The following is a 278,692-nucleotide window of genomic DNA, read 5'->3' as shown; positions in this document are numbered from 1 at the left end:
ATATATATATATATTTATTTTTTTTAAATTAATACCCAGAGAATGACAATCGGTAGAAAATGGATGGATGGCTAACCTGATTGCTGACCACATAACAAGGAGCATGTAGACTCAAAATAAATTGCATAAATAATCTGCATATATAAATGATTCTTGCGATCATTTCTTGTGATTAATCACATTAATTAACTCATAATTTTTGACAGCTCTAGATTAAATATATAAATCAAAGAAATATTTCCATGTATTATCAAAATAAGTATAACAATATTTTATCGTGTTATGTCTACGTCTATAATCTATCATTATTCATAAAACGCATTCAGAGCCCGGGCGGAAGAGACCCGGACCATAACCGGAAGTAATTAACCCAAACCGGAAGTGCATGCTCCGTAATAGCCAGCAGGGTGAGACTGCACTGCACACGTTCAAATGGTTTAAATTACTTATCACAAACGTCACAGAATTAACGTATGCGCGATAAACTTAAATGTAAAAAAAATAACATGTGCCAAGGGCTTTTAATCAGGTAAGACTGTATTCACGGACACTAGTATATTTAGCAACGTGATACTAGCTAGAGTCCACAAAAGTTGTCACATGTTAATAAACTCGACATTTATCGGTTAAGTAACTGAACGCTGCATAAACACACAACACTGAGCGACACAATTAAATATATAGTGATTATCTAATGAGTATTTTTAGTGAGTATTCGCCTTTAAAAAGGGGAGACCGTACTTACCCAGCTGTTCTGCTCGAACCCGGAAGTTAGCCAGGGAGCTAATGTTAGCCTCTGGACAAATTTGGCATGTGTGTATTTTTAGCCCCACTCCGAAAGGCAAGTTTACTCGAACGTTAACCAGCTCGTTAGGAAATAACACTAATACATATTAGATAACATATGCCGGGGTTCTTCATTGCAACGGGGCTGAAGTGGGAAGCACTAACAAGCTAGGCTACTACTAGCAAAAAAAAAAAAAAAAGCCGGCCGGTATATGCATAGACAGCTTATAAGTAGACGCAGCATTGGCTGCTGTGACGCGAGAAATTCGGCCGCCATCTTGAAGTGGTGATGAGGAGCCGGCGAGCAGCCTAAACTGATTGATTGATTGATTGAAACTTTTATTAGTAGATTGTACAATACAGTACATATTCCGTACAATTGACCACTAAATGGTAACACCCGAATAAGTTTTTCAACTTGTTTAAGTCGGGGTCCACGTTAATCAATTCATGGTAACTGACAGTTGACGGGTAGAAAACAAAGATGCCGGGCTGGTGTTCAGCGTTTTCCTGCTCTTTTGATTGATTGATTGAAACTTTTATTAGTAGATTGCACAGTGAAGTACATATTCCGTACAATTGACCACTAAATGGTAACACCCGAATAAGTTTTTCAAATTGTTTAAGTCGGGGTCCACTTAAATTGATTCATGATACTGATATATACTATCAAATATATACTAACATCATAATACAGTCATCACACAAGATAATCATCAGAGTATATACATTGAATTATTTACATTATTAACATTATTTACAATCCGGGGTGTGGGATATGGAGGGGGTTAGGTTTGGTTGGTATCGACACTTCAGTCATCAACAATCAGCATCAACAATTGCATCACCAGAGAAATGGACATTGAAACAGTGTAGGACTGATTTGGTAGGATATGTACAGCAAGTAGTGGACATAGAGAGAGAGATCAGAAAGTATAAGAAAAAGTGTCTACATTTGATTATTTACATTTGAATTAAATTCGAATGAGCGGACTGTTGAAAGTAGGAATCGGGAGATTACTTTTCATAAGTAAGATTTAACATTAACGTACTATTGGTTGTATTTTGTGAAAATAATATTACCACAGAGTTGAGAAGGAGCAAAGATCTTCAATAGTACTGAAATCGTAGCCTAGCCGCTAGCAAACAAGAGTATGACCATAATAGAATTGCTTGTCAATGAAATTAATTACATTTAAAAATGTCATACATGAATAACATAAAGTTGAAATAAATGATGAAGATAAAGATTGTAAGACAGAATTTGGTTTTTTTCTGAATCCAGTGAAACAGATTGGTGGTTTTAGCTGATATAAAGACTTTTTATGTTTAAGTATTTGGCAGACGCTTTTATCCAAAGCGACATACATAAAAAATACATGTAAAACAATCACTGTAAACATTATCATTTAAGGGAAGAATGTAATACAAAATATCAATACAAAGTCTCAAAACAGAATAAACTCTCTGTTGCTGCAGCAGCAGAGTCTATAAGGTCCCTAAAATAGGTCTATAGGTCCCTAAAATATATAGATATCTGATGTATTCATACATTGTTTATGTAGGATATATGCATGTATATATAACCTAATCATATTGTTTCTTCAACTTAAAAATAGCTGACCGTTTTTACCCCCCTTCTCTGGGATTATATTCCCAGTTTTGATCTCGGACGTCTGGTCACTTATAGCATATAACAATATTATATTACTGTTAAGCAAACTATGAATAATAAAACACGCCGAAACATGTGTCCTTTATCATAGCTACACGTATGACAAAAAAAACGCGTGAAAATCAGTGGTATTCAGTGAGGTAAGATGAATTAAATGCGCTGACAGTTCATGGCTCCTGCCAAATGAATTGCACTGAGTGGAGCGGATCACCACTCCAAGATGGCGGCCCCGCGTCTCGTCAGCGCCAGTAGGCAGTAGCGCTCGATGCTGTGTCTACTTATAAGATGTCTATGGTTATATGTGTGTTTACTTAACGGGGATCGCATGCGCGTCAAAGTTGCGCAGGAGAATTGCAGCCCAGTTTCAATATGCGCAAATTGAACGTTGTATTGACTCTCTTAAGTAACTGTTTTTAAATAGATTAATTCAGGCAATATTAATTATAACACATTTGAATATTTCTATTTATGTATTTGTCAGGGACAGTTATATTGATGAACATGTACTAATACAGTTGTAAATACGCCAAATGCTAATTTATATTACAATTTAAATTGTTTAGGAAGTAAAATGTGTCTTACCTCTCAGTTCTGGTCCACCTCTCTGCTACCTGCTTTAGCTCTGGCCTTGTTGGACTTTACTGGTTTGTCAATGTTTTTTGTTTTGTTTTCAAAGGATATTAACACAATGGACTCTGGTTCAACTTTACAGCATTTTCTGGACTTTCTGCTCTACAATGCTTTTGGTTTGAATAAGTGAATGTATGCGCTTTTAGCTGTGAGTCATTATGGAGGGCGAGCACAACACAAAAAACTGGAACAATCTACCCCTGTTGATTCTTTTAGACTGGTGCAGCTCCAAACAACAATCTGCTCCCTGGTAATCTACAAAAAAATACAAATGTAAAACACCTATATTTGTGCACAATTCCACATTATTTTAACAATATGTGGAGCAGGGGTCACTAACCTTTTTGAAAGCAAGAGCTACTTCTTGGGTAGTGATTAATGCGAAGGGCTACCAGTTTGATACACACTTAAATAAATTGCCAGAAATAGCCAATTTGCTCAATTTACATTTAACTCTGTTATTATTTATAATTAATGATATTTACACTTAATTGAACGGTTTAAAAGAGGAGAAAACACGAAAAAAATGACAATTCAATTTTGAAACATAGTTTATCTTCAATTTCGACTCTTTAAAATTCAAAATTCAACCGAAAAAAAGAAGAGAAAAACTAGCTAATTCGCATCTTTTTGAAAAAATTAAAAAAAGAATTTATGGAACATCATTAGTAATTTTTCCTGATTAAGATTAATTTTAGAATTTGGATGACATGTTTTAAATAGGTTAAAATCCAATCTGCACTTTGTTAGAATATATAACAAATTGGACCAAGCTATATTTCTAACAAAGACAAATCATTATTTTCTTCCAGATTTTCCAGAACAAAAATTTTAAAAGAAATTCAAAAGACTTTGAAATAAGATTTAAATTTGATTCTACAGATTTTCTAGATTTTCCAGAATAATTTTTTTGAATTTTAAACATGATAAGTTTGAAGAAATATTTCACAAATATTCTTCGTCGAATAAACAGAAGCTAAAATGAAGAATTAATTTAAAATGTATTTATTATTCTTTACAATAGAAAAAATAAATGTACTTGAACATTGATTTAAATTGTCAGGAAATAAGAGGAAGGAATTTAAAAGGTATATATGTTTAAAAATCCTAAAATAATTTTTAAGGTTGTATTTTTTCTCTAAAATTGTCTTTCTGAAAGTTATAAGAAGCAAAGTAAAAAAAATAATGAATTCATTTAAACAAGTGAAGACCAAGTCTTCAAAATATTTTCTTGGATTTTCAAATTCTATTTGAGTTTTGTCTCTCTTAGAATTAAAAATGTCGAGCACAGCGAGACCAGCTTGCTAGTAAATAAATAAAATTTAAAAAATAGAGGCAGCTCACTGGTAAGTGCTGCTATTTGAGCTATTTTTAGAACAGGCCAGCGGGCGACTCATCTGGTCCTTACGGGCTACCTGGTGCCCGCGGGCACCGCGTTGGTGACCCCTGATGTGGAGTAAAATCATGCATGAAATTGTAACTGTTTATCAGAAATGTACTTTAAACCCTGCGCAGAACCATCGTCCTCTGCAGTGGACATTTGTTTAAGGTCTATTTCTTTTGTTCCAGTGTCAAGGACGCTGGTTCCCAGGAGGATATGGAAAAATCATAATGCTGAAAACCACAGTGTCTGATATCATTTATCTTGAATTATTCATAAAGTCATTACATGTTATAGATTAATTCATTCATTATACAACATTTCTGTCCGTTTTTGTAATTGTAATGACTGCATAAGCTGGCTACTATTAACTCCAATTTTACATTACACATGATTATTTTCCTTTCCCTGTTAGACAACGTAATGGTGATTTTGTCTCTGTACTTTTTTTTTTTATTATAATAGGCCACCATGGGGCCAAAAAAAGTTGTGAGTGCCAGCACTTTAATAAAAAAAAGGTGAGAAACACAATTGAAATCAAGAAAAACGCAAAGTGGAGTCCGCCTGGCTTTCCCCTCGCCTCATCCGAGTCTTCAATAAAGGTAGAAGTGATCCATTTCATTTGTTAATGATGTATTCCACAATATTTTCTGCATGTAAAACCAGGGCCACCCTAAATTTGTGAAACAATTTTATACTTTTTTAAATTCTTTTTATCAAACTTGAATTTAATTTGATGCTTGTTTTGCACCAAAACACATTAATGGGGAACCGAGTTCAATATTTTGTATTTTGGTGCAAAATAAGAAATGTATCACATTTAAAACTAGGGATGTCACAGTATCAACATTTCTTATCACGGTTATTGTGACCAAAATTATCATTATTATCGCTGTATTTTTAGTTGTGCTCAAAATTACTTATACTAAAAGTTTTAACCCTAGTTTTATTTTTAAAAAAACAACACATTTAAAATAGGGATGTCCGATAATATCGGCCTGCCGATATTATCGGCCGATATATGCGTTAAAATGTAATATCGGAAATTATCGGTACCGTTTTTTTTATTATCGGTATCGGGTTTTTTTTGTTTTTGTTTTTGTTTTTTGTTTTTTTTATTAAATCAACATAAAAAACGCAAGATACACTTACAATTAGTGCACCAACCCAATACAGTCTGCAAGGGATACAGTCCATAAGCACACATGATTGTGCGTGCTGCTGGTCCACTAATAGTACTAACCTTTTAACAGTTAATTTTCCTAATTTTCATTCATTACTAGTTTCTATGTAACTGTTTTTATATTGTTGTACTTTCTTTTTTATTCAAGAAAATGTTTTTAATTTATTTATCTTATTTTAATAATTTTTTTAAAAAGTACCTTATCTTCACCATACCTGGTTGTCCAAATTAGGCATAATAACGTGTTAATTCCACGACTGCATATATCGGTTGATATCGGTATCGGTTGATATCGGTATCGGTAATTAAAGAGTTGGACAATATCGGAATATCGGATATCGGCAAAAAGCCATTATCGTACATCCCTAATTTAAAATGTATGTATGTATGTACCACAAGTAGAAAATGGAATGTGCATATGAAAGCAATATAAGCAAAAGTAAAATGGCAGAAACAAAATAACAAATAAACAAAAATAAATGTGAAAAGTGATACCTCGCACATCTAATACACAATCTTTGTGGCCCACTGACAACACAGCCTGCGTTCAATTCGATGAGATGACAAAACATTTTGGCTCGTATTGATGTTATTGGAACACTGACAAAGTTAACATTAAAGGTTGAGTGAGCCTCCCAGTAAACAAACTAAAGACTTTGTATACAAGTTGTGGCAACATTGCCGACACATCGCCCGCTGCATGGTAACTCGGGATGTGTCTGTCTTCGATACTGTCCACACCTGTCTCCATCTAAAAACGGCAGTGCGCCCTTAAATGCACGTCGAGACCCCACGGAAGTAAAAGCGAGTGAAATAAAGTGAAACGATGCAATCGGCTCAGTTTCCTCGAAGGGAACATCTGGAAAAAATGACAGTTTTTTGGTAATTAAAATTTTAGCGGTATTACAAACCGTCTGGAATTTTACCACGGTCTATCATTATACCGTTACATCCCTAATTAAAACATAACTTTACAAATCTTTCTTAATCTGCAACTACGATTCGAACCCAGTGCTAAAACTGCGCGCCACGGAGGGCAATGAGAAAAACTAGGGGAATTCGCCGTCATATTGTTATCAGTGACGGAGCAGGAAGAAGCTAGGGCATACTTGCCAACCCTCCCATTTTTAGCGGGAGAATCCCGGTATTCAGCGCCTCTCCCGACAACCTCCCGGCAGAGATTTTCTCCCGACAAACTCCCGGTATTCAGCCGGAGCTGGAGGCCACGCCCCCTCCAGCTCAATGCGGACCTGAGACTGAGTGGGGACAGCCTGTTCTCACGTCCGCTTTCCCACAATATAAACAGCTTGCCTAACAAATTCAAACGAATGGAAACAAGAATTTCAGTTCATCCAGGACAGTTCGAAGGGGAAGGTGTATGTTGCCTGTAAATATGTAGAACAGACTTCTCCATTGAACACGGTGGCCGAAATGATATACTCATCATGAACGGAGAAGTTAAACAGGACAATACTGCCATCTAATGGATAGCCACCGGAACACAGAAATTCAAGTATTTCTTTTATGTAAATAAAAAAAATATATATATATATATATATATATATATATATATATATATATATATATATATATATATATATATATATATATATATATATATATATATATATATATATATATATAGCTAGAATTCACTGAAAGTCAAGTATTTCATATATATATATATATGAAATATATATGAAATACTCGAGTTGGTGAATTCTAGCTGTAAATAACCACGCCCCCCAACACCCTACCCCCCACCTCCCGATATTGGAGGTCTCAAGGTTGGCAAGTATGAGCTATGGATACGTTGGCAGTAAGTTATAATTAAGAAGTGCCCTGTCGTTCATTAATTGATATTTTACATGCGTTTCTTTGCGCAAAACGGGGCGGCCCTTGTACAACTTTAATATTCTTTATAAAATGTGGCGTTGTGTTCATATTTTTGGGTGTCTGAAATTCATTTATTGGATTTACATTATTTCTTATAGGAAAGTAACCTTAGGTACCACAGTACTAACACTTCTGTTTTGTGTGTTGAAAAGACTTATTTTAGTATTACTGGTGTGTTTTGTATTTTGGGTGCTCTCGTGCCCTAATACAGTGTTTTTCAACCTTTTTTGAGCCGAGGCACATTTTTTGCGTTGAAAAAATCCGTAGGCACACCACTAGCAGAAATCATTAAAAAAGAAAACTCAGTTGCCAGTAAAAAGTCGTTGTCGCAATTGTTGGATATGACTTTAAAGCATAACCAAGCATGCATCACTATAGCTCTTGTCTCAAAGTAGGTGTACTGTCACCACCTGTCACATCACACCCTGACTTATTTGGAGTTTTTTTGCTGTTTTCCTGTGTGTGGTGTTTTACTTCTTTTCTTGCACTCCTACTTTGGTGGCTTTTTCTCTTTTGTTGGTATTTTCCTGTAGCAGTTTCAGCGATATTTCCCGCAACTACTTTGTTTTAGCAATCAAGAATATTTCAGTTCTTTTTCTTTTTCTTTGTGGGGATATTGTTGATTTGTCATGTCATGTTCGGATGTACATTGTGGACGCCGTCTTTGCTCAACACGCTGTAAGTCTTTGCTGTCGTCCAGCATTCTGTTTTTGTTTACTTTGTAGCCAGTTCAGTTTCTAGTTTCGTTCCTTAAGCTTCAATGCCTTTTCTTAGGGGCACTCAACTTTTGTTTATTTTTGGTTTTAGCATACCTTTTCATCTGCATACTGCCTCCCACTGTCGTCGGCATATTGGTATCACGACATACCATGTTCCGACATCTACATAGCAATTAGCTACCGGCTGCCACCTACTGATATGGAAGAGCATAACATTGTTACTCTGCCAAGCTCTAGACAGCACCGACACTCAACAACGGCACATCATTTGCAGACTATAATTACTTGTTTGCAAAAAGTATTTTTACCCCAAATAGGTGAAATTAGATAATCTCCCACGGCACACCAGACTATCTCACGGCACACTAGCGTCCCTAATAAATAACTAAACAAAATGTACATAAATACATATTTTTTTAATATTCACAATAAATATACATTAATTTACAGATACATGTTAAAAAAAACTCAGTTGCCAGTAAAAAGTCGTTGTCGCAATTGTTGGATATGACTTTAAAGCATAACCAAGCATGCATCACTAAAGCTCTTGTCTCAAAGTAGGTGTACTGTCACGACCTGTCACATCACGCCCTGACTTATTTGGAGTTTTTTGCTGTTTTCCTGTGTGTGGTGTTTTACTTCTTTTCTTGCACTCCTATTTTGGTGGCTTTTTCTCTTTTGTTGGTATTTTCCTGTAGCAGTTTCATGTCTTCCTTTCAGCGATATTTCCTGCATCTACTTAGTTTTAGCAATCAAGAATATTTCAGTTGTTTTTTATCCTTCTTTGTGGGGACATTGTTGATTGTCATTGTTGATTGTCATGTCATGTTCGGATGTACATTGTGGACGTTGTCTTTGCTCCACAGTAAGTCTTTGCTGTCGTCCAGCATTCTGTTATTGTTTACTTTGTAGCCATTTCAGTTTCTAGTTTCGTTCCTTAAGCTTCAAAGCCTTTTCTTAGGGGCACTCAACTATTGTTTATTTTTGGTTTTAGCATACCTTTTCATCTGCATACTACCTCCCGCTGTCGTCTGCATATTGGTATCACGACATACCATGTTCCGACATCTACAAAGCAATTAGCTACCGGCTGCCACCTACTGATATGGAAGAGCATAACATTGTTACTCTGCCAAGCTCTAGACAGCACCGACACTCAACAACGGCACATCATTTGCAGACTATAATTACTTGTTTGCAAAAAGTATTTTTACCCCAAATAGGTGAAATTAGATCATCTCCCACGGCACACCAGACTATCTCACGGCACACTAGCGTCCCTAATAAATAACTAAACAAAATGTACATAAATACATATTTTTTTAATATTCACAATAAATATACATTAATTTACAAATACATGTTAAAAAAAAACTCAGTTGCCAGTAAAAAGTCGTTGTCGCAATTGTTGGATATGACTTTAAAGCATAACCAAGCATGCATCACTATAGCTCTTGTCTCAAAGTAGGTGTACTGTCACCACCTGTCACATCACGCCCTGACTTATTTGGAGTTTTTTGCTGTTTTCCTGTGTGTGGTGTTTTACTTCTTTTCTTGCACTCCTATTTTGGTGGCTTTTTCTCTTTTGTTGGTATTTTCCTGTAGCAGTTTCAGCGATATTTCCCGCAACTACTTTGTTTTATCAATCAAGAATATTTCAGTTCTTTTTCTCTTTCTTTGTGGGGATATTGGTGATTTGTCACGTCATGTTCGGATGTACATTGTGGACGCCGTTTTTGCTCAACACGCTGTAAGTCTTTGCTGTCGTCCAGCATTCTGTTTTTGTTTACTTTGTAGCCATTTCAGTTTCTAGTTTCGTTCCTTAAGCTTCAATGCCTTTTCTTAGGGGCACTCAACTTTTGTTTATTTTTGGTTTTAGCATACCTTTACGTCTGCATACTGCCTCCCGCTGTCGTCGGCATACGACATACCATGTTCCGACATCTACAAAGCAATTAGCTACAGGCTAGAGCATAGCATTGTTACTCTGCCAAGCTCTAGACAGCACCGACACTCAACAACGGCACATCATTTGCAGACTATAATTACTTGTTTGCAAAAAGTATTTTTACCCCAAATAGGTGAAATTAGATCATCTCCCACGGCACACCAGACTGTATCTCACGGCACACTAGCGTCCCTAATAAATAACTAAACAAAATGTACATAAATACATATTTTTTTAATATTCACAATAAATATACATTAATTTACAGATACATGTTAAAAAAAACTCAGTTGCCAGTAAAAAGTTGTTGTCGCAATTGTTGGATAACCAAGCATGCATCACTATAGCTCTTGTCTCAAAGTAGGTGTCCTGTCACATCACGCCCTGACTTATTTGGAGTTTTTTTGCTGTTTTCCTGTGTGTGGTGTTTTACTTCTTTTCTTGCACTCCTATTTTGGTGGCTTTTTCTCTTTTTTATGGTATTTTCCTGTAGCAGTTTCATGTCTTCCTTTCAGCGATATTTCCCGCATCTACTTTGTTTTAGCAATCAAGAATATTTCAGTTCTTTTTCTTTGTGGGGATATTGGTGATTTGTCACGTCATGTTCGGATGTACATTGTGGACGCCGTCTTTGCTCAACACGCTGTAAGTCTTTGCTGTCGTCCAGCATTCTGTTTTTGTTTACTTTGTAGCCAGTTCAGTTTCTAGTTTCGTTCCTTAAGCTTCAATGCCTTTTCTTAGGGGCACTCAACTTTTGTTTATTTTTGGTTTTAGCATACCTTTTCATCTGCATACTGCCTCCCGCTGTCGTCGGCATATTGGTATCACGACATACCATGTTCCGACATCTACAAAGCAATTAGCTACCGGCTAGAGCATAACATTGTTACTCTGCCAAGCTCTAGACAGCACCGACACTCAACAACGGCACATCATTTGCAGACTATAATTACTTGTTTGCAAAAAGTATTTTTACCCCAAATAGGTGAAATTAGATCATCTCCCAGGGCATAAATAACTAAACAAAATGTACATAAATACATATTTTTTTAATATTCACAATAAATATACATTAATTTACAGATACATGTTAAAAAAAAAACAGTGCTGCAATATTCAACATGTTTGCATGACCAAAATGGATAAGTTAAAAGGAGAGAACAGTGTGTTGTATTTCAGCACTTCTTGAAATGACTCGTGCTTCACTCATCCTATTTCTGCACGGAGGGATCAGCAGCAGTCATAACAGTGCCTGGCGACAACAAAAAGAGCTTCAGAGTGATTAAAATAAATGTAAAAAAAAAAATAGTTTGTTCCCACAGCACGTTTTTGTCACTGGCAGCCGCACTCGTCCACGATCATGTCCTCGTGATGGCGCAGGAGCATCTCGCCGTTCTCGTAGTAGAGCATGCTGAGCGGGCTCATTTTGTTGGGAGCGCAGCAAGGCGCCGCCACCTTGTCCTCCTTGTAATGCTTGAGTAAACTCTAGGAAGACAAAGACGACAAGACAGGGTTCAGTCGACCCGCGAACCTTGGCCGTACCCGTCCGTTCAGTTAAGAGATGTCCTGATCCAATACTGGTATCGGTCTGATGTCAGCCAAAAAATAAGTATCGGATTGTGAAATAAGACATCTAAATGTCCTCCGATAGGCACGCAAGGTTGGTATTTTCTTGCATTTGACTTGTTTACTAAAGGTTAATAGGATACTAGCAGTTACACAACAGCTAAGCACACAAGCTAGACGTTCGTAATACGTGTCCTTTCATCCAACAATAGCGAAGTCTAAAACAGCACATTTGTCAATATAGACAAGTATCACATAATTATAGTTGCATATTACTTACACATACAAAATCTCCAAGGCAGAAGCGTATTAGGATGTATCTAGTAACAAATGTGTCCGCATCATTCAACATACTGAGTCATGAGCTTAACCTTATGAATTATTTTGGCCATCAGGTGCCGCCAAAAACAATTATCATGCTAATTCGACTTAAAGACTGCATAAGTACATTCCAGATGGTTAATGATAAATACTAGAGATGTCGGATAATGGCTTTTTTGCCGATATCCGATATTCCGATATTGTCCAACTCTTAATTACCGATTCCGATATCAACCGATACTGATATATACAGTCGTAGAATTAACACATTATTATGCCTAATTTTGTTGTGATGCCCCGCTGGATGCATTAAACAATGTAACAAGGTTTTCCAAAATAAATAAAAAATTAGAGATGTCCGATAATATCGGTCTGCCGATATTATCGGCCGATAAATGCGTTAAAATGTAATATCAGAAATTATTGGTATCTGTTTTTTTTTTTGTTTGTTTGTTTTTTTATTAAATCCACATAAAAAACACAAGATACACTTACAATTAGTGCACCAATCCAAAAAACCTCCCTCCCCCCATTTACACTCATTCACACAAAAGGGTTGTTTCTTTCTGTTATTAATATTCTGCTTCCTACATTATATATCAATATATATCAATACAGTCTGCAAGGGATACAGTCCGTAAGCACACATGATTGTGCGTGCTGCTGGTCCACTAATAATACTAACCTTTAACAGTTAATTTTACAAATGTTCATTAATTACTAGTTTCTATGTAACTGTTTTTATATTGTTTTACTTTCTTTTTTATTCAAGAAAATGTTTTTAATTTATTTATCTTATTTTATTTGATTCATTTTTTTAAAAAGTACCTTATCTTCACCATACCTGGTTGTCCAAATTAGGCATAATAATGTGTTAATTCCACGACTGTATATATCGGTTGATATCGGTATCGGTAATTAAAGAGTTGGACAATATCGGCATATCGGATATCGGCAAAAAGCCATTATCGGACATCCCTAAAAAAAATGCCAACATGGCACTGCCATATTTATTATTGAAGTCACAAAGTGAATTAATTTTTTTAACATGCCTCAAAACAACAGCTTGAAATTTGGGACATGCTCTCCCTGAGAGAGCATGAGGAGGTTGAGGTGGGGAGGCAGCGGGGGGGTGTATATTGTAGCGTCCCGGAAGAGTTAGTGCTGCAATGGGTTCTGGGTATTTGTTCTGTTGTGTTTATGTTGTGTTACGGTGCGGATGTTCTCCCGAAATGTGTTTGTCATTCTTGTTTGGTGTGGGTTCACAGTGTGCCGCATATTTGTAACAGTGTTAAAGTTGTTTACACGTCCACCCTCGGTGTGACCTGTATGGCTGTTGATCAAGTATGCCTTGCATTCACTTGTGTGTGTGAAAAGCCGTAGATATTATGTGACTGGGCCGGCACGCAAAGGCAGTGCCTTTAAGGTTTATTGGCGCTCTGTACTTCTCCCTACGTGTTTATTTCAAACATGTATAAAGTTTCAATATAATACATCACACAATGTACCCACATACACATACAGTAGAGGCCAAAAGTTTGGACACACCTTCTCCTCATTCAATGCGTTTTCTTTATTTTCATGACTATTTACATTGTAGATTGTCACTAAAGGCATCAGAACTATGAATGAACACATGTGGAGTTATGTACTCAACAAAAAAAAGGTGAAATAACTGAAAACATGTTTTATATTCTAGTTTCTTCAAAATAGCCACCCTCTTGGCATTCTCTCAATGAGCTTCCAGCACACCTGTGAAGTGAAAACCATTCCAGGACACCTCTTGAAGCACGCAGACTTTGCCTGCGAGTCCGCATTCGGGGCAGGATTACTGGTGAGTTGTAGCAAATAGTGAAACTAAAGTCTGTCACTGAAGTCGCTGCTCCTTTTAAAGTACCAGTAGAGTGGAAAAACAAGTTCCCTCCACATTGAAGCTATTATCATATCATTTGTAACACCAAAAGACTTCCAAATTTACAGATAAATAGATATTGTCAAAATAATATCAATCTCACGGTGATTCCAGAGCCATATTGAGAGTTAATAAGGAAGCCAGTCACATGAGCCGTGACGTAGCAGGCAGGAGTAACCACAGATCCCTTCCCCATCAACAACAATGCTAATCAAGCAGAATTTGGGAGAGCCAACAACGACTACTTTGGGAAATATGATCCAGGACCTTATAATTTTGAGCCCGAACACAAAGAGGATGAGTAAATACGTTTTGGAAGCCGAGCATCAGCAGCATTGCTAGGTGCTAAACATACAAACTAACTAGAGATGTCCGATAATATCGGGCTGCCGATATTATCGGCCGATAAATGCATTTAAAATGTAATATCGGAAATTATTGGCATCGGTTTCAAAAAGTAAAATGTATGACTTTTTAAAACGCTGCTGTGTACACGGACGTAGAGAGAAGTACAGAGCGCCAATAAACCTTAAAGGCACTGCCTTTGTGTGCCGGCCCAATCACATAATATCTACGGCTTTTCACACACACAAGTGAATGCAATGCATACTTGGTCAACAGCCATACAGGTCACACTGAGGGTAGCCATGTAAACAACTTTAACACTGTTACAAATATGCGCCACACCAAACAAGAATGACAAACACATTTCGGGAGAACATCCGCACCGTAACACAACATAAACACAACAGGACAGATACCCAGAACCCCTTACAGCACTAACTCTTCCGGGACGCTACAATATACACCCCCCCGCTACAATATACACCCCCCCGCTACCCCCTACCTAACCCCCCCCCCCCAACCCCACCCACCTCAACCTCCTCATGCTCTCTCAGGGAGAGCATGTCCCAAATTCCAAGCTGCTGTTTTGAGGCATGTTAAAAAAAAATAATGCACTTTGTGACTTCAATAATAAATATGGCAGTGCCATGTTGGCATTTTTTTACCATAACTTGAGTTGATTTATTTTGGAAAACCTTGTTACATTGTTTAATGCATCCAGCGGGGCATCACAACAAAATTAGTAGGGATGTCCGATAATGGCTTTTTGCCGATATCCGATATTCCGATATTGTCCAACTCTTTAATTACCGATACCGATATCAACCGATACCGATATCAACCGATATATGCAGTCGTGGAATTAACACATTATTATGCCTAATTTGGACAACCAGGTATGGTGAAGATAAGGTACTTTTTAAAAATAATAATAAAATAAGATAACTAAATTAAAAACATTTTCTTGAATAAAAAAGAAAGTAAAACAATATAAAAACAGTTACATAGAAACTAGTAATTAATTAAAATGAGTAAAATTAACTGTTAAAGGTTAGTACTATTAGTGGACCAGCAGCACGCACAATCATGTGTGCTTACGGACTGTATCCCTTGCAGACTGTATTGATATATATTGATATATAATGTAGGAACCAGAATATTGATAACAGAAAGAAATGGGGGGAGGGAGGTTTTTTGGGTTGGTGCACTAATTGTAAGTGTATCTTGTGTTTTTTATGTTGATTTAATAAAAATAAAAATAAAAAAACGATGCAGATAATAAAAAAACGATACCGATAATTTCCGATATTACATTTTAACGCATTTATCGGCCGATAAATGCGGACATCCCTAGATACAATCAAACACAAATAAGTAGAGCTGTCCGATAACGGCTTTTTTGCCGATATCCGATATTGTCCAACTCTTAATTACCGATTCCGATATCAACCGATACCGATATATACAGTCGTGGAATTAACACATTATTATGCCTAATTTTGTTGTGATGCCCCGCTGGATGCATTAAACAATGTAACAAGGTTTACCAAAATAAATCAACTCAAGTTATGGAAAAAAAGTGCCAACATGGCACTGCCATATTTATTATTGAAGTCACAAAGTGCTTTTTTTTTTTAAACATGCCTCAAAACAGCAGCTTGGAATTTGGGACATGCTGGAGGAGGTTGAGGTGGGCAGGGTTGAGGTGTGTGTGTGTGGGGGGGGAAGCGGGGGAGGTAGTAGCGGGGGGTGTATATTGTAGTCCCGAAAGAGTTAGTGATGCAAGGGATTCTGGGTATTTGTTCTGTTGTGTTTATGTTGTGTTACGGTGCGGATGTTCTCCCGAAATGTGTTTGTCATTCTTGTTTGGTGTGGGTTCACAGTGTGCCGCATATTTGTAACAGTGTTAAAGTTGTTTATACGTCCACCCTCAGTGTGACCTGTATGGCTGTTGACCAAGTATGCCTTGCATTCATTTGTGTGTGTGAAAAGCCATAGGTATTATGGGAATGGACCGGCACGCAAAGGCAGTGCCTTTAAGGTTTATTGGCGCTCTGTACTAGAGATGTCCGATAATATCGGTCTGCCGATATTATCGGCCGATAAATGCGTTAAAATGTAATATCGGAAATTATCGGTATCGGTTTTTTAATTATCAATATTGTTGTTTTTTTTTTGTTTTTTTTTTTTAATTAAATCCACATAAAAAACACAAGATACACTTACAATTAGTGCACTAACCCAAAAAACCTCCCTCCCCCATTTACACTCATTCACACAAAAGGGTTGTTTCTTTCTGTTATTAATATTCTGGTTCCTACATTATATATCAATATATATCAATACAGTCTGCAAGGGATACAGTCCGTAAGCACACATGATTGTGCGTGCTGCTGGTCCACTAATAGTACTAACCTTTAACAGTTAATTTTACAAATTTTCATTAATTACTAGTTTCTATGTAACTGTTTTTATATTGTTTTCCTTTCTTTTTTATTCAAGAAAATGTTTTTAATTTATTTATCTTATTTTATTTGATTCATTTTTTTAAAAAGGACCTTATCTTCACCATACCTGGTTGTCCAAATTAGGCATAATAATGTGTTAATTCCACGACTGTATATATCGGTTGATATCGGTATCGGTTGATATCGGTAATTAAAGAGTTGGACAATATCGGCATATTGGATATCGGCAAAAAGCCATTATCGGACATCCATACTCTGTACTTCTCCCTACGTCCGTGTACACAGTGGCGTTTTAAAAAGTCATAAATTTTACTTTTTGAAACCGATGCCCATAATTTCCGAACCGATACCGATAATTTCGGACATCTCTAATTATCGCGATACAAAAGCGCTATCGTCAGCCATATTTTTAATCGAAAAATTGGGCAACCCCAACGGTTACAGGTGAAAACATGGAACAAAGGAACACAAGTGGTCATCTTACCTGCATGTAAGCGTGATTGGTCGGGTTCAAATCCGCACCCACCGGTCCAATGCAGGACCCCTCACATCGATAAGCGTTGTATCTTTTAGGGAAGATGATCCAGGACCCCCATCCGATCTGATTAAAGTCCACCTGCATGTCCACTCTGCGGCACAGAGTCTTGTCCACCGTTCCCCTTTTAGACGCTGGCGGGCTCCTCGCCATCTGTTCCCTCTGTCCTCGTTTGCTTCTCCTCCGCTTGGGGGGCCAACGTGGCTTTTTGATTTCTGCCGGGGCCAAGAACTTGGAGCGTTCCGCCGTGTGGAGAAGGCTGGCTTTGGCTTTGGAGTCCTGGTCCGAGGCGGTGCGGGAGAAGATGACCAGCAAGGCTCGGTGGCTCACTTCCTGCTCCCTGCTGGAGTCAGGGAGCTCCGCCTTTCTCCTCCTGGACGCTCTTTTGCGGCGAATGAAGGCGGATTTCTCCTGGAGCCAGCTTAGGAGCGGGCCCGTCATGTTGAAGACCCTCCAGCTGTGGGAGGAGGAGACCAAGGCGGACTCCGTGAGGAGGCCCACCAGCTGCTGGGGGTGCTCCTTGCAGGCCCTCGGCACCGCCTTGCACTGCGGGCCGTGCTGGTGGTACACGGCCACGGACACGTTGGAAGCGGCCGGAGAGAAGCGGACCCTCAGCTCGGCCGCCTGGATCTGGTGGACTGCCAGGAGGGCGTGGAGGTCAAAGGTTGCCGCCCAGCGCCCGTGCTTGTGCACCAGCCCTGAAGTGAGGAAGTAAGAAAATTTCATTTTTAAAAAAATAATATTTATTCTAGTTGATCATGAAATAAAGTATCATGAAATATCAGAAAAAAAACTTTCACTAAAACATCCCAACCAAAAAGTCACAAAATCTATAGTACAGTATGTTTAATATTTGTATTCTGTTTAAGGAAACATTGTTTTTTTAAACGTCAAAAACGAAATGTGCATTATTTTTAATAAGTGAATATAATGACAATTAGACAAAAACATTGTAATATACTTGAAAAATTGTTTAGGAATATCTCCAATAATGCAACAATAAAAACCTGACCTATAATGACTTCCCTTTAAAAATATTTGATGCTAATGTTGATATTTTCCTCCAATTCTCTAAACTACTGTAAATATGTATGAATAATTGTAATGTAAGAAAACACTTTTTTTTAAAAAGTCAATAAGCCTCTCCCCCCAAAAAATATTGTAATAAATTCAAACAATTTTAAAATAAATATTGTTATAAATATAACAATGATTTTCAAAAGTCAGTAAAACTATGACTTTCTTTAAAAAATATTCAATGCTAATGTTGACATTTTCCTCTAAACTACCGTAAATATGAATGATTACTTGTATTATAAGGAAATAAAGTACAGAAGACATTTTTTTTGTTAAAAAATGCCCCCCAAAATATTGTACTGTACTTCACTTTTTTTTTCTTTTTTTTAATAACAAACAAAAAGAACTACAGTGGCTTTCCTCTGAACAAAATACATAAAATAATGCTGGCAATGTTTGCCTTTAAAGAGTCACAAAACTAAGTAAATATTTATAATATAAGATAATATAAAATGCAAAAGTAATAACATACGAAAAATAGAATACATTTAATATGCTCCCAACTAATAAAAAAATATTATTTAAATAATATAACAACAAAAAGTTTCCTTTGATGATAAATATTATTATAAATATTATACCTATATACGGTTAATGTGAAATTTAAAAATATAACTTTTAATTAACACTTTTAGATCATACACTATTTAAAAATTTTTTAAAAAACATTGTATGTGAAATTTCTATATAATATATGACTATAATTACATAACGTTATTACTTTTATTTCATATGTCTAAATTATATACTCCAATTGTTTTAGATAATACAACAAAATAATAAAAAACTACAGTACAGTGACTGCCCTCTGAAAAAAATTTTTTTTTAAAGTCACAAAACTAAATATACTTGTAACTTAAGAAAATATAACATACCAGTGGTTTAAAGATTAAATGATATATCAATACATCGATTTACAGTGATGGGCAGTAACAAGCTACATGTAGCTAAACTATGTAGCTTAACTACATTTTCCAGTATATTGACGGTAGTTTAGCTACTTTTTAATGAGTAGCTTTACCTGTAGTTTAGCTACTTTTAGACCCATGTAGGGAGGTTGCTACAAAGAGAGAAAATGGACTGCGAAATCCAGGCCCCAAAAAATACCAAGAAAATACAATGACCTGTATGAATGAGAACATCCATACATACGGAGAAAATCTATGATGACTGGTTGGTGTTCGTACGATGAGTCACAATTGGCTAAGGTTAGGGCGAAATATTACATACGGGCCAATCATAGGCAAGATAAGGCGGGTCATTGAAACCAGGAAGCCGAATCATAGCAGTCACGCACTCATGTCACATGACAACGAAGGAGTCCGAGACAGAGGGACGCTTCAAGCTGACGATAAAAAAAATAAAAAAAACACATCCTTAAAAATGGTAGAGAGATTCTCTCCCGCAGAGTATATTTTTCTTTTGCTTTAGTAATTAAAATGACGTCCAGGAAACCCACAATAATGCGTGTCCTGAGCCATATTTAGACGCGTATGCGTTTAGAGAAAACAATGCCCAAGACCTTAGTTTTTAGTTGTTTGCTCTGTAAACCAAAATCATAACTGTTCTCTTCATTGAAAACGTGGAACACAAATTTAGGAACACACATGAAGGTGAGTTGAGTTCCTGAAAAGTTTTACTGCACATAACCATTACCAACTGTTGTAAAAAAAAAACCACGTCATTGATTTTTTTGTAAAGTTATCGATAGATGCTGGGGTTTTTTTTACTCTAGGTACAGAAAATGAATAACATTATCAGGGTGGGCCAAAGAAAAGGCAAACTAAATACATACGTGGGGTGGAGGGACCCCTATAGGTAGTTGTAGGGTGTCCCCAGCTCAATGACAGATAGTTAATAGTAATGAACCCTTATTGGGTTCCTTTGTACACTCTCTGTTACATTAACATTGATATTATACACGTGGGTCTATAGATAGAAATGACATTAAATGTAGCTTTGATGTAGCAAGCTATTTTTGCTTGCTACAATTCTCCGGTAGCTTCGCAACATTTAATCGAGAGTAACTTGTAGCTTAGCTTACTACATTTTCCACGTAGCTTGCCCATCACTGTCGATTTATATTCCTCTGATTCAACGACATCGATCTGCGCTCGGAAGTTTGCCTTCCGGAAGATATACTGTACATGTCAATTCAGCATTGTTTAAAAGGATATCGATCAATTTTGTCGATACCAGAAGAAAAAAAAACACATTGGATTTAAGAACGGCAGACTTTACACTACCGTTCAAAAGTTTGGGGTCACATTGAAATGTCCTTATTTTTGAAGGAAAAGCACTGCACTTTTCAATGAAGATAACTTTAAACTAGTCTTAACTTTAAAGAAATACACTCTGTACATTGCTAATGTGGTCAATGACTATTCTAGCTGCAAATGTCTGGTTTTTGGTGCAATATCTACATAGGTGTATAGAGGCCCATTTCCAGCAACTATCACTCCAGTGTTCTAATGGTACAATGTGTTTGCTCATTGGCTCAGAAGGCTAATTGATGATTAGAAAAGCCTTGTGCAATCATGTTCACACATCTGAAAACAGTTTAGCTCGTTACAGAAGCTACAAAACTCACCTTCCTTTGAGCAGATTGAGTTTCTGGAGCATCACATTTGTGGGGTCAATTAAACGCTCAAAATGGCCAGAAAAAGAGAACTTTCATCTGAAACTCGACAGTCTATTCTAGAGATGTCCGATAATATCGGCCGGCCGATATTATCGGACGATAAATGCTTTAAAATGTAATATCGGAAATTATCGGTATCAGTTTTTTTATTATCGGTATCGTTTTTTTTTTTGTTTTTTTTGTTTTTTTTTTAATTAAATCAACATAAAAAACACAAGATACACTTACAATTAGTGCACCAACCCCCATTTACACTAATTCACACAAAAGGGTTGTTTCCTTCTGTTATTAATATTCTGGTTCCTACATTATATATCAATATATATCAATACAGTCTGCAAGGTATACAGTCCGTAAGCACACATGATTGTGCGTGCTGCTGGTCCACTAATAGTACTAACCTTTAACAGTTAATTTTACTAATTTTCATTCATTACTAGTTTCTATGTAACTGATTTTATATTGTTTTACTTTCTTTTTTATTCAAGAAATTTTTTTTAATTTATTTATCTTATTTTATTTTATTAATTTAAAAAAAAAGGACCTTATCTTCACCATACCTGGTTGTCCAAATTAGGCATAATAATGTGTTAATTCCACAACTGTATATATCAGTATCGGTATCGGTTGATATCGGTATCTGTAATTAAAGAGTTGGACAATATCGGAATATCGGATATCGGCAAAAAGCCATTATCGGACATCCCTAGTCTATTCTTGTTCTTAGAAATGAAGGCTATTCCACAAAATTGTTTGGGTGACCCCAAACTTTTGAACGGTAGTGTATATGAAGTTTAACACTTTTAATGATAAGGACGTTAAGCGTTACTCAAGTCTGTCCACCCGTCTATGACGTCATCGCTATCAGCTGGCAAAACCGGAATGGCGGTAGCTACGGTGGCCCAGAAAGGTCGCAACAAATACAAAGGCCACAAGATGATATGAAGCAACAACACAACAACTTTCAGCTGCAGCGCGACTGCAAAAGCCACTACACAACAACATAGAGCTACAACACAACTTTAACAGAATATTAGTATTCTTGAAAAAGTAAAACAAGTTATTTATGACTGATAAAATAGTCACACTTTATTTACTTTTCCAACTTCGTTCATTACACCGTTTTCAACTTTTCGCTTCAGGAAGTTGGTGAGTCGCCGAAACGTGCCCCCTATCACTTTGGTTCTGTCTTTATATTGTCGTATTTTGGCTTATAGTTGTTGTGTTATGGCTTTATGTCATTGTGTCGTGGCGTTTGCATTTGTTGGGACTTTTCTCTGCCCCCGTAGCTGTTTATTCAAATGAGAGGAGTGGCAGATCAAACCACTGCTCATTTGATCTGAAAAGGTTTGGTTGCGCTTGATTTTTTTCATATTAATTTATTTTGTATTTGTATTAATTCTCTGTCAAAAAAAAAAAAGAGTAAAAGTAGCAGGTAAACCTACTGGTAAAATTTTTGCTGACTGCAGTTTTATTATACATTGCTTGAATATTGATAATAAGAGGTTGGTTGGTTGCACTTTATTCCAATGAATGAATGCATTAATTGTCCATTAATTGTTTACTTGCTTGTTTGTATTCATAATTCATTTTTATATAATTCCCTTACAAGAAATAACACACAGGAAACGTCACCTGCAGTGTCCAATATCCAGTAGGTCGATTTTTAATTTATTTATTTTTGCTACAAAGTTACCGGATCGATTTCAACTCACTGAAACGTTTCGGATCGTATCTTTCGAAAAAGATAATATCGACAACCAAGAATTCTAAATTGAATCGTCGTCACGTCACGACATTGCTGGGTTTACGAGCCGAGGAGCATGTTCGGCAGCGCACAGTCACAGAGTACTTACAAGCAGACACAGTGTGTAGACAGAAAGGGGAGAATGGACGCATTTTGGCTTAAAAACTAACGATAAAGGTGAAGTTATAACACTGAAACGGAAGAGGTGCTTTAAAACATGGCTAGCTAGCTAGAGGCTAATGTCCATCCGCAGTCGGCAGTGTTTTAGCTACTTCTAAATCACTAAGCCTGGTCTCCATGGCGACAAATAAAGTACGTTTCTTACAAGTATCATCCCTGCAGGACGAGGAATAGCTAAACATGTTTCACTACACACCGTGGGAGGACACAATAGCTCACCGGCGTCACAAAGTAAACATGCCATGGGTGGATCTATTACCTGACATCCACTGCAATGATACCAAGTACAAGAGCGTATCTAGTCGATACAACTATGATTACATCAATATTTTTTATCGTCACAAAATCTTTAAAAAAAAAAAAAAAAATCATATTGTATTCATAAACTCAGTAAATACATCCCTGGACACATGAGAACTTAAATTATGACCAATGTATGATCCTGTAACTACTTGGTATCGGATCGATACCTACATTTGTGGTATCATCCACAAAGTATCCAAACAACAGAAGAATAAGTAATTATTACATTTTAACAGAAGTGTAGATAGAACATGTTAAAGGAGAAAGTAAGCAGATATTAACAGTGAATGAACAAGTTGATTAATAATATTTTTTACAGCTTGTCCTTTATAACTTTGACAAAATAATAGAATGATAACTGTTACTGCATACGCCAGCAGACAAATTAAGAGCCTTTGTTTGCTTACTTACTACTAAAAGACAAGTTGTCTAGTACAGGGGTGTCAAACGTACGGCCCGAGGGCCGGATCAGGCCCGCGAACCGGTTTCATCCGGACCGCGGGATGATTTTGCTAAGTATAGAAATTAACCTGAAATTTTTGAATGAAAGAAACAGCTGTTCTAAATGTGTCCACTGGATGTCGCAATAGCAATTCTTTGTATCTTTGTATGATGCTACATATGTACAAAATAAACCACATAATATTAGTACACCAGTCGAGGAAAATGATCAAACTACATAAATAACATCCTGTAATTTGATTTTGATATAATTTTTGTATCTTGATAGATTGAAAATGAACACCAATGAGCTGACTGATGAACATATCACATAATTTATTCAGAAAATATAAATAACGACAAACAAAGTATGTATACTACTAACCGCAACAGGTAATTGCAAAAAACAACAACATTATTTGTACAATTTCAGAATGTGCTTGTTTTATTTTTAAACAAAGAAAACAATCTGAAGTTGTCTTTATTTTTAGGTTATCATGCCGTGATTTTACCAGTCCGGCCCACTTGAGAGTAGATTTTTCTCCATGTGGCCCCCCATCTAAAATGAGTTTGATACCCCTGGTCTAGTATGTTCACTATTTTATTTAAGGACAAAACTGTTCTTCGATTGCAATGAGAAACATGTGTGAGATTTTTTGTTAAAATAAACCCAATAATGAAATTTTTTTGTGGTCCCCTTTATTTAGAAAAGTATCGAAAAGTATCAAAATACATTTTGGTACCAAAATATTGGTATGAGACAACCCTAGTACCTACTGTTAATGTCAAAATATTATATAATAACTAGATGAAGCAATTCCTGAATGGTCCAATGCTGAAGTTGAACTTCAAAATGACTAATTGTTGAAGTAGAGCACACTATTCCTGAACAAGCTGAATATTTTGAAGTTGAAAAGGTTTGAATCGGATACAAAATGTGGGAATTGTGGAACTTTGAAAAATGTCGCATTCATTTCCAAGGGAATTTCATGGAAATTTGGGGATTTCGAGAAAAGCAGGAATTTTTTAAGAAAATGTTGAAAGACTTGAATGTTCTGAATTGGTGTTGGAATTTTTCAAATCGGTCGAGAAATGTTGAATTAATGGTATTAAGGAATTCCTGAAATTTCGGGACAACCAGGAATTTTTTGTTTTTTTGTCCTGATTAAGAAGAATGTTTGGACGGTGGAACGGTTGAAGTGGATTGAAAAATGTGGCCGGAAAAAAGGGTCAAAAAAAGGGTCTGAAATAACGAGAATTTCTCTGAATTCCTGGAATTTTTTTTTTACCTGGAAAAATGATAGTTTGAATGTCCAGGATGAGTGGAATGTGTTGAAGGGTGGAATGGTTTGAATCGGGTGAAAAAGGGTGGACGTTTGAAAAATGGCCAATTCATTTTGATTGGGAAAAATGTCCCGGAAAACCTGGAATTCTGGGAAATCTGGAAATATTTTTTTGGAATTTGTCAAGGGAAAGCCCGCCATTTCCCGTATAGGCTGAACAGTTTGAAGTCGGAACGGTTTGAATCGGGTGAACAATGTGGAAGGTAGAGCGGGCCAGAATCTAGAGAATAAATTGAATAATAAATAGATTAATTTTGGTGTAGAAAACCACACAATTACATAATGTGATAACTTTTTAAGATGTATGTTAAATTGACAACAAAGCCCATTTATCCTTGAAGTGGGTTGAAAAATGTGGAAGGAGTAGTCTTCAGAAAAAAGGGTCAAAAAAGGGTCTGAAATAACAGGAATTTCTCTGAATTCCTGGAATTTTTTTTTAACCTGGAAAGATTATAGTTTGAATGTCCAGGATGAGTGCAATGTAACAAAAACAACTTAGTTTTTTGTCCTGATTAAGAAGAATGTTTGGACGGTGGAACGGTTGAAGTGGGTTGAAAAATGTGGAAGGAGTAGTCGCCGGAAAAAAGGGTCAAAAAAGGGTCTGAAATAACGGGAATTTTTCGGAATTCCTGGAATTTTTTTGAACCTGGAAAAATGATAGTTTGAATGTCCAGGATGAGTGGAATCTAACCAAAGCAACTTTGTTTTTTGTCCTGATTAGGAAGAATGTTTGAACGGTGGAACGGTTGAAGTGGGTTGAAAAATGTGGAAGGAGGATGGTCGCCAGAAAAAAGGGTCAAAAAAGGGTCTGAAATAACGGGAATTTCTCAGAATTCCTGGAATTGTTTTGAACCTGGAAAAATTATAGTTTGAATGTCCAGGATGAGTGGAATGTAACAAAAACAACTTAAGAATGTTTGGACGGTGGAACGGTTGAAGTGGGTTGAAAAATGTGGAAGGAGTAGTCGCCGTAAAAAAGGGTCAAAAAAGGGTCTGAAATAACGGGAATTTTTCGGAATTCCTGGAATTTTTTTGAACCTGGAAAAATGATAGTTTGAATGTCCAGGATGAGTGGAATGTAACAAAAACAACTTAGTTTTTTGTCCTGATTAAGAAGAAGGTTTGGACGGTGGAAGGGTTGAAGTGAGTTGAAAAATGTGGAAGGAGTAGTCGCCGGAAAAAAGGGTCAAAAAAAGGGTCTGAAATAACGGGAATTTTTCGGAATTCCTGGAAAAAAAATTTTACCTAGAAAAATGATAGTTTGGAATGTCCAGGATGAGTGGAATGTGTTGAAGGTGGAATGGTTTGAATCGGTTGAAAAATGTGAAAAATGGTGGAAGTTCGAAAAAATGGCCAATTAATTTTGATTTGGGAAAAATGTCCCGGAAAACCTGGAATTCTGGGAAATCTAGAAATATTTTTTTGGAATTTGTCAAGGGAAAGCCTGCCATTTCCCGTATAGGCTGAACAGTTTGAAGTCTGAACGGTTTGAATCGGGTGAAAAATGTGGAAGGTAGCGCGCCAGAATCTGTAGAATAAATTTAATAATAAATAGATTAATTTTCCATCCATCCATCCATTTCTACCGCTTGTCCCTTTTGGGGTATTTTGGTGTACAAAACCACACAATTACATAATGTGATAACTTTGAATTGATATTTAAGATGTATGTTAAATTGACAACAAAGCCCATTTATCCTTGAAGTGGGTTGAAAAATGTGGAAGGAGTAGTCGCCAGAAAAAGGGGTCAAAAAAGGGTCTGAAATAACAGGAATTTCTCTGAATTCCTGGAAATTTTTTTGAACCTGGAAAAATGATAGTTTGAATGTCCAGGATGAGTGGAATGTAACAAAAACAACTTAGTTTTTTGTCCTGATTAGGAAGAATGTTTGGACGGTGGAAGGGTTGAAGTGGGTTGGAAAATGTGGAAGGAGTAGTCGCCAGAAAAAAGGGTCAAAAAAGAGTCTGAAATAACGGGAATTTCTCAGAATTCCTGGAATTTTTTTGGAACCTGGAAAAATGATAGTTGGAATGTCCAGGATGAGTGGAATGTAACAAAAACAACTTTGTTTTTTGTCCTGATTAAGAAGAACGTTTGGACGGTGGAACAATTGAAGTGGGTTGAAAAATGTGGAAGGAGTAGTCGCCGGAAAAAAGGGTCAAAAAAGGGTCTGAAATAACGGGAATTTTTCGGAATTCCTGAAAAAAAAATTTAACCTGGAAAAATTATAGTTTTAATGTCCAGGATGAGTGGAATGTGTTGAAGGTGGAATGGTTTAAATCGGTTTAAAAATTTGAAAAATGGTGGAAGTTTGAAAAAATGGCCAATTCATTTTGATTTGGGAAAAATGTCCCGGAAAACCTGGAATTCTGGGAAATCTGGAAAAATATTTTTTTGGAATTTGTCAAGGGAAAGCCCGCCATTTCCCGTATAGGCTGAACAGTTTGAAGTCTGAACGGTTTGAATCGGGTGAAAAATGTGGAAGGTAGCGCGCCAGAATCTGTAGAATAAATTTAATAATAAATAGATTAATTTTCCATCCATCCATCCATTTCCTACCGCTTGTCCCTTTTGGGGTATTTTGGTGTAGAAAACCACACAATTACATAATGTGATAACTTTGAATTGATATTTAAGATGTATGTTCAATTGACAACAAAGCCCATTTATCCTTGAAGTGGGTTGAAAAATGTGGAAGGAGTAGTCGCCAGAAAAAGGGGTCAAAAAAGGGTCTGAAATAACAGGAATTTCTCTCAATTCCTGGAATTTTTTTTGAACCTGGAAAAATGATAGTTTGAATGTCCAGGATGAGTGGAATGTAACAAAAACAACTTAAGAATGTTTGGATGGTGGAACGGTTGAAGTGGGTTAAAAAATGTGGAAGGAGTAGTCGCCGGAAAAAAGGGTCAAAAAAGGGTCTGAAATAACGGGAATTTTTCGGAATTCCTGGAATTTTTTTGGAACCTGGAAAAATGATAGTTTGAATGTCCAGGATTAGTGGAATGTAACAAAAACAACTTTGTTTTTTGTCCTGATTAAGAAGAACGTTTGGACGGTGGAACGGTTGAAGTGGGTTGAAAAATGTGGAAGGAGTAGTCGCCAGAAAAAAGGGTCAAAAAAGGGTCTGAAATAACGGGAATTTTTCGGAATTCCTGAAAAAAAAATTTAACCTGGAAAAATGATAGTTTGGAATGTCCAGGATGAGTGGAATGTGTTGAAGGTGGAATGGTTTGAATCGGTTGAAAAATGTGAAAAATGGTGGAAGTTCGAAAAAATGGCCAATTAATTTTGATTTTTGGAATTCTGGGAAATGTAGAAATATTTTTTTGGAATTTGTCAAGGGAAAGCCTGCCATTTCCCGTGTAGGCTGAACAGTTTGAAGTCTGAACGGTTTGAATCGGGTGAAAAATGTGGAAGGTAGCGCGCCAGAATCTGTAGAATAAATTTAATAATAAATAGATTAATTTTCCATCCATCCATCCATTTTCTACCGCTTGTCCCTTTTGGGGTATTTTGGTGTAGAAAACCACACAATTACATAATGTGATAACTTTGAATTGATATTTAAGATGTATGTTAAATTGACAACAAAGCCCATTTATCCTTGAAGTGGGTTGAAAAATGTGGAAGGAGTAGTCGCCAGAAAAAAGGGTCAAAAAAGGGTCTGAAATAACAGGAATTTCTCTGAATTCCTGGAATTTTTTTTTAACCTGGAAAAATGATAGTTTGAATGTCCAGGATGAGTGGAATGTAACAAAAACAACTTTGTTGTTTGTCCTGATTAAGAAGAAGGTTTGGACGGTGGAACGGTTGAAGTGGGTTAAAAAATGTGGAAGGAGTAGTCGCCAGAAAAAAGGGTCAAAAAATCGGTCTGAAATAACGGGAATTTTTCGGAATTCCTGGAATTTTTTTTAACCTGGAAAAATGATAGTTGGAATGTCCAGGATGAGTGGAATCTAACCAAAACAACTTTGTTTTTTGTCCTGATTAAGAAGAACGTTTGGACGGTGGAACGGTTGAAGTGGGTTGAAAAATGTGGAAGGAGTAGTCGCCGGAAAAAAGGGTCTGAAATAACAGGAATTTTTCGGAATTCCTGAAAAAAAAATTTAACCTGGAAAAATTATAGTTTGGAATGTCCAGGATGAGTGGAATGTGTTGAAGGTGGAATGGTTGAAAAATGTGAAAAATGTGGAAGGAGTAGTCGCCGGAAAAAAGGGTCTGAAATAACAGGAATTTTTCGGAATTCCTGAAAAAAAAATTTAACCTGGAAAAATTATAGTTTGGAATGTCCAGGATGAGTGGAATGTGTTGAAGGTGGAATGGTTGAAAAATGTGAAAAATGTGGAAGGAGTAGTCGCCGGAAAAAAGGGTCTGAAATAACGGGAATTTTTCGGAATTCCTGAAAAAAAAAATTAACCTGGAAAAATGATAGTTTGGAATGTCCAGGATGAGTGGAATGTGTTGAAGGTGGAATGGTTGAAAAATGTGAAAAATGGTGGAAGTTTGAAAAATGGCCAATTCATTTTGATTGGGAAAAATGTCCCGGAAAACCTGGAATTCTGGGAAATCTGGAAATATTTTTTTGGAATTTGTCAAGGGAAAGCCCGCCATTTACCGTATAGGCTGAACAGTTTGAAGTCGGAACGGTTTGAATCGGGTGAAAAATGTGGAAGGTAGCGCGCCAGAATCTAATTTAATAATAAATAGATTAATTTTCCATCCATCCATCCATTTCCTACCGCTTGTCCGTTTTGGGGTATTTTGGTGTAGAAAACCACACAATTACATAATGTGATAACTTTGAATTGATATTTAAGATGTATGTTAAATTGACAACAAAGCCCATTTATTAGGGATGTCCGATAATGGCTTTTTGCCGATATCTGATATGCCGATATTGTCCAACTCTTTAATTACCGATACCGATATCAACCGATACCAATATCAACCGATATATACAGTCGTGGAATTAACACATTATTATGCCTAATTTGGACAACCAGGTATGGTGAAGATAAGGTACTTTTTTAAAAAAAAAAAATGAATCAAATAAAATAAGATAAATAAATTAAAAACATTTTCTTGAATAAAAAAGAAAGTAAAACAATATAAAAACAGTTACATAGAAAATTTGTCAAATTAACTGTTAAAGGTTAGTACTATTAGTGGACCAGCAGCACGCACAATCATGTGTGCTTACGGACTGTATCCCTTGCAGACTGTATTGATATATATTGATATATAATGTAGGAACCAGAATATTAATAACAGAAAGAAACAACCCTTTTGTGTGAATGAGTGTAAATGGGGGCGGGAGGTTTTTTGGGTTGGTGCACTAATTGTAAGTGTATCTTGTGTTTTTTATGTGGATTTAATTAAAAAAATAATTTAAAAAAACAAAAAAAAACGATACTGATAATAACAAAACGATACCGATAATTTCCGATATTACATTTTAACGCATTTCTTGGCATGGGGGGGTTTATCCAGGTGTAGATTCAGGTGTGGCTCAAATTAATCTCCAGGATTAAAGCGTTTCAATTATTTGACCAATTGCATGCATTCACTCATCACGCAGTGCTCATCACGTCATCAAACTGTTTAATCCACTCAAAAGTCAACAACCGAACCCCCGGCAGATTGCACAGGCCGCGGCAGTCCCTGGTAGTCCCTGGGACGCCGCGGTCCCTCCTCGGCTAAAAGCAAACACCTTGCAGCCATGTGCGATGTCGCTTGTGTGCCACCGGCAACAAATCCGCAGCTCTAATCTAATCAGGACAAGTGTGAAGGGAGGAAAAAGAACTAAGGAAACTTGTTGATTTGGTCCCCGGTAAGAGATTTGTAGGAGGAGGGGGGGCGTCTGGCGAGATATACAATCAACATTTCAGCTATTTAAGGTGAAAAAAAAAAAAAGAGGTTTGCTTTGAGAATTAAAGCAGAAAAAAGCAGGACTCTTTTCACACGCTGACCCCCCTACTCGCGTGGGATGTGGATTGAAGCCTTCTCAGATCGTCTGGCAACCCCCCCTAATACGCCCCCCCCTCCCCGCCCTTAACATGTCGCAACACGGTGTCACTCACTCGCTCACCCCCGCCCTTTTAAGTGAAAAAAGTGCGTGAAATAATGTGGAAATATTACCTCTCGCTATCAAACTCCTCACCGTGTCCGCCTCCAGCTCCGCGGCGTCCGCGGGCCGGGTGAAGTTCCGGTAGAGGTGCACCATGTAGCTGGGCAGGTGGTGCCCGGCGACGCGCTCCTGCGCCGGCGGGAAGCGGTGCAGCGTGCCCCGGGCGCGGCCCTGCCCCTGCCCGGGGGCTCCGGCCCGGGCCTGCAGGAGGGGCACCACCACTAGCAGCAGCAGCAGTAGTGACTTCCACGGCTCCATGACGCCCCCAATAAGACACGATCCCTTCCAATGCGGAGCATTTTTTTTTAGGGGTGTCTTATATACCCTCAGACGACCACCCCTCCCGCTTTCATGTCAGCAAGTAGCTGAGAACATTAAAGGAAATTGACATGCGTCCCCATGACGTGTTACCTGACAGCTCATCAGCCTTTCAGCTGCTAATTAGGCAGCCCTACTGGATGCTGCTTTTTTTTTTTTTTTAAACTAATTATTAGGGTTTCTCATAGAGTGATGTGCAGTGGACAATAGGGACAAGCATTGAGCTAATAAAGGGCACTAAAATGTAATATGCAGCATGGACAAACTATTATGCCTTTTAAAAGTGGAGAAAATGTAAATAAATATATTTTTTTGTTCAATCAATTATATAGCTACACCTTCTAAAATAGTTTAACTTTTTTTTTTTTTTTTTTTTTTACTGTTTTCAACATATGTCAGATGTTAAATACTCCAAAAAAAAAATGTAGTTGTCGTTGCCTATTACACAGTGGATAAAAGGTTACAAAAAACTTATGAAATTGTAATAATTGCATCTCATAAAGTTGTAAAAATTATTTCAGTATTACAGAAATGTTGAAAAAAAAAAATCACATTTTGTCACCTAGTATTTAACATTTTGATTAGGGACAAGCATTAAGCTAATAAAAAGGACTTACATTATGCAGCATGGACAAACCATTATGCCTTTTAAAAGTGGAAAAAAATGTAAATAATTTTTTTTTTGTTCAATCAATTATATAGCTACACCTTCTAAAATAGTTGAACTTTTTAGTTTTTTGTTTTTTTACTGTTTTCAACATATGTCAGATGTTAAATACTCCAAAAAAATGTAGTTGTCGTTGCCTATTACACAGTGGATAAAAGGTTACAAAAAACTTATGAAATTGTAATAATTGCATCTCATAAAGTTGTAAAAATGATTTCAGTATTACAGAAATGTTGAAAAAAAAAAGTCTAATTTTGTCACCTAGTATTTAACATTTTGATTAGGGACAAGCATTAAGCTAATAAAAAGGACTTACATTATGCAGCATGGACAAACCATTATGCCTTTTAAAAGTGGAGAAAATGTAAATAAATATATTTTTTTGTTCAATCAATTATATAGCTACACCTTCTAAAATAGTTGAACTTTTTAGTTTTTTTTTTTTTTTTTTTACTGTTTTCAACATATGTCAGATGTTAAATACTCCCAAAAAAATGTAGTTGTCGTTGCCTATTACACAGTGGATAAAAGGTTACAAAAAACTTATGAAATTGTAATAATTGCATCTCATAAAGTTGTAAAAATGATTTCAGTATTACAGAAATGTTGAAAAAAAAAAATCTAATTTTGTCACCTAGTATTTAACATTTTGATTAGGGACAAGCATTAAGCTAATAAAAAGGACTTACATTATGCAGCATGGACAAACCATTATGCCTTTTAAAAGTGGAGAAAATGTAAATAAATATATTTTTTTGTTCAATCAATTATATAGCTACACCTTCTAAAATAGTTTAACTTTTTAGTTTTTTTTTTTTTTTTTTTACTGTTTTCAACATATGTCAGATGTTAAATACTCCCAAAAAAATGTAGTTGTCGTTGCCTATTACACAGTGGATAAAAGGTTACAAAAAACTTATGAAATTGTAATAATTGCATCTCATAAAGTTGTAAAAATGATTTCAGTATTACAGAAATGTTGAAAAAAAAAATCTAATTTTGTCACCTAGTATTTAACATTTTGATTAGGGACAAGCATTAAGCTAATAAAAAGGACTTACATTATGCAGTATGGACAAACCATTATGCCTTTTAAAAGTGAAGAAAATGTAAATAAATATATTTTTTTGTTCAATCAATTATATAGCTACACCTTCTAAAATAGTTTAACTTTTTAGTTTTTTTTTTTTTTTTTTTTACTGTTTTCAACATATGTCAGATGTTAAATACTCCAAAAAAAATGTAGTTGTCGTTGCCTATTACACAGTGGATAAAAGGTTACAAAAAACTTATGAAATTGTAATAATTGCATCTCATAAAGTTGTAAAAATTATTTCAGTATTACAGAAATGTTGAAAAAAAAAAATCTAATTTTGTCACCTAGTATTTAACATTTTGATTAGGGACAAGCATTAAGCTAATAAAAAGGACTTACATTATGCAGCATGGACAAACCATTATGCCTTTTAAAAGTGGAGAAAATGTAAATAAATTGCATTTTTTGTTCAATCAATTTTACAGCTATACCTTCTAAAATAGTTTCACTGTTTAGTTTTTTTTGTGGTTTTTTTTACTGTTTTCAACATATGTCAGATGTTAAATACTCCCAAAAAAATGTAGTTGTCGTTGCCTATTACACAGTGGATAAAAGGTTACAAAAAACGTATGAAATTGTAATAATTGCATCTCATAAAGTTGTAAAAATGATTTCAGTATTACAGAAATGTTGGAAAAAAAAAAATCTAATTTTGTCACCTAGTATTTAACATTTTGATTAGGGACAAGCATTAAGCTAATAAAAAGGACTTACATTATGCAGCATGGACAAACCATTATGCCTTTTAAAAGTGGAGAAAATGTAAATAAATATATTTTTTTGTTCAATCAATTATATAGCTACACCTTCTAAAATAGTTTAACTTTTTAGTTTTTTTTAATTTTTTTTTTACTGTTTTCAACATATGTCAGATGTTAAATACTCCAAAAAAAATGTAGTTGTCGTTGCCTATTACACAGTGGATAAAAGGTTACAAAAAACTTATGAAATTGTAATAATTGCATCTCATAAAGTTGCAAAAATTATTTCAGTATTACAGAAATGTTGAAAAAAAAAAATCTAATTTTGTCACCTAGTATTTAACATTTTGATTAGGGACAAGCATTAAGCTAATAAAAAGGACTTACATTATGCAGCATGGACAAACCATTATGCCTTTTAAAAGTGGAGAAAATGGAAATAAATTGCATTTTTTGTTCAATCAATTATACAGCTATATCTTCTAAAATAGTTTCACTGTTTAGTTTTTTGTTTTTTGTTTTTTTACTGTTTTCAACATATGTCAGATGTTAAATACTCCAAAAAAATGTAATTGTCGTTGCCTATTACACAGTGGATAAAAGGTTACAAAAAATGTATGAAATTGTAATAATTGCATCTCATAAAGTTGTAAAAATGATTTAAGTATTTAAAATTTTAATTAGGCGCAAGCATTGAGCTAATAAAAAGTACTAAAAAGTCAAACCATATTTAATGGTGCATTTCTGCCGTTTAAAAGTTGAGAAAATGTATATAAATTGCATTTTTTGTTCAATCAATTATATAGCTATACCTTCTAAAATAGTTTCACTGTTTATTTTTTTTTTTTTTTTTTTTTTTTTTTCACTGTTTTCAACATATGTCAGATGTTAAATACTCCAAAAAATTTAATTGTCGTTGCCTATTACACAGTGAATAAAAGGTTACAAAAAACGTTTGAAATTGTAATAATTGCATCTCATAAAGTTGTAAAAATGATTTAAGTATTTAAAATTTTAATTAGGCGCAAGCATTGAGCTAATAAAAATTACTAAAATGTCAAACCATATTTAATGGTGCATTTCTGCCGTTTAAAAGTTGAGAAAATGTATATAAATTGCATTTTTTGTTCAATCAATTATATAGCTATACCTTCTAAAATAGTTTCACTTTTTAGTTATTTTTTTTAATTGTTTTCAACATGTCAGATGATAAAAACTGCAAAAAAATATATAACTATTGATGCCTATTACACAACAGATAAAAGGTTAAAAAAAAAACAATGTAATTGTAATAATTGCATCTCATAAAGTTGTAAAAATTATTACAGAATTTAAATGTTGAAAAAAAAAATCTAATTTTGTCACCTAGTATTTAACATTTTGATTAGGGACAAGCATTAAGCTAATAAAAAGGACTTAAATGTATTATGCAGCATGGACAAACCAGTATGCCTTTTAAAAGTGGAGAAAATGTAAATAAATTGCATTTTTTGTTCAAACAATTATACAGCTATACCTTCTAAAATAGTTTCAGTTTTTATTTTTTTTATTTTTTTTATTTTTTTTACTGTATTCAACATATGTCAGATGTTAAATACTCCAAAACATGTAGTTGTCATTGCCTATTACACAGTGGATAAAAGGTTACAAAAAACTTATGAAATTGTAATAATTGCATCTCATAAAGTTGTAAAAATTATTTAAGTATTTAAAATTTTAATTATGCGCAAGCATTGAGCTAATAAAAAGTACTAAAATGTCAAACCATAATTTAATGGTGCATTTCTTGAGAAAATGTATTGCATTTTTTTGTTCAATCAATTAGCTATACCTTCTAAAATAGTTTCACTTTTTAGTATTTTTTTTTTACTGTTTTCAACATGTCATATGTTAAATACTACAAAAATATATAACTATCGATGCCTACTACACAGCAGATAAAAGGTTAAAAAAAAAAACCAATGAAATTGTAATAATTGCATCTCATAAAGTTGTAAAAATTATTACAGAATTTAAATGTTGAAAAAAAAAAATTCACATTTTGTCACCTAGTATTTAACATTTTGATTAGGGACAAGCATTAAGCTAATAAAAAGGACTTACATTATGCAGCATGGACAAACCATTATGCCTTTTAAAAGTGGAGAAAATGTAAATAAATGGCATTTTTTTGTTCAATCAATTATATAGCTATACCTTCTAAAATAGTTTCACTGTTTAGTTGTATTTTTTTACTGTTTTCAACATATGTCAGATGTTAAATACTTCAAAAAATGTAGTTGTCATTGCCTATTACACAGTGGATAAAAGGTTACAAAAAACTTATGAAATTGTAATAATTGCATCTCATAAAGTTGTAAAAATTATTTAAGTATTTAAATTTTTAATTAGGCGCAAGCATTGAGCTAATAAAAAGTACTAAAATGTCAAACCATATTTAATGGTGCATTTCTGCCATTTAAAAGTTGAGAAAATGTATATAAATTGCATTTTTTGTTCAATCAATTATATAGCTATACCTTCTAAAATAGTTTCACTGTTTAGTTATTTTTTAAAATTGTTTTCAACATGTCAGATGTTAAATACTACAAAAAATATATAACTATCGATGCCTATTACACAACAGATAACAGGTTAAAAAAAACAATGAAATTGTAATAATTGCATCTCATAAAGTTGTAAAAATTATTACAGAATTTAAATGTTGAAAAAAAAAATCAAATTTTATCACCTAGTATTTAACATTTTGATTAGGGACAAGCATTAAGCTAATAAAAAGGACTTAAATGTATTATGCAGCATGGACAAACCAGTATGCCTTTTAAAAGTGGAGAAAATGTAAATAAATTGCATTTTTTGTTCAATCAATTATACAGCTATACCTTCTAAAATAGTTTCAGTTTTTATTTTTTTTAAATTTTTTACTGTATTCAACATATGTCAGATGTTAAATACTCCAAAAAATGTAGTTGTCATTGCCTATTACACAGTGGATAAAAGGTTACAAAAAACTTATGAAATTGTAATAATTGCATCTCATAAAGTTGTAAAAATTATTTAAGTATTTAAAATTTTAATTAGGCGCAAGCATTGAGCTAATAAAAAGTACTAAAATGTCAAACCATATTTAATGGTGCATTTCTGCCGTTTAAAAGTTGAGAAAATGTATATAAATTGATTTTTTGTTCAATCAATTATATAGGTATACCTTCTAAAATAGTTTCACTTTTTAGTTATTTTTTTAAATTGTTTTCAACATGTCAGATGTTAAATACTACAAAAAAATATAACTATCGATGCCTATTACACAACAGATAAAAGGTTAAAAAAACAATGAAATTGTAATAATTGCATCTCATAAAGTTGTAAAAATTATTACAGAATTTAAATGTTGAAAAAAAAAAATCACTTTTTGTCATCTAATATTGTTTCACTTTATAGTTTAACATTTTGATTAGGGACAAGCATTAAGCTAATAAAACGTACTAAAATGTATTATGCAGCATGGACAAACCATTCTGCCTTTTAAAAGTTGAAGAATTTTAAATAAATCGCATCTTACTGTTCATTCAAATATATAGCTATACCTTCTAAAATAGTTTCACTTTTTAGTTATTTTTTTTTACTGTTTTCAACATATGTCAGATGTTAAATACTACAAACAATTTAGTTATCGTTGCATATTACACAGCAGATAAAAGGTAAAAAAAACAAACAATGAAATTGTAATAATTGCATCTCATAAAGTTGTAAAAATTATTACAGAATTAAATGTTGAAAAAAAAAATCAAATTTTTTCACTTAGTATTTAACATTTTGATTAGGGACAAGCATTAAGCTAATAAAAAGGACTAAATTGTATTATGCAGCATGGACAAACCATACTTAATGGTGCATTTCTGCCTTTTAAAAGTTGAGAGAATGTAATTAAACGGCTTTTATTGTTTATTCAATTATAGATATAACTTCTAAAATAATAATAATAACATATTTTATTTGTATAAAGCACTTTATATTGAGTAAACAATCTCAAAGTGCTACAGTGTAATAACAAAAAAATAAAATACATTAAAAAAAGATAATGAAGAAATAAATAAAAATAAAAAGTAGAACAGCCAAATAGTTATAGCTAGTATGCACATATCTAAAAAAAAAAGGCTTTTTTAAAAAGAAGGGCTTTTAAGCCTTTTTTAAAAGCATCCACAGTCTGTGGTGCCCTCAGGTGGTCAGGGAGGGCGTTCCACAGACTGGAAGCGGCGGAGCAGAAAGCCCGAAAATAATTTCACTGTTTAGTTTTTTTGGGGGTTTTCAATGAATTCTAGATGTTAAAATAAAACTTATCGTTGCTTATTACTCAGCAGATAAAAGGTTAAAAAAAAATAAAAAAATAATGAAATTGTAATAAATGCATGTAATAAAAAGTATTAATGCAGATGGTAAATGTGGAAATAAATCACATTTTTATTCATGTACATGCCACCTAATATCGTTTCACTTTACAGTTTAAAAATAGTATTAAAAAAAATCTCTATTAGGGACAAGCATTGAGCTAATACAATCAATCAATCAATCAATCAATGTTTATTTATATAGCCCTAAATCATACAAAGTACTAACATATTATGCAGCATGGACAAACCATGTTTAATAGTGAATTTATGTGTGTAATGTCTGAAAACAAACACCATGCATGCACATTAAGGACAAAGTAGGTTAAAAATAATTTTAATAAATCAAATTTTATTGTTGTTCATTCATACCTATATATATATATATATATATATATATATATATATATATATATATATATATATATATATATATATATATATATATATATATATATATATATATATATAGTATTGTCGCTTTTTAGTTAGTTTTTTTTGTGTTTTCAACTTACGCCAGATGTTGAAATACAAAAAAATATATATACTTATCATTGCCTATTACGCAGATTCAAGGTAATAAAAAACAACAAATGACATTGTAATAAATGCTTGTAGTAATGTAATAAATAGTATTCATACAGTATTTTAATGTTGAAAAAATATAAATAAATCACAGATGTCACCTAATATTGTTTCACTATACTGCATATAAAATATATTAACAAAAACATTTAAATTAGGGACAAGCATTGAGCTAAAAAAGGCACTAACATTTATTATGCAGCATGAACAAGCCATATTTAATAGTGCATTTCTGCTTGTAATGTTTGGAAAAACACCATGCAAATGAATAAATAAATAAATAAATCACATTTTATTGTTCATTCAATAATAACATATTTCTTCTGAAATTGATTTAATATTTAGTTGTTGTTTTTTTTTAGAACTTTCATCATATTAAAGTTTTTTTTAAGAATTATTACAAATGTAATTGTTATAAACGCCCATAACCCAGGCAGATATAATTGTTTTGGTATTGACCAATTAGACAGAATGTACAGTACATGTTGAAATATTACACAAAAAATTATTTTTTTTATTGCGGGTACACGCCACCTAATATCGTTTCACTATATAGTTTAAAAATTGCAATAAAAATATACAAGCATTGAGCTAATAAAAAGCACTAACATTTATTATGCAGCATGAACAAACCATATCTAATAGGGCATTTCGGCATGTAATGTTTGGAAAACAATCGTGCAAATTAAGGAAAAAAATTGGTTGGAATACTTAAAATAGGTCACTTTTTGTTGTTGTTATTTCAATTATAATATTCCGTCGAAAATAGTTTAACTTTTTAGCTTTTTTTTTTAGGGTTTTCAACGTATGCCAGATGTTAAAAATAAACAGTAAAAATATAGATACCTATTAAAATGTATTAATAATGATAATGAAAATAAAATTGGGGCCGGTGAGCTGTTGCATCCTCCTACGGCAGGGGTCGGCAACCCGCGGCTCCGGAGCCGCATGCGGCTCTTTGACCACTCTGATGCGGCTCAGCTGCATACTTGCGGACCCCCCCAATTTTACCAGGAGACTTATGGATCTCAGTGCCTCTCCTAGATAACTCCCAGGGCAAATATAATCCTATTTTCAATCTAATTACTAAATTAAGGGCGTGCCCTAATTGCACTGCAATAATTGTCCCCTATAGCATTTACAAACAGCGTGCCAGCCCGGCCACATGTTGTATGTAGCTTTTATTTGCACACGTAGGAGACAGCAAAGCATACTTAGTCATCAGCCACACAGCTTACACGGACGGTAGCCGTACCGTATAAAACAACTTTAACACTGTTACGTTACAAATATGCGCCATACTGTGAACCCACACCAAAAAAGAATGAAAAACACATTTCTGGAGGACATCCCACTGTAACACAACATAAACACAACACAACCAATACCCAGAATCACATGCAGCCCTAACTCTTCCGGTCTAGATTATACACCCCCGCTACCACAAAACCCCCCACACATCAAACCCCCCCCACCCCCCTCCGTGCGTCGGTTGAGCGGAAGAGTTAGTGCTGCATGGGATTCTGGGTATTTATTGTGTTGTGTTTATGTTGTGTTATGAAATGTGTTTGTCATTCTTTTTTGGTGTGGGTTCAAAGTGTGGCGCATATTTGTAACGTAACAGTGTTAAAGTTGTTTTATACGGTACGGCTACCGTCAGTGTAAGCTGTGTGGCTGCTGAGCTAGTACGCCTTGCTGTCACTTACGTGAGTAAGCTGAAGCTGCACTCTACACGTGGCAGAGTAGATACATTGTTTGGGTAGGCTGTAGAGGGCACCAAAGGCAGTGCCATCACTCCCTGATATTCGGGAGTCTCCCGGAAATAATGAGAGGGTTGGCAAGTATGACGCTATCAAGCGCCATTGATTCAAATCTCGCGGGCCACACTGACATCAAATTTCCATATTAAAGTGCGTTCCGGTGCGTGTGTCTGAGACCCCTGGTCAACATAGCACAAAGCAATTACAGCTTTGTATGCGGTGTTTTTCATTTTAAATTAAATTTTTTCTTTGTGGCTCCCATTATTTTCTTTAATTTGTGAAACTTGCCAAAATGGCTCTTTGAGTGGTAAAGGTTGCCGACCCCTGTCCTACTGTGTGTAGTGAAGCATGTTTAGCTCTTGCTCCTCCTGCAGGGAAGATACTTGTAAGAAACTTACTTTATTTGTCGACATGGAGGCGAGGATTAGTGATTTAGAAGTAGTTAAAACACTGCCGACTGCGGATGGACAGCTAGCCATGTGTTAAAGCACCTCTTCCTGAGGGCGTTTCAGTGTTATAGCTTCACCTTTATCGTTAGTTTTTAAGCCAATATGCGTCCGTTGTCCCCTTTCTGTCTACACACACTGTCTGTAGGTACTCTGTGATTGTGCGCTGCCGAACATGCTCGTCTGCTAGTAAAACCAGCAATGGTACCAATGAACCGGTACTTTTTAAACAGAGTATAGTACCGTTTTTGATTCATGAGTACCGCGATACTATACTAGTACCAGTATACCGTACAACCTTAGTGCGCAATATCTATTATTTATTGCTCCTTTTTTGTTGTTGCGATTTACTTTTGTAGCTGCATGTAAAAATTGGGCCGCTGAAGCTTTGTGCCCTTTTAATGTCTTTTATGTCCTATGTGTTCTTGGATGTTTTCTTCTTGTTTTCATGTGTTTTGCACATTTTTTTGTGGATTTTTTTGTTTCTGCACTGCAACCACCCAATTTCCCCATTGTGGGATAAATAAACAATATTTTATCCTTATTGTAAAGCATGGACAAAGCATATTTAATCGTGCATTTCTGCTTGTAATGTTTGAAAAAAACACAAACTATACAAATTAAGGAAAAAGTATGTTAAAATGTAAGTAAATCACATTTTATTATAACATACCTTCTGAAATAGTTTTACTTAGAATTTTTCCCCCCAGGGATTTCAATGTATTCCAGATGTAAAAACATAAGACAAATATACGTATTTATAGTTGATTATTACACAGATAAAATGTACAAATAAAAAAAACTAATAAAGTTGTAATAATGCATGCAATGCAATGAAATAAATATGAATTAAACATAATTTAAATGTTGGAATAATACAAATACATATTGTGTTTATTCATGGTACATGCTATCGTGGTTTAAAAATAGTATATAAAATATACACTTCACAGACATTGTAGGTTGAAAATGAGCATTGAGCTAATAGTGAAGTGAATTATATTTATATAGCGCTTTTCTCTAGTGACTCAAAGCGCTTTTACATAGTGAAACCCAATATCTAAGTTACATTTAAACCAGTGTGGGAGGCACTGGGAGCAGGTGGGTAAAGTGTCTTGCCCAAGGACACAACGGCAGTGACTAGGATGGCGGAAGCGGGGATCGAACCTGGAACCCTCAAGTTGCTGGCACGGCCACTCTACCAACCGAGCTATACCGCCCCATAATAAAAGGCATTAACAATTATTATGCATTATGGACAAACAATATTTATTAGTGCATTTCTGCTTGTAATGAAAAACATGTGAATTAAGTGATAGGAATTTTTAGACTTTTAAAGGTTGAAAATGATGCAAATAAATCACATTTATTGTTTTGTAAACACAGGGCGTAATTATAGCACGTCAGGGTTTTCAGCATATAAGTCGCGTGTTAAAACATAGGGAAACACTTATAACACAGATAAAAGATAAAAATTAAAAAAAAGATTCTGATAAATGCCCACAAGCTAGCCAGATTTTGTTTTGTGGTATCTATGAATTATACAGACTTTAAATGTTGAAATATTACAAATAAATAACATCTTATGCCACTTAATGATATTGAAACATTGTTAAAATATACTTACTACACAGCTAACAGGTAAAAACACGAAATAAATAAAATATTAATTAAATTGTAGTAAACGCCTCTGCTAGTTAGATATTGTTTTGTGGTATTTATCAATTAGATACAATTTAAATGTTGAAATATGACAAGTAAATCAAGTTTTAATCGTAATACATGTCTCACTTCAGAGTTAAACTTTTTTTTTTTCCACAGAAACTGTAGGTTGAGAAAAAAAAAATCACAAATCAAAATTAAATACCATAAAATGCTCATATGCAAGCTGTAATATAACTTTTCGGATATATGTGAACTTTATTTTGTTTCCATTGAATGCCCCTTGTTTAAACATATAATACAGCTGTAATGATTTTTAATTTAGCTTCAAAGTCTGCTAAATTTTAGACCTAGACTTAGACAAACTTTATTGACCCACAAAGGAAATTGTTCCACACAGTAGGATGGAAAGGATAAGGATGGAAAGGATAATGCACACAAGGGCACAAAAAGAGGGCGAAAACAAAAGGTATAAAGTAGACTAAAAATGTACCATAGTAGCAATATAAAATACAACATATATGTAATATTTATATATTATATTTACAGTTTATAATATATACTGATATATTATATTATATTTTTATATAATATATACAATATATAACAAATCCCAATTACCATGTACAATATTACAGTATATGTAACAGCTGCAGCAAAGAAAAAAAAAAAAAAAAAATACAAATAAATAAAAGGGCAGCATAAAATAGAGAGTAGATCCAGCAGAAAATATACATTTGCTGACAGAGAAAAAAAGACAATAATTACAAAAACATTGAATTAAATTATTACAATTCTGGTGTTTTTAATGTTTCATTAGTGCAGTATTGTCAATGCCTGATTAATATTTAAATATAATTATTTGTGTTGAATAAATATGTCTTTAATAATTGTAATAATTTACCTTTTCTCCCTAGCAACATCCTCTTTAAGGACTCGTGCGCATGCGCAAATGGACCCCACTCTCACAGTGAAAGAAGTGCTTCTTTTTTTTTTTTTTGCCTCCTTTGCGGAGAAAGGACCCTAAAAAAATCGATGAGTGATTTAGTAGCAGTGAAGAGGAAAAGCGGAGACCTCTCGCTCCACCCGGTCGGGGTTTCCAAAAAACGTGTGTTTTTCCCGAGGTTTTTTCTCCGCGCCGTGAGCTGCAATGGTGAGTTAGCTTGTCTTTGAAAAGTTGACATCCACGCTTATAAGCTACTAGCGTCGCGCTGTCTGTGATCTAGCTAACAGGATGCTAAGCTAACACCTTTTTTACACCTAAGTCATTGTTAGTGGAGTGATATTACCTCGGTTATGTGCGTCATAGGCAACAATAAAAGAGTAAATGTTTTCTTAAAGGAAAGTAGTCCAAGTAAAAGAGGGGGTGGGTTTGCTGCATGGGGCATCCGTGTGTAGGGGCAACCCCCCATGACCTTTCACATCTACTACACACACGACACATTTTTGGAATATGGTTTAAAATGGCCTCGTCTGTCATTAAATTACCTTTCTTTCATGTGTGTTGATGAAAATCAGGACACCCCAAACTAAAAAGAGTGCAAATGTGTCAAAACATATCTGTGCTGTTATTGAACTCCTCATACAGTATGTGGGATTGACTTGAAATTTCTCACACAGCTCAATAAAAAAATTAATTTGTGCTTTTATTACGAATGAATATTAATTTTTTGCGTTTGAATTTTGTGAACCGATTTTTTTTTTTAAACAAAATTATGCTGATAATTTCATTGAAGAGACATTTAGTGTAAAAAAAAAAAAATCAGTGCAGTTATTTGTTGCTTCAAAACTCGCCTCATTGCCTGGTTCTGAGACGGGATCAATTGTTAAAGTATCAGTTTACCGCAAGTTTTATACACTGAATTTTAAAACACTGAATTTTAGTACACTGATTTATTTCTGTACTGATTTTTTTACTCTGAATTTTTAAACACTGACTTTTAAATTCCAGATTTTTTTAGACTTATTTTTTACACACTGAATTTTTATACACTGATTTTTTAAATTGAATTTTTATGCACTGAATTTTAAAACACTGAATACTTTTTAACTGAATTTTTATACACTGATTTTTTTTCTGCTCTGAATTTTTCACACATAGACTTTTAAAACACTGATTTTTGTAGACTTAATTTTTACACACTGAATTTTTATACATTAATTTTTTTTCTGCACTGAATTTTTATACATTAATTTTTTTTGCACTGAAATTTCATACACTGACTTAATTTTTATACACTGATTTTTTAAATTGAATTTTTATGCACTGAATTTTAAAACACTGAATACTTTTAAACTGAATTTTTACACACCGATTTTTTTTATGCTCTGAATTTTTTACACACTGACTTTTAAAACACTGATTTTTGTAGACTTAATTTTTACACACTGAATTTTTATACATTAATTTTTTTTCTGCACTGAATTTTTATACACATTTTTTTTGCACTGAAATTTCATACACTGACTTAATTTTTATACACTGATTTTTTAAATTGAATTTTTATGCACTGAATTTTAAAACACTGAATACTTTTGAACTGAATTTTTACGCACCAATTTTTTTTATGCTCTGAATTTTTTACACACTGACTTTTAAAACACTGATTTTTGTAGACTTAATTTTTACACACTGAATTTTTTTTCTGCACTGAATTTTTATACACACATTTTTTTTGCACTGAAATTTCATACAGTGACTTAATTTTTATACACTGATTTTTTTTCTGCAACACATTTTTTTTACTTTGAATTTTTTTGCACTTAATTTTTATACAAACATTTTTTTGCACTGAATTTTTACACACTGACTTTTAAAACACTGATTTTTTTAGATTGAATTTCAAGACAGCCATGACATTATGTTCTTCACAAGTGTATTTAAACTTTTGACCACGACTGTACATGCAAAATTATGATTTAAATAGGGTGGTGTGCACTACTTTTCAATTGCACATGTAATGTTAGTAGATCACAATGTTTTTTTCAACACTCTAGTGCGTGATATTTGGATCTAGGTTAATCAGGCATTGAATTTTTTTAGACAGAATTTTTACGCACAAAATTTTTTCTACATTGATTTACTTGCACTGAATTTTTACACACACAAATTTTCCTCACAATGTTTTATTCAATGACATTGTCAGCATAGTTTGATGTAAAAAAATGTCAGTAGGCACAAAATTCCAACATAAATTCAGTGTCCATAAAAGCTTTCGTAATAAAGAGACTAATTAACCGCCATACACTCCACCAACAGGAAGCAATACGTGAAGATAGGCAAACACACTTCTACAGAGCCTAAAATATTTTGTGCCGTACCTCAGGGATCAATACTTGGACCAAAATTGTTCAATCTTTATATAAACGACATTTGCAAAGATACAAAGGACTTAGAGTTAGTATTATTTGCAGATGACACAATTGCGTTTTGTTCAGGAGAGAACACACAGAAGATAATACAAATAATAACAGAAGAAATTAAAAAATTAAAAAGATGGTTTGACAAAAACAGACAATCTTTAAATCTCAGTAAAACTACAATAATGCTATTTGGTAACAGTAGAGGAGAAACTCAAGCACAAATACAAATAGACGGAGTAGATATTGAAAGGGTAAAAGAAAACACATTTTTGGATGTAATAATAGATGATAAAATGAACTGGAAACCTCATGTAAAAAATATACAACATAAAGTAGCAAGAAACACGTCAATAATGAATAAAGCAAAACATGTCCTGGCCCAAAAATCACTTCATATTCTCTACTGCTCACTAGTGTTACCATATCTGAGTTATTGTGTAGAAATATGGGGAAACCACTACAAATGTGCGCTTGATTCATTAACTGTGTTACACAAAATATCAATTAGAATAATACATAATGCTGGATATAGAGAACATACAAACCCTTTATTTATTGAATCACAAATATAGAAATTCAACGATTTGGTGCATTTGCAAACAGCTATAATTATGTACAAAGCGAACTATAACCTGCTACCCAAGAATGTATAAAAAAAATTTCTCAACAAAAGAGGAGGAATATAACCTTAGAGAAAAATCTAATTTAAAACATTTATATGTTAGTGCAACACTTAAAACCTTTAGCATATCAGTATGTGGAATTAAATTATGGACAGATTAACCAAAGAAATGAAACAAAGCACCAATATGATTCAGTTTAAGAGACTGTTCAAACTACAAGTGTTCACTAAGTACACAGAACAATAATTATGATGAACATCTTGAACACATTTTTTTTTTTTTTTTTACTTAAAGATTACCGTATTTCCTTGAATAGCCGCAGGGGCGCTAATTAATTTAAAACCTCCTGTCACTCCGGCGTTTACCGGAAGCCGGCGGGATGGCCGTGCATGCGGTAATTATTTTAAAACCCTCTTCCCACTCCGGCGTTTACCAAAAGGAATGCGGTAAATTTAGGCGTGCGCTTTGAGGTTGATGTAAGCATACCATCATGAAAAGCACATTTAATAAAAAAAAAACGTTATTATGGTCTTACCTGTACTTATAAATGGAGTCCATTTGCAGCTCCTTCTGACCAAAAGCATCGATAACTTGTTTATAGAAGTCTTCCTTATTTTCTTTCTTCAGTTTTAAAAGTCTCTCTGTCTCGATGGAGATATTCCTTTAATTATTACCTCCTGCTTCCATTGAAAGTCCAGTTTAGAAAACTGTTTTATTTTAGATAGGTATGTAATCCTCCATGTTAAAAAAAAAAAAATCTCTTGCTGCGTGTAGTCACTTCTTCTGCAGTACCGGAAGTTGCAAGAAGGATCACTAGCGCGGCAGCGCCCTCTACCACCAGGAGGCGGGAGTCATTAAATGACTTATACAGTATTTGACACACGCAGATACGGTATATTAATAAAACATAGCTGCTTACTGTTCTTTTTAGCATACTGTACCGGTATTCAATAGCTTGGACCTTAAATCCTACTGAATAGCTCTTTATCTTTTTTCCTTTGTGCGATTGCAAACTACTGAAAGCAGCTTCCTCCATTTTGAAAATGAGGACAGGTAAAGCGTCACTCGTGACGTAACGAATTTGACCCGGCGGAAGTTCTAGCCATATGCTAAATATTTTTGCGAAACGAGTTTGACCCGGCGAAAATTATAGACATGCGATAATAAAATTAATATTTTGCGAAACGAATTTGATCCGGCGTTAATAATGAACCGGCGATAAGGCCAAGCATGCGTTAATTATTTTTGAGAAACGAGTTTGACCCGGCAGTAATTCTAGACGTGCGAATACTATATTCCCTGCGCCAATTCAAGGAAATACGGTATTTATGAATTTTATATTTGTTTACTTACTATGGTATATTATTTATTTATGCACTGTTCTGTTACAGAGAACAAGGAAATGGGATAAAATTGCTACGGTATGAAAAGGGGTAGGATTAAATAAGCTCTGCTTCTTCCTGCTCCTTTTCGGACGCGCTGTAATGAAACAACAGGAAATATGCGACGCATTACATTGTATCGTATGCATGATTGAAATGAACTGAAACTGAACTGAACTGAACCGTAACTGTAGCTTATTTAGTTGGACCACCACAAACATTGGTACCACCGAGCGAAACGTGTTGGGACTTAGCAACAAATGCCTATGAGTCATTGAGAATGTGTCTAATAATGATACAACTTTGAAGATGTCTATATTATATGTATGCTAGAATGTTTTTTTTTTTTTAAAAGCATTTTGACCAGAACCTACAGGGGGCGCCACTAATGTCACAAACAGGAGAAATCTACTTTACTATGGGGTCAGAATGAGGACAGATCACATGATGCGCTTTGATGTTTTGGACTGTACGTATCTCCTTTCCTCACGTCCTTGGAAGGGCGGCAGGGGGGGTTGGCAGAACCGAAACTGGTGGTTCCAACCAGCAATTAATCAAGCTTGAGAGGTGAAACTCCTCAAGATGAATGGATTGACGAGCACAGAAATGATTAAGCCGTTTTATTCCTGCTTGATGTTGAACAGAACCCCATCAAGTGGTTTTAAATGATGCTGAGCTGATTAGGATTTGAAAAGGGAGTTTATTTTTCCGACGTGCAGCCCATGGTCTACATATGGTTCGCGCATGCAATTCTAAAATAAATAAAACATCTTAAAAATCTGTTAGATGAAGCCTAAAACATTCAACCCACACATGTTAATAATATACAAATACAAAATAATAGTTTTCTTGTAAAATGAACATAAACATCAACTATAGGATTTGCCTGAGAAGCTGGACAAGACCAAAAAAAAAAAAAAAAAGTTAAAAAAATAAATAAAATGAACATACACTACCGTTCAAAAGTTTGGGGTCACATTTAGGGATGTCCGATAATGGCTTTTTGCCGATATCCGATATTCCGATATTGTCCAACTCTTTAATTACCGATACCGATATCAACCGATACCGATATATACAGTCGTGGAATTAACACATTATTATGCCTAATTTGAACAACCAGGTATGGTGAAGATAAGGTTGTTGTTTTTTTAAAATAAAATAAAATAAGATAAATAAATTAAAAACATTTTCTTGAATACAAAAGAAAGTAAAACAATATAAAAACAGTTACATAGAAACTAGTAATTAATGAAAATGAGTAAAATTAACTGTTAAAGGTTAGTACTATTAGTGGACCAGCAGCACGCACAATCATGTGTGCTTACGGACTGTATCCCTTGCAGACTGTATTGATATATATTGATATATAATGTAGGAACCAGAATATTAATAACAGAAATAAACAACCCTTTTGTGTGAATAAGTGTAAATGGGGGAGGTAGGTTTTTTGGGTTGGTGCACTAATTGTAAGTGTATCTTGTGTTTTTTATGTTGATTTAATAAAAAAAAAACAAAAAAAAAAACGATACCGATAATAAAAAAACGATACCGATAATTTCCGATATTACATTTTAAAGCATTTATCGGCCGATAATATTATCGGACATCTCTAGTCACATTGAAATGTCCTTATTTTTGAAGGAAAAGCACTGTACTTTTCAATGAAGATAACTTTAAACTAGTCTTAACTTTAAAGAAATACACTCTATACATTGCTAATGTGGTAAATGACTATTCTAGCTGCAAATGTCTGGTTTTTGGTGCAATATCTACATAGGTGTATAGAGGCCCATTTCCAGCAACTATCACTCCAGTGTTCTAATGGTACAATGTGTTTGCTCATTGGCTCAGAAGGCTAATTGATGATTAGAAAAGCCTTGTGCAATCATGTTCACACATCTGAAAACAGTTTAGCTCGTTACAGAAGCTACAAAACTGACCTTCCTTTGAGCAGATTGAGTTTCTGGAGCATCACATTTGTGGGGTCAATTAAACGCTCAAAATGGCCAGAAAAAGAGAACTTTCATCTGAAACTCGACAGTCTATTCTTGTTCTTAGAAATGAAGGCTATTCCACAAAATTGTTTGGGTGACCCCAAACTTTTGAACGGTAGTGTATCTTGTTGCATAATTTTATTTACAGATAATATTTTGCCCTCCCTGAATGTTGTAATTTGTTTAGACCAGGGGTGTCGAACTCATTTTTAGATCAGGGGGCCACATGGAGAAAAATCTACTCCCAAGTGGGCTGGACTGGTAAAATCACGGCACGATAACTTAAAAATAAAGACAACTTCAGATTGTTTTCTTTTTTTTAAAATAGAACAAGCACATTCTGAAAATGTACAAATGCTAATGTTGTTGTCGTTTTTTTTAACACTTACATGTTGCGGTTTATAGTATTCCATCTTTATTTGTCGTTATTTATATTTTCTTAATAAATTATGTGATATTGTTCATCAGTCAACTCATTGGTGTTAATTTTCAATCTATCAAGATAAAAAATGTATATAAAAGTCAAATTACAGGATGTTATTTATATTTTTTGCTCATTTTCTTCGACTGGTGAAATAACATCATGTGGTTTCTTTTATTTTTTACCTACCGGTATGTAGTGTAATCTACAAAGATACAAATAATTGCTATTGAGACATCTAGTGCAGTGTTTTTCAACGTTTTTTGAGCCAAGGCACATTTTTTGCGGTGAAAAAATCCAGAGGCACACCACCAGCAGAAATAATTTCAAACAGAAACTCAGTTGACAGTAAAAAGTTGTTGTCACAATTGTTGGATATGACTTTAAAGCATAACCAAGCATGCATCAATATAGCTCTTGTCTCAAAGTAGGAGTACTGTCATGACCTGTCACATCACGCCGTGACTCATTTGGAGATTTTTGCTGTTTTCCTGTGTGTAGTGTTTTAGTTCTTGTCTTGCGCTTCTACTTTGATGACTTTTTCTCTTTTTTTTGTATTTTACTGTAGCAGTTTCATGTCTTCCTTTGAGCGATATTTCCCGCATCTACTTTGTTTTAGCAATCAAGAACATTTAAGTTGTTTTTATCCTTCTTTGTGGAGACATTGTTGATTGTCATGTCATGTTCGGATATACATTGTGGATGCCGTCTTTGCTCCACAGTAAGTCTTTGCTGTCGTCCAGCATTCTCTTTTTGTTTACATTGTAGCCAGTTCAGTTTTAGTTTCGTTCTCCATAGCCTTCCCTAAACTTCAATGCCTTTTCTTAGGGGCACTCATCATTTGTTTATTTTTGGTTTAAGCATTAGACACCTTTTTACCTTCACGCTGCCTCGCGCTGTTTCCGACATCTACAAAGCAATTACAGGCTGCCACCTACTGATATGGAAGAGTATTACACGGTTACTCTGACGAGCTCTAGACGGCACCGACACTCAACAACAACACATCATTTGCAGACTATAATTACCGGTTTGCAAAAAATATTTTTAACTAGGGATGTCCGATAATGGCTTTTTGCCGATATCCGATATTCCGATATTGTCCAACTCTTTAATTACCGATACCGATATCAACCGATACCGATACTGATATATACAGTTGTGGAATTAACACATTATTATGCCTAATTTGGACAACCAGGTATGGTGAAGATAAGGTCTTTTTTAAAAAAATTAATAAAATAAAATAAGATAAATAAATTAAAAACATTTTCTTGAATAAAAAAGAAAGTAAAACAATATAAAATCAGTTACATAGAAACTAGTAATTAATGAAAATTAGTAAAATTAACTGTTAAAGGTTAGTACTATTAGTGGACCAGCAGCACGAACAATCGTGTGCTTACGGACTGTATCCCTTGCAGACTGTATTGATATATATTGATATATAATGTAGGAACCAGAATATTAATAACAGAAAGAAACAACCCTTTTGTGTGAATGAGTGTAAATGGGGGAGGGAGGTTTTTTGGGTTGGTGCACTAATTGTAAGTGTATCTTGTGTTTTTTATGTTGATTTAATAAAAACAAAAAAAACAAAAAAAACGATACAGTTAATAAAAAAAACGATACCGATAATTTCCGATATTACATTTTAAAGCATTTATCGGCCGATAATATCGGACATCTCTATTTTTAACCCAAATAGGTGAAATTAGATAATCTCCCACGGCACACTAGACTGTATCTCACGGCACACTGGTTGAAAAACACTGATCTAGTGGACACATTTAGAACAGCAGTTTCTTTCATTCAAAAATTTCAACTAATTTTTATACTTAGTAAACTCATCTCGTGGGTCGGATAAAACTGAACAGGCCCCGCGGGCCTTACGTTTGACACCCCTGGTTTAGACAGACATGTAAACATTCCTTCAAATTAGAGATGGAAAAAAAACTTCCAACTTGAGGTTGTTTATTGATAGTCTCCACAATGAAGTTACCGTAAGACTAAATAATATGATTAATATACACATGCAGTGCACATGCATGTAGAAATCATGACGAATCAAAAATACAGTTTGGTATTAATGCTATCATACTCATTGAGAGGTGAGCATCTGGATCATTTTAAACTTGAACAAATGAGATTATAACGTAACAAAATTGACATAAAATATTTCTTCTTACAGGCGTATAGTCACTAAAGTCTGTGAAAACAAATATTGATGCTAACTTTGTACTACTAGGCCAGTCTAGTGCTCTGCACTGTGCTGGCGAGCTATGGAAGACTGTTGCGTCAAATTTCAAACTCTAATTTAAAAAAACAATTGAGTCAATGTTATGTGGAGCATTATTGCCAGGAGAGGGCAGCACATACTGTATATTACCTGCAATGAGAAATATTACCATCTTCTAATGCAAAAATTCCAAAAAATTAAACATTTAAATAAAAAATGCTAATTATTTTATTTGTGACCTAATTTTAAAAAAAATAAATGTCGATTGTGAAACACCGGATATATTTGAGTCTGTCCAAATGTAAATAATTGTATGGGAAACACTGCTCACAAACAGTCCCATTATAATGTGTTAATGACCTAAGGGTGAACAGGTAGCACCAAATCTATTTAAATGAATGCATGGGAAACCATACAAAAGTTGTTTATTTTGCTGGATCATGCAAAAAAAAGAAAAAGAACTCAACGTTGCCTAAAACTTCGTTAATATTGCAAAAGAGGAACATTTTTCCCTTGATGGCAGTAATAGTTGCATTGTAATTAGGGATGTCCGATAATGGCTTTTTGCCGATATCCGATATTCCGATATTGTCCAACTCTTTAATTACCGATACCGATATCAACCGATACCGATATCAACCGATATATGCAGTCGTGGAATTAACACATTATTATGCCTAATTTGGACAACCAGGTATGGTGAAGATAAGGTACTTTTTAAAAAAATTAGTAAAATAAGATAAATAAATTAAAAACATTTTCTTGAATAAAAAAGAAAGTACAACAATATAAAAACAGTTACATAGAAACTAGTAATGAATGAAAATAGTGGACCAGCAGCACGCACAATCATGTGTGCTTACGGACTGTATCCCTTGCAGACTGTATTGATATATATTGATATATAATGTAGGGACCAGAATATTAATAACAGAAAGAAACAACCCTTTTGTGTGAATGAGTGTAAATGGGGGAGGGAGGTTTTTTGGGTTGGTGCACTAATTGTAAGTGTATCTTGTGTTTTTTATGTTGATTTAATAAAAAAAACAAACAAACAAAAAAACCGATACCGATAATAAAAAAAACGATACCGATAATTTCCGCTATTACATTTTAACGCATATATCGGCCGATAATATCGGCAGGCCGATATTATCGGACATCTCTAATTGTAATGCTACATTTTAAAGCACATTCAGGAGGTTAGTCTTTAAAGTGTACAAATTTCTACTCTTTCTTTTTGGTACTTTATTTATGTCGACAAGCCGTCTGTGGTGTAATATGTGCCGGTCTCTGCTGGTTCCCGTTCTGAGACAGACCAGAGACGTTTCACAAGAGGGTGTATCCTGTCATGCAAATACATCCTCTTTCTTAGGACATCCATCCATCCATTTTCTACCAGTTCTCCTCAAACCTGAAGCATGAAAGAAAGAATGGAAATAGATGTAATCATTTGTACAATACAGCGACTCCCATAGGCTCCATTGTAATCGGACTTTTGATCGCATTTATTTACTATTTAGAATGCATAAAAAAGTTATTGTCTTCTATAAGGATTGAGAATGATAGGCAAAGTTCCCCCAAAAAAGTGCAGTTCACCTTTAAAACAGCAAAATAATATATGTAAACATAATAAAATAACACAAACTGGAAAGTATCTGGTCATCCAAATTACTTGTCAGGACTAACGCCTGTACACATTCACGGCCTCGCAGTCGGAGATTATATAGAAATCTTTTTTAAAGGAGGCCTAAAAGCTGCAGGTGGCCAACCCCTGCCCTGGGAGGTCAAGATAGGGTACATTTCTGTATCGTGGTTAGGGATGATGTTTGATAAGAAATTATCGAGTTCGAGTCTATTATCGAATCCTCTTATCGAAACGATTCCTTATCGATTCTCTTATCGAGTCCAGATAGGTTGTTGTATATGGAAAAAAACACACAATATTTTGTTTAACAAAAGCTCACTTTTATTATATAAGAAAACAATTTAATCTAATAAATAAATAAATATTGACTGTTACCCCCCTAAAAAAATAAAATAAAATAAATAAACATTGACTGTTGTTACCCAAAGTATATTAAGTGGGATTTTGCAGAAAAACAAATATATACACTAACACAAAAACAACCTGTCTCTGTGATCACTATAGGTGTATAAATAATAATATAGTGTTAAATAAAATCAGTCCCTTGGGCACAAAACTGGAAATAATACAGCTCTCCAAAAAGTGCACTTCTGCTGCTATTTGACATAACTGTTTGTTATGATGCTTTGACATTTTTGCACTTTAAAGAAAGAAAGAAAATTCTAAGAAGAGAAAAGTTGTTTGCAAATGTGGTTACAATGCTAAAAAAGGAAAAGTTAAAGCTAAAAAAAGAAATACACTTTATTGAGTTAACATTGTTTCTTTATAGGGGGAAAGATGTTATGAGCTAGGGAATATAACAACTACACTACCCAGCATGCAACGGGAGTGACGAGCATGCGCGGTAGCCCCGAAAAGTGTTGTTGCATGTCGTCACCCGTGAAAGTAAACGTCAAAAAAACAAAAGTTCAAAAAGGGAGATGTGTTGTATATATATATGTATGTGCTGCGGTTGCTTTAAGAACGTTGCGCCAGCTGCCGTAAAGGAGGTGCGTTGCTAGCCTGGTTGCTATGTTTCCGGTGGGTCGTAAAAGTGTTCTTCATGAGTTTGTACCCTGCTCAAATCTCTCGGTAAAGTTATTCATTGGATTATACCTTTTGTTTTGAACTTTATTACATCTTGGAGCGCTTTTTCCCGTCCATTGTTTTCCTGCTTTCGCTATCTGCACCTAATGACTGAGCTACGTGACGTCATTTATTGTGATGTCACACGGAGCATTTCTGGTCGGGACGGGATTCGTTCCGAGGGATTCGAATAAAGAACCAACTCTTTTCTTTACTATAGTGGTCTCGATAACGGGTTCTCAAAAAGGGATTCGAGTCCGAGGACTCGCTTATTTTCTTATCGAACAACCGGGAAAACCGGTTTTTCGAGTATCATCCCTAATCGTGGTCACGTTTTACTTTAAGTTAGCTCGTTTTGATTTTATGCATTATTTTTTTAGGTCTTTCCGTTGATGTTTGATTAAAAATAGCGCTTACTTTTTTTTTGGTAAAAAATTGATTTTATGCTGCTGCTTCTGATACCGATCATCCACGAGTGACATCGGCCGATACCGATTCCGATCACATGTATTAACTGTGCATTTTACAATGTATGTTTTGTGAGTGCTATTGACAGATAACAATGTCAACACAATATCTAAACTAGTTCCATTGTTTGAGCAAAACAAAGTCAATAGTACACAATAACTAAAATAAAACTATTATACGTATTCTTGGGGATCTCCATCAATTTAGTAACGTGTCATCAAAGAGTAAAAATGCATTTCTTTCAATAGGCTTAATAACAAAAAGGGTAATATTAAAAAAATGGATATATGTTGATAGTCCAACACATTCTGACTGGTATACACAAGCTATGGAGATGATATCAGTAGAAAAAAATGCATTTAGTTTAGACAATAATGAGTCATATATTGGAATATGGGATCCATTATTTAAATGTGTTTTAACTATTAAATGAACCAAATTATATGACTTATTTTATCTTTGTGGAAAAAATTGGACGCAATGTGTTGTCAAGTTTATGAGATGCGATGCAAGTGTAAGCCACTGTGACACTATTGTTCATTTTTTATTTTTGTATAAATGTCAATGAGGGATTTTTAATCACTGCTGTGTTGAAATTGTTACTAATATTGATACTTCTGTTAATAATATTCATTGTTTCACTACTTTTAGATTGTTTTGTGTGTCCTCTCGATTGTTCTGTTTATTGCTATTCTGAATGTTGCTGGGTCGGGTTTGGTTTTGGAATTGGATTGCATTATTATGGTATTGTTTTGTTGGATTGATTAATTTAAAAAAAACAAAAAACAAAACAAAAAACAACTACTACTAGGAATGCGGGATATAGACGATATACCCTAGCAATGATATAAATTTGGCCGATGATAGACCTTTAAATCGTTATATTGTGATGATGCTTTTAAAGTTAAAGGTAAAGTACCACTGTACCGCTGTATCACACACACACACTAGGTGTGGTGAAATGATCCTCTGCCTTTGACCCATCCCCATGTTCCACCCCCTGGGAGGTGAGGGGAGCAGTGAGCAGCAGCGGTGGCAGCGCTCGGGAATCATTTGGTGATTTAACCCCCAATTCCGACCCTTGAAGCTGAGTGCGAAGCAGGGAGGTAATGGGTCCCTTTTTTATAGTCTCTGGTACGACTTGGCCAGGGTTTGAACTCACGACCTTCCGATGTCAGGGCGGACACTCTAACCACAAGGCCACCGAGCAGGTCATAGCTGCTTGACAAATATCGACAGTAGGTTGAAATTGTGTTTATGTTTTTTTTTTTTTGTCTATGCATGGTGCAATAGTATGTACGCAACATGTATTATTTATTGCTGTTTTTTATTCCTTTGTTTTACATTTATAGCTGTATGTAGAAAGAGCACCCCTGAAGTGGCAGCTGGTTGCATCACCTCTGCACTCCTTTAATGTATTTTATGTCCTTTGTGTTGTTTAATGTTTCCCTCTTTGCGTTCATACCGTGATGGCACCGCTGCCGCCACAGTGCTGTGCTCTCTCGTCGTTGTTACGTTTTTGTCTTTTGTTTCTTACGTTGAACAAAGAGAGCACGGTCTACCAAGTCAAAAAAATATTTTGTCGTTTTTTTTGTTATTGTTTACAAACTGGGGAAATATGTCCCTGGCCTGGACACAGGAGGGCTTTACCTCTGAAGGCTTAGTTGGCTTAGTCATCGGACTGCCGATATTATCGGCCGATAAATGCTTTAAAATGTATTATCGGAAATTATCGGTATCAGTTTCAAAATTATCGGTATCGGTTTCAAAAAGTAAAATTTATGACTTTTTAAAATGCCGCTGTGTACACGGACGTAGGGAGAAGTACAGAGCGTCAATAAACCTTAAAGGCACTGCCTTTGCGTGCCGGCCCAGTCACATAATATATACGGCTTTTCACACACACACAATTGAATGCAAGGCATACTTGGTCAACAGCCATACAGGTCACACTGAGGGTGGCCGCATAAACAACTTTAACACTGTTACAAATATGCGCCACACTGTGAACCCACACCAAACAAGAATGACAAACACATTTCGGGAGAACATCCGCACCGTAACACAACATAAACACAACAGAACAAATACCCAGAACCCCTTGCAGCACTAACTCTTCCGGGACTCTACAATATACACCCCCCACCTCAACCCCGCCCACCTCAACCTCCTCATGCTCTCTCAGGGAGAGCATGTCCCAAATTCCAAGCTGCTGTTTTGAGGCATGTTAAAAAAAATTATGCACTTTGTGACTTCAATAATAAATATGGCAGTGCCATGTTGGCATTTTTTTCTCCCATAACTTGAGTTGATTTATTTTGGAAAACCTTGTTACATTGTTTAATGCATCCAGCGGGGCATCACAACAAAATTAGGCATAATAATGTGTTAATTCCACGACTGTATACAGTATATCGGTATCGGTTGATATCGGAATCGGTAATTAAGAGTTGGACATATCGGCAAAAAAGCCATTATCGGACATCTCTGGTATGTACAGTTAATCATAGAACTGAATCGAATCGTGTGGTGCCCAAAGATTCACAGCCATACTAATCACCGCACATCATTTTTGAGGAGCAATCGCGTCACAGTCGTTCTATAAATGTGCTATGCAAATTTGCCTCTTTGCACCCACACTACCCGCCCCCTCAAGCTGTGAACCAACAGGACCCACTGCAACGTGTACAACTCCGGTGTGTAGTAGTGATTTTATGATTGTGGAGAACCACTCGTATTGATTCATAGTCCTTACTAAGTGTGCTGCAAGAGTCTTCATTTGGAAGGAAGGAAGGAACAGGTGTGGCAGCTTTTAGTATTTTTCTTTTTTCTTTTTTGTACATCCGGATCTTGCTCGATCGTCTAGTGTCAGAGTGTTGAGATCATCCGTCCAGATGTTTAAGTGAAACGGGACCCTGCAGGATGAATTGATCCAAGCTTAAAGTGGAGTATTTGCCCAGCTGTAAGCCTGTTTGCCACCAACACGGCACGGACTAACCGCTAATGAATGGAGTAATTAGAGCGTCGTAGCAAATTAGGCTTCCTCACGTCATGTTGTCTGTTGACCACCCCCCCTCCTCCGCCGGTGGTCTTGATTGGTTTGAAGTAGAGATGTCCGATAATGGCTTTTTTGCCGATATCCAATATTCCGATATTGTCCAACTCTTAATTACCGATTCCGATATCAACCGATACCGATATATACAGTCGTGGAATTAACACATTATTATGCCTAATTTTGTTGTGATGCCCCGCTGGATGCATTAAACAATGTAACAAGGTTTTCCAAAATAAATCAACTCAAGTTATGGAAAAAAATGCCAACATGGCACTGCAATGAATCAAATCAAATCAAATCAACTTTATTCATAAAGCACATTTAAAATTTACCACAGGGGTAGCCAAAGTGCTGTACAATGGGCAGGTTAAAAGATAATACGAGAACCGAGGAAACACAACACAACACAGACAGAACACGATAAAAAATAAATAAATAAAACATAAAAACAGGTTCACAGCAGGTGTATTATGGGGCGCCATTGCAGGATGGGTATCACTCAGTGTTAAAAGCCATGGAATAAAAGTATGTTTTTAAGAGAGATTTAAAAACAGGAAGAGAGGAGGCTTGTCTAACACTAAGAGGTAGGTCGTTCCAGAGCTTGGGAGCAGCAGCGGCGAAAGCTCTGTCACCTCTAAGCTTCAGCCTTGTGTCAGGGGACCGTCAGTAGCAGCTGATCGGCTGATCTTAGGGACCGGGTGGGGCAGTAAGGCTGAAGGAGGTCGGAGAGATATGTTGGCGCGATGTTGTTTAGACATTTAAAAACAAATAAAAGGAGTTTAAAATTGATTCGGTAACACACAGGGAGCCAGTGAAGGGACGCTAATATTTATTATTGAAGTCACAAAGTGCATTATTTTCTTTAACATGCCTCAAAACAGCAGCTTGGAATTTGGGACATGCTCTCCCTGAGGGGTTGAGGTGTGGGAGGGGGGGTAGGGGTTAGCGGGGGGTGTTAGTGCTGCAAGGGGTTCTGGGTATTTGTTCTGTTGTGTTTATGTTGTGTTACGGTGCGGATGTTCTTCCGAAATGTGTTCTTGTTTGGTGTGGGTTCACAGTGTGGCGCATAGTTGTAACAGTGTTAAAGTTGTTTATACGGCCAGCCTCAGTGTGACCTGTATGGCTGTTGACCAAGTATGCCTTGCATTGACTTATGTGTGTGTGAAAAGCCGTAGATATTATGTGACTGGGCCGGCACGCAAAGGCAGTGCCTTTAAGGTTTATTGGCGCTCTGTACTTCTCCCTACGTCCGAGTACACAGCGGCGTTTTAAAAAGTCATACATTTTACTTCTTGAAACCGATACAGATAATTTCCGATATTACATTTAAAAGCATTTATCGGCCGATAAAATCGGCAGTCCGATATTATCGGACATTTCTAGATAATATCGATAAAATCGATGGATTCCCTTTTAAAAGTATTTGGATCGATGCCTATCTTTTGGAAACTTGCCGAGCACAAATTTAGGAACATAATCAATGTATCGATCAATCGCTACACCCCTAGTGATATAGAAGTAGCTAAAATACTGCATTGAGGACTTCTCAGTGCATTGATTCACTTTTACAGGCATGTGATTTTTCCGTCTATAGTCTTAAATCCGTCTTTTTTATCTCTGCAAAAATACACCAAAAATATTTTCCGTTTTCCTCCCGTTTTTTCCGACCCACAATGTGTGTTGAAATCTTGATCCGTCTCTTTGCCATACCTGCCAACAACTACAGTTTTCCCGTAATAAGTACGGTTTTTGATAATCCAGTGGTAAAAACTACGGTTTTCCATGAAAAATTATTACTTTAAAAATCGAAGTTACGTAGCGAAGGAACTCCACGGGCAGGGGACAAGATATAAGGGAAACATCAATGATGATTGGTTGGTTTACGTATAGTGTTTCCCATAAACTGCCAAGACACCTGTGGCGGTGGGGGCGTGGCTATGGGCGTGGCCACCATGACATCATCGAGTAATTTGCATAATTTACTACAATGATATGATTTTCTCTAAAAAGGCTCAAAAAATGTATACTTACTAATTAATAATAACAGTTTTGTTTAGGGATGTCCGATAATGGCTTTTTGCCGATATCCGATATTCCGATATTGTCCAACTCTTTAATTGCCGATACCGATATCAACCGATACCGATATCAACCGATATATGCAGTCGTGGAATTCACACATTATTATGCCTAATTTGGACAACCAGGTATGGTGAAGATAAGGTCCTTTTTAAAAAAATTAGTAAAATAAGATAAATAAATTAAAAACATTTTCTTGAATAAAAAAGAAAGTACAACAATATAAAAACAGTTACATAGAAACTAGTAATGAATGAAAATTAGTAAAATTAACTGTTAAAGGTTAGTACTATTAGTGGACCAGCAGCACGCACAATCATGTGTGCTTACGGACTGTATCCCTTGCAGACTGTATTGATATATAATGTAGGAACCAGAATATTAATAACAGAAAGAAACAACCCTTTTGTGTGAATGAGTGTAAATGGGGGGAGGGAGTTTTTTTGGGTTGGTGCACTAATTGTAAGTGTATCTTGTGTTTTTTATGTTGATTTAATTAAAAAAAAACAAAAAAACAAAACGATACCGATAATAATAAAAAAACGATACCGATAATTTCCGATATTATATTTTAACGCATATATCGGCCGATAATATCGGCAGGCCGATATTATCGGACATCTCTAGTTTTGTTTTAAACGTCCATCCATCCATTTTACAATATAATTACAACACTTTATGTACATATTTATATACAGATTTGAACAATAAGTTATTCACTGAAATATATTTATTAATTAATTAAATATATCTTATAAAAATATAAAAGCTAAAATGTCTCTAAAGCTCTGCCCCTTTAATTAGTGCATACTAAATAATTTAACTTTAGCCTACTACTACAACCATATTATTTACCAGCAACATAAAGTGAAACAGAGGCAGAGGTGTCCTGCCACAGTCAGTAACAAATAAACAGAAAACAGTAGTGGTGGTAGATAGACCCAAAGCTTCATCAAACATCTGATCCACTGAACAAAGAGCTCCAAAAATCTTGATCCTACACTTCTCTTTTGTAAAGTAAATCTGAACAGCCGATATGGGCATCTACATCAACTATATGATTTGCCTGAGAAGCTTGACAGGACACCAAAAAAATAAAAAAATAAAAAATATTTTTTTTGTGGCGGCCTTAATTCTTTCGTGGCGGGCCGCCACAAATAAATGAATGTGTGGGAAACACTGAAGAAAATCCATGATTGGTTGGTTGGTTTACTATGATAAATCACGATTGGTTAAAATTAGGGCAAAACATTACGGACAGGCCAATCATAGGCAAGATAGGGCGGGTCATCCAACCAGGAAGGGAAATCACAACAGACATCCCAAATGACGACGAGAGAGGAAAGAAGAGGGAACATTCAAGCGGGCGATTTTATTTATTTATAAAAAATAGTGGAAGATGGCAGAGGGATTCTCTTCCTTAGATTTTTCTTTCAGCGATGTAGACGATGTCCAGGAAACCCACAATGCGTCTACTTGGCTACATTTGGACAAATGTCCACTACCGTTTAAAAGTTTGGGGTCATCCAAACAATTTTGTGGAATATCCTTCATTTCGAAGAACAAGAATAGACTGTCGAGTTTCAGATGAAAGTTCTTTTTTTTCTGGCCATTTTGAGCGTTTAATTGACCCCACAAATGTGATGCTCCAGAAACTCAATCTGCTCAAAGGAAGGTCAGTTTTGTAGCTTCTGTAACGAGCTAAACTGTTTTCAGATGTATGAACATGATTGCACAAGGGATTTCTAATCACCAATTAGCCTTCTGAGCCAATGAGCAAACACATTGTACCATTAGAACACTGGAGTGATAGTTGCTGGAAATGGGCCTCTATACACCTATGTAGATAATGCACCAAAAACCAGACATTTGCAGATAGAATAGGCATTTACCACATTAGCAATGTATAGAGTGTATTTCTTTAAAGTTAAGACTAGTTTAAAGTGCTTTTCCTTCAAAAATAAGGACATTTCAATGTGACCCCAAACTTTTGAACGGTAGTGTATGCAAAGGAAGTGCCTTTAAGATTGATTGGCGCTCTGTGCTTCTCCCTACGTCCGTGTACACAGCGGCGTTTTTAAAAGTCATAAATTGTACTTTTTGAAACCGATACCGATCATTTCCGATATTACATTTTAGAGCATTTATCGGCCGATTAAATCGGCAGTCCGATATTATCGGACATCCCTAGTTTGAAGCTTTAAATTGAAGTCGTTTGGAGAGGCCTTGTTAAAAAGGGTTCTGCCATGTGTATGAGGCATCGTGTCGCCATTGGACGGACCGCAGCGGGGAGGATGAGTAAGCCTCTCCGGGTCCGCCCCCGCATCCTTTTTCACACATTCAGCACACACTCGGCGGCGCATGCACACACCGCTGCAACACCTGCACCAATACAAAAAGAACAACCGCTGTGCTGCCTCCTCCTCCTCTTGCTGAGGATTCTATCCTCCCCAAAGGACGCGTCCACTGACGGGGCTTTTTGAGGACAAGACCGCCTCCTGCTGTAGTGTGATGAGCAGACTCATCACAGAGATGCCAGCAGCGAGGATGTCCGACTGAGACCGGCGCATTTTTTCCCCCCCTTTTGCCTCCTTTTTTCAAAGCCACTTACTTATTCCAAAGAGGTTCTGGGATAATGGAGTCTGCAGCCCAGTGTTAGGTACAGTCCTGATACTTTACAACCCTTCTCTTGTGCAGCGTACTAACACTGTCGGTTTTGTGAGAAAAGCTAACCACGCTGATAAAATGGATCATGTCTTTCATGGCATGTGATGCTTGGGATGTTTCTTTCGCTCCGGGGAAGCAGTGACCCGGCATTTCGGGCTCAACAGAATCACCGCAAAATTGCGTTGCAGGTGGTTGCGAGTGGAATGTTTGCAGTCAGGCAACTCGCCGCTGCCTTGAAATCCTGGATGGGGGTAAAATTGCCGTCTTGAAATGAAATAAATTACAGGCATTCGCTTTAAAAATAGAGCCGTCAGCCCTTTTTTTAGCAGCTTGTCATTGAGCTGTCACGGAAGCAGGCGGAAGCGCCACCCCGTGATTTATGCCAGTAGCATAGTCGAGTTGTTATTGTGGCCGCGTGCAACCAAAAAAAAACATATTTTGTACCACTTTGACCACACGGGTCGTAACAATGTGCCAAAAAGAAGGAAGCGCTGAGCTCATTTCCGTCCATGTTCAAGCGCAGGAACTGGCAATGTCCGGTGGCACGCGTGCACAACCAACCTAGGGGCGGGGGGGGGGGGGGGGGGGTTGCAGCGACTATACGACCGAGCACTTCCTGTCAAGGTGCGCGGGACACTTCATCAGCAAGGCGCTGGCTTGTCATTTTTAGGACTTTGTTGACGCAAGATTAAAGGAGCTGTTTGCATATAATAAACAAAAACACTAGCTTATGTTACCAGTGGTTGAACGGAACACCTTTGTTTTAAAATTGTCTAATTTTGTGTAATAAATACATTTACCGGCCCCCCAAAAAATGATTGGTGTTTACTAGAGATGTCCGATAATGGCTTTTTTGCCGATATTCCGTTATTGTCCAACTCTTAATTACAGATTCCGATATCAACCGATACCGATATACACTACCGTTCAAAAGTTTGGGGTCACATTGAAATGTCCTTATTTTTGAAGGAAAAGCACTGTACTTTTCAATGAAGATAACTTTAAACTAGTCTTAACTTTAAAGAAATACACTCTATACATTGCTAATGTGGTAAATGACTATTCTAGCTGCAAATGTCTGGTTTTTGGTGCAATATCTACATAGGTGTATAGAGGCCCATTTCCAGCAACTATCACTCCAGTGTTCTAATGGTACAATGTGTTTGCTCATTGGCTCAGAAGGCTAATTGATGATTAGAAAAGCCTTGTGCAATCATGTTCACACATCTGAAAAGAGTTTAGCTCGTTACAGAAGCTACAAAACTGACCTTCCTTTGAGCAGGTTGAGTTTCTGGAGCATCACATTTGTGGGGTCAATTAAACGCTCAAAATGGCCAGAAAAAGAGAACTTTCATCTGAAACTCGACAGTCTATTCTTGTTCTTAGAAATGAAGGCTATTCCACAAAATTGTTTGGGTGACCCCAAACTTTTGAACGGTAGTGTATATACAGTCGTGGAATTAACACATTATTATGCCTAATTTTGTTGTGATGCCCCGCTGGATGCATTAAACAATGTAACAAGGTTTTCCAAAATAAATCAACTCAAGTTATGGGAAAAAGTGCCAACATGGCACTGCCATATTTATTATTGAAGTCACAAAGTGCATTATTTTTTTTAACATGCCTCACAACAGCAGCTTGGAATTTGGGACATGCTCTCCCTGAGAGAGCATGAGGAGGTTGAGGTGGGCGGGGTTGGGGCGGGGTGTATATTGTAGCGCACCGGAAGAGTTAGTGCTGCAAGGGGTTCTGGGTATTTGTTCTGTTGTGTTTATGTTGTGTTATGGTGCGGATGTTCTCCCGAAATGTGTTTGTCATTCTTGTTTGGTGTGGGTTCACAGTGTGGCGCATATTTGTAACAGTGTTAAAGTTGTTCATACGGCCACCCTCAGTGTGACCTGTATGGCTGTTGACCAAGTATGCTGCGGCGTTTTAAAAAGTCATACATTTTACTTTTTGAAACCGATACCGATAATTACCGATATTACATTTTAAAGCATTTATCGGCCGATAGTATCGGCAGTCCGATATTATCGGACATCTCTAGTGTTTACTGTCTCGTCCACACGTACGTGGAAAGAGCGCGTGCATACAAAAAAGTCCAACAGAAGCAACGAACAAGCTACAGTCATGTTGTTGTTATGATAGAATATACCGTATTTTCCGGACGACAGAGCGCACCCACTAACCGTTTTAGTATTTTTTTTCTTCCATATAGTAGCCGCACCGGACTATAAGCCGCAGATATACAGTCGAGGTCAAAAGTTGACATACACTTGTAAAGAACATAATGTCATGGAAGTCTTGAGTTTCCAATAAGTTCTACAACTCTTATTTTGTTGTGATGGAGTGATTGGAGCACATACTTGTTGGTCACAAAAAACATTCATGAAGTTTGTTTTTTTTATGAATTTATTATGGATCTACTGAAAATGTGAGCAAATCTGCTGGGTCAAAAGTATACATACAGCAATGTTAATATTTGGTTACATGTCTCTTGGCAAGTTTCACTGAAATAAGGCGCTTTTGGTAGCCATCCACAAGCTTCTGGCAAGCTTCTGGTTGACTTGTTGACCACTCCTCTTGACAAAATTGGTGCAGTTCAGCTAAATTTGTTGGTTTTCCGACATGGACGTTATAGCGAAGCACTAATAGTTTATTCTGGTGCACAGACACACACATCACCCGCCTCATCAGAGCTATCTTTAAATCTGATTTATGGACGTGATAATTCCTCATCGGCAGTAACAGTTAACGTGCATACTTACGTTGTCCTTGAGAATTGCTATAAGAATTTAATAGTCTTTCTCACTTTTTTTTATCAAAGTGCTCTGCAACCCCATTTTTGGTGTCTTATTTGGCAGTCGTATGCTCAATAAAACAAGCACAGACTGAGTCACCAAAGCGTGGGATACTTTGATGTGGATAGTCTGTTACTTCAATTTATGGTGAACATATTCATCGTCATAATCTGGGTGTACAAAAACAGAGGCACCACTTTAGACGGGAACAGGAAAATGTCATTATCAGATACTGCAGACTTTAATATCCTTTTTTTAAACGTTTGCTTTTTCAGTCTCAAAATGGGATCGTCATGCCAAAGCACCGGTCTTTTTTTCTTATTCGTATATATTTTCTTAGATAGTATTACTATCAAAGACTTCATCTTTAAGAGCCATTTGAACACGTTTCAAATTCGGTTATCCTTAATGTTTTCCTCTTGTTTCTTTTTGGTTCGGCCCCTTTTCGGGACTGCGCAACAAGGGGTGGTGGCACTTTGGTGACTTCTGCTGTGTTTTTTTGCAAACTCCCACCCCATGGGGGGGAGAGGGGGGGGGGGTTTTAGCCATGGCCATATTTGCACCGGAGACCAGCTGTAGAGACCGGAGGAGAAGCGGAGGAAAAGACGGGGCTGCGGAGTTAGCCTTGGGATGGATGAGCTTCACGAGCCCTGGCTGAATTAACACGTCTGGCCATGGATGAAGCGCTGGCTGTCCAGAGTCGGGACCCGGGGTGGACCGCTCGCCTGTGCATCGGTTGGGGACATCTCTGCGCTGCTGACCCGTCCGTCTCTGCTCGGGATGGTCTCCTGCTGGCCCCACTATGGACTGGACTCTCATTATTATGTTAGATCCACTGTGGACTGGACTTTCACAATATTATGCTAGATCCACTCGACGTCCATTGCATCTGCGGTCCTCTCCAAGGTTTCTCATAGTCATTCATATTGACATCCCACTGGGTTGTGAGTTTTTCCTTGCCCTTATGTGGGCTCTGAACCGAGGATGTCGTTGTGGCTTGTGCAGCCCTTTGAGAAACTCGTGATTTAGGGCTATATAAATAAACATTGATTGATTGATGGTCTCCCTGGACGGATTCTGGTTCATTGGCTAGTGGGCAGCTTAGAACGGAGTCAGTTCTCTTCGTTGCTTCTATATTTTGGGTTTTACTTTTGTAGCTGTATGTAGAAATAGCGCCGCTCTTCAATGTCTTTTATGCCCTTTGTGTTCTTCAATGTTTCCCTCTAGTTTCCATGCATTTTTTGTAACCTTATTTCTTGTGGACTTTTTCTATCTGCGCTGCAACCGCATAATTTCCCCCACACTATCCAAAGTACACAAATGTGCAAATCGACACTTTTTTGAGCCATCTTCATTTAAGAAGTGTCTCGCGTAATTGTCTAGTTAGTCTACGGTCCCCAAATCCTAACACGCCCCCAAATGAGGACTTTTTCCACAGTCTTGGCATGGGAAGTGGTGTGGAAAGATTGAAGAAAAATGTCTCCTGAAGCTCTGCATCTCTGAATGAGTGCACTGCATCCTTCCTCGGCCCACCAACAGATGCATCCTGCAGCTGCGCGCTCTTTCCTGTCTGCGCCCCTTTTTTGTCCAAAGGCGACACACCGCAACCAAAGTTGGGACACTGGGTGAATTTTAATGGGGGCCTCTCTGAATGGAGCGGTGCTGGCAGGAGGTTCCAGTCGCCATGGTGTTTATACCGCCGGGAATAAAGGGGACACTCAAGAGCAGCTCTATGCTGTTTGCACCATTCATGCCGCACCAATGTTGTTATTGTTTGGGGTGAATCTAACTCCATATTGCCAGAGGAAGTTTTTATTGGCCCCGTGAACTGTGCAGCACTGCTCTGGTTGACATGTAGGGACAAACTGCCTCTCTGATACGTTGCCTCCAGTCACTCTTCAGGAGGATGTTTATGACTCAGGGCTATTTTCTGCCCAGGTCTCCGCCCCGGCTGCTGTGCTGTTCGCTACTCAGACCTTGGCATGCTAAAATTAGTGATGGTTGTTCCAACGTACATTCACAGGGGGTTTAATCGCAGTGTTTGGCTTTTTCTAGGTGACTTAAAATTGTGAACAAGGTGCTTATTAGCATGGCAAACTTTTTGGTTTTGGTTTGGGGGTTGTACCAACTTCTTATAGCCTTCTTCAGAATAGGGAAGGGTAGCGAATTCGGTCTGTGCCGGGTATCGATTCCCGTAAAATCAAACACTGCCATATTTGGATACGTTTTGTTGCTCGTGACGTCACGTCCAGTTGTAGACTAAACCAGTGTTTTTCAACCTTTTCTGAGCCGAGGCACATTTTTTCATTGAAAAAATACAGAGGCGCACCTCCAGCAGAAAACATAAACAAATTAAACTCAGCAGCCGATATTGACAGTAGAGATGTCCGATAGTGGCTTTTTTGCCGATATTACGATATTGTCCAACTCTTAATGACCGATTCCGATATCAACCGATACCGATATATACAGTCGTGGAATTAACACATTATTATGCCTAATTTTGTTGTCATGCCCTGCTGGATGCATTAAACAATGTAACAAGGTTTTCCAAAAATAAATCAACTCAAGTTATGGAAAAAAATGCCAACATGGCACTGCCATATTTATTATTGAAGTCACAAAGTGCATTATTTTTTTTAACATGCCTCACAACAGCAGCTTGGAATTTGGGACATGCTCTCCCTGAGAGAGCATGAGGAGGTTAAGGTGGGAGGGGTAGGGGTTAGCGGGGGTGTATATTGTAGAGTCCCGGAAGAGTTAGTGCTGCAAGGGGTTCTGGGTATTTGTTCTGTTGTGTTTATGTTGTGTTACGGTGCGGATGTTCTCCCGAAATGTGTCTGTCATTCTTGTTTGGTGTGGGTTCACAGTGTGGCGCATATTTGTAACAGTGTTAAAGTTGTTTATACGGTCACCCTCAGTGTGACCTGTATGGCTGTTGACCAAGTATGCCTTGCATTCACTTGTGTGTGTGAAAAGCCGTAGATATTATGTGACTGGGCCGGCACGCAAAGGCAGTGCCTTTAAGGTTTATTGGCGCTCTGTACTTCTCCCTACATCCGTGTACACAGCTGCGTTTAAAAAAATCATACATTTTACTTTTTGAAACTGATACCGATAATTTCCGATATTACATTTTAAAGCATTTATCGGCCGATAATATCGGCAGTCCGATATTATCGGACATCTCTAATTGACATTAAAAAGTTGTTTAAAAATTCAAACCATGCATCACTATAGCTCGTCTCAAAGTAGGTGTACTGTCACGACCCGTCACATCACGCTGTGACTTATTTTGAGTATTTTGGTGTTTTCCTGTGTGTAGTGTTTTAGTTCTTGTCTGGCGCGCCTATTTTGTTGTTGATTGTCACGTCATGTACGGATGTACTTTGTGGACGCCGTCTGCTCCACGCGCTGTAAGTCTTTGCTGTCATCCAGCATTCTGTTTTTGTTTACTTTGCAGCCAGTTCGGTTTTAGTTTAGTTTTGCATAGCCATCCCTCAGCTTCAATGCCTTTTGTTTATTTTTGGTTTAAGCATTAGATACCTTTTTACCTGCACGCTGCCTCCCGCTGTCGTCTGCATGTTGTGATCACGACAAATCATGTTCCTGACGTCTACAAAGCAATTAGCTACCTGCTGCCACCTGTTGATACGGAAGAGTATTACACAGTTACTCCGCCGAGCTCTTGACAGCACAGACAAAAATTACTGGTTTGCAAATAATATTTTTAACTTAATTAGGTGAAATTACATAATTTCCCACGGCACACCAAACAATATCTCACGGTACACTAGTACACAGTGGTTGAAAAACACTGGACTAAACAACGACTCAAACACTTGACAGGAAAACAATCACTCAAGCAGCACGAAGAGTGTAATTTTCAACGCCAACAAAGTATGCTTGATATAAAAAAAACGCTCAAACATAAAGTAAGGCTCCACTTTTGTAAATACGCTAGCTTGATGCTAATTTACATTAGCATTCCCAAATAGTGAAGTTAATTATATTTATATAGCGATTTTTTTTCTCATGACTCAAAGCATTACATTGAGAAACCTATTATTCAAATTCAAGCTACATTTACGCCAGTGTGGTTGGCACTGCGAGCAAAGTGGGTGAAGTGTCTTGCCCAAGGACACAACAGCAGTGACGAGGATGGCAGAAGCTGGATTTGAACCGGGATCCCCGAGTTTATTGCCGGATACGTTCACAGTTCGTATTTTTTGTTAAATCTGATCTTTTTATGTAGTCGTTGACATTACGAAAACAAATATGCGACGTCTATGTACCGTATTTTTCGGACTATAAGGCGCACTTAAAAACCTTTCATTTTCTCAAAAATCGCCTTATAACCCGGTGCAGCTAATGTACGGAATTATTCTGGTTGTTCTTACCGACCTCGAAGCATTTTTATTTGGTAAGTGTGACCAGTAGATGGTAGTCACACATAAGAGATACGTGTAGACTGCAATATGACGCCAGTAAGCAACACCAAAACATGAATTGTTCCATTGAAAATAAAGAACATTACACACGGCACTCAAAAATCTGTCAAAATGTTTTAGTACGACTTTGAAGCTGCACCGCTTGATGGATTGTCGACCCATTACGGCTACCGTAGTCGGAGATACAAGTATTACTATGGTGTGTGTATAAGGACTGCAAAATGGCACCCGGTAGCAGACATATTATCTGGCATTTGGTTTCACAATATTATGCAAAACCAACTTTTCTTAACTTCTGGTACCTGTTGACGTGTATTTGAGATCTGCATAAGTCCTGAAAATTTGCGCACGTCCGCCACTGTAGTCCGTACCCAGGCTTCTTCTTTTTCACTATCTTCTTGTTATGGGACATTCACCCTCTACTGTTGCCATTTCTAATGGTATGGTATGGTATTTTATTTTATTTTATTTTATTTTATTTTATTTTTGTCTTAAAAAAATACAATCATGTGTGTTTATGGACTGTATCCCTGCATACTGTATTGATATATATTGATATATAATGTAGGAACCAGAAATATTAATAACAAAAAGAAACAACCCTTTTGTGCGAATGAGTGTGAATGGGGGAGGGAGGTTTTTTGGGTTGGTGCACTAATTGTAAGTGTATCTTTAGTTTTTTATGTTGATTTAATAAAAAATAAAAATATTTATTTATTTTATTTTTATTTTTTTTAAATTTCTTGTGCGGACCGATACCGTTGGGGACCACAGATGTAGACCACAAGGAAGTGTTTTCCATTTAGAAAATTTTTTTAATAGCATGATTCCTTTTAGAGATGTCCGATAATGGCTTTTTTGCAGATATTCCGATATCGTCCAACTCTTAATTACCGATTCCGATATCAACCGATACCGATATATACAGTCGTGGAATTAACACATTATTATGCCTAATTTTGTTGTGATGCCCCGCTGGATGCATTAAATAATGTAACAAGGTTTTCCAAAATAAATCAACTCAAGTTATGCGGGGGGTGTATATTGTAGCGTCCCGGAAGAGTTAGTGCTGCAAGGGGTGCTGGGTATTTGTTCTGTTGTGTTTATGTTGTGTTACGGTGCGGATGTTCTCCCGAAATGTGTTTGTCATTCTTGTTTGGTGTGGGTTCACAGTGTGGCGCATATTTGTAACAGTGTTAAAGTTGTTTATACGGCAACCCTCAGTGTGACCTGTATGACTGTTGACCAAGTATGCATTGCATTCACTTGTGTGTGTGAAAAGCCGTAGATATTATGTCACTGGGCCGACACGCAAAGGCAGTGCCTTTAAGGCACGCCCCCAATATTGTTGTATGGGTGGAAATCGGGAGAAATCTGGGAGAATGGTTGCCCTGGGAGATTTTCGGGAGGGGCGCTGGAATTCGGGAGTCTCCCGGGAAAATCGGGAGGGTTGGCAAGTATGACTGGGAGACGCAACTGCTCTGTACTTCTCCCTACGTCCGTGTGCCACTCCGTACAGCGGCGTTTTAAAAAGTCATACATTTTACTTTTTGAAACCGATACCGATAATTTCCGATATTACATTTTAAAGCATTTATCGGCCGATATTATCGGACATCTCTAAATTCCTTTAATGCGCCCTACAATCCGGTGCGCCTTATATATGAAAAAAGATCGAAAATAGACCATTGATCGGCCGTGCGCCTTATAATCCGGTGCGCCCTATGGTCCGGAAAATACGGTATGTCAAATGTGAACGGAATGCGTCCGTGAAGTGCTGTGCACGCGCACAAACCATGACATCACACGAGAGGGATTCATGTTGGTGTCAGTCCCGGTACATTTTATGGCAATTTCAAGGGGTCATGTAGAATGTGGGTGAGAAGGTAGAGCGGCGGGATATTGACGTAAATCCTCCTCAATTTTAATCCTTTCTAAAACAGCATTTTTTCGTAATTTACTGTTTTCTGCCCTTTCGTCCAGCCTTTACTCTTGGGCTTGTCTGATTTGTCAAATAATTGTGACGTTTGTCACCTTTCAAGGACATATTGGTCGGAGGAACGCGACTTGAACGTTATTCAGACTGCAGTCGCATCAAACACATATCCAATTTATATTCCCATACAAAAGAAGAAAGAGTAAAAATTGGAATTGACCTGCAGTATAAACTTTGCCTCAATCTAATTAAACACACATGGAACTAAGGCTATTTTAATATTTGAGTAATCTATCAGAATCAGAAGTACTTTATTAAAAATTTCGGCACAATCCCATTCAAGAGCAGACAAACATTACAGGGAGACAGAACAGGGATTAGTTTGTTTGATTAATCGAGTAACCGGATAAAACATGCTTTGGGGTCTCCTTTTTAAGGAAAAAATATTACATAAAGAGCATTTTTTTTCTGCTTGCTACAAGCTTAATTATTTTCTTTTTTTTTTATAAATACACATTAACATTGAAATTGCACTTTTTACATGTGTGCATTAGTTAAAAAAAAATTATTCTCTGCTGTCCACTGGAACCCACACACCACAGCTTTCATGTGCACTCTATTGCAGCAGGTGTACCGAAACTAGTTCCAGGCACCCCTTGCGATCTGGATTTGATCCATTTATATTAATTTAACTCATTAAACAATTGTTCCAAGCAACATAATATAAATGAAAGCTATTTTCTAATGGAATTAATCGATTAATCCTTGCAGCCCGAGATTGAACTAATTAGGGATGTCCGATAATGGCTTTTTGCCGATATCCGATATTCCGATATTGTCCAACTCTTTAATTACCGATACCAATATCAACCGATATATGCAGTCGTGGAATTAACACATTATTATACCTAATTTGGACAACCAGGTATGGTGAAGATAAGGTACTTTTAAAAAAAATTTGTAAAATAAGATAAATAAATTAAAAACATTTTCTTGAATAAAAAAGAAAGTACAACAATATAAAAACAGTTACATAGAAACTAGTAATGAATGAAAATTAGTAAAATTAACTGTTAAAGGTTAGTACTGTTAGTGGACCAGCAGCACGCACAACCATGTGTGCTTACAGACTGTATCCCTTGCAGACTGTATTGATATATATTGATATATAATGTAGGAACCAGAATATTAATAACAGAAAGAAACAACCCTTTTGTGTGAATGAGTGTAAATGGGGGAGGGAGGTTTTTTGGGTTGGTGCACTAATTGTAAGTGTATCTTGTGTTTTTTATGTTGATTTAATAAAATAAAAAAAATAAAAAAAATAAAAAAACGATACCGATAATAAAAAAAACGATACCGATAATTTCCGATATTACATTTTAACGCATATATCGGCCGATAATATCGGCGACATCTCTAGAACTAATCAAAATGTGTATTTGGCCAATCTCAGATAACCTTATTTCAAAATGTGTATTTGGCCAATCTCAGATAACCTTATTTCATTTTTGTACAAGGTTCCTAAGCTGAAGATGACTCATAAATAACAAGACAGACACGAACAGGAGTGCGTTTTTAGCATGGACCTATCAAATACCGTATTACCGTAACGACTGCACTCACTAAATTTTAGAAGAATAAAAATAGATTTACATATTTAGCCTCACCGGTCTATAAGCTGCAGATATACAGTACAGGCCAAAAGTTTGGACACATCCTCATTCAATGCGTTTTCTTTATTTTCATGACTATTTACATTGTAGATTGTCACTGAAGGCATCACAACTATGGAAGGTGAAATAACTGAAAACGTGTTTTATAATCTAGTTTCTTCAAAATAGCCACCCTTTGCTCTGATCACTGCTTTGCACACTCTTGGCATTCTCTCGATGAGCTTAAAGAGGTAGTCACCTGAAATAGTTTTCACTTCACAGGCGGGCCTTATCAGAGTTGATTAGTGGAATTTCTTGCTTTATCAATGGGGTTGGGACTAGGGATGTCCGATAATATCGGCCTGCCGATATTATCGGCCGATAAATGCGTTAAAATGTAATATAGGAAATTATCGGTATCGTTTTTTTTAATTATCTGTATCGTTTGTTTTTTTTTCTTCTTTTTTTTTCTTTTATTAAATCAACATAAAAAACACAAGATACACTTACAATTAGTGCACCAACCCAAAAAACCTCCCTCCCCCCATTTCTTTCTGATATCAATATTCTGGTTCCTACATTATATATCAATATATATCAATACAGTCTGCAAGGGATACAGTCCGTAAGCACACATGATTGTGCGTGCTGCTGGTCCACTAATAGTACTAACCTTTAACAGTTAATTTTACTCATTTTCATTAATTACTAGTTTCTATGTAACTGTTTTTATATTGTTTTACTTTCTTTTTTATTCAAGAAAATGTTTTTAATTTAGTTATCTTATTTTATTATTTTTTAAAAAAACTACCTTATCTTCACCATATATGGTTGTCCAAATTAGGCATAATAATGTGTTAATTCCACGACTGCATATATCGGTTGATATCGGTATCGGTTGATATCCGTATCGGTAATTAAAGAGTTGGACAATATCGGAATATCGGCAAAAAGCCATTATCGGACATCCCTAGTTGGGACCATCCGTTGTGTTGTGAATGAGGTGTGTCCAAACTTTTGGCCTGTACTGTATACCTTGTGAAATGAGATATGGGTAAATGTTTATTTACCTTAGTTGTTTCCAAAAGGCCGTATAACGTTTGTACTTCCGGTTGAAGGCACGAAACAGGAAGTACTTTTTTTAACTCGTAGCACCTGCAGTGAGCAAACTTTTCCCAAAAGATGGAGCGTTGGAAAAACGTAGGGCCTTACAGTCCTGAAAATACGGTTCATGAAATATACTGGCATAGCATTTACACCAGACCTGGGCAAATTAAGGCCCGAGGGCCACATGCGGCCCGTTAAGCTTTCCAATTTGGCCCGCCGGACATTCCCAAATAATTTTTCTAGATCTTTAAGATGGAAACTGTGGCTGCCATTATGATGTGCAGTGATGTTTTCTAATGAGCATAAGTCTTGAACTATACAAAGTATTTCAATGGTTGGAATATGCGCTTTTGCATGATATACTAGTTACTATGGTCATCTAATGAGTTATTATGGTCATCTAATTAGTTACTATGGTAATCTAAGTCACAACAGCTCAGATGAGGCACCAAGCAGTGTGTGTGGGGAGCGTTTCCACAGAGTGTTTCCAGAACGGCCAGCCTGAAATGCGGGTGTCAGGGACAGACGCGGAAGGAGATTTTTACAACAAAGTTCTAAAGCTTAGTGATACATCAGATGTATCAGATTGTAGGTGGGTTTTTTTTTTTACCCTTTGCGTTCGTATTTCGCTGTGTTTGTTGCATTTTTGTTGCGTTCTGCTTGATTGTGAAATATGTGGATGGAGAGGGGGTGTGACGTTCATATGTTGTCAATATTCAGTGTTTTATCCGTCATAGTTAATATTGTAAATCCCACATTCTTTATTTTCATGTACATTCTGGGTGTCTCATTCAGTAAAAAAAATTTGAAATTCCATTCCGTTTTTAAGGCGGTCTGTCATAACATTTTTAGCATTCAATCAGACATTATTGTGAGGTTCTGTATTAGTGTTCCTAAAAATAAAAAGTCAAAATAATTGCCCAGGCCTGATTTATACTAATATCGATACTAGGCACATTTTAGTGATTCAACTACCGTATTTTTCGGAGTATAAGTCGCTCCGGAGTATAAGTCGCACCAGCTGAAAATGCATAATAAAGAAGGGAAAAAACATATATAAGTCGCACTGGAGTATAAGTCGCATTTTTGGGGGAAATTTATTTGATAAAACCCAACACCAAGAATAGACATTTGAAAGGCAATTTAAAATAAATAAAGAATAGTGAAAAACAGGCTGAATAAGTGTACGTTATATGAGGCATAAATAACCAACTGAGAACGTGCCTGGTATGTTAACGTAACATATTATGGTAAGAGTCATTCAAATAACTATAACATACTTGCCAACCCTCCCGGTTTTACCGGGAGACTCCCGGAATTCAGCGCCTCTCCCGATAACCTCCCGGAAGAAATGTTCTCCCGATAAACTTCCGGAATTCAGCCGGAGCTGGAGGCCACGCCCCCTCCAGCTCAATGCGGACCTGAGTGGGGACAGCGGCGACAGTCTGTTTTCACGTCCGCTTTCCCACGATACAAACAGCGTGCCTGCCCAATCACGTTATAACTGTAGAATGATCGAGGGCGAGTTCTTGGTTTCTGATGTGGGTTTATTGTTAGGCAGTTTCATTAACGTCCTCCCAGCGCGGTAACAACACACAACAACAGCAGTCACGTTTTTGTCTACCGTAAAGCAGTTCGTCTGCCGTAAACAGCAATGTTGTAACACTCTTAAACAGGACAATACTGCCATCTACTGGATAGCCTCCGGAACACTGAAATCCAAGTATTTCTTTTATTTATATGTATAATAAAATAAATATATATATATAGCTAGAATTCACTGAAAGTCAAGTATTTCATACATCTATATATATATATATATATATGAAATATATATGAAATACTCGAGTTGGTGAATTCTAGCTGTAAATATACTCCTCCCCTCTTAACCACGCCCCCGACCACGCCCCACCCCCCACCTCCCGGAATCGGAGGTCTCAAGGTTGGCAAGTATGAACTATAACATATAGAACATGCTATACGTTTACCAAACAATCTGTCACTCCTAATCGCTAAATCCCATGAAATCTTATACGTCTAGTCTCTTACGTGAATTAGCTAAATAATATTATTTGATATTTTACGCTAATGTGGTAATAATTTCACACATAAGTGGCTCATGAGTAAAGATGTCCGATAATATCGGCCTGCCGATATTATCGGCCGATATATGCGTTAAAATGTAATATCGGAAATTATCGGTATCGGTTTTTTTATTATCGGTATCGTTTTTTTTGTTTTTTTTTTTTATTAAATCAACATAAAAAACACAAGATACACTTACAATTAGTGCAGCAACCCAAAAAACCTCCCTCCCCCCATTTACACTCATTCACACAAAAGGGTTGTTTCTTTCTGTTATTAATATTCTGGTTCCTACATTATATATCAGGGGTCACCAACGCGGTGCCCGCGGGCACCAGGTAGCCCGTAAGGAACAGATGAGTAGCCCGCTGGCCTGTTCTAAAAATAGCTCAAATAGCAGCACTTACCAGTGAGCTGCCTCTATTTTTTAAATTGTATGTATTTACTAGCAAGCTGGTCTCGCTTTGCCCGACATTTTTAATTCTAAGAGAGACAAAACTCAAATAGAATTTGAAAATCCAAGAAAATATTTTAAAGACTTGGTCTTCACTTGTTTAAATACATTCATTCATTTTTTTACTTTGCTTCTTATAACTTTCAGAAAGACAATTTTAGAGAAAAAATACAACCTTAAAAATGATTTTAGGATTTTTAAACACATATACCTTTTTACCTTTTAAATTCCTTCCTCTTCTTTCCTGACAATTTAAATCAATGTTCAAGTAAATTTATTTTTTTTATTGTAAAGAATAATAAATACATTTTAATTTAATTCTTCATTTTAGTTTCTAATTTCTTGACGAAGAATATTTGTGAAATATTTCTTCAAACTTATTATGATTAAAATTAAAAAAAAATATTCTGGCAAATCTAGAAAATCTGTAGAATCAAATTTAAATCTTATTTCAAAGTCTTTTGAATTTCTTTTAAAATTGTTGTCATGGAAAATCTAGAAGAAATAATGATTTGTCTTTGTTAGAAATATAGCTTGGTCCAAATTGTTATATATTCTAACAAAGTGTAGATTCCATTTTAACCTATTTAAAACATGTCATCAAAATTCTAAAATTAATCTTTTCAGGAAAAATTACTAATGATGTTCCATAAATTCTTTTTTTAATTTTTTCAAAAAGATTCGAATTAGCTAGTTTTTCTCTTTTTTTTTTCGGTGGAATTTTGAATTTTAAAGAGTCGAAATTGAAGATAAACTATGTTTCAAAATTTAATTGTCATTTTTTTCGTGTTTTCTCCTCTTTTAAACCGTTCAATTAAGTGTAAATATCATTAATTATTAATAATAACATAGAGTTAAAGGTAAATTGAGCAAATTGGCTATTTCTGGCAATTTATTTAAGTGTGTATCAAACTGGTAGCCCTTCGCATTAATCACTACCCAAGAAGTAGCTCTTGGTTTCAAAAAGGTTGGTGACCCCTGTTATATATCAATATATATCAATACAGTCTGCAAGGGATACAGTCCGTAAGCACACATGATTGTGCGTGCTGCTGGTCCACTAATAGTACTAACCTTTAACAGTTAATTTTACTAATTTTCATTCATTACTAGTTTCTATGTAACTATTTTTATATTGTTGTACTTTCTTTTTTATTCAAGAATTTTTTTTAAATTTATTTATGTTATTTTACTAATTTTTAAAAAAAGTACCTTATCTTCACCATACCTGGTTGTCCAAATTAGGCATAATAATGTGTTAATTCCACGACTGCATATATCGGTTGATATCGGTATCGGTAATTAAAGAGTTGGACAATATCGGAATATCGGATATCGGCAAAAAGCCATTATCGGACATCCCTACTCATGAGTATAAGTCGCACCCCCGGCTAAACTATGAAAAAAACTGCGACTTATAGTCCGAAAAATACGGTATTTAAAAAAACAAAACACAAAACATATATTAAAAAAATTATAAAAATTGTGATTGTCACCAGTCATAGTGAAATACTGAATTTACAGAAAAATAAAGTAACTTTTGGCCTTAGCAGCTAACATACAGAGTAACATCCAAACGTTCTTAGCACTTTAAAATCCTTGTTGATAGAATTCCACTGCATGAACGTGCATGTACAGCATAGTCTCATATCACCGCGAAAAGGGAGCTCAACATTTTGCCATGTGGCCACCAGATGTACCACTCATTCCCGCGGCCGCCACCACCTCCGCACAGATTCTGAACGTCTCGCATGACTCGACCCCCCCTTGTCAAAAGGAGGCGTCTGAAAAGCTCAGTGCCAAGCGAAGGGCATTTCAGATCTCCCGCAAAAACAAAAAAAAAAGAAAGGGCCGTCTACCGAGACGCTCGGGATGTGGGCGGGCGAAAAGAGAGAGAAGGTTTCTGTACGGATGCGATGCCAAGTTCTCACACTCCTTCTGGGACCATGGCGGACAACAAGCAGCGCAGGAAAGGGTCGGGAAGTGCGAGCCTCACGTAAGATTTTAAAGGGATTGTTGCTGTATGTTTTCTGGTATCTTTGGGATAGAAGATGCTTTTGGTGTGTGGTGAGGATTCAAATACATTTGGCCTGCTTACATATACGCCTTTTGGAATGACCTAAATTGACACTATTTTGTCTTTATTTTTGAGCCACACCTTAAGTAAAAGTGGTGTTTTGTGGACAGTCCACGATGGCCCGAGACTCAACAAAGAGGAGAGTAGAATTGATTCCACCACTTGGTGCATAGTCTATTCAAGGTGCTCTGAGGATCGAGTTCAGTGGTGCATCCCTAATGAGGTCTTGGTTTATGTACTTGTCCAAAGTTTTGTTTGTATGAGTTGTGGCTTTGCAATCGTGCTGAAGCTGAAAGTTATGATATTGTAATGCCACTACGTAGAGAAAGAGAGACACTCTCAGACACTTTCTTAACAAGAGGTAGCAAACTCAGGGAGTCAAAACACAACACACGGTTGGACACTGTTATTATTATTAGCCTTTATTTAACCAGGTAAAATCCCATTGAGATCAAAGATCTCTTTTCCAAGGGAGACCTGGCCAAGAGGGCAGCAGCAAGGTTACATTAAAAACAGTAAACAAATACATAAAACATCACATTTACGACATTAAAACTTGCTCACATAACACATGTGCATACAGACAAGGTAGACTGCAGTCCTTTCACAGAAGCTTTAAACTCATTCAACGTAACAAGGGTTTGAAGTTCAATATTCGATTGTAGGTTATTCCAAGCCTTCGCTGCTGAAAACCTAAATGCTTTCTTGCCCAGTTCAGTTCTTACTTTGGGGACGACAAATTGCAGAACATTCATTGAACGAAAATTGTGACTTCCTTGTTTCTTTGTTAAAAGACAGGACAGATAAGATGGAGTGATACCCAGAATGGTTTTGTAGATGAAAACATACCAATGATTGAGGCATCGAGCACTTAAAAAAGTCCAGTTAACCATTGAGTATAATACGCAATGGTGAGTAAGGGGAGCGCAAGGGGAACTGAACATACAAACACCCAAACTCTTGCTTGACTCCGTTCACTCTGCCGCTTTGCACAGGTCACACTAAACAGAACTACCTCTTCAAAACACGTAGTTATCCGTCATTTAGAATTAACGTTTAACGTTTTTATTCTAAACATTGTTAACCTTCATATAAAGTCTGCAGTTCTTAAATCGACTGTTTTCATTTTTCTACTAGGGACAAGCGATATAAAATGAATGTATGGATAATATTAGAGATGTCCGATAATGGCTTTTTTGCCAATATTCCGATATTGTCCAACTCTTAATGACCGATTCCGATATCAACCGATACCGATATATACAGTCGTGGAATTAACACATTATTATACCTAATTTTGTTGTGATGCCCCGCTGGATGCATTAAACAATGTAACAAGGTTTTCCAAAATAAATCAACTCAAGTTATGGGAAAAAAATGCCAACATGGCACTGCCATATTTATTATTGAAGTCACAAAGTGCTTTTTTTTTTTTTAACATGCCTCAAAACAGCAGCTTGGAATTTGGGACATGCTCTCCCTGAGAGAGCATGAGGAGGTTGGGGGGGGTACCGGGGGGTGTACATTGTAGCGTCCCGGAAGAGTTTGTGCTGCAAGGGGTTCTGGGTATTTGTTCTGTTGTGTTAAGGTGCGGATGTTCTCCTGAAATGTGTTTGTCATTCTTGTTTTGTGTGGTTTCACAGTGTGGCGCATATTTATAACAGTGTTAAAGTTGTTTATACGGTCCACCCTCAGTGTGACCTGTATGGCTGTTGACCAAGTATGCCTTCCATTTACTTGTGTTTGTGAAAAGCCGTAGATATTATGTGATTGGGCCGGCACGCAAAGGAAGTGCCTTTAAGGTTTATTGGCGCTCTGTACTTCTCCCTACGTCCGTGTACACAGCGGCGTTTTAAAAAGTCACAAATTTTACTTTTTGAAACCGATACCGATAATTTTGAAACCGATATCGATAATTTCCGATATTACATTTTAAAGCATTTATCGGCCGATAATATCGGCAGACCGATATTATCGGCCGAATATCGGTCTGCCGATAATATCGGCAGACCGATATTATCGGACATCCCTATCCAAAACAATTATTTGGGAATGTTCAGCGGGCCAGATTGAAAAGTTTAATAGGCGGCCCCCGGGCCTTAATTTGCCCAGGTCTGTCTTAGTATTAATATTCCCATTCAAATAATACAGCGTTTGTTGACAAGAATATACAACCATGAAAGCACATTCAATGTATTTATTAAGCAGAGGTAATTCTATAGCTAGAATTCACTGAAAGTCAAGTATTTCATATATATATATATATATATATATATATATATATATATATATATATATATATATATATATATATATATATATATATATATATATATATATATATATATATATATATATATATATATGAAATACTTGAGTTGGTGAATTCTAGCTGTAAATATACCCTCCTCTTAACCACGCCCCCCCCCACCTCCCGATATCGGAGGTCTCAAGGTTGGCAAGTATGGTACTATACCACCTCTAAAAAATTGTACCTGTACTAAAATATTGGTATCGGGACAACACTAGCAGGGAGTAAGCCTCAGCAGCGACAACGGTTATTACAGTTATTTTGATTAATGCTAGTTAGTAAGACCGGATGCTTTTTGGAGGCTCTTACTGGGTTCAATGTGGCATTCACTATGCCATTATGCGGCGGGGAGCCTCAAAAGTCAAATGTATGCTCGCAACTGAAAGCGTAACAAAAAGATTGTCCCCATCTCAAAATACTTGCAAGTTGAGGTACCACTGTATTATACGTTTTTAAAGGGCTTGTTTGCAACTTGGTCCAAGTTTCATTTTTCAAACCAAAAACAACAACAAGAACACCACCGGCTATGTTGTTTTACCATTTGTGGTTTAACAGAACACATATTTTTTTTAAATGTCTGTTTCACGAATGCAGCTGAGATAGGCTCCAGCGGCCCCCCCGCAACCCCAAAAGGGACAAGCGGTAGAAAATGGATGGATGTCTGTTTCACAATTACTAATTACACTACCGTTCAAAAGTTTGGGGTCACCCAAACAATTTTGTGGAATAGCCTTCATTTCTAAGAACAAGAATAGACTGTCGAGTTTCAGATGAAAGTTCCCTTTTTCTGGCCATTTTGAGCGTTTAATTGAGCCCACAAATGTGATGCTCCAGAAACTCAATCTGCTCAAAGGAAGGTCAGTTTTGTAGCTTCTGTAATGAGCTAAACTGTTTTCAGATGTGTGAACATGATTGCACAAGGCTTTTCTAATCATCAATTAGCCTTCTGAGCCAATGAGCAAACACATTGTACCATTAGAACACTGGAGTGATAGTTGCTGGAAATGGGCCTCGATACACCTATGTAGATATTGCACCAAAAACCAGACATTTGCAGCTAGAATAGTCATTTACCACATTAGCAATGTATAGAGTGTATTTCTTTAAAGTTAAGACTAGTTTAAAGTTATCTTCATTGAAAAGTACAGTACTTTTCCTTCAAAAATAAGGACATTTCAATGTGACCCCAAACTTTTGAACGGTAGTGTTTATGTGTCAGTCACATTTATTTTTTCGTACACATAAAAGCAACTAGCAATTAGCAGTCATGTTGTAGCCAACTTTAGTAGCTGAACCTTGCCAAATCATGAGCTGACAACAAACATATCTAATGCCTGTGGGTAACGTGGGCGGTAGTTTAGGTCGGGGGTCAGCCACCCTCACGGCTCCCTGGAGCATTTTTAAAAAAAGATTGAAAATGGAAAAAGATGGGGGAAAAATAAGTTTGAGTACAAACATGACACAAACCTTCCCAATTGTTAGAAAGCCCACTGTTTAATATGTTTGTGTGTATGCTTCACTGATTATTTGGTGAACATTGTTTTGTCCTAATTTGGGCGGTTCTTGAACTCACCATAGTGTGGACTGTGACGCAACAGTTTGTTTACATGTAAAATCTTCCAATCCTTCTTTGTCTCTATTTGTCCACCCAAAATTTCATGCTGTGCGTGAATGCACCAAGGTGCACTTTGTTGATGTTATTGACTTGTTGGAGTGCTAATCAGGCATATTTGGTCAGATCTGCAAGCTAATCTATGCTAACCTGCTATTTAGGCTAGCTGTATGTACATATTGCATCATTATGCCTCATTTGTAGGTATATTTGAGCTCATTTAATATCCTTTACTTTTACCCTCTTTGTATATAATTTAGTTTTGCATGTCTCATGACACATTATATGTATGTAATATTGGCTGCATTTCTGATAGTTGTTTGTGTGCCATGTTGTTCCAGACCACAGCAAACATTACCTAGCTTGCCAAGTATTGTAATTAATGCATTAAAAGAAGACAGCCTTAACTTGGTCACACACATCTATACCTATGGCCATTAAAACCCATTAATTATAGGAGTTATCTCACCTTCTGAGTAGCCTCTGATTTACTAATGGTTTCTAATGTTGTAAAAACGTGTAGAATAAATGTTACATTCCAACATTTCTGTCAACAAAGATTTACTTCAGCCTGCGACACATAGTCATTTTGATAGTAGGCTATTATAGCTAATATAGACACTTACGTCATGTGTTGCCTTCATTATAAGACTTATATACGACTTTTCATTTTTTGCAGCTCCAGACAGATTAGTTTTTTGTATTTTTGGTCCAATATGGCTCTTTCAACGTTTTGGGTTGCCGACCCCTGGTTTAGTTGCTCAAAGACGAAGGCTAGATGTAATGCTGACAATACTTTGGAAAGTTAGCACCCTCTAGGCAGCTGCTTGAGGTTGCAAACAGCCCCTATATGTACATACTAATTTATTGCGATAACAAGTTCAGTAAATGCGTATTTCGACCACACGTACTTGGTGCCAACAACAATGAAAGTTAATTTAATGATTAATGTAGCAGATCAAAGTGTCTGGGCTATTATGTATTAGGGTCTTTAAACATGCTAACTTTGTGATCGGAAGAAACGGCTACGAGTATGTGTGTATTTTGCTGCCTCGCTGTTGAATATGTAGTGTGTACTCAGGGCGACGGCTGGTTCCTGGCTTTGCTGCGCATCGCAAGTGGCATTGAGGAGCAAGCGTCGGTTCCGACACTCTGACACTGCTGTAGCCCCCCCATCTGAAGACGAGTTTGTTTATCTGTCGTGCTCTTGTGCAAAGCTGGGTGTTTATTCAGCGGAGAAGGACGTTGGCTTTAAACCTGCTGTTGGCTCCCTGTAGGACAGATCTTGGTTGCCCTCTATTGGACTGTATAGTATGATTATATACAGTAATCCCTTGTTTATCGATGGTAATCGGTTTTGGGCCATACCGTGGTCAATTAATTTCCAGGAAGTAGGAATGATTAATTATATATCAAATATTTCCATAGCTTACGCATAAAAGCCTTGTAGACATAAAATGACACCCACTTTGTCACCTTTACTAAGTCTAATGAACAGAAGGCTGAGCCAATCAGTGCACACATTACTGAACAGTGCGCTCTGGTTGGTTTGGTCTTATTTAGTGGCCACTGTGGTACTGATATTTGTCGTTTATTTAGTCAGTTTTATGCTTGAAAGTGCGTAGTTTAGGCCAAAAATGCGTAGAATACAGTGGTACCCTTAACTGACGATCACAGTGCGTTCCACTACCGAGTTTGTAACTCAAAATACAAATAAAATTAATCAAATCCGTGTTTGACCTTCTAAAAACCCAATCCAATCCACTTTATTTATATAGCACATTTACACAACAAGAATGTTTCCAAAGTGCTGCACAGCCATGTTAAAAACAATATTAAAAACAATATTAAAAACAAAGAATAAATGAATAGAAAACCAATACAGAGACAATATAAAAAATAATATGATTAAAAAGGATTTTTAAAGGGTAAAACCAATTAAAACAGTAAAATAGACATCAAAATGTATAAAAAAAACACAGGACAACAGAGGACAGAAGACCACACAACTCACGTAGTGTTAAAAGCCAAAGAATAAAAGTGGGTCTTAAGACGAGACTTAAAACACTCCACTGTGGAAGCAGTTTGAACATGGAGGGGCAGAGTGTTCCAGAGTTTAGGGCCGACCACAGAGAAGGCCCTGTCTCCCCTGGTTTTAAGTCTCGTCCTGGGCACCACGAGCTGGAGCTGGCTCTCGGACCTCAGAGCGCGCGCAGGAGTGTACATTTGGATGAGGTCCGAGATATACTGAGGTGCCGGTCCATGTAAAGCTTTAAAAACAAACAGCAAGGATTTAAAATCAATTCTAAAATGAACAGGGAGCCGGTGCAAACTCCGAAGAATTGGGGTTATACGCTCACGTTTCCTGGCCCCTGTTAAAAGTCGTGCTGCCGCGTTCTGGACTAACTGCAACCGGGAGAGAGCTTTTTGGCTAATGCCAGCATAAAGTGTTTTGCAGTAGTCCAGGCCACTTGAAATAAAAGCATGCACGACTTGTTCAAAAAGGTTAAAAGATAAAAATGGTTTTACCTTTGCTAAAAGACGAAGATGATAAAAACACGATTTTAAAACGCCATTGACTTGTTTGTCAAATTTAAAATCGCCCCACAATTTTAACATGTCACATGCCTTTTAAAAAGAAATAAATACTTTTAGACAAGAAATATCATTATAATAGCACGTACTGCAAACAAATACAGTATTTCCATGTAATAATGCACTAATATTGTACAGTATTTATCTTGAAAAGCCGACTAATATGGCGTCTATTTCAGGCTCCTTCTCCGTCCAGTGTTGCCAAGTCTGCTTATATTATCTTCTTATCATAAGCAACTTTTTTTCATAGAGCTGGTTGCTGGTTTCTCTCGTGACATCTGGCAACCTTGTCTCTGTCCTGTAAGAATAGGAACCAGGAAATCGCTGTTCACGTTCTGCGGACGTATTTGAGTGAAGGACTGTAGAGCAGTGTTTTTCAACCTTTTTTGAGTTAAGGCACATTTTTTGCGTTGAAAATATCCGGAGGCACACCACCAGCAGAAATCATTAAAAAACGAAACTCAGTTGACAGTAAAAAGATGTTGTCGCAATTGTTGGATATGACTTTAAAGCATAACCAACCATTCATCAATATAGCTCTTGTCTCAAAGTAGGTGTACTGTCACGACCTGTCACATCACGCCGTGACTTATTTTGAGTTTTTTGCTGTTTTCCTGTGTGTAGTGTTTTAGTTCTTGCGCTCCTATTTTGGTGGCTTTTTCCCTTTTTGTGGTATTTTCCTGTAGCAGTTTCATGTCGTCCTTTGAGTGATATTTCCCGCATCTACTTTGTTTTAGCAATCAAGAATATTTCAGTTGTTTTTATCCTTCTTTGTGGAGACATTGTTGATTGTCATGTCATGTACGGATGTACTTTGTGGATGCCGTCTTTGCTCCAAAGTAAGTCTTTGCTGTCGTCCAGCATTCTGTTTTTGTTTACTTTGTAGCCAGTTCTGTTTTAGTTTCGTTCTGCATAGCGTCCTCTAAGCTTTAATGCCTTTTCTTAGGGCACTCACCTTTTGTTTATTCTTGGTTTAAGTATTAGACACCTTTTTACCTGCACACTGCCTACCGCTGTTTCCGACATCTACAAAGCAATTACCGTAGCTACTGGCTGCCACCTACTGATATGGAACAGTATTACACGGTTACTCTGCCGAGCTCTAGACAGCACAGACACTCAACAACAACACATCATTTGCAGACTATCATTACTGGTTTGCAAAAAATATTTTTAACCCAGAGAGGTGAAATTAGATAATCTCCCACGGCACACCAGACTGTATCACACGCCGCGGCACAGTGGTTGAAAAACACTGCTGTAGAGGACAGTGTTGACAACACGTGATGTGTATGTCTGTGTACCAAAGGCAAAGGTTTGTTTAGTCAGGACTAGGGTTGTCACCATACCAATATTTTGGTACCAATACCAAAATGTATTTCGATACTTCTCTAAATAAAGGGGACCACAAAAAAAAGGCATTATTGGCTTTATTTTAACAAAAAAAATCTTAGGGTACATTAAACATCAGTTTCTTATTGCAATTGAGGAACAATTTTGTCCTTAAATAAAATAGTGAACATACTAGGCAACTTGTCTTTTAGTAGTAAGTAAGCAAACAAAGGCTCCTAATTTGTCTGCTGACGTATGCAGTAACATATTGTGTCAATCCCCATTCTATTATTTTGTCAAAATTATAAAGGACAAGCTGTAAAAATTGATTATTAATCTACTTCTTCATTTACTGTTAACATCTGGTTATTTTCCATTTTAACATGTTTCTATCAACACTTCTGTTAAAATGTAATAATCACTTATTCTTCTGTTTTTTGGATGCTTTACATTAGTTTTGGATGATACTGCAAATTTAGGTATCAATCCAATACCAAGTAGTTACACGATCATACATTGGTCATGATTTAAGTTCTTATGTGTCCAGGGATGTATTTCCTGAGTTTATGAATATAATATGAATTTTTAAAAAAAAAGAAAAAAGATTTTGTGACAATAAAAAATATTGATGTAATTATATTAGCATCGACTAGATACTCTCTTGTACTTGGTATCATTACAGTGGATTTCCACCCATGGCATTTGTTTACATTGTGACGTCGGTGAGCTATTGTATCCTCTTATGGTGTGTAGTGAAGCATTTTTAGCTATTCCTGGTCCTGCAGCGATGATACTTGTAAAAAAAACTCACTTTATTTGTCGCCATGGAGGCGAGGATTAGTGATTTAGAAGTAGCTACAACACTGCCGATTGCGGATGGACATTAGCCGCTAACTAGCTAGCCTTGTTTTAAAGCACCTCTTCCTGAGGGCGTTTCAGTGTTATAACTTCACCTTTATCGTTACTTTTTAAGCCAAAATGCGTTTGTTCTCCTTTTTCTGTCTGTAAATGATTGTGCGCTGCCGAACATGCTCCTCTGCTCGTAAAACCAGCAATGTCACGGCGTGATGACGACACGCCATCATGCCTGTAAAAAAATATATATGGCGAACCGGTACTTTTCAAACAGAGTGTAGTACCGTACAACCCTGGTCAGGAGTAGACAGAACAAATTTAAACACATCAAACACAGCATGTGCACCTTCTCAATTTTTTTTATGGATAAATGTTTGTCGTTTGGAAGTTTGTGGTTTCATACCTGCAGCTTGTGTGATGGTAAGCTGACTCACATGGTAGGCTTCTAACAGACTGATTCCGATGGTTGGAGAGCAGGATAATGTTGATCTCTAAAGCGGCGCGTTTTGTTTCTTGCGAAAACGAAGCAGGAACAACAACGTGTACAATATATTAACTTTTTATTGCTTAAAAAGGCACAACCTTGTTCGCGACACTACTTCCCCTGACGGTAAAATGCTCGTAACTCAAAGTATGCTTGCAACTTGAAGCATAACAAAAAGCTGAGAGACAGCCCATATCTCAAATTACTCGTAAATAGAGATGTCCGATAATATCGGACCGCCGATGTTATCGGCCGATAAATGCTTTAAAATGTAATATCGGAAATTATCGGTATTGGTTTCAAAATTATCGGTATCGGTTTCAAAAAGTAAAATTCATGACTTTTTAAAACGCCGCTGTGTACACGGACGTAGGGAGAAGTACAGAGCGTCAATAAACTTTAAAGGCACCGCCTTTGCGTGCCGGCCCAGTCACATAATATCTACGGCTTTTCACACACACAAGTGCAGTGTTTTTCAACCTTTTCTAAACCAAGGCACATTTTTCTCATTTAAAAAATTTCGAGGCACACCACGAGCAGAAAACATAAAAAAATTAAACTCAGCAGCCAATATTGACAATAAAAAGTTATTCTCGCAATTGTTGGATATTCAAACCATAACCAACCATGCTTCACTATAGCTCTTGTCTCAAAGTAGGTGTACTGTCATGACCTGTCACATCACGCCGTGACTTATTTGGAGTTTTTTGGTGTTTTTGTTCTTGTCTTGCGCTCCTATTTTGATGTTCATTGTCATGTCATGTACGGATGTACTTCGTGGACGCCGTCTGCGGCTCCACACGCCGTAAGTCTTTGCTGTCGTCCAGCAATCTGTCAACAACAACACATAATTTGCAGACTATAATTACTGGTTTGCAAAAAAATATTTTTTTAACACAATTAGGTGAAATTACATAATCTCCCACGCCACAGCACACCAGACAATATCTCACGGTACACTAGTGTGCCGCGGCACAGTGGTTGAAAAACACTGCACTAGTGAATGCAATGCATACTTGGTCAACAGCCATACAGGTCACACTGAGGGTGACCGTGTAAACAACTTCAACACTGTTACAAATATGCGCCACTCTGTGAACCCACACCAAACAAGAATGACAAATTTTTCAAGAGAACATCCGCACCGTAACACAACAGAACAAATACCCAGAATCCCTAGCAGCACTAACTCTTCCGGGGCGCTACAATATACACCCCCCGCTATCCCCTACCCACCTCAACCTCCTCATGCTCTCTCCAGGAGAGCATGTTCCAAATTCCAAGCTGCTGTTTTGAGGCATGTCAAAAAAAATAATGCACTTTGTGACTTCAATAATAAATATGGCAGTGCCATGTTGGCATTTTTTTTCCATAACTTGAGTTGATTTATTTTGGAAAACCTTGTTACATTGTTTAGTGCATCCAGCGGGGCATCACAACAAAATTAGGCATAATAATGTGTTAATTCCACGACTATGATATCGGAATCGGTATTTAAGAGTTGGACAATATCGGAAAATCGGATGACGGCAAAAAAGCCACTATCGGACATCTCTACTCGTAAGTTAAGGTACTTTTAAGTTGAGGTACCACTATCTGCTTAATAACATTCACCCCCCCCCAAAAAATCTGTGATTGAATGAACCTGAAAATTTGTGTGGCGAGGGAAGACCGTCTCAATATGGTAGGTGACTTGAAAGTTCTCACACAGCTCAACACGCTTTACAAAACACCCACTGGAGCTATGCAGTCTTCAGGCTTCTTCTAATTGTTGTCGTTTCTCCTCTGAAATGTCTTAGCTGTTACTTCCTGTCCCTGACTGCCTGGCATTGTCATGTACAGCTGCGTGAGGAGCATGGGTACGACTGCCAGCGCAGCGCCGCCGCCCGTCACGTCGCTGCTTGAGAGTGTCTACCGCAACGGGACGATGGCCGACAGCCAGCAGTCCCTCAGCGCCAGCCCCTTTCAGACGGTCAACGTCCACAACAACAAGGCCAAGTCCATTATCACCAACAAGGTGGCACCTGTTGTCATCACGTAAGTCCCTCCCCGAATCTGCGTTCTCTCAATTGGGTGTAAATCCTCTTTGATCAACCCCCGCTCGGCCTTTTCCTTGCGATGTTTGCTCCTGTTATCATCTCATTTGTCAACAGGCCCGGATAATTCAATTGACCTATCTTTATCTCACCTCGCTGATTTCTTGTGGCCTCCTCGCAGGTATAATTGCAAGCAGGAGTTTCAGATTCATGATGACATCCTCAAGAGCAACTACAAAGTGGGGCGGATATCGGATGCCATGCCTGAGCACTACCTGGTGCAGGTACAATACGCCGGACCACACACACACACACACACACACACACACGAGTAAAGACTTAACACCGCGCCGTCGCCTGGATTACTCATCTCGCCTCCCTCAAATCGCAGTATGCTGCAGGAACATTGTCATGCGCTGTTTTATGAGCCGGGGGTGAGAGAGGGAGCCATTGTAGCGGGAACGTCGTCACCCTTTTATTGGGGGCTTTGATGTGTTACGTCACTTCCATAGCGCCACCGCCACGCAGACAAATCACTTTAAAAAAAAAAAGGTGCAGCGGCTTGTGTAAAATCAAAGTAAAATGTCTTTTTTAAAGTTAAAGTACCAATGATTGTCACACACACACACTAGGTGTGGCGAAATTATTCTCTGCATTTGGCCCATCACCCTTGATCACCCCCTGGGAGGTGAGGGGAGCGGTGAGCAGCAGCGGTGGCCGCGCCCGGGACTCAATTTTGGTGATTTAACCCCCAATTCCAACCCTTGATGCCGAGTGCCAAGCAGGGAGGTAACGGGTCCCATTTTTATAGTCTTTGGTATGACTCGGCCGGGGTTTGAACTCACAACCTACCGATCTTTTTCAAACCTGCTATGCTAACACTCCTCACTGTTCACTATTAAAAAACATTGCCTTATTTTCTCATCTTTAAAGTAGGGCTGTAAAGTTAATTAATCAATCAAAACTTTCTATCTATATAGCACGTTTTATACACAGACAAGTTGCAACACAAAATGCTTTACATCAATTTAAAGGGGTAAAAAAATTACAAAAAAAATGCTTGCACAAAATAAATATATATGTATATATACAGGTGTATGCGAAAAGTATTTGGCCACCCATCCAAATGATCAGAATCAGGTGTCCTAATCACTTGGCCCGGTGTATAAAATCAAGCACTTAGGCATGGAGACTGTTTCTACAAACATTTGTGAAAGAATGGGCCGCTCTCAGTGATTTCCAGCGTGGATATGTCATAGGATGCTGTCACGCCAAATTTCTTCCCCCTACAAAAACCTCCCCCACCACCCCATTTACTTTCGTGGTCACGTTTCCTCTTACGTCATTGACAACAATCGATAGCACTTCGGCTTTGACTGCCCGTCGCTGGAAGGATACTTCGTCTTTGACAGCTGCTGGAATCTGAAGAAATCGATTATTGTTTTTTTTTGTACGGGCGCGAAACAGGACAGTCGCGTGCCGGTTAAGGACCCCCGGCAACTTTGTGATTTTATTGGACGCAGCTCCGGAAGTAAATGGGGGGGGGGGCAAGGTTTTTGTAGGGGGAAGAAATTTGGCGTGACGTTGCCACCTGTGCAACAAATCCAGTCGTGAAGTTTCCTCGCTCCTAAATATTCCAAAGTCAACTGTCGGCTTTATTAAAAGAAAATGGAAGAGTTTGGGAACAACAGCAACTCGGCCACCAAGTGGTAGGCCACGTACACTGACAGAGAGGGGTCAGCATAGTGCAAAGACTTTCTGCGCAGTCAGTTGCTACAGATCTCCAAACTTCATGTGACCTTCCAATTAGCCCACGCACAGTACGCTGAGAGCTTCATGTAATGGGTTTCCATGGCCGAGCAGCTGTATCTAAGCCATACAAAACCAAGTCCAATGCAAAGCGTGTGTAAAGCCACTGGACTCTAGAGGAGTGGAGACGCCTTCTCTGGAGTGATGAATTTACACTTTTCCATCTGGCAATCTGATGGACCAGTCTGGGTTTGGAGGTTGCCAGGAGAACGGTACATTTCGGACTGCATTGTGCCCAGTGGGAAATTTGGTGGAGGAGGAATTATGGTGTGGGGTTGTTTTAAAGGAGTTGAGTTTGGCCCCTTAATTCCAGTAAAAGGCCCTCTGAATGCTATAGAGCAGTGGTCCCCAACCTTTTTGTAGCTGCGGACCGGTCAACGCTTGAAAATTTGTCCCACGGACCAGGGGGGGGGGGTATTTTTATTTTTTATTTTATTTTTTTTCATAAAGAAATACAATCATTTGTGCTTACGGACTGTATCCCTGCAGACTGTATTGATCTATATTGATATATAATCTATATATTGGGTTTTTTATGTTGATTTAATAAAATAAAAAATAAAAAATATATATATATATATATTTTTTAAAATTATTATTTATTTATTTATTTCTTGTGCGGCCCGGTACCAATCCGGTGCGGGCCGCAGCCCGGTGGTTGGGGACCACTGCTATAGGGTACCAAAACATTTTGGACTATTCCATGCTCCCAACTTTGTGGGAACAGTTTGGAGCGGGCCCCTTCCTCTTTCCACCATGACTGTGCACCAGTGCACAAAGCAAGGTCCATAAAGACATGGATGACAGAGTCTGGTGTGGATGAACTTGACTGGCCTGCACAGAGTCCTGACCTAAACCCGATAGAACACCTTTGGGATGAATTAGAACGGAGACTGAGAGCCAGGCCTTCTCGACCAACATCAGTGTGTGACCTCACCAGTGCGCTTTTGGAAGAATGGTGTAAAATTCCTATAAACACACACCGCAACCTTGTGGACAGCCTTCCCAGAAGAGTTGAAGCTGTAACAGCTGAACCGACATCATTTTGAACCCTGTGGGTTAGGAATGGGATGGCACTTCAAGTTCATATGTGAGTCAAGCAGGTGGCCGAATACTTTTGGCAATATAGTGTATATACAATACAGGCCAAAAGTTTGGACACACCTTCTCATTTAATTTGTTTTCTTTATTTTCATGACGATTTACATTGTAGATTGTCACTGAAGGCATCACAACTATGAATGAACACATGTGGAGTTATGCGCTTAACAAAAAATGGTGAAATAACTGAAAACATGTTTTATATTCTAGTTTCTTCAAAATAGCCACCCTTTGCTTTGATTACTGCTTTGCACACTCTTGGCATTCTCTTGATGGGCTTCAAGCGCACCTGTGAAGTGAAATCCCTTTCAGGTGACTACCTCTTGAAGCGTAGGAAAAAAAAGTAGCGGGTTATAGTCCGGAAAATAAGGTAATTTGCATATATTGCCGCCAGGAATTTTCTTATCGTAGCACAACAAGTTTAAAATACCATCAAAAAGCAAAACACGTGTTTGAGGCGGCCGCTAGTAGCGGTACGATGGCAGCAACCACGTGTTTGCTGTCCGTAAGCAAGCCAAGCTTTTGTAGCAACTGCAAGTAGATTACTCAATTAATCAACATTCAAAAGTGTGATTAATCTCAAATATATAATCGTATAAAAACACTACTTTTATATTATTTTTCTTTACACACAAAGAATGTCTCACTCTTAAATTCAAGTATTGCTAATACAGTATACACTTCAAATGAACAGTCAGTATTATGGTTTTTACACCAGTTGACTTTCATTTTGTTGTTTGTGAATAATGTAACATTAAAATGTAAGTATAAAGAGAAGTTAAACACTGTTAATCCAACTAAATAAAACCATAATAAAGCAAAACTTCTCACTCTAACACAGTGGTTCTTAACCTTGTTGGAGGTACAGAACCCTTCTTTAGTGAAAAATAAAATGTTTTTTTTTCTTCCAAGCTCAAGACAAAGTTATATGTTTTTGGTAACACTTTAGTATGGGGAACATATTCTAAGTAACAAAGACTTCATTTAGAGTTTTTTGGACACTAGGGGAACATATTCCAAGTAACAAAGACTTAATTTAGAGTTATTTGGTTAGGGCCAGGGATGGAGGGTTAGGGTTATAATAAGGCCATGCTGAATAAGGAATTAATAAGTACTTAATAATGACTAGTTCAATCAATCAATCAATCAATGTTTATTTATATAGCCCTAAATCACAAGTGTCTCAAAGGGCTGTACAAGCCACAACGACATCCTCGGTACAGAGCCCACATACGGGCAAGGAAAACTCACCCCAGTGGGACGTCAATGTGAATGACTATGAGAAACCTTGGAGAGGACCGCATATGTGGGTAACCCCCCAACCCCCTCTAGGGGAGACCGAAAGCAATGGATGTCGAGTGGGTCTGACATAATATTGTGAAAGTCCAGTCCACAGTGGATCCAACACATCAGCGAAAGTCCAATCCATAGTGGGGCCAGCAGGAACCATCCCGAGCGGAGACGGGTCAGCAGCGTAGAGATGTCCCCATCCGATGCACAGGCTAGCGGTCCACCCCGGGTCCCGACTCTGGACAACCAGCACTTCATCCGTGGCCACCACCTGTGCAACTCCCCCTCCATAAGGGAGAGGGGAGCAGAGGAGAAAAGAAAAGAAAAGAAACGGCAGATCAACTGGTCTAAAAAGGGGGTCTATTTAAAGGCTAGAGTTAAGAGCCAATATGTTAATAATTTAAAGGCTAGAGTTAAGAGCCAATATGTTACTAATTTAAAGGCTAGAGTTAAGAGCCAATATGTTACTAATTTGCATGTTAATAAGCAACTAATTAATGGTGAATATGTTCCCCATACTAAAGTGTTACCATGTTTTTTTACTGGTGCACAAAATGAACCGTGCATGAACATCACCTTGTTCGAAGAACAAAACCAACACAAAGCATAAGCTCACAACAAATTACACACCTGCAATTCAGTGTAACTTCTGCTGTTGCCGTATCCGTAATACGCCGATCGGGAGAAGTTTTTATTTACACGATGAGTCGGGTGTGTTTTGACCTCCGCCGAACCCCTGAGCCCGACTCACCGAACCCCTAGGGTTCGATCGAACCCAGATTAAGAACCACTGCTCTAACATATAATGGGGAGTAAAACGTGCGGTTTGTTGGCAAGCTTCTCCGCTCACTTTTATGCACATTATGCTCTCCATCCTTTCATTTTCTACCGCTTGTCCCTTTCGGGGTCGCGGGGGGTGCTAGAGCCTATCTCAGCTGCATTCAGGCGGAAGGCGGGGTACACCCTGGACAAGTCGCCACCTCATCGCAGGGCCAACACAGATAGACAGACAACATTCACACACTAGGGCCAATTTAGTGTTTCCAACCAACCTATCCCCAGGTGCATGTTTTTGGAGGTGGGAGGAAGCCGGAGTACCCGGAGGGAACCCACGCAGTCACGGGGAGAACATGCAAACTCCACACAGAAAGATCCCGAGCCCGGGATTGAACTCGGGACCTTTGTATTGTGAGGCACATGCACTAAATGCTTGGTAAAAAATGAATGTCTGCATGTTTATTGTACAGTTGTCACAGGGGTTAGGTCCCCCAGTTATATGGGAATTCCTGACAAGTAGGGAAACAATTTATTGTATGAGGTTTATGAAAATTATATGCATTTCCATTCATCCCTTTTCTACTGCTTGTCCCTTTTAAAACTTTAAAAGCCCTCCACTCAGCTTTCACACACTTCTTATACTTTTAAAACAACTTCATAAACATATGACATTTTAACAAGAAAACTTAGATGCGTACTCAAATCTCAATGTACTCTATGGTGCTCATTGCTACTGCATGGAGGCTGCAGTAAGCGAACCGTGAAGGGAACACTGTATTGATCATATTTCGTTTATAAAGTTAGATGATTGTCACACACACACACTAGGTGTGGCGAAATTATTCTCTGCATTTGACCCATCACCCTTGATTACCCCCTGGGAGGTGAGGGGAGCAGTGAACAGCAGCGGTGGCCGTGCCCGGGAATCATTTTTAATGATTTAACCCCCAATTCCAACCCTTAATGCTGAGTGCCAAGCAGGGAGGTAACGGGTCCCATTTTTATAGTCTTTGGTATGACTCGGTCGGGGTTTGAACTCACAACCTACCGATCTCAGGGCGGACACTCTAACCACTAGGCCACTGAGTAAGTAAAAGCCAATTAGTAAAAAGCAGAACTTTTCAAGTAAACCTTAAGATGCTCACCAAGCTTAAAAACAGGGGGTTCTGCGGGTTATTTAAAAGCATTAAAAGTCATTAAATTGATTTTGCAAAGATTAAAGGCCTACTGAAATGATTTTTTTTTTTATTTAAACGGGAATAGCAGATCCATTCTATGTGTCATACTTGATCATTTCGCGATATTGCCATATTTTTGCTGAAAGGATTTAGTAGAGAACATCGACGATAAAGTTCGCAACTTTTGCTCGCTGATAAAAAAAAAGCCTTGCCTGTACCGGAAGTAGCGTGACGTCACAGGAGCTAGTATTCCTCACAATTCCCCATTGTTTACAATGGAGCGAGAGAGATTCGGACCGAGAAAGTGACGATTACCCCATTAATTTGAGCGAGGATGAAAGATTCGTAGATGAGGAACGTTACAGTGAAGGACTTGAGAGGCAGTGATGGACGTATCTTTTTTCGCTCTGACCGTAACTTAGGTACAAGCTGGCTCATTGGATTCCACACTCTCCTTTTTCTATTGTGGATCACAGATTTGTATTTTAAACCACCTCGGATACTATATCCTCTTGAAAATGAGAGTCGAGCACGCGAAATGGACATTTAAAGTGACTTTTATCTCCAAGACAATACACCGGTGACACACTTAGCTACTGAGCTAACGTGATAGCATCGTTCTCAAATGAAGATAGAAACAAAATAAATAAACCCCTGACTGGAAGGATAGACAGAAGAGCAACAATACTATTAAACCATGTACATGTAACTACACGGTTAAAAATTCTCAGCCTGGTAAGGCTTAAAAATGCTGTTGCTAACGACGCTAAGGCTAATTTAGCAACTTAGCAACCTGACCTCACAGAACTATGTACTCTCTCCTTTTTCTATTGTGGATCACGGATTTGTATTTTAAACCACCTCGGATACTATATCCTCTTGAAAATGAGAGTCGAGCACGCGAAATGGACATTTAAAGTGACTTTTATCTCCACGACAATACACCGGTGACACACTTAGCTACTGAGCTAACGTGATAGCATCGTTCTCAAATGAAGATAGAAACAAAATAAATAAACCCCTGACTGGAAGGATAGACAGAAGATCAACAATACTATTAAACCATGGACATGTAACTACACGGTTAAAAATTCTCAGCCTTGTAAGGCTTAACTATGCTGTTGCTAACGAGGCTAAGGCTAATTTAGCAACTTAGCAACCGGACCTCACAGAACTATGATAAAACATTAGCACTCCACCTACGCCAGCCAGCCCTCATCTTCCCATCAACAGCCGTGCTCACCTGCGTTCCAGCGATCGACGGCGCGACGAAGGACTTCATCCGTGGGTTTGGCGGATAAGCATCGGCTAGGCGTAGTAAGTAGTCCTTGTTGTGTTGCTGTAAGTATTGTACTTAGCCGCTAATACACCGATCGATCCCACCTACAACGTTCTTCTTTGCAGCCTCCATTGTTCATTAAACAAATTGCAAAAGATTCACCAACACAGATGTCCAGAATACTGTGGAATTTTGTCGAAGAAAACAAGAGGTTTCTGTATCGGGTCGATGGGGTCCAACCACTTCCGTGGATTTTGTGACGTCACGCGCATAAATCATATCCAAAGGAGTTTTTCAACCGGAAGTGTGGCGGGAATTTTAAAATGTCACTTTATAAGTTAACCCGGCCGTATTGGCATGTGTTGCAATGTTAAGATTTCATCATTGATATATAAACTATCAGACTGCGTGGTCGCTAGTAGTGGCTTTCAGTAGGCCTTTAAGGCCTTGAATTGCATTAAAAGGCACTGAATTCCAATGTCCAGGAGCAATAAGAAATGTAATGCGGTGAAATCACACGTACTAGTAGCTAATCACAAGTCGGCGATTAAAGGCAGACAGCAGTTTAACAGAGCCACATTTCTTTGGCGTGACCAACAAAGCAACGTCTGCTGACGCCACCACAACTGGCAGCTGCTACAGAAAAATGAACTCTTAGATTAAACAGTCTTGTGAGCCACTTCTGATTTACTAGAGCGTAACAGTTAATAACTATTCAAGACTAGACAGTTGTAAGCTTTTGACTACATATAATAACTATCTACAGTAGGACATGGACATTTATTTGAAGTGACATTAAAAGGCAATAAAAAGCATTAAATTACACACATGGCACACTGACAATGTTTAACCTATTAACAATCTACAAGGTTAATATAGTCTGCTTCTCTTTCTTCCCCTCCATTTATCTGCTTTCTTTTGTATTTCAAGTTATCATTACATACTGTATATGTATTGTTGCATTTGAACTAGAGATGCCGATATTATGATGCTTAAATGCCGATATTATGATGCTTTAAAATGTAATATCGGAAATTATTGGTATCGGTTTCAAAAAGTAATTTTTTGTTGTTGTTTTTTTTTGTTTTTTGTTTTTTTGTCCTGTCCAGCTTCTCAGGCAAATCATATAGTTGATGTAGATGCCCATATCTGATGTTCAGATTGAGCCCAGTTTATAATTTCAGGCAGTCTTGCACTAAAGGAGGACTGTTATTGTTTACTTTATTACTAGGGATGTACGATAATGGCTTTTTGCCGATATCCGATATGCCGATATTGTCCAACTCTTTAATTACCGATACCGATATCAACCGATACCGATATCAACCGATATATACAGTCGTGGAATTAACACATTATTATGCCTAATTTGGACAACCAGGTATGGTGAAGATAAGGTCCTTTTTAAAAAAAATTGTAAAATAAGATAAATAAATTAAAAACATTTTCTTGAATAAAAAAGAAAGTACAACAATATAAAAACAGTTACATAGAAACTAGTAATGAATGAAAATGAGTAAAATTAACTGTTAAAGGTTAGTACTATTAGTGGAGCAGCAGCACGCACAATCATGTGTGCTTACGGACTGTATTCCTTGCAGACTGTATTGATATATATTGATATATAATGTAGGAACCAGAATATTAATAACAGAAGGAAACAACCCTTTTGTGTGAATGAGTGTAAATGGGGGAGGGAGGTTTTTTGGGTTGGTGCACTAATTGTAAGTGTATCTTGTGTTTTTTATGTGGATTTAATAAATAAAATTTAAAAAAAAAACGATACTGATAATAAAAAAACCGATACCGATAATTTCCGATATTACATTTTAACGCATTTATCGGCCGATAATATCGGCAGGCCGATAATATCGGCAGACCGATATTATCGGACATCTCTATTTATTACTCTAGTATACTCTGGACTGAAGCTGTGTGCCTTCATTGTTTTTGTAGCTGTTGTTTTGAGGCATGTTTAAACAAATAAAATAAATAATGCACTTTGTGAAAGTCAAAGTATAGTATTTCCCATAGTTGTAGTGGGTGTCAGGATTATCTCAGGGAGAGCGTGTTCCAAATTCCAAGCTGCTGTTTTGAGGCATGTTGAAAAAAATAATGCACTTTGTGACTTCAATAATAAATATGGCAGTGCCATGTTGGCACTTTTTTTTTCCATAACTTCAGTTGATTTATTTTGGAAAACCTTGTTACATTGTTTAATGCATCCAGCGGGGCATCACAACAAAATTAGGCATAATAATGTATTAATTCCACGACTGCATATATCGGTATCGGTTGATATCGGAATCGGTAATTAAGAGTTGGACAATATCGGAAATCGGCAAAAAAAGCCATTATCAGACATCTCTAATTTGAACAATTGTATTGTTGATAATAGAGGTAATTATTGTTATTATTCATTATCAATAGTTCTATTTCTATTGGTATGTGTATTGCTCCATTTGTAATGTAATAATGTACATTGTCATTTCTGTGTTATTATTTATTTCACTAACTGCTTCTTTGCTATCACTTTTACCATCATATTTGTACATGTCCTATTTGTTGATGTTGTTCTATTGTTGTTGTTGTTGTTATTGTTGTGTTTGCTTTTGTTGTTTTTGTCTTCTCTCTGTCTTATCCCCCTTTTGTCCCCACAATTTCCCCCACTGTCTTCCTTTTTTCCTCTTTCTATCCCCTCCTGCTCCGGCCAGGCTGCACCAAATGATAATTTAAATCCATTTAATAAAGTCAAATACAAATAAGGCAACAATAGAAGTATCCCATACTTCTCTAAATAAATAAATATAAATAATAATAATAAATAAATAAATGTGTACAGCAGATATGGGCATCTACTAGGGATGTCCGATAATGGCTTTTTGCCGATATCCGATATTCCGATATTGTCCAACTCTTTAATTACCGATACCGATATCAACCGATACCGATATCAACCGATATATGCAGTCGTGGAATTAACACATTATTATGCCTAATTTGGACAACCAGGTATGGTGAAGATAAGGTACTTTTTTAAAAAAAATTAGTAAAATAAGATAAATAAATTAAAAACATTTTCTTGAATAAAAAAGAAAGTACAACAATATAAAAACAGTTACATAGAAACTAGTATTGAATGAAAATGAGTAAAATTAACTGTTAAAGGTTAGTACTATTAGTGGACCAGCAGCACGCACAATCATGTGTGCTTACGGACTGTATCCCTTGCAGACTGTATTGATATATATTGATATATAATGTAGGAACCAGAATATTAATAACAGAAAGAAACAACCCTTTTGTGTGAATGAGTGTAAATGGGGGAGGGAGGTTTTTTGGGTTGGTGCACTAATTGTAAGTGTATCTTGTGTTTTTTTTGTTGATTTAATTAAAAAAAAACGATACCGATAATAAAAAAAACGATACCAATAATTTCCGATATTACATTTTAACGCATATATCGGACATCTATAGCATCTACATCAACAATATGATTTGCCTGAGAAGCTGGACAGGACAAAAAAAAAAAGCATTAAATTAGATTTTCTGATACCTCCAGAAACCCTGTTAAAAGTCTCTTGCTTGATTCCCCGCCGCCCCCTAAATTACCTAAGTATTGGACTTTTAATATGATCAAAAAACTCCCTTTTTACTACTGCATTTCTGTGCCATCATTGGGGGAAAAAGTGAAGAGAAAAGCACAATAATTAACACGCTTCTTACCCTGCAATTACGTTACAACATAAGTACCGCTGGTAACTTATTCCACTCACTATAAAGTAGTGAAGAAAAAGCCACAGTGTCGACTGACTAAATGCTGCGGGGTAGCTAGGAAGCCACTAGAGGGCAGCAGGAACTTAACCATGATCCTCTTTCACCTGTCTTTCTAGGGCGAGTACTTCATGGTGCAAGATGTGTACAGCAAAGCGGACGTCCTCAGTACCACCAGCACCTGCGGGGCGCCCAACTTCCGCCAAGTCAAGGGGTCTTACCCGCTGTACGGGATGGGTCAGCCCAGCCTGAATGGTTTCAAGCAGGTTCTGAAGAGGCTCCAAGGGCAAGGGCACCAGGTGGCAGCCATGTTTGGAGTCATTCGTAACTGTCGAGCTATGAAGTCGCTGATGGTTTTCTTTTGTTTCCCAGGAGGTCATTTTCTTCTGCGTGCGGGAGGAGCCGGTGGTCTTCCTGCGCAGGGGCGACGACTTCGCCCCTTACACCCCCAGGAGGAAGGAAAACCTCCATGAGAACCTTCACGGCCTGGAAAAAGAGGAGCAGGTGGAAAACCTGGAGCTCACCATCAGGAAGGAGGTGACAAACACACCACCTGCTATTCTAGTGTTGTCCCGATACTAGAGATGTCCGATAATATCGGTCTGCCGATATTATCGGCCGATAAATGCGTTAAAATGTAATATCGGAAATTATCGGTATCGGTTTTTATTATTATCAGTATCGTTTTTTGTTTTTTTATTATTATTTTTTTTTTATTAAATCCACATAAAAAACACAAGATACACTTACAATTAGTGCACCAACCCAAAAAACCTCCCTCCCCCATTCACACTCATTCACACAAAAGGGTTGTTTCTTTCTGTTATTAATATTCTGGTTCCTACATTATATATCAATATATATCAATACAGTCTGCAAGGGATACAGTCCGTAAGCACACATGATTGTGCGTGCTGCTGGTCCACTAATAGTACTAACCTTTAACAGTTAATTTTACAAATTTTCATTAATTACTAGCTTCTATGTAACTGTTTTTATATTGTTTTACTTTCTTTTTTATTCAAGAATGTCATGTCTGTTCATGTTTTTGTTTTGGTCATGCGTCATGTCTGTTCATGTTTTTGTTTTGGCCATGTTTGTTTGTTTTTTGGACTCTTTTTAGTTCCTGGTTGCACTTCCTTGTTTGGTTTGGTTTCCATAGTCACCCATTAGTTTTCACCTGTCTTGTCACGCACCTGTTTCACGTTTCGAGTCACGCACCTGTTTTCACTGATCACGTCACTATTTAAATCTGTCTGTTTCTGTTGTTCGTCCTGGCGTCCTCGCACTTTTTCATCACTCTGTTCCATGTCTTGTCACAGTTCTTTACCAAGTAAGTTTTGTTCATTTATGCCACAGTTAGTGTTTTTGTTTTATTGTTCATAGTTTTTGTGCCCACGTGCATGTCTTTTGTTTCATAGTCAAGTTTGTATTTCCGCCTTTGTGCGCGCCTTTTGTTTGCTTCCTTTTTTTTTTGTAGTTTATTAGTGTTAAAAAATAATAAATCATGTATTTAAATTCACGCCTTGCCCGCGCCAATTTTCCTTTGCCTTCTGGGAGAACAAACCACGCCATGAACCAAGTCTTGACAAAGAAAATGTTTTTAATTTATTTATCTTATTTTATTTGATTCATTTTTTTAAAGAGTACCTTATCTTCACCATACCTGGTTGTCCAAATTAGGCATAATAATGTGTTAAATCCACGACTGTATATATCGGTTGATATCGGTATCGGTAATTAAAGAGTTGGACAATATCGGCATATCGGATATCGGCAAAAAGCCATTATCGGACATCCCTACCCGATACCAATATATTGGTACCGGTACCAAAATGTATTTCGTTACTTTTCGATACTTTTCTAAATGAAGGGGACCACAAAAAATTGCATTATTGGCTTTATTTTAACAAAAAATCTTAATGTGCATTAAACATATGTTTCTTATTGCAAGTTTGTCCTTAAATAAAATAGTGAACATACAAGACAACTTGTCTTTTAGTAGTAAGTAAGCAAATAAAGGCTCCTAATTAGTCTGCTGACATATGCAGTAACATATTGTGTCATTTTCCATTCTATTATTTTGTCAACATTTTTAAGGACAAGTGGTAGAAAATGAATTTTTAATCTACTTGTTAATTTACTGTTATATTAATATCTGCCTACTTTCTCCTTTATCATGCTCTATCTACACTTCTGTTAAAATGTGATAATCACTTATTCTTCTGTTGTTTGATACTTTACATTAGTTTTGGATGATACTACAAATTTGGGTATCAATCCGATACCAAGTCGTTACGGGATCATACATTGGTCTTATTGAAAGTCCTCATGTGTCCAGGGACGTATATCCTGAGTTTATTAACATAATATGAACTTGAAAAAAATGGAAAAAGATTTTGTGATGCTAAAAAATATAGATGTAATCATACTAGTATAGACTAGATACGCTCTTGTACTTGGTATCATTACAGTGGATGTTAGGTGTAGATCCACCAATGGTGTTTGTTTACATTCAGGTACGGCGTCATTAGTGGTGACGCCGGTGAGCTACGGTGTGTAGTGAAGCATGGTTAGCTATTCCTCGTCCCGCAGGGATGATACTTGTAAGAAACTTACTTTATTTGTCGCCATGGAGGCGAGGATTAGTGATTTAGAAGTAGCTACAACACTGCAAACTACGGATGGACTTTAGCCGCTAGCTAGCTAGCCATGTCTTAAAGCACCTCTTCCTGAGGGCGTTTCAGTGTTATAACTTCACCTTTATTGTTAGTTTTTAAGCCAAAATGTTCTCCCTTTTCTGTCAACACACATTGTCTACTTGTAAGTACTCCGTGACTGTGCGCTGCCGAACATGCTCCTCTGCTTGTAAACCAGCAATGTCACATCGTGACGACGACAGGGGCGCCGGGTGGGGGACCGGTACTTTTTAGAGGCGGTATAGTACCGAATATGATTCATTAGTATCGCGGTACTATACTAACGGTTGTACTATACAGAAGTCCGTGGACCGATTGGTACCGGGCCACACAAGAAATTAAAAAAAATTAAAAGATAATATATATATATATATTTTTTTAATTAAATCAACATAAAAAACGCAATATATATACATTATATATCAATATAAATCAATACAGTCTGCAGGGATACAGTCCTTAAGCACACATGATTGTATTTCTTTATGACAAAAAAAATCAAATAAAATAAAATCCCCCCCACCCCCCACACCCCCCCACCGGTCAGTGGGAAAAATTCTCAAGCATTGACCGGTCCGCAGTTACAAAAAGGTTGGGGACCACTGCTATACAGTACAACCTTATGCTATTCATTTCAAATTGTTTTCTATACATCCTATTGTTGAAAGGATAAGATTTTTTTTTTTTTTTTTTTTACATCCGCAGCTCTATGACTTTTCCAAACTCAACGACAACATCTTCTACGTCTACAACGACATCGAGTACCTGAAGGACGAGCCGCAGAAGACGGTCATCTCGTGCGAGGAGGACATCCACGTGACCGAGGAGGTTTACAAGAGGCCCGTGTTCACCATGCCGGCCTACAGGTGGTCCACATTGTTCCTCTGCGTCTGTCAATATGCTTGCAGATTACATTATAAACCCCGTTTGTCATGCTTTTTACATCAGGTATTATAGATTACCACTACCAGTAGAGGGCGCCCCACTGGAAGAAGACATTGATGCTTTTGTAAACATACTCAGGGTAAGTCTTCCAGTCCTTATTTGGTGTTGTTATAATTAATACTTGGAATAGTCTAGCCTAGGCATAATACAGCCCGCGGGCTGCGTACGGCTCGTTAAGATTTTCAATCCGGCCCACTGGACGGTTCCAGATCAGTGTTTTAGATCAGGGATGTCCAAGTTATGGCCCACGAGACGCATAGAGTTTGATTAGGAATCTGGTCCACGGGGTGTTCTGAATATCTGTTAAAAACTTATTGCTGCGAATTTGCCTGATGTGTGTACATCAGGTCTATGACCATGAATGATGCTTATAGGGCAGACCTGGGCAAATTAAGGCCCGGGGGCCACATGCGGCCCGTTAAGCTTTTCAATCTGGCCCGCCGGACATTCCCAAAAAATAGTTTATAGATCTTTAAGATGGAAACTGTGGCTGCCATTATGATGTGCAGTGATGTTTTCAAATGACTAAGTCTCGAATTATACAAAGTATTTCAATGCTTGGAATCTGCGCTTTTGCATGATATACTACCGGGTAGTTACTATGGTCATCTAATTAGTTACTATGGTAATCTAAGTCACAGCAGCTCAGACGAGGCACCAAGCAGTGTGGGTGGGGAGCGTTTCCACAGAGTGTTACCAGAGCGGCCAGCCTGAAATGCGGGTGTCAGGGACAGACGCGGAAGGAGATTTTTACAACAAAGTTCTAAAGCTTAGTGATATATCAGATGTATCAGATTTTTTATCAGGTTTTTTTTTACTCTTCGCGTTCATATTTTGCTGAGTTTGTTGCATTTTTGTTGCGTTTCGCTTGATTGTAAAATATGTCCATCGAGAGGGGGTGTGACGTTGTCAATATTCAGTGTTTTATCGTTCATAGTTACACATTCTTTATTTTCATGTACATTCTGGGTGTCTCATTCAGTAAAATCATTTTATAATTCCACCCCGATTGTAGCTGAGATAGGCTCCAGCGCCCCCCGCGACCCCGAAGGAAATAAGCGGTAGAAAATGGATGGATGGGCATTCCGTTTTTTAAGGCGGTCTGTCATAACGTTTTTAGCATTCAGACATTATTGTCAGGTTTAGTGCTTCTAAAAATCAGATATAGCAGCCCCCAGACACATTTTTTTCTCTAAATTTGGCCCCCTGAGTCAAAATAATTGCCCAGGCCGGTTATAGAGGAATACAGCAGAGCATTTCAAACTACCTTCCGTACTCATGGCGCGAAAAATAAATGTGCAACCAACACAAAAAAAAATCTACACATATGGTCACACATAAAACAACAGGTCGTGGCTAGAGATGTCCGATAATATCGGCCGGCCGATATTATCGGCCGATAAATGCTTTAAAATGTAATATCGGAAATTATCGGTATCGTTTTTTTTTATTATCGGTATCGTTTTTTTATTTTATTTTTTTTTTTTTTTATTAAATCAACATAAAAAACACAAGATACACTTACAATTAGTGCACCAACCCAAAAAACCTCCCTCCCCCCATTTACACTCATTCACACAAAAGGGTTGTTTCTTTCTGTTATTAATATTCTGGTTCCTACATTATATATCAATATATATCAATACAGTCTGCAAGGGATACAGTCCGTAAGCACACATGATTGTGCGTGCTGCTGCTCCACTAATAGTACTAACCTTTAACAGTTAATTTTACTCATTTTCATTCATTATTAGTTTCTATGTAACTGTTTTTATATTGTTGTACTTTCTTTTTTATTCAAGAAAATGTTTTGAATTTATTTATCTTATTTTACAAATTTAAAAAAAAAGGACCTTATCTTCACCATACCTGGTTGTCCAAATTAGGCATAATAATGTGTTAATTCCACGACTGCATATATCGGTTGATATCGGTATCGGTTGATATCGGTATCGGTAATTAAAGAGTTGGACAATATCGGAATATCGGATATCGGCAAAAAGCCATTATCGGACATCCCTACACGGCATGCCCGCAGACCACGCCCCCTCCACAGAGGGGTTCATAAATGTACTAATCACTCAATTTATTTTGACTGCACATGCTCCTTTACGGAGCAGGTTTTTTATATGGTCAGTGATCAGGTCAATGCATACGAGTGAAGAGATTCCAGTTTGTTGCTGGAAAATGTCACCTCAAAATACACCCTGACGGTACTTTAGATATAAAGTGTTAACAAGTTTTGAACACATAAATGATGTGCATTGAAGTAAAAATTGTTCCTTGCCTTGTGTCGAAATATATAAGTTGATTTAATGATGCGTGCAGGTAATTTAATCGCGATGAATCTAAACTGTGATTAATATGATTCAAATATTTAATCGTTTGACCGGACTAGTCACTGTGCTATTTTTTTGTTTTTGATCTCAAATTCAAATGTTAAAATCGCAGGAGAGCCCCAGCTTGTCTCTGGGACAGGACGCCACGCGGCAGCTGCCAGCTCTGCTCTTCAGTTGCCAGGTGGGCGTCGGCCGCACCAACCTGGCCATGATCCTGGGCACGCTGGTCATGAACCGACTCAAGGGTGACTGCTGTCCGCCACCTCAGTGAGAGCGCACGCATGGTTATCATCATCAAAACATCATAGGAAACAGGTGACACAATCTTTATTTTTTGCAGACTTGAGAACGTGGCTGCATCTCAAGATCCCAAGCCAGTTTTCCGCCTCATCCAGTCTCTTATCGCCAGGCTGCCTAACGGACAGCAAGTCATGGAGGAGGTGAGTCCATGAAACTCTTCATAATTTGTTACACTTGTCCAGCGGTGCAAAAGACTCAGTGTGTTTTTCTCCCCAATGGTGGACCAGGTGGACCAGGCCATAGCGCTGTGCTCAGAAATGCACAACATTAAAGAAGCAATATATGAGAACAAAAGCAAGCTGGAGGGGATTGGAGATGATTACCAAATTCAGGTTGGTGCTTTTGGGAGTAAATCATGTGTTAGCAGTTATGATAGTTTCCCTTTTATGTGAAATAGACAATATTACAGGCCTACTGAATATAGTATCCGAGGTGGTTTGAAATACGAATCCGTGATCCACAATAGAAAAAGGAGAGAGTGTGGAATCCAATGAGCCCTTCTACCTAAGTTACGGTCAGAGCGAAAAAAGATACGTCCTACACTGCACTCTAGTCCTTCACTCTCACGTTCCTCATCCACGAATCTTTCATCCTCGCTCAAATTAATGGGGTAATTGTCGCTTTCTCGGTCCGAATCTCTCTCGCTGCTGGTGTAAACAATAGGAAAATGTGAGCAGCCCTTCCTCCGGTGTCGTCACGCTACTTCCGGTAGGGGCAAGGCTTTTTTTTATCAGAGACCAAAAGTTGCGAACTTTATCATCGTTGTTCTATACTAAATCCTTTCAGCAAAAATATGGCAATATCGCGAAATGATCAAGTATGACACATAGAATAGATCTGCTATCCCCGTTTAAATAAAACAATTTTATTTCAGTAGGCCTTTTCAGTAATATTCAAGGTTTAAGGAACTTTATTGTCATACCATCACACAAAATTTAGTACCCGGAGTCCCACATTTAGCCCAATGAGTACCTCTAAAACAGGGGTCACCAACCTTTTTGAAACCAAGAGCTACTTCTTGGGTAGTGATTAATGCGAAGGGCTACCAGTTTGATACACACTTAAATAAATTGCCAGAAATAGCCAATTTGCTCAATCTACCTTTAACTCTATGTTATTATTAAAAATTAATGATATTTACACTTAATTGAACGGTTTAAAAGAGGAGAAAACACGAAAAAAATGACAATTAAATTTTGAAACATAGTTTATCTTCAATTTCGACTATTTAAAATTCAAAATTCAACCGAAAAAAAGAAGAGAAAAACTAGCTAATTCGAATCTTTTTGAAAAAATTAAAAAAATAATTTATGGAACATCATTAGTAATTTTTCCTGATTAAGATTAATTTTAGAATTTTGATGACATGTTTTAAATAGGTTAAAATCCAATCTACACTTTGTTAGAATATATAACAAATTGGACCAAGCTATATTTCTAACAAAGACAAATCATTATTTCTTCTAGATTTTCCAGAACAAAAATGTTTAAAGAAATTCAAAAGACTTTGAAATAAGATTTAAATTTGATTCTACAGATTTTCTAGATTTGCCAGAATATTTGTTTTGAATTTTAATCATAATAAGTTTGAAGAAATATTTCACAAATATTCTTCGTCGAAAAAACAGAAGCTAAAATGAAGAATTAAATTAAAATGCATTTATTATTCTTTACAATAAAAAAAATTAATTTACTTGAACATTGATTTAAATTGTCAGGAAAGAAGAGGAAGGAATTTAAAAGGTAAAAAGGTATATATGTTTAAAAATCCTAAAATCCTTTTTAAGGTTGTATTTTTTCTCTAAAATTGTCTTTCTGAAAGTTATAAGAAGCAAAGTAAAAAAATTAATGAATATATTTAAACAAGTGAAGACCAAGTCTTTAAAATATTTTCTTGGATTTTCAAATTCTATTTGAGTTTTGTCTCTCTTAGAATTAAAAATGTCGGGCAAAGCGAGACCAGCTTGCTAGTAAATAAATAAAATTTATAAAATAGAGGCAGCTCACTGGTAAGTGCTGCTATTTGAGCTATTTTTAGAACAGGCCAGCGGGCTACTCATCTGGTCCTTACGGGCTACCTGGTGCCCGCGGGCACCGCGTTGGTGACTCCTGCTCTAAAACATTAGTATGTACCTAATATTTAAAAGAGAATACAAACCGGTTATGAATAGCTTTGGTTAATAGAAATATAATATATATAAAATAGAATAAAAAAAAAAAAAAAAAGAGTAGATTTTGATCCTGTAGTGCAAATGGAATGTAAAAACAATGACCGCAAACCAAACCAAATAAAAGCCAAGTTCTGGACATGTGTGCAAGTTAAGTGTTCCTCGTGCAGGGATGTAGATGGGTTGGGGTTGGTGGGCGCACCATTGGAGTTCAGCAGTCTTAACAGCTTCCGGAAAGAAGCCTGATGGTAGGCATTTGTGTCCCTGGGCCTATTTAAAGTTAAAGTTAAACTCCCAACGATAGTCACACACACACACACACACTAGGTGTGGTGAAATTATCCTCTGCATTTGACCCATCCCCATGTTCACCCCCTGGGAGGTGAGGGGAGTAGTGAGCAGCAGCGGTGGCCGCGCTCAGGAATCGTTTCCAACCCTTGATGCTGAGTGCCAAGCAAAGAGGCAATGGGTCACATTTTTAGAAGTCTTTGGTATGACTCGGCTGGGGCTTGAACCCACGACCTTCCAGTCTCAGGGTGGACACTCTAACCACGAGACCACGGAGCAGGTTATGAGCACTAAGCACAAGAATTTTTTTTCTTCTCACTTGTTTGTTTTACTTTTGGAAAAACAGGCACTAAAACACTCCCCTTTGAAACTTTTCGTAACGTCACTAAGGAAAAAAACACTTAATTGTTAAAAAAACAAATCAGGCTTTGCTACAAATCATAAAATGAAGCTCTGCCAACTATTCCTCTACAGACTTGACAGTTGAATTTTGTGTTTCTTCAGCATAAGTCGGGGCCGATAACACATTTTGCTGGACGATATATTGTCCTACAAATTATTGCCCATAAAAAGTTATAATTGTCAGCATTATTTAGAGACCAATTTAAGCACTAATGTAATCATGATATATAGGGATGTCCGATAATGGCTTTTTGCCGATATCCGATATTCCGATATTGTCCAACTCTTTAATTACCGATACCGACATCAACCGGTATATGCAGTCGTGGAATTAGCACATTATTATGCCTAATTTGGACAACCAGGTATGGTGAAGATAAGGTAAAAATTAGTAAAATGAGATAAATAAATTAAAAACATTTTCTTGAATAAAAAAGAAAGTACAACAATATAAAAACAGTTACATAGAAACTAGTAATGAATGAAAATGAGTAAAATTAACTGTTAAAGGTTAGTACTATTAGTGGACAAGCAGCATGCACAATCATGTGTGCTTACGGACTGTATCCCTTGCAGACTGTATTGATATATATTGATATATAATGTAGGAACCAGAATATTAATAACAGAAAGAAATGGGGGAGGGAGGTTTTTTGGGTTGGTGCACTAATTATAAGTGTATCTTGTGTTTTTTATGTTGATTTAATAAAAAAACAAAAAGAAAAAAGAACGATACCGATAATAAAAAAAACGATATTGATAATTTCCGATATTACATTTTAACGCATATATCGGCCGATAATATCGGCAGGCCGATATTATCGGACATCTCTAATGATATATATTCAACAATAATGCAAGTAACCTTTTCATTAGTATTTTTTGCTACTGTATTTAGAAGGTCAATAACTTTTATTTCAGTTTTTTTTACTCTAATCTCTGTTAGAAAAAAAATTGCACTTAAGTAAATACTGAACGTTTTAAAGTGCAGTTTTTTTCCTCAGTTGGAAAAACTGGGTCGAGTTTTTTTTGCCATCACTTTCCAACAAAATCAGCATACTGGCTTATAACATAGTGTTTTTTCCATTTGATCTCGGCACAGGCCTAAACTGGCATGATGTTGCTATTGAAATGTGAGTGTAATGTTAGAAGCTTACTTAGCTAGTCTAGTGTTGCTAACATTTGTGTCTTCCTGTCCCAGTGCTTACACTGCAAAAAGTCAGTGTTCGAAAACAAGGGAGGAAAAAAAAAATTAGGGGTATTTTATTTGAACTAAGCAAAATTATCTGCCAATTGAACAAGAAAATTTGGCTTGTCAAGACTTTCCAAAACAAGTAAAATTAGCTAACCTCAATGAACCCAAAAATACCTTTAAAATAAGTATATTCTAACTAATAACAAGTGCACTTTTCTTGGTAGAAATAAAAAAAGAGACCTTTTTGCTCAATATGTTGAAAAATATTCTTAAATGAAGTAAATGCTAGTGCCATTATCTTGACATAATGATATGCGCTCGGCATTACATTTCTTGAAACCAGCAAACTTATACTAAAAACTAATTTATTGTTCTTAATGGAAAGGCAACAAGGCAACCGCTTGTTACTCTCGGGGTCTCCTAGCCGCTCAGGCAAATCATATGGTCTAAAAATGCATTTTTCCATGGATAACATGACATCATCGCGCCAAGTGCGTGCTCTTTCAGTCAATTATTGCGCATACATACAGCCCGGCCCCCTGGCCAAAAATGTTTAATTGTAATTTTGAGGAATTTATCTGAATGTGCATGAACTATTTCTGTTCAAAATGGTTTGAAATGTCAAATGTTAAATGTTTAAATATTAACTGTCAGTTTACTGTACTGTGCCAACTGTACTACTATAGGAGTACATATTTTCTATTGTTTCATTCAAAATAAAACAGCAAAGTCCATTTGGCTGTCATCTGTTTTAATTATGAGACACAATTGTGTCAAAATCATGATTTTTTTTTTAATGCTTGAAATAAGAAATTATTACTTTAAAAAAGTAGTTTTATACTTGTGAGTAGGGATGTCCGATAATGTCTTTTTGCCGATATTCCGATATTGTCCAACTCTTTAATTACAGATACCGATATCAACCGATACTGATATCAACCGATATATGCAGTCGTGGAATTAACACATTATTATGCCTAATTTGGACAACCAGGTATGGTGAAGATAAGGTACTTTTTTAAAAAATTAGTCAAATAAGATGAATAAATTAAAAACATTTTCTTGAATAAAAAAGAAAGTACAACAATATAAAAACAGTTACATAGAAACTAGTAATGAATGAAAATTAGTAAAATTAACTGTTAAAGGTTAGTACTATTAGTGGAGCAGCAGCACGCACAATCATGTGTGCTTACGGACTGTATCCCTTGCAGACTGTATTGATATATATTGATATATAATGTAGGAACCACAATATTAATAACAGAAAGAAACAACCCTTTTGTGTGAATGAGTGTAAATGGGGGAGGGAGGTTTTTTGGGTTGGTGCACTAATTGTAAGTTTATCTTGTGTTTTTTATGTTGATTTAATTAAAAAACAAAACAAAAAAAAAACGATAATTTCCGATATTACATTTTAACGCATATATCGGCCGATAATATCGGCAGGCCGATATTATCGGACATCTCTACTTGTGAGTGTTGATGACACAGCTTTGCAACAGATGATATTCTCGTTTCAAGCATGTTTTACTCAATATAGGTCATCAAATCTCAGCAACAAGCTGTAATATCTCACTGAGATCATTTAGGACCAAAACACTTAAAACAAGTAAAAGACTGTAGCATAAAATCTACTTAGTGAGAAGAATTATCTTATCAGACAGAAAATAAGCAAATATCACCCTTATTTGAGATATTTAATCTTACTTAGATTTCAGTTTTTGCAGTGTATTGTTATGTTGTTGTATGTGATATATAGCATCCATTGCATTGTACAAGTGCAAAGTTGCAGTGTATGTGTACAAAGTTCATAAATGCACAATATTTCCTTTGGGAGACACACACTCTGTTGGAAACACAGATAATTAGAGAATTAAAGCTACAAACACGCACATTTCTGTGTTCCCAGTAGGGCTCACTAAAGGGCCTTTAAACTGTCTTTACTTTGGACAATACACTTCTAATACACTATTGTGGGGCCACTGAGACTGGATTCAACTTGTGGTAAATAATGTTAAAATAGAGCTGTATTGGTCTCATCAAGGATTTTTCTTTTCTGTTGACTCTCAGGGAAACAGCACCAAAGACTACTTCCTCAACAGAACCAGACAGAGCTTGGAGCGCTACTTCTACTTGATCGTGTTTAACGCGTACCTCCACGAGCAGGTGGGTGGCGACAAAGGATAAATCATCACCGATAAAGCATTTTCTATCAGCTGCTCAAGTCATTGGCACTCCTTGCAGTATCCCCTCGCCTTCGTGTCCAACTTCAGCCAGTGGATGTGCTGCCACACTTGGCTGTACCGCCTCCTGGCCCGTATGGACCTTTCCGAGCTGTCGGCGCCTCCACAGCTGGTCACCAGAGGAGCCCGTGTATTGGCAAGTATTTTTGACATTGTATTGGCTTGTCTGTTACTTTCTCAGTGAATAATACATCGAATGCATCCTAAGGAGCATTTTTGCAAAATCCTAAGCACAGTTTTTATAATTGCGATATTTCGACCATGTACTTGTATAATGCAACTTTAGTCTCATAAAATTTGGAATTTTTTTTCTTGTAATTTTGTTACCATTATTACAGGTACAACTAACAGCTTTAATCTAGTAAAATTCAGATTACTTGTTTTAATATTACAAATTTAGTCCAATATTAGTTTTTTAGTTTTAGATTGAAAAAGTATATTATTTGCTTTAATATTAAAAATTTAGTCCAATATTAGTTTTTTATTTTTTCCTGGAATTTTATTACTTTTTTTTTTTTTTTAAATGTGTAACTTTTTTATTTGTAATATTCAAACTTTTCCCCGCACTGTACTCCAATTTTCGCGATACAAAGACATTTTTCTAGGGATGTCCGATAATGGCTTTTTGCCGATATCCGATATTCCGATATTGTCCAACTCTTTAATTACCGATACCGATATCAACCGATACCGATATCAACCGATATATGCAGTCGTGGAATTAACACATTATTATGCCTAATTTGGACAACCATGTATGGTGAAGATAAGGTACTTTTTTAAAAAAATAATAAAATAAGATAACTAAATTAAAAACATTTTCTTGAATAAAAAAGAAAGTAAAACAATATAAAAACAGTTACATAGAAACTAGTAATTAATGAAAATGAGTAAAATTAACTGTTAAAGGTTAGTACTATTAGTGGACCAGCAGCACGCACAATCATGTGTGCTTACGGACTGTATCCCTTGCAGACTGTATTGATATATATTGATATATAATGTAGGAACCAGAATATTGATAACAGAAAGAAATGGGGGAAGGGAGGTTTTTTGGGTTGGTGCACTAATTGTAAGTGTATCTTGTGTTTTTTATGTTGATTTAATAAAAAAATAAAAAAATAAAAAACCGATACAGATAATAAAAAACCGATACTGATAATTTCCGATATTACATTTTAACGCATTTATCGGCCGATAATATCCCTACATTTTTCTCATAATATTCTGTCACATTCTTGTAATATCGAGACTAGAGATGTCAGATAATATCGGACTGACGATATTATCGGCCGATAAATGCTTTAAAATGTAATATCGGAAATTATCGGTATCGGTTTCAAAAAGTAAAATGTATGACTTTTTAAAACGCAGCTGTGTACACGGACGTAGGGAGAAGTACACAGCGCCAATAAACCTTAAAGGCACTGTCTTTGCGTGCCGGTCCAGTCACATATTATCTACAGCTTTTCACACACACAAGTGAATGCCCTTCATACTTGGTCAACAGCCATACAGGTCACACTGAGGGTGTCCGTATAAACAACTTTAACACTGTTACAAATATGCACCACACTGTGAACCCACACCAAACAAGAATGACAAACACATTTCGGGAGAACATCCGCACCGTAACACAACATAAACACAACAGAACAAATACCCAGAACCCCTTGCAGCACTAACTCTTCCGGAATATCAGATATCGGCAAAAAAGCCATTATCGGACATCTCTAATCGAGACTACTAGGGTTGTACGGAATACCGGTACGAATAAAGTACCGCGGTACTAATGAATTAAAAAGGTGCTATACTGCCTTTAAAAAATACAGGTACTTTTTTTTTCATTGACATGATGGCACGTTGCTGGTAACATCAGCCGAGGTGCATGTAAGTCAACACACCCGCAGAGCTTTTACAAACATGGAGACAGAAGAGGGAGAATGCAGGGTTTCCCCACACATTCATTTATTTGTGGCGGCCCGCCACGAAAGAATTACGTCCGCCACAAATTTAAAAAAAATAAAAATAATAATAATAATTATTTTTTTATTTTATTTATTTATTTATTTATTTATTTATTTATTTATTTATTTATTTATTTATTTTTTATTTTATTTTTTATTTTTATAATGTCCTGCCCAGCTTCTCGGGCAAATCATAAAAATAATAATTTAAAAAAAAAATAGTTTTTTTTTTTTTTGGTCCTCTCCAGCTTCTCAGGCAAATTATATAGTTGATGTAGATGCCCATATCGGCTGTTCAGATTTACTTTACAAAAGAGAAGTGTAGGATACTTCTCTTGTTGCCTTATTTGTATATGACTTTATTAAATGTATTTATATTAGAAACACAACATGTGTATATAACAAAGGGTGCAAAGTCTGCAGGCAGTAGGAAACACATGGTTAAGTGTAGGGAGTAAAACTGATGGCAGTCTAAAGTTCAAGATTTGTGGAGCTCTTTGTTCAGTGGATCAGATGTTTGATGAAGTTCTGTGTCTATCTACCACCACTACTGTTTTCTGTTTATTTGTTACTGACTGTGGCAGGACACCTCTGCCTCTGTTTCACTTTATGTTGCTGGTAAATAATATCGTTGTAGTAGTAGGCTAAAGTTAAATGATTTAGTATGCACTAATTAAAGGGGCAGAGCTTTGAGACATTTTAGCTTTTATATTTTATAAGATATATTTTTTGTAAGAACCACAATTAATACATTTATTTCAGTGAATAACTTATTGTTCAAATCTGTATATAAATATGTACATAAAATGTTGTAATTATATTGTAAAATGGATGGATGGATGGACGTTTAAAACAAAACTGTTATTATTAATTAGTAAGTATACATTTTTTGAGCCTATTTAGAGAAAATCAAATCATTGTAGTAAATTATGCAAATTACTCGATGATGTCACGCCCATAGCCACGCCCCTACCGCCACAGTTATCTTGGCAGTTTATGGGAAACACTGGAATGTATGTATTTTGGCTTTAAAACTAACCATAAAAGTGAAGCTTTAACACTGGAGCACCATTTTGCAAGCGGTGCAAGGTTTCCCCTTAATGCATTTGATTGCCACAGCAACATATTAGCCGCCACACCTTAAAAACGAGTTTGTTTGTTTTTTACATGAAAATAAAGTGATATAATGTATTGTACCATCCAGAAGAAGACACACAAAGTCTGGCGCTCTTTTTAGTTTTCTTTGCCAATCATATGCTAACAACGGGCCCAATTCCAACAAATATTTCCTCCACACACACACATCCGCCTCCGTGGTTCACTCCGAGACACACAACTCTTCCTCATTCTCCGCCAAAACGGTGTGGTCACAGGCCATGGGAAAAATCTACATCATAACACGCGAACATATTCATTGACACGGGCAGGTAGTTACAGTATGAATGGATAAGTATTGGTATTTTTTGCACACTATTGACTAGTGAGGCCCGAAAATCCATCCATCCATCCATTTTCTACCGCCTGTCCCTTTTGGGGTCACAGGGGGTGCTGGAGCCTTTCTCAGCTGTATTCGGGCGGAAGGCGGGGTACACCACCCTGGACAAGTCGCCACCTCATCACAGGGCCAACACAGATAGACAGACAACATTCACACTCACATTCACACACTAGGGCCAATTTAGTGTTGCCAATCAACCTATCCCCAGGTGCATGTTTTTGGCGGTGGGAGAACACGCAAACTCCACACAGAGAGATCCGGAGCCCGGGATTCAACTCAGGACTACTCAGGACTAGAGATGTCCGATAATATCGGTCTGCCGATATTATCGGCCGACAAATGCATTAACAGCCCTTTGAGACACTTGTGATTTAGGGCTATATAAATAAACATTGATTGATTGATTGATTGAAAATGTAATATCGGAAATGATCGGTATCGTTTTTTTTATTATCAGTATCGTTTTTTTTTTTTTTTTTTTTTTTTTTTTTTTTTTTTTATTAAATCCACATAAAAAACACAAGATACACTTACAATTAGTGCACCAGCCCAAAAAAACCTCCCTCCCCCATTTACACTCATTCACACAAAAGGGTTGTTTCTTTCTGTTATTAATATTCTGGTTCCTACATTATATATCAATATATATCAATACAGTCTGCAAGGGATACAGTCCGTAAGCACACATGATTGTGCGTGCTGCTGGTCCACTAATAATACTAACCTTTAATAGTTAATTTTACAAATTTTCATTAATTACTAGTTTCTATGTAACTGTTTTTATATTGTTTTACTTTCTTTTTTATTCAAGAAAATGTTTTTAATTTATTTATCTTATTTTATTTGATGCATTTTTTTTTAAAAGTACCTTATCTTCACCATACCTGGTTGTCCAAATTAGGCATAATAATGTGTTAATTCCACGACTGTATATATCGGTTGATATCGGTATCGGTAATTAAAGAGTTGGACAATATCGACATATCGGATATCGGCAAAAAGCCATTATCGGACATCCCTACTCAGGACCTTTGTATTGTGAGGCACAAGCACTAACCCCTGTTCCACCGTGCTCTGCTCACCGGAACAAACCTGCCGAAACCGGTTGTTGTGATGACGTAAGCCATACGCAACGGGGTTGTCTGGATCGGAGGCAGCATATCTGCGAATTTAACGTATCTGTGATATACCCGCAGTCAACGTTCTTCAAAATGTAAGAGGACAGTGGTGGCTTTTGAGGAGAGGAAGGCTCTCAGCAAGGCGACGCAAGTGTGACGTCAGGCTCTCTGCAGCTCGCTTTTCGTCGCGGACATGGAGCCACAGAAAAGAGTACAGTCTACGGCAGGAGTCACCAACGCGGTGCCCGCGGGCACCAGGTCGCCCGTAAGGACCAGATGAGTCGCCCGCTGGCCTGTTCTAAAAATAGCTCAAATAGCAGCACTTACCAGTGAGCTGCCTCTATTTTTTAAATTGTATTTATTTACTAGTGTGACAGTCCTAACTGTCGTGCGGGTTCTCAGGACCATCCAGGAAAGACATTGTCGTGAGAGGGTTTAGACTTCTTTATTATTTCAATCACAGAGTCTTTTGCGTGCTTTTCAGCAGCTGCCTTTTTTCTCACTTGAGCACATGAATGGTTTCCTCCCGTCCGCCGTCTGCTTTTTAGCAGCACGTCGCCGTCGTTTGCGTGGCAGCAGAGGATGGTTTCCTCCCGTCCGCCGTCTTTCTCCGTCTCCACCCTTCACGTCTCTCGCCCTTTTATACGGTCCGAGAGGGTGATTGCACTGTCCACAGCTGCGCGCTCCACGCACTTTATGCTGATTGCGGCATCGCTCCCATTTATTTTTCTACTTTGCTTCTTATAACTTTCAGAAAGACAATTTTATAGAAAAAATAGACTCTACAGCAGGGGTCACCAACGCGGTGCCCGCGGGCACCAGGTAGCCCGTAAGGACCAGGGGCCGTACTTATCAAGCTTCTTAGAGTGCCATTTTACACTTAAGTCCTGAGAATTTGCGAAATTTAGTCCTACTCTCAAACTTAAGAATAAAAGCTTTTTATCAACGTTCTTAAGTCTAAGAATCACTCCTACTCTCCACGATATTTAAGAGACCTTCAGAGGTGTCTTAAGTGGTTAGGAGTTGCCAGCAGGGGATGGCACTGAGGCGAGAGAGACGTGCGCGAACGTTCAGGGAACGGAACAATGTTTTTTTTTTTTTTGATGACGAGCAGCCGATCAATTTAGACAGAGCGGATATTATTTTTGTCACAGATTTAATACTTTTCGATTCCTTGTTGATTTCTGCATGTGGCTGCAGTGGGCTAGTATATATAGAGCCACCCACACCAGTTTCAAATGAGTTGCCTAATTAATGAATTGGAAAGAAAATGTTATGACAGTAGCGTATGTGTGTGGCCGTGAGGTGAGTGACATCAGTGAGTGTGTGGGCGATAGAAGAGAGGGAGCGGTAGCGTGAGTGCCGGCGGGGACTAGTTTGTTTTGTATTATTTTGTAGTTTATTGTCAAAATATACACTCCCATTGTCCACTTAAATATTTCCAAGATATTTCTTTATTCTTAGACAACGGATTCCCTTCCGTGATTGGTCATTTCTATGGACACAGAAATGACGTCACCTAAAATTCCGTTTACGGCACATAGTAATGTCGTAATTCAGCTCTGAGTGTGACACTTAAGATTCAGTCCTACACTTCGCTGAAAGTATGAGTAAGACGCTTGATAACTAACTTGTAAGTGCAGCTTTCAGCGAATAATTTATTTACTCTTAAGTCAACTCTTAGCAGACTTCTTAGGAGTAATTCTAAGAAGCTTGATAAGTACGGCCCCAGATGAGTAGCCCGCTGGCCTGTTCTAAAAATAGCTCAAATAGCAGCACTTACCATTGAGCTGCCTCTATTTTTTAAATTGTATTTATTTACTAGCCATCTGGTCTCGCTTTGCCCGACATTTTTAATTCTAAGAGAGACAAAACTCAAATAAAATGTGAAAATCCAAGAAAATATTTTAAAGACTTGGTCTTCACTTGTTTAAATAAATTCATTATTTTTTTTACTTTGCTTCTTATAACTTTCAGAAAGACAATTTTAGAGAAAAAATACAACCTTAAAAAGGATTTTAGGATTTTTAAACACATATACCTTTTTACCTTTTAAATTCCTTCCTCTTCTTTCCTGACAATTTAAATCTATGTTCGAGTACATTTATTTTTTTTATTGTAAAGAATAATAAATACATTTTAATTTAATTCTTCATTTTAGCTTCTGTTTTTTCGACGAAGAATATTTGTGAAATATTTTTTCAAACTTATTATGATTAAAATTCAAAAAAACTATTCTGGCAAATCTAGAAAATCTGTAGAATCAAATTTAAATCTTATTTCAAAGTCTTTTGAATTTCTTTTAAAATTTTTGTTCTGGAAAATCTAGAAGAAATAATGATTTGTCTTTGTTAGAAATATAGCTTGGTCCAATTTGTTATATATTTTAACAAAGTGTAGATTGGATTTTAACCTATTTAAAACATGCCATCAAAATTCTAAAATTAATCTTAATCAGGAAAAATTACTAATGATGTTCCATAAATTATTTTTTTAATTTTTTCAAAAAGATTCGAATTAGCTAGTTTTTCTCTTCTTTTTTTCGGTTGAATTTTGAATTTTAAAGAGTCGAAATTGAAGATAAACTATGTTTCAAAATGTAATTGTCATTTTTTTTTCGTGTTTTCTCCTCTTTTAAACTGTTCAATTAAGTGTAAATATAATTAATTATTAATAATAACATAGAGTTAAAGGTAAATTGAGCAAATTGGCTATTTCTGGCAATTTATTTAAGTGTGTATCAAACTGGTAGCCCTTCGCATTAATCAGTACCCAATAAGTAGCTCTTGCTTTCAAAAAGGTTGGTGACCCCTGCTCTACAGTAACACCAGAAATAGATGCTAGATTTGTTGCTAGTTGTTTTTAATAAAGAAATGGTGACTAATAGGATTGGAGAAATCTCTAGAAAAAAAAAAAAGTATATTGCAGCAAAAATTTAAAAATAGAGCAAAACAATAGTATGTAAGAAAAAATATATGTTAATACTGTAATGATCTTTGTTCATGTGATGTCAGATGAAACAAAATTGAGCTGTTTGGCCACAATACCCAACAATATGTTTGGGGAAGAAAAGGTGAGGCCTTTAATCCCAGGAACACCAAGTCTACCGTCAAGCATGGTGGTGGTAGTATTATGCTCTGGGCCTGTTTTGCTGCCAATAGAACTGGTGCTTTACAAGAGAGTAAATGGGACAATGAAAAAGGAGGATTACCTCCAAATTCTTCAGGACAACCTAAAATCATCAGCCCGGAGGTTGGGTCTTGGGCGCAGTTGGGTGTTCCAACAGGACAATGACCCCAAACACACGTCAAAAGTGGTAAAGGAATGGCTAAATCAGGCTAGAATTAAGGTTTTAGAATGGCCTTCCCAAAGTCCTGACTTAAACGTGTGGACAATGCTGAAGAAACAAGTCCATGTCAGAAAACCAACAAATTTAGCTGAACTGCACCAATTTTGTCAAGAGGAGTGGTCAAAAATTCAAGCAGAAGCTTGTGGATGGCTACCAAAAGCGTCCTATTGCAGTGAAACTTGCCAAGGGACATGTAAGCAAATATTAACATTGCTGTATGTATACTTTTGACCCAGCAGATGTGCTCACATTTTCAGTAGACCCATAATAAATTCACAAACGAACCAAACTTCATGAATGTTTTTTGTGAGCAACAAGTATGTGCTCCAATCACTCTATCACAAAAAAATAAGAGTTGTAGAAATTATTGGAAACTCAAGACAGTCATGATATTATGTTCTTTACAAGTGTATGTCAACTTTTGACCACGACTGTATATACATGCTTTAGGTTTAATTTATTCCTGAGATTCATTGATTGATTGATTGAGACTTTTATTAGTAGGTTGCACAGTGAAGTACATATTCCGTACAATTGACCACTAAATGGTAACACCCGAATAAGTTTTTCAACTTGTTTAAGTCGGGGTCCACTTAAATTGATTCATGATACAGATATATACTATCATATATACTATCATCATAATACAGTCATCACACAAGATAATCACATTGAATTATTTACATTATTTACAATCAGGAGTGTGGAGGGGGGGTGGGGTGGGGGGGTGGGGGGTAGTGGACATAGAGAGAGAGAGAGAGAGAGAGAGAGAGAGAGAGAGAGAGATCAGAAGGCATAAGAAAAAGAATCTGCATTTGATTGTTTACATTTGATTATTAGCAATCCGGGGAGGGTGTTAGTTTAGGGTTGTAGCTGCCTGGAGGTGAACTTTTATAGCGGTTTTGAAGGAGGATAGAGATGCCCTTTCTTTTATACCTGTTTGTATTTCTCTTCTTTTTGTTGGGAAATGCTGTTGTATATTTCTGGGCAGTCCGTTTTTATTAGCTTTCTACATGATTTTTGCAGGTTAAAAAGGTACCAGATCAGTTAATTTCAATATTTTGGAATCAATGAACAGGGGATTTGTGTGTTATGAATTGGTAATTGTGATCTTTTTTGCCAATATTTTTATAATTTTTTTTGTGGACCCCTTTATTTTGAAAGTATGGAAACACATTTTGGTTCCGGTACCTATCGGGGCAACCCTAATTGGGACATCATTTTTTATTTCACTTGTTTCTTTGAATAATACAATAACTGTATTCCCATAAATTAACACGTAATATTCCACATTTATCCAAAGAACATTATGATTTTTTGTGCTTGTAATACCACTTTATCCAAGTATAACTTTTCTTTTTTAAAAATTACTATATTTTTCTTGTGCAAATACAACTTGATTATGCATATACCGTATTTTTCGGACTATAAGTCGCTGTTTTTTACATAGTTTGGCCGGGGGTGCGATTTATACTCAGGAGCGACGTATGTGTGAAATTATTAACACATTACCGTAAAATATCAAATAATATTATTTAGCTCATTCACGTAAGAGACGAGACGTATAAGATTTCATGGGATTTAGCGATTAGGAGTGACAGATTGTTTGGTAAACGTATAGCATGTTCTATATCAGGGGTCACCAACGCGGTGCCCGCGGGCACCAGGTAGCCCGTAAGGACCAGATGAGTAGCCCGCCGGCCTGCTCTAAAAATAGCTCAAATAGCAGCACTTATCAGTGAGCTGCCTCTATTTTTTAAATTGTATTTATTTACTAGCAAGCTGGTCTCGCTTTGCCCGACATTTTTAATTCTAAGAGAGACAAAACTCAAATAGAATTTGAAAATCCAAGAAAATATTTTAAAGACTTGGTCTTCACTTGTTTAAATAAATTCATTCATTTTTTTTACTTTGCTTCTTATAACTTTCAGAAAGACAATTTTAGAGAAAAAATACAACCTTAAAAATGATTTTAGGATTTTTAAACACAAATACCTTTTTACCTTTTAAATTCCTTCCTCTTCTTTCCTGACAATTTAAATCAATGTTCAAGTAAATTTATTTTTTTTATTGTAAAGAATAATACATAGATTTTAATTCAATTCTTCATTGTAGCTTCTGTTTTTTCGACGAAGAATATTTGTGAAATATTTCTTCAAACTTGTTATGATTAAAATTCAAAAAAAATATTCTGGCAAATCTAGAAAATCTGTAGAATCAAATTTAAATCTTATTTCAAAGTCTTGAATTTCTTTTAAAATTTTTGTTCTGGAAAATCTAGAAGAAATAATGATTTGTCTTTGTGAGAAATATAGCTTGGTCCAATTTGTTATATATTCTAACAAATTGCAGATTGGATTTTAACCTATTTAAAACATGTCATCAAAATTCTAAAATTAATCTTAATCAGGAAAAATTACTAATGATGTTCCATAAATTATTTTTTAAATGTTTTTCAAAAAGATTCGAATCAGCTAGTTTTTCTCTTCTTTTTTTCGGTTGAATTTTGAATTTTAAAGAGTCGAAATTGAAGATAAACTATGTTTCAAAATTTAATTGTCATTTTTTTCGTGTTTTCCCCTCTTTTAAACCGTCCAATTAAGTGTAAATATAATTAATTATTAATAATAACATAGAGTTAAAGGTAAATTGAGCAAATTGGCTATTTCTGGCCATTTATTTAAGTGTGTATCAAACTGGTAGCCCTTCGCATTAATCACTACCCAAGAAGTAGCTCTTGGTTTCAAAAAGGTTGGTGACCCCTGTTCTATATGTTATAGTTATTTGAATGACTCTTACCATAATATGTTACGTTAACATACCAGGCACGTTCTCAGTTGGTTATTTATGCCTCATATAACGTACACTTATTCAGCCTGTTGTTCACTATTCTTTATTTATTTTAAATTGCCTTTCAAATGTCTATTCTTGGTGTTGGGTTTATCAAATAAATTTCCCCCAAAAATGCGACTTATATATGTTTTTTTCCTTCTTTATTATGCACTTTCGTCCGGTGCGACTTATACTCCGGAGCGACTTGTACTCCGAAAAATGCGGTACTATTTTGATGATTGTGTAAGTGTATAGCAATAGGAGTTGTGCTTGAAAACATTAAAAGAGGGACTGTTGAAACAAACATTCACCTGGAATTTTTATTCTGAGAGTAAATCTGCAACTGATATTATTAAGAAGCTTCAATGTTGAATCGGAGCGTGCTTGCATTCGATCTGTGCAGGTGGCGGACGAATACTTGGCCCCCGATGTCCTCAGCACGGTGAAGGAGATGAAGGCGGTCAACTTCAGGCGGGTGCCCAAGATGCCCGTTTACGGAATGGCGCAGCCGACATCAGAGGTTCCGTGCACTTTCTCCCTTCAAAGAGCTCTGTAAATCCCAACTAACAGGTCCTTAGGGGAGAGGCATCATGTTTATCCCTTGCCGCTGGCAGGCTACAGGAGCTGTTTTGGCCCACCTGACGGATGAAAAGAGGAAGCATAGCCACGTGTTGTGGGTCAACCTGCAGGAGGAGCTGGTCCTCGAAGGCAACGGCCAGATCTTCACGCAGAGGGAACCGTCGCGCTTGGATCAGCACATTCCTATCCCGTCTTCAGACCCGCATGTCATCGAGGTGAAGGGAAGACAGTTCTAACCGTCGTCTTCCAACTGTCTTCACTCTCACCGTCTTTCAGAAACTGGAGCGCTCCCTGAAGGACGAGGTCCTGCGAGCCCAGAAGTGGCTGGAGGTGACGCTGGAGCAGGAGAAGCAGATGAAGATGTTCAAAAGCATCTTGACGGTGCAGGAGATCTTCACACAGCACAAAAACTCCACGCAGGGTCTCATCTACAAACGCATCCCTTTGCCAGACTGCCACGCCCCCAGTGAGGAGGTAATGGTTCATGAACGCCACAGTGCATGGCGCTCCCTCTAGTGGTGGTAGAGGAAATGTCATACTTGACGTCCTGATACACAGTATATTAGATCGCACAGTGTTTTTCAACCACTGTGCCACTGTGTGAGATAAAGTCTGGTGTGCCGTGGGAGATTATCTAATTTCACCTATTTGGGTTAAAAATATTTTTTGCAAACCAGTAATTATAGTCTGCAAATGATGTGTTGTTGTTGAGTGTCGGTGCTGTCTAGAGCTCGGCAGAGTAACCGTGTAATACTCTTCCATATCAGTAGGTGGCAGCCGGTAGCTAATTGCTTTGCAGATGTCGGAAACAGTGGGAGGCAGTGTGCAGGTTAAAAAGTTGTGTCTAATGCTTAAACCAAAAATAAACAAAAGGTGAGTGCCCCTAAGAAAAGGCATTACAGCTTAGGGAAGGCTATGCAGAACGAAACTAAAACTGAACTGGCTACAAAGTGAACAAAAACAGAATGCTGGACGACAGCAAAGACTTACTGTGGAGCAAAGACGGCGTCCACAATGTACATCCGAACATGACATGACAATCAACAATGTGCCCACAAAGAAGGATAAAAACAACTGAAATATTCTTGATTGCTAAAACAAAATAGATGCGGGAAATATCGCTCAAAGGAAGACATGAAACTGCTACAGGAAAATACCAAAAAAAGAGAAAAAGCCACCAAAATAGGAGCGCAAGACAAGAACTCAAACACTACACACAGGAAAACAGCAAAAAATACAAAACAGGTCACGGCGTGATGTGACAGGTGGTGACAGTACACCTACTTTGAGAGCAGAGCTATATTGATGCATGCTTGGTTATGCTTTAAAGCAGTGGTTCTTAACCTTGTTGGAGGTACCGAACCCCACCAGTTTCATATGTGCATTCACCGAACCAGGCCTGGCCCTAACCAATCTGGCGCCCTAGGCAAGATTTTATAGGTGGCGCCGCCCCCCCCCCCCCACATCGGCAGTGAAGTGTATATACTCACAAGAAACCGAATAGCTTTGTCTTTGACCTTTTTTTTTACTTAAAGAAAGCAAATTAACAATCAGAATAGTTAACAAGATTAAAAAAAAATATGAATAAATAAATGAATACAAAAAATAAAAAATGAATATATGAAATACAATATTTTTTACATACATAAACACAAAAGAAAACGTGTCAACAACTTGCATTAAATAAATTAAAAATACAATATAAATAAGGCACTGCACAAAACAAGATATCAAACCAGTATGACTTTAACAACTATATTACAAAAAAAGGGGATCCTACAGAGTTCTCTATTTGTGCTTTTTAATATTGCATTAACTAGAATGACTTACAAATTACTGTACACCAGGGAGTACTGTAATTACCTAACGTTATATTTAAAGATGTCCGATCATATCGGCCTGCCGATATGATCGGCCGATATATGCGTTAAAATGTAATATCGGAAATTATCGGTATCGGTTTTTTTATTATCGGTATCGGTTTTTTTGGGGGGGGGTTTTTTTTTTGTTTTTTTTTTAATTAAATCAACATAAAAAACACAAGATACACTTACAATTAGTGCACCAACCCAAAAAACCTCCCTCTCCCATTTACACTCATTCACACAAAAGGGTTGTTTCTTTCTGTTATTATTATTCTGCTTCCTACATTATAAATCAATATATATCAATACAGTCTGCAAGGGATACAGTCCGTAAGCACACATGATTGTGCGTGCTGCTGGTCCACTAATAGTACTAACCTTTAACAGTTAATTTTACTCATTTTCATTCATTACTAGTTTCTATGTAACTGTTTTTATATTGTTGTACTTTCTTTTTTATTCAAGAAAATGTTTTTAATTTATTTATCTTATTTTACTAAATTTTTTAAAAAGTACCTTATCTTCACCATACCTGGTTGTCCAAATTAGGCATAATAATGTGTTAATTCCACGACTGCATATATCGGTTGATATCGGTATTGGTTGATATCGGTATCGGTAATTAAAGAGTTGGACAATATCGGAATATCGGATATCGGCAAAAAGCCATTATCGGACATCCCTAGTTACATTATTATTTTCCATAACAATTTAGCCCCCTCCACAATATTAACCCGACGTTAAAACAGAACTAGCTATTTATTGATTAGCAATTTCCGAATCATGTAACGTTAGCTTAAAGCCAGGTTACTATCACATTCTGTAACAGACAAATAATTTCATGTAGGCTAACGTTACCTACCTGCTACCTCTGTCTTTTTCTCGTTTCTCCTCCTCTTCTTTTCTATTTTTTGTTCCCTGGGCATTTGACAGTTTTGGCCGTTTTGACATCTTGTGTAGCTTTTTGATGTGGTGACGTCCAAAAAGAGTCATGATACGGGAGAGGGAGGGGGCGCACCGTGCGGGAGGGGGGGGGGGGGGGCGTAATGTTGTAACAAATAATATTTCTATTAAATAGGCTTTACTTTACATTTTAATTAACGTGGGATTATTTTTTGTATTTAGAAATAATAATACCAACATTTATTTATTTATTTTTTTTCTCCAACATTTGTGGCACCGGCGTGGCGCCCCCTGATGGACGGCGCCCTTAGCATTTGCCTATACGGCCTATGCCACGGGCCGGCCCTGCACCGAACCCTTCTTTAGTGAAAAATAAAATGTGTTTTTTTTCTTTCAAATCCAAGACAAATGAATATGTTTTTTTCACTGGTGCAGAAAATGAACGGTGCATGAACATCACCTTGTTCAAAGAACAAAACCAACACAGTGCATGAAGTCCGAACAAATTACACACCTGCAAATCAGTGTGACTTCTGCTGTTGCCTTTGAGAGACCAGTTCAGATATGCGGGGCTTCACCTTGGCAACTGCCACTCTCATGTCATTTTCACAGCAAGGTCTGTTCCTTTTCTATGGTTTTTATGTCCAGCACCCTCGAAAAGGATTGCTCGCAAAGACTGGGGGTATCCATAATTCGCCGATAGGGAGAAGTTTTTATTCACACGATGAGTCGGGTGTGTCTTGACCTCCGCCGAACCCCTGAGGCCAACTCACCGAACCCCTAGGGTTCCATCGAACCCAGGTTAAGAACCACTGGTTTAAAGTCATATCCAACAATTATGACTTTTTACTGTCAACTGAGTTTCGTTTTTAAATGATTTCTGCTGGTGGTGTGCCTCCGCATTTTTTCAACGCAAAAAATGTGCCTTGGCTCAAAAAAGGTTGAAAAACATAGAGATAGTGGATCCCTTTTAAGTCGAAGCCTAACAAACCAAACTAGCCATTGCTTTCCTTGGGACTTTGGCCATAGACATAAGGAGAATACATTTTTGAACCTATGGCAGTGTGTGACCTGCTTTTTCTTCATTTATGCAAATGTTTTTTACATTCTTCCTATATGTTCATATCATGTGGGTGTGGTTATGGTTTTGATTTATTTTCTAAATGCGTAGTTACAATATGGTACATCAAATAATTCACTTTGTCATTACAGCATGTCCGAAAAGAAGTCGGTACAAAGCAGAGCTACTGCTTTTCCATCTCATAGATTCCATCTCATTTTACATCAGAAAAACACATTTGTTTGTTCACTTCCTGTGCTCAATTTGTAGCGCAAATATTGTCATATGAAATCTTTAGTTCATTTTACCATCTTTTATTAAACCTTGAAATGTAATTTCTTTTACCCTTTAAATGTCTATACCGTCTTTGACTTTCTGTCCTACTGTTACCAAATAGCATTATTTTAGTTTCTTGGATTTAAAGATTTTGTCAAACCATCTCTTTAATTTGTTAATTTCTTCTCTTCTATTATTTATTTTGTGCTCTCTCCTGCACAAAATGCAGTTGTAAAATAGTGCTAACTTTTAAGTCCTTTATAACTTTACATGACTCGTTTATATAGAGATTGAACAATTTTGGTTGCGGTACTAAACCCTTTGGTACACTGCAAGATATATTATTATTAGGACTGTCAAATTATTATTTTTTTTAAATCAAATTGAAAAAGAATTGGAATTTGGATTAATCATGATTAATCACAGTTGATTACTGGCTTACATCGCATTTTTGGGGGACATTTATTTGATAAAAGCCAACACCAAGAATAGACATTTAAAAGGCAATTTAAAATAAATAAAGAATAGTGAACAACAGGCTGAATAAGTGTACGTTATATGAGGCATAAATAACCAACTGGTATGTTAACGTAACATATTATGGTAAGAGTCATTCAAATAACTATAACATATAGAACATGCTATACGTTTACCAAACAATCTGTCACTCCTAGTCGCTAAACCCCATGAAATCTTATACGTCTAGTCTCTTACGTGAATGAGCTAAATAATATTATTTGATATTTTACGCTAATGTGTTAATAATTTCACACATAAGTTGCTCCTGAGTATAAGTCGCACCCCCGGCCAAACTATGAAAAAAACTGCGACTTATAGTCCGAAAAATACGGTACATAAAAATTAGGGGTGTGGGAAAAAATCGATTCGAATTCGAATCGCGATTCTCACGTTGTGCGATTCAGAATCGATTCTCATTTTTTGAAAAATCGATTTATTTTTTTTTTAAATATTTTTTTTTTATAAAATTTTTTTTTTAGATTAACCAATCCAACAAAACAATACACAGCAATACCATAACAATACAATCCAATTCCAAAACCAAACCCGACCCAGCAACACTCAGAACTGCAATAAACAGAGCAATTGAGAGGAGACACAAACACGACACAGAACAAACCAAAAGTAGTGAAACAAAAATGAATATTATCAACAACAGTATCAATATTAGTTACAATTTCAACATAGCAGTGATTAAAAATCCCTCATTGACATTATCATTAGACATTTACTTTATGAGATGCGATGCAAGTGTAAGCCACTGTGACACTATTGTTAATTTTTTTTTAAATTTTTTTTATTAATGTTTGTAATGATAATATCAATGAGGGATTTTTAACCACTGCTGTGTTGAAATTGTTACTAATATTGATACTGTTGTTGATGACATTCATTTTTGTCTCACTACTTTTAGATTGTTCCGTGTCATGTTTGTGTGTCCTCAATTGCTCTGTTTATTGCTATTCTGAATGTTGTTTTGAAATTGTATTGCATTATTATGGTATTGTTGTGTATTGTTTTCATTAAAAAAATTAATAAATAAATAAATAAATAAAAATAAAAAAATCGTTTTTGAATCGAGAATCGTGTTGAATTGAAAAAAAAAAAATCGATTCTGAATCGAATCGTGACCCCAAGAATCGATTTTGAATCGAATCGTGGGACACCCAAAGATTCCCAGCCCTAATAAAAATAATAATCCTGTCCTTTTTAGTGGGCGAAACCCCAAAGAACACTCCATTTGAATAAAATACATTTCGGGCAAGGATGTCCACAGCTTGTTGTTTGTTTATTGCTTAAACAAGGCCAGCATCAGAACATTTGTAAGGTGGATTATACACATAAAACATTAAATTATGAAAGGTTACATTGCTATTACTTTATATTAGACTACGTATAACTAATTATTGTACGCCAACAGGATTTTGACAAGCTGCTGGATGCAATGAAGAGCACCCTGGCCGAGGACTCGTGTTCGGCCTTCGTCTTCAACTGCTCCAACGGCAAAGGAAGGACCACCACCGCCATGGTGGTCTCTGTGCTCACTCTGTGGCACTTCAACGTAAGACCCCCCCCCCCCCCCCCCCCCACCGACTCCTCGCTCACATTTCTGCCAAATTGTACTCAAATGACGATACTTTCTCGCTTACAGGGGTTTCCAGAATTTACAGAAGACGAGATAGTGAGCGTCCCTGATGCCAAGTATACAAAAGGAGAGTTTCAGGTACGTTTCCATGCACATGCAGTTATGATTTTATTTTGCTTAAACTGTTTAAACAAATAGTGGCAACTAGGGTTGTACAGTATACCGTTACTAGTATAGTATCGCGGTACTAATGAATCAAAATCGCCATATTTTTTTTTAACGGGCATGACGGCTCTTCGTCATGTTGTGACATTGCTGGTTTTACGAGCAGAGGAGCATGATCGGCAGCGCACAATCACAGAGTACTTACAAGCAGACACAGTTTGTAGACAGAAAAGGGAAAATGGACGCATTTTGGGCTAAAAATTGATGATAAAGGTGAAGCTATAACACTGAAACGCTCTCAGGAAGAGGTGCTTTAAAACATGCCCAGCTAGCCAGCAGCTAACGTCCATCCACAGTCTGCAGTGTTTTAGCTACTTCTAAATCACTAATCCTTGTCTCCATGGCGACAAATAAAGTACGTTTCTTACAAGTATCATCCCTGCAGGACGAGGAATAGCTAAACATGTTTCACTACACACCGTAGGAGGATACAATAGCTCACCGGCATTACAATGTAAACAAACGCCATGGGTGGATCTACACCTGACATCCACTGTAATGATACCAAGTACAAGAGCGTATCTAGTCGATACTACTATGATTACATCTATATTTTTTATCGTCATAAAATCTTTTTTCTTTTTTTAAATAAAATTCATATTCTGTAATTACTTGGTATCGGATTGATACCCAAATTAGTGGTATCATCCAAAATTAATGTCAAGTATCACACAACAGAAGAATAAGTGATTATTACATTTTAACAAAAGTGTAGATAGAACATGTTAAAACAGAAAATAACCAGATATTAACAGTAAATGAACAAGTAGATTAATAATAATTTCTTACAGTTTGTCCCTCATAATGTTGACAAAATAATGTCAAGTATCAAACAACAGAAGAATAAGTGATTATTACATTTTAACAAAAGTGTAGATAGAACATGTTAAAACAGAAAATAACCAGATATTAACAGTAAATGAACAAGTGGATTAATAATAATTTCTTACAGTTTGTCCCTCATAATGTTGACAAAATAATGTCAAGTATCAAACAACAGAAGAATAAGTGATCATTACATTTTAACAAAAGTGTAGATAGAACATGTTAAAACAGAAAATAACCTGATATTAACAGTAAATGAACAAGTAGATTAATAATAATTTCTTACAGTTTGTCCCTCATAATGTTGACAAAATAATGTCAAGTATCAAACAACAGAAGAATAAGTGATTATTACATTTTAACAAAAGTGTAGATAGAACATGTTAAAACAGGAAATAACCTGATATTAACAGTAAATGAACAAGTAGATTAATAATAATTTCTTACAGTTTGTCCCTCATAATGTTGACAAAATAATGTCAAGTATCAAACAACAGAAGAATAAGTGATTATTACATTTTAACAAAAGTGTAGATAGAACATGTTAAAACAGAAAATAACCACATATTAACAGTAAATGAACAAGTAGATTAATAATAATTTCTTACAGTTTGTCCCTCATAATGTTGACAAAATAATGTCAAGTATCACACAACAGAAGAATAAGCGATTATTACATTTTAACAAAAGTGTAGATAGAACATGTTAAAACAGAAAATAACCAGATATTAACAGTAAATGAACAAGTAGATTAATAATCCATTTTTACAGTTTGTCCCTCATAATGTTGACAAAATAATGTCAAGTATCAAACAACAGAAGAATAAGTGATTATTACATTTTAACAAAAGTGTAGATAGAACATGTTAAAACAGAAAATAACCTGATATTAACAGTAAATGAACAAGTAGATTAATAATAAATTTTTACAGTTTGTCCCTCATAATGTTGACAAAATAATGTAAAGTATCAAACAACAGAAGAATAAGCGATTATTACATTTTAACAAAAGTGTAGATAGAACATGTTAAAACAGAAAATAAGCAGATATTAACAGTAAATGAACAAGTGGATTAATAATAATTTCTTACAGTTTGTCCCTCATAATGTTGACAAAATAATGTCAAGTATCAAACAACAGAAGAATAAGTGATTATTACATTTTAACAAAAGTGTAGATAGAACATGTTAAAACAGAAAATAACCAGATAATAACAGTAAATGAACAAGTAGATTAATAATCCATTTTTACAGTTTGTCCCTCATAATGTTGACAAAATGATAGAATGATAAATGACACAATATGTTACTGCATACGTCAGCAGACTAATTAGGAGTCTTTGTTTGTTTACTTACTAATAAAAGAAAAGTTGTGTAGTATGTTCACTATTTTATTTAGGGATTACATTGCAATAAGAAACATATGTTTAATGTACCCTAAGATTTTTTGTTAAAATAAAGCCAATAATGCTATTTTTTGCCGTCCCCTTTATTTAGAAAAGTATCAAAATACATTACGGTACCGGTACCGGTACCAACATATTTTTATTGAGACAACCCTAATGGCAACGTTGTATCATTTGATGACATACACGAACGAGCAAGCCTGTATTGTGTTCCAGTGAGAACATGTGTTTATTATCCAAATGTTTGTTGCTTGTGTAAGGTTAATTTATAGTGTCTTGAAGAGGGCTGTACCGATCTAATCTTGATATAGGATATCGTTGTGATACCAGCAAAAAAACAAGTATCTTACATCTAAAATAACCTATATAAGCACCATGATACAAGCAGTCTTGCAGCGTGTTTACATGTGCAAAGCTGGACAGACAGTTAACAAGTCATTTACAAAAGGTATACATGGTAGGCTATAGGCAACTAGGAGCTAGCAGCCACACAACAGCTAAGCACACAATTGCACACTCACTAGACATACGTAACAGGGCAAGGGTGTCCAAACTTTTTGACTTGGAGGCTGCATTGGGCTAAAGAAATAACCAACATATGTGTACATATTTTGTGTGTGTGTATATATATATATATATATATATATATATATATATATATAGATAAATATATACATTACCGTTCAAAAGTTTGGGGTCACATTGAAATGTCCTTATGTTTGAAGGAAAAGCACTGTACTTTTCAATGAAGATAACTTTAAACTAGTCTTAACTTTAAAGAAATACACTCTATACATTGCTAATGTGGTAAATGACTATTCTAGCTGCAAATGTCTGCTTTTTGGTGCAATATCTACATAGGTGTATAGAGGCCCATTGCCTAATGCAGTGTTTTTCAACCACTGTGCCGCGGCACACTAGCGTGCCGTGAGATATTGTCTGGTGTGCCGTGGGAAATTGTGCAACTTCACCTAATTTATCCCAAAAATATTTTTTTGCAAATCAAAAATTAGAATCTGCCAATAATGTGCCGTTGCTTAGTGTTTGTGCTGCGTAAAACTCGGCAGGGTAACCACGTAATACTCCATGTCAGTATACTGACAGCCACCTATAGGTGGCAGCATTGCTTTGTAAAAGTCGGAATGTGTCGGGTGAGACGAGGATGGTTTGTTGTGATCCTGATATGCAGACCACAGTGGGAGGCAGGGTGCAGGTAAAAAGGGTATGTAATGCTTAAACCCAAAATGAACGAAAGGAAAAGGCTCTGCAAAACAAAAGTCAAACTGAACTGCATGGCTACAAAGTAAACAGAGACAGAATGCTGGACGACAGCAAAAACTTACGGTGTCCACAAAGTACATCCGTACGTGACATGACAATCAACAATGGCCACACAAAGAAGGATAGCAGCAACGTAAATAGCCTTGCTTGCGAACACAAAGCAGGTGCGCGAAATAGCACTCAAAGGAAGACATGAAGCCACTACAGGAAAACACTGGCAAAACAGGAAGGGCCACCAAAATAAGCAAGACAAGAACTAAAGCACTTCACACAGGAAGACACCAACACACTCGAAATAAGACACGACGACTTGGTGGAGTTAATTTTTTAAAGTTTTCTGCTGGTGGTGTGCCTCCGGATTTTTTTAATGACAAAAATGTGCCTTGCCTCAGAAAAGGTTGAAAAACACTGTTCTAATGGTACAATGTGTTTGCTCATTGGCTCAGAAGGCTAATTGATGATTAGAAAACCCTTGTGCAATCATGTTCACACATCTGAAAACAGTTTAGCTCGTTACAGAAGCTACAAAACTGACCTTCCTTTGAGCAGATTGAGTTTCTGGAGCATCACATTTGTGGGGTCAATTAAACGCTCAAAATGGCCAGAAAAAGAGAACTTTCATCTTGAAACTCGACAGTCTATTCTTGTTCTTAGAAATGAAGGCTATTCCACAAAATTGTTTGGGTGACCCCAAACTTTTGAACGGTAGTGTATATATATATATATATTATATGTTGGATATATAATGAATGATTAATATAATTGGATATGAAGAGTATGCGAAAGTTCGACTCCCACCGTGTTTACTTTTGTGACGACCTTGCATTCAATCAGAAACATCAAACAGCTAAAATGTGCCAAACGTGGGTAAGTGTGGAGAGTGTTTTGCATTTCTACTGTCATGCATTGTAGTGGCTTTAAATTGGTGTCATTTTGAACTATATGTAGTGGTTTGATGTTTTTTATAATAACCGCAATTTTTGTGTTTGGTTGCAGTCTGCGGGGTATGAGTGGGAACGGTTGTTTGAATTGGGTCATATAGGCGAATGCTGTGCTGTATGAACATTAAAAGGAAATTCATGGTCATTGACCTGATTTTCTCACGTTGTCTACAAGGTGATGGCCCAATTGTAGCAATTAGACTGGCAGCTTCTTAAAGTAAAGCTGTTAGCACCCAGTGGGCCAGATTCCTTATTGAAGGCGGGACGTCTCGTGGGCAAAACTAGGGATGGCTTTTTGCCGATATCCGATATTCCGATATTGTCCAACTCTTTAATTACCGATACCGATATCAACCGATATATGCAGTCGTGGAATTAACACATTATTATGCCTAATTTGGACAACCAGGTATGGTGAAGATAAGGTACTTTTTTTTTAAAATAGTAAAATAAGATAAATAAATTAAAAACATTTTCTTGAATAAAAAAGAAAGTACAACAATATAAAAACAGTTACATAGAAACTAGTAATGAATGAAAATGAGTAAAATTAACTGTTAAAGGTTAGTACTATTAGTGGACCAGCAGCACGCACAATCATGTGTGCTTACGGACTGTATCCCTTGCAGACTGTATTGATATATATTGATATATAATGTAGGAACCAGAATATTAATAACAGAAAGAAACAACCCTTTTGTGTTTTTGAGTGTAAATGGGGGAGGGAGGTTTTTTGGGTTGGTGCACTAATTGTAAGTGTATCTTGTGTTTTTTATGTTGATTTAATAAAAAAAAAACGATACCGATAATAAAAAAACCGATACCGATAATTTCCGATATTTTGTATAGGATTCTACGGGGTACCATAACTTCCGTTACTCTGACTTCGTCACGCGCATACGTCATCATACCGCGACGTTTCAGCCGGATATTTCCCGGGAAGTTTTAAATGTCACTTTATAAGTTAACCCGGCCGTATTGGCATGTGTTGCAATGTTAAGATTTCATCATTGATGTATAAACTATCAGACTGCGTGGTCGGTAGTAGTGGCTTTCAGTAGGCCTTTAACCCAATGCCACAGATAGATTCCAGTTCCAGCTATTGAATAATGCCAGGTGGTTTATGTTGTGGTCATCTGCAATCACACATTTCTAGTTAAATAATTATTATTCTATACCAGTGGTCCCTAACCTTTTTGTAGCTGCAGACCGGTCAACGCTTGAAAATTTGTCCCACGGACCCGGGAGGGGGGGGTTTGTGGTTTTTTTTTGTTTTTGTTTTTTTCATAAAGAAATACAATCATGTGTGCTTACGGACTGTATCCCTGTGGACTGTATTGATCTATATTGATATATAATCTATATATTGTGTTTTTTATGTTGATTTAATAAAAATAAATAAATAAAAATGTTTCATTTCGTGTGGCCAGGTGGTTGGGGACCACTGTTCTATACTACATGTCAGTGTGTTGGTTAAGTAGACTGAACATTTCCATGTGGATTAATAGAAACCTTTTTCTCTTCGAAGTGCTGTCCTGCTTTATACCAATGAACCTTTAATAGACCCTACCAGCCAAAGAGCCCTTTTCTTACAACGTCTTCATTTTAGCCTTGAGTGAAAGTTGTAGCCATTCATTTGCCCCCCGGCCGCCCGAATGGAAGCCTGCGGGTGGTGTCTCTTTGCAGTTTAACCCCATGCTGTGGGAGGCAGTCAACACGTAGCAGCCAGGCGTGTATCTGGGATACGCAGAGGTGGTCGCCACAGAAACCGTAACCTGTTTTCTCTGGCTTGAGCCTCTGAAGGATGCGTGACGGTCACACAGGGATCTTATCTTACTCAGACGTGTACAGGAGGCCATTTTCAATAATGATGTGCTCATAGCAGGAACGTAAGAGGTGTCGTGTGTTCATCCAGGAAATAGCATTGTTGTTTAGAACCATACACTGTCATTTACAGTATTTTTTTGTCATTTTATTCTGGATAAAAATACATAATTTTCTGCCTCTAACAGCAATATTGGAAAATGATCCTAATACTCAGGTGTGTCCAAATGTTCTGTGCACAGGTGGTAATGCAGCTGGTGCGCCTGATCCCCGACGGCCAGCGGATGAAACGCGAGGTGGACATGGCCCTGGACTTCGTCTCGGAGACCATGACGCCCATGCACTACCACCTGAGGGAGATCATCATCTGCACGTACAGACAGGTCAGCCTCACTCTGGCACTCACTCCCAGCTCCACGCCCCCCCTCCCATCGAATAAGCGCCAGTGCACCTAACGCCCCATAGAGGGCGTCAGGGAACTTATTTTTCCTCCCCTACCGTCTGCGCTGCAGCTCGGCGCCTGCGCGCGCACGAATGAGAGGAATGCGCCGCGCTCAGCAAGCAACGGGCTGCGGAGCGTGGAAAAATTGATTATGATGTAACTTAATGGAATTCCTTTTGAGGCTCTGCATGAGAATGAGCCAAAAGAAGCAGGAGAGGAAATGAAATCCTCCTTCATATCCGTCGCAGGGTTCATAAAGTGTATCTGTGTCCACTGTTGTTTCATTTAGGTACAAATAGTCCATGGCAATCCATTTCTTCGGATTTCCAAACAAGGTTTTTCCACTATTATTACCTATGCAGGGAATTTTTATTTAAGAAACTTAACTGTTAGTTTAAAAAAAAACCTGCATGATGAAGCTATAATAAAATAAAACAACTCATCCTTTGAAGTCATATGACAGATATGTAGAGGTGAGGCAACAGGACACTTTGGGGTTTCGGCCAAGATTTTGTCCCGGTTTTTTGTGTTCCGTCTCCATATCGTCGGGCCAAACTTAACAATGCAGTCTGTTTGCCCGTGTACTGTACCATTCTGCAGAATAGAGTGCCGAAACTAAACTAATCCCACACGTTGGTTTCTGTACAACCTCAAAATAATCCACCCTGCACTGCAAAAACTGAAATCTAAGTAATATTAAATATCTCAAATAAGGTTGATATTTGCTTATTTTCTCACTGAGCAGATTTTATGTTAGAGTGTTTTACTTGTTTTTAGGGTTTTGGTCCTAAATGATCTCAGTAAGATATTACAGCTTGTTGCTGAGATTGTATTACCTATATTGAGTAAAACATGCTTGAAACTAGAATATCAACTGATGCAAAGCTGTGTCATCAACACTCACAAGTATAAAACTATATTACCAAATAGTAGCCCGGGCGTTTATTTCGCAAAATCGATTTTGGAGACAGGCGTTTAAAAGAAGCAGGCGGTTATTTGCACAAGGCTTTTATTTATTTTTGCACCAGCCTGCACCAGGCCATTATTTGGTTACAATGGTTACTGTCCAGTATTTTTTTTTTCGTACAAAAAACTTTAAATGTAAAAGCTATTGTAAACATACAAACAAAAAAACAAGAGATCAACATGAGGTAGGCTATCAAAAGACAAGAGATCAACAAGGCCTCAACATGGCAGTAGTGCAACAATTGTCAAATAGAATACCAATACTAAAAATGAATACACTTTTTAAATAAAGCAGCCTACCGGGAAAAATCAAATGATGGTACCAAGTACTCAAGTATAAAACCCACCATCAAAACAGAACAATAATACTGTCACTTAAATAAAATAAAGGCTACAGTACTCCAAGTTTTAAATAAAGAAGCATAGAGGAAAAATCAAATTATGGTACCAAGTACTCTATAAAACCATCAATAAAATAATACTGCAGCAAACGCAACCCCAGTAGCATTTTAATCTAAATTATGCAAATAATATTTGGACATAGGCGGTTATTTGCCCAAGGGCGTTTATTTGGTAATATACGGTACTTTTATATAATTAATATATTAATAATTTCTTACTTCAAGCATGAAAAAAAAAATCATGATGCCGAGCGCGTATCATTATGTCAAGATAATGGCACTAGCATTTACTTAATTTAAGAATATTTTTCAACATATTGAGCAAAAAAGTCTCTTTTTTTTTTCTACCAAGAAAAGTGCACTTGTTATTTTCGTGAGAATGTACTTATTTTAAGGTAGTTTTGGGTTCATTGAGGTTAGCTAATTTTACTTGTTTTGGAAAGTCTTGACAAGCCGAATTTTCTTGTTCTTTTGGCTAGGGATGTCCGATAATGGCTTTTTGCCGATATCCGATATTCCGATATTGTCCAACTCTTTAATTACCGATACCGATATCAACCGATACCGATATATGCAGTCGTGGAATTAACACATTATTATGCCTAATTTGGACAACCAGGTATGGTGAAGATAAGGTACTTTTTAAAAAAAATTGTAAAATAAGATAAATAAATTAAAAACATTTTCTTGAATAAAAAAGAAAGTACAACAATATAAAAACAGTTACATAGAAACTAGTAATGAATGAAAATGAGTAAAATTAACTTTTAAAGGTTAGTACTATTAGTGGAGCAGCAGCACGCACAATCATGTGTGCTTACGGACTGTATCCCTTGCAGACTGTATTGATATATATTGATATATAATGTAGGAACCAGAATATTAATAACAGAAAGAAACAACCCTTTTGTGTGAATGAGTGTAAATGGGGGAGGGAGGTTTTTTGGGTTGGTGCACTAATTGTAAGTGTATCTTGTGTTTTTTATGTTGATTTAATAAAAAAAAACGATACCGATAATTATCGGCCGATATATGCGTTAAAATGTAATATCGGAAATTATCGGTATCGGTTTTTTTATTATCGGTATCGGTTTTTTTTTGTTTTTGTTTTTATTAAATCAACATAAAAAACACAAGATACACTTACAATTAGTGCACCAACCCAAAAAACCTCCCTCCCCCCATTTACATATCTACTTTTGGCAGATAATTTTGCTTAGTTCAATACCCCTAATTTTTTTTTTTTTTTTTCTTGTTTTTGAACACTGACTTTTTGCAGTGTGGGACCAAAAAAAAATGGTTGCGCGTGCCTGCACTTTGATAAAGATGGTGAGAAACACTATTGAATTCAAGAAGGAATCAAAGTACAAACGTCGGCGTGGCTCTCCCCTGCCCTCTTCGCCATCAAGAGTTTTCAATAAAGGGAAAAAGTAATGTTAATGTTACGGTTGGGTCGCATGTTTATGCGTGGGCCGTTCTCCCAGGATGCAGACGGAAACTCCGGAGGCAACATGCAGGTAGGACAATGATTTATTCTCACAAATCGTACAAAAATACAGGAAACAAACAAAAGAGACACGTGTACCGATCGCACAGGGAGGTAAGGGAAAAACTTAGCACAGGAATCTTGAGCAAGGAAACATGAAATCATCCAACGTAACTGTTGCTTACAGCAAACAAAGAAACCAGACTGAGTGTGGCGCACAACGTGAATAAGTAGCTCTCTGATTAATGCCCGGCAGCAGGTGAGCGTGCCGAACACTAATCACAGGCAGGTGAAACCAGTCTGCACCCATGGCAACCAAAACACAAACCCAGGGCTGCTCAAAACGGGAACTGAGGGAGTCAAAAATTAGACAACACATGATCCGGGCAACGGATCATGACAGTTAAATGTTCATTTATACATTTTATTCATCATTTGTATGTATTTTGCATAGTTTTCTGCCCGTAAAGCTATAATTATTGTCTATAAAACAGGTTTTGTGATACAATAATTACAAGAATCCCTGGTTTATCTCTGTTAATTGGTTCCGGTAAAAAAGGAATTTTCCGCAAAATAGGAATCATTGATAATAAATTGGATATTTTCATAGCTAAAGCATTAAAAAACTGTTTACTACCTTCTAAATACATTTTTTAACATTATGAGAGTCCTCCAGACATGAAATACGACTCCTTTAATACAATATTGTCATGATCCGTGGCCCGGATCATGTTTTTGTTATATTCTGTTAGTTTTGGACTCCCTGAGTTCCTGTTTTGCTTTTAGTTACCATGGTTGCTTATTATTTTCACCTGCCTCTGATTGGTGTTCGGGACGCTCACCTGTTCCCCGAGCACTAATCAGAGGCGTTATTTAAGCCTGCCTTTGCCGGTGAGTTTGCTTCTTACCACAGTTACGTGAGTATTCCTTATCTCTAGTCTATGCCAAGTGTTAGCTTTAGCTTCGAGTGCGATCGGCACGTTGTCCCTTCGGCTTGTTTTCTGTTTTTGTACTTCTTTGATTTCTTCGAGAATAAATCATGTTCCTACCTGCACGTCCTGTCCGGAGTGGTCCGTTTGCATCCCGGGGGAACGAACCCCGGAGTAAGCTGCGACCCCCCACACGTGACAGAATGAAGCCAGCCCGACTGACCGGCAAAGGCAGGCTTAAATAATGCCTCTGATTAGTGCTCGGGGAACAGGTGAGCGTCCCGAACACCAATCAGAGGCAGGTGAAAATAATAAGCAACCATAGTAACTAAAAGCAAACAAGGGTGCACAAAAACAGGAACTAAGGGAGTCCAAAACTAACAGAATATAACAAAACCATGATCCGGGCCACGGATCATGACAATATTGTATTAAAGGAGTCGTATTTCATGTCTGGAGGACTCTCATAATGTTGAAAAATGTATTTAGAAGGTAGTAAACAGTTTTTTTATGCTTTAGCTATGAAAATATCCAATTTATTTATTTAAATAAATAGGCAGGTGAAAATAATAAGCAACCATAGTAACTAAAAGCAAACAAGGGTGCACAAAAACAGGAACTAAGGGAGTCCAAAACTAACAGAAAATAACAAAAACATGATCCGGGCCACGGATCATGACAATATTGTATTAAAGGAGTCGTATTTCATGTCTGGAGGACTCTCATAATGTTGAAAAATGTATTTAGAAGGTAGTAAACAGTTTTTTTATGCTTTAGCTATGAAAATATCCAATTTATTTATTTAAATAAATAGGCAGGTGAAAATAATAAGCAACCATAGTAACTAAAAGCAAACAAGGGTGCACAAAAACAGGAACTAAGGGAGTCCAAAACCAACAGAATATAACAAAACCATGATCCGGGCCACGGATCATGATAATATTGTATTAAAGGAGTCGTATTTCATGTCTGGAGGACTCTCATAATGTTGAAAAATGTATTTAGAAGGTAGTAAACAGTTTTTTTATGCTTTAGCTATGAAAATATCCAATTTATTTATTTAAATAAATAGGCAGGTGAAAATAATAAGCAACCATAGTAACTAAAAGCAAACAAGGGTGCACAAAAACAGGAACTAAGGGAGTCCAAAACCAACAGAATATAACAAAACCATGATCCGGGCCACGGATCATGACAATATTGTATTAAAGGAGTCGTATTTCATGTCTGGAGGACTCTCATAATGTTGAAAAATGTATTTAGAAGGTAGTAAACAGTTTTTTTATGCTTTAGCTATGAAAATATCCAATTTATTTATTTAAATAAATAGGCAGGTGAAAATAATAAGCAACCATAGTAACTAAAAGCAAACAAGGGTGCACAAAAACAGGAACTAAGGGAGTCCAAAACTAACAGAATATAACAAAAACATGATCCGGGCCACGGATCATGACAATATTGTATTAAAGGAGTAACCTTCAGCTCTCACTGGATCGGTTCGCAGCCGAGTGTTCAGCGGCTGGAATGAGGATCAGCATCTCCAAATCTGAGGCCATGGTTCTCAGCAGGAAACCGATGGTTTGTACAGTCCGGGTAGGGGACAGGACTCTGTCCCAGGTGGAGGAGTTTAAGTATCTCGGGGTCTTGTTCACGAGTGAGGGAAAGATGGAGAAGGAAATCAGCCGGAGAATCGGAGCAGCTGGGGCAGTATTGCAGTCTCTCTGCCGCACTGTTGTGACGAAACGGGAGCTGAGCCAGAAGGCAAAGCTCTCGGTCTACCGAGCTATCTACATTCCTACTCTCACCTATGGTCATGAAGTGTGGGTAATGACCGAAAGAATAAGATCGCGGATACAAGCGGCCGAAATGAGTTTCCTCAGAAGGGTGGCTGGCATCTCCCTTAGAGATAGGGTGAGAAGTGCAGTCACCCGAGAGAGACTCGGAGTAGAGCCGCTGCTCCTTCGCTTGGAAAGGAGCCAGCTTAGGTGGTTCGGGCATCTCGTGCGGATGCCTCACGAGCGTCTCCCTAGGGAGGTCCTCGTTGCACGTCCCACTGGGAGGAGGCCCCGCGGCAGACCAAGGACCAGATGGGGGGATTACATCTCCTCTCTGGCCTGGGAACGCTTCGGGATTCCCCAGGAGGAAGTCGCAAATGTTGCTCTGGAGAGGGAAGTCTGGGGGTCTTTGCTGGAGCTGCTGTCCCCGCGACCCGATTCCGGATAAGCGGTTGAAGATGGATGGATGGAAGGAGTCGTATTTCATGTCTGGAGGACTCTCATAATGTTGAAAAATGTATTTAGAAGGTAGTAAACAGTTTTTTTATGCTTTAGCTATGAAAATATCCAATTTATTTATTTAAATAAATAGGCAGGTGAAAATAATAAGCAACCATGGTAACTAAAAGCAAACAAGGGTGCACAAAAACAGGAACTAAGGGAGTCCAAAACTAACAGACTATAACAAAAACATGATCCGGGCCACGGATCATGACAAATATAGTAATGCTACCTGAAGCTGAGCCAATCAGTGGCTACAATACTGAACTGTCACGTGGGGGTCGCATATTTGTGCGGGATAGTTCCTCCAGTGCAACACGAACACTCCGGACAAAAACGTGAAGGTAAGAGATGGTTTAATTAACATAAATCATAGCCAAACAGAAAACAAGCAAAAGAAAAGCGTGCCGATCGCACGGGAAGCTAAGGCTAACACTAGCACAAGAGTCTGGAACAAGAAGGGGGCGGCATGGCGTAGTGGGTAGAGTGCCCGTGTCAGAAACCTGAGGGTTGCAGGTTCGCTCCCCGCCTCTGACCATGCCGTTGTGTCCTTGGGCAGGACACTTCACCCTTGCCCCCGGTGCCGCTCACACCGGTGAATGAATGTTGAATGAATGATAGGTGGTGGTCGGAGGGGCCGTAGGCGCAAATTGCAGCCACGCTTCCGTCAGTCTACCCGAGGGCAGCTGTGGCTACGAAAGTAGCTTACCACCACCAGGTGTGAATGAATGATGGGTTTTTAACATGTAAAGCGACTTTGGGTACTTAGAAAAGCGCTATATAAATCCCAGGTATTATTATTATTATTATTATTAGAATACAGAAAACGTGACTGATGCTTACCGCAAACAAGGAGAACAGGACGAGTGAACAAAAAGGCAGATTCAAAGGCCTACTGAAATGATTTTTTTTTATTTAAACGGGAATAGCAGATCCATTCTATGTGTCATACTTGATCATTTCGCGATATTGCCATATTTTTGCTGAAAGGATTTAGTAGAGAAAATCGACGATAAAGTTCGCAACTTTTGCTCGCTGATAAAAAAAAGCCTTGCCTGTAGCGGAAGTAGCGTGACGTCACAGGAGCTAGTATTCCTCACAATTCCCCGTTGTTTACAATGGAGCGAGAGAGATTCGGACCGAGAATGTGATGATTACCCCATTAATTTGAGCGAGGATGAAAGATTCGTAGATGAGGAACGTTACAGTGAATGACTTGAGAGACAGCGATGGACGTATCTTTTTTCGCTCTGACCGTAACTTAGGTACAAGCTGGCTCATTGGATTCCACACTCTCTCCTTTTTCTATTGTGGATCACAGATTTGTATTTTAAACCACCTCAGATACTATATCCTCTTGAAAATGAGAGTCGAGAACGCGAAATGGACATTCAGTGCCTTTTATCTCCACGACAATACATCGGCGAAATGCCAAAGTCCTCCTGGTTGTGTTGCTGTAGTCCGCTGCTAATACACCGATCCCACCTACAACTGTCTTCTTGGCAGCCTTCATTGTTCATTAAAAAAATTGCAAAAGATGTCCAGAATACTGTGGAATTATGAAATGAAAACAGAGCTTTTTGTATAGGATTCTACGGGGTACCATAACTTCCGTTACTCGGACTTCGTCACGCGCATACGTCATCATACCGCGATGTTTCAGCCGGATATTTCCCGGGAATTTTAAAATGTCACTTTATAAGTTAACCCGGCCGTATTGGCATGTGTTGCAATGTTAAGATTTCATCATTGATATATTAACTATCAGACTGCGTGGTCGGTAGTAGTGGCTTTCAGTAGGCCTTTAAATAGTGTCAGTGATGGCAAACAGGTGCGCGTCGGGAACACAAGTGGCAGGTGAAAATAATAAGTAACCATGGTGACGAAACAAACTCACAGGTGCACAAGCAATAACAAAAGGAGTCCAAAACTAACAGAAAACACAAAAACATGATCCGGCCCACGGATCATGACATGAACGGAATGCTTTCACCATTTTTATGCCCGAAAATGCTTAATTTAGAGCATAAGTGTTGTAGAATATGCCTTAAAAAATATGTTATGTGGTGAAGCCGCAATATTCGATGCAAAATGTGGCAAGGGGCGAGTGTAATTGAAATGATTTCTTATGGAAAAAATTGCTTTGGTTTTTGTACGATTTGGCTTTTTTGTCTGACAGTTTAGAATGGATTACTAACAAAAAAACTAAGGTTTGTATTGCTCATATTGAGCAGCCTGACAGATTACTGCGTCGGCCAAGTACTTTTTTTAGCTTCTATGGTTATGTACGCAAAATAGTTGTGGTGCCATGACTTTGAAGTAATTAGACATTTGAGGCATATATGATCAAAACATGTTTTAATTTGGACCTCTCACTCTATTACTTTTACAGAAAAGGCTCGCCGGTGCCAAGGAAATGTTGCACAATGCGATGGTGTTGTGTTGTATAAATAGTCATAACAGGCCAGCAGCGTCTTTTCAAATAAGTTGCTCTTTCTGTGCAAATAAACAAAGCTGCAAGGGAACAAAAGCAGATTTGTGGTTCAGGCTCCGTCGGGAGCTGGCCGGACAGAGGCTCTGCTTTATCCATTTGTAACGCACACTGTAATCATTGCGCCTCTGTGCACCGTCAGCTGTTCTCGGAGTGCCGGCGGAGGCACCCCGGGCCGACTCTCCGGCGTATCAATGGGCCTCATTGTCCCCCCCGCCGACTCTGTCACTTCGCCTACGTTAATAGCCCGTACGGTTGCAGGAAAGTATTGCTTACGTCTTTCTGATAGTGCTTGGTACCTGGAAAAGAATTGTACAACAAATCGCCACAAGGAGCAACATAATAACACCAAATTACCCCTGTGCACTATGGCAGCATTAGTCAAAACAGGACTGAATAACAGGAACACTCACAATTTTCGATGTGGAAGTACTTACTGTAAACCTCCTGTATGTCACGGATAGGTTTGATTGATTGATTAATTGAGACTTTTATTAGTAGGTTGCACAGTGAAGTACATATTCCGTACAATTGACCACTAAATAAGTTTTTCAACTTGTTTAAGTCGGGGTCCACTTAAATTGATTCATGATACAGATATATACTATCATATATACTATCATCATAATACAGTCATCACACAAGATAATCACATTGAATTATTTACATTATTTACAATCAGGGGTGTGGGGGAGGTGGGGAGGATATGGACAGCAAGTAGTGGACATAGAGAGAGAGAGAGAGAGAGAGAGAGAGAGAGAGATCAGAAGGCATAAGAAAAAGAAAAAGTATCTGCATTTGATTGTTTACATTTGATTATTAGCAATCCGGGGAGGGTGTTAGTTTAGGGTTGTAGCTGCCTGGAGGTGAACTTTTATTGCGGTTTTGAAGGAGGATAGAGATGCCCTTTCTTTTATACCTGTTGGGAGCGCATTCCACATTGATGTGGCATAGAAAGAGAATGAGTTAAGACCTCGCTGACAACAAGCTATCCATCCACTTGGGTAAAACAGAATCCATCCTGTTTGGGTCCCACATCAAACTTAAGAGAGTCAATGACTTCACCATAAAAGTAGGTGACAGTGTCATCACCAGGAAAGATGAGGTCACCTACCTAGGTTCCATTCTAGAGGCTAACCTTTCCTGTGACAAAATGGCAACCAAGGTAATCAAAAAGGTTAACCAACGAACGAGATTTCTCTACAGAATTTCCTCTCTGGTCAACAAAAGCACCATGAGGATTCTGGCGGGAACTCTCGTTCAACCCTTTTTCGATTACACATGCACCTCCTGGTACCCTAGCACCTCCAAAACCCTCAAATCTAAACTCCAAACATCTCAGAACAAGCTAGTCAGGTTACTTCTAGACCTCCACCCTAGATCCCACCTCACTCCTACCCACTTCTCTGAAGTGGGCTGGCTCAAGGTGGAGGACAGAGTTAAACAACTTGCACTAAGCCTAGTCTATAAAATCCGCTACACCTCCCTGATACCGAAGTACATGTCAAACTACTTCCTTAACGTAAATGACCGCCATAACCACAACACCAGGGGGAGCTCCACTAACCACGTTAAACCCAGATTCCGAACTAACAAAGGTCTTAACTCATTCTCTTTCTATGCCACATCAATGTGGAATGCGCTCCCAACAGGTATAAAAGAAAGGGCATCTCTATCCTCCTTCAAAACCGCAATAAAAGTTCACCTCCAGGCAGCTACAACCCTAAACTAACACCCTCCCCGGATTGCTAATAATCAAATGTAAACAATCAAATGCAGATACTTTTTCTTTTTCTTATGCCTTCTGATCTCTCTCTCTCTCTCTGTCTCTCTCTCTCTCTCTCTCTCTCTCTCTCTCTCTCTCTCTCTCTCTCTCTCTCTCTCTCTCTCTCTCTCTCTCTCTCTATGTCCACTACTTGATGTCCATATCACCCCCCATCTCCCCCCCCCTCCACACCCCTGATTGTAAATAATGTAAATAATTCAATGTGATTATCTTGTGTGATGACTGTATTATGATGATAGTATATATGATAGTATATATCTGTATCATGAATCAATTTAAGTGGACCCCGACTTAAACAAGTTGAAAAACTTATTCGGGTGTTACCATTTAGTGGTCAATTGTACGGAATATGTACTTCACTGTGCAACCTACTAATAAAAGTCTCAATCAATCAAAACCTTTGTTAGTTCGGAATCTGGGTTTAACGTGGTTAGTGGAGCACCCCCTGGTGTTGTGGTTATGGCGGTCATTTACGTTAAGGAAGTAGTTTGACATGTACTTCGGTATCAGGGAGGTGTAGCGGATTTTATAGACTAGGCTCAGTGCAAGTTGTTTAACTCTGTCCTCCACCTTGAGCCAGCCCACTTCGGAGAAGTGGGTAGGAGTGAGGTGGGATCTGGGGTGGAGGTCTAGAAGTAATCTGACTAGCTTGTTCTGAGACGTTTGGAGTTTAGATTTGAGGGTTTTGGAGGTGCTAGGGTACCAGGAGGTGCATGCGTAATCGAAAAAGGGTTGAACGAGAGTTCCCGCCAGAATCCTCAAGGTGCTTTTGTTGACCAGAGAGGAGATTCTGTAGAGAAATCTCGTTCGTTGGTTAACCTTTTTGATTACCTTGGTTGCCATTTTATCACAGGAAAGGTTAGCCTCTAGAATGGAACCTAGGTAGGTGACCTCATCTTTCCTGGTGATGACAATGTCACCTACTTTTATGGTTGCTTCTTGGAGTGCGCTCACAATCAAACAAGCTGCAATCCCGCCCACGTTCTGGTCCAACCATGTAAGCTAAGCACCGCTCAAATAAATAATAATATTACAAAACCCAAAACCGAGCTATTGCAAGGAATTTAGGAATTTCACCATCTACGGTCCGTAATGTCATCAAAGGGTTCAGAAAATCTGGAGAAATCACTGCACGTAAGCGGCAATGCCTGTGACTTTCGATCCCTCAGGCGGTGCTGCGTCAAAAACCGACATCAGTGTGTAAAGGATATCACCACATGGGCTCAGGAACACTTCAGAAAACCACTGTCAGTAACTACAGTTGGTCGCTACATCTGTAAGTGCAAGTTAAAACTGTCCTATGCAAGGCGAAAGCCATTTATCAACAACACCCAGAAACGCTTCGCTGGGCCCGAGCTCATCTAAAATGGACTGATGCAAAGTGGAAAAGTGTTCTGTGGTGTGACGTGTCCACATTTCAAATTGTATTTGGAAACTGTGGACGTTGTGTCCTCCGGACCAAAGAGGAAAAGAACCATCCGCATTGTTATAGGGGCAAAGTTCAAAAGCCAGCATCTGTGATGGTATGGGGGTGTATTGGTGCCCACGGCATGGGTAACTTACACATCTGTGAAGGCACCATTAATGCTGAAAGGTACATACAGGTTTTGGAGCAACATATGTTGCCATCCAAGCAACGTTATCATGGACGCCCCTGCTTATTTCAGCAAGACAATGCCAAACCATATTCTGCACGTGTTACAACAGCGTGGCTTCATAGTAAAAGAGTGCGGGTACTAGACTGGCCTGCCTGTAGTCCAGACCTGTCTCCTATTGAAAATGTGTTGCACATTTTTCATCCATCCATTTTCTACCGCTTGTCCCTTTTGGGGTCGCGGGGGGTGCTGGAGCCTATCTCAGCTGCATTCGGGCGGAAGGCGGGGTACACCCTGGACAAGTCGCCACCTCATCACAGGGCCAACACAGATAGACAGACAACATTCACACATTTTGAAGCGTCAAATATGACAACGGAGACCCCCGGACTGTTGAACAACTTAAGCTGTACGTCAAGCAAGAATGGGAAAGAATTCCACCTGAAAAGCTTCAAAAATTGGTCTCCTCAGTTCCCAAACGTTTACTGAGTGTTGTTAAAAGGAAAGGCCATGTAACACAGTGGTAAAAATGCCCCTGTGCCAACTTTTTTGCAATGTGTTGCTGTCATTAAATTCTAAGTTAATGATTATTTGCACAAAAAAAAATTTTTGTTTCTCATTTCGAACGTTAAATATCTTGTCTTTGCAGTCTATTCAATTGAATATAAGTTGAAAAGGATTTGCAAATCATTGTATTCTGTTTTTATTTACCATTTACACAATTTGCCAACTTCACTGGTTTTGGGTTTTGTATTTCACTCACTGGTTCAACAGAAATATAGCAATCAGACAGCCAGGATTCACAGCCTGAATTCCAGTCATCTTATTCGGTCCGAACGGCAAACTGGCTAAACTGGGGCCCTAACGCAAATTTTATTTTTTTCACACTTTTTTTAACGGTATCAAATCTCAAGATACGATATTATTACGATATTAAGGCCATGGCACGATATTTTGGTGGAATATATTCCGCCAACTTCCAGCGCCCCTTACAAATAATAATAATACCGGTAGTAATAATAATAATAATAATAATAATAATGAAAAAATAACCCCTCTGCATTATATTTGAACTAAAATAAAAAAGTATCCTTCTAGACCAGGGGTCACCAACCTTTTTGAAACCAAGAGCTACTTCGTGGGTACTGATTAATGCAAAGGGCTACCAGTTTGATACACACTTAAATAAATTGCCAGAAATAGCCAATTTGCTCAATTTACCTTTAACTCTACGTTATTATTAATAATTAATGATATTTACACTTAATTGAACGGTTTAAAAGAGGAGAAAACACGAAAAAAATGACAATTAAATTTTGAAACATAGTTTATCTTCAATTTCGACTCTTTAAAATTCAAAATTCAACCGAAAAAAAGAAGAGAAAAACTTAAAAAAATAATTTATGGAACATCATTAGTAATTTTTCCTGATTAAGATACATTTTAGAATTTTGATGACATGTTTTAAATAGGTTAAAATCCAATCTACACTTTGTTAGAATATATAACAAATTGGACCAAGCTATATTTCTAACAAAGACAAATCATTATTTCTTCTAGATTTTCCAGAACAAACATTTTAAAAGAAATTCAAAAGACTTTGAAATAAGATTTAAATTTGATTCTACAGATTTTCTAGATTTGCCAGAATAATTTTTTTTAAATTTTAATCATAATAAGTTTGAAGAAATATTTCACAAATATTCTTCGTCGAAAAAACAGAAGCTAAAATGAAGAATTTAATTAAAATGTTTTTATTATTCTTTACAATAAAAAAATAAAAAATACTTGAACATTGATTTAAATTGTCAGGAAAGAAGAGGAAGGAATTTAAAAGGTAAAAAGGTATATGTGTTTAAAAATCCTAAAATCATTTTTAAGGTTGTATTTTTTCCTGTAAAATTGCCTTCCTGAAAGTTATAAGAAGCAAAGTAAAAAAATTAATGAATTTATTTAAACAAGTGAAGACCAAGTCTTTAAAATATTTTCTTGGATTTTCAAATTCTATTTGAGTTTTGTCTCTCTTAGAATTAAAAATGTCGGGCAAAGCGAGACCAGCTTGCTAGTAAATAAATCAAATTTAAAAAATAGAGGCAGCTCACAGGTAAGTGCTGCTATTTGAGCTATTTTTAGAACAGGCCGGCGGGCTACTCATCTGGTCCTTACGGGCTACCTGGTCACCGCGTTGGTGACCCCTGTTCTAGACAGAACCCGCTGACAAACCCCAGAATCAATAACTGCTCAAAGAGAATCACGAACAAAATAAAGAGCTTTTTAAATATCATTTTGCAGAGCTCAAAGTCCTTTATCGATTTGCCATGGCTCTGGAAAAAAACCCATTTTGAAGTGGATTGAGCATTTGTTTAATTGAGAAAACTGCTTAGAGAAGTGACATAAATTAGCTGCAAGAGTCAACTTCAACTTGGGTTAAGGGAGATTTATTTGTCCCGCATTGCAGGCCACACGTTGGCACGTTTTTCTCCCAACCCCCCCTCTTTCCTCTTGGCTCCAAACCAGCAGGCCAGGTGATAAACAGTGCCAGATGTTGCAAGAAGAGGGGAAAATATCACCAGCACTCTGTCTCTCTTATGGCGGAACACCCCTTAAAGCCCACCCCCCTCTTCTCTCCTTCGACAGTGGTTGGAAAATGTGTCTTTGATAGAGAAAAACATATATTTACCCTGGGACCCGAACCATCTAGCAGCTCCCAGAGGGGCCCGCTGACGGGGGAAGAATGGTGGGTGTGTTTGAATCCCTCCATTGCCGACCAGGCGTGACCCCCTCGTGGCTGATGCATCTTGCACCAGGTCCAAAAATACGCTTCTTTCTTCACCTTTTGCCTCCTATCATCGTGCTTCCCCTATCGGACCACGCACAATTAAGATGCAGATGATCGCAGAATGGACATTGCGTCAAATTAACGAAGAATGTTTACATTCCCGACTGTTGATATGAAGACATTTTTCTTCCATGATGTAGCTGCTTGCAATGTGTACATTAAGATCGATATCTGTCCATCTTACTGCAGACGGAGTGGGGCAGGATTGGTTATGGATTGGAGTGTGTGGTCGTGAAGTGTTGTTGATGTCCACGAGTTGAAGCAGCTGCTGTTTTTTTGCTCGAGACACTGAAGTATCACACCACTCCTACACGTTGGCTACGTTTACACTGTAGGTCCGATTTTTTTCCATGTGTGACATGTATCTGGTTTTCAATTCTTGTGCAACCTGAAAGGCCTACTGAAAGGCCTACTGAAAGCCACTACTAGTGACCACGCAGTCTGATAGTTTATATATCAATGATGAAATCTTAACATTGCAACACATGCCAATATGGCCGGGTTAACTTATAAAGTGACATTTAAAATTTCCCGGGAAATATCCGGCTGAAACGTCGCAGTATGATGACGTATGCGCGTGACGAAGTCAGAGTAGCGGAAGTTATGGTACCCCGTAGAATCCTATACAAAAAGCTCTGTTTTCATTTCATAATTCCACAGTATTCTGGACATCTTTTGCAATTTGTTTAATGAACAATGAAGGCTGCAAAGAAGACAGTTGTAGGTGGGATCGGTGTATTAGCAGCGGACTACAGCAACACAACCAGGAGGACTTTGTTGGAGAGCAGACGCGCTAGCCGCCGACCTCACCTTGACTTCCTACGTCTCCGGGCCGCCAAACGCATCGGGTGAAGTCCTTCTGCCGATCGCTGGAACGCAGGTGAGCACGGGTGTTGATGAGCAGATGAGGGCTGGCTGGCGTAGGTGGAGAGCTAATGTTTTAGCATAGCTCTGTGAGGTCCGGTTGCTAAGTTAGCTTCAGCGTCGTTAGCAACAGCATTGTTAAGCTTTGCCAGGCTGAGAATTATTAACCGTGTAGTTACAGGTCCATGGTTTAATAGTATTGTTGATCTTCTGTCTATCCTTCCAGTCAGGGATTTATTTATTTTGTTTCTATCTGCATTTGAGCCAGATGCTATCACGTTAGCTCAGTAGCTAAAGAGCTTCGCCGATGTATTGTCGTGGAGATAAAAGTCACTGTAAATCTCCATTTCGCGTTCTCGACTCTCATTTTCAAGAGGATATAGTATCCGAGGTGGTTTAAAATACAAATCCGTGATCCACAATAGAAAAAGGAGAGAGTGTGGAATCCAATGAGCCAGCTTGTACCTAAGTTACGGTCAGAGCGAAAAAAGATACGTCCATCACTGCCTCTCAAGTCCTTCACTGTAACGTTCCTCATCTACGAATCTTTCATCCTCGCTCAAATTAATGGGGTAATCGTCACTTTCTCGGTCCGAATCTCTCTCGCTCCATTGTAAACAACGGGGAATTGTGAGGAATACTAGCTCCTGTGACGTCACGCTACTTCCGGTACAGGCAAGGCTTTTTTTTATCAGCGAGCAAAAGTTGCAAACTTTATCGTCGATTTTCTCTACTAAATCCTTTCAGCAAAAATATGGCAATATCGCGAAATGATCAAGTATGACACATAGAATGGATCTGCTATTCCCGTTTAAATAAAAAAAAATCATTTCAGTAGGCCTTTAAAGGCCTACTGAAATCTACTACTACCGACCACGCAGTCTGATAGTTTATACATCAATGATGAAATCTTAACATTGCAACACATGCCAATACGGCCGGGTGAACTTATAAAGTGCAATTTTAAATTTCCCGGGAAATATCCGGCTGAAAACGTCTCGGTATGATGACGTTTGCGTGGGACGTCACGGATTGTGCGGAAGTATTGGGACACCATTGTGTCCCAATACAAACAGCTCTGTTTTCATCGCAAAATTCCACAGTATTCTGGACATCTGTGTTGGTGAATCTTTTGCAATTTGTTTAATGGACAATGAAGACAGCAAAGAAGAAAGCTGTAGGTGGGAAGCGGTGTATTAGCGGCTGGCTACAGCAACACAACCAGGAGGACTTTGAGTTGGATAGCAGACGCGCTACCGTGAGTACGCAGCTTTCTTCCAAACATTTGATCGCTTGCCCGTCCGTGCGTGCCGCTATGTGCATGTCAAGTACGTAACTTTGGGGAAATATATGTGCTGTATGAACTTTACGGAAGTGAACGGTACTTTTGGCTGTGGGATTGAGTGTGTTGTGCGGGTGTTTGATTTGTATTGGCGGGTTATATGGACGGGAGGGGGGAGGTGTTTGTTATGCAGATTAATTTGTGGCATATTAAATATAAGCCTGGTTGTGTTGTGGCTAATAGAGTATATATATGTCTTGTGTTTATTTACTGTTTTAGTCATTCCCAGCTGAATATCAGGTCCCACCCGCCTCTCACAGCATCTTCCCTATCTGAATCGCTTCCACTGCCCTCTAATCCTTCACTTTCACTTTCCTCATCCACAAATCTTTCATCCTCGCTCAAATTAATGGGGTAATCGTCGCTTTCTCGGTCCGAATCGCTCACGCTGCTGGCGTCCATGATTGAAAACAATGTGCAGATGTGAGGAGCTCTTCATCCTGTGACGTCACGCTACTTCTGGTACAGGCAAGGCTTTTTTTTATCAGCGACCAAAAGTTGCGAACTTTATCGTCGATGTTCTCTACTAAATCCTTTCAGCAAAAATATGGCAATATCGCGAAATGATCAAGTATGACACATAGAATGGATCTGCTATCCCCGTTTAAATAAGAAAATCTCATTTCAGTAGGCCTTTAAGATTGACTATACACACTGTTGCGTCGACCAGCATCCCTCCAATGGGGAATTCAAATTGCTAGTCTCTCCCAGATTCTTTTTATGGCAATAAGCTGATGTTTATATTCAATCAACAGGCAGTAGTTGGTATTTTGTGGTTTATTCTCCAAGCTTAGAGGACAAACGTGAGACCAACCTAGCACACCAGCGTTCCCTCGCCCGGTCTAGCTCGGTCTCCCCTCAAACCCCCGGAAGTCCAGTGATCTTCCCTCTGTCCCTCGCCCCCACTCCCTTTGTTTAGACTACTCTGAGTTATCTCAACTCTGACACATTCCAATCCAGAAGGCCGACACCTTACTATGAGACTCAAAAGAAGGAAGAATACTAGCTATTCTTTATATGACTATAGGAGTTTAGAAAGAAGTAACACTTAAATATGGATATGATTCTGATCTGCTTCCAACAACACTTACTCTTAAGTCTAGTTCACACTGAAGTAGGGCTGGGCGATATACCGATATAATCGATATATCGCGGGTTTGTCTCTGTGCGATATAGAAAATGACTATATCGTGATATTCGAGTATACGTTCTCAGGCAGTTGCTTTTAGCTGCGGGCATTACACTACAGGCTGTTCTCACTCTTTGTTGTCTCTCCTTCTCACAGAGACATAAAACAAGCGCACCTTCTTACATACGTCACATACGTATACGCCCTCGCGGAGCAGAGAGGTAGCGGCATGTGGGTAACGTTAGCTGTGGTGTGAGTGGTAATACGAGAGAAAGACAGTGCGAATCTGGTAACAAATGAAGGAAGAATTGTTTCCCAAGAAAACAGCACAGGGTCCATCGTCTGGCGGTGGTTTGGCTTCAAGCGGTAAGATGTCGAACAGACAACCGTAATATGTGTCAAGTGTGGGGCATTACTGCTAATATGTAGCATCATTTGAAAAGTCACCCGCTAGAGAATGAAGAGTGCTTGAAACTCCGCATGTCAACATCTCCGTTCGGTGCCACACCAATAAAATGCAGAGGCAACCATTTCCAGATCAACATCGTATGAAAAAAATAGTCAACAACAGGAGGAGATAACGTCCGCAGGAACCTACCACATAGCGAAGGACGTACACTATTTGATTGTCTATTATGCAGCTCATTTTTATTTGACAGTTATTGAAATATCTTGTGTGACATCATGCACAAAAGTGCACTTTGTTTTAAACTATTGTAGTGGCGTTCTGTACAGAAAGTGCAATTTAGTTTAGTGTTGTTTTGATATGTCATCTTAGTGACATCATGCACTAAAGTGCATTAATAGCTTGTTTTAAAATGTCTCTGACAATCTTGCACTTTCTGTTCTGAAATGACATGAATGTTTGTGCCACTGCTTGATAACTGTTTAATAAATACACTTTTGGTCAATTGACTTAGTTGTGATTTCCCTCTCTGCATGAAAGTTTAAAAGTAGCATATATTAATGCAGTATGAACAAGAATGTTTTAATGTAGACACACAGAATCATCATACTGCTGTGATTATATGCATCAAGTGTTCATTCAAGGCTAAGGCAAAATATCGAGATATATATGGTGTATCGTGACATGGCCTGAAAATATCGAGATATTAAAAAAAGGCCATATCGCCCAGCCCTACACTGAAGGTCAATTCAAATGTTTTTTCCCCCCATATGTGACCTGTATCAAATGTTGTCCATGTCAATGTGAACAGTGCAATTCCAAATTTTTTTCAAATACGACCTAGGCCGCTTTCATATGTTTGAGTTTGAGTTTATTTCGAACATGCAAGCATACAACATGATACATCACAACTTCCAGTTTCTCTTTTCAACATGTTCGAAAAGGAGTAGGAAGAAGCAGAGCTTATTTAATCCTACCCCTTTTCTTTACATAACAGTTGCTGAAACTGGAAATGGTTGCCTCTGCATGTTGATATGAATCGTATATTTATCGAATGTGACTGCAGTCTAAACTCTCCCGGTGGTGTTTATCTCACCAATACGTCATCAAATAGCGATAAGTGTCATCATTTTTCGCCAAAATAGATGATTGTTAACAAATGAGCAGAAAACAGGGGACATTTTTTGAGGAACTCGCGTCAATGTTCCACCACACCCGATTGCTCGCCCATACGTTCTTCGGAGCAGACATTGAAGCAAACGTCCTGTAAACTGAGAGAGCCCACTTCATTTTTTTACGCGCAATAAATCAGTTCAGAAAATGTTGACTTTGACTCAGAAAATGTTGACTTTGACTGCACAAAATCCTTGAAATTGCCACAAATGCGCCACGACTGAGACTGACTGGAATTGAAACCATGTTTACTTCCATAAACACTGCAGCACGTGTGACGGGTCAGACTGCGCTCACATTAGACAACAATTTCTTTTCTGTAATGTGTATGATTAAATGAAAATATAGCAAACGGGGGACATTTTTTGATGAACTCGCGTCAATGTTCCACCACACCCGATTTCTCACCCACACGTTCTTCGGTGCAGACATCGAAGCAAATGTCCTGTAAACTGCGAGAGACAAAATGTTTGCCCTCTCATCCCACTTAATTTTCTATGCGCAATAATTCAGTTCAGAAAATGTTGGCTTTAATTGCACAAAATCCTTGAAATTGCCACAAGTGTGATACGACTGAGATCGACTAGAATTGAATCTCTGCTCCATGACTTTTCAGTCTTTTTGGCTTTTTCTTTCCGGCAATGTCCAGCAACTGTATCCGCTCACCAGCAAATCCAACAACGTGTCTCGGCCCGGCTGCTGCTAATAAAGGCGACAGGTGATTAGATAACCAGCCCCAGCTGGGCAATCTACTCACCTGCCGCTGGCTTCGAGGCCGGTCCTTACACACCCCGCTCCACGGCAGGCCCGCAGACCACGCCCCCCTCCACAAGCTCATTTCCATCTGTAGTCCCTGGATACCTAAATTAAAGAGATACAAAAAACATGCAATAAAATTATAACAATAAAATTATACTATAGCACAGGGGTCACCAACCTCTTTGAAACCAAGAGCTACTTCTTGGGTACTGATTAATGCGAAGGGCTACCAGTTTGATACACACTTAAATAAATTGCCAGAAATAGCCAATTTGCTCAATTTACCTTTAACTCTATGTTATTATTAATAATTAATGATATTTACACTTAATTGAACGGTTTAAAAGAGGAGAAAACACGAAAAAAATGACAATTACATTTTGAAACATAGTTTATCTTCAATTTCGACTCTTTAAAATTCAAAATTCAACCAAAAAAAGAAGAGAAAAACTAGCTAATTCGAATCTTTTTGAAAAAAATTAAAAAATAATTTATGGAACATCATTAGTAATTTTTCCTGATTAAGATTAATTTTAGAATTTTGATAAAATAGGTTAAAATCCAATTGCACTTTGTTAGAATATATAACAAATTGGACCAAGCTATATTTCTAACAAAGACACATCATTATTTCTTCTAGATTTTCCAGAACAAAAATTTTAAAAGAAATTCAAAATACTTTGAAATAAGATTTAAATTTGATTCTACAGATTTTTTAGATTTGCCAGAATATTTTTTTTAATTTTAATCATAATAAGTTTGAAGAAATATTTCACAAATATTCTTCGTCGAAAAAACAGAAGCTAAAATGAAGAATTAAATTAGTATTTATTATTCTTTACAATAAAAAAAATAAATTTACTTGAACATTGATTTAAATTGTCAGGAAAGAAGATGAAGGAATTTAAAAGGTAAAAAGGTATATGTGTTTAAAAATCCTAAAATCATTTTTAAGGTTGTATTTTTTCTCTAAAATTGTCTTTCTGAAAGTTATAAGAAGCAAAGTAAAAAAATAAATGAATTTATTTAAACAAGTGAAGACCAAGTTTTTAAAATATTTTCTTGGATTTTCAAATTCGATTTGAGTTTTGTCTCTCTTAGAATTAAAAATGTCGTGCAAAGCGAGACCAGCTTGCTAGTAAATAAATACAATTTAAAAAATAGAGGCAGCTCACTGGTAAGTGCTGCTATTTGAGCTATTGTTAGAACAGGCCAGCGGGCTACTCATCTGGTCCTTACGGGCTACCTGGTGCCCGCGGGCACCGCGTTGGTGACCCCTGCTATAGCATGTAATCAGATTAAGAAAAGTCATACAATGCTTCGGAGCAGACATCGAAGCAAATGTCCTGTAAACTGCGAGAGCCAAAATGTTTGCTCTCATCCCTCTTAATTTTCTACGCGCAATAATTCAGTTCACTAAATGTTTACTTTGACTGCACAAAGTCCTTGAAATTGCCACAATTGCGCCACGACTGAGACTGACTAGAAATGAAACCATGTTTACTTCCATAAACACTGCAGCACCTGTGACGGGTCAGACTGCGCTCACATTAGACATCGTATTTTTTTGTCTGCAATGTGAACGATTAAATGAAAAGATAGGATTCAAAAAATACATCTGAATAGGACATTCTTTCCAAAAGGGATCTCTACTCATAGAAGGACTTGGCTGAGTCATCGAGTTCACACAAGTCAAAAAAAAGCAATACGCATCATAATTCTTCGGCAAAATAGACGGTTGCAAACTAAATTGGTGACTAATGAGCAGAAAATAGCCGATAATAAACCTTTAGGAACTCACGTCCATGTTCCACCACGCCTGTCTCCGCCTGCTTGCCCACATGCTGGTCAGAGCAGATGTCTTAGCAAATGTCTGACAAACTGCGAGAGCCAAAATGCTTGCCCTCTTCCTTCTTAATATTCCACATGCAATAATTTGCTTTACAAAATGTTGACTTTGATTGCACAAAATCCTTGAAATTGACACAAATTCGCCAGACTGAGACCTGGAGCCATGTTTATTTACTTCTGTAACCACTGCCGCACGTATGACGTCATATGTGCATGCGGGTCAGTTTGCGTTTACATTAGACATCGCATTACATAAAAAGATCAGGGGCTGTACTTATCAAGCTTCTTAGAATGACTCCTAAGAAGTCTGCTAAGAGTTGACTTAAGAGTAAATAAATTCTTCGCTGAAAGCTGCACTTAAAAGTTAGTTATCAAGCGTCTTACTCACACTTTCAGCGAAGTGTAGGACTGAATCTTAAGTGTCACACTCAGAGCTGAATTACGACATTACTATGTGCCGTAAACGGAATTTTAGGTGACGTCATTTCTGTGTCCATAGAAATGACCAATCACGGAAGGGAATCCGTTGTCTAAGAATAAAGAAATATCTTGGAAATATTTAAGTGGACAATGGGAGTGTATATTTTGACAATAAACTACAAAATAATACAAAACAAACTAGTCCCCGCCGGCACTCACGCTACCGCTCCCTCTCTTCTCTCGCCCACACACTCACTGACGTCACTCACCTCACGGCCACACACATACGCTACTGTCATAACATTTTCTTTCCAATTCATTAATTAGGCAACTAATTTGAAACTGGTGTGTATACTAGCCCACTGCAGACACATGCAGAAATCAACAAGGAATCGAAAAGTATTAAATCTGTGACAAAAATAATATCCGCTCTGTCTAAACGATACCGTTTGATCAGCTGCTCGTCATCAAAAAAAACAAAAACATTGTTCCGTTCCCTGAACGTTCGCGCACGTCTCTCTCGCCTCAGTGCCATCCCCTGCTGGCAACTCCTAACCACTTAAGACACCTCTGAAGGTCTCTTAAATATCGTGGAGAGTAGGAGTGATTCTTAGACTTAAGAACGTTGATAAAAAGCTTTCATTCTTAAGTTTGAGAGTAGGACTAAATTTCGCAAATTCTCAGGACTTAAGTGTAAAATGGCACTCTAAGAAGCTTGATAAGTACGGCCCCAGATTTCACCAAACAATCCCAATTGAGTTTGAGTTTATTTTTATTTCGAACATGCAAGCATACAACATGATGCATCACCATTTCCAGTTTCTCTTTTCAACATGTTCGAAAAGGAGTGGGAAGAAGCAGAACTTATTTAATCCCACCCCTTTTCTTTTACATAACAGTTGCTAAAACTTTGGTTCACTTCCTGCTCTCAATTTATTCACAATATACTCCATAAGTAATCACAATACAAATGAATAAATGAATAAATAAATAATACTCAGTGAAGTAAGTTACATTTCATATGGTGAGATGAGTAAGATTATTTTGAAAATTAAAGGCCTACTGAAATGAATTTTTTAAATTTAAACGGGAATAGCAGATGCATTCTATGTGTCATACTTGATCATTTCGCGATATTGCCATATTTTTGCTGAAAGGATTTAGTAGAGAAAATCGACGATAAAGTTCGCAACTTTTGCTGGCTGATAAAAAAAAAGCCTTGCCTATACCGAAAGTACAGGCAAGATAAATACGGCCCCTGGAATTCACACTTTATGTGTGGTGTTGGGAGTTGTCCGACTTTTTTTGTGGACCGTAAACGCAGCAGTGTCTAAGTGCCATGAGTGCTTCTGTCGGTGCGAGACGGATGACAAAGAGTTGGTTCCGGCGTGGTTTGTAAGGGAGACAATGAGTTTTGCTAGATATCATTTTTTTTCCTAATGTTTTAATGTGGTTACGGCCGACAATAAACAGTTTTGCTAAATAACGTGATCGATGGGATTCCTGTCCTAAATAAAGCACAGGTTTGCTCTGCGCGGAGCGACACGTGAACAGTGCGCAATTGCACCTTGGATGGAACGTTGGTAACATGTATCCCAACATGTGGTGTTGTGAAGCAGAGCACGGCAGTTTTCCAACATGAGGAGCACCAAACACACTTCCATGATAATCAAGTGCCTTGCGGGGGCGCTGGAGCTCAGGTGGTAGAGCGGCGAGAAACTTGAGGGCTCCTGTTACGAATCCTGCCTGCGCCATCCAAGTCACTGCTTTTTTGTCCTTAGGCAAGACACTTAACTACCGTGCTGCGGTGATTGCCACTCACGAAATTGGCAGCCACGTTTCTGTCAGTCTATTTGCAGCTATGGCTGCAAATGTAGCTTACTATCATCAACGTGTGTGTATGAACTACACTTGTCACTGTTAAGTGCTTTGAGTGTCTGGAGAAGCACTATATAAGTCTGTTATTGCCGAGGAAGATGAAGGGCATGCGTGACCAAGTATGTCTCCTGTAGACCTGAACAAAATTGAGCATCATCAAGCGGAAGAAAGAAAGGTGGAGGAGTGAACAGCTCCACCAGGATTAAGGCAATGCTAGATAGCCTACACTAAGGACTAGGGATGTCACGGTATGAACATTTCCTATCACGGTTATTATCACCTAAATTATCACGGTTATTATTATTATCGCGTTATTTTGTAAATGTGCTCAACATTTTCAAAAAGTGGACAAGCGGTAGAAAATGGATGGACTTAAAATAAAAACTTGGAACTAATTTTTTTTGTATTTTTAGATAACACATTACCGTATTTTTCTGACTATAAGGCGCACTTAAAATCCTTAAATTTTCTCAAAACTCCACAGTGGTACATGGTAAAATGATAAGTGTGACCAGTAGATGGCAGTCACACATAAGAGATACGTGTAGACTGCAATATGATGGCAGTCACTTTTCTTACCTTCTGGCACCTGCTGATCTGTATTTGGGATCTGCATAAGTCTGCCTTTGTAGTTTGTGCCGACTCCGTAGTCGATAAGCTTCTTCTTTTTCTCTATCTTCTTGTTATGGAATATCAGTGTTTCCCACACATTCATTTATTTGTGGCGGCCCGCCACGAAAGAATTACGTCCGCCACAAATAGATATTTACATTTTTTTTGTGTTTTTTTTTGTCCTGTCCAGCTTCTCAGGCAAATCATATAGTTGATGTAGATGCCCATATAGGCTGTTCAGATTTACTTTACAAAAGAGAAGTGTAGAATACTTCTCTTGTTGCCTTATTTGTATTTGACCACTACTGCTTTCTGTTTATTTGTTACTGACTGTGGCAGGACACCTCTGCCTCTGTTTCACTTTATGTTGCTGGTAAATAATATGGTTGTAGTAGTAGGCTAAAGTTAAATTGTTTAGTATGCACTAATTAAAGGGGCAGAGCTTTAAGAGACATTTTAGCTTTTATATTTTATAAGATATAGTTTTTGTAAGAACCACAATTGATAAATATATTTCAGTGAATAACTTATTGTTCAAATCTGTATATAAATATGTACATAAAGTGTTGTAATTATATTGTAAAATGGATGGATGGACGTTTAAAACAAAACTGTTATTATTAAGTAAGTAAGTAAGTATACAGTAAGTAAGTATTAAGTATTAAGTAAGTATACATTTTTTTAGCCTTTTTAGAGAAAATCATATCATTGTAGTAAATTATGCAAATTACTCGATGGTGTCATGATGACCACGCCCATAGCCACGCCCCCACCGCCACAGGTATCTTGGCAGTTTATGGGAAACACTGAATATTCATCCTCCGCTGTTGCCATTTCTAATATAAAGTAGTGTAAAGTTCTTACTTATATCTGTCAGTAAACTCGCCATGAAAGCGCTAAAACATACCGGTATAGTGAGTTTATATAATTCACCCAAGGAACTTTAGTTATTAGAGAGTTCCGGTCAGACGTTTTTTGACGGGACACATTTCCGGTGTTGTTATTGCACTAGTGAGCCACGGATGAGGAGATGATGCTCCGTTATTGATTGAAGTAAAGTCGCTACTGTAACGACCGGGGCGCATCGTGGTGCGTGGTCGTTCCCCTGGGGATGCAGACGGCTTCGGACACAGCGTGCAGGTAGGACAAGTATTTATTTAAGCAAATAAATCAGATAGGAACAACAAAAACGTGCTCATAGCCCGGAAAACAAAAACAAAGGGACTAGCGTGGAAGCTAGTAAGCAAAAATGGCATAGCGTGAAAGCTAGCGGGAATCGAAGTTGTCGTTAACTGTTGCATATAAGCAAATTAGCAAGCCAGGCCGAGTGAGGCCAGGGCAAAGACTAAATAGCCCTCTGATTAGCGCTCGGGCAACAGGTGCGCGTCCCGAACACTAACCAGAGGCAGGTGAGCACAATCTGCAGTCATGGCAACAGAAACAAACACAAGGTACTGAAAACACATGTGACACTAAAAAGTAAACAAACTATGATCCGAGCAGCGGATCCTAACACCTTCGGTTACATTACAACGTGTCACCATTTCCGCTCTTAGCGCCTTCAAAATAAGAGCTCAAGGCATATACTGTATAACAGCTTATAACAGGAACTTAAAGGCCTACTGAAATGTGGTTTTCTTAGTTAAACGGGGATAGCAGGTCCATTCTATGTGTCATACTTGATCATTTTGCGATATTGCCATATTTTTGCTGAAAGGATTTAGTAGAGAACATCGACGATAAAGTTTGCAACTTTTGGTCGCTGATGAAAAAGCCTTGCCTGTACCGGAAGTAGCGTGACGTCACAGGTTGTGGAGCTCCTCACATCAATCAATCAATCAATCAATGTTTATTTATATAGCCCTAAATCACAAGTGTCTCAAAGGGCTGTACAAGCCACAACGACATCCTCGGTACAGAGCCCACATACGGGCAAGGAAAAACTCACCCCAGTGGGACGTCGGTGAATGACTATGAGAAACCTTGGAGAGGACCGCATATGTGGGTAACCCCCCCCCCCCCCCCCCCCCCCCCCTCTAGGGGAGACCGAAAGCAACGGATGTCGAGTGGGTCTGACATAACATTGTGAAAGTCCAGTCCACAGTGGATCCAACACATCAGCGGGAGTCCAGTCCACAGCGGGGCCAACAGGAAACCATCCCGAGCGGAGACGGGTCAGCAGCGCAGAGATATCCCCAACCGATGCACAGGCTAGTGGTCCACCCGGGGTCCCAGCTCTGGACAGCCAGCACTTCATCCATGGCCACCGGACCTATGCAACTCCCCCTCGCAAGGGACAGGGGAGAAGAGGAGAGAAGAAAAGAAACGGCAGATCAACTGGTCTAAAAAAGGGGGGGTCTATTTAAAGGCTAGATTATACAAATGAGTTTTAAGATGGGACTTAAATGCTTCTACTGAGGTAGCATCTCTAACTGTTACCGGGAGGGCATTCCAGAGTACTGGAGCCCGAATAGAAAACGCTCTATAGCCCGCAGACTTTTTTTTGGCTCTGGGAATCACTAATAAGCCGGAGTTCTTTGAACGCAGATTTCTTGTCGGGACATATGGTACAATACAATCGGCGAGATAGGCTGGAGCTAAACCGTGTAATATTTTATACGTAAGTAGTAAAACCTTAAAGTCGCATCTTAAGTGCACAGGAAGCCAGTGCAAGTGAGCCAGTATAGGCGTAATATGATCAAACTTTCTTGTTTTTGTCAAAAGCCTTGCAGCCGCATTTTGTACCAACTGTAATCTTTTAATGCTAGACATAGGGAGGCCCGAAAATAATACGTTACAGTAATCGAGACGAGACGTAACGAACGCATGGATAATGATCTCAGCGTCGCTAGTGGACAAGATGGAACGAATTTTAGCGATATTACGGAGATGAAAGAAGGCCGTTTTAGTAACACTCTTAATGTGTGACTCAAACGAGAGAGTTGGGTCGAAGATAATACCCAGATTCTTTACCGAGTCTCCTTGTTTAATTGTTTGGTTGTCAAATGTTAAGGTGGTATTATTAAATAGATGTCGGTGTTGAGCAGGACCGATAATCAGCATTTCCGTTTTCTTAGCGTTGAGTTGCAAAAAGTTAGCGGACATCCATTGTTTAATTTCATTAAGACACGCCTCCAGCTGACTACAGTCCGGCGTGTTGGTCAGCTTTAGGGGCATGTAGAGTTGAGTGTCATCAGCATAACAGTGAAAGCTAACACCGTACTTGCGTATGATGTCACCCAGCGGCAGCATGTAAATACTAAAGAGTGCAGGGCCAAGAACCGAACCCTGGGGAACTCCGCACGTTACCTTGACATAGTCCGAGGTCACATTGTTATGGGAGACGCACTGCATCCTGTCAGTAAGATAAGAGTTAAACCAAGACAAGGCTAAGTCTGACATACCAATACGTGTTTTGATACGCTCTAATAAAATATTATGATCGACGGTATCGAAAGCGGCGCTAAGATCAAGAAGCAGCAACATAGATGACGCATCAGAATCCATCGTTAGCAATAGATCATTAGTCATTTTTGCGAGGGCTGTCTCCATAGAGTGATTTGCCCTGAAACCGGATTGAAAAGGTTCACAGAGATTGTTAGACGCTAAGTGTTCATTTAGCTGCTGTGCAACAGTTTTTTCGAGAATTTTGGAAATAAACGGAAGGTGGGAGACCGGTCGGTAGTTTACCATGAGGTCAGGATCGAGGTTAGGTCTTTTGAGCAGAGGATGAATAACCGCTTTTTTGAATGCTAGGGGAACAGTGCCGGAGGAAAGTGATAAGTTTATAATATTTAACACTGATGGACCTAATAATACAAACAGTTCCTTGATAAGTTTCCCAGGAAGTGGGTCAAGTAAACATGTTGTTTGTTTTATCCCACTTACACGCTGTAATAATTCCTCTAATGTTATTTCATCAAAAATAGAGAGACTATTTTGGAGGGCAGTGTCCGTCGTATATACAGTCGTATTTGTGTTAATAGAGCCCAGTTGTAGCTGGGATGCGTTGTCTTTAATCTCCTTTCTAATGAGTTCAATTTTCTTATTAAAGAAATTCATAAAATCATCTGCTGAGTGGGTGGAGCTACTGGGAGGAGTCCCTTGTTGGGTTAGCGATGCTACTGTACTAAACAGAAATTTAGGATCGTTTTTGTTGAGGCGGATGAGATTTGAGTAGTATTTAGCTTTAGCTAAGGTAAGCATGCGTTTATAAGTTATTAAACTATCACTCCATGCTTGATGGAAAACCTCAAGTTTAGTCGCGCGCCATTTGCGTTCCAGTTTTCTACATGATAATTTATGAGCTCTAATTTCTTCTGTAAACCATGGGGTGCGCCTTTTAGGGGCCCTTTTTTGCTTTAGCGGTGCTATACTATCAATAATTTCGCGCAAGGCATCGTCAAAGTTGTTAGTGAGTTTATCAATAGAGCCGACATAATTTGACATCTGCACATTGTTTACAATCATGGCCACAAGCAGCGAGAGCGATTCGGACCGAGAAAGCGACGATTTCCCCATTAATTTGAGCGAGGATGAAAGATTTGTGGATGAGGAAAGTGAGAGTGAAGGACTAGAGGGCAGTGGAAGCGATTCAGATAGGGAAGATGCTGTGAGAGGCGGGTGGGACCTGATATTCAGCTGGGAATGACTACAACAGTAAATAAACACAAGACATATATATACTCTTATTAGCCACAACACAACCAGGCTTATATTTATTATGCCACAAATTAATCCCGCATAACAAACACCTCCCCCCTCCCGTCCATATAACCCGCCAATACAAATCAAACACCCGCACAACACACTCAATCCCACAGCCCAAAGTACCGTTCACCTCCGCAAAGTTCATACAGCACATATATTTCCCCAAAGTCCCCAAAGTTATGTACGTGACATGCACATAGCGGCACGCACGTACGGGCAAGCGATCAAACGTTTGGAAGCCGCAGCTGCGTACTCACGGTAGCGCGTATCCAACTCAAAGTCCTCCTGGTAGGAGTCTATGTTGTCCCAGTTCTCCACAGGCCAATGGTAAAGCTTGACTGTCATCTTTCGGGAATGTAAACAATGAAACACCGGCTACGACGTAGTGTTGCTGCAGCCGGCCGCTAATACACCGCTTCCCACCTACAGCTTTCTTCTTTGCTATCTCCATTGTTCATTAAACAAATTGCAAAAGATTCACCAACACAGATGTCCAGAATACTGTGGAATTTTGCGATGAAAACAGACAACTTAATAGCTGGCCACAATGCTGGCCCAAAATGTCCGCTACAATCCGTGACGTCACGCGCAAACGTCATCATACCGCGACGTTTTCAGCAGGATATATCGCGGGAAATTTAAAATTGCACTTTACTGATCTAACCCGGCCGTATTTGCATGTGTTGCAATGTTAAGATTTCATCCTTGATATATAAACTATCAGACTGCGTGGTCGGTAGTAGTGGCTTTCAGTAGGCCTTTAACACCACAAAGAGGCAAGCCCATAAAAATAGGTTACATTATTATTATTTATTTATTTGATGCAAATTATGAATATACTCATCCGACTGACAGACACACGGTGACACACTAAGTGTTTTTGCTAGGATTAGTTTTTAACACTAAGTTTTAACAGTAAGATAAAGTAGCAGCAGTCATTAACAGCACAAAACCCATTTTGCTCCGCGACAGTATGCGCCGTGTGCACACACTACTCGCTCTCATTGATAGCGCCCAATCACAAGTAACTTTGGGTACCACTTAATAAAGTGTACCTGTAAGAACCTTTGACGGAGCAACAATCACATGTTCATTTTCAAACCCTTTCCATCATGCATTCAGCTACAACTAGACTTACCTTGCACTTGATGTATTGTTGAGGATAGTGGCTCATCATATTTGAAGTGTTTGCCTCCCTTTTTTTCCTGCATTTTCTGGTAATGGGATGATTATGCTCAATTATTTTACTCTCAGCATGCTTTATGAATCCAAAATACATACTAGACTTCAGATTTTGTCCAATTACTAGGAGGGCAACATCTCAAGAGCGAGGTCCTTGTGTTGTTTTCCGCCATTGCAATCAGCGCTAGTGCACATACGCCTTCTTTGGAGGCGCCGTTGTTGCTGCGTTTCCAGGAATTGAGCAAATGCATAATAAATTACGGTTTTTCGATAATTACAATTTTTTGCGGTATTACTAACCTTCCGGAATCTTATACTGTTACAGTTAAAGTAGCAATGATTGTCACAAACACACACTAGGTCTGGCGAAATTTGTCCTCTGCATTTAACCAATCCCCTTGATCACCCCCTGGGAGATGAGGGGAGCAGTGGGCAGCAGCGGTGCCGCGCCCGGGAATAATTTTTGGTGATTTAACCCCCAATTCCAACCCTTGATGCTGAGTGCCAAGCAGGGAGGTAATGGGTCCCATTTTTATAGTCTTTGGTATGACTCGGCCGGGGTTTGAACTCACAACCTACCCATCTCAGGGCGGACACTCTAACCACTTGGGATCAAAATTTGGCCCTGCACTTTTTTGGTCCAGACTGGCCCACTGCTTTCCCAGAAAGCCTACATTTTTATTTGATTCCTAACCAGGATTTATTTCGATGCATGTTTTGGAGTAATACAAATACATAGGAAACAAATTGGTAAATGTATTTTAGTGTGAAATAACAAGAATGACAAAAAAACAAACGCTCATTCCACTACTCCACGAGACACTGACAAATAACAAGTACCGTATTTTCCGGACTTTAAGGCGCACTTAAAATCCTTTTTTTTCCTCAAAACTCGGCAGTGCGCCTCAGGCCTGGCCCTAACCAATCTGGCGCCCTAGGCAAGATTTTAGGTGGCGCCCCCCCCTCACCCCCCCACACATCGGCAGTGAAGTGTATATACTCACAAGAAACCGAATAGCTTTGTCTTTGACCTTTTTTTTTACTTAAAGAAAGCAAATTAACATATTATATGAGAATGTTATGTTATGATTATCTTTAACCGAATCACAGCAGTGCTCAAATTAAAAAAACAGCATTCCCTCTCATGTGATATTGCTTAATTAACATTAATGATGTGCACTTTAACAACTAGGCTTACAACTATACCTAATATATAAAGGGGTGGAAAAGTGACTAGTACCTGCAGGGCAAACATTAGCTAACCAGAAGGCAATAACAATGTAAACAAAAAACACCTGCTTAAAAGATCTAATACAAATGTCTCTGAGGAATGTAAGGTGGGAGTACTGTAATTACCTAACGTTACATTATTATTTTCCATAACAATTTAGCCCCCTCCACAATATGAACCCGACGTTAAAACAGAACTAGCTGTTTATTGATTAGCAATTGCCGAATCATGTAACATTAGCTTAATGCTAAAAAGCCAGGTTACTATCACATTCTGTAACAGACAAATCATTTCATGTAGGCTAACGTTACCTACCTGCTACCTCTGTCTTTTTCTCGTTTCTCCTCCTCTTTTCTCGTTTTTCTTCCCTGGGCACCTGACAGTTTTGGCCGTTTTGACATCTTGTGTTGATTTTTTGATGTGGTAAGAGCCATGATACGGGAAGGGAGGGGGCGTAATGTTGTAACAAATAATATTTCTATTAAATAGGCTTTACTTTGCATTTTAATTAACGTGGGATTATTTTTTGTATTTAGAAATAATAGTACCAACTTTTTTTCTTTTTTTTTCCTCCCAACATTTGTGGCACTGGCGTGGCGCCCCCTGATGGACGGCGCCCTTAGCATTTGCCTATACGGCCTATGCCACGGGCCGGCCCTGGTGCGCCTTATAACCCGGTGGGCCCTATGGTTCGGAAATTACGGTTAGACATCGGATCGCACATTAAAATTTTGATGCATCTAAGAATCAATCCTTTCCCCCTACCTGTATCTAGTACTGTTGCTTGAGAAAATGCAGAAATGTGATGAGTGTACTCATTTGGGGAGACACTTGATATTTTCACAATGTCCATCCGTCATAGTCGGCGCTGGAGCCAAGGAGGACCTTGTGAAGAGTTGCGTGGTAGATCAGTTTAACACAGTGGAAAATTGCATATTTTTCATTTACTGGCCTTGGCCCTGTTAAAAAAAATAAAAATAAAAAATACAATCACTAATGCCTTTTCCCCCGCTGCTGAAATGCACAAATTAAGAATGAATGAGGGCAAATCACAGTGTGTCCAAAGACAGGCCCCCACGGTTTGGACGGGGTAGTGGAAAATATTTTGGGAAACGAGAGAACGCTTGGAGCAGGTTTGCTAAAGGGTGTCGGGGGGAGAGACAGAAAATATGGATGTTGAGGGGGCTCTGCAAGACTAAAGCAAAGCAGCAGCATACGGCCAAGTCTCTCTTATCAATCCCACTTATTTCTTTTTAAGTCCTTAAATAAATGTTAATGGATGACAGTTTAACATACAGTAAGTGGACCAATTACAAGCTGTTGAAAGCCAGTGGAAACTTTGGCACGGTCCACCTGCTCCAGTCCTTGTGTTGGACGGTGCGGGAGGCAAGCAAGCGGCGGAGACGTTCAATGTTTATTCATAACTTCCCCGCCTCACGAGGTCGTGCCAAGACGGGCGGCGGTTGCACCCTGTCAGGTGCAGCCAGCTCAGCTTTTTTCGGGGACACCGCGAGAAGCCGGAAGTCGTGAAGTGGCCGTATTTACACACGGTTGTTTATTTATGGGAGTGTTTGGCAGCACGTACCGGAGTAAATAATCATCCCGAGGGACTTGTCAGTGGACTTTTGGTGAGGGGGGAGGGGTGAAAATGCAGCTGCCATCAGTCAGCTGCTGTGTCCCAGGCGCTTATTTATTTTCGGGGAGTTTCCCCAGCTGTAGACGAAGTGATACTCCTAATATGTCACTGCGAGTGTTTAACATGACGTGATGCATTAGGCTGCTGCTGCTGCGTTGACTTGATTGATTGCTACATAAATACGTCTGGAATTGAACAGTAGCGCACATTTTTAGTGTCTTGGATTCATTTTTGGTTCATGCATGAATTACAGGATTTTGCTCTGGCAACAGGACAATGGAGTTCACAAAGGAATACATTGCCTTTTTTTTTTAAAGGTCCAATATTACAGTGGTGGGCAGCACGGTGGCAGAGGGGTTAGTGCGTCTGCCTCACAAGACGAAGGTCCTGAGTAGTCGTGAGTTCAATCCCGGCCTCGGGATCTTTCTGTGTGGAGTTTGCATGTTCTCCCCGTGACTGTGTGGGTTCCCTCCGGGTACTCCGACTTCCTCCCACCTCCAAAGACATGCACCTGGGGATAGGCCCCTCCCACCTCCAAAGACATGCACCTGGGGATAGGTTGATTGGCAACACTAAATTGGCCCTAGTGTGTGAATGTGAGTGTGAATGTTGTCTGTCTATCTGTGTTGGCCCTGCGATGAGGTGGCGACTTGTCCAGGGTGTACCCCGCTTTCCGCCCGATTGTAGCTGAGATAGGCTCCAGCACCCCCCGCGACCCCGAAGGGAATAAGCGGTAGAAAATGGATGGATGGATATTACAGTATTTATCTAACAAATTTTGTATCAGAGGTGCCGCAATTAGTGTGCTGTCCAAAATCTTGCCTTGATGCTGGAATTTAGATGCTTGAAAAAATATTTTAAGTAGAGATGTCCGATAATGTCTTGTTTGCCGATATCCGATATTCCGATATTGTCCTACTCTTAATTACCGATACCGATATATACAGTCGTGGAATTAACGCGTTATTATGCCTAATTTTGTTGTGATGCCCCGCCGGCTGCATTAAAGCAGGGGTGTCCAAACTTTTTCCACTGAGGGCCGCACATGGAAAAATTAAAGCATGCGGGGGCCATTTTGATATTTTTCATTTTCAAACCATAACAAAATATATGCATTTTTTTAATTGATTTTACCTTTAGGGGTCCCGGGGACCATAAAGGGTCTCAGTCATTAAAATGTTAAAAATAAGTCAGATTATAATTTTTTAAAAATTATTTAACACTTACTGTAAATCTCTATATCAACTTCAAGTTGATATAAAGTAATACAAATTAAAAAAAAAAAAATGTTTTATGGCTTTTCTGTCAAAAACAACTCAGTTTTTTTTTATAGTAAAACTGAAATATGCAGTATTTAGTAATTAGAGCCCTAAAAGATAAATAATACAGGGCACCATTGGTTTTAATTATTTCATATTTTTGAGTAATCACAGTGAAAAGATAAATAAAAAAATCACTAAATATATTTGGGATCCAAAAGGTGCCCCACTCATAAAGTGATACATTTTTATTAGGTTTTTCTTTTACTTTCAACACTTAAGTTACGAGATCAACTTCAGATATATCTGTCGATTTTATGCTGGAACTATTATTTTGTTTGTTTTACGCGCTTTTGTCAAAGAAAACTTTGATGTTTTTATATGGCCACTACACAATATATGCAATATTTACCACATTAAAGTAAAATATTTGAAGTAATTGGAGCACTGAAAATAATTCATTATAACATGGATTTTTTGTCTTATTTTTTTTTTTTTGAGCAATGGCAAAAAAAGAAAAATGAAGAAAGACAAAAGACATTGCAACTTTGTCTCGTTAGATTTCACCTCATTCCACTTTTTTTAACGTTCTTTTTTATTTTTACAATAGTATTTCCAGAATGTGTGGCGGGCCGGTAAACAATTAGCTGCGGGCCGCAAATGGCCCCCGGGCCGCACTTTGGACACCCCTGCATTAAACAACGTAACAAGGTTTTTCTAAAATAAATCAACTCAAGTTATGGAAAAAAATGCCAACATGGCACTGCCATATTTATTATTGAAGTCACAAAGTGCATTCTTTTTTTTTAACATGCCTCAAAACAGCAGCTTGGAGTTTGGGACATGCTCTCCCTGAGAGAGCATGAGGAGGTTGAGGTGGGGGCGGGGTATATTGTAGCGTCCCGGAAGAGTTAGTGCTGCAAGGGGTTCTGGGTATTTGTTCTGTTGTGTTTATGTTGTGTTACGGTGCGGATGTTCCCCCGAAATGTGTTTGTCATTCTTGTTTGTTGTGGGTTCACAGTGTGGCGCATATTTGTAACAGTGTTAAAGTTGTTTATACGGACACCCTCAGTGTGACCTGCATGGCTGTTGACCAAGTATGCCTTGCATTCACTTGTGTGTGTGTGTCAAAAGCCGTAGATATTATGTGATTGGGCCGGCACGCAAAGGCAGTGCCTTTAAGGTTTATTGGCGCTCTGTACTTCTCCCTACGTCCGTGTACACAGCGGCGTTTTAAAAAGTCATACATGTTACTTTTTGAAACCGATACCGATAGTTTCCGATATTACATTTTAAAGCATTTATCGGCCGATAATATCGGCAGTCCGATATTATCGGACATCCCTAGTTTCAAGCCTTGTTCACACTGCAGGTCAATTCCGATTTTTTTTCCCCATGTGTCATTCCTGTATCGGATTTTTTTCATGTCCGTGTGAACAGTGCGATTCCGAATTTTTCAGGCTTCATTTGTATGTGGAAATAAATCGGATATGCATGCGACGCGTCCTCGATGTAAACGCTCCCACGCTCAGGTCGCATATAATTGGTTCTTATTTATCGGATACACCTTGATTTTCAAATGGTCCTGCAGGCTGGATGAAATACCTCCCAGGTCCGGTTCTGGCCGGAGGGCTGGGAGTTTGACACCTGTGCCATACATCATATTCAACAAAGTAACATTAAGGAGTGGATAACATTATGCTAGGTCAGTGCTTCTCAATTACGCCTCCGCAAAGTAGAAGAAAAAAATGCTGCCCCCCCCAACTCTCTGTCGCAATTATAATGAGTATAATTTTCTCTATAATTTGTTGTAAGTACACCTCTGCAAAACAATGTATCCTTAAACATTAAAGAAAACAAAAAAGGAAAAGAAAGAAATATAGATCAACTTACAACAAAGAAGGACTTTATTAATGTTGTGTTTTAGTCTGTATCAGAAAAGATTTAATGTGAATACATTTGCTTGAAATTATTATTTTTTTATCCTTATTTAAAGGCCTACTGAAACCCACTACTACCGACCACGCAGTCTGATAGTTTATATATCAATGATGAAATCTTAACATTATAACACATGCCAATACGGCCGGGTTAACTTATAAAGTGACATTTTAAATTTGCCGCTAAACTTCCGGTTCGAAACGCCTCTGAGGATGACGTATGCGCGTGACGTAGCCCGACGAACACGGGTATGCCTTCCACATTGAAGCCAATATGAAAAAGCTCTGTTTTCATTTCATAATTCCACAGTATTCTGGACATCTGTGTTCGTGAATCTGTTTCAATCATGTTCATTGCATTATGGAGAAGGAAGCCAAGCAAGCAAAGAAGAAAGTTGTCGGTGCGAAATGGACGTATTTTTCGAACGTAGTCAGCCACAACAGTACACAGCCGGCGCTTCTTTGTTTACATTCCCGAAAGATGCAGTCAAGATGGAAGAACTCGGATAACAGAGACTCTAACCAGGAGGACTTTTGATTTGGATACACAGACGCCTGTAGAGAACTGGGACAACACAGACTCTTACCAGGATTACTTTGATTTGGATGACAAAGACGCAGACGTGCTACTGTGAGTATGCAGCTTTGGCTTTTTTTTGCGTATGTACGTAACTTTTTTAAAATATATAAGCTTTATGAACCTTGGGTTAGGTGAACGGTCTTTTGGGCTGAGTGATTGTGTGTGTTGATCATGTGTTTGAATTGTATTGGCGTGTTCTATGGAGCTAGGAGCTAGCAGAGGAGCTAGGAGCTAGCATAACACGTACCGTACCGTAAGTGCGCGTCACGTACGTAACTTTTTAAAAATATATAAGCTTTATGAACCTTGGGTTAGGTGAACGGTCTTTTGGGCTGAGTGATTGTGTGTGTTGATCGGGTGTTTGAATTGTATTGGCGTGTTCTATGGAGCTAGGAGCTAGCAGAGGAGCTAGGAGCTAGCATAACAAACACGCAGGTGTTATTATGCAGGATTAATTTGTGGCATATTAAATATAAGCCTGGTTGTGTTGTGGCTAATAGAGTATATATATGTCTTGTGTTTATTTACTGTTGTAGTCATTCCCAGCTGAATATCAGGTACCGTGAGTATGCAGCCTTGGCTGCTAAACATTCGATAACTTGACCGTATGTGCGCGTCACGTACGTAACTTTTTAAAAATATATAAGCTTTATGAACCTTGGGTTAGGTAAACGGTCTTTTGGGCTGAGTGATTGTGTGTGTTGATCAGGTGTTTGAATTGTATTGGCGTGTTCTATGGAGCTAGGAGCTAGCAGAGGAGCTAGGAGCTAGCATAACAAACACGCAGGTGTTTTTATGCAGGATTAATTTGTGGCATATTAAATATAAGCCTGGTTGTGTTGTGGCTAATAGAGTATATATATGTCTTGTGTTTATTTACTGTTGTAGTCATTCCCAGCTGAATATCAGGTCACCCCCGGCTCTCACAGCATCTTCCCTATCTGAATAGCTTCAACTCCCCACTAGTCCTTCACTTGCACTTTACTCATCCACAAATCTTTCATCCTCGCTCAAATTAATGGGGAAATTGTCGCTTTCTCGGTCCGAATCTCTCTCACTTCATGCGGCCATCATTGTAAACAATAGGGAACTTTGCGTATATGTTCAACTGACTACGTCACGCTACTTCCGGTAGGGGCAAGCCTTTTTTTTATCAGATACCAAAAGTTGCAATCTTTATCGTCGTTGTTCTATACTAAATCCTTTCAGCAAAAATATGGCAATATCGCGAAATGATCAAGTATGACACATAGAATAGATCTGCTATCCCCGTTTAAATAAAAAAAATTCATTTCAGTAGGCCTTTAAACTTATAGCGACTTTAAACTGTGAATATCCATCCATTCTATACATTTTCTTCCGCTTGTCCCTTACGGGGTCGCGCGGGGGGGTGCTGGAGCCTATCTCAGCTGCATTCGGGCGGAAGGCGGGGTGCACCCTGGACAAGTCGCCCCCTCATCGCAGGGCCACCACAGATAGACAGACAACATTCACACACTAGGGCCAATTTAGTGTTGCCAATCAACTTATCCCCGGGTGCAGGTTTTTGGAGGTGGGAGGAAGCCGGAGTACCCGGAGGGAACCCACGCGCACCCACAGGGGGAGAACATGCAAACTCCACACAGAAAGATCCTGAGCTCAGGATCAAACCCAGGACCTTCGTATTGTGAGGCAGACGCACTAACCCCTCCGCCACCGTGCTGCCCAACTGTGAATATATAAAACTACACTACCGTTCAAAAGTTTGGGGTCACCCAAACAATTTTGTGGAATATCCTTCATTTCTAAGAACAAGAATAGACTGTCGCGTTTCAGATGAAAGTTCTCTTTTTCTGGCCATTTTGAGCGTTTAATTGACCCCACAAATGTGATGCTCCAGAAACTCAATATGCTCAAAGGAAGGTCCGTTTTGTAGCTTCTGTAACGAGCTAAACTGTTTTCAGATGTGTGAACATGATTGCACAAGGGTTTTCTAATCATCAATTAGCCTTCTGAGCCAATGAGCAAACACATTGTACCATTAGAACACTGGAGTGATAGTTGCTGGAAATGGGCCTCTATACACCTATGTAGATATTGCACCAAAAACCAGACATTTGCAGCTAGAATAGTCATTTACCACATTAGCAATGTATAGAGTGTATTTCTTTAAAGTTAAGACTAGTTTAAAGTTATCTTCATTGAAAAATAAGGACATTTTAATGTGACCCCAAACTTTTGAACGGTAGTGTATATTTGACCGACTTAAACCATTTGATACCCATCCATCCATCCATCCATCTATTTTCTTCCGCTTATCCATTTGTTACCCAAAAATTAAATTAAATAAACTCAATAAATGATAATAAATAAACATTTATCAGCAACATAAACTCAGGAGCACAATAGAGCACTTTAAAGGCCTACTGAAATGACATTTTCTTATTCAAAAGGCGTGTGGGTCGAATCACAGCTGACTCTTCTCACCCTGGACACACTATTCTCCCCTCAGGCAGGAGACTACGCTCCATCCAGACCCACACCTCCCGCCACCTGAACAGTTTTTCCCCTCGGCCATCAGGCACATGAACAATAACTCCTAACAGTAGCTCTTTGAATTCCTTGGATTATAACAATCTGATAGCTCAGTTACAGCTCTTTTAATGACCAAAAATTCCTAGTTTGTGAACCCGTTCTCAAACAATGGCAATAAAACTATTCTGATTCTGATAGCAGATCCGTTCTATGTGTCATACTTGATCATTTCGCGATATTGCCATATTTTTGCTGAAAGGATTTAGTAGACAACTTTTGCTCGCTGATAATAAAAAAAAAGCCTTGCCTGTACCGGAAGTAGCGTGACGTCACAGGAGCTAGTATTCCTCACATTTCCCCATTGTTTACACCAGCAGCGAGAGCGATTCGGACCGAGAAAGCCACGATTACCCCATTAATTTGAGCGAGGATGAAAGATTCGTGGATGAGGAACGTGAGAGTGAAGGACTAGAGTGCAGTGCAGGACGTATCTTTTTTCGCTCTGACCGTAACTTAGGTACAAGCTGGCTCATTGGATTCCACACTTTCTCCTTTTTCTATTGTGGATCACGGATTTGTATTTTAAACCACCTCGGATACTATATCCTCTTGAAAATGAGAGTCGAGAACACAAAATGGACATTCACAGTGACTTTTATCTCCACGACAAAACATCGGTGAAGCACTGTAGCTACGGAGCTAACGTGATAGCATCGTGCTTAAAGGCCTACTGAAATGATTTTTTTTTATTTAAACGGGAATAGCAGATCCATTCTATGTGTCATACTTGATCATTTCGCGATATTGCCATATTTTTGCTGAAAGGATTTAATAGAGAAAATCGACGATAAAGTTCGCAACTTTTGCTCGCTGATAAAAAAAAGCCTTGCCTGTAGCGGAAGTAGCGTGACGTCACAGGAGCTAGTATTCCTCACAATTCCCCGTTGTTTACAATGGAGCGAGAGAGATTCGGACCGAGAAAGTGATGATTACCCCATTAATTTGAGCGAGGATGAAAGATTCGTAGATGAGGAACGTTACAGTGAAGGACTTGAGAGGCAGCGATGGACGTATCTTTTTTCGCTCTGACCGTAACTTAGGTACAAGCTGGCTCATTGGATTCCACACTCTCCTTTTTTTATTGTGGATCACGGATTTGTATTTTAAACCACCTGGGATACTATATCCTCTTGAAAATGAGAGTCGAGAACGCAAAATGGACATTCAGTGCCTTTTATCTCCACGACAATACATCGGCGAAATGCTTTAGCTACGAGCTAATGTGATAGCATCGTGCTTTAACTGCATATAGAAACAAAAAAATAAAGGATAGAAGGAAGGATAGATAGAAAATCAACAATACTATTAAACCGTGGACATGTAAATACACGGTTAATGCTTTCCAGGCTGGCGAAGGTTAACAATGCTGTGCTAACGACGCCATTGAAGCTAACTTAGCAACTTAGCAACGGGACCTCACAGAGCTATGCTAAAAACATTAGCTCTCCACCTACGCCAGCCAGCCCTCATCTACTCATCAACACCCGTGCTCACCTGCGTTCCAGCGATCGGCAGAAGGACGAAGGACTTCACCCGATGCGTTTGGCGGCCCGGAGACGTAGGAAGTCAAGGTGAGGTCGGCGGCTAGCGCGGCTAGCGCTCCAACAAAGTCCTCCTGGTTGTGTTGCTGTAGTCCGCTGCTAATACACCGATCCCACCTACAACTGTCTTCTTTGCAGCCTTCATTGTTCATTAAACAAATTGCAAAAGATGTCCAAAATACTGTGGAATTATGAAATGAAAACAGAGCTTTTTGTATAGGATTCTACGGGTACCATAACTTCCGTTGCTCGGACTTCGTCACGCGCATACGTCATCATACCGCGACGTTTCAGCCGGATATTTCCCGGGAAGTTTTAAAAGTCACTTTATAAGTTAACCCGGCCGTATTGGCATGTGTTGCAATGTTAAGATTTCATAATTGATATATAAACTATCAGACTGCGTGGTCGGTAGTAGTGGCTTTCAGTAGGCCTTTAAATGCAGATAGAAACAAAAGAAATAAGCCCCTGACTGGAAGGATAGACAGAAGATCAACAATACTACCAAACTCTGGATCTGTAACCACACGGTTAATGCTGTACCGCCGAACGAAGCCTAGCAATGCTGTTGCTAACGACGCCATTGAAGCTAACTTAGCTACGGGACCTCGACAGAGCTATGCTAAAAACATTAGCTATCCACCTACGCCAGCCCTCATCTGCTCATCAACACCCGTGCTCACCTGCGTTCCAGCGATCGACGGCGCGACGAAGGACTTCACCCGATCATCGATGCGGTCGGCGGCTAGCGTCGGATAGCGCGTCTGCTATCCATCTCAAAGTCCTCCTGGTTGTGTTGCTGCAGCCAGCCGCTAATACACCGATCCCACCTACAGCTTTCTTCTTTGCAGTCTTCATTGTTCATTAAACAAATTGCAAAAGATTCACCAACACAGATGTCCAGAATACTGTGGAATTTTGCGATGAAAACAGAGCTGTTTGTATTGGGATACAATGTGTCCGAATACTTCCGCTTCAACCATTGACGTCACGCGCAAACGCCATCATACATAGACGTTTTCAACCGGAAGTTTCCCAGGAAATTTAAAATGTCACTTTATAAGTTAACCCGGCCGTATTGGCATGTGTTGCAATGTTAAGATTTCATCATTGATATATAAACTATCCGACTGCGTGGTCGCTAGTAGTGGCTTTCAGTAGGCCTTTAACCGACAAAAAATAATAAAAGTATATGTGCTGATTTTTTTTTAATCAAAATGACCAAATCAGGATTAATGGTGACAAAGAGCATGTTTTGTTGTGCACTGCTTTTCGAAGTAAGAGTTTGAAGCATGATAGTGCACGCACGAGCCCCCAACTGTGCTAGGTCAGCATATTCGCTGAAGAAAAACCCAACGATCGAACTTACAGCTGACTGACGGACGGATAGTTGGGAGAGCTTTATTTAAAAATGTGTAGCACGTGCCTGCTTATTTAATTTAATTTAATATTTTAATTATTATTTTACTTAATTTATTAATTTATGATGTAATGAATATTTGAAAATTCAAAAACATTTGTTTAATATCTCTCAATAATGGAGCAAACGAGCTGGGACAGCCCTTTGAGACATTTGTGATTAAGGGCTTCATAAGCAAACTTTGATTGATTGATTGACACACAGCAGGGTTTCCCACACATTCATTTATTTGTGGCGGCCCGCCACGAAAGAATTACGTCCGCCACAAATTAAAAAATTTAAAAAAAATAAATAAATAAATAAAAAAAATATATATATATATATATATATTTTTTTTTTTTTTCCTCTCTAGCTTCTCAGGCAAATCATATAGTTGATGTAGATGCCCATATCGGCTGTTCAGATTTACTTTACAAAAGAGAAGTGTAGGATACTTCTCTTGTTGCCTTATTTGTATATGACTTTATTAAATGTATTTATATTAGAAACACAACATGTGTATATAACAAAGGGTGCAAAGTCTGCAGGCAGTAGGAAACACATGGTTAAGTGTAGGGAGTAAAACTGATGGCAGTCTAAAGTTCAAGATTTTTGGAGCTCTTTGTTCAGTGGATCAGATGTTTGATGAAGCTCTGTGTCTATCTACCACCACTACTGTTTTCTGTTTATTTGTTACTGACTGTGGCAGGACACCTCTGCCTCTGTTTCACTTTATGTTGCTGGTAAATAATATGGTTGTAGTAGTAGGCTAAAGTTAAATAATTTAGTATGCACTAATTAAAGGGGCAGAGCTTTGAGACATTTTAGCTTTTATATTTTATAAGATATATTTTTTGTAAGAACCACAATTAATAAATATATTTCAGTGAATAACTTATTGTTCAAATCTGTATATAAATATGTACATAAAGTGTTGTAATTATATTGTAAAATGGATGGATGGATGGACGTTTAAAACAAAACTGTTTTTATTAATTAGTAAGTATACATTTTTTGAGCCTTTTTAGAGAAAATCAAATCAGTGTAGTAAATTATGCAAATTACTCGATGATGTCATGGTGACCACGCCCATAGCCACGCTCATAGCCACGCCCCCACCGCCACAGGTATCTTGGCAGTTTATGGGAAACACTGCACAGTACAGTACTGTTACAATGTCAAAAAAAGGAACATATTATGCTGCCTTTAAACGTTGTTTATGTTACAGGTGAATATGAATAAAGGTTCAGAACGGCGAGGTCAGTGTTGTATTGGGCAGAAAACAACCTTAATGTATTGTGTTATTCAAGCAATCCAGCTTGAAGCAGCTTGCTCATGTCAACTGTTCTGGAAGCAATCAGCATATAAAGTGCTCTCAGGCTGTGTCATATCAGAGAATACATTAAATGTACAATCTCAAGTACACGTGCACATACAATTCAAACTTTTACATAACAGTGTTCCATTTTGATTCATCTGGGAAAACTCAAATGTGATTTTGCTTTGAATGCCTCGGAGTGAAAAGAACAACAACTATTCCAGCCTTCATTCGAGTTCAATGAAATGTCTCCATTCTTTGGGAAAAAAAATATGTAGGGCAGCGCATTCTTTTTTGTGTGTTGTTTGCTTGAACGACAAAGCTCTCATCTGAGTCCTGAATCATGGCCTCTCCTTTTTTTTTGGTTAAACAGTCACACGAGTGGTCAATAAAAGGTTTTTTGTTTGTAGTGCAAAAACAGGTTTTCTTCCAGATTATTTGTCAGCTGCAGAAGAGCCAATCAGTGAAATGACCGCTATATTTCCAAACATAGTTTTGAAGGGAAGCAGATCAAAAACCGCTGTTTGCAATCACTTTGTCCTTGTCTTTTCAATTGCCATCTTAAAAGTTGGATTGCGTGTAAATGTTCTGCCTGAGTGAGATAATTATCAGCCTTAGAATGACTCAACAGTTCTGTTTATTGTCTTTTTGATGGTTATTATTGACACAATGAGAGGGCTGTCTTTGAATATTTGTACCTAAGTTACGGTCAGAGCAAAAAAAGATACGTCCTGCACTGCACTCTAGTCCTTCACTCTCACGTTCCTCATCCACGAATCTTTCATCCTGGCTCAAATTAATGGGGTAATCGTCGCTTTCTCGGTCCGAATCGCTCTCGCTGCTGGTGTAAACAATGGGGAAATGTGAGGAGCCTTTCAACCTGCGACGTCACGCTACTTCCGGTACAGGCAAAGCTTTTTTTTATCAGCGACCAAAAGTCGCGAACTTTATCGTCGATGTTCTCTGCTAAATCCTTTCAGCAAAAATATGGCAATATTGCGAAATGATCAAGTACGACACATAGAATGGATCTGCTATCCCCGTTTGAATAAAAAAATGTCATTTCAGTAGGCCTTTAATTTGGTCTCCAAATAATGCTTACGCACGTCCCCCATCTTGCCACATCCTCCCTAACACTCCGACTGTACGTGGGAGACCTCGTGTCACCAATTTGCCTCCTTCCCGTAGAGCAGGGGTGTCAAACTCATTTTAGATCGGGGGCCACATGGAGAAAAATCTACTCCCAAGTGGGCAGGACTGGTAAAATCACGGCACGATAACATAAAAATAAAGACAACTTCAGATTGTTGTCTTTGTTTGAAAATAGAACAAGCACATTCTAAAAATGTACAAATCATAATGTTGTTAGGTTTTTTACACTTACATGTTGCGGTTAATAGTATTCTATCTTTATTCAAATTACAGTTTGTTATTTATGTAGTTTGATCATTTTCCACGACTGATGTACTTAAACATTGTGTGGTTTATTTTGTACATATGTAGCATCATCTACAAAGATACAAAGAATTGCCATTGCGACATCCAGTGGACACATTTAGAACAGCTGTTTCTTTCATTCAAAAATTTCAGATTAATTTTTATACTAAGTAAACTCATCCCGCGGGCCGGATAAAACCTGTTTGCGGGCCTGATCCGGCCCTCGGGCCGTACGTTTGACATCCCTGCCGTAGAGGGAGAAGGAGCGTTCGATGTCTGAAAACTTGACTGACTCCTTTGCTTAGAATTTTCGAATAATCCACTATTTTAAGACACTCTGAGAGATTACACACGACTCTCAGGCCAGTACTGTAAGTATGTAGCCAGAACTTTTAACCTAACTTTCCAAATTGACTTTATATCTCTTTAATGACCCAAATGTTGACAATCGACAGAGACAATTTGAAAATTAAAAAGTCTGGCGCTCGCAGGCCAAATCCTCATGTGGGCACGACTAAATAGTTACCGTAAATGTCTGTAATCATAGCTTGATTGTTTATTTACTTGAAGTGCAAAAAGGAAGAGGCGTCATTTAGGGGCAGACAATATTTGGGAAGAGGCTCTCATTTCCACAATTTGAAAACTCATTGTACATCCTGCTGTGAACCAGCATCTTCTGCAGTCCACTTATGTTTTTGGTTTATTTTCTTTTATTAGTGTTTTGACAAATTGCTGTTATACAAAACGTCCTACTTACACGTCTCAAAAGGCTTCACAATGTCACAATGACATCCCCTTTACAATGACAAAAACATTTTAAAAATGCACATCTGTCACCAGAAAATGTGTTTGGACAGCTGTCACTGTAAGTGTAAATGTCAGCATTATATGTTGACGCTGAAAACACATACACGTAATAAATAGCAGCTCCTTGTGATTTACTGATCATTTCTGAGTCCTTTAGATTCCTTTCATCTTCCAGCCTTACATAAACCAGCCTGTTTTCACAAAGCATTACGGCTCACGAGGCCAGCAAAACAATGCAATTAAGTTCTGTATAAATAGAATTGTATTGATTGATGATTAATTGATTATTAGTGTGAACAGTGACATTAACATGTTTGAATCTGCCTTTTTTTAACATTTCCTAAAATCCCATTTCATTGACATGTAAATGTTATGGACGTGAGTGTCCCTGATCGTACACTACCGTTCAAAAGTTTGGGGTCACCCAAACAATTTTGTGGAATAGCCTTCATTTCTAAGAACAACAATAGACTGTCGAGTTTCAGATGAAAGTTCTCTTTTTCTGGCCATTTTGAGCGTTTAATTGACCCCACAAATGTGATGCTCCAGAAACTCAATCTGCTCAAAGGGAGGTCAGTTTTGTAGCTTCTGTAACGAGCTAAACTGTTTTCAGATGTGTGAACATGATTGCACAAGGCTTTTCTAATCATCAATTAGCCTTCTGAGCCAATGAGCAAACACATTGTACCATTAGAACACTGGAGTGATAGTTGCTGGAAATGGGCCTCTATACACCTATGTAGATATTGCACCAAAAAGCAGACATTTGCAGCTAGAATAGTCATTTACCACATTAGCAATGTATAGAGTGTATTTCTTTAAAGTTAAGATTAGTTTAAAGTGCTTTACCTTCAAAAATAAGGACATTTCAATGTGACCCCAAACTTTTGAACGGTAGTGTATATATCCAAATGATGCCCTGTAGATCTTGCACCCTCCACTTAAAATATCTGACAAGCTCTGTTTCAACAGTGTAGTAGTGGGTCATAAGCGAGATTCCTTTAAGACATCCTAATAATCATAAACTTCAAAGACGGACTGTTTGAGCCATTATCTCAAAAGTGGAGCATACAAGAGCGGGAGGTGATAGATCTTTCTCTGGTTTGGTGCTCACAAACCAGCTGTGTAGAAAAGCCCTACTGTGAAAACATCATTAATATTATCATTATTTATTAGGACCTTTCGATATTTTAATGGGATTGATGAATACCTCTGAATGTTCAGAAAACCTGTTTCGATTGCCAATGTTGAATGTGGAATAATCTCCCATGTGTTGTATTGTTAAGGCAGGCTAGTTTGAAGAGCAGCTGTTAGGGGAAGAATTGTTCTCGTGTTCTGGAAGCAATCAGCACACAAAGTGTGTCTCAACAACAATGGGGCGGGGCAGTTACAGCTGAGATCTATGATCTATGGATGTTAATTTCTTTTTTATTATTACCAAAGGGGTTTTTTTTTACCCTCGATTTTTGTAACTTATTTTTTGCGAATTAATTATGTGAACATATTTTTTCTTCCATTAAATTTAATTACATTTCAATTTAATTTCATATATTTTTTTAGCACAATGTGTGTGTTTAATCAAGCAATCAATCAATCAATGTTTATTTATATAGCCCTAAATCAAGGTAATCAAAAAGGTTAACCAACGAACGAGATTTCTCTACAGAATCTCCTCTCTGGTCAACAAAAGCACCTTGAGGATTCTGGCGGGAACTCTCGTTCAACCCTTTTTCGATTACGCATGCACCTCCTGGTACCCTAGCACCTCCAAAACCCTCAAATCTAAACTCCAAACATCTCAGAACAAGCTAGTCAGGTTACTTCTAGACCTCCACCCCAGATCCCACCTCACTCCTACCCACTTCTCTAAAGTGGGCTGGCTCAAGGTGGAGGACAGAGTTAAACAACTTGCACTGAGCCTAGTCTATAAAATCCGCTACACCTCCCTGATACCAAAGTACATGTCAAACTACTTCCTTAACATAAATGACCGCCATAACCACAACACCAGGGGGAGCTCCACTAACCACGTTAAACCCAGATTCCGAACTAACAAAGGTCTTAACTCATTCTCTTTCTATGCCACATCAATGTGTGAATGCGCTCCAAACAGGTATAAAAGAAAGGGCATCTCTATCCTCCTTCAAAACCGCAATAAAAGTTCACCTCCAGGCAGCTACAACCCTAAACTAACACCCTCCCCGGATTGCTAATAATCAAATGTAAACAATCAAATGCAGATACTTTTTCTTATGCCTTCTGATCTCTCTCTCTCTCTCTCTCTCTCTCTCTCTCTCTCTCTCTCTCTCTCTCTCTCTCTCTCTCTCTCTCTCTCTCTCTCTCTCTCTCTCTATGTCCACTACTTGATGTCCATATCCCCTCCACACCCCTGATTGTAAATAATGTAAATAATTCAATGTGATTATCTTGTGTGTTGACTGTATTATGATGATAGTATATATGATAGTATATATCTGTATCATGAATCAATTTAAGTGGACCCCGACTTAAACTAGTTGAAAAACTTATTCGGGTGTTACCATTTAGTGGTCAATTGTACGGAATATGTACTTCACTGTGCAACCTACTAATAAAAGTCTCAATCAATCAATCAATCACGAGTGTCTCAAAGGGCTGCACAAGCCACAACGACATCCTCGGTTCAGATCCGACGTCCCCAACCGATGCACAGGCAAGCGGTCCACCCCGGGTCCCGACTTTGGACAGCCAGCGCTTCATCCGTGGCCACCAAACATGTGGCCCCCCCCCTCCACGAGGGAGAGGGGGTCAGAGCAGAAAAGAAACGGCAGATCAACTGGTCTAAAAGGGGGGTCTATTTAAAGGCTACAGTATACAAATGAGTTTTAAGATGGGACTTAAATGCTTCTACTGAGGTAGCATCTCTAACGGTTACCGGGAGGGCATTCCAGAGTACTGGAGCCCGAATAGAAAACGCTCTATAGCCCGCAGACTTTTTTTGGGGCTCTGGGAATCACTAATAAGCCGGAGTTCTTTGAACGCAGATTTCTTCCTGGGACATATGGTACAATACAATCATCAAGATAGTTAGAAATTCAGTTTGTTTAAATACAGGGTTTTAAAATTCAGTTTATAAAATTGAAATGTAATAAAAATTCAGTGCAGTAATTTGCGTTGTTTCAAAACTCAAGACCCACTTTTGGATAATTAGGATTGGAGCAATTCGTAGTACTGCGCACCGTACTGGCGGCTATAGTTTTAATGCTGAAAGTTTAAAACGGGATTTGGAAGCGTCTGGCCGGATTGAAAAGTTTAACAAGACGTGTTATGCTCAGGTCTGTGTGACGTGACTGCCAACTTTACACTTCAGTGTCTGGTTCTGGGAAAACATCAGTTGCTTCAGTAATCATTTACCGGAAATGGTTCTCTCGTTGTGAATCACCGAATATTTCTGCACTGAATTTCTGCCCTTAAATTTAATACATTTAATTCTTATAATCTAAGTTTGAAAACATTGTATTTTAACAAGCTGAATTTTAAACACAATTTTACTCACATTTTTTTATTCAATGAACTTGTCAGCATAGTTTGATGTAAAATTTACCAAAAAAAAGCTTTGGTAATAAAGACACAAATTAACTTCAATCTAGATTGATGCTGTATTACTGTAATCAAGTTTTATCGAACTCAATATAGAAATGTTGTTTTGATTGCGGTCATTGCACGTATATATTAATATATTGCCTGCATCCCCCACTGAGATGCACTGTTTGATCAATTAAATAATCCTTAAATGCTTGTGCTCAGCCTCTTAGAACCCCCTGAGTCTTAGTTGCAAGCCCCTTGGACAATTCTCACCTCCAAATTTGGGATAGGCGCTTTTCTCGGATGACATTAGTTCGGAAGAACTCCATCAGACACCTTGGGAATGAACTAGAACTGAGACTGGAGGAGACACAGCCAGTCCAACATCACTGATATCTGACCTCCCAATTGAATCCCACAGACTCCAGAAGAGGAGTGGCAACCGTCCACAGTTGATACCATTTTTATTCCAGCACTTTAGTAGTGCTGTTATTTTGTTGTGTTGTCATTCAATACGCCCTGCAGACATTAGAAACCCGCCTCCATGTCTACAGCATTTACCCTGTTAAAGTTAAAGTACCAATGATAGTCACACACACACTAGGTGTGGTGAAATGTGTCCTCTGTATTTGACCCATCCTCTTGTTCACCCCCTGGGAGGTGATGAGAGCAGTGGGCAGCAGCGGTGGCCGCGCCCGGGAATCATTGTTGGTGATTTAACCCCCAATTACAACCCTTGATGCTGAGTGCCAAGCAGGGAGGTAATGGGTCCCATTTTTTTAGTCTTTGGTATGACTCGACCGGAGTTTGAACTCACAACCTACACTCTAACCCAGGGGTGGGCAATTAATTTTTACCGGGGGCCGCATGAGCAACCCGAGCACTGCTGGAGGGCCACATCGACAATATTTCAATTAAATTTTGCTCAATATTATTTTTGATATACCAAAGGATAAATAATAATAATAATAATTTAATTTAACCTAACTTAACTTCATACAAAAACAGATTGCTTTTGATGGTTTTATTTGTAACACTGTCTTACACAACACTTCCTGATGTATAATACAATGCAAAAATGTCAATTTCCGCACAGGGTTAATTTCTGTCACTTTATCCTGCATCCTCTTTAAAAGTCCAACATTTTTCCCCGTCAGATTTGGACAACCATCTGTTGTCACACCTGCCAGCTTGTCCCATTTCAGTCCTAACATGTCCAAACACGCATTTACCTCTGTGAACAAGTCATTACCTGTGGTTGTCTCTTTAATTGACTGCATGGCTGCCAGCTCTTCCGTGATTTGAAAGTCTGCGGTTATCCCACGTAAGAAGATGAGCAGCTGGGCAGTGTTACGTACATCGCTGGGCGGTGTCACGTACATCGCAGCTCTCATCAAAAGCCAGCGAAAAACAGTCAAAGTCGGCCGTTCTGTTCTTCAGCTGAAGCTCCAAGTTTCCAGCGATGGTTTCAACCCGCCTCGTTACAGTGCGTCGGGAGAGTGACACGTTGTCAAATGCGCCCCTCTTCTCCGGACATATCAGCGCAACAGATTCCAATAAGCACTCCTTAATAAACTCTCCGTCAGAAAACGCCTTACTTTTTCTGGCGATTTTGTGAGAAAGGACGTAACTTGTCCTGACGGCTGCATCTCTGGGGGTGTGAAATTTGGCAAAAAGTCCTTGTTGGGTTTGCCGTTTTACCATCAACGCATCAGCCTCCCTTGCGCGCTCTTCATCGGACAGATTCCGGTATTTTTCCTCGTGCTTCGTCATGTAGTGGTGATTCAAATTATATTATTTAAACACAGCAACCTTTGTACCACAAATTAAGCACACGGCTTTACCTTTAATTTCTGTAAAGAAATACTTGGCAGTCCATGTCTTGTTGAAAACACGCCATTCGTCATCAACTTTTCTTTTTTTAGCGTGAGCTGACATCTCGTGGGTAACCGGGCATCACTTGTCGCTGTGCACCTTCACTCACAGGTTACACACGGACATACACTACCGTTCAAAAGTTTGGGGTCACATTGAAATGTCCTTATTTTTGAAGGAAAAGCACTGTACTTTTCAATGAAGATAACTTTAAACTAGTCTTAACTTTAAAGAAATACACTTTATACATTGCGAATGTGGTAAATGACTATTCTAGCTGCAAATGTCTGGTTTTTGGTGCAATATCTACATAGGTGTATAGAGGCCCATTTCCAGCAACTATCACTCCAGTGTTCTAATGGTACAATGTGTTTGCTCAGAAGGCTAATTGATGATTAGAAAACCCTTGTGCAATCATGTTCACACATCTGAAAACAGTTTAGCTCGTTACAGAAGCTACAAAACTGACCTTCCTTTGAGCAGATTGAGTTTCTGGAGCATCACATTTGTGGGGTCAATTAAAAGCTCAAAATGGCCAGAAAAAGAGAACTTTCATTTGAAACTCGACAGTCTATTCTTGTTCTTAGAAATGAAGGCTATTCCACAAAATTGTTTGGGTGACCCCAAACTTTAGAACGGTAGTGTACGTCCATAAGCAACACTTTTCAAAATAAAAGCAGCAAAGTTGTATTGCACGCACGACGTAGATGTTTTTAAAAATGTATTTTGTCATTTGTGATCGCCGCTGTTCACGTTCACTCACAATCGCGCACGAGCATACGTCCACACGGAAGTAATACAAATAACGCTTTTCAAAACAAAAGCAGCACCGTTGTTTTGCACACTCGACATAGATCACTTTTTAAAATGTATTTTGTAGTTTATGATTGGCCTCACGCAGGGACGCACAAAGGGCCGCAGGATGCCCAGGTCTGCTCTAACCACTAGGCCACTGAGCAGTAACCTGAGTAACTGGACATGCCATGTTACCCTGACCTTTCTCACGTACACCCCTGCTACCACCCCATCAACCACTGGCCCCAAGACACCGTTTCAGAACACCAAAAGGTTGCTATTACCTTCTTTCTTACAATAAAGCTGTCTTTGGCAGGAGCAATAGCTAACCTACCGAGGTAATTCCCAATGAGTGTGACAGCATTTCTCCCCCCGAGAGCTGTGGTATCTCGACAGACGTCCTCAGCGGTAAATGTCCCCCCTTGTATTGAGCAAGCCTCCAGGCCTAAGTCCTTCAATTGAATCCCAAGGGTGATGTGACGTAAATGCCTAACCATGTGGGATATGTAGAAGTTAGGTCTGGTCGAGGTTGCTTCAGGTATTTCCATTTCACAATTCTCTCGTCGGATATATGCAAAGACTTAAAGGGGACCACAACCACAATCCCTTCGTGCGACACGAACACACATGTCTTTCAAAGTAGTGAATAACTTTAAAAATGCAGACTAACAATGAAGGCCGGTAACAAGGCCTATAAAGCACCCCAAAAACTTCCAACATCGTTTTGTATACATGCGATAGTAACAGGCGCATTGATGATAACGTGTAGTACTTAAAGGTACTTTGGACACTTTAAGCCAGGGGTCACCAACCTTTTTGAAAGCAAGAGCTACTTCTTGGGTAGTGATTAATGCGAAGGGCTACCAGTTTGATACACACTTAAATAAATTGCCAGAAATAGCCAATTTGCTCAATTTACCTTTAACTCTATGTTATTATTAATAATTAATGATATTTACACTTAATTGAACGGTTTGAAAGAGGAGAAAACATGAAAAAAAAGAAAATTTAATTTTGAAACATAGTTTATCTTCAATTTCGACTCTTTAAAATTCAAAATTCAACCGAAAAAAAGAAGAGTAAAACTAGCTAATTCGAATCTTTTTGAAAAAATTTAAAAAAATAATTTATGGAACATCATTAGTAATTTTTCCTAATTAAGATTAATTTTAGAATTTTGATGACATGTTTTAAATAGGTTAAACTCCAATCTACACTTTGTTAAAATATATAACAAATTGGACCAAGCTATATTTCTAACAAAGACAAATCATTATTTCTTCTAGATTTTCCAGAACAAAAATTTTAAAAGAAATTCAAAAGACTTTGAAATAAGATTTAAATTTGATTCTACAGATTTTCTAGATTTGCCAGAATAATTGTTTTGGATTTTAATCATAAAAAGTTTGAAGAAATATTTCACAAATATTCTTCGTCGAAAAAACAGAAGCTAAAATGAAGAATTAAATTAAAATGTATTTATTATTCTTTACAATAATAAAAAAAAAAAATACTTGAACATTGATTCAAATTGTCAGGAAAGAAGAGGAAGGAATTTAAAAGGTAAAAAAGGTATATGTGTTTAAAAATCCTAAAATCATTTTTAAGGTTGTATTTTTTCTCTAAAATTGTCTTTCTGAAAGTTATAAGAAGCAAAGTAAAAAAAATGTATGTATTTATTTAAACAAGTGAAGACCAAGTCTTTAAATATTTTCTTGGATTTTCAAATTCTATTTGAGTTTTGTCTCTCTTAGAATTAAAAATGTCGAGCAAAGCGAGACCAGCTTGCTGGTAAATAAATACAATTTTAAAAAATAGAGGCAGCTCACAGGTAAGTGCTGCTATTTGAGCTATTTTTAGAACAGGCCAGCGGGCTACTCATCTGGTCCTTACGGGCTACCTGGTGCCCGCGAGCACCGCGTTGGTGACTCCTGCTTTAAGCATTACCGGAACTCACGCATAACAACGAATGTTACTTCCAACAACAGCGAAGAGAACACTTTGTATTTGCTACCACAAGTGGCAGACTTTGTTTGAGCCTTGAAGCGTTATCATGTAAAACCCATAAAACTGTGACTTACAATGTCCACATCTAGTTAAAGTTGAAGTATGAATGACTGTCACACACACACTAGGTGTGGTGAAATTATCCTCTGCATTTGACCCATCACACTTGATCACCCCCTGGGCGGTGAGGGGAGCAGTGAGCAGCAGCGGTGACCACGCCCGGCAATCATTTTGGTGATTTAACCCCCAATTCCAACCCTTGATGCTGAGTGTCAAGCAGGGAGGTAATGGGTCCCATTTTTTTAGTCTTTGTTATGACTCGGCCGGGGTTTGAACTCACGACCTATCGATCTCAGGGCGGACACTCTAACCACAAGACCACTGAGCAGTTATGGGCTGGTCAGAGTAGGGATGAGTACCGTTCACATTTGAACCGCTAAGGTACCAATTCCCGGTAGCTGGGAATCAATACCAGTACTCAACGGTACCAATTGTTGTTACTTTTCTTTGTGTTAATAAATGTTAATTATTTTTGAAAATAAAATAGTTCTTTTTTATTGAAACTTTGCAGAATTAGCTGATTACGATAACTGCTGTCCAGTTGAAATATCTTATTTTATTATCACCTTTCTGAGTCTCAATTACAGTTCCAAGACCAAGGTAGTGTAGTGCAGTAGTGTATAGTTTATGATTTGATGCCTCGTCAGTTTAGTCTTTGCTGTCCAGTCTTTTGTTGCGCCCTGCAAGTGTCAATACTGTAAGTTGTGTACTTATTACACACCGTACATCTTAGTTGTAACTTTCATTAACAAATTTGAAGGTGTTGAATCACCATCAGTAGCATGTCAATAGCAAAGTCAATGTATAGTACAGGCCAAAAGTTGGGACACACCTTCTCCATTCACAACACAACCGATGGTCCCAAACCCATTGATAAAGCAAGACATTCCACTAATCAACCCTGACAAGGCACACCTGTGAAGTAAAAAACCTTTCAGGTGACTACCTCTTGAAAAGGGTGGCTATTTTGAAGAAACTAGCATATAAAACATGTTTTCAGTTATTTCACCTTTTTTTTGTTAAGTACGTAACTCCACATGTGTTCATTCATAGTTTTGATGCCTTCAGTGACAATCTACAATGTAAATAGTCATGAAAATAAAGAAAACACATTGAATGAGAAGGTGTGTCCAAACTTTTGGCCTGTACTGTATATTAGCATCAAGCTAGCCCAGTTTCAATCAATCAATCAATCAATCAATGTTTATTTATACAGCCCTAAATCACAGGTGTCTCAAAGGGCTGCACAAGTCACACTGACATCCTCGGTACAGAGCCCACATAAGGGCAAGGAAAAACTCACCCCAGTAGCTTGGGAAAAACAGAGCCTTATTTAACGTACGTTGGATTTCTTTGTCAGCATTGAGAATTGCAACATTTTCTAGAGGTAGTTTGCCGTAGACTGCTCTCAGTGCTGCTGGAGTGATCGCCAAGTGGCGAAGTGCGCAACCCAGACACTGTAACATGACACTGTTGGATTTTCCGTGAATTGCTGCCCGGTAGGGTTGGCAGGATTCGGTTGGTGCCAAAAAAAAAAGTACCCAAATCGGTACCCATCCCGAGGTCGGAGGCACTATCATGTCCATGAATAAGCAGGTTTTCACCTACATTTTTGTTGCTCATAAAATCAGGCTCTACATTATACTGTTAGAACATCATTAAAACCCAAATCCAAAACAGCTAACACAACGGCACATTATTAAAAAAAAAAAAAAAAAAAAAAAAGAGTACTGCCTCGCCAAATAAACCATTTAATTTGTAACCGTGTAACCAAGAGACAACCCTGAGTGACCGCAAACAAACCATCCCCGCATGCCTCGGTGTTGTGTTTACACGCACGGGATGTTTCTGATTGATTCCTAGCCTGGGGCGCCCACGTGCTCTCATAGCAGGCGTGTGTATTATGTAAAATTGCTGGCGGATGAATGCAGACCACATCATCCAGTCTCCCTGTGTGCGTAAGACTATTTTAATTAGCCCTGTGTCCCTCCCTCTGTGGCTTTTGTATGGTCATCTCTAAGGGTCTCGCAGACGCACATTCATGACACAAAATACTGCATGTTTTTTAGGTGCATGTGTTTGCTAGGCTGTTTAATATATAAATTAGGTTCGCTTTACGCTCTCCCAGAGGTCATGACGCAAAAGAGCCTCAACCACAGGTTACAGGGTTGCATTAATTTGTTTCTGCTTCTACAGGACTGTGTTTTTTGTCTGCCAAAAGCCTCCACCCCTATAAACCCACCTCAATCTCCACTCTAATCGGGACAGTGTGGTTGAGCAACTGGAAAAAGACAGAGGAGTGTAGGATCTGTAGAAACTATTACCATAAAGGCTCACTCTGTCTCTTCCTGCTACTCGGGTTCTCCGTTGTCCGCCTTCCCGATCCGCAAAGATCACTCTGACGACGCATGCATGGCCCGGGGTCTTCAGAAAATGTTCAGGCAGCCAGTTCCGTCTTATATTGTCAGCTATTGCATTGCACTGGCACTTTAGAAAGATAACATCCTCAGCTCTGCATGGATGATAAGGTAGTCTTGTATTCAAGATAGTTGTCAGGGTTTGTAGTTGACGAACCCCAAGATGCAGAGATGATGGCAGGCGTTGAATGGGAAAACATGATTTAATTCAGATACTATAGCAAAAAAACAAACAAAAGGCGCGCACAAGGCGGAGAACAAACTAGGCTATAAACTAAAATAGCACAAAGGCTAACTGTGGACAATAAACAAAAAACACTTACTGTGACACGAAGGAACTATGACTAAAGCGGAGTGGACAAAAGTAGACGGAGCTACAACGACAAATAGGTAGAGGCTACAGGTAGAAGTGACAAGTATTATAATGACAATGATCCAGCCGTGACTGGAGGGCGGGACAGGTTTAAATAGCAGCTGGCTGACTGGCACCAGGTGTGGCCAGGTGCCAATCAGCCACAGCTGAGGGGACAAAGCACTCAGGGAACATAATCAGGAAATGAAGACAAAACAAAAGCACTGACAGGAAACTAAGACAAACGCAGAGGGAAAACTAAAACATAGCCAAGTGTCCGTTTAATACAGAGAAACACATTTGACAAATGTGTAATCCATAAACTAATTTGTTTACTGAATATTCCATTGAATGGAAGTGCAAACGCTAGCTACAGTAATTAGCTAAAACAAATGACCCACTTGTGACTCAAAGAGTTATTAATTGATTAGGGGTGTAACGGTACACAAAAATTTCGGTTTGGTACGTACCTCGGTTTACAGCATACTTGCCAACCCTCCCGTTTTTAGCGGGAGAATCCCGGTATTCAGCGCCTCTCCGGACAGAGATTTTCTCCCGACAAACTCCCGGTATTCAGCCGGAGCTGGAGGCCACGCCCCCTCCAACTCAATGCGGACCTGAGACTGAGTGGGGACAGCCTGTTCTCACGTCCGCTTTCCCACAATATATAAACAGCTTGCCTGCCCAATGACGTCATAACATCGAGGGCTTTTAGAGAGTAGAGTGCACAACTGCGCACACAACAAGGAGACGAAGCAGAAGAACGAGGAAATTCCAGACATGGCGACGCCGTCGACGAGCAAGATGAAGAAGTACGCTTGCAAGTTCCAAAACGAATGGAAACAAGGATTTCAGTTCATCCAGGACAGTTCGAAGGGGAAGGTGTATGTTGCCTGTAAATATGTAGAACAGACTTCTCCATTGAACACGGTGGCCGAAATGATATACTCATCATGAACGGAGAAGTTAAACAGGACAATACTGCCATCTAATGGATAGCCACCGGAACACTGAAATTCAAGTATTTCTTTTATGTAAATAAAATAATATATATATATATATATATATATATATATATATATATATATATATATATATATATATATATATATATATATATATATATATATATAGCTAGAATTCACTGAAAGTCAAGTATTTCATACATATATATGTATATATATATATATATATATATATATATATATATATATATATATATATATATATATATATATATATATATATATATATATATGAAATACTCGAGTTGGTGAATTCTAGCTGTAAATAACCACGCCCACAACCATGTCCCCCGCCCCCAAACACCAACCCCCCCCCCCCCCCCAACCCCCACCAACCCCCGACCAAGGCCCCCTACCCCCCACCTCCCGATATTGGAGGTCTCAAGGTTGGCAAGTATGGTTTAGAGGTCACGGTTCGGTTCATTTTCGGTACAGTAAGAAAACAACAAAATATTATTATTTATTCACCAACTTTGCAAAATCTTCCACCAAAAATATTTTTCTTAGTGGAATATTTGATGTGAAGTAATCGGAACCTTGGATAGGTCAATAATTCGTAATAACATTGGTTTTGATTCAATATTATGTTTTGAGCAATGACAGTTTGAAAGAAAAAAAAAACAGCTTTGTTTTATTAGTCAACATTGCAACTTTTTCTAAATTACATTTCACCTTTAAGCTTTTTTATTTCACTTTTGCTATGTTTTTGTTTATTTTAATAGTATTTTTAGAATGTGCCGTGGGCCTTTAAAACATTAGCTGTATGGGGCACACTTTTGACACACCTGCTATAGATAATAAAAAATTAAATCTGATAAATCTATGGATAAAAAGCAGAGCCTGGCGACGCATGCGCGTTTATCATAACTCTCTCTCTCTCTCTGTCTCTGCCCCTCCCTCACCAATGCTGCTGCGCGCACAATTTGTTTTGTTTTTAACCCCTTCTTAACCCTGAACGTACATTGAAAATACACGCAACCCTAACTCAAAATGGCGGAAATTTGAGGCATTTAAGAAACTCTGCCCTGACAGCTCCGCAAAAGTGGACATGTCCGGTGAAAAGAGGACGTATGGTCAGTCTATCGTAGCCCGTTAGCTGCTAGCATGCTGTGTATTGTGCCTCGGTGTGCATTGTTTACACAACGTGCATTACACTACTTAATATGTCGGTGTGCAAATTCGTTCGGTACACCTCCGAACTAGAGATGTCCGATATTATCGGCCGATATATGCGTTAAAATGTAATATCGGAAATTATTGGTATCGGTTTTTTTATTATCGGTATCGGTTTTTTTTGTTTTTGTTTTTTTTATTATTAAATCAACATAAAAAACACAAGATACACTTACAATTAGTGCACCAACCCAAAAAACCTCCCTCCCCCATTTACACTCATTCACACAAAAGGGTTGTTTCTTTCTGTTATTAATATTCTGGTTCCTACATTATATATCAATATATATCAATACAGTCTGCAAGGGATACAGTCCGTAAGCGTGCTGCTGCTCCACTAATAGTACTAACCTTTAACAGTTAATTTGACTAATTTTCATTAATTACTAGTTTCTATGTAACTGTTTTTATATTGTTGTACTTTCTTTTTTATTCAAGAAAATGTTTTTAATTTATTTATCTTATTTTACTAATTTTTTTAAAAAGTACCTTATCTTCACCATACCTGGTTGTCCAAATTAGGCATAATAACGTGTTAATTCCACGACTGCATATATCGGTTGATATCGGTATCGGTTGATATCGGTATCGGTAATTAAAGAGTTGGACAATATCGGAATATCGGATATCGGCAAAAAGCCATTATCGAACATCCCTACTCCGAACCGAACCGGAACCCCCATACTGAAACGGTTCAATACAAATACACGTACCGTTACACCCCTATAATTGATGTATGTTCATATGTTTGCATTTCTAATTGTTTTTGTAAGTGTTTGAGAAAGACTCAACTTGCCAGTCTGTGAAAGATAGCTCATTAGTTTGAAGCTTGCACTGGAGAACTGAACTGAAAGTGAAAAATGTTTCCACCTGAAACAAATGGCAACACACTGTACTGCATAGCTTTTGCTCTATTATTCTTTTAATTGCCATGCAAGTGACAAAAAGTGGTTAGAACCTATAAATCAGCATGTCTGCTTGACATTTACTTGACATTTACGTTGAGTTTAGTGGGAGGCGGCTCGTGTGAAGACTGCATGTTCACTCCAGACTGGTCGGTGGGGTTGGATTTGAGTGGGAGGTGTGTGCTTCAACATGCCATGAATGGCTGTTTGTAATCTGGAAGGGCCAATATGGATCGGTCTGTTTACCCGCTGGCGAACCCCATTCGATGGTAATTGGCCCCATATGTCAGGCAGATAGAGCGCTCCATAGTGTTTCCCTCTCAGGTCAATACTTGCCCGCATAAAGGTCAAGTTATGTTTTTTTACAAACTTGCTAGCTCGACTCAACTATGAACCACTAGTTTCTCCTGCTGTGTTAGTGGTCTAGGTTAGGTTGAATTCATGGATTACTCAACTTTGACAAGGACTTATCCCTTGTGATTTTTTTGGAGGGCGATTTCAAACTTTTAGTTTTGATAGTTAGTTGGCTCAGTTTTCCTATGCGTATGCAGGCGTTAAAGGGGAACTGCACTTTTTTGGGGATTTTGCCTGTTGTTCACAATCATGAGATACAAGTAGGGATGTCCGATAATGGCTTTTTGCCGATATCCGATATGCCGATATTGTCCAACTCTTTAATTACCGATACCGATATCAACCGATATATACAGTCGTGGAATTAACACATTATTATGCCTAATTTGGACAACCAGGTATGGTGAAGATAAGGTCCTTTTTAAAAAAAATGAATCAAATAAAATAAGATAAATAAATTAAAAACATTTTCTTGAATAAAAAATAAAGTAAAACAATATAAAATCAGTTACATAGAAACTAGTAATTAATGAAAATGAGTAAAATTAACTGTTAAAGGTTAGTACTATTAGTGGACCAGCAGACCGCACAATCATGTGTGCTTACGGACTGTATCCCTTGCAGACTGTATTGATATATATTGATATATAATGTAGGAACCACAATATTAATAACAGAAGGAAACAACCCTTTTGTGTGAATGAGTGTGAATGGGGGAGGGAGGTTTTTTGGGTTGGTGCACTAATTGTAAGTGTATCTTGTGTTTTTTATGTTGATTTAATAAAAAAAAACATTAAAAAAACTATACCGATAATAAAAAAAACGATACCGATAATTTCCGATATTACATTTTAAAGCATTTATCGGCTCCACTAGAGTCATAAAGTAAACAATAACATAGTCCTCATTTAGTGCAAGACTGCCTGGTATGCTGTATAACAGGGAATTATAAACTGGGCTCACATCCATCTTCCGCTTGTATTCATCGTGTATCTCCTTATGATTCTTGAAGAGGCGGGAGATCTAATCGCTCGTATTAAAGGAAGACGTCTTGGTTCCTCCTCGCATAACCAACTTTTTGCAGTCATCGCAAATTGCCAGTTTTTTATCCGTCAGAGACACTTTAAAATAATCCCAAACCATTGACATGGTGTCGTTAAGTCAGTCACCGAGCGAGCTCGCTTGTTAGCCACGGCTACAGCACCGGCAACAACACACTCTTGTTGTTGTTATGCTGCGCTCGCGGCAGTTTGATGAGGTCATCAAGCGTCGCCAGTAAACCTCTCATGCTGCAATCGTCAAGTCCTGTGTTGTGTGAGGGGCTGCTGACTGGGAGACGCAACTGCTCTGTACTTACCGCTCCGTACAACAGCGTTTTAAAAAGTAATTAATTTTACTTTTTGAAACCGATACCGATAATTTCCGATATTACATATTAAGCATTTATCGGCCAATATTATCGAACATCTCTAATAGTAATGATATATTATCGGCGCCGATAATCGATTGATCCCTAATTTGAACATAGTTTGCTAATTCGGTTGGTTTGTAAGTAGTGATTCTTGACAGTTTACTGGCTATATGTAGTGGTAGAGACAATGTAATTGAAGTTGAGCTGCCAACCTTGAGGTCCACAGCATTGTGTTGCCTGCAATTTAGTGAACTCACTGCATATACTAAAAAAAACTAAATGTAAATGGAGTACTTGGTGTAAGGTGGACTGAATAATAAATATCTTCCTGAGACCCAGCATCCTTTGCAGTGGGGATTTGTTTTTGTTCTATTTGTTTTGTCAGCGTTACTAACTGTGTTTCTGCATACTGATGTGGGTTCTCTGGAATCTATGTACATTTCTGTAGATTTGTAGCCCTGTCAAAGCCTCTTGGAGTCCAGGGCGCACATGGTAATTGGGTTTCCAAGAGACCACCTTACTGCAAAAAAAACTAAACCACAGTAATATGTTTCTGCTGTCTACTGTTGTCTTTTAAAAGTGTTAAACAACAACACTGCCCTGGGTAATTTAGGACCCAATCATCGGCACATTTCAAATGACCCAAAATGCTATCCCACCTACTTGGTAATCCGTCATTATCCTGTCATTTTAGGGGGGAAATCCCATGCTGCTCCAGCAACAACAAATCACAAACTGTTACTTAAAAGTCAACAACAATCTACCCGGCGTTTAGTGTGTGAACCATGCAATTTGAGCCAAAGTAGAAAGACAGATTAGCCTGGATGGCAAGTTGTTGTTGCTTGATGCCTGGAAGTGTAACAGGCTGGTTGTATCTCCACTTTCAAAGGGCGAAGTCTTCCCATGTCATTCTGTTCTATTGTCTTTTTCTGAATAAAGCAAAAAGATTAGAATTGAAGATCAGCAATTAAATCTACAAATGGAGTAAGTACAAACATTAGCAATACCGGAGAGAAGACTGCGCTCTACGATTGTTCCTCTGCTAACATACATTTGTCCCCCTTGCTGCACTTCCCTGGTGGAGTTGGTTGGACGCTGTCCAAATAAACCAAAAGTTAAAGGCCTACTGAAATGATTTTTTTTTTATTTAAACGGGAATAGCAGATCCATTCTATGTGTCATACTTGATCATTTCGCGATATTGCCATATTTTTGCTGAAAGGATTTAGTAGAGAAAATCGACGATAAAGTTCGCAACTTTTGCTCGCTGATAAAAAAAAGCCTTGCCTGTAGCGGAAGTAGCGTGACGTCACAGGAGCTAGTATTCCTCACAATTCCCCGTTGTTTACAATGGAGCGAGAGAGATTCGGACCAAGAAAGTGATGATTACCCCATTAATTTGAGCGAGGATGAAAGATTCGTAGATGAGGAACGTTACAGTGAATGACTTGAGAGGCAGTGATGGACGTATCTTTTTTCGCTCTGACCGTAACTTAGGTACAAGCTGGCTCATTGGATTCCACACTCTCTCCTTTTTCTATTGTGGATCACGGATTTGTATTTTAAACCACCTCGGATACTATATCCTCTTGAAAATGAGAGTCGAGAACACGAAATGGACATTCAGTGCCTTTTATCTCCACGACAATACATCGGCGAAATGCTTTAGCTACGAGCTAACGTGATAGCATCTTGCTTTAACTGCATATAGAAACAAAAAAATAAACCCCTGACTGGAAGGATAGATAGAAAATCAACAATACTATTAAACCGTGGACATGTAAATACACGGTTAATGCTTTCCAGGCTGGCGAAGGTTAACAATGCTGTGCTAACGACGCCATTGAAGCTAACTTAACAAAGTCCTCCTGGTTGTGTTGCTGTAGTCCGCTGCTAATACACCGATCCTACCTACAACTGTCTTCTTTGCAGCCTTCATTGTTCATTAAAAAAATTGCAAAAGATGTCCAGAATACTGTGGAATTATGAAATGAAAACAGAGCTTTTTGTATAGGATTCTACGGGGTACCATAACTTCCGTTACTCGGACTTCGTCACGCGCATACGTCATCATACCGCGATGTTTCAGCCGGATATTTCCCAGGAATTTTAAAATGTCACTTTATAAGTTAACCCGGCCGTATTGGCATGTGTTGCAATGTTAAGATTTCATCATTGATATATAAACTATCAGACTGCGTGGTCGGTAGTAGTGGCTTTCAGTAGGCCTTTAACCTCAGCATGTGTTTTGGACACGCATATTAGTCAACTCTCTTTGTTTCGTTCCTGGCACCTCTTGTCACCATCGAAACCAAATAAGATACTATGAGCCTGATTTACTAAATCGTTGCGTGTACTAAAACACATGCACACTTTGTAACACATGCAAAACTGAGCCATTAAACGTGTGCAAAGTGGATTGCGTCTGCTAAGTGAGCTGAATAAGGCGTACAATTCATTTTGCGGTTTCTGTCTTCGTTAATATACAAAATACTGTATATGCTGATTATCAAAACGCCCACGATACTGCAAGGAGAAGATGCAAATATATTTATTCAGCACGTGCAATGGGATTTATCAACACTTTTTTGCATATTGTGTCGTTACTGCGCCTTTACAATTACTTCAAAATTTAGATGCACAGGGTCATCAAGGCGGGCCCACATTACACCAGTTTTAAAATCACTGCATTTGCTCCTTATGTGTTTCAGGTTCGATTTTAAGGTTAAAGTAAAGTACCAATGATTGTCACACACACACTAGGTGTGGTGAAATTTGTCCTCTGCATTTGACCCATCCCCTTGTTCACGCCCTGGGAGGTGAGGGGAGCAGTGAGCAGCAGCGGTGGCCGCGCTCGGGAATCATTTTTTGGTGATTTAACCCCCAATTCCAACCCTTGATGCTGAGTGCCAAGCAGGGAGGTAATGGGTCCCATTTTTGTAGTCTTTGGTATGACTCGGCCGGGGTTTGAACTCACAACCTACCGATCTCAGGGCGGACGCTCTAACCACAAATAAGATATTATGAGCCTGATTTATTAAAGCGTCGCGTGTACTAAAACACATGCACACTTTGTAACACATGCAAAACTGAGCCATTAAACGTGTGCAAAGTGGATTGCGTCTGCTAAGTGAGCTGAATAAGGCGTACAATTCATTTTGCGTTTCTGTCTTCGTTAATATACAAAATACTGTATATGTTGATTATCAAATTGCCCACAATACTGCAAGGAGAAGATGCAAATATATTTATTCAGCACGTGCAATGTGATTTATCAACACTCATCCCCCGTTTTGTGAGCACTTTTTTTGCATCTTGTTTAGCATGTGTCGTTACAATTACTTCAAAATTTAAGATGCACGTGTCCTGACGAAGTCAACAAGGCGGTCCCACATTACACCAGTTTTAAAATCACTGCATTTGCTCCTTATGTGTTTCAGGTTCGATTTTAAGGTTCTTTTTGTATGTGTGTGTGTGTGAGGATGGGGGATGTGGGTAATCAGGGCATTGTTTTTAAGTCTGTAAAGCACTTTCTGTTGCATTTCTTCTATGTATGAAAAGTGCGTAATAAATTAATTTCGATTTGATTTGAGTTTGATGACCCATTATGACAAGTTGGGACATTATTATTATTTTCTGACCAGCGCTTTCATTTTTTGTTTTACTTCCTGTCGTCTTTTGTTTCCCAGCCACTTTACTTCTGGCTTGAGCGCCATCCCCAGTGTGTAGTTAGGATACTCACCTGCTGGCAATCATAATTGAGAAGGCCTCTTATGCCACTACTAGATCATTTGCTTGGCTTTGCTTGCTTTGCGCTTCATATACTGTACATGTTGGCTCTTTGTGCACTTCCTAAACTGCACATCTTTGGGGTTTTTTATGTTTCATGCGTTTTCCCCGATAAAAAGGGCTTTGTCAGGCTTGTCCCTGACAGTTTGGTTATGTTTTAGTTTTCCCTCTGTGTTTGTTCTATTTCCTGTCAGCGCTATTATTTTTGTTCAGTTTCCTGCGCTGTTTCCCCTCAGCTGCGGCTGATTGACACCTGGCCACACCTGGTGTCAATCAGCCGGCTGCTATTTATACCTGCCCTGACCTCCAGTCAGTGCTGGAGTGTTGTCGATGTCATTACTACCTGTCGTGCTAATACCTGTCATTGTCGCTGTCTGCGGTAAGCTGTTCCTGTTTGCTGGTTCCTGATAGCTATTTGCAGTTTGCTGTCTCCTTGTTTCTTGTTTTCCTGTTAGCTATATCCTGTTAGCCGTTAGCTGTTTTTCTGTTTGCTGGTTCCTGTTTCCAGTTTGGCTGTTCCTGGTTTCTGGTTTGTGTTTTTTTTCTTCTTATTTTGGACATTAAATTACCGTAATTTCCGGACTATAAGCCGCTACTTTTCCCCCTCGTTCTGGTCCCTGCGGCTTATACAAGGGTGCGGCTTATTTACGGCCTGTTCTTCTCCGACACCGACGAAGAGGATTTCGGTGGTTTTAGTACGCAGGAGGAAGACGATGACACAATGATTAAAGACTGACTTTTCATATACCGGTAGGCTGGTTATTTTGATAACGTACAGGCGAGCACTTTGTATTACTTTGCACCGTTGTATTATTTGTACTCTGCACGAATGCTGTTCGCCATGTCAAAGATGTGAAAGTTTGATTGAATGATTGAAAGATTTATTGTTAATAAATGGGACGCTTTGCGTTCCCAAACAGTCATCTCTGTCCCGACAATCCCCTCCGTGGTAGCAGGAACCCCTATATACTACGCTAATTACACATCAAAACCCTGCGGCTTATAGTCTGGTGCGGCTTATATATGGAGCAATCTGTATTTTCCCCTAAATTTAGCTGGTGCGGCTTATAGTCAGGTGCGGCTTATAGTCCGGAAATTACGGTATGTTTTCCTGCACAAAGCCTGCCGTCTCTGCATCTTGGGGTTCGTCACCAACACATTGTGACAGGCTTCTTTTTTACACTTATCCGACGTCTCTGCAAACACCGAAATGTAGCAAATAGCCTACTGGTAGCATTCTTACTGTTTGGGCCTATTAGTGTTGTTTAAATATCCTCAATAAAATAAAGATAATTCATGATCATTTAATTATTAAATTTATAATAATCCCCATGCAATCCAAATCTTAATCAGTTAATTATTATAATGCCCTTCCTTGACGCTTCTAACGTGCCTGAAGCGTACAACACTGCAGTATAATACCCCTACACTGCAAAAACTTAAATCTAAGTAAGATGAAATATCTCAAATAAGGGTGATATTTGCTTATTTTCTGTCTGATAAGATAATTCTTCTCACTAAGCAGATGTTATGTTAGTCTTTTACTTGTTTTAAGGGTTTTGGTCCTAAATGATCTCAGTAGGCTATTATAGCTTGTTGCTGAGATTTTATGAGCTATATTGAGTAAAACATGCTTGGAACTAGAATATCAACTGTTGCAAAGCTGTGTCATCAACACTCACAAGTATAAAACTACTTTTTTAAAGTAATAATTTCTTATTTCAAGCATGAAACAAAAAAATCATGAGTTTTTGACACAATTAAAGTTAAAGTACCAATGATTGTCACACACACACACTAGGTGTGGCGAAATTGTGTCTCATATTAAAACAGATGACAGCCATATGGACTTTGCTGTTTTATTTGCAATTAAACAATAGAAAATACTTGTACAGTAGTACAGTTGTTATTAGTGAGAATGTACTTATTTTAAGGTATTTGTGGGTTCATTGAGGTTAGCTAATTTTACTTGTTTTGGAAAGTCTTGACAAGCCAAATTTTCTTGTTCTATTGGCAGATAATTTTGCTTAGTTCAAATAAAATACCCCTCATTTTTGTATTTTTTTTTTTCTTGTTTTTGAACACTGACTTTTTGCAGTGTAGCTAACAGAAATCCACTTTTTCCTTCTTCCTTAGATCAAAAGTGGCAAGTCGGAGAAAGAGTGCCATCAACTTCTGCTGCAGAGCTTGCAGTACCTAGAGCGCTACATTTACCTCATCCTCTTCAACACGTACCTGCACCTGGAGAAGAAAGACTCCTATCAGCGCTCCTTCACTCTCTGGATGGAGCAGGTATACCCTTTTATCACGCCTCTGCTTGGCTATTATGCTTTAATTACTCCTGTGGCTTGGCCCTGTGCTTGGTTTGACGACATCTGCGTGCCTTCTGGTGCCGACAGAGGGTGAAAAAAATTCCCCAGCCGTCTCTCACTCCTATTATGCAGCCCTTCAGCTTTGTCCAATATGTCTGTTATATCATTGCCGTGTCAGAAGTGGAGAGAAAACGCTTTAAATCAATCCGGCAGAGTTTTACTTTCCTCCAGAAATATACTCGCTTAGGTTCTGATTCCATTGTGGCCTTGAATTTTGACGCAATGGACCTTAAAGGCCTACTGAAATGATTTTTTTTTTATTTAAACGGGGATAGCAGATCCATTCTATGTGTCATACTTGATCATTTCGCGATATTGCCATATTTTTGCTGAAAGGATTTAGTAGAGAACAACGACGATAAAGTTCGCAACTTTTGGTCGCTGATTAAAAAAAAGCCTTGCCTATACCGGAAGTAGCGTGACGTCACAGGAGGAAGGATTCCTCACAATTCCCCGTTGTTTACAATGGAGCGAGAGAGATTCGGACCGAGAAAGCGACGATTACCCCATTAATTTGAGCGAGGATGAAAGATTCGTGGATGAGGAACGTTAGAGTGAAGGACTAGAGAGGCAGTGCAGGGTGTATCCTTTTTCGCTCTGACCGTAACTTAGGTACAAGGTCTCATTGGATTCCACACACTCTCCTTTTTCTATTGTGGATCACGGATTTGTATTTTAAACCACCTCGGATGCTATATCCTCTTGAAAATGAGAGTCGAGAACGCGAAATGGACATTCACAGTGACTTTTATCTCCACGACAATACATCGGCGAAGCTCTTTAGCTACTGTTGCGTCGACCAGCTCTTCCTCCAATGGGGAATTCAAATTGCTAGTCTCTCCCGGATTCTTTTATGGCAATAAGCTGGAGGTTATATTGAACACCAGGCAGTAGTTGGTATTTTGTCGTTTATTGTCAAATATTTGAGAATAGAGACCAGCCTCGAACAACACATACAAATGCGTAGCCCAAGTTGATCTGAAAACTTCCCAGAAAACACTCTCCTCTTCAATATCTCCCCCGCCCTCACTTGTCTCACCTCAAACACATGCTCATTGTGTCTCTTATCTTGAGTCGGCCTGGGAAGCAAAGCAAGGAGGATTCCTCCTCTCTGCCTTCTACTTAAAGGCCGGCCCCAGTGCAAGCACTTTGTCATTAGATGATTTGAAAGCAAAAGAGTACAATACGGAACATTAGCTATTTGTAATATGACTGTGAAAGTAAAGAAGTAACACAAAAATATGGATATATGAAAATATATATATATATATATCCTTCACTACTGAGCTAATGTGATAGCATCTGGCTCAAATGCAGATAGAAACAAAATAAATAAATCCCTGACTGGAAGGATAGACAGAAGATCAACAATACTATTGAACCATGGACATGTAACTACACGGTTAATAATTCTCAGCCTGGCAAAGCTTAACAATGCTGTTGCTAACGACGCTGAAGCTAACTTAGCAACCGGACCTCACAGAGCTATGATAAAAACATTAGCGCTCCACCCACGCCAGCCAGCCCTCATCTGCTCATCAACACCCGTGCTCACCTGCGTTCCAGCGATCGACGGCGCGACGAATGACTTCACCCGATCACAGATGTGGTTGGCGGCTAGCATCGGCTAGCGCGTCTGCTATCCAAGTAAATCCTCCTTGTTGTGTTGCTACAGCCAGCCGCTAATACACCGATCCCACCTACAACTTTCTTCTTTGCGATCTCCATTGTTCATTAAACAAATTGCAAAAGATTCACCAACACAGATGTCCAGAATACTGTGGAATTGATCGATGAAAACAGAGCAGTTTGTATGGTGACACATTGGGTACGAATACTTCCGTTGCCGTCGTGACGTCACGCGCATACGTCATCATACATAGACGTTTCCAACCGGAAGTTTAGCGGGAAATTTAAAATGGCACTTTATAAGTTAACCCGGCCGTGTGTTGCAATGTTAAGATTTCATCATTGATATATAAACTATCAGACTGCGTGGTCGGTAGTAGTGGCTTTCAGTAGGTCTTTGATAATGTCACGCCTCTGTGTGTGTGTTTGAGTACATTAATGGTTTGGCCAGCTGTGCTTCCATGCTACAGTAAAGTCTGTGTATTCCACTCAAATGAGTAGTCTATAAGTAGTACAAATACACAATGCAATCTCGTCACTGCAACATACTTTTTCCATACAACGATAGGCATCACAAGTAACCCCTAACCTTCATATGAGTCATAATGCGTAGGTTTACGTGTGAATATTTTTTTTCCGACGCCCCAGCCAAAGACAAAGAATGTTTGAAATTTATAGAATGAAAATCTCCTTCCGTTTTTCTCCCTTTGGTTCGGTGCGGACTAAAAGCTGGGTGAAATTCCAAAAAGGACTCGAACAATTGCTGAGAAAACAGCTGTCAAAGAAATATGCTCGGTGAACGGAGGCAAGTCCTTCCTGTTATGAATACCAAATATGTGCGGTGGAGTAATGTGAGCCTCACAGAGTAAATAAATGAATTATCCGAGACACGTCTAACTTTTTATGCCCGCGGCGTGCTCATCTTGCAAATTTTCTACCAAACATGAGGTTAAAAAATTGTTTTTTGCCGCTGTGGTATAATTTGCAGACCCAGCTAATCAAACAGCTTCTTAAATTTTGTCTGCAGACTTTGGCAAATTGAGAGAGTTGCATTCCCTGCTGATGAATCAATTAGCAGCAGACAAGACAGGGGTCAGCTAATATTGTCGAGTAGTCTGGGCCCAGAGTTGGCTAAATTGGCACGACAATCTAATTAAACTCAAATCCCCGCTCTTTTTTCCATTGCTTGCATTAGGCATCTGACCTTTTGGGAAAATTGCAATTCTAGTGGTATTAGACCATCTTCCTTTTACCGTACTTATTCAGAGTCAGATGTCATCATTGACAAGTGAGAGTAACCCAGGTTCCCCTTTGCCCAGCAGCCCCCATCCCTGGAGCGCTTCACATTATTGCTTCTTGCTGGTTGGATCTAAGAAACACTAACCAGATATGTAGCCGAGCTCTCTGGTTTGAATAAATCCAAAAAGTTCTTGGGTCTCTGTGGTAAATGATTTAATTGATAGACAAAAAGCATCTAAAACATTCTATTAGGGCTGCAACAACTAATCGATTAAATCGATTAAAATCGATTATAAAAATAGTTGCCGATTAATTTAGTCATCGATTTGTTGGATCTATGCTATGCGCATGCACAGAGGCTTTTTTTTTTTTTTTTTTTTTTTTTTTAAATTAAAAAAAAAAAAAAAAAAATTTTTTTAAATAAACCTTTATTTATAAACTGCAACATGTACAAACAGCTGAGAAACAATAATCAAAATAAGTATGGTGCCAGTATGCTGTTTTTTTTTCAATAAAATACTGGAAAGGATAGAAATGTAGTTTGTCTCTTTTATCCGATTATTAATCGATTAATCGAAGTAATAATCGACAGATTAATCGATTTTCAAATTAATCGTTAGTTGCAGCCCTACATTCTATTGATTATGGTTTCACAAAATAAATGAAACAATCTGCCCAACACAACATATATAAATGAGACCAATAGAACTAAGCCAATAGATTCTATATTACCGTTAACAACACCGTAAGAAGTGAAGTCACATCTATTAAAATAATGCAGTAAGTACCTGCCCCTTAGAAAGGCAACTATCAATTGTAGAAATCAGGATTCAAATAGTAAAATGCATTTATTCCACCAATAAATCATAAAAGGTAACTAACCATAGCCTTTGCCCCCAGATGAACTATGACGTTAAACATAACGAATTACTAATTTTGTCGTTAAGTTCTTTCCCACTAAGGTATTTTCTTTCAAACTGTTATCAATCGCTTTCGCCTTAGTCCTGTGGCTTTATGTTTCGCCACTGTTAACGCTCAGTCTCGGCTTAATAGTACAGGCAGCTTCGTACTCCTTCAATAAATCTTCATGATGGTGGATTTTAAAGTGACTACCCTGTTTTTTGGACCATAAGGCGCACTGATTTTAAGTGCGCCTTAAAGTCAGAAAAATACGGTGATCAGATTTGTTGTGCTGAAGCTCGTCTTTTTCAGATCTTGCGGAATTTCTGGCAAAACCACTTTTTGCAAACTGTGAGTGAAATGTGAAGTGAATTATAATTCCCTAGAGACTCGAAGCACTTTACAGTGTGAACCCCATTATCTACATCTTTAAGCTACATTTAAACCAGCGTGGGTGGCACTGGGGTAAAGTGGGTAAAGCAGCACAAGCCCCAACAGAGAGACCAATGACAAACACTAAGATGATAAGCCTTAATTATATCAGCTCATTTTATCGATTCATTTTTCATTATTGTAATTATTGATGTGACCTCATAATTTCCAATATCTGTAATAATTATCAGCATCTGTTGAATTATCAACCACTGATATTATCATGGATCCCTAATCTGTAATATTATTTTTTTATTGGAGGATGGATCACGTCATACCACAATCAAAGCCAGAAACCACCTCACCTCTCTATCAGGAACCTGAACTGACTATGTTTACACTGCAGGCCAAAGTGGCCCAAATCATATTTTTATCAAATAATATGACATATTAGGGAGAGTTCTAATATTTTTATGGCTGTTAAGTAGAGGCATCACGGACATCCGCGTGGATCTACTGTACGTTAACTTTAGTTTTTCAACTCACTTACGCAATGTACATAATATGTAAGCAAATACACCAGAGCGTCAATTCCGGTTCTTCAACAAATTCTTCGTAATTAAAATATATATTTATACATTACATATAGCTTATTATTTGCGCACTGTAGACGAGTGATGCACCAAAAATTCAGCGGTTGAAAGTAGACTTTGCTCACCAAAACTGGATGTTGTGATGAAGTATCTACTTCTGCGTCTTTCCCTTCGCACATGAATGACGCAGCTTGCCCAAAGCTGACGAAAAAGTCACATACGAGTCGCATTCAGGTTGCGTTGCGTTTAGACTGATGTGATCTGAATCTGATGCAAAAAGATCGGATGTGAAGCACTCTGGATGACTTTTAGAGTCCTAAAAGTAATCCAGAAGCCAGTGGTTGGGTTAATATATTGTGTTTATAAATTAACCAAACAACAATACCAAGGTCTATGACTGTTTTTTAAGTCCTACTCGAAGAGGACAGTTTCACTAACAGTCTCTTGGACTGGTTGATTTTGTCCTAGTCAAAGTACAAGTAACTTGAGGCCAATGGTTGGGTAAAGAGATTAATTCTGGCGGTACAACCACCAAACCAAGAAGAATATGTCTCCAACAAGGTCTTAAACTGGTTTATGTGGTCCTAGTCAAAGTGTGAGTAGTCCGGAGGCCAGTGGTTGGATAAGACATTATTTTTGGTAACACAAAAACAAACCAAGAAGACTGTGTGTCCAACAAGGTCTTGGACTGGTTGTAGTGGTCCTAATCAAAGTGTGGGTAATCCAGAGGCCAGTGGTTGGATAAAGAGTTGGATTTTCACAATACAGCATCCAGCTTTGCTGCTGATGCATTGTTTATGACAAGACTAGAAACTCTTGGCTTGACTAATCAAGTTATTTCTCTAAATGGAGGAGGGACTGTGGTCGTACTACCACGAAACCCAGAAAACTACATTTCAATCAAGATCATACACTGATTAAGTCCTACAAGTAATCCAGATGCCATTGGTTAGATTCATTGTTTGTTTGTGCTCTTAAATTAACCAAACAACAAGACTTCAACAAAGTCTTGGACTGGTATTAAAGTCCTAGTCAAAGATTACCATCCCACCAACATGCTGTTGGACTGGTGAATTTTGTCCTATTTAAAGTAAAAGTATCTCGGAGGTCTTTGGTTGGATGAAGGGATTAATTAGGGTAATACAACAACCAAACCAAGAAGACTATGTCCCACACAAGGTCTTAGATTGGTTGTTTTGGTCCCAATCAAAGTGTGAGAAATCCTTAGGCCAGTTGTTGGATAAAGAGTTGGAATCAGACGATATTTTCATTGCAAGACTATAAAATCCTGGTTTTACTAATTAAATTGTTTTGCCAGATAGCAAAGAAAAGATCCTAGATCAGGGGTCACCAACGCGGTGCCCGCGGGCACCAGGTAGCCCGTAAGGACCAGATGAGTAGCCCGCCGGCCTGTTCTAAAAATAGCTCAAATAGCAGCACTTACCAGTGAGCTGCCTCTATTTTTTAAATTGTATTTATTTACTAGCAAGCTGGTCTCGCTTTGCCCGACATTTTTAATTCTAAGAGAGACAAAACTCAAATAGAATTTGAAAATCCAAGAAAATATTTTAAAGACTTGGTCTTCTTTTGTTTGAATAAATTCATTATGTTTTTTTTACTTTGCTTTTTATAACTTTCAGAAAGACAATTTTAGAGAAAAAATACAACCTTAAAAATGATTTTAGGATTTTTAAACACATATACCTTTTTACCTTTTAAATTCCTTCCTCTTCTTTCCTGACAATTTAAATCAATGTTCAAGTAAATTTATGTTTTATTGTAAAGAATAATAAATACATTTTAATTACATTTTTCATTTTAGCTTCTGTATTTTTGGACGAAGAATATTTGTGAAATATTTCTTCAAACTTATTATGATTAAAATTCAAAAAAATTATTCTGGCAAATCCAGAAAATCTGTAGAATCACATTTAAATCTTATTTCAAAGTCTTTTGAATTTCTTTTAAAAATGTTGTTCTGGAAAATCTAGAAGAAATAATGATTTGTCTTTGTTCCTTGATCCAATTTGTTATATATTCTAACAAAGTGCAGATTGGATTTTAACCTATTCAAAACATGTCATCAAAATTCTAAAATTAATCTTAATGAGGAAAAATTACTAATGATGTTCCATAAATTCTTTTTTAAATTTTTTTCAAAAAGATTCAAATTAACTAGTTTTTTCTTCTTTTTTTCGGTTGAATTTTGAATTTTAAAGAGTCGAAATTTGTAGAATCAAATTTAAATCTTATTTCAAAGTCTTTTGACTTTCTTTTAAAAATATTGTTCTGGAAAATCTAGAAGAAATAATGATTTGTCTTTGTTAGAAATATAGCTTGATCCAATTTGTTACATATTCTAACAAAGTGCAGATTGGATTTTAACCTATTTAAAACATGTCATCAAAATTCTAAAATTAATCTTAATCAGGAAAAATTACTAATGATGTTCCATAAATTATTTTTTTTATTTTTTCAAAAAGATTCAAATTAGCTAGTTTTTTCTTCTTTTTTTCGGTTGAATTTTGAGGTTTAAAGAGTCGAAATTGAAGATAAACTATGTTTCAAAATTTAATTGTCATTTTTTTCGTGTTTTCTCCTCTTTTAAACCGTTCAATTAAGTGTAAATATCATTAATTATTAATAATAACATAGAGTTAAAGGTAAATTGAGCAAATTGGCTATTTCTGGCAATTTATTGAAGTGTGTATCAAACTGGTAGCCCTTCGCATTAATCACTACCCAAGAAGTAGCTCTTGCTTTCAAAAAGGTTGGTGACCCCTGTCCTAGATAACTTAAACTTATTTTGTAGTACAGGCCTGAGCGCTCAATAAGGTATTGGACTCGATGTTTTGATGTAGTCAAAACTGTACAGTATAAGTAATCCATCCATCCATCCACCACTTGTCCCTCTCAAGGTCCAATGGTTAGATAAAGAGTTGGTTTCTGGAGATAGAACATCACAAAAGTTCAAGACATCAACAAAGTCTTAAGAATTTGCCTCACATTGAAGCTCTAAGTTAATATTTTCTCCCACAACCATCGCTCTCACTGGCCCAGTTGCTGTAGGACATGGCCCCCCTCCCAACCAATCACACCCAATTAGCCCACGGTCATGATCGTTAGCCCGTCACCAGTGACCGTGGTGGGATCGCTAATGACAGAGGAAAGTGTCAGCGGCAGCGGCGGGGGGTCCTCTTCAGTGCTCATGCACACAAAGCCGCTGTTCCACAAGGTGACACATCTGAAGGGTACAGTCTGTTCTCGCAGCTCACTCTAATGTCATATACATTCTACATTACACACATAGATACACTCAATGCCTAAAGGTCGGAGCTTTATGTTCACAGACACATATGGTGGCATAGTTATTTCTATACTCGAAGCAAACGCTTCTCTGTAGAGGATGCATGCTGTCGGACCAATATTGAACCTAAACATCATTAGCTCACGCCATGCAGGGACACGAAACATCAGGAGTGATTGGAATTGAAATGTTTGCCCGTCCTGAAATGACAACAACGGCGGGACTTGTGTACACTGCATGCCGAGGATGCTTTCAGGAGAGGTGGCCTATCAGTAACTCCGGCAGTTTGTATGGAAGGCACAGAGGCCTCCCTATATAGGCCAAAAACTATGTGATAACCGGGACGGTGGGAAAGGCACAGGCGCTTCAGTGCGCTAAAGCATGAAAGCCCTCACTCCGACGAAAGCGTTCGATCTGTCCTTCTTTTACAACTCTGGTATTTGGACCAAGTGAACGTGTCTTGTTGAAAAAGCTACGACCAAATACACTTTCGCCGGTTAACTGTGCACCGTGAAGCTACATCTTTAAAGGCCTACTGAAATGAGTTTTTTTTTAATTTAAACGGGGATAGCAGATCCATTCTATGTGTCATACTTGATCATTTCGCGATATTGCCATATTTTTGCTGAAAGGATTTAGCAGAGAACATCGACGATAAAGTTCGCAACTTTTGGTCGCTGATTAAAAAAAAGCCTTGCCTGTACCGGAAGTAGCGTGACGTCACAGGTTGAAAGGCTCCTCACATTTCCCCATTGTTTACAATGCAGCGAGAGCGATTCGGACCGAGAAAGCGACGATTACCCCATTAATTTGAGCGAGGATGAAAGATTTGTGGATGAGGAACGTGAGAGTGAAGGACTAGAGTGCAGTACAGGACGTATCTTTTGTCGCTCTGACCGTAACTTAGGTACAAGGGTTCATTGGATTCCACACTTTCTCCTTTTTCTATTGTGGATCACGGATTTGTATTTTAAACGACCTCGGATACTATATCCTCTTGAAAATGAGAGTCGAGAACGCGAAATGGACATTCACAGTGACTTTTATCTCCACGACAATACATCGGAGCTAACGTGAAAGCACATCGGGCTTAAATGCAGATAGAAACAAAAGAAATAAACCCCTGACTGGAAGGATAGACAGAAAATCAACAATACTATTAAACCATGGACATGTAAATACACGGTTAATGCTTTCCAGGCTGGCGAAGCTTAACAATGCTGTTGCTAACGACGCCATTGAAGCTAACTTAGCAACGGGACCTCACAGAGCTATGCTAAAAACATTAGCTATCCACCTACGCCAGCCAGCCCTCATCTGCTCATCAACACCCGTGCTCACCTGCGTTCCATCGATCGACGGAGCGACGATCATAGATGCGGTCGGCGGCCTGGAGACGGAGGAAGTCAAGGTGAGGTCAGCGGCTAGCGCGTCTGCTATCCAAGTCAAAGTCCTCCTGGTTGTGTTGCTGTAGTCCACCGCTAGTGGTTAGAGTGTCCGCCCTGAGATCGGTAGGTTGGAGTTCAAATCCCAGCCGAGTCATACCAAAGACTATAAAAATGGGACCCATTACCTCCCTGCTTGGCACTCAGCATCAAGGGTTGGAATTGGGGGTTAAATCAACAAAATGATTCCCGGGCGCGGCGCCGCTGCTGCCCACTGCTCCCCAAGGGGATGGGTCAAATGCAGAGGACAAATTTCACCACACCTAGTGTGTGTGTGACAATCATTGGTACTTTAACTTTAACTTTAACTTTAATACACCGATCCCACCTACAACTTTCTTCTTTGCAGTCTTCATTGTTCATTAAACAAATTGCAAAAGATTCACCAACACAGATGTCCAGAATACTGTGGAATTTTGAGATGAAAACAGAGCTTTTTGTATTGGATTCAATGGTGTACCAATACTTCCGGTTCAACGATTGACGTCACGCGCATACGTCATCATACATAGACGTTTTCAACCGGAAGTTTAGCGGGAAATTTAAAATTGCACTTTATAAGTTAACCCGGCCGTATTGGCATGTGTTGCAATGTTAAGATTTCATCATTGATATATAAACTATCAGACTGCGTGGTGGATAGTAGTGGCTTTAAGTAGGCCTTTAAGTCATTATCTGAGTTATTGGGCTGTAGTCCTTATCGGCAAGGACCGGCCTTGTTTTTTATGGACAAACAATACTGTTGGTTTCATTTGTTGGTCGACCAATTAACACGGTCTCACTACGTCCAACCTCCGCAGCAATGGTACGATGCAAATTGCCTTGCTTGTGCAGTTTACCAAACAGTAGAGATCAGTATCGGACGATTTTCATGAAAAGGTATGTGATAGCCATTGCTGATTAATGCCTTTCAATGCCGATCACAAACGCCAATCCCCTTTGGCTGACTCTAGTTATTTTGAGTCCCCGGGCTGACAAGCTAGCAGCTAATCGTGTATCATTATCATTGGAGGACAAGACTATACGTGTTACACACAAAGAGCAAACCAGAAGAGTCTAGAAAGAGGAAAATACAACAACTGGTAGTGTGTCAGCATTGTCGTGGCCAGAAGTACACTAACACATAAGGGGAGGGCGGATCAATGCATAAATCGGTGGTGTCGATGCCATGGGAGGTATTAATATATGATCGATGCTAGAGTGATTAGATCGATATTTTTATTTAATCAAATAATTTTTTGGTTATTGTAGTTAATGTTTTCAAGTTCAGTCAATAAGTCAATGGACACAGGAGGATTTTGAGGGCAAAATGATTTAAATAAGTAGTAGATAGTAGTTTTTGTTTATCAATCAATTAACCAATCAATTTCCTTTCTTTAACGAGATAAAGACTCATTGAGATTAAAATCTATTTTTCAAGAACGACCTGACAAAGAGGGCGGCACAAACAAAGTTACAATAATAATTACAACAAGACAATACAACAGCAGTCATACCACAACAGGTCAAAAATCATTTAAAACGATTAGGTAATAATTCAATTTAAAAGCAAGTACATTTCCCAAGAGAACTGGTTTCACAATCTTTTAAAATGGACTTAAAGGCCTACTGAAAGCCACTACTACCGACCACGCAGTCTGATAGTTTATATATCAATGATGAAATCTTAACATTGCAACACATGCCAATACGGCCGGGTTAACTTATAAAGTGACATTTAAAATTTCCCGGGAAATATCCGGCTGAAACGTCGCGGTATGATGACGTATGCGCGTGACGTAGTCAGTTTAACGGAAGTTATGGTACCCCGTAGAATCCTATACAAAAAGCTCTGTTTTCATTTCATAATTCCACAGTATTCTGGACATCTTTTGCAATTTGTTTAATGAACAATGAAGGCTGCAAAGAAGATAGTTGTAGGTGGGATCGGTGTATTAGCAGCGGACTACAGCAACACAACCAGGAGGACTTTGTTGGAGAGCAGACGCGCTAGCCGGCGACCTCACCTTGACTTCCTACGTCTCCGGGCCGCCAAACGCATCGGGTGAAGTCCTTCGTCCTTCCGCCGATCGCTGGAACGCAGGTGAGCACGGGTGTTGATGAGCAGATGAGGGCTGGCCGGCGTAGGTGGAGAGCTAATGTTTTTAGCATAGCTCTGTGCAGTCCGGTTGCTAAGTAGGCTTCAATGGCGTCGTTAGCACAGCATTGTTAACCTTCGCCAGCCTGGAAAGCATTAACCGTGTATTTACATGTCCACGGTTTAATAGTATTGTTGATTTTCTATCCATCCTTCCAGTCAGGGGTTTATTTTTTTTGTTTCTATATGCAGTTAAAGCACGATGCTATCACGTTAGCTCGTAGCTAAAGCGTTTCGCCGATCTATTGTCGTGGAGATAAAAGGCACTGAATGTCCATTTCGCGTTCTGGACTCTCATTTTCAAGAGGATATAGTATCCCAGGTGGTTTGAAATACAAATCCGTGATCCACAATAGAAAAAGGAGAGAGTGTGGAATCCAATGAGTCAGTTAAGTTACGGTCAGAGCGGAAAAAAATATGTATTTCACTGCATTCTAGTCCGTCACTCTAACGTTCCTCATCCACGAATCTTTCATCCTCGCTCAAATTAATGGGGTAATGGTCCGAATCGCTCTAGCTGCGTTGAAAACAATAGGAAAATATGAGGGAGTGAACAACTGACAACGTCACGCTACTTCCGGTAGGGGCAAGGGTTTTTTTTTATCAGAGACCAAAAGTTGCGAACTTTATCGACGTTGTTCTATACTAAATCCTAGAATGGATCTGCTATTCCCGTTTAAATTTTAAAAAATCATTTCAGTAGGCCTTTAAACTCCCCCAAAGTGATCAATTCTGGTAGCCTCAGATCTTTCTGGATGTCATTCCATGACCAGGGAGCAGCATAACTGAAGGTTTTTTTTTTCCAAGTTCTGTTGGCTCTAGGAACCAACATGTGGAGGTTTCTGTATTGTGTACTATTGACTTTGTTTTGATTAAACAGTTGGATGTAATACAAGATAATAAGCAGCGAGTTTGACTATTGTGTTGATATTTTTAAGCTGTCAGTAACCCTCAACATAAATATACAGCTAAAATGTGATTATGAGAGAAAAAAGACAGGGAAGCTAGATTTTGCTACATATTTGGATTTTTTTTTATTGCTGTGGTCTTCTGTTTAGTTTAAATACAATTTCAAGTAGATACTTGACTAAGCGGAAAATGCAAATACAGTGTAACTTTTTGTTAAGTCTTTTGATTATGCGCAGGAGAAAAATATACGCTGCCCAAAAATGAATAAACGCCACATGCAGAAATGGTATACCGCTCGTTTTACATCTCGAATGTCTCATTTTCACTTCCTCCGGCTTCTCAGCTGATGCACTGTTTAGACAGCTGGGCCGCGGAGTATATGAGTCAGGTTAAGTGCTCCTAGTTAACGGGGATACATCCAGACTTTTCAGCTGCGGGCCTGTCCCATCTGCTGACTTAATAGCTCCAGTGTGCCGACTCATTTGTTCCCAGCAAACTGATCACACAGCAGAAAATGTTTCCCAACGATATTCACGAAGATGATAAGCTTGAATTATTATGGGCTCATTTTACCAGTTCATTATCGGAATCATGTGGCGTCATAATTGTCATTATCGGCGATAAGTAGGTTGCTGTAAAACTACTCTGACAAGTACAACTCCGTAGCGCGTTACTCCCCCACCTCTGCATCTCCTGTGTGCTGGTACGACAATTGAAGTGATATGTGAAATAAATTATATTTATATAGCGCTTTTTCTCCAGAGACTCAAAGCGCTTTACATTGTGAAACCCATTTTTTACATCTTTTAAGCTACATTTAATGAATTAAGTTCCCTAAATCTTTGAATTACAATTTTATTTGTGTTACATCACGACATTCTTAAACCGTAACGTTACAACTTCATTTCTTTATCTGAATATTAAAACTATGTTCTAGCTTGAAAAAAATTTATAAAATGATATTACCATCATATTATGCAAATCTTGTAAAAATTCTGTCTTTTAATCTTTATTCTTACATTTTTCCTTTATTCTCTTATTACTAGGGCTGCAACTAACGATTAATTTGATAATCGATTAATCTGTCGGTTATTACTTCGATTAATCGATTAATAATCGGATAAAAGAGACAAACTACATTTCTATCCTTTCTAGTATTTTATTGAAAAAAAACAGCATACTGGCACCAGACTTATTTTGATTATTGTTTCTCACCTGTTTGTACATGTTGCAGTTTATAAATAAAGGTTTATTTAAATAAAAAAAATAAAAAAAATTTTTTTTTTTTTTTTTTTAAAAAGCCTCTGCGCATGCGCATAGCATAGATCCAACGAATCGATGACTAAATTAACCGCCAACTATTTTTATAATCGATTTTAATCTATTTAATCGATTAGTTGTTGCAGCCCTACTTATTACGATTGAATTCTTCTAAAATTATTTCTTATTCCTCTTTATATAATAACTTTATCCCTGATTTACTTTTAAGATTCCAGCTTTTATTGTAATATTGTGACAATATTGTCATTATAGTACAACAGATCTTTTCCAATTCTGACCACTCATAATTGTGTCAGCTAGGGCAGTGTTTCCTCACCATTAGGTCTGGGCCCTTTGTTTGGCCGCGAGGGCCCCATAAATAATCTTTTTCTCAGCTGTGGTCCGTATGGGCCATAGCGGTACTCAGTTGTAACACACTTTTCCACCAATTGTGGCAGTAATGACAATCTCAAACCAACACAAGTCTGGAGCTAAAGTCATAGAGAAGTTTCTTAAGCGCAAAACATATGACTAAAGTGGTAAAGCTGTGTTTTAATTTGCACTTCAGTTTTATCCATAGTTTATTTTAATAAATATATATATATATATATATATATATATATATATATATATATATACATATATATATATATATATATATATATATATATATATATTAGGGCTGCAACTAACGATTATTTTGATAATCGATTAATCTGTCGGTTATTACTTCGATTAATCGATTAATAATCGGATAAAAGAGACAAACTACATTTCTATCCTTTCCAGTATTTAGTTGGGAAAAAAACAGCATACTGGCACCATACTTATTTTGATTATTGTTTTTCAGCTGTTTGTACATGTTGCAGTTTATAAATAAAGGTTTATTTTTAATTTTTTATTTTTATTTTTTAAAGTTTTTTTCCACCAAATGTGGCAGTATTGACAATCTCAAACCAACACAAGTCTGGAGCTAAAGTCATAGAGAAGTTTCTTAAGCGCAAAACATATGACTAAAGTGGTAAAGCTGTGTTTTAATTTGCACTTCAGTTTTATTCATAGTTTATTTTAATAAATATATATATATATATTAGGGCTGCAACTAACGATTAATTTGATAATCGATTAATCTGTCGATTATTACTTCGATTAATCGATTAATAATCGGGTAAAAGGGACAAACTACATTTCTATCCTATCCAGTATTTTATTGAAAAAAACCAGCATACTGGCACCATACTTATTTTGATTATTGTTTCTCAGCTGTTTGTAAATGTTGCAGTTTATAAATAAAGGTTTAGTAAAAAAAATATATATATATATTAAAAAAAAAAAAAAAAACTCTGCGCATGCGCATAGATGCAACGAATCGATGACTAAATTAATCGGCAACTATTTTAATAATCGATTTTAATCGATTTAATCGATTAGTTGTTGCAGCCCTAATATATATATATATATATATATATATATATATATATATATATATATATATATATATATATATATATATATATATATATATATATATATATATATATATATATATATATATATATATATATATATATATCGGGGGGGATGGCCTTCTCTGTCCATTAGGTCCAGTGTCATTGGTACATTTTTATTTACAAGGCTCGTCTGGGAATATTGCATCACAGAGAAGTACAAACTTTTATGCATTTAGATCCAACGATCAGCTGTTGTTCTCTGTCCCTTTTGCTCGCTCTGAGCTCGGGGGAAAAGCTTTTCTCTATGCAGCTCCTTGTGCTTGGAACATGCTCCAAAGAGACTGGAAGCTTACTGAATTGTTATCCATGAATGCTTTTTAAATCCAAACTGAGAGCATTCGAAGGAGCCTCGGTTATCTGCAACTGTTTTACTTGATGTCCATCCTGTCATTTTAATGTGTAATGTGAGTGGCATTTTATGTGTAACTCAACTGCCTCTTGGCCAGGACTCCCTTGAAAAATAGTTTTTTATTCTCAGTGGGATTTTTCCTGGTTAAAAAAAGGTTAAATAAATATATATATATTATTATTTCAGCACTGTATGTAAATGTATTTTTTTATCCGTTTTTTGAGTCCTTTCTTTTGCAGTTCGGTTAGTATTTTTTTTGTAATCAGCCTGATCGAAGTGTTGATAACAATCTTTGTGATTAACACATGCCTTCATGACATTTAACAAGGTGAATCCTGTTAACCTGGAAGTAGGTTTGATATAATTATTGAGTATCATTAAAATCGAGACTAAGATTACTAATTCAGTGTCAATATTTGAGTGGGTTCCGGTCCCCTCTGTAGTGGAAAGGTTGGGCCCCCAGGTCGAACGGTCAAAAACCCCTAAGCTAGCGTTTTAATGACCCAAGGGGCGCATATGTAACGCTTGTTAACCCTTGTGTAATGTTCATATTGTTGTTACTCAGCCAGCATTTGTGGGTCTGATGGACCCCTTGCATTTTGTGGCTTTTAATGCCTCACAATCAAACACTTGTATGTTAAAATACTGAACAGATGTTTACCTTATCCCAATAAACATCCGTTCAGTATTTTAACACAAAAGATGACCGCATTTAAGCACGATGCTATCACGTTAGCTCCGTGGCTAAAGAGCTTCGCCATCAGAGGGTCAAATGTGCGAGAAAATGAGAGCAGACAGTGTTGACAAACAATGTTGCAACGGTCGAGAACCCCTAAGCTAGCGCTTTAATGACCCAAGGGGCGCATATGTAACGCTTGTTAACCCTTGTGTAATGTTCATATTGTTGTTACTCACCCAGCGTTTGTGGGTCTGATGGACCCCTTGCATTTTGTGGCTTTTAATGCCTCACAATCAAACACTTTTATGTTAAAATACTGAACAGATGTTTACCTTATCCCAATAAACATCCGTTCAGTATTTTAACACAAAAGATGACCGCATTTAAGCACGATGCTATCACGTTAGCTCCGTAGCTAAAGAGCTTCGCCATCAGAGGGTCAAATGTGCGAGAAAATGAGAGCAGACAATGTTGACAAACAATGTTGCAACGGTCGAGAACCCCTAAGCTAGGGCTTTAATGACCTAAGGGGCGCATATGTAGCGCTTGTTAACCCTTGTGTAATGTTCATATTGTTGTTACTCAGCCAGCGTTTGTGGGTCTGATGGACCCCTTGCATTTTGTGGCTTTTAATGCCTCACAATCAAACACTTTTATGTTAAAATACTGAACAGATGTTTACCTTATCCCAATAAACATCTGTTCAGTATTTTAACATAAAAGATGACCGCATTTAAGCACGATGCTATCACGTTAGCTCCGTAGCTAAAGAGCTTCGCCATCAGAGGGTCAAATGTGCGAGAAAATGAGAGCAGACAGTGTTGACAAACAATGTTGCAACGGTCAAGAACCCCTAAGCTAGGGCTTTAATGACCCAAGGGGCGCATATGTAACGCTTGTTAACCCTTGTGTAATGTTCATATTGTTGTTACTCAGCCAGCGTTTGTGGGTCTGATGGACCCCTTGCATTTTGTGGCTTTTAATGCCTCACAATCAAACACTTTTATGTTAAAATACTGAACAGATGTTTACCTTATCCCAATAAACATCCGTTCAGTATTTTAACATAAAAGATGACCGCATTTAAGCACGATGCTATCACGTTAGCTCCGTGGCTAAAGAGCTTCGCCATCAGAGGGTCAAATGTGCGAGAAAATGAGAGCAGACAGTGTTGACAAACAATGTTGCAACCTTGCGTGGGGACCGCTGGTGCAGAAACACAAAAGAAGAATCCCTGTGGGATGCAGAAACTGGCAGAGAAATTTTCCGTGCAACGTTCATATTGTTGTTACTCAGCCAGCGTTTGTGGGTCTGATGGACCCGTTGCATTTTGTGGCTTTTAATGCCTCACAATCAAACACTTTTATGTTAAAATCTGTTCAGTATTTTAACATAAAATTGTTTGAGTGGTGTCCACCAATCACAGAGCACTGTGATTGGTGGACACCACTCAGCCTCCTGTCAGCTTTGTTTACTGTACCTCAGCTCGTGTTTTTGTGAGAAAATGTGTTTGTTTGAACCGTTGAAACGTTCTGCGCCTTCTAGGGGTTAAGCCCCAGAGGAAGCTGCTTACCATCAGAATAAAGATGAACCTCCACATAGCTGTGGTAAAAGAAGGTTGCTTAGCTACAATAGCTGCTACCGCAGGGCTGCAATCTTTCTGTCACAACAAAGCAGTAAATGTGTGTGATTAACTGGGACGTGTGTGCATGTCATTTTTATGGATGCTCTGGGAAACAAAAGGTGAGTAAAATAATATTTTAAATACAAATTAACTTTCTTCTGGAATGTTGTTGGGTTTGTTGTTTTATGTCACAAAATAAGTTCTGGAATTAAAGGTTCCTGTAGAAGTGTGTGGTCTGTGTTTTCCACCGCAGTTCACAGTTCAGGGTCGTTTATACACAACGTTTGGATAAGTGGTACAATATATTTCCACACTGTTACTGTGAAAATAAACAGATTTATTTTAATGTAGTGTAAGTAAATTAAATACAAAGCAATCAGATAAAAAACAATAGGACTCAAAAACAAAGTGTACTGAATTATTTATACAAAGTTGTGCCCCTCAGTAAAGGATACATTTGTGAAGGTCATGGGGTCCTTTTGGTCCATTTCAGAAAATATAAAGAATAAATGTCAGTGTTTATCTCACACGACAACATAAATGCATCAGATTTAGCGTTAGCTCGTTAGCATTAGCATTCAATTCACTCGGGTCGAGACGAATAGCTACACAAATGGTGTGTGAATGACTACTTTTACAAGATGTCCATCCATCCGTCCATTTTCTACCGCTTATTCCCTTCGGGGTCGCGGGGGGCACTGGAGCCTATCTCAGCTACAATCGGGCGGAAGGCGGGGTACACCCTGGACAAGTCGCCACCTCATCGCAGTTTTACAAGATGTAACATTGTAAAAAGGGAACATTTTGGTCCATTTCAGCTGTAAACAAGAAAATATAAAGAATAAATGTCAGTGTTTGTCTCACACGACAACATAAATGCATCAGATTTAGCGTTAGCTCGTTTGCATTAGCATTCAATTCACTCGGGTCGAGACGAATAGCTACACAAATGGTGTGTGAATGACTACTTTTACAAGATGTAACATTGTAAAAAGGGAACATTTTGGTCCATTTCAGCTGTAAACAAGAAAATATAAAGAATAAATGTCAGTGTTTGTCTCACACGACAACATAAATGCATCAGATTTAGCGTTAGCTCGTTTGCATTAGCATTCAATTCACTCGGGTCGAGACGACTAGCTACACAAATGGTGTGTGAATGACTACTTTTACAAGATGTAACATTGTAAAAAGGGAACATTTTGGTCCATTTCAGCTGTAAACAAGAAAATATAAAGAATAAATGTCAGCGTTTATCTCACACGACAACATAAATGCATCAGATTTAGCGTTTGCTCTTTAGCATTAGCATTCAATTCACTCGGGTCGAGACGAATAGCTACACAAATGGTGTGTGAATGACTACTTTTACAAGATGTAACATTGTAAAAAGGGAACATTTGATGTGTTCCACTCGTGTACTGCCTCCTTTATTTAAACTTCTATCCAATTAAGTCTCAGAGTAGTAATCACCGCTGAATACTTCATATTCCTCTCTAAAATCTGCTTAGTGAAAAGAATTATCTTATCAGACAAAAAATAAGCAATTATCTCCCTTATTTGAGATATTTAATCTTACTTAGATGTCAGTTTTTGCAGTGTGGAAAATACGGCACATTTATAATGCATAACCACAGGTGCATTGATGTCTTTGTTAGGTTTCTATTCTCTGCGAGGCAACTTTTGTACACGTCTCCTTTTTGTGTGTGCTAGAGTCTTTTTCTGCAGAGTAAATCGAGCAAGCTGGGACTCTTATAATACGGCTTTTCATCCTGGCGTCTGGCGTTTGTGTTGTTTGACTTCACGGCCAGATGTTTCTGGTTGTGCGTGGCGTTTCCTCGCATAAGTCCAGTTGAGGTTTGACAGCCACGACATGACCGTGACTGGACATGGTACCGTTAGCCCCTGTGCATCAATCCTGCCATTCTCCTCGTCCTCACTTGTTAAAGCATGACAAATATGCCGAATATAAAAACCCCGTTTCCATATGAGTTGGGAAATTGTGTTAGATGTAAAAATAAACGGAATACAATGATTTGCAAATCATTTTCAACCCATATTCAGTTGAATATGCTACAAAGACAACATATACTTTTTTTTTTTTTTTGCAAATCATTAACTTTAGAATTTGATGCCAGCAACACGTGACAAAGAAGTTGGGAAAGGTGGCAATAAATACTGATAAAGTTGAGGAATGCTCATCACACACTTATTTGGAACATCCCACAGGTGAACAGGCAAATTGGGAACAGGTGGGTGCCATGATTGGGTATAAAAGTAGATTCCATGAAATGCTCAGTCATTCACAAACAAGGATGGGGTGAGGGTCACCACTTTGTCAACAAATGCGTGAGCAAATTGTTGAACAGTTTAAGAAAGACCTTTCTCAACCAGCTATTGCAAGGAATTTAGGGATTTCACCAACTACGCTCCGTAATATCATCAAAGGGTTCAGAGAATCTGGAGAAATCACTGCACGTAAGCAGCTAAGCCCGTGACCTTCCATCCCTCAGGCTGTACTGCATCAACAAGCGACATCAGTGTGTAAAGGATATCACCACATGGGCTCAGGAACACTTCAGAAACCCACTGTCAGTAACTGCAGTTGGTCGCTACATCTGTAAGTGCAAGTTAAAACTCTCCCATGCAAGGCGAAAACCGTTTATCAACAACACCCAGAAACGCCGTCGGCTTCGCTGGGCCTGAGCTCATCTAAGATGGACTGATACAAAGTAGAAAAGTGGTCTGACGAGTCCACATTTCAAATTGTTTTTGGAAACTGTGGACGTCGTGTCCTCCGGACCAAAGAGGAAAAGAACCATCCGGATTGTTATAGGCGCAAAGTTGAAAAGCCAGCATGTGTGATGGTATGGGGGTGTATTAGTGCCCAAGGCATGGGTAACTTACACATCTGTGAAGGCGCCATTAATGCTGAAAGGTACATACAGGTTTTGGAGCAACATATGTTGCCATCCAAGCAACGTTACCATGGACGCCCCTGCTTATTTCAGCAAGACAATGCCAAGCCACGTGTTACATCAACGTGGCTTCATAGTAAAAGAGTGCGGGTGCTAGACTGGCCAGCCTGTCTCCCATTGAAAATGTGTGGCGCATTATGAAGCCTCAAATACCACAACGTACAATGTATCGATCCATCGTGGTGAAGAAGGAGCTGAACCGGAAGGGAAAGCTCTCAATTTACCGGTCGGTCTACGTTCCCATCCTCACCTATGGTCATGAGCTTTGGGTTATGGCAGAAAGGACAAGAGGGGGCTACCTTAGGGATAGGGTGAGAAGCTCTGTCATTCGGCAGGAGCTCGGAGTAAAGCCGCTGCTCCTCCAACCGGTAGGAGGTCACGGGGAAGACCCAGGACACGTTGGGGGGGGGACTATGTCTCCCAGCTGGCCTGGGATTGCCTCGGGATCCCCCAGAAGGAGCTGGACGAAGTAGATAGGGAGAGGGAAGTCTGGGCTTCTCTGCTTAGGCTGCTGCCCCCGCAACCCGACCTCGGATAATTGGAAGAAGATGGATGGAGGTTAAACTATTTGTTAATTATTAATTCCATGACCAATTTATACATTTTATGACATTTTTTGATCATCTTTGATTAATATATTGAGACTTTTTTGCTTTATATCATGACCAATTTGTATTCTTCCTGACGTATTTATCTTGAAATAATTAAATTGAAAATACTTACTAATGTTTTTATTCCTGAATATTATATTTATTTATTCTGTGACCGCTTTAATTACCTTTTAAAAAATCATTTTTATTTTTTTAATGGTATTTTTTATTTTTGTATGGTGGTTTTATTTTTTCAATGGCCATTTTTTTCATGATGCTCGTATGGTACTTTGAAATTTGCAAGTGTCAATCAGAAAGGAGGTGGGCAGGATCACTGACATGATTGGATGAACTACAGAGTAATAACTAGATGAGGCAATTACTTAAGGAATTGCGTGTGAATGCTCCAATGCTGACGTTAAATCGCGATCCTGGAATTTTTTTTAGAATTGTTGAAGTAGAGCACACAATTCTCAAACAGGCTGAATATTTTGAGGTTGGAAGCGTTTGAATCAGATGAAAAATGTGGGAGTTGTGGAACTTTGAAGAATGTCCCATTTTTTCCCCAATTTCGGGAAAAGCGGGAATTCTTTTGAAAATGGTAACAAACTTCAATGGTCTGAATGAGTTGAAACGGTTGGTGTTGGAATTTTTCAAATCGGTCGAGAAATGTTGAAGTAGTAACATGTTGAATTGAGAAATGGTATTACGGAATTTCGGGAAAACCGGAAATTTTTCCAGTTCAAAAAACAACTTTGTTATAATTAAGAGGAATGTTTTGACGGTGGAACGATTGAAATTAGAGATGTCCAATAATATCGGTCTGCCGATATTATCGGCCGATAAATGCGTTTAAATGTAGTATCGGAAATTATCGGTATCGGTTTTTTTATTATCAGTATCGTTTTTTTCCTTTCGTTTTTTTGTTTTTTTGTTTGTTTTTTATTAAATCCACATAAAAAACACAAGATACACTTACAATTAGTGCACCAACCCAAAAAACCTCCCTCCCCCATTTACACTCATTCACACAAAAGGGTTGTTTCTTTCTGTTATTAATATTCTGCTTCCTACATTATATATCAATATATATCAATACAGTCTGCAAGGGATACAGTCCGTAAGCACACATGATTGTGCGTGCTGCTGCTCCACTAATAATACTAACCTTTAACAGTTAATTTTACTCATTTTCATTCATTACTAGTTTCTATGTAACTGTTTTTATATTGTTTTACTTTCTTTTTTATTCAAGAAAATGTTTTTAATTTATTTATCTTATTTTATTTGATTCATTTTTTTAAAAAGTACCTTATCTTCACCATACCTGGTTGTCCAAATTAGGCATAATAATGTGTTAATTCCACGACTGTATATATCGGTTGATATCGGTATCGGTTTATATCGGTATCGGTAATTAAAGAGTTGGATAATATCGGCATATCGGATATCGGCAAAAAGCCATTATCGGACATCCCTAATTGAAATGCGTTGAAAAATGTGGAAGGAGTAGTCGCCAGAAAAAAGGGTGGAAATAAGACTTTGGAAAACCAGGATTTTTGGAAAATCCTGGAATTTTTTTGAACTTGGAAAAAATGTAGTTTCAATTTCCAGGATGGTGGAATGTGTCGAAGGTGCAATGGTTTGAATCGGTTGAAAAATGCGGAAATGGTGAAAGTTTGTATTAGGGATGTCCGATAATGGCTTTTTGCCGATATCCGATATGCCGATATTGTCCAACTCTTTAATTACCGATACCGATATCAACCGATACCGATATCAACCGATATATACAGTCGTGGAATTAACACATTATTATGCCTAATTTGGACAACCAGGTATGGTGAAGATAAGGTACTTTTTTAAAAAATGAATCAAATAAAATAAGATAAATAAATTAAAAACATTTTCTTGAATAAAAAAGAAAGTAAAACAATATAAAAACAGTTACATAGAAACTAGTAATGAATGAAAATGAGTAAAATTAACTGTTAAAGGTTAGTATTATTAGTGGAGCAGCAGCACGCACAATCATGTGTGCTTACGGACTGTATCCCTTGCAGACTGTATTGATATATATTGATATATAATGTAGGAACCAGAATATTAATAACAGAAAGAAACAACCCTTTTGTGTGAATGAGTGTAAATGGGGGAGGGAGGTTTTTTGGGTTGGTGCACTAATTGTAAGTGTATCTTGTGTTTTTTTATGTGGATTTAATAAAAAAAACAAAAAAAAAACAACGATACTGATAATAAAAAAAACGATACCGATAATTTCCGATATTACATTTTAACGCATTTGTCGGCCGATAATATCGGCAGACCAATATTATCGGACATCTCTAGTTTGTATGTATTATACTTATATTGTACATGTATTTGAAATTGTTTATCATTATGTCATTTTAACATTGTTGTGTATTTTCAATCCTATGTGTAATTTTATTGTGGATGTTAGATCATACTTGGGTTGTATATATTTTCAAGTATTTGTTTTATATATATATATATATATAGAAATATATATATATATACACTACCGTTCAAAAGTTTGGGGTCACCCAAACAATTTTGTGGAATAGCCTTCATTTCTAAGAACAAGAATAGACTGTCAAGTTTCTGATGAAAGTTCTCTTTTTCTGGCCATTTTGAGCGTTTAATTGAGCCCACAAATGTGATGCTCCAGAAACTCAATATGCTCAAAGGAAGGTCAGTTGTGTAGCTTCTGTAACGAGCTAAACTCTTTTCAGATGTGTGAACATGACTGCACAAGGGTTTTCTAATCATCAATTAGCCTTCTGAGCCAATGAGCAAACACATTGTACCATTAGAACACTGGAGTGATAGTTGCTGGAAATGGGCCTCTATACACCTATGTAGATATTGCACCAAAAACCAGACGTTTGCAGCTAGAATAGTCATTTCCCACATTAGCAATGTATAGAGTGTACTTCTTTAAAGTTAAGACTAGTTTAAAGTTATCTTCATTGAAAAATAAGGACATTTCAATGTGACCCCAAACTTCTGAACGGTAGTGTCTTTATGGGTGGCGGGGGGGGGGGGGTGTGTATTGTAGCGTCCCGGAAGAGTTAGTGCTGCAAGGGGTTCTGGGTATTTGTTCTGTTGTGTTTATGATAGATAAATCTATGGATAACGGAGACATATATAATAGTCTCCTTTTCAGGTGAGAGAGGATGCTAAAAGCAGTGCCTTTAAGGCACGCCCCCAATATTGTTGTCCGGGTGGAAATCGGGAGAAATTCGGGAGAATGGTTGCCCCGGGAGATTTTCCGGTGGGTCACTGAAATTCGAGAGTCTCCCGGGAAAATCGTGAGGGTTGGCAAGTACGTGTTAGAAGATGCTCCATAAAAGGACTACAGATGGAAATTAGCATGGTGCTAAATCTGGTGCAGCCATCTTCTTAATGGAGCTTCACATTGTCCTTCAAATAAACAAATACAAACTTCTTTTTTTTTTAGTTAGGAAAAATAGCCAATTTATTTTGAATGGGAAAATGTCTCGGAAAACCTGGAATTCTGGGAAATCTGGGAATTTTTGGCATTTGTCAAGGGAAAGCTCGCGATTCCCGAATAGGCTGAACAGTTTGAAGTTGGGACTAGAGATGTCCGAGAATGGCTCTTTTGCCGATATCCGATACTCCGATATTGTCCAACTCTTAATTACCGATTCCGATATCAACCGATACGGATATATACAGTCGTGGAATTAACACATTATTATGCATAATTTTGTTGTGATGCCCCGCTGGATGCATTAAACAATGTAACAAGTAGGGATGTCCGATAAATGTGTAAAAATGTAATATCGGAAATTATCGGTATCGTTTTTTTTATTATCTGTATCGTTTTTTTTGTTTTTTTTTTTTTTTTTAATTAAATCAACATAAGAAACACAAGATACACTTACAATTAGTGCACCAACCCAAAAAACCTCCCTCCCCCCATTTCTTTCTGTTATCAATATTCTGGTTCCTACATTATATATCAATATATATCAATACAGTCTGCAAGGGATACAGTCCGTAAGCACACATGATTGTGCGTGCTGCTGGTCCACTAATAGTACTAACCTTTAACAGTTAATTTTACTCATTTTCATTCATTACTAGTTTCTATGTAACTGTTTTTATATTGTTTTACTTTCTTTTTTATTCAAGAAAATGTTTTTATTTTAGTTATCTTATTTTATTATTATTTTTAAAAAGTACCTTATCTTCACCATACCTGGTTGTCCAAATTAGGCATAATAATGTGTTAATTCCACGACTGCATATATCGGTTGATATCGGTATCGGTTGATATCGGTATCGGTAATTAAAGAGTTGGACAATATCGGAATATCGGATATCGGCAAAAAGCCATTATCGGACATCCCTAGTAACAAGGTTTTCCAAAATAAATCAACTCAAGTTATGGTAAAAAATTGCCAACATGGCACTGCCATATTTATTATTGAAGTCACAAAGTGCATTATTTTTTTTAACATGCCTCAAAACAGCAGCTTGGAATTTGGGACATGCTCTCCCTGAGAGAGCATGAGGAGGTTGAGGTGGGCGGGGTTGAGGTGGGGCGGGGGTGTATATTGTAGCGTCCCGGAAGAGTTAGTGCTGCAAGGGGTTCTGGGTATTTGTTCTGTTGTGTTTATGTTGTGTTACGGTGCGGATGTTCTCCCGAAATGTGTTTGTCATTCTTGTTTGGTGTGGGTTCATATTTGTAACAGTGTTAAAGTTGTTTATACGGCCACCCTCAGTGTGACCTGTATGGCTGTTGACCAAGTATGTCTTGCATTCACTTGTGTGTGTGAAAAGCCGTAAATATTATGTGATTGGGCCGGCACGCAAAGGCAAAGCGATGTGTGTTAATGTTGCTGACGTCGCTGTGTGTGCGTGTGTGTGTGTGTGTGTGTGTGTGTGTGTGTCTGTGTGTGTGTGTGTGTGCGACAGGACGCCGCCCGTGCAGGAGTTTACGACATCCTCAACCGGCTGAGCTTTAGCGAGTTCAAGAACCCCAAGGACGCCCCGCTGGCCCGACTGCGTTGGCGCTGGCAGCAACAGAATCTTCCGTCACTTCCTTTCCGGGGGGACTTCCTGTGAGGGGGAATCACTGTGAACCATGAAATACAGTACTGTGCTTTTCACAATAAAAGACTTAACTTGATGCCTTGCTAACGGCCCTGTAAACACGTTTGTATTGTTTAGAGTCTTAAAAGGTAGAAGTTGTTGTGCCTTTTTCCTCATGAGTGCTAAAAGTTTTATCATACTAATATTTATCTTCTTTATATGCAGTTGAGCGGTGAGAAGAGGAGTCACTCCACAGAAAGATGGTCATTGTTCATCTTCTATTAGGGCTACACTGAAATAATACAAAGGTATTCTCGTCAACCATTCCGATTTTGTTCTTGGTAACTTCTGGCTTTCATTTTTCTTGTTCAATTCTGACTATTTCCCTAAAAAAAACCTTTTTTGTAGAAAAATCATGGCTTTATTCTCACATTGTCAAACTAAATATTTAATCCAATTATCCACATTGATGGATTCATTTTGATTAATCGCAATTGAATATCATTTTTTTTAGTCAGTAAAATTACATGTTTTAAATAACATTTTGACTTTATTCATGTGAAAGTGTGCCCATTTTCTCTATAATATTATAACATTCTGTATTTTTTTCCTCGTAAAGATACAATTTATTCAAACAATTTATTACATTAAAAATAGGACTTTTTTCTTGTAATATTTCTACTTTATTACAGCGATATTCTCCTCAAAAATTGTACAAATCATTACAATTTTCACTCCATTGATGTAAAATTCTGCCCTTCTTCTCATACTATAACTAATATTGTAAAAAAAAAAAAAAAAAACATGTTTTTTCCTGTTCAATTCTGACTATTTCCCTAAAAAAACCCTTATATTTTTGTAGAAAAATCATGGCTTTATTCTCACACTGTCAAACAAAATATTTAATCCAATTATCCACATTGATGGATTCATTTTGATTAATCGCAATTGAATATCATTTTTTTTAGTCTGCTACAAGAGCAAATAAAATGAGGAAAGAAGAGAATACTGTATGTATGTACTTATTAAACATGTTTTACAGTCACTCTGCAGATGATATAAGAATAATGGATTGATTTTGACAACCCTACTTTATTTTTCCAATACTACAAATGTATTTGTGTTAAAATCTCGTACTATCATGGCTTTATTTAACACAAGTTTATTTTTGTAAAATTGCGACTCATTATTTTATGACAGTATTCCCACAAAAATATGTTTTTATTCCAATAATTTCCGTTTTATTTTAATTTTTTTACATCACTTTTTCCAATGTCAAGTTATTACCATGTTAAACTTGTAAAATGTTGTCTTTTTCTCTCGTAAAATTATGGATTTATTTTCATAATTTTCCCACTTTATTTAATTAAAATTAGGACTTTTTCTAGTAATATTTCTACTTAACTTCCCTATAACATCACAGTTTTTTTCTTGTAAAATAACGTGTTTTAAATAACATTTTGACTTTATTCATGTGAAAGTGTGCCCATTTTCTCTATAATATTATAACATTCTGTATTTTTTTTCCTCGTAAAGATACAATTTATTTAAACATCTAATTTACATTAAAATTAGGACTTTTTCTTGTAATATTTCTACTTTATTACAGCGATATTCTCCTCAAAAATTGTACAAATCACTACAATTTTCACTCCATTGATGTAAAATTCTGCCCTTCTTCTCATACTATAACTAATATTGTAAAAAAAAAAAAAAAAAACATGTTTTTTCCTGTTCAATTCTGACTATTTCCCTAAAAAAACCCTTATATTTTTGTAGAAAAATCATGGCTTTATTCTCACACTGTCAAACTAAATATTTAATCCAATTATCCACATTGATGGATTCATTTTGATTAATCGCAATTGAATATCATTTTTTTTAGTCTGCTACAAGAGCAAAGAAAATGAGGAAAGAAGAGAATACTGTATGTATGCACTTATTAAACATGTTTTACAGTCACTCTGCAGATGATATAAGAATAAGAATGAGAATAATGGATTGATTTTGACAACCCTACTTTATTTTTCCAATACTACAAATGTATTTGTGTTAAAATCTTGTACTATCATGGCTTTATTTAACACAAGTTTATTTTTGTAAAATTGCGACTCATTATTTTATGACAGTATTCCCACAAAAATATGTTTTTATTCCGGTAATTTCCGGGTTTTGTTACTTCATTTTTGTAATGTCAAGTTATTACCACGTTAAACTTGTAAAATGTTGCCTTTTTCTCTCGTAAAATTATGGATTTATTTTCATAATTATCCACTTTATTTAATTAAAATTAGGACTTTTTCTAGTAATATTTCTACTTACTTCCCTATAACATCACAGTCTTTCTTGTAAAATTACGTGTTTTAAATAACATTTAGACTTTATTCATGTGAAAGTGTGCCCATTTTCTCTATAATATTATAACATTCTGTATTTTTTTTCCTCGTAAAGATACAATTTATTTAAACATCTAATTTACATTAAAATTAGGACTTTTCTTGTAATATTTCTACTTTATTACAGCGATATTCTCCTCAAAAATTGTACAAATCATTACAATTTTCACTCCATTGATGTAAAATTCTGCCCTTCTTCTCATACTATAACTAATATTGTAAAACAAAAAAAACAACATGTTTTTTCCTGTTCAATTCTGACTATTTCCCTAAAAAAACCTTATATTTTTGTAGAAAAATCATGGCTTTATTCTCACACTGTCAAACAAATTATTTAATCCAATTATCCACATTGATGGATTCATTTTGATTAATCGCAATTGAATATCATTTTTTTTAGTCTGCTACATGAGCAAAGAAAATGAGGAAAGAAGAGAATACTGTATGTATGCACTTATTAAACATGTTTTACAGTCACTCTGCAGATGATATAAGAATAATGGATTGATTTTGACAACCCTACTTTATTTTTCCAATACTACAAATGTATTTGTGTTAAAAATCTCGTACTATCATGGCTTATTTAACACAAGTTTATTTTTGTAAAATTGCATCTCATTATTTTATGACAGTATTCCCACAAAAATATGTTTTTATTCCAATAATTTCCGTTTTATTTTAATTTTTTTACTTTACTTTTTGTAATGTCAAGTTATTACCACGTTAAACTTGTAAAATGTTGCCTTTTTCTCTCGTAAAATTATGGATTTATTTTCATAATTATCCACTTTATTTAAATAAAATTAGGACTTTTTCTAGTAATATTTCTACTTACTTCCCTATAGCATCACAGTTTTTTTCTTGTAAAATTACATGTTTTAAATAACATTTAGACTTTATTCATGTGAAAGTGTGCCCATTTTCTCTATAATATTATAACATTCTGTATTTTTTTCCTCGTAAAGATACAATTTATTTAAACATCTAATTTACATTAAAATTAGGACTTTTTCTTGTAATATTTCTACTTTATTACAGCGATATTCTCCTCAAAAATTGTAACAATCATTACAATTTTCACTCTATTGATGTAAAATTCTGCCCTTCTTCTCATACTATAACTAATATTGTAAAAAAAACAAAAAATATGTTTTTTCCTGTTCAATTCTGACTATTTCCCTAAAAAAAAAACTTATATTTTTGTAAAATTTCTGCTTTTTTTTTTGTAGAAAAATCATGGCTTTATTCCCACACTGTCAAACAAAATATTGAATCCAATTATCCACACTGATGGATTCATTTTTGATTAATTGCAATTGAATATCATTTTTTTTAGTCAGTAAAATTACATGTTTTAAATAACATTTTGACTTTATTCATGTGAAAGTGTGCCCATTTTCTCTATAATATTATAACATTCTGTATTTGTTTTCCTCGTAAAGATACAATTTATTTAAACATCTAATTTACATTAAAATTAGGACTTTTTCTTGTAATATTTCTACTTTATTACAGCGATATTCTCCTCAAAAATTGTACAAATCATTACAATTTTCACTCCATTGATGTAAAATTCTGCCCTTCTTCTCATATTATAACTAATATTGTAAAAAAAAAAAAAAAACATGTTTTTTCCTGTTCAATTCTGACTATTTCCCTAAAAAAAACCTTATATTTTTGTAAAATTCCTGCTTTTTTTTGTAGAAAAATCATGGCTTTATTCTCACACTGTCAAACTAAATATTTAATCCAATTATCCACATTGATGGATTCATTTTGATTAATCGCAATTGAATATCATTTTTTTTAGTCTGCTACATGAGCAAATAAAATGAGGAAAGAAGAGAATACTGTATGTATGCACTTATTAAACATATTTTACAGTCACTCTGCAGATGATATAAGAATAATGGATTGATTTTGACAACCCTACTTTATTTTTCCAATACTACAAATGTATTTGTGTTAAAATCTCGTACTATCATGGCTTTATTTAACACAAGTTTATTTTTGTAAAATTGCGACTCATTATTTTATGACAGTATTCCCACAAAAATATGTTTTTATTCCAATAATTTCCGTTTTATTTTAATTTTTTTACTTCACTTTTTGTAATGTCAAGTTATTACCACGTTAAACTTGTAAAATGTTGTCTTTTTCTCTCGTAAAATTATGGATTTATTTTCATAATTTTCCCACTTTATTTAATTAAAATGAGGACTTTTTCTAGTAATATTTCTACTTACTTCCCTATAACATCACAGTTTCTTTCTTGTAAAATTACATGTTTTAAATAGCATTTAGACTTTATTCATGTAAAAGTGTGCCCATTTTCTCTATAATATTATAACATTCTGTATTTTTTTTCCTCGTAAAGATACAATTTATTTAAACATCTAATTTACATTAAAATTAGGACTTTTTCTTGTAATATTTCTACTTTATTACAGCGATATTCTCCTCAAAAATTGTACAAATCATTACAATTTTCACTCCATTGATGTAAAATTCTGCCCTTCTTGTCATATAACTATTATTGTGAAAAAAACATGTTTTTTCTTGTGACATTCCGACTTTATTCTTGTAAGTATGACATTATTACCGTATTTTTCGGAGTATAAGTCGCACTGGAGTATAAGTCGCATTTTTGGGGGAAATGTATTTGATAAAAGCCAACACCAAGAATAGACATTTGAAAGGCAATTTGAAATAAATAAAGAATAGTGAACAACAGGCTGAATAAGTGTACGTTATATGAGGCATAAATAACCAACTGAGAACGTACCTGGTATGTTAACGTAACATATTATGGTAAGAGTCATTCAAATAACTATAACATATAGAACATGCTATACGTTTACCAAACAATCTAATCGCTAAATCCCATGAAATCTTATACGTCTAGTCTCTTACGTGAATGAGCTGAATAATATTATTTGATATTTAACGCTAATGTGTTAATAATTTCACACATAAGTCGCTCCTGAGTATAAGTCGCACCCCCGGCCAAACTATGAAAAAAACTGCGACTTATAGTCCGAAAAATACGATATTATTGTAAAAAAAAACCATGTTTTTTCTTGTGACATTCCGACTTCATTCTTGTACGTATGACATTATTAGTATTTTCATGTGGTGCGTGTGGCCACTCATCCTCCATCCAGGTTTCTTTTTAAATGTTTCCCTCTGCCTCCAAGTTGCCTTTTCTTTCTGATTGATTGATTACTTAGTTGAAATCTTGTTACAAAGCGGGAGATTGAAGACTTAAAAAAGATGTTATTGTTCGCCCTGGACATGTTTTATGAAGCAAACTGACAATTACTGTCTTTTTATGGGAATTAAACATCATCAACTCTCTCCTCTCTCTTTTAGAGCTGAAATAAATCAAAGTGTCTCCCGCTCCCGTCTGTCTCCCTTGTGTTGTTCCTCCTTCCACGTTTTCTATTCGGCGCTCGGGCCAAGCGGGCTCTCTCTGGTTTCCTTTTTCTTCTTTTTTCGCCCCCCACCCCTCCTTTTTTTTATCTCCTCATCATCTGGCACTCCAGATACGCTAGGAAGCCGCTCGTATATCCGGACGGCCTCTTGATGTTGTATGGGCGCCAGCAGGGCATACAGAAGATGCATTGTTGGGACGCACATCCTTCATCTCTTCACTATACAGTAAGAAGGAGCTTAGCTGGATCAAAAAGCTAATCTGGCCTTGCTTTTTCAAGTGGACAGGTCTTCATTTAAGAAGCGGGGGGGGGGGGGGGAGGCTGATTAAAAGCTGCTTTGAAAGTCTTGATATCCCACATCGCTTCCCGTCTTGTCGGTGCATAGCGGGCTTATCTCGCCGGGTGCGGAAGTTGTCGGGATGTTATCGCGTCACACGGGGGGGCCTCTCCTGGATTATGGCGAGTGGAAACTGAGCGGCTCGCTTGGCACGGGAATCTTCTTCACGTTTGGGAGGGAGGAGCACACGTTGCTGCTTTCGACACGGTGGCGACTCGGATGCCTTTTCTCTTTCAAAGCCTTCCCAAATTCATTGAGACTAGATATGTCCGATAATGGCTTTTTTGACGATTTCCGATATTGTCCAACTCTTAATTACCGATACCGATATGCACTAGGGATGTCCGATGATGGCTATTTGCCGATATCCGATATTGTCCAACTCTTAATTACCGATACCGATATGCACTAGGGATGTCCGATGATGGCTATTTGCCGATATCCGATATTCCGATATTGTCCAACTCTTAATTACCGATACCGATATACACTAGGGATATCCGATAATGGCTTTTTTGCCGATATCCGATATTGTCCAACTCTTAATTACCGATACCGATATGCACTAGGGATGTCCGATAATGGCTTTTTTGCCGATATCCGATATTGTCCAACTCTTAACTACCGATACCGATATGCACCAGGGATGTCCGATAATGGCTTTTTTGACGATTTCCGATATTGTCCAACTCTTAATTACCGATACCGATATGCACAAGGGATGTCCGATAATGGCTTTTTTGCCGATTTCCGATATTGTCCAACTCTTAATTACCGATACCGATATGCACTAGGGATGTCCGATAATGGCTTTTTTGCCGATTTCCGATATTGTCCAACTCTTAATTACCGATACCGATATGCACTAGGGATGTCCGATGATGGCTATTTGCCGATGTCCGATATTCCGATATTGTCCAACTCTTAATTACCGATACCGATATGCACTAGGGATGTCCGATAATGGCTTTTTTGCCGATTTCCGATATTGTCCAACTCTTAATTACCGATACCGATATGCACTAGGGATGTCCGATGATGGCTATTTGCCGATATCCGATATTGTCCAACTCTTAATTACCGATACCGATATGCACTAGGGCTGTCCGATAATGGCTTTTTTGACGATTTCCGATATTGTCCAACTCTTAATTACCGATACCGATATGCACTAGGGATGTCCGATAATGGCTTTTTTGCCGATATCCGATATTGTCCAACTCTTAATTACCAATACCGATATGCACTAGGGATGTCCGATAATGGCTTTTTTGCCGATTTCCGATATTGTCCAACTCTTAATTACCGATACCGATATGCACTAGGGATGTCCGATAATGGCTTTTTTGCCGATATCCGATATTGTCCAACTCTTAATTACCGATACCGATATGCACTAGGGATGTCCGATAATGGCTTTTTTGCCGATTTCCGATATTGTCCAACTCTTAATTACCGATACCGATATGCACTAGGGATGTCCGGTAATGGCTTTTTTGCCGATATCCGATATTGTCCAACTCTTAATTACCGATACCGATATGCACTAGGGATGTCCGATAATGGCTTTTTTGCCGATTTCCGATATTGTCCAACTCTTAATTACCGATACCGATATGCACTAGGGATGTCCGATGATGGCTATTTGCCGATATCCGATATTGTCCAACTCTTAATTACCGATACCGATATGCACTAGGGATGTCCGATAATGGCTATTTGCAGATATCCGATATTGTCCAACTCTTAATTACCGATACCGATATGCACTAGGGATGTCCGATGATGGCTATTTGCCGATTTCCGATATTGTCCAACTCTTAATTACCGATACCGATATGCACTAGGGATGTCCGATGATGGCTATTTGCCGATATCCGATATTGTCCAACTCTTAATTACCGATACCGATATGCACTAGGGATGTCCGATGATGGCTATTTGCCGATATCCGATATTCCGATATTGTCCAACTCTTAATTACCGATACCGATATGCACTAGGGATGTCCGATGATGGCTATTTGCCGATATCCGATATTGTCCAACTCTTAATTACCGATACCAATATGCACTAGGGATGTCCGATGATGGCTATTTGCCGATATCCGATATTCCGATATTGTCCAACTCTTAATTACCGATACCGATATGCACTAGGGATGTCCGATAATGGCTTTTTTGCCGATTTCCGATATTGTCCAACTCTTAATTACCGATACCGATATGCACTAGGGATGTCCGATGATGGCTATTTGCCGATTTCCGATATTGTCCAACTCTTAATTACCGATACCGATATGCACTAGGGATGTCCGATGATGGCTATTTGCCGATATCCGATATTGTCCAACTCTTAATTACCGATACCGATATGCACTAGGGATGTCCGATGATGGCTATTTGCCGATATCCGATATTCCGATATTGTCCAACTCTTAATTACAGATACCGATATGCACTAGGGATGTCCGATGATGGCTATTTGCCGATTTCCGATATTGTCCAACTCTTAATTACCGATACCGATATGCACTAGGGATGTCCGATGATGGCTATTTGCCGATATCCGATATTGTCCAACTCTTAATTACCGATACCAATATGCACTAGGGATGTCCGATGATGGCTATTTGCCGATTTCCGATATTCCGATATTGTCCAACTCTTAATTACCGATACCGATATGCACTAGGGATGTCCGATAATGGCTTTTTTGCCGATTTCCGATATTGTCCAACTCTTAATTACCGATACCGATATGCACTAGGGATGTCCGATGATAGCTATTTGCCGATATCCGATATTGTCCAACTCTTAATTACCGATATGCACTAGGGATGTCCGATAATGGCTTTTTTGCCGATTTCCGATATTGTCCAACTCTTAATTACCGATACCGATATGCACTAGGGATGTCCGATAATGGCTTTTTTGCCGATTTCCGATATTGTCCAACTCTTAATTACCGATACCGATATGCACTAGGGATGTCCGATAATGGCTTTTTTGCCGATTTCCGATATTGTCCAACTCTTAATTACCGATACCGATATGCACTAGGGATGTCCGATGATGGCTATTTGCCGATTTCCGATATTGTCCAACTCTTAATTACCGATACCGATATGCACTAGGGATGTCCGATAATGGCTTTTTTGCCGATTTCCGATATTGTCCAACTCTTAATTACCGATACCGATATGCACTAGGGATGTCCGATAATGGCTTTTTTGCCGATTTCCGATATTGTCCAACTCTTAATTACCGATACCGATATGCACTAGGGATGTCCGATAATGGCTTTTTTGCCGATATCCGATATTGTCCAACTCTTAATTACCGATACCGATATGCACCAGGGATGTCCGATAATGGCTTTTTTGACGATTTCCGATATTGTCCAACTCTTAATTACCGATACCGATATGCACAAGGGATGTCCGATAATGGCTTTTTTGCCGATTTCCGATATTGTCCAACTCTTAATTACCGATACCGATATGCACTAGGGATGTCCGATAATGGCTTTTTTGCCGATTTCCGATATTGTCCAACTCTTAATTACCGATACCGATATGCACTAGGGATGTCCGATGATGGCTATTTGCCGATATTCCGATATTGTCCAACTCTTAATTACCGATACCGATATGCACTAGGGATGTCCGATAATGGCTTTTTTGCCGATTTCCGATATTGTCCAACTCTTAATTACCGATACCGATATGCACTAGGGATGTCCGATAATGGCTTTTTTTCCGATTTCCGATATTGTCCAACTCTTAATTACCGATACCGATATGCACTAGGGATGTCCGATAATGGCTTTTTTGCCGATTTCCGATATTGTCCAACTCTTAATTACCGATACCGATATGCACTAGGGATGTCCGATAATGGCTTTTTTGCCGATTTCCGATATTGTCCAACTCTTAATTACCGATACCGATATGCACTAGGGATATCCGATGATGGCTATTTGCCGATATTCCGATATTGTCCAACTCATAAATTATCGATACCGATATCAACCGATACCGATATCAACCGATACCGATATATACAGTCGTGGACATACTTGCCAACCTTGAGACCTCCAATATCGGGAGGTGGGGGAGCGGGGGGGGCGTGTTTGGGGCGGGAGGCGTGGTTGGGGCGTGGCTAAGGGCGTGGTTAAGAGGAGAGTATATTTACAGCTAGAATTCACCAAATCAAGTATTTCACATATATATATATAATATATATATATATATATATATATATATATATATATATATATATATATATATATATATATATATATATATATATATATATATATATATATATGTGTGTATGAAATACTTGACTTTCAGTGAATTCTAGCTATATATATATTTTATTTTTATTTTTTATTTTATTATACATATAAATAAAAGACATACTTGAATTTCAGCGTTCTGCAGGCTATCCGGTAGGTGGCAGTATCGTCCTGTTTAAGAGTGTCACAACATTGCTGTTTACGGCAGACAAACTGCTTTACGGTAGACTAAACGTGACTGCTGTTGTTGTGTGTTGTTACCGCGCTGGGAGGACGTTAATGAAACCCGCCTAACAATAAACCCACATCAGAAACCAAGAACTCTCTCTCCTTGTTGTGCACTCTACTCTCTAAAAGCCGTAGATGTTATGACGTCATTGGGCAGGCAAGCTGCTGGGAAAGCGGACGTGAGAACGGCTGTCCCCACTCAGGTCCGCATTGAGCTGGAGGGGGCGTGGCCTCCAGCTCCGGCTGAATACCGGGAGTTTGTCGGGAGAAGGGAGGTTGTCGGGAGAGGCGCTGAATACCGGGATTCTCCCGCTAAAAACGGGAGGGTTGGCAAGTATGGTCGTGGAATTAACACATTATTATGCCTAATTTGGACAACCAGGTATGGTGAAGATAAGGTACTTTTAAAAAAAATTCATAAAATAAACATTTTCTTGAATAAAAAAGAAAGTAAAACAATATAAAAACAGTTACATAGAAACTAGTAATGAATGAAAATGAGTACAATTAACTGTTAAAGGTTAGTACTATTAGTGGAGCAGCAGCACGCACAATCATGTGTGCTTACGGACTGTATCCCTTGCAGACTGTATTGATATATATTGATATATAATGTAGGAAGCAGAATATTAATAACAGAAAGAAACAACCCTTTTGTGTGAATGAGTGTAAATGGGGGAGGGAGGTTTTTTGGGTTGGTGCACTAATTGTAAGTGTATCTTGTGTTTTTTATGTGGATTTAATAAAAATTTTAAAAAACGGAAAAAAAACGATACCGATAATAAAAAAAAAAACGATACCGATAATTTCTGATATTACATTTTAAAGCATTAATCGGCCGATAATATCAGACATCTCTAATATACACATTTTCCTTCAAATAAACAAATACAATATATTGTAGCGTCCCGGAAGAGTTAGTGCTGCAAGGGGTTCTGGGTATTTGTTCTGTTGTGTTTATGTGGTGTTACGGTGTGGATGTTCTCCCGAAATGTGTTTGTCATTCTTGTTTGGTGTGGGTTCACAGTGTGGCGCATATTTGTAACAGTGTTAAAGTTGTTTACACGGTCACCCTCAGTGTGACCTGTATGGCTGTTGACCAAGTATGCGTTGCATTCACTTGTGTGTGTGAAAAGCCGTAGATATTATGTGACTGGGCCGGCACGCAAAGGCAGTGCCTTTAAGGTTTATTGGCGCTCTGTACTTCTCCCTACGTCCGTGTACACAGCGGCGTTTTAAAAAAGTCATACATTTTACTTTTTGAAACCGATACCAATCATTTTGAAACCGATACCTATAATTTCCGATATTGCATTTTAAAGCATTTATCGGACGATATAATCGGACATCTCTAATTGAGACCCTAAAGCACAGGTGTGTTAAATTTGTGCGTCAGTAAAAACGATTCTTTTTCAACCCATAAATCAGCGAAATTCAAGTTTATCAAGCACATGTGAGTCAGCGAAACTTGTGACTTCATCAAACACAGGGGAGTCAGTGAAACTCGAATCCCTGTGAGTCGGTGAAATTTAAGTTTTCGTTGAGTACAAGTGTGTCAATAAAATTTAGATTTTTTGTCAATCCGTGCGTCAGTGAAATTTGAGTCTTCATTGAGCACAGGTGTATCAATTACCTTGAGTCTCCGTCGGCACGTGAGTCATTGAAACTTCAATTGTCACCAACCCTGGGAGTCTGTAAAACTTTTTGTGTCTTTATCGAAACTCTGATCTTTTTAAATTTGTCGACAGTAAAAACGATTCTTTTTTCAACCCATAAATCAGCGAAATTCGAGTTTTATCAAGCACACGTGAGTCAGTGAAACTCTTGACTTCATCGAACACAGGCGAGTCGGTGAAACTCGAATCCCCGTGAGTCGGTGAAACTTAAGTTTTCGTTGAGTACAAGTGTGTCAGTGAAACCTGAGTCTTTGTCAATCCGTGAGTTAGTAAACCTCAAATCTTCGTCAAGCCATAAATCAGTGAAGTTTTGTGTCTTTATCGAGCATACGGGTCTGTGAAACTCGGGTTTTTTTATATTCGTGGGTCAGTAAAAACGATTATTTTTCAACCCATAAATCAGCCAAATTCGAGTTTATCAAGCACACATGAGTCACTGAAACTCGTGACTTCATGGAACACAAGTGAGTCGGTGAAACTCGAATCCCTGTGAGTCGGTGAAGCAAGTGTGTCAGTGAAACCTGAGTCTTTGTCAATCCGTGAGTTAGTAAACCTCAAATCTTCGTCAAGCCATAAATCAGTGAACTTTGTGTCTTTATCGAGCCCGTGAGTCTGTGAAACTCGGGTCTTTTTAAATTTGTGCGTCAGTAAAAACGATTCTTTTTCAATCCATAAATCAGCGAAATTCGAGTTTATCAAGCACACGTGAGTCAGTGAAACTCGTGACTTCATCGAACACAGGTGAGTCAGTGAAACTCGAATGCTTATCAAACCGTGAGTCTGTGAAACTTGAGTCTTCATTGAGCACGGGGGTGTGAGTTAACCTTGAGTCTTCGTCGGCCCATGAGTCAACAAAACTTTAATTGTCACCAACCCTGGGAGTCAGTAAAACTTGAGTTTTCGTCAACCCTTTTGTCAATAAAACTTTAGCCTTCACGAGTCTTTGTCGATTCGTGAGTTAGTAAAACACAAGCCTTCATCAAGCCATAAATCAGTGAAGTTTTGTGTCTTTATCGAGCATACGGGTCTGTGAAACTCGGGTTTTTTATATTCGTGGGTCAGTAAAAACGATTATTTTTCAACCCATAAATCAGCCAAATTCGAGTTTATCAAGCACACATGAGTCACTGAAACTCGTGACTTCATGGAACACAAGTGAGTCGGTGAAACTCGAATCCCTGTGAGTCGGTGAAGCAAGTGTGTCAGTGAAACCTGAGTCTTTGTCAATCCGTGAGTTAGTAAACCTCAAATCTTCGTCAAGCCATAAATCAGTGAACTTTGTGTCTTTATCGAGCACGTGAGTCTGTGAAACTCGGGTCTTTTTAAATTTGTGCGTCAGTAAAAACGATTCTTTTTCAATCCATAAATCAGCGAAATTCGAGTTTATCAAGCACACGTGAGTCAGTGAAACTCGTGACTTCATCAAACACAGGTGAGTCAGTGAAACTCGAATGCTTATCAAACCGTGAGTCTGTGAAACTTGAGTCTTCATTGAGCATGGGGGTGTGAGTTAACCTTGAGTCTTCGTCGGCCCATGAGTCAACAAAACTTTAATTGTCACCAACCCTGGGAGTCAGTAAAACTTGAGTTTTCGTCAACCCTTTTGTCAATAAAACTTTAGCCTTCACGAGTCTTTGTCGATTCATGAGTTAGTAAAACACAAGCCTTCATCAAGCCATAAATCAGTGAAGTTTTGTGTCTTTATCGAGCATACGGGTCTGTGAAACTCTGGTTTTTTTATATTCGTGGGTCAGTAAAAACGATTATTTTTCAACCCATAAATCAGCCAAATTCGAGTTTATCAAGCACACGTGAGTCACTGAAACTTGTGACTTCATGGAACACAAGTGAGTCTGTGAAACTTGAATCCCTGTGAGTCGGTGAAACAAGTGTGTCAGTGAAACCTGAGTCTTTGTCAATCCGTGCGTCAGTGAAACTTGAGTCTTCATTGAGCACAGGGGTGTCGGTTAACCTTGAGTCTCCGTCGGCCCGTGAGTCATTGAAACTTCAATTGTCACCAACCCTGTGAGTCTGTAAAACTTTTTGTGTCTTTATCGAAACTCTGATCTTTTTAAATTTGTCGACAGTAAAAACGATTCTTTTTTCAACCCATAAATCAGCGAAATTCGAGTTTAATCAAGCACACGTGAGTCAGTGAAACCCTTGACTTCATCGAACACAGGCGAGTCAGTGAAACTCGAATCCCCGTGAGTCGGTGAAACTTAAGTTTTCGTTGAGTACAAGTGTGTCAGTGAAACCTGAGTCTTTGTCAATCCGCGAGTTAGTAAACCTCAAATCTTCGTCAAGCCATAAATCAGTGAAGTTTTGTGTCTTTATCGAGCATACGGGTCTGTGAAACTCGGGTCTTTTTATATTCGTGGGTCAGTAAAAACGATTATTTTTCAACCCATAAATCAGCCAAATTCGAGTTTATCAAGCACACGTGAGTCACTGAAACTCGTGACTTCATGGAACACAAGTGAGTCGGTGAAACTCGAATCCCTGTGAGTCGGTGAAACAAGTGTGTCTGTGAAACCTGAGTCTTTGTCAATCCGTGCGTCAGTGAAACTTGAGTCTTCATTGAGCACAGGGGTGTCGGTTAACCTTGAGTCTCCGTCGGCACGTGAGTCATTGAAACTTCAATTCTCACCAACCCTGGGAGTCTGTAAAACTTTTTGTGTCTTTATCGAAACTCTGATCTTTTTAAATTTGTCGACAGTAAAAACGATTCTTTTTTCAACCCATAAATCAGCGAAATTCGAGTTTAATCAAGCACATGTGAGTCAGTGAAACTCTTGACTTCATCGAACACAGGCGAGTCAGTGAAACTCGAATCCCCGTGAGTCGGTGAAACAAGTGTGTCAGTGAAACCTGAGTCTTTGTCAATCCGTGAGTTAGTAAACCTCAAATCTTCGTCAAGCCATAAATCAGTGAACTTTCTGTCTTTATCGAGCACGTGAGTCTGTGAAACTCGGGTCTTTTTAAATTTGTGCGTCAGTAAAAACGATTCTTTTTCAACCCATAAATCAGCCAAATTCGAGTTTATCAAGCACACGGGAGTCAGCGAAACTCGTGACTTCATCGAACACAGGCGAGTCGGTGAAACTTGAATCCCTGTGAGTCGGTGAAACAAGTGTGTCAGTGAAACCTGAGTCTTTGTCAATCCGTGAGTTAGTAAACCTCAAATCTTCGTCAAGCCATAAATCAGTGAACTTTCTGTCTTTATCGAGCACGTGAGTCTGTGAAACTCGGGTCTTTTTAAATTTGTGCGTCAGTAAAAACTATTCTTTTTCAACATCACATAATATCAGCCAAATTCAAGTTTATCAAGCACACGGGAGTCAGCGAAACTCGTGACTTCATCGAACAGAAGTGAGTCGGTGAAATGCGAATCCCCGTGAGCCGGTGAAACTTAAGTATTCTTTGAGTACAAGTTTGTCAGTGAAACCTGAGTCTTTGTCAATCCGTGTTAAGTTTTCGTTGAGCACAAGTGCATCAGTGAAACCTGAGTGTTTGTCAATCTGTGAGTCAGTGAAATTTGAGTCTGTCGGTTAACCTTGAGTCTTCTCCGGCCCGTGAAACTCAAGATTGGCGCTGTGAGGGATCCACAGATTAAGGCGGACAAAAGGAGGTATTGAGCAGGCGAGGAGCTGCAGGAGGATGTTGGGATGAAGAGGAGAGACCTTGATCTTTAATGGTGGGCAAATTGTTTTTTATATGAAAGCTGGACGGGTGAGTGTGATTATTACACACCTGGCTGACCACGCTAATGAAACATCTACACCCGTCCCCGAGAAAAAGACGAAAAGCGGTGTCGCATTGCAGCAACATTTCTTGTACAACGGACATTTCTGTAGAAAATAAAAGTCTAGAAGTAGTAGATCACCCTCTCTAATATACAAAACCCAAAAGCAGTGAAGTTGGCACCTTGTATTTTCAACCTAAAAGCTGGCACAAGTGGCAAAAAAGACTTATTTGGAACATCCCACGGGTGAACAGGCTGATTGGGAACAGGTGGGTGCCATGATTGGGTATAAAAGCAGCTTCCATGAAATACTCGAGTCGTTCACAAACAAGGATGGGTCGAGTGTCGCCGCTTTGTGAACAAATGCGTGAGCAAATTGTTGAACAGTTTAAGAACAACATTTCTCAACCAGCTATTGCAAGGAATTTAGGGATTTCACCATCTACGGTCCGTAATATCATCAAAAGGTCCAGAGAATCTGGAGAAATCACTGCACGTAACATTGAATGCCCGTGACCTTCGATCCCTCAGGCGGTACCGCGTCAAAAAAAACGACATCAGTGTGTAAAGGATATCACCACGTGAGCTCAGGAACACTTCAGAAAACCACTGTCAGTAACTACGGTTCGTCGCTCCATCTGTAAGTGCAAGTTAAAACTCCACTATGCAAAGCGACAGCCATTTATCAACAACACCCAGAAACGCCGCCGGCTTCGCTGGGCCCCGAGCTCATCTAAGATGGACTGATGCAAAGTGGAAAAGTGTTCTGTGGTCTGACGAGTCCACATTTCAAATTGTTTTTGGAAACTGTGGACGTCGTGTCCTCCGGACCAAAGAGGAAAAGAACCATCCGGATTGTTATAGGCGCAAAGTGTAAAAGCCAGCATGTGTGATGGTATGGGGGTGTATTAGTGCCCAAGACATGGGTAACTTACACATCTGTGAAGGCACCATTAATGCTGAAAGGTACATACAGGTTTTGGAGCAACATATGTTGCCATCCAAGCAACGTTACCATGGACGCCCCTGCTTATTTCAGCAAGACAATGCCAAGCCACATGTTACATCAACGTGGCTTCGTAGTAAAAGAGTGCGGGTACTAGACTGGCCTGCCTGTAGTCCAGACCTGTCTCTCATTGAAAATGTGTGGTGCATTATGAAGCCTAAAATACCACAAGGGAGACCCCCGGACTGTTGAACAACTTAAGCTGTACATCAAGCAAGAATGGGAAAGAATTCCATATATATATATATATATATATACTGTATATATATACCAGCTCTAACTAAGCAAAAGACTGTAATATACGTATTAATGACAACTTGTTTATTAATTCTAAGGTACTGAAAGTCAGAAGGCTGTAAATCCACTCGAGCCACCCACTTGAATTCTTTCATTAGCTGGATTCCCAAGTCTGGATGGTGAGCCGAGTCATTGTAACCCAACTGGTCAGCATGACACACTCAAGACTAGACCAACATTGAGACTGACTCAATCATTGAAAGCCTGTGTTGTTATTTTAAGAGCACTCTTTCCATTACTCATGTGTTTGTGCACAGTTTGACTTCAAAGAATTGCAAATAAATGCAAAGTGTTGTTCGAACCCTGTGTGACCGTAGGGCAGTGAAACTCGAGTCTTTGTTACCCCGAGAGTCAGTCAATCTTAAGTCTTCGTCATTGTGGAGGTCTCGCTCCTCCGGGTTCCTTGGACCACCAATGACGGACATGACAGCTGCATTCATCTTGGCGAACAATCATTTATTTTGCAATAAATGTTCGTTGGGGCCTTTTTCAGTCATTTTCTGTGCGTCTCCTTCTCGCTCGAGCACATGAATGGTTTCTCCCATAGTGTCACCAACCGCCATCACCAACAACAACAGCAACCTTCTCTCCTTCCCGACTGCTGCCTTTAACAGAGCGACAGGTGATCAGACAAACACTCACAGCTGTGTCATCTACACACCCGCCGCTGATCTCGAAGCCAGTCCTGGCACACCCCGCTTCGCCGCAGGCCATACCCTCCCCCCCACAGTCATTCATTCAAGTGTTTGTCAACCCGTGAGTTAGTGGATCGGTTAAACTCGAGTTTTTGTCAAGCTGACTCTTCATAGGGCGCACGAGTCAGTGAAACTCAAGTCTTCATCAACCTGAGTCAGTGAAATTTGGCGTATTCGCCAATCGGTGAGTCAGTGAAAAACACGAGTCTTCGTCAAGCACAGGTGAATCTGTGAAACTCGAGTCTTTTTTCAGGATGCGCGTCGATAAAAAACAGTCTCCGTCAACCAATGAGTCAGTGATACTCGAGTCGTTGTCAAGCTGTGAGTAGGGTTGTCCTGATACCGATATTTTGGTTCCGGTACCAACATGTATTTTGATACTTTTCAAAATAAAGGTGACCACAAAAACATGACATTTTTGGCTTCATTTTAACAAAAAAAAAATCGTATTATACATTAAACCGTGGGTCAGCAACCAGCGGCTCTACAGCCACATGCGGCTCTTGAGCGCCGCCCTGGTGGCTCCATGGAGCTTTTTAAAAAATGTATGGAAATGGCAAAAAAATAGGGTGAAAAATATATTTTTTGTCGTAATATGGTTTCTTCCTATATGTTAGAAAGCCCACAGTTTAATATGTTTGTGTTTATGCTTCACGGATGACAGTATTTGGCCAGCGCCGCTTTGTCCTACTAATTTCAGAGGCCCTTGAAATCAACCGTCGCCGCAGAAAGACGTGTTTTATGCCACGCCTTCTTTGTCCCATTTTGTCCACCAAACGTTTTATGCTGTGCTGTACATATTGCATCGTTGTGCCTCATTTGTAGATATATTAGAGCTCATTATGTCCTCTTGTTTATTTTTCCATGTCTCATGACACATTATCTGTATGTAACATTGGCTGCATTTCTGGATAGTTGTTCCAGACCACAGCAAACATTAGCATTAACCTTATTAAAAAATTGTAATAAATCCATTAGAATGAGACAGCCTGCCGTTTCCTTTAACTTGGACGCACACATCTATACCTTTGGCCGTTCTAAGACAGTCATTTCCAGGAGTTATCTCACCCTCTGAGAAGTTTTACTAATGTTTTCCAATGTTGTAAAAATGTGTAGAAAAAATATTACATTTCAACATTTCTGTCAATGAAGATTTGCGTCAGCCTGCGACACATAGTCATTTTGATAGTAGGCTAATATAGCTAATTAACCACTTGCATCATGTGTTGCCACCATTATAAGACTAATATAAGTCTTTACATTTTTTGCGGCTCCAAACAGATTACTTTTTTGTATTTTTGGTCCATTTTGGGTTGCCGACCCCTGCATTAAAGATCCTACTGAAAGCCACTACTACCGACCACGCAGTCTGATAGTTTATATATCAATGATGAAATCTTAACATTGCAACACATGCCAATACGGCCGGGTTAACTTATAAAGTGACATTTTAAAATTCCCGCCACACTTCCGGTTGAAAAACTCATTTGGATATGATTTATGCGCGTGACGTCACAAAATCCACGGAAGTAGTTGTACCCCATCGACCCGATACAAAAACCTCTTGTTTTCTTCGACAAAATTCCACAGTATTCTGGACATCTGTGTTGGTGAATCTTTTGCAATTTGTTTAAAGAACAATGGAGGCTGCAAAGAAGAACGTTGTAGGTGGGATCGATCGGTGTGTTAGCGGCTAAGTACAATACTTACAGCAACACAACAAGGACTACTTACCCTGATAGAAGACGCCTAGCCGATGCTTGCCGCCAAACCCGCGGATGAAGTCCTTCGTCGCGCCGTCGATCGCTGGAACGCAGGTGAGCACGGCTGTTGATGGGAAGATGAGGGCTGGCTGGCGTAGGTGGAGCGCTAATGTTTTATCATAGTTCTGTGAGGTCCGGTTGCTAAGTTGCTAAATTAGCCTTAGCGTCGTTAGCAACAGCATTGTTAAGCCTTACCAGGCTGAGAATTTTTAACCGTGTAGTTACATGTACATGGTTTAATAGTATTGTTGATCTTCTGTCTATCCTTCCAGTCAGGGGTTTATTTATTTTGTTTCTATCTTCATTTGAGAACGATGCTATCACGTTAGCTCAGTAGCTAAGTGTGTCACCGATGTATTGTCTTGGAGATAAAAGTCACTTTAAAGGCCTACTGAAATGATTTTTTTTAATTTAAACGGGGATAGCAGATCTATTCTATGTGTCATACTTGATCATTTCGCGATATTGCCATATTTTTGCTGAAAGGATTTAGTAGAGAACATCGACGATAAAGATTGCAACTTTTGGTATCTGATAAAAAAAAGGCTTGCCTCTACCGGAAGTAGCGTGACGTAGTCAGTTGAACATATACGCAAAGTTCCCTATTGTTTACAATGATGGCCGCATGAAGTGAGAGAGATTCGGACCGAGAAAGCGACAATTTCCCCATTAATTTGAGCGAGGATGAAAGATTTGTGGATGAGTAAAGTGCAAGTGAAGGACTAGTGGGGAGTTGAAGCTATTTAGATAGGGAAGATGCTGTGAGAGCCGGGGGTGACCTGATATTCAGCTGGGAATGACTACAACAGTAAATAAACACAAGACATATATATACTCTATTAGCCACAACACAACCAGGCTTATATTTAATATGCCACAAATTAATCCTGCATAAAAACACCTGCGTGTTTGTTACGCTAGCTCCTAGCTCCTCTGCTAGCTCCTAGCTCCATAGAACACGCCAATACAATTCAAACACCTGATCAACACACACAATCACTCAGCCCAAAAGACCGTTCACCTAACCCAAGGTTCATAAAGCTTATATATTTTTAAAAAGTTACGTACATATGCAAAAAAAAGTTGCGCACATACGGTCAAGCAATCAAATGTTTAGAAGCCAAAGCTGCATACTCACAGTAGCACGTCTGCGTCTTTGTCATCCAAATCAAAGTAATCCTGGTAAGAGTCTGTGTTGTCCCAGTTCTCTACAGGCGTCTGTGTATCGAAGTCAAAAGTCCTCCTGGTTAGAGTCTCTGTTATCCGAGTTCTTCCATCTTGACTGCATCTTTCGGGAATGTAAACAAAGAAGCGCCGGCTGTGTACTGTTGTTGCTGACTACGTTCGAAAAATACGTCCATTTCGCACCGACAACTTTCTTCTTTGCTTGCTCAGCTTCTTTCTCCATAATGCAATGAACATGATTGCAACAGATTCACGAACACAGATGTCCAGAATACTGTGGAATTATGAAATGAAAACAGAGCGTTTTCGTATTGGCTTCAATGTGGAAGGCATACCCGTGTTCCCCGGTCTACGTCACGCGCATACGTCATCCTCAGAGGCGTTTCGAACCGGAAGTTTAGCTGCAAATTTAAAATGTCACTTTATAAGTTAACCCGGCCGTATTGGCATGTGTTATAATGTTAAGATTTCATCATTGATATATAAACTATCAGACTGCGTGGTCGGTAGTAGTGGCTTTCAGTAGGCCTTTAAATGTCCATTTCGCGTGCTCGACTCTCATTTTCAAGAGGATATAGTATCCGAGGTGGTTTAAAATACAAATCCGTGATCCACAATAGAAAAAGGAGAGAGTGTGGAATCCAATGAGCCAGCTTGTACCTAAGTTACGGTCAGAGCGAAAAAAAGATACGTCCATCACTGCCTCTCAAGTCCTTCACTGTAACGTTCCTCATCTACGAATCTTTCATCCTCGCTCAAATTAATGGGGTAATCGTCGCTTTGTCGCTCCGAATCTCTCTCGCTCCATTGTAAACAACGGGGAATTGTGAGGAATACTAGCTCCTGTGACGTCACGCTACTTCCGGTACAGGCAAGGCTTTTTTTTTTATCAGCGAGCAAAAGTTGCGAACTTTATCGTCGATTTTTCTCTACTAAATCCTTTCAGCAAAAATATGGCAATATCGCGAAATGATCAAGTATGACACATAGAATGGATCTGCTATTCCCCGTTTAAATAAAAAAAAATCATTTCAGTAGGCCTTTAAATTGCACGCAAAGAACAATTTTCCACCTATTATCGAAATAAATAAATAAACACATAGGATTTGTCTTTAAACTTTAAACTTTAGTCTTGTTGCGTTTAAAGAAAAAAAACTTGTTTTTATATGTTGCAAAACAGAATAGAAAGCTCTGCTGACATTTTATTAAAGGATTCATGATCTATGGTTGCCAGTCTTGGTCTGTGCTTTCAGACAAATACAATCATTAGTCAAATAAATACTACGTCTACACATTCGTTGAAGGTCAAACACAAATCGTAGCAATTGCTTATGAAATTCAGTCATTTGACTTGCAGCAGTTTGCGCTACGTGGGCGGTTTTGACGCCGCTAATAATTGGCGTCAAGCCATGCAGCTGTGTGCGCGGCTGTATGTATCTGTATGTGCACAGCAGGGGGGGCTGGAACTGAAACTCATTCTGCCGGTCTGGTTGATTGTTATTTAAAATGTTTACCCAAGTCTGAAGCAAAGATGGTAATACCGTCTTGCCACCTTAGGTGGTGGCATGTTTTCAAGCACAGCGTCACCGCTATGGATACTTTTGACGCCCAAATACCTCCAAATTGCACTTAATGCACCTTCTTTATTACCAGTAGAATTGCCCATTGTGTGCGCATTTTTCCTCTCCACGCTGTTTTTCCTTGTGTGCTCTGTGAGTGTGTGCGCGCTGACACAGTCTACATGCTCCTCAGCTCCGTACGGCTCCGCAGCGGAAAGAAAAAAAGTACCGGTATTTTTAAAAGGCAGTGTAGTACCGTTTTTCATTCATCAGTACCACGATACTTTACTAGTATGGGTATACAGTACAACCCGAGCTGTGAGTCTGTGAATTTTTAATCTTCCAGTCCGTAAAACTCAAGTCTTTTGTCAATTTGTGAGTCAGTGACACTCCAGTCTTCATCAACCCGTTAGTCAGAAAAATTTGAGCACAGGTGAATCGGTGATACTCAAGTCTTCACCGACCCGTGAGTCAATGAAACTCAAGTTTCAAATCGAGTCTCTGTCCAGCTGTGAGCCACTGAAATTTGAATCTTCTCAGAGCACGGGTCAGTGAAACGCGAGTCTTTGTCAATCCGTGAGTCGGTAAAACTCAAGGCTTCCTCAAGCCATAAATCAGTGAACGTTGTGTCTTTATCGAGCAAACGAGTCTGTGAATCTCGGGTCTTTTTAAATTCAGTCAGTAAAAACAATTCTCTTTCAATCCATAAATCAGCAAAATTCGAGTTTATCAAGCACACGTGAGTCAGTGAAACTCATGACTTCATCGAACATAGGTGAGTCAGTGAAACGCAAATCCTTATCAACCCGTGAGTCGGTGAAACTTAAGTTTTCGTTGAGCACAAGTGTGTCAGTGAAACTCCAGTCTTTGTCAATCCGTGCGTTTGTAAAACTCAAGCCTTCATCAAGCCATAAATCAGTGAACTTTGTATCTTTGTTGAGCAAATGAGTCTGTGAATCTCGGGTATTTTAAAATTTGTGCTTCAGTAAAAACGATTCTTTTTCAACCCATAAATCAGAAATATTCGAGTTTATCAAGCACACGTGAGTCAGTGAAACTTGTGACTTCATTGAACACAGGTGAGTCAGTGAAACGTGAATCCTTATCAACCCGTGAGTCGGTGAAACTTAAGTTTTCGTTGAGCACAAGTGTGTCAGTGAAACCCGAGTCTTTGTCAATCCGTGAGTTCGTAAAACTCAAGCCTTCGTCAAGCCATAAATCAGTGAACTTTATGTCTTTATCAGGCAAACGAGTCTGTGAAACTCGGGTCTTTTTAAATTTGTGCGTCAGTAAAAACTATTCTTTTTCAACCCATAAATCAGCGAAATTCGAGTTTTTTAAGCACACGTGAGTCAGTGAAACTCGTGAGTCATTTAAACTTAAGTTTAAACCTGAGTCTTTGCCAATCCGTGAGTCAGTGAAATTTGAGTCTTCATTGAGCACAGGGGTGTCGGATAGCCTTTTGTCTTCGTCGGCCCGTGAGTCATTGAAACTTCAATTGTCACTAACCCTGGGAGTCAGTAAAACATTTTGTGTCTTTGTCGAGCACACGAGTCTGTGAATCTCGGATATTTTTAAATTTGTGCGTCAGTAAAAACGATTCTCTTTCAACCCATAAATCAGCAAAATTCGAGTTTATCAAGCACACGTGAGTCAGTGAAACTTGTGACTTCATCGAACACAGGTGAGTCAGTGAAACTCGAATCCTTATCAACCCGTGAGTCGGTGAAACTTAAGTTTTCGTTGAGCACAAGTGTGTCAGTGAAACTCGAGTCTTTGTCCATCCGTGAGTCAATGAAATTTGAGTCTTCATTGAGCACAGGTGTGTCAGTTAACCTCGAGTCTTCGTCGGCCCGTGAGTCAATGAAACTTCAGTCGTCACCAACCCAGGGAGTCAGTAAAACTTGAGTTTTCGTCAGCCCTTTAGTCAATAAAACTTTAGCCTTCATCGAGCACAAATGATCGAGTAAAACTTGAGTCTTTTATCAATCTGCGAGTCAATGAAACGCCAGTACTCTCTACGCGGTGAATCAGCAAAACTCGAGTCGTCGTCGGCTCGTGAGTCAGTGACAGTCCTGCCTTCTTCGAGCACACGTAAGTCAGTGAAACTCGACTCTTCGTCAACTCCTTTGCCAACGCATTTAATGCTTCATATTCAGATTTTTATTTGTGAGGGTGTGTATTAATTTATCTAGGTCAGGTGTCCAAACTTTTTGACTGGGGGGCCGCATTGTGCTTAAAAAAATTGCAAAGTAATATATATGTATAATATATAATATAATATAATATATATATATATATATATATATATATATATATATATATATATATATATATATATATATATATATATATATATATATATATATATATATAATTGTATATATATATATATATGTACATATATATATAATTGTATATATATATATATATATATATACTGTATATATATATATATATATATATATATATATATATGTGTATATATATATGTGTGTGTGTGTGTGTACATATTATAATAATATGTATTAAAATTAGATATCAAGTGTGAAAGTTTAACTCCTACCTTGTTTACCTTTGTGACAGCGTCCTTAAAGTTTTGTAATTAATCAGAAATATCAAGCAGCTAAAATGCGCCAAACATAAGGATAAGTGTGGAGAGACTTTTTTTTTCATTTTCCCATCATGCTTTGCAATGGATTTAAATGGATGTAATTATTTTTTTTTTTTAATGGTGGTTGCTGTTTTTTTTTAAAATAATATCCACAGTTTTTTTCTGTGCCATGACTAGGGAAGGTTGTTCGCATTGGGTCATATAAGTGTTGCTGTCGATGCATGGAGTTTCTAGAAAGTATACTCCATGGTCACTCATGTTGTCCACAAGATGGCGACATATAAGCACCTATCAGACCCGCCAGGTATGAAAATGTAATATATAAACACCCCGCCCGGCCAGATTGCCTGTTGAACTCGCGCCGTCTCGTGGGCCAAAATTGAAGACACCGGCGGGCCGCAATTGGCCCACGGACCGTGGTTTGGGCGACTCTGATCCAGGTGATCAGAGTTGCTGTCACAATGTGTTCCTGTGACTCCGGCAATCGGGCGGACAGCAGCAGCAGCGGCGACACAATGACCTGCAAGTACCTCTCCTGTGTTACAATAATAAATTGAGTAACCAAACAAGAGTCAAAATGTTTTGTGTACTTTTTGATATGCTGACATGTTCAAATGTAAAAGTTGACCAAGTTTTCACATAAATCTCTAATCTGGCTGTAAGCAGGCTACTGTATGAACACATTATGTTGTAAATGAAACATTCTACTTACATTGGTGGTAATCACAGTCACGCGCCTCCTCCAGACTTTTGCCTACATTGCAGAGTCTGTCCATCATCTTCTTCACCTTCTTCCTGATGCCCGACCATTTCTTTCTTCTTTCAGCCTGTGCGCAGTTTTCGCAGTATGAGGACCTGCTCTGTACGTAAAAAACATATATGGTAAGTTATTTCCTCGCCTCTGTTGCCAAACGCGGGTTCTGTTGCTTTTAAAGTACAAGGACTCTCAACGGGAGTTATTTCCTCACCTCTGTCGCCAAAGTGCTACTTTGTGGTGGGTGTAGTTGGTGTTTAAGTATAAAGATCGGCTGTGTAAATAAACGGCCTTTATAGGAAGTAATTTCCTTGCCTCGTTCGCCAAACGCGGGTTCTGTTGGTTTTAAAGTACAAGGACCCTCAACTAGAGTTATTTCCTCGCCTCTGTCGCCAAAGTGCTACTTCGTGGTGGGTTTTAGTTGGTTTTTAAGTATAAGAATCGGCTGAGTAAATAAACGGCCTTTATATGAAGTAATTTCCTTGCCTCTGTCACCAAACGCAGGTTTTATTGGTTTTAAAGTATAAAAACCCTGACCGGGAGTTATTTCCTTGCCTCTGTCACCAAACGCGGGTTCTGTTGGTCTTAACGTATAAGAACCCTGAACGGGAGTTATTTCCTTTCCTCTGTTGCCAAAGTACTACTTCATGTGGGGTTCAGTTGGTTTTCGCAGTATGAGGACCTGCTCTGTACGTAAAAAATATATATGGTAAGTTATTTTCTCGCCTCTGTTGCCAAACGCGGGTTCTGTTGCTTTTAAAGTACAAGGACCCCTCAACAGGAGTTATTTCCTCTCCTCTGTCGCCAAAGTGCTACTTCATGGTGGGTTTTAGTTGGTTTTAAAGTATAAGAATCGGCTGCGTAAGTACACTGCATTTATAGGAAGTAATTTCCTTGCCTCTGTTGCCAAACGCGGGTTGTGTTGGTTCTAAAAAGTATAAGGACTCTCAACGGGAGTTATTTCCTGACCTCTGTCACCAAAGTGCTACTTCAAGGTGGGGTGTAGTTGGTGTTAAAGTATAAGGATCGGCTGTGTAAATAAACGGCCTTTATAGGAAGTAATTTCCTTGCCTCTGTCGCCAAACGTGGGTTCTGTTGGTTTTAAAGTACAAGGACCCTCAACGGGAGTTATTTCCTTGCCTCTGTGGCCAAACTGCTACTTCATGTGAGGTTCAGTTGGTTTTAAAGTATGAGGACCTGCTCTGTTCGTAAAAAACTTTTATGGTAAGTTATTTCCTCGCCTCTGTCGCCAAACGCGGGTTCTGTTGGTTTTAAAGTACAAGGACCCTCAACGGGAGTTATTTCCTTGCCTCTGTCACCAAAGTGCTACTTCGTGGTGGGTGTAGTTGGTTTTAAAGTGTAAGGATCAGCAGTGTAAATAAACAGATTTTATAGGAAGTCATTTCCTCGCCTCTGTCGCCAAACGCCGGTTCTGTTGGTTTTAAAGTATAACAACCCTGAACGGGAGTTATTTCCTCGCCTCTGTCACCAAAGTGCTACTTCGTGGTGGGTGTAGTTGGTGTTAAAGTATAAGGATCGGCTGTGTAAATAAACAGCTGTTATAGGAAGTCATTTCCTCGCCTCTGTTGCCAAACGCGGTTTTAAAGTATAAGGACTCTCAACGGGAGTTATTTCCTTGCCTCTGTCACCAAAGGTGGGTTCTGTTGGTTTTAAAGTATAAGGACCCTCAACAGGAGTTATTTCCTCGCCTCTGTCGCCAAAGTGCTACTTCTTGGTGGATTTTAGTTGGTTTTAAAGTAAATCGGCTGCGTAAATAAAAGGCCTCTCTAAAAAGTAATTTCCTCGCCTCTGTCGCCAAACTCAGGTTCTGTTGGTTTTAAAGTACAAGGACCCTCAACGGGAGTTAATTCCTCACCTCTGTCACCAAAGTGCTACTTTGTGGTGGGTGTAGTTGGTGTTAAAATGTAAGGATCGGCTAAATAAACAGCCTTTTTAGGAAGTAATTTCCTTGACTCTGTCGCCAAACGTGGGTTCTGTTGGTTCTAAAAAGTATAAGGACTCTCAAAGGGAGTTATTTCCTTGCCTCTGTCACCAAAGTGCTACTTCAAGCTGGGTTTTAGTTGGTTTTAAAGTAAATCGGCTGCGTAAATAAAAGGCCTTTATAAAAAGTTATTTCCTTGCCTCTGTCGCCAAACGCGGGTTCTGTTGGTTTTAAAGTATAAGGACCCTCAACGGGAGTTATTTCCTCGCCTCTGTCGCCAAAGTGCTACTTCGTGGTGAGTTTTAGTCGGTTTTAAAGTATATTAATCGGCTGCGTAAATGAACGGCCTTTATAGGAAGTTATTTCTTTGCCTCTGTCGCCAAAGTGCTACTTCAAGGTGGGTGTAGTTGGTGTTTAAGTATAAGGATCGGCTGTGTAAATAAACAACCTTTATAGGAAGTAATTTCCTTGCCTCTGTCACCAAACGCGGGTTCTGTTGGTTCTAAAAAGTATAAGGACTCTCAAAGGGAGTTATTTCCTTGCCTCTGTCGCCAAAGTGCTACTTCAAGGTGGGTTTTAGTTGGTTTCAAAGTAAATCGGCTGCGTAAATAAAAGGCCTTTATAAAAATGTATTTCCTTGCCTTTGTCGCCAAACATGGGTTCTGTTGGTTTTAAAGTATAAGGACCCTCAACGGGAGTTATTTCCTCGCCTCTGTCGCCAAAGTGCTTCTTCGTGGTGGGTTTTAGTCGGTTTTAAAGTATATTAATCTGCTGCGTAAATGAACGGCCTTTAAAGGAAGTTATTTCCTTGCCTCTGTCGCCAAACGCAGGTTCTGTTGGTTTTAAAGTACAAGGACCCTCAACGGGAGTTATTTCCTTGCCTCTGTCGCCAAAGTGCTACTTCATTGTGAGTTTTAGTTGGTTTTAAAGTATAAGAATGGGCTGCATAAATACACGGCATTTATAGGAAGTCATTCCCTCGCCTCTTTCGCCAAACGCGGCTTTAAAGTATGAGGACTCTCAACGGGAGTTATTTCCTTGCCTCTGTGGCCAAACTGCTACTTCATGTCAGGTTCAGTTGGTTTTAAAGTATGAGGACCTGCTCTGTATGTAAAAACTTTTATGGTAAGTCATTACTCACCTCTGTCGCCAAACGCGGGTTCTGTTGGTTTTAAAGTACAAGGACCCTCAACGGGAGTTATTTCCTTGCCTCTGTCGCCAAAGTGCTACTTTAAGGTGGGGTGTAGTTGGTGTTTAAGTATAAGAATCGGCTGCGTAAATACACTACATTTATAGGAAGTAATTTCCTTGCCTCTGTTGCCAAACGCGGGTTGTGTTGGTTCTAAAAAGTATAAGGACTCTCAACGGGAGTTATTTCCTCACCTCTGTCACCAAAGTGCTACTTCAAGGTGGGGTGTAGTTGGTGTTAAAGTGTAAGGATCGGCTAAATAAACAGCCTTTATAGGAAGTAATTTCCTTGACTCTGTGGCCAAACGCGGGTTCTGTTGGTTCTAAAAAGTATAAGGACTCTCAAAGGGAGTTATTTCCTTGCCTCTGTCGCCAAAGTGCTACTTCAAGGTGGGTTTTAGTTGGTTTTAAAGTAAATCGGCTGCGTAAATAAAAGGCCTTTATAAAAAGTTATTTTCTTGCCTCTGTCGCCAAACACAGGTTCTGTTGGTTTTAAAGTATAAGGACCCTCAACGGGAGTTATTTCCTCGCCTCTGTTGCCAAAGTGCTACTTCGCGGTGGGTTTTAGTTGGTTTTAAAGTATATTAATCTGCTGCGTGAATAAACGGCCTTTATAGGAAGTTATTTCCTTGCCTCTTTCGCCAAACGCGGCTTTAAAGTATAAGGACCCTCAACGGGAGTTATTTCCTCGCCTCTGTCACCAAAGTGCTACTTCGTGGTGGGTGTAGTTTGTGTCAAAGTACAAGGATTGCCTGTGTAAATAAAAGGCCTTTATAGGAAGTCATTTCCTCGCCTCTGTGGGTTCTGTTGGTTTTCAAGTATAAGGATTCTCAACGGGAGTTATTTCCTCGCCTCTGTGGGTTCTGTTGGTTTTCCAGTATAAAGATTCTCAACGGGAGTTATTTCCTCGCCTCTGTCGCCAAAGTGCTACTTTGTGGTGGGTTTAGTTGGTTTTGAAGTACAAACGTAAATCGGCTGCGTAAATAAACGGCCTTTATAGGAAGACATTTCCTTCCCTCTGTCGCCAAACGCAGGTTCAAGCTGGTTTTCTCCATAATTGAAGGATCTGGCCCCTATTTAAAACATCTTTACAGGGAGTTATTTCCTTGTCTCGCAAGTGGTTGTCTTTCAAGTACGAGCACCAGCTGCCGACGTGAAAAGCTTTCAAGTGTGGTTTGTTACCTGGCTTTGTTACGACAAACCAGGGGTTTTTCTTTTTGAGAGGACTCCCACACACGTTGCCATGGACACAGCGCACGTTCCGAAGGCGGCGTGACCACGCAGCCGAGGTCGCGGCACATTCTGGTCGCGCCTCTCGTAATAATCACCTTCTCAAAAGCACCAGCTGCGTCGCATCTCCAACTCGTCACATGTTCTCCCGCGTCGACGACCATCCCGTCCGGCCGCTCGCTGATCAAACTGACTTCCCCAGCTGCAGAGAACTTGCAGCTCGTTATAAACGCCGGCGCAGTTTCGATTTTGATTTGCAAACCGCGGCCCGTCTGTGAGCAGCAGCTAGTCATGCAGCCTTCTAATTGAACGCTAAGCCGCATGATGGAATGTCGTCCTGCCCCCCCCACCCCCTCACCCCCCCGTGCGTGGTGCGGCTGGAAAAAGAGCATCAAAAAGTCGCTCTTACAAGGCGCTTTAATGTTTTCCATCGTGGTTAGTTTCCAGCTCGTATTAATGCACACAATCCTAAGCCTCTCGTGCTGGATCACTGTTCAATCCCCTCATGGGCGCCCTGAGGGGAACGGGGGCCGGTGCGGGGCGGGGGGAGGCTGTGGAAAACCCCCACCTGCTCCACATTGACCATCCTAAATGAAAGCATGGAGGTCATTAAGGTGACGCTCCATTTAAGCTGCGACAAATCAAACTATCCAGGTGTATTTAAGAAGCTTCCCCAGGTCTTCTTGATGATTTTGGACTTGCTACATTTTTACATCATTGTCCTATTCATTTCTGTTGTGAAAGGTGGTGGCTATCATTAACAACCGGCGGAAGGAGCGGTGGCATAACTGTGTGCTCGTGCATGAGAGATCATAGACCACCAATTTTGTGGAACTATTTTGAGGCTTTTGTTAATTTCTATTATGCAAAGTGGCTGCTGTCATAAATATATCGCGAGAGGAGCAATGGCACTGATGATGTTGTGTATAATCAAATATATATTGCGGACGTTGACTCTAACTTCAACAATTATTGTCTGTTATAGAACAGAGTTTGAGACTTTGTGGCTTCTTTTGAGTCGTTCTGTTAATTTCTATTATGCAAGGTGGCTGTTGTCATAAATATATCGCGAGAGGAGCGATGGCACTGATGTTGTTGTGTATAATCAAATATATATTGCGGACGTTGACTCTAACTTCAACAATTATTGTCTGTTATAGAAAAGAGTTTGAGACTTTGTGGCTTCTTTTGAGTCGTTCTGTTAATTTCTATTATGCAAGGTGGCTGTTGTCATAAATATATCGCGAGAGGAGCGATGGCACTGATGATGTTGTGTATAATCAAATATATATTGCGGACGTTGACTCTAACTTCAACAATTATTGTCTGTTATAGAACAGTTTCAGACTTTGTGGCTTCTTTTGAGTCGTTCTGTTAATTTCTATTATGCAATGTGGCTGTTGTCATAAATATATCGCGAGAGGAGATATGGCACTGATGATGTTGTGTATAATCAAATATATATTGCGGACGTTGACTCTAACTTCAACAATTATTGTCAGTTATAGAACAGAGTTTGAGACTTTGTGGATTATTTTGAGTCGTTCTGTTAATTTCTATTATGCAAGGTGGCTGTTGTCATAAATATATCGCGAGAGGAGCGATGGCACTGATGTTGTTGTGTATAATCAAATATATATTGCGGACGTTGACTCTAACTTCAACAATTATTGTCTGTTATAGAACAGAGTTTCACACTTTGTGGCTTCTTTTGAGTCGTTATGTTAATTTATATTATGCAAGGTGGCTGTTGTCATAAATATATCGCGAGAGGAGCGATGGCACTGATGATGTTGTGTATAATCATATATATATTGCGGACGTTGACTCTAACTTCAACAATTATTGTATGTTATAGAAAAGAGTTTGAGACTTTGTGGCTTATTTTGAGTCGTTCTGTTAATTTCTATTATGCAAGGTGGCTCTTGTCATTTTTAACTGGTGAGAGGAGGGATGGTATTGATTATATCGCACATGTGTTGTGTGCTCTTGTGCTCGTGCATGAGCGAGTACAGACTTTGACTTTGTGGCTCATTTTGAGTGTATTATTTATTTCTAGCATAAAAGGTGGCAGTTGTCATTAATGAATAGCGAGAAAAGCGATGGCACTGATTATTACACGCATATGTCGAATCAAACATATATCACCGACTTTGACTCTACCTTAAACAAATATTGTTTGTTATAAAACAGAATTTCAATCTTTGTGGCTTATTTTGAGTCATTCTGTTCATTTCTATTATGTAAGGTGGCTGTTGTCATTATCAACTGGTGAGGGGAGGGATGGCGTTGATTATACCGCACACATGTTGTGTGCCCATGTGCTCATTCATGCATGAGCGACTACATATCGCCGACTTTGACTTTGTGGCTCGTTTTGAGTATATTATTTATTTGTAGTATAAACGGTGGCAGTTGTCATTAATAAATAGCGGGAAAAGCGATGGCACTGATTATTCGACGCATATGTTGTGTATAACCAAACATATATCACCGACTTTGACTCTACCGTGAACAAATATTGTTTGTTATGAAACCGAATTTCAGTCTTTGTGGCTTATTTTGAGTCATTCTGTTCATTTCTATTATGTAAGGTGGCTGTTGTCATTATCAACTGGTGAGGGGAGGGATGGCGTTGATTATACCGCACACATGTTGTGTGCGCATGTGCTCATTCATGCATGAGCGACTACATATCGCCGACTTTGACTTTGTGGCTCGTTTTGGGTATATTATTTATTTGTAGTATAAACGGTGGCAGTTGTCATTAATAAAAAGCGAGAAAAGCGATGGCACTGGTTATTCGACGCATATGTTGTGTATAATCAAACATACATCACCGACTTTGACTCTACCTTAAACAATTATTGTCTGTTTTAGAACAGCGTTTCAGACTTTGTGGCTTATTTTGAGTCATTCTGTTCATTTCTATCATGCAAGGTGGCTGTTGTCATTACTAACTGGTGAGAGGAGGGATGCCGTTGGTTATACTGCACATGTGTTGTGTGCGCTTGAGCGAGTACATACCGCCGACTTTGACTTTGAATTTTAGGATTTTAGACTTTGTGGCCTTTTTTGAGTCATTCTGTTCATTTCTATTACGCAAAGTGGCTGTTGTCATTATCAACTGGTGAGAGGTGGGATGGCGTTGATTACACTGCACACACGTTGTGTGCGCATGCGCCCGTGCATATCGCCGACTTTGACTTTGTGGCTCATTTTCAGTATATTATTCATTTGTAGTATAAAAGGTGGCAGTTGTCATTATTAACTGGCGAGAGTCGTTATTTCACTGTTTACACGGCACACGTGTAGTGTGCGCACAAGCGAACGCATTTTGACTTAACCTTTTACCCTTATTGTTTGTTACAGAAAATAAATTCACACTTTGGTGGCTTATTTTGAGTCTTGTTGTTCCATTTCCATTATGCAAGGTGGCGGTTGTCGTTAATAACCTGCGAGGGGTAGAGATTACACGGCACACGTGTTGAGTGCGCGTGTCGGCGTGCATGAGCGAGCACTTACCGCCGACCTTGAGGCGTAACATTTTTGCGAGCTAGCAGGCATGCAACAACAGAAGCGCTGACAGTCTTGTTGCTAGGCAGAATAGACGGGACACAATCAGGCGTGAGACTCTTGAGTTGCGTTCAACAGCAGCAGTGTCCAGAAATACACATTACTGTTCACACCAATCTCCCTTCAATTGACCTTTGAGTTTTCTATTGCCATGAACAAAAAGTGCACCGGCTAAAAAACATAAAAATATAAATTATTGTCCAACCCGTTTTTAAAGGCTGCACAAAGTGAAACTAAGACAATATCCAATAACTGCAATATTAAAATGTCTTCTAACTTTAGCCTTTTTTACATTAAAACGATACCATTTTTTTATAAAAAAAATTATTTTTTATAATGTATTATATTTTCTATTATATTCATATTATTATAAAAAAATTATATTTGTATTATGTATTAAATATATTTTTGTATAATTCTATATATATAAAGTTTATAATCATTAATTTCATACATATATATTATATAGCAGTGACTCTAATATGCCAAAGATTGTGCAGTAAATTTTATTTGATACATTATTTATTTTCCTAAAACACAGTGTTACTATTCAAATGTGTGTAATGTTATAGTGGGGAAAAAACATTAGATAAAACCTCTGCCTTGTATTCAATAAATACTTAGGCCTACTAAGCTCTTGTAGTTTAATGTCGGTCATTATGGTGGTGTTTGATGTTTGAGACCCACTGATATCTTACAATAATTTTCAGATATAAAAATAATATTAAATAATTTCAAAAATCAGTTCCACCAAAATGGATTTTGTGTATTTATTTACTTTTTTAAAAGTATGGTGGTACTCGGTGAAAAATGTTTGAGAACCGCTGATCTATAACTTAATATTCTTAAAATAATTTCAAAATATAAAAATAATATTAAATATTTCAAAAAATAAATCAATGTGCAAAGTTAAAAAAAATCAGTTCCACCAAAATAAATTTTGTGTATTATTTATTTTAAAAAAAAGTGTGGTGGTACTTGGTGAAAAATGTTTGAGAACCACTGATCTGTAACTTAATATTCTTACAATAATTTTCAAAATATAAAAATAATATAAAAAAAAAATCAAAAAAATCAGTTCCACCAAAATAGATTTTGTGTATTCATTTATTAAAAAAAAAAAAAAAAGTGTGGTGGTACTTGGTGAAAAATGTTTGAGAACCACTGATTTATAACTTAATACTCTTACAATAATTTGAAAATATAAAAATAATATTAGATAATTAAAAAAATCAGTTCCACCAAAATAGATTTTGTGTATTTATTTATTTTTTAAAAAGTGTGGTGGTACTTGGTGAAAAATGTTTGAGAACCGCTGATCTATAACTTAATATTCTTACAGTAATTTTAAAATATAAAAATAATATTCAATAATAAAAAAAATCAGTTCCACCAAAATAGATTTAGTGTATTTTTTTTTTTTTTTAAAGTATGGTGGTATTTGGTGAAAAATGTTTGAGAACCACTGATCTATAACTTAATATTCTTACAATAAATTTCAAAATATAAAAATTGTATAAAATAATTAAAAAAAATAAATCAATGTGCAAAGTAAAAAAAAATCAGTTCCACCAAAATATATTTTGTGTATTTAGAAAAAAAAGTTTTTAAGTGTGGTGGTACTTGGTGAAAAATGTTTGAGAACCACTGATCTATAACTTAACATTCTTACAATAATTTTCAAAATATAAAAATAATATTAAATAATTAAAAAAATCAGTTCCACCAAAATAGATTTTGTGTATTTTTTTTTTTTAATTTTTAAAGTATGGTGGTACTTGGTGAAAAATGTTTGAGAACCACTTATCTATAACTTAATATTCGTACAATAATTTTCAAAATATAAAAATAATATTAAATATTTAAAAACAATAAATCAATGTGCAATGTTTAAAAAAAATCAGTTCCAACAAAATAGATTTTGTGTATTTATTTATTTAAAACAAAAAGTGTGGTGGTACTTGGTGAAAAATGTTTGGGAACCACTTAACTTAATATTCTTACAATAATTTCAAAATATAAAAATAATATTAAATAATAAATTAAAAAAATCAATGTGCAAAGTAAAAATAAAATCAGTTCCACCAAAATAGATTTTGTGTAATTATTATTTTTTTTTTAACTATGGTGGTACTTGGTAAAAAATGTTTGAGAACCACATAACTTATTATTCTTACAATAATTTTAAAATATAAAAATAATATTAAATAATTTAAAAAATAAATCAATGTGCAAAGTAAAAAAAAAAATCAGTTCCACCAAAACAGATTTTGTGTATTCATTTATTTAAAGAAATAAAAGTGTGGTGGTACTTGGTGAAAAATGTGTGAGAACCACTGATCTATAACTTAATATTCTTACAATAATTTTGAAAATATAAAAATTATACAAAATAATTTAAAAAATGAATCAATGTGCAAAGTTAAAAAAAATCAGTTCCACCAAAACAGATTTTGTTTATTTATTTATTTAAAAAAAAAGTAAAACAATAAAAAGTTTATTTTCAAACATATAAAAATAAAAAAATAAAACAAAATCTTAAAAATGATTACTGATTAAAATGAGCGAGTCATTTTATTAATTTAAAAAAAATTACAACAAGGATTACACAAAAATGTATTTGCTGTCCTGGAATTATATATTGACTTTTTTGTGTGTGTTTTTTTGTTTTTTTTGTTGCCATGCAGTTTTATTATGCATGTGTGCATGCGTTTATGACGTCCATCTTTATTATTATTATTATTATTATTATTTTTAACTCTTTTTTTCCTCTCTTTTCAAGGGAGGGATGAAGGGGATCGCCCGGTTTAAATGTGCGGTTGTGTGGCGAAGGGGAAGGCGCTCATTGCTGCCTTGACTCTGCAAGTTGAGCTCACACTTTTTTTTTTTCTTTTTTTTTTTTGGCGTCCCACAGCAACGGGCGGAAGAAGAAGAAGTTGAAGAAGAAGAAGAAGAAGAAGAGGGAAGAGGAGAAGAAGAAGAAGAAGAAGGAGGAGGAGGAAAAGTAGAAGAAGAAGAAGAAGAAGATAAAAACGAAGAAGAAGAAAATAAAGAAGAAGAAGAAGAAGAACCGGCGAGAAGGCACATACTGTCCAGTTTTTTTCCCCTTACTGTTGCTTTAGTGCAGGACTGGGCTGCAGATGTTCCTGCTGCGGGACAGCGGAGGATTATATCATTTTTTTGTTTTGTGTGTGTGTTTATTTTGACTTTCTTCCAAGTTCCCCGGTTGTCGGAACCGGGCCGTTGTCGTCACGGTTATCCCCCCCCCCCCTCTTATCCCCCTCCCCTCTCCCTCCTGCTGCCCCCTTCATGGATGGTCCAGTGTCGGTGTCTGCCGCTCAGCACAGGCCGAGTTTGGAGCTCGGAAGGAGGGCTAAATGTGCCGCCACCTCACCCCAGCACACTTTTGAGAACTTGATTCGGACATAAAAAATTTAAAAAAAAAAAAAAAAAAAAGGGGGAAAAAGTGAGCCTCAGCTATGGGTTGCATGCACTTTCTGATGTGCCTCTCACTCACTCAGCTCATGCTGGAGCCTACTTTTGCCGCAGGAGCCCACGGTGAGTGTCGCCGATCAATGCACGGCTGCGTTTGGAGTGCTTGCTGTCAGGCTGTGGAATGTGTCACTCACTTGCCGCTGTCTCTGTCCCACCAGACAAGCTCTCTGGCAAGTTGAGCGAGTATGGTCTCATTGTGCCATTCAGCACAGACTCCCACGGCCGCTTCATGTCTCACCTGCTCTCCACCGGCGGCGCTCCGGAGGATGGAGACGGCGGCGACGCCGGACGCAGGAGGAGGAGGACCGCCGGGAGGCGGCGGGTGGCCCGCGGCGCCCCGGAGATGCCCTCGCTGGCCCCCGGCTCGGCCCAGCGCTTGTTCTTCAACGTGACCGTCTTCGGCAAGGAGCTGCACCTCCGGCTGAGGGCCAACAGGAAGCTGGTGGCCCCGGGGGCCTTTGTGGAGTGGCAGGAGGACTTCGAGGGCAAGGCCAAGGAGCGCGTGCACAGGGATTGCGTCTTCACCGGGGACGTGAGCGACATGCCCCACGCCGCAGTGGCCATCAGCAACTGCGACGGACTGGTATGTGCTCGACGTGGCCTTGTTTTTTTGGTTGACATGATTAGAGTAGTTTAAGTCTGTTTTGGTGCAGATCCGGATAAAGCACATTTTAGTCGCTGTGGTGTCAATAGAGGCCGGTCTTCCTTGGCAGATGTCAACTTCCTGTGGATTTCTTTGTAATTTAGCATCCATCCATCCATTTTCTACCGCTAGTCCCTTTTTGGGTGCTGGAGCCTATCTCAGCTGCATTCGGGCGGAAGGCGGGGTACACCCTGGACAAGTCGCCACCTCATCACAGGGCCAACACAGATAGACAGACAACATTCACGCTCACATTCACACACTAGGGGCAATTTAGTGTAGCCAATCAACCTTGGCATGATTGGGAAAAACACCCAATTCATTTCTATTGTGAAAGGCGGTGGCTATCATTTATAACTAGTAGAAGGAGCAGTGGCAAAACTGTTTGTTCATGCACGAGAAAGCCACCAGCGCTGTGGTCTATTTTGAGGCTTTTGTTGATTTCTATTATGTGAGGTGGCTGTTGTCACAAATAAATGGCGAGAGGAGCGATGGCACTGATTATTCGACACATATGTAGTGTATTATCAAGCATAGATCGCCAACGTTTACTTCACCTTTAACTATTATTGTTTGTTACAGAACATAATTTCAGACTTTGTGGCTTATTTTGAGTCTTTCTGTTCATTTATGGCCCTGCGATGAGGTGGCGACTTGTCCAGGGTGTACCCCGCCTTCCGCCCGGATGCAGCTGAGATAGGCTCCAGCGCCCCCCCCCCCCCCCCCCCCCCCCGCGACCCCGAAGGGAATAAGCGGTAGAAAATGGATGGATGGATGGGTGTTCATTTATGTTTTGCAAGGTGGCTGTTGTCGTGAATAACTGGCAAGATGAATGATTACACTGATTCTATTTTGACTTAACCTTTATTGTCCGTCACAGAACAGACATTCAGACTTTGCGGCTTATTTTGAGACTTTCTGTTCATTTATGTTTTGCAAGGTGGCTGTTGTCGTGAATAACTGGCAAGATGAATGATTACACCGATTGTACGGCATATATGTAGGTTGCGCAAGCAAACATATACTGCGGATTTTGACTTCACCTTTATTGTCCGTCACAGAACAGACATTCAGACTTTGCAGCTTATTTTGAGTCTTTCTGTTCATTTATGTTTTGCAAGGTGGCTGTTGTCGTGAATAACTGGCAAGATGAATGATTACACCAATTGTACGGCATATATGTAGGTTGCGCAAGCAAACATATACTGCGGATTTTGACTTAACCTTTATTGTCCGTCACAGAACAGACATTTAGACTTTGCGGCTTATTTTGAGTTTTTCTGTTCATTTCCATTATGCAAGGTGGCGATGTCGTTAATAACCGGCGAGGGTAGAGATTGCGTCGATTATACGGTGCAGGTGTTTTGTGCATGTGCATGAGTGAGCACATAAAGCCGACTTGACTTTGTGGCTAATTTTTTAAGTGTTTCTGTTCATTTTTATTATGCATGGTGGCTGTTGTCATTAATAACCGCAGAGAGGAGAGCTTTCATTGATTATGAGACACAGACTTGGACTTAGTTGTGCTTCAGCCAGCAAATTGTGGGCTTTGATTTCCTGACTCATCTCAAGACTTTCTGTTTGTTTCTGTTACTCAAGGTGGTGGTTGCCATTAACAACTGGCGAGAGAAGCAATCGCACTGATTCTACAGCACATATCAGTGTGCGCGTGTGCATGTAACTTATTTTGAGTCTTTCTGTTAATTTTTATTATGCAAGGTGGCTGTCATTCAGTAACTGGTGAGAGGAGAGGTTGCGTCGAATATACAACACAGACTCAGTGAGCATATTTGTTTATATTATACAAGGTGGTGGTTGTCATCAAGAACTGGCAAAAAGGCGCAATCAAAGGAATTATATGGCGCGTATGCAAGCGAGCTTATGTTCTACGCAAGTTAGACATATCATTAATAACTGGCAGAAGATGAGATCACGATAGTTATACTACCCATGATTATACAATCTACCAGTACCCTTTGACTTTTTGCATAGGTGGCTGTTGTCATTATTAACTGTCAGAAGGAGAGATCACAATGTACACTGCCCATTATACAACATACAAGAACCCTTTGACTTTTTGCACCATTTTGAATAATTTTAATTTATTCAAGTTATTAGTTATGCAAAGTGTTGGTTGTCATTATTAACTAGCAGGAGGAGAGAGCTTTATAGTTATACCAGCTATTATACCACGTACCAGAACCCTTTGACTTTTAGAATTTTTTTTGAGTCATTGTTGAGTTGAGTCTGAGTTGTTTATGCAAGGTGGTGGTTGTCATTAATAACTGTCAGGAGGAGATATTACGAATACCTATACTACCCATTATACCACGTACCAGTACCCTTTAACTTTTTAAATTATTTTAACCGATTGTGTTTATATAAATGGCTATTAATGCAGGGTGGTGGTTGTCATTAATAACTGGTGGGAGGAGAGAGCATGAGTATAATATTACCCACTATACCACGTAACACCATGTACCAGTGCGTTTTGACTCTTTGCATAATTGTTTTGAAGTCACTGTAATTAGTTAAATGGTTATTTATGCAAAGTGGTGATTGTCATTATTAACTGGCAGGAGGAGATATTACTTATAATAATACTACCAATTATAACACGTACCAGTGTCCTTAGATTTTTTTTTTTTAAAGTGATTGTGTTTATTTAAATGGCTGTTAAAGCTGCAAGGTGGTGGTTGTCATTAATAACTGGCGGGAGGAGAGAGCATGACAATTATACCACCCACTATACCACGTAACACCATGTACCAATGTGCTTTGTCTTTTTGCGTAATTTTTTCGAGTCATTGTATTTAGTTAAATGGTTATTTATACAAGGTGGTGATTGTCATTAATAACTGGCAGGAGGATATATTACTAATAATTATACTACCCATTATACTACATACCAGTACCCTTTGACTTTTTTGATTATTTTAAGTGATTGTGTATATTTAAATGCAAGGTGGTGGTTGTCATTAATAACTGGCGGGAAGAGAGAGCATGATAATTATACTACCCACTACACCACGTTACACAATGTACCAGTGCGTTTTGACTCTTTGCATCATTTTTTTGCAGTCACTGTAATTAGTTAAATGGTTATTTATGCAAAGTGGTGATTTCCATTAATAACTGGCAGGAGGATTACTAATAATTGTATTACCCATTATACCACGTACCAGTACCCTTTGACTTTTTTGATTATTTAAGGTGATTGCGTATATTTAAATGGCTATTAATGCAAGGTGGTGGTTGTCATTAATAACTAGCGTGAGGAGAGAGCATGATAATTATACTACCCACTACACCACGTTACACCATTTACCAGTGCGTTTTGACTCTTTGCATCATTTTTTTGGAGTCACTGTAATTAGTTAAATGGTTATTTATGCAAAGTGGTGATTGCCATTATTAACTGGCAGGAGGAGATATTAATTATACTAATACTACCAGTATCCTTTTTTTTTTTTTTTTTAAATTAACGGTGTTTATTTAAATTGCTATTAATACTGCAAGGTGGTGGTTGTCATTAATAACTGGCAGGAGGAGAGAGTTAAATCATTTATTTATGTAAGGTGGTGATTGTCATTATTAACTGGCAGGAGGATATATTACTAATAATTATACTACCCATTATACTACGTACCAGTACCCTTTGACTCTTTTGATTATTTTAAGTGATTGTGTATATTTAAATGGCTCTTAATGCAAGGTGGTGGTTGTCATTAATAACTGGCGTGAGGAGAGAGCATGATAATTATACTACCCACTACACCACGTTACACTATGTACCAGTGCGTTTTGACTCTTTGCATAATTTTTTTGTAGTCACTGTAATTAGTTAAATGGTTATTTATGCAAAGTGGTGATTGCCATTATTAACTGGCAGGAGGAGATATGAATTATACTAATACTACCAGTATCCTTTTTTTTTTAATTGATTGTTTTTATTTAAATGGCTATTAATGCTGCAAGGTGGTGGTTGTCATTAATAACTGGCGGGAGGAGAAAGTTAAATAATTTAGTGAAATGGTTATTTATGCAAGGTGGTGATTGCCATTATTAACTGGCAGGAGGAGATATGAATTATACTAATACTACCAGTATCCTTTTTTTTTTTAATTGATTGTTTTTATTTAAATGGCTATTAATGCTGCAAGGTGGTGGTTGTCATTAATAACTGGCGGGAGGAGAAAGTTAAATAATTTAGTGAAATGGTTATTTATGCAAGGTGGTGATTGCCATTATTAACTGGCAGGAGGAGATATGAATTATACTAATACTACCAGTATCATTTTTTTTTTTAATTGATTGTTTTTATTTAAATGGCTATTAATGCTGCAAGGTGGTGGTTGTCATTAATAACTGGCGGGAGGAGAAAGTTAAATAATTTAGTGAAATGGTTATTTATGCAAGGTGGTGATTGTCATTAATAACTGACAGGAGGATTACTAATAATTATACTACCCATTATACTACATACCAGTACCCTTTGGCTCTTTTGATTATTTTAAGTGATTGTGTATATTTAAGTGGCTTTTAATGCAATGCAAGGTGGTGGTTGTCATTAATAACTGGCGGGAGTAGGGAGCATGATAATTATACTACCTATACCAGGTGCCAGTGCGTTTTGACTCTTTGCATCATTTTTTTGCAGTCACTGTAATTAGTTAAATGGTTATTTATGCAAAGTGGTGATTGTCATTATTAACTGGCTGGAGGAGATATTAATTATACTAATACTACCAGTATCCTTTGATTTTTTTTTAAAGTGATTGTGTTTATTTAAATGGTTATTAATGCTGCAAGGTGGTGGTTGTCATTAATAACTGGCGGGAGGAGAAAGTTAAATAATTTAGTGAAATGGTTATTTATGCAAGGTGGTGATTGTCATTAATAACTGACAGGAGGATTACTAATAATTATACTACCCATTATACTACGTACCAGTACCCTTTGGCTCTTTTGATTATTTTAAGTGATTGTGTATATTTAAGTGGCTTTTAATGCAATGCAAGGTGGTGGTTGTCATTAATAACTGGCGGGAGTAGGGAGCATGATAATTATACTACCTATACCAGGTGCCAGTGCGTTTTGACTCTTTGCATCATTTTTTTGCAGTCACTGTAATTAGTTAAATGGTTATTTATGCAATGTGGTGATTGTC

The 278,692-nt window shown here is 38.1% G+C and overlaps 5 protein-coding genes across 9 annotated transcripts in view; 2 read left to right on the top strand and 3 right to left on the bottom strand.

Moving 5' to 3' along the window:
• Positions 1 to 875, bottom strand: part of ppa1a (inorganic pyrophosphatase 1a) — a 16,094-nt gene extending 15,219 nt beyond the window's left edge. The window contains exon 1 of the mRNA XM_062055459.1: positions 746 to 875. The gene's annotated coding sequence lies outside the window, so the exon portion shown is untranslated. The remainder of the gene's footprint in view (positions 1 to 745) is intronic.
• Positions 1 to 3,122, bottom strand: part of lrrc20 (leucine rich repeat containing 20) — a 4,923-nt gene extending 1,801 nt beyond the window's left edge. Inside the window, exon 1 of one of the 3 annotated variants that reach the window (XM_062055467.1) lies at positions 3,044 to 3,122. The gene's annotated coding sequence lies outside the window, so the exon portion shown is untranslated. Of the gene's footprint in view, positions 1 to 745; positions 880 to 3,043 lie in introns of those variants that run through there. The other 2 variants (XM_062055466.1, XM_062055468.1) reach the window with 2 other exon arrangements.
• Positions 3,123 to 11,341: 8,219 nt separating this feature from the next.
• Positions 11,342 to 31,483, bottom strand: ndr2 (nodal-related 2). Its single transcript, XM_062055852.1, has 3 exons — positions 31,237 to 31,483; positions 17,315 to 18,063; positions 11,342 to 11,703 (listed from the first exon to the last, which is right to left on the bottom strand). Exons 1-3 carry the CDS (start codon positions 31,481 to 31,483, stop codon positions 11,551 to 11,553), a joined length of 1,149 nt encoding a protein of 382 aa, XP_061911836.1. The 3' UTR covers positions 11,342 to 11,550.
• A 12,315-nt stretch (positions 31,484 to 43,798) lies between these two features.
• pald1a (phosphatase domain containing paladin 1a) lies at positions 43,799 to 236,694 on the top strand. Of its 3 annotated transcripts, none has more exons than XM_062055453.1 (20): positions 43,799 to 44,001; positions 91,459 to 91,653; positions 91,834 to 91,936; positions 102,980 to 103,159; positions 103,233 to 103,397; positions 106,265 to 106,425; positions 106,508 to 106,583; positions 108,956 to 109,110; positions 109,184 to 109,283; positions 109,371 to 109,475; positions 115,270 to 115,365; positions 115,444 to 115,578; positions 126,610 to 126,726; positions 126,821 to 127,000; positions 127,062 to 127,259; positions 132,829 to 132,969; positions 133,060 to 133,131; positions 139,738 to 139,878; positions 208,618 to 208,773; positions 235,341 to 236,694. In XM_062055453.1, exons 2-20 carry the CDS (start codon positions 91,472 to 91,474, stop codon positions 235,488 to 235,490), a joined length of 2,613 nt encoding a protein of 870 aa, XP_061911437.1. In that variant the 5' UTR covers positions 43,799 to 44,001; positions 91,459 to 91,471; the 3' UTR covers positions 235,491 to 236,694. The 3 variants fall into 3 exon arrangements, with proteins under 3 accessions (XP_061911437.1, XP_061911436.1, XP_061911435.1); XM_062055452.1 differs by having other exon boundaries at positions 91,416 to 91,653; XM_062055451.1 differs by lacking the exon at positions 43,799 to 44,001 and adding an exon at positions 79,973 to 80,346.
• Positions 236,695 to 255,370: 18,676 nt separating this feature from the next.
• LOC133655571 (A disintegrin and metalloproteinase with thrombospondin motifs 14-like) overlaps positions 255,371 to 278,692 on the top strand; it is a 125,665-nt gene continuing 102,343 nt past the window's right edge. The window contains exons 1-4 of the mRNA XM_062055849.1: positions 255,371 to 255,390; positions 261,521 to 261,576; positions 272,299 to 272,942; positions 273,038 to 273,462. Of these exons, the coding sequence (XP_061911833.1) occupies positions 272,864 to 272,942; positions 273,038 to 273,462 (504 nt within the window). The 5' untranslated portion in view covers positions 255,371 to 255,390; positions 261,521 to 261,576; positions 272,299 to 272,863. The remainder of the gene's footprint in view (positions 255,391 to 261,520; positions 261,577 to 272,298; positions 272,943 to 273,037; positions 273,463 to 278,692) is intronic.

Source organism: Entelurus aequoreus, linkage group LG08 (assembly GCF_033978785.1).
Source record: "Entelurus aequoreus isolate RoL-2023_Sb linkage group LG08, RoL_Eaeq_v1.1, whole genome shotgun sequence".
NCBI lineage: Eukaryota > Metazoa > Chordata > Actinopteri > Syngnathiformes > Syngnathidae > Entelurus > Entelurus aequoreus.
This window is presented reverse-complemented; position numbering and strand designations above follow the sequence as displayed.

Excerpts from the sequence above, each read along its gene's own strand:
- ndr2 (XM_062055852.1), bottom strand. The coding sequence starts at position 31,483 with ATGGAGCCGTGGAAGTCACTACTGCTGCTGCTGCTAGTGGTGGTGCCC. Across the intron at positions 18,064-31,236 it reads GAGGAGTTTGATAGCGAGAG|GGCTGGTGCACAAGCACGGG; the intron begins GTAATATTTCCA and ends TCCTCACTTCAG. Across the intron at positions 11,704-17,314 it reads CCAATCACGCTTACATGCAG|AGTTTACTCAAGCATTACAA; the intron begins GTAAGATGACCA and ends TTGTCTTCCTAG.
- pald1a (XM_062055451.1), top strand. The coding sequence starts at position 80,102 with ATGACTCGACCCCCCCTTGTCAAAAGGAGGCGTCTGAAAAGCTCAGTG. Across the intron at positions 109,476-115,269 it reads GAGATGATTACCAAATTCAG|GGAAACAGCACCAAAGACTA; the intron begins GTTGGTGCTTTT and ends GTTGACTCTCAG. Across the intron at positions 127,001-127,061 it reads CAGACCCGCATGTCATCGAG|AAACTGGAGCGCTCCCTGAA; the intron begins GTGAAGGGAAGA and ends ACCGTCTTTCAG.